This window comes from Typopeltis vanoorti, chromosome 18 (genome assembly GCF_054136105.1).
Source record: "Typopeltis vanoorti isolate ZY-2024b chromosome 18, IOZ_Tvanoo_1.0, whole genome shotgun sequence".
Taxonomy (NCBI): domain Eukaryota; kingdom Metazoa; phylum Arthropoda; class Arachnida; order Uropygi; family Thelyphonidae; genus Typopeltis; species Typopeltis vanoorti.
The window spans coordinates 76,000,476-76,278,238 of NC_143566.1; the positions used below are offsets into that span (position 1 = coordinate 76,000,476).

The window sequence follows — 277,763 nt, forward strand, 5'->3', positions numbered from 1 at the left end:
GTTGTTTTGGAATAAATAACAAATTTCCTATAGTTGCCAAGAACACGTGTGATGCACGTGACGAAGTATTTTGCGCTACGTAAGTGATATTTACGTATATCTGCATAAAAGTTTGTAATTCAGTGTCCGGTATGCGTAGAAGGTGAGTTATGATAAAGAAATCAATCCAATATATTTCTTTATGCACAGGTATTTATTTATTTGCATTAATTATTAATTTTGTACTAATTTGTTCAGATATGAAAAAAAAAAAACATATTTAAGTCATGTGAATGCTCTTTTCCACACACACACACACACACACACATACACTTTTTAATATTTCTTTTCGCTTAGTATTTCAATATTACCTTCTTAACCAAGAAACCGCACAAAGTATTTGTGGTGTTATTGTTATTATAAACTTGGGCTATTTTGGGCTATACAGAGCAAAATAAACAAACGATGAAAACAATATAATTTAGGGAGGGAGGAATGAATATTAGCAGTTTTATATCTTAAAAGTCTACAATTTTATATCACCATATCCCAGAAACTTTGCTATTAAAATTGCAATATGCTGTAGTTACCTGCATGTAATCAGTAAACCCATGCTGACTAAAACCGAACATCCGTCATTTTTGCTTTATCCGCCCTTCATTACAATTTTTTTTTTTTTTAAAAAGAAAAAAAAAAGAACATGTGAGTGTGAAAGTTATGATTAATGAGATCCTTTTGGTATGCCATTCAGTCATTAAATCATTAACCCTAGCGAGGCTGAAGCAAACTCATTAATAACACTGTTTTCAAGAAACAGAGATGGCACTGCAATCGCAGAAGTATTTAACCTTTTACGCAAGTGGAAGACAAGTTGCTGAAATAAAATATATTTAATACGCAGGTAAGCAATGATTATTAAAGAAACGAAAAACTTAACGATGCCAGCAAAAATTTGAAATAATTAAAACGATACTTTAAAATGTAAACTATATTTAATGATAATTATGGTGCTGCAATGATATTCTTTTAAAAAACAATTCTGTATTTCTTTAATATGCCGTCTTTCTATGAATTCTGCGTTTGCAGACGAACAATGTATCTAGAGGCTATAAATAGCCTCTACATATAGGAGACCTACTATTTTACTATGTATTTGCACGCTGAATTTGACGATATAGACGACCGCTTTCGTATATTATTAAAATAAATAAACTGCACTCTTAAATGAGATAAAGATAAATATTTATAAGACCGATAATTAAGGTATTAAATAATAGTTTATTTATAAACCACATGTTTATAAATTTTATAACAGTTATATAATTTTATTTTCATTATTTATAATATTTTTATGCATTTTAAATCTTCATAAATGTGATAATCCATAAGATAAACAAAATTTGAAAATCGCATTCAATAACTTTTTGAAGAGACATGTTCAATTTTTTTTTTTTTCATACATAGGAGGAGAAGGCGCTTTAAAAAAAATCGGTAATTTTTATCATTTAGCTTTGTAAAGTGGTGCTTTTTTTTTTGTTAATTATGCAATATTCTTCCACTGAAACACATTGCAGTGTGTTATTTCTATATTCTCTCAAGTAGTGGGTGACATTTCGTTAAGAGGTGTTTCAAAAATGGTTTGAATTAACTGATTGGTACTAGAATATACCAATCAAAATTAGGTGCAAAAATGTATGAAAACTTTAATTTTCGCCCTTTTTTTTTTTTTCAGTATTACGAGTCGGTATAAATAATTCTTAAACTGTATTATGAATTAGCATCTCTTACTTCAGGTTATATCATTTTCTCTCTCTCAATTCTATAACGAGGACCATATAGTAAGAACATCAAAACATTGTGCTCATTGTATACACCAAAAAAATAAATAAATAAAATACAAAGGAAGCCATTTATAAAAATGAATGGGGGAAAAAGGATAGCGTTTAATGATAACAATCTGGTATTTTCTAGTAACATGAAAGCAAACTAATAATTTGTTTGTGTTATAATGAGTTCTTCCTAACGACTGGGCACCGCAGAGGTCAGTACTATAGAAACTTAATGGATCGTTTCAAGTATCACAGTGTTTGCTGTGCTCTTGAATGACACAATACCATCCTTTGTGGTAGCCAAAAGAAATGTTTCCTATATGTTATGATATCTTAATTCTGGTTATAGAACGATGTACAAAAAGACTCTTTCTGAATAGGAAAAGTACATAATTATAACGATAAGTGGTCTAAAAGTATCATTAGATATAAATAGACCAGTATGTACAGAGAAATTAAGGCTTAAACTATTTTCAGTAGTATTTATATCTCATAATTGCAACTATAAGCATCAACAGGAGTAAACACACAATGTATCCATGGATTTTCGGGACGAATGTTCCTAAATTCACTTAACGAAATATAAAACACTGTACAAATTCGAACATTTTCTGTATCATATACATTCGTTATAAATTATAGCGAATATTTCACGCTTCTTATAATTCTAGTGCTTGAGTTTAGTACGCGATTGCCAAAACACAGAGCTTAAGCATGTGGGAAGTATATTTTGTCAGTTTTATCTTCGTATTGTCAGTTTATTATTATTTTATTCACATAATTGATACACAGTCAAAACAAGATATCATATAAACAAAAATTTGACTGGTGATACATTCTACCAAGAATCTAAGAATAGTTTGTTAGGTAGCGTCGTAAAATATGGACTAATTAAAATTAAAAGAAACACACGTATTAACCAGAGTGAAAATTATTTAATTGTAAATATTTCATCCTAAGTATCTTAGGACATCATCAGTACAGTAGTTTAAAACAATAATAGGAATAACATACAGTTAGGGCGCATGATTATAATAGAATCTCATTAAACGTGCGTAACGTGTCACAAAAAAAAAAAAAAAAAAATGGACTGTTCCAAGTAATGCCGTTTTTTTATAGATCATATGGGGTCACTTCGCTGATGTCTAATTGGTGTAAATAGTTGGATAACTTCTTTGAAATTGCACCACGTGCACCGATAACTATTGAGATGTCTTTGTGTGTTTAAGCCACAGCCGGCCAAATTCGATTGCCAGATCTCGATATATATATATATATATATATATATATATATATGTATATGTATATATATATATATATGCAATATGAAATTTTACCATAAGAAGACACAGATGAAATTGAAATAATATATATATATATATATATATATATATATATATATATATATATATATATATATATATATATATATATATATATATATTATTATCATCATCATCATCATTTAGTTAGCTTGGCGACTCTTCTGCTGACCAAAGTACTTAAGCATTTCACTCTCTAATTCCCGTAGCGATTATTAGTACCATAATCCAAAAATTAATTATTTATAATTCCTTTTAATTTTTTAATGTCTCTCACACCGCCGTGACTAGAACTCATTTTTATGACAGCAGTGTCTATCGGATCAAAAGCAGGATGGCTACAATACAGTCTACGTCGGGTACATTTAGATGGCCTTTTCTGGTGCTGAACATTTCCATGATGGAAGTGTTCTCTTCCTCCAGAATGGACAAAAACTAAATCTGCAGCTCTGTTCCCCCCCCCCCCAAAAAAAGCACAGATAAACTATCAACCTATATTATAGATGATAAATTGTCCAAAATATAGGTTTCACAGGAACTTTCTAGGACAGGTACCCAATGGAATCTATCTTAGGATGGGACACTTTTCGATATCACCAGGGACCGCAATAGAGTTTAGTCACCATCTTATTTTCACTCCTGGAACACTTTCCTGATAAACTTCAACCCTTCTTCAAAATTTCACTACGACAATTCTATTTTTATTTTATAAAATAAAAACAAAATAACCCACTATTCAAATCTGACTATGATATGGACTTTTTTTTAGTCTGTTAGGTAGTCTTTTTAAGCTTCGATTTTAATACGTATTAATACTTAATACGTAGTGTACGCAGACCGCTTGGAGAAAACAGCCTTTCTCATTAAAAACAAAACAAAAAAATATTCAATTCGAATCCAAAAAGAAGTATATCTTGACTTTAGCACACTGGACGGCCAACTTAGAGAATTCCCGATACAAAACACACTTATCCACCCGCCTGTCTACCTACTCTGCTATATACGCTCCATAAGAGAAATCACGTATCCTTATTCTCTATATTTCTGGCATCTTTTGTATAAATTTTGTATAAATTTTGTCTAATTAACGTTTCACCTAATGAAATTGATTACATCTTTATAACATCATTTCACTGATGTTTGCTTACTTTTTTTTCGTTGTTGTTGCTAGCATCTTTTCTCCGGAATGCTAAAAAAATCATAAATCCTTTAAAGAATGCCTTTGATTATTGCGCCATGTATGAGACATGGAGACTTCTTCACCTATTTATCATCTTATATTAATGATCTTAAGTTGTTCGACATGACCTTTGACTCATTTTTTCTCTGTCTGGTCACTTTCATTCGCCACACGTATTGGTGAATGAGTAGTGCATTCTGTTATTTATGAAAAGGTTCATTCGATGTTGCTCTGAAGTTATTTATACTGTCAATTCCATGAACTAAGGTGAGAGATAGATACTGTATGCACAAGAAAGATGTTCGAACGTAGAAGTATTATCCGAAAGAGTATAAGGACAAATTAAAAAATATATATAATAGAAAACCGATTTTATTCACCAGCAAAAAACTGTTTTGTTGCAGAAACTACTTATTGCTTCCAAGTAATGCTGTTTATTTAAGGCCATATATTTTGGCCTGAATATTACAGGCCATCATCAGTGGCAACAATATTTAAAACAAATCATATCAATCCACTGATGACGTTATACTTTGTAATTAACTGTTGTCATGGCATAAGTAGCTCTTAAACAACAAGGTATTTTTTTCCCCCTCTTATCATCCTGGTATTTTCAATTTCTTTTCATGTTTAATAATATCGTAAATTTATCATTTTGAAATAGCGAAAGTTCAAAAAGGGTATTTATTTTTGAAACCTAATAAAATCAATTTTACGAAGAATGATTTTTGATTTTGATTAAATGTGAATATTTGAATCTTGTTTTCCATTGTTACACGCGTCATTTTAAGTTTGAATTTTAACGGATTTTATTAATAAAAATATGCGCATGCCTGCGATGGTTAACAGACGTTTGTTTTCCATTCTTTATTATGAAGTATTCAGTATATAGTATTTATTACGAAGTATCGCTATTAATTAATTTAATACACAGCTTAACAGCATACGTATCCTACGTATAGTCATCTCTAATCCTATATGTTTACATAATATAATTATAATAATATAATGCGATGTGATATGAATATTTTAAAGTTTTTTTTTTATTATTTTGTTTTATGAAATATTTTGAATTATTTAACTATATTATTATTTACAGATTAAGTAAAATAAATTTCATTGATAAACCTTATAAAAGTATGCATGACTTATCTTTAGGCCTCTCAAACCATCCAACGGGAAAAAAAAACAAAAAAAAACATACATATATATATATATATAGAGAGAGAGAGAGAGAGAGAGAGAGAGAGAAGAAGAGATCAAAAAAATGCCGTAGCTGAATTCAATTTTGTTCAATTTTCATTTGTTTCTACAAAATAAAAATAATAAAAAAATAATAATAATAAAAAAGCCAGTTACCAATTAACTGCATTTTGTCCTCTGGCAAAACAGCGCATATAACTTTTGCCAAGAAAATGTTATTCTATTGTTGTTGTTAGCGGTATCCACGCTGATTGTTCAAAATCATGAATTAATAACATGTTGAATTTCATCTGAAAGCGTGAGGAATATGGATCATCAGCAAACTTTTCAGATCTTGTAGAGATGTTAGTGAAGGAGTATAATGATGAATTGGAAAGGCAGAGATGTTTTTTTAGCACATCCCACAAATGTGCGTAAACCATCTAAAATGTCTGCGATCTAGTCTAAGTAATGCCAGCTATAAATTACCGAAGAGATTCCAACTAACGTGGTACTAATATATATGGATTTTTTAACCATTCGTAGGCGGAGTTATTATAAAACAGATAATATTTGTTTCAAGCGTGATTAAGAGACCAATAGCTGTCAGCATAGCAAGTGCCAAATCTATTAGTTCGTCTCTAGGAGGCTGATTAGATTACAGTACATGTGGGGAATGGTCCTAAACTACAAGTTTAGGACAATTAGGACAAGTTTTAATCTCACGTTTGTTCAGAAAATGTTTAACGCCATTGATCGCATCAGAATGATCTTCTAATCCATATTTCTTCTAACATTTGAGTTCTTAAATTTTATTTAGCTTTCTTTTCTATTAATATCTGAGATTTGAGAATTAGATAGTGGCCTTCGATTCTCGTATTTCCTTCTTTATAAGGTTTAATTTACTTTGCGGATGCCAGCAGCCTTTTAGTATTACTCTATTGTACCGAGATCAACCACTGATCTCAGTACGTGGGAATAGTTGGACTTTAAAAGCCTTCTCTCCATTCAACTTGTGTGTCATTTAGTTTTTGGTTATATTTCTCTTTAGGCAGATTTCCTGAAACGTAATAAATAGAATGTATTTGGAGTAGGCAACTGCCTTGACAGTAGTACCTACTATATATACTGACTCTCAAATCTCTTTTGGATTGCTCTGAAATTCACCTTTTCTACTTTGGCGAACTGCCAGCAGCATTTACAGCTTTCAGAATGCCATGAAGTATTCTCCCATGTAAACTAAATAAGTTACCAAAAACGAACATGATTTGCGTGATCTCCGTATCCCATATTATTGGTAGCGGTGATTTGGATTTGTTCACTTCATATACCTTCTCATTTATTACTGCATTTATAAATTTCAGAATCTGGTTCCAGTATAATGAATTCGAGATTCTTTCCATATATAATACCTTTATATGTTTATATTTTATTTTATGGATGTTTCCTTATTATTGACATCCACAAATTATGATTAGTTAGTTATTGATATGCAGATTTTTATTAACCTGTCTTCAGTAATTTCTGTTTTCCATATACATGTTCCCCTAAAGTCTGGTTCTTATGAGAGAATGCCTTTATTTGGAAAAATAGTGGAAAAGCTGTCTGAAATGGTGGATGGTGGAATTTTACCGATAAACAGTTCAAGTTGGCAATATCACCATAACTCTTTACTGTTGATTTGTTAAGAGAATAGTGCCATGATAGCTCAGTTCATCCTAGGTTAAGGTGTGTATTGGGGGGGAGCCGTAAGAAAAGAAATGATTTGCGCAACAACTTTTACTTCTTAAATTTTTTTTTTTTTTTAGTTCGAAATAATCAGAGACGTTGGAAATGGCATCCATGTTTGAAGTCTTTTCGAGATCTTGCACACGAAGTACATTTTAGAGTACTTTGCCCAGCTTAACAGCCAGGAAGCAAACCACATAACAAGTCCTTGCTGGTGAAGTACAAGGTAGAATATTTTTTTCCGATACTATGTATATTATTTTCAAAACTTTTTCCCTATCAGTACTCATTTTCGAAGAATGCTAAATAATTTTAATTTTTTTTTTTTTAAATTAGTCATGCAAGTTTAAATTTTTATTATATTCATTCACTTTTCTAAAAATATCTCTCACACAGTATGGTCTCAAGGAGAATTTAAATAAAAATAAAAAAACACAAATCCGATATTTAAAGTGTTTTTTTTTTCTGTTTTATTCTACGAATTTAATTTGCGTACTTGCACATTTTGCTAAAAGTTTCTTATAAAATTTCTAAGATGTCAAACATAGTGTATGCACTTCGCTTAAACTGTACGTCCAAAAAAAAAAAAAAAAAAAATTGTTCTTATACATTTAGTCATACTCAGTATTGAAGAATCTTCCATTGCGCATTTTGTCAGTTACTTCAGACGGTCTCAGAGCTGCAGCGTATAGTCAGTCACATGCTATCTGACCTTCCCAAGAAACTATTCCACTTAAAATTCGAAGTAGCGTATGGAATAGATGAGAAAAATCAATGGTGCAAGTACTGCCCTCTATTGACGCCTAGGAAAACTTTTACTTTTTTTTTTTAGATGCTTGTTGCAATTGGTTTTACTTGCACACTTAATATGTATTCACCATTAGTAGCGGATGACAATTATTAAAAGAATCTTAAACATTTATAAAGTATAAAAAACTAGCTATCTAATTAAACTTTTTTAAATGAAGCACCTCAAAGTTAAGGATTAACTTTCCAATACTGTGTATAATATTATTTTCTTTACCAATTTTACAGTATAACCTGATGATGTACTTTTAAAATAAAAATAATTATTGGCTATTCTGTAGGTAAATATATAAAAAAAGAACTGCTTTTCTTTTATTTTACGTAATAATTCTACACATGAAAAGTGGTGTTCTATTCTGTCGAAATGCGGTCAATGTATTTGCACATGGGGCGCACTGAATCACCCATAGGACTGTATTTTATAAAACAATATAATTGATATTGCTTGTACTTCGTATTCTCCGAGTTCCCAGCTTATATAAGGCTAGCTTCTGAGTAAAAACTTATGTGTTAGTGTTGTGGGTAGGCTGATGGTTAGCAAGAAAAAGGAATATTAAGATTAAATTTAAATAAATGAATATTTTGATTGGCTCTTTGTTGGCTCTTTATATATTGTTGGCTCTTTGTATTTTTTGTCATTAATATTTTTATTTTTTTTCAAAATTGGAAACTTTGGAACCACCACAAAATTTTTGTAGTGGCTCCCTCCATCACAATACAAGGAATGAATGGAGAATCGGAAAATTTCAAGAGTATTTTTATGCGAGGAAATGTGACACTCGATTCATTTTCTTGTAAAGAGTCTAGTTAAGTACTAAATATACATTCACTTTTGTGAAAGGAAAAAAAAAATCTGATTAATGAAACAAATTTAAAAGTCACATAACAAAGATTATAAATTTTAGAAAACCGGTAGATGCGATCCTTAAAAAGAAAGATGCCGTACAGGAAACTAATTACTTCTGCTAAAATGCCAGCAGATTTTCTCACCACACAAACAAAAGGCTACACTCCTAGATCCATAAGACGTGAAGTTCCGGAGCACAATCCTTTCTTCCCCTCCTTAACCCGACCTGTGGGAAAATGTCCCTAGCGAACAAAGAAGCGTCCGGTATACATACACACTGTAGTCTCGATCACGTAATAAAAGGAAGGGGTAAAAAAACGCGTCCCATCTGGGCTCGAAAGAGGTTGATAACCCTGTGGGTACACACCTGGCACTCTAACCCATCCTGAGACTAAGGGGAAAGAGGAGGAAAGGCTTACACCGTTAGTTATCTTAGAGCAGATGTTTTTGATTCTTCTGTACACTGAAGAGATAATCGGGCTTGATAATCGATCAAAAACTCCCATGTCATATATGAAGACTAGCTTTCAGTAGATTCATTAAGAAATACAATATGATGGGAAATGTTAGGTGTGAGTCGCAAACGATAATTTTATGTATCTCTCTCTCGATGATGTTGCTCAGTCAGCTTGAGCAAATTATTTTCAAATGCGATTTGGTCATTCCATAAAAAAAAATATTTTTTTACATTTTTGAATTGATATCACTAACTTTTTTAAACGGTTAACAAGGTTTCACCCTTTAGGGAGATTATTTTTTTTTTAATCTTTAGACACTAGTAACTTTCTTGGTAACTAAAGGATGAACGCAACAATATAGGCATTAATTTATTATTAATAACATTATTATTAATACGGTAGTAATTTACATTTTTTCTGTCAGTTTTACATTTTACTTGTTTTCATTGTTGCACTTCTTATTTGAATTGTCGTACAGATAAATAGCATCAATAAAAATGACTTACAAAATGTATATAAAATAATGAGTAACATGTAACATGAATTTATGAATTATTTACACGTTAGCACAAGAAAAGTATATTTAATATATTACCATATATTTCGGTTTTGAAAATAACAAACTATTATCAGTGGCTTGACAGAAAACAGTTTTTTACAAGGTAGAATACAAACAATTGATCATTCAAAATTAGAACGAGCCGCGTGATGTTATATCGTCACTCACGATATCATTCACTGAAGACAGGTAAACATAAGAGTGTAGAATAGTTACGTGTATAATTTACAATGTCATACAAATAAAAATAGAATGTAACATCTATCGCTGAGATTAGGAATAGTACCTTCTGACTTCAAATTTACAAGACATATTTGGGTTTTGATATAACCTTTACCACATAAAAACCTACCGATTAAAATGTGCTAAAATACCTAGTGAATGGATAAGAAATTGGTTAATAGATAACAGAAGTAGAGTTGAGCGGAGAGGCTTCAAAGAGACAGATTGTTAAGAGCAAAGTTACTCAAGCTTCTTTTGTCGTTAAGATACTCTTTGGATGATATAAAAAAGAGAAAGAGTAGTCAAGAGTTTGGACGACCTAAATTCTTTACAGAATGATCATAAAATATTGGAAGAGTGGACAGAGGAGTTCACTTTAAAATTTAATGTGGACAAATGCAAGTGTATGAGATTCGGTACGAAAATAATATTAGATGGTATTTTAAGGTGAATGGACATTCATCAGAAAAAATTAATGAATACAAGAATATGAGCAGTTTGGTTGATAGATAATTTAACTTCAGGAATTATATTGATGATACTGCTAATTATATTGCTAATAACACACAGCAGATTGCAGGCTTAATAAAGAGAAAATAGAGATCTATAAGCAGATAAAGAAAATTGGTCAGGCCAAAATTGGATTATGGCTTCAGCATTACTCACAAAAGTTTATAATTTATCAACAAAATCGAGGATTTAGAGAAGATTGAGTGAATGTGTACAAGGATTGTATCAATAATTATAGGAACCAGTTAGTTGTAAACTGATGAGTTTATCTAACAAGAGGCAGAAAGGAGATTTAATTGACGGCTATAAGTTAGTTCGGGTTGCACACGCACGCGCGCGCGCACACACACACACACACACACACACATGAATGCAGAAAACTCCTAATATACACGTACATATACTATATTAGGAGTTTGCTGCGCCAAACTGCACAGAGAGCATAATAGTAAAGAAGACAGAGAAGATTTATATAGTTCATTTGATATATTTATTCTGATTTATTTATTTGTTAAAGTTGAAAATAAGGTCTTCAAGAAAGAATTAGACAGTTGTTATGTTTAAAGGATGGGATTCAATTTTATGTATGGCCAATCAAGTGTGTGACGTTCATGTCCACAAAACAACTCAGTTACAGTAGCAGCCTTATGACACGTGCATGGTCTTGCTGAAAGAGATAATGGTCAGTTCCGTAGAAACGCCACAAAGTAGGAAACATTGTGTTGTCCAAATATTCAGATACCTCTCAGAGTTCAGTGTTCGTGGCACCACAGAGGCCCGAGGCCAAACCAGGAAAAACAGGATCATACTATCACACCGCCACCGCCTCTGAATTTCATAGCTGAGGTTACATCTCTCTCTCTCTCTCTCTCTCTCTCTCTCTTGGTAGGAGACGCTCACCGGGCATCCGCCACAACCACACCCGTCCATCTGCTCGGTGGAGGGTGTAGCGTGATTCGTCGCTCCATAACACAGCTTTCCAAGCTTCCATGCTCCACTGTACACTCTTTTTGCACCACTGAATATGTTGGTTTGGGTAATGTGGAGCTTACATATTGCGGTCCTACCATGGAAACCTATGTTGTGGGCCTCTGTTCTGAATGTTTTTGTACAGATTCGTCCAGCTGATGCTGGAACACGAACGGCCGACAATTTTTTTTTTGCATATTATCCTTGGTAGCACCCTACGTTCACGTTCGGTGAGTGTGGTGAGTCGTCCACTGCAGATGATTTGGGATGACCCAACTGTCAACAGGTTGCCGAATAGATATGCCTGCAAGATGGCATCCTATCGCAACACCTCTTTCAAACTTCGTCAGTTCCCTTCTCGCAGCCATTTCACATAGACACACTCGCACACTGAATTGGGATTATCATATTATTCCAATTTATACCGGCTACAAACACGTGACTCGTTACATGACACGATGCACTTTGCCCATGGAGATGTCCGTTAACTTCTTATCGAGCAGTGTATGTACAAAATCATTCATAAAATGATTAGAGAGATGGCTATCAGACGAATGGACACATAATATGTGTGTGTGTGCTTAGATACTACTTGGATATTTTCTAGGTATTATCTCATCTATTTGTAATTTCTGTATAGAAAACCAACACGTATTCTTAAGGTATTTGTAGGTGGAATGTTCACTGAAAGTACATTTAACATACAAGATATGTTAGCAGCTTCTTACCGGTTGTCTATATTTATTGTAGCCACTGGAGATGTATCGCCTTGTGTATTGATGAGATACGTAAATCAGTTCTCGTTGTTGTTGTTGTTGTTGTTGTTCTGTATTCTTCTTTGTGGGTAGTGCTGTAACATTATCATATAATGTGGTAAAGAAGGGACATTTAGAAGCATTTCTAACACTGGACTGCTTTTCTTTCACGGGGAGGATTGTTACGTTGGCAGCTTGTCATGCGTCAACTTGTCTATTTAGCTGTTGTACCCTAACCATAGACAGAAAGGCCATAATGGATTATTGCTTCACACAAAGTTGGTATTATGAGAGTTTTGATGTTGCGTTGTACTTTACCACCAATTTGGAAGAGTTTCGCGCTTATTTTCCTTTGAAAATTAATACGGTTAATCCACTTTATGCATATCACAATCTAAGTGAAGGTTGGGATATTTGAATGAGGTGCCCTGTTATGGAATTACACAAGCAAGCATTTTTCTCTTACATTACTGCTACTTTTTTCATGAAAAATTATTGGCTTTTCAGTGATTGTTGATTGACGTCTGTAATGTTTCATCAGATCACATGTTTTTCTCCGTTGAGCTGAATGCAATTGTTGTGAACCACTTCAAAACTTGATTTATATCTCGTGCTTGTTTCACTGTTTTCTGGAGGTATCAGATGTGTCATCTGCACACTGAAGCAGATATTACGTATATTGAATTTTTTACACAATACGGAAGCTCTGCCGTATAGACCAAACATAGAAACTGTTTAAGCAACTTTCTCTGGAACTTAAGAAAGTATGGGCCTCCCATAAGCGGGGATAGTCACAATGGGTGATGAAATTCATCTCCCACCTAAGGAAAATCACATACATCCATGTCAACGGCGGGATTAGAAGCCGCGACCTGTTGGTTAGAGAGCTGGAATGCTAACAGTCGACCAACCAGGCGGGCCAAGATCTGAATAAATGAATAAACATTCACGATAATCTGTACAAGCAAAACATTTCAAAATAACTCACTTAGGATTTAGTCTTAAGGTGGTACGTATAACAAAGAAAAAGTACCATGCGTGAAATCTTAGTGGTTCAGAGTTTACTGGTCTAATGAAAGTATTCAGGATCCTTGCGGAAACTCTAATAATGAGGTCCGTCCATTCAAGGAACCCTAAAATCTTTTTGCTGGGAGTAGTCGAGTCTTTAATTGCATTGTCTGTCTTAGATTCCCCATTACGTGATTAATATATGGTCACACGTGATCAACATTTATTTTAGCTTTCTCAATCCAAATCAGTTGATGTCAGTTATCTTTCAGTATCATTACATTATCCCAAACAAAAGTATATGGCAAAGAATCACGAAGTTTATCCTTTTACTATCAAAAGATTCATTTTCATTTGCCAAAATAACTGATCCCAAGCTTGTTTATTGGAGGTGCCTGAAATTATAAAACTGTTTGGTCTGGTACTGTGGCTGGGCTAAAAACTAGACTAAGCACAGCTCTAATTCATCCACAGTGCTATCGAAACATGTTTTTTTTTTTTATCGTGCACATCCTCTAGCAGGGTTTAGGATGACTCTTTTTGATAAAAATCCAACAAATGGTTAATAGATAGTTCCAATTGTTTATGATTAGAAAGTTTTTTTTCGTTATTCAAATTAATTTTTTCTTACATATTTTAATGATTTTTATGATGTGTGTGCATCATTTTATAGCTAAAAATCAGAGATTTCTTTTAGTATCATTTTCCTTAGCGCAACTAATTTTCTTATATTAACTCTTATAGAAACTCCGATACTATAGCACAGCACAGAGGATGCACCTGCTTTTAAACAGACATATGTATTTCAGCACATTGTAACAATCACTGGACATGAAGGACACACACACACGCACACGCGCGCGCGCGCGCGCGCCCGCGCGCTATAATTCTAAGTTTGGTATTTAGAATTATATGTTGAGTCATTTCAATTGTGGTTTATCTGAGCTATTTTTAGTAGAAAATTGGAGAATAAACATCTCTAACTGAAATGAGTGAATTTAGGAGAAGTTACCATTGCTCCATCAGGATGAGCACGGCAGAAATACGTAAGTTTTGCTCAGCAGTCTTGGCGACTGACACCAGAAGTCTAGATTGCCATTTGAACAGGAGGAAAGCTTGGTGCATTTGACACGTACAAAGTCTGCTTTAGATTTTGTTTATTTACTTTTTTATTTTTTACAGTTATTATGGGCTATCCTCCTGTAAGCTCGGTGAGCAAGTGGAGTTTTTAGCTTGAGCCATTGAATATAAACTGAATTTTTGTCAGAGACTGCTCTGGTACATTTGTTGAAAAACCAGAGCTTAGATAGAGATCTAGGGTTTTGAGTGGAGGAGAGACTAATTGGAGCAAGTGCTTGATTATTGTTTCCGCCACAGAAATTCTGAAAGCTATTCCAATTGGCACGGGTGTAATGTAATAGCAGACTGAGACTAGCTGTGAGAAGGACGTTCTGTCGAAAAATGAACAGTCAAGGTTATGGTCAGAGTTGCCAAGAAGGAAAGTAAACATTAAAGGTTCGTTTTGAGGGACATCTACTTAAGAAAAGGTCTAGGATGTTAAGAGAATAATGAAGATTATCTGGTATTCTAGTAGCTTGGCGGACGATTTATATTAGATCGATACTGATATCAGATATTTTGTTTCGCTTCAAGTTTGGTTTGCAAAGTTAGAGAACTGGATCTTAGATGTTGAAATCTCCAATGAAAATAATCTGTATGTTTGAGTAATTAGAATGTTTGTGATCAACTTTCAGAGATAAATAATCTAAAAGGTCAATACAATCATTAGAATTAGAAGAAATGTAAAGGCAGAAAATTAAGCAAAAACAAAACAAAACAAGGAACTCTTGGTTAGAGCAAATCATTATAGGTTCCAAGCCTGATAACCTTTGACATCGGATATCAGTCCTAAAAAAAAAAAAAGGAAGAAAAATGCGCATATTCTTCCTCTTTTCTTACCCAACGCAACATGCATGATGTAATGTGGAAAGTTGAGATGAGGAGTTACATAGAATTTTGCTATTTGGTTTGATTTTGAAGGTATATTTTCATTGTTTTTTTTAAATTCTTTGTGGAATTTTGTCGGATATTTTATTTTAACCGCAGTGACTATAATTTGTTATGCCATGTTTCGTGGTAATGGAATACTGAAAAAATCTATAGCCAAAACTCTTCATGAAAAAAAAAAAAAAAGTAAAGGAAACGTTTGTGGACATGCCTCCCATATAGGGAATACCAAGACTCCAATCAAAATGTGGGTTAGACAATTCCTCCTGCACAAGTTGCTGTACTCGGACTCCCTCCAAACATAATCCGTCAGAGTAATCCTACATAGTAAGCAGCAACAGGATTATTCGCCAGCTAATCAGGAAGCCTTCAAAAAAGTGTCACTATCAGGGTCGGTCCCGTAGTACATAGCTACCGGAACTACAGAAACTATTTTACTGTACACCCTTGAATGAAGGTGTTGGTTCTAGTTAATTACTATTATATATATATATATATATATATATATATACCATGACAACCGTATACAATAAAGTAAGTTAGCAAACTCAAGTTCCATTTGCTTCTCTTTCGTACACCAAAAATTGTCGCTGTATTACTATTTGTGAACATTGATTTTATTAAAGTTGCATATGTTACATATGACAGTTACCTGATGGAGGTCGTAAATACAAGTTCGAAAAAATTTGTGATGACGCCAACGTATAAATAATTTCAGAAGCTCCACAAAGGTTTATTTATCTAAAAAAATATGCTATTGCTTTATATAATTCTATGAACCACTGAGAAAAACAGAACACGATACAATTATAGTTTGTTTAACTGAGAGTGAGATATTATTGAGAAAAACAGAATATAGTAGTCTTTTTGTCTAAATTTCTAATTCATAAGATTGTCGAAGTGTAATAGACCTTTATTTCAGTTTCCTTGACAAAAAAAAAAAAAAAAAAGAAAAAAAGCAATTACCTAAAGAATGTTGAGATAATTATGTCACTCTTATGAAAACCATAAGTGTTGCAAAAAATTACAAGTTTTTACTCATCTTGTTACATTTCAGTGGTTGTTTTTTTTTACCCTCTCACTCCTCGCATGAGTAATGACAGTCATGCGAAGTCAACGGGCGTCATTCCCAGTGGCCTGTTCGTATTATTAATTCTGTCACCCATTGACTCTACTAAACCTAACTTGTCATTCCCATTAAGTGTACTGTGTTATTAGCATGACAGAGATTACCATGAAGAATAATGATTATCATCATCAGACGGCTCCTGCCACGTTGATTAAAGGTGGGTGTAGCATTTGATTATTAAGCAGCACGTGACAAAATAAATACGCTGTTAAGTGCCCTGTCATTCGTCGCAAAGAACGTGTTCTCTGACAACAATCCATTAGTCTTTTTCAAGTGGTTCATTTCTTTTTTTTTTTTTGACCCGCTGGCCATCTGCTCTGGACAAGCCTCCTTGAGAAAGCACCTGCACTACTTTTATTCTCCTCTATTTCTTGATGACTTTCCTCTAATACTTGTTTAAAATCTATTAAGTATACAGCACATCGTATAGAAGCTGCATAGCATTCCACTTATTAAGACTGTGTTGTATCTTTTTTCTTATTTATATCGAAGAAACAAATTCATCAAATAATGTATATAAAGGAATAGTAGTTATAGCATTAAAGTATCGTTTCCGATTAATAATAATAATAATGGAGCCAATAAAATACACATTGCTTGCGGATTCTAATAATAATAATAGATTATAATAGATGGTTACATATTTGAATATTATTCAAATCTGTAGCTATGTAGTTTCAGTGGACAATATGTGTTTTTAGGAGATGGGAATGCCAGTATGGGTGTGTCCTTTAAATAGATATCATAACACCTTTTAAATATCTGAATTGAGCACTTGATCATTTATAATGAAAATTGTATGCTAGTATTTTATAATCATGTTAGTATCTTAATATGCCGGTTTTTAAATATTAATGCGTAATTTTTCCAATAGACATAAATCTATTTTAATTTGTGGCCAGTTTAATTAGTCAGGCATTATTATTACTGGTTATTGAGTACACGAACCACAAAATAATAAAGAATAATGCAATAATGATAATATATTTGTAAGTATGGAAAAAGCGAATATGTTTCAAATACACTTTATATAATCAAGTGCTTTGGCTTCTTATAAATTTGATTTTGGCAATAATAAGATCGCATTTTCTATCCCCATAGCTGCTGTGTATAATGCATGTTTCTGAGACCAGCTTGTCTCTTTCTGAGAGACTGGGGGGGGGGGGGGATGAGAAAGGGCCTGCCATTCGTTGACAAAAAATCTTCCACCACCGCACGAAACCGGTTAACTCATTTCCAGTGGCCATTACTAAAAAATTACATCCCAGGCGCGACTCCAACTTAGGTACCTTGATTTCAAAGGCCCTCTTTACATTTTTAGGATGTCTTTTTTTTTTTTTTTTTTTTACTTATTACAATATCACATAGTTTCAGATTCCCCATATCACCAGCTTTAAAACAAGTAATAAAATGATGGTAGACGATCATTTCGTAATAGCATTATTTAATAGAGATTTAATAATTTTCACGTACAATTCCGTTTTACATGATTTCGCCATTAAAATAGCTAGTTGAAACCAAACTTCAACTCCATCAAACCCCAGTAGAATAATTACTATAATTTCGAATCATTTTGCTAATAAAAAGGTCCCATTGAAACCAAAACTTAACTGAGGGGATATTTTTAGTGATTTTAGTGAGCATATTTTAAATCACAAATTTTATTACGCTTCATCCAGCTAGAGAGGAGGTTCTTGCTTTTTCGAAACGTTTTCCAAGGGGTTTTCAGAAAATGGCCAGGAGGGAAAAAAATTGAGATGATCCGAAACATTCTTACAAAAAGATTTATTGCATTTTGCTAAAATCCATCCATTCAGCCATTGGATTTATTTTAATGAAATTTAGTGTTTGAAATCTTCACTGCCAGCCGAGCGACCAAGTGAATAGTGCATCCACTTTAAAACAATTTGGTTCATAGGTTTGAAGTCCACATAGATGCTTGTGAATGTCTGTAGGGCGGAATAAAGCATTTTGCAAAAGTTTCGTGTTTATTCTAAGTCAGCGCACTAATTTGTAATAAGTTTACTTTTTTTTTTTCTTTAATCTGAATTCCACGGAGTGGAATTCAGATTAAAGAAAAAAAAAAAAGCAAACAGAGCATTGCATATGTACTAAAAGACAAAAAAAAAAAAAAAAAAAAAAAAAAAACAGGTGTCTTATGCATTTACTCACCTAAAAATTGTAAATTTTATATAAATGGTGAAGTTTTGCTTAAATATCTGATAAACTGTTATATTGTTGAGCTATTACACAATAAAAATACCGCACCACCGTATTTTGAAATAAATAAATTAGTAGTTGGATTCAGTGCTAGTATTTTTAAACATCATTCATTTTGAGATTTAGGTTTTAAATGCGTTACGGTCTGAATTATAAAATTTGAAATTTACATTTAAACGAATTTATTTTTTTTCTTTAGAATTTAAATATTTTCCAAGAAACTACTTTGACATTTTTTTTAAAAATCATTTTAATAATTTGAGATACATCTTTCACAAACTGTCACATATTCCACAGCCTCCTTCACCCACCAAAGAATATAACATCATACAATGATGAATAATCTCTTATATTAGTGTGGTTATAAATATTCAAATTCTCTCTCTATTATTATCATCACCATTAGAGAGAGAGAGAGAGAGAGAGAGAGAATCTCAGAATTTATTTATTTCTCTCTTTCTCTGTCTCATTAAAATTTTCCGATTTTTTTTAATGAGAATTTTATTCACGAAAGATTGTAAACCTATAGTACATAAGTACCATGCGTGGGCTAAAGGTTACATAATCCAAAAACTGTCTTACGGAGACCAGGCATTAAAGTTTTTTAAGCCGCTTCAAGCTTCCAGTGAGAAGGATGGTGGTCTCACACTGAGAAATTTAAAAGACACACAAAAAAATCCATTCTCACTTACACTGCGCAGCTGTTGGTTGTAAAGCAAGTATGCTATTCATTCGGCCAACCAGACAGATGATTTACTCTCTTACTCAGTTTAAAGTTGATATTTATATTGATATAAACATTAACTTTAATTAAACAGTTAATTGGTGTTTAATATTTATGAAGTTAAGTCCATTAGTGGAGATTTAAAAGAAGGAAAAAACACTGATATAGACATAAAATAAACCGAACACAATTCGGTTCGAAATCTTCTTCATAATTAATGCAGTTATTGGTTAATATCCAGAAATAGAAAGTTAGTGAATAGATTGCCTAAAGTATTCAAACCAGGAATAGAAAAGCAAATAATTAAAAAGAATAGGGACACCGTGTTAATAATTTAAATCTAATTTTTTTCAAAAAAAAAAAAAACTAGATTGGAAAGTATACTATCTTAAGATTATTTGCATTTCTTCATTTTTAAATTGAAGATTGAAAGAAATATTCATTCTTTAATGTTTAATAGTTTATTACCTATTTATATGCATTTATATACATGCGTTAATAATTATTTTTTAACATCGCTTAGAGTTCCATATTTTTAACAGCTCACATATTTATTCATCAATATAGCATATAGAATACTTCTGTAGATAGTAAATAAATCTACCACAGAAAATATAAATAAATGTTTTATGTTAAATTAAATCTTAAATTCCCAATAATCTTAAATTTCCAATGAAATTTAAGTTACATTATTATTTTAGAGAAAAATAAATTATATTATGCTGGTAAATCGTGTAAACGTCATGTGTGCAATAACATCTTTGTTAACTAATCTTTTTTTATAGAATTAAATTGAAAGATATACTAAGAGATAATAGAATCCTACAGTGTGTTAACTACAATAGAATTGCTATTATAAACAGTAACAATACGTGTATATACGAACTATTATTACAATTATTGTTATTAATCGTAATATTAAATGGTAGAAACTATTTCAACCTGTTCTATCAGAGGTTAGAAAACCTTTTCAAAGTTCAGAAAACTCAAATGCGATAATTTTAAATATTATCGATCACTCTGCACGTAAACATTGCTGATAATTAAAGTCTTTAAACCTTCTTCAATAATAATGGTCACAAGCGACTTAACCTCATAGACACGATTTAAACTGTTGATCATTTACTGAGCATGAATGCGAAACACGATTTGGTTAAATAATACCTATAAACGTTTTGACTATGATCAGAATTCGAACAAGAGGGGGAAAAAAATGGACATACACTAAATCACGAAAGTTTATAATTACATCGGACGACACATGCTGTAATTATGAACAAATATCTTAAGTTCAACACAATGTGTTTTATGTATAAAAAAGAAAGAAAGTGAAACAACTGGAGTACATCCATAGAATAACAGCGGTCTATTAAAGAGGGGAATGACAAGACCCTGACCTTGGCCTTGGAAACGGCAAGGGGGCACCTTAACCTTCAATATTCTTCACTGACAGGTTCCTAAACCGTAATTGTAAGGTGATTTCTATAGTACACCTTTTTCCTTCTTTTTTATTTCCCCTTCAAACTGGCGGAGGTTTTTTTTTTTTTTTTTTTTTTTTATGTATGTCATCCATTCATTCAAACCGATCCCTCTATTGTAAGGGCGAGTCACGGCGTTAGTCGACGCTTCAGTGAATTTTTAGTTCTGACCTTGCCACGAGATTCAATTCGTCTTAATTATAGATTACAACAATTATATTTGAGTTACTGCGCTTGTAAGTGAACATGTATTCACAGCTGCTATGAAATTGTGATTATATCTTTTATACAAAAATAACACTTCCTTTTGCGCGTTTATAATAATGTCAACTTGCATTCAAGTTGCGCTATTTTGTTTAAAGGGAATAACATCACTTAATTTTCTAACCACGTGTATTTCCCCCCCCCTCCCCAAGTCATTTTCGAATTAGAGTCTTGTACTTTAAACTGGTTAATCGTTTGTCTTTTTTTCCTTCTGAATATTATTATTTTTTCTTTTAACTTAAGTTCTTTTATAATTAAATATAAGCTTAAAATTACTCTAGCACTAGATTATAGCGAACATAAATAGATAACAAAATTTAATATTATTAAAATAGATTAAATATTTAATAATAAAAATATTAATGAAAATAATTCATGTTATTTTTTATGATGCTAATGTTGACAATGGTCTCAGTGACGTAGATTTTTTTTTAATCAACGATAATGAAATTAAATCTTACCCGAATACGATGTGCCATAAAAATACGGTGTTTGTTGTTTTACACTGAGTGTTTATAAAGTCCTTATATATTCAGTGAAGAAATTACAAAGAAATGAAAGGTAATGAAATTAAAGAGAAGTTTTGAAAGAAATTTTCATAAGACAGGTGCTACATAAACAAAATAATACGCGAATTCTTGAGTAAATTCTAAAGAACGGAATCTGTTAATAATGAACCATCATCTGGACCATGATCAGCATTTCGAACAGTAATTGCTGTTCGAAATACTATCACAGAAGAATCAAATGTCAATTCTTTCCTCATTACGTAGACTCAAGCTACCCAATTCAACTGTCTACAAAACTTGACAAACGTATTAGCATTACTTCTTAAATATATCGCATTGTGATTGAATTTAACAGTTTATCGATATTTCTTTGAAATAAACAGGGGATTGAAAACAGTAAATATCATCCAGAACAATACTGTTGTTTTCAACAGCTCAGTAGTGTATTATTATTATTATTATTATTATTATTATTATTATTATTATTACGAGTATTATAGTCTTCCGGTAGGAAAATGGGAGACTTTTTGTAATTATTACTTAGATTTCCTATATGCTATTTAGAACCTTCTTTTCGTCATTGATGCAAGAATGTTACAGAGTAGATATCAATGTTCTCCACACCTCATCTTGACATCTTTAATGATTACTTTTATTATGTATCCAGTCTATTACAAAGACTCTACTGTAATAGACTGGATACATCTTCAACTTGGAAGTGCAATTTTTAGAAATATTTAATCAGTTCTATATATTGATATCTGTTCTAATATAGTCTTTATGCTGTTCTTGAGAGGTTGGCAGATTTCTTTTTTTTCTTCTCAAATAATTCCAAAGATGGATTATGAAACAGCTTCTACACGAGCATCTCTCATCCATTTACACGCCCAGTTAACTGACAAATCACAGATTAATATTAATTAAACATTTAATTTAATAGTTAAATTACATATTATTTAAAAGGAACCAGGAAAACGTTTCTTGAACCATACTCTAGACTACCTGACCGTTCTAAGTTTCTAGTTGTCGACTAGAAGCTAATTATGTAGGCCTTTATTTCCTGCATCTCAGAAAGACAGACCATAGAACACACTATTTCATACAAGAATGCGATTAATTAGTAGTTTTTAGCGTCACTAGATGCCGGCAGACTCTCATAAAATCATCGATAGCTATGGGCTCATCTTCTGTTCGATATTACATGTTAAATTATGATCAGTGAAATGTATAAAGTCCACTCAGTAAACTGTTAATAACTTTCGTTCTTACGAATTCTGATCTGTGAAAGTACAGTGTGCATTATGCTAAAATAAGTATTGGGAGAACACTGTATTTCGAAGAAGTCTAAATTATACACACCCGAAGAGCACTGAACTCACCTTCCAACCTTTTAGGCTTTTCGAACTCCACCAGTTTAGGATACTAACAATCGAATATTGTGAACATTTCTTAAATCAACATTGCAATTTCATGGATTATTGTTGGATGCACTACTCTGTGTATCCACCTTCACATTCCCTTTTTTTTCCCCAGTGCATTCGGATTGAGATTGGAGGTTTGCGCAGGCCACTCAAGGTTTTCCAAATCATTGACCCAAGCAATGCCTTGTTACAAAATAGGTCTGTCCCTACAAAATGCCCTTCAGATGAAAACGCCTGGCTCCGAATCCCGTATAGGACGTGAAGAATCTTTATAAAGTTTTTTTCAACTGAAGGTCAGTTAGTCAGTCTTGTACAGGGGCAGCAGGATTTTTCCTTCCACTCAATTGACAAAAAAAACTTTCGTTGTTTCGGCCGTAATTCCAAACTGCAACAGTTCCTAAAAATGTTACTACGTGAGAAGCCGTGCGTTATCTAGGAGTGTTGCATATCCGTTGACCTTCATCTTCTAGGCATTACAACCAGAAAACCGAGTCCGTATCAGGGCACTTCCCAAGTATCTTTGACACTCACTCATCCATCCGAATGGAAATGGGTGCAGCGCGATTCGTTGCACAATGAGTAGTGTAGTTAAGACAATTTTGCAACTGCCCTTCAGTAGAAACCGATAACAGATCTTTGTTATTTCCTACTAACCAGAACTTCTGCAGACTCTTTGAAGTTCTAGTTGATTGTTTCTGTATCGGATTGTCGAGATCTTATCAATTTTCAAAGTCTCCTTTGGATATTGAGTGTTATCCTCCCCGGTTTTCTTGTGTGTTTTTTTGGTTGATTGGAACCCTCACATTTCCACTAGCGCTGATAATATTGCCTATAGTTCATTTTGAGTAAAGCAGCCTTTTAACAATATCAAAAACGAATAGGCTTGACTACTGCTATTTTATCCTATTGAAAGACCTCTTTCGAAATCGCTAAAAGTTCTCTATGTACTGTTGACAACATACAGATTCGCAGTCGACTCGATTGGAATATTTGTTTCCCATATACAGCAGTATAGACCACGTATGATGACAGAATATACATAACAGCATGTGTCATTCTTGAAACAAAAGTTTCCTAATACTGATTTCAACATAAAGTGCAACATATATGCATTTCATGGTGCACATACTTAAAAGCGATTGGCTCGGAAGTTGTTTCGATATTGTATGCCAAACGATGAGTAAAAGAAAATAACGGCACTTCGGGGAATGATAGTTGGGTATTATTTGAAGACCATACATGATACTACGCAGTAATTAAGCATTCCGAAGTTCATATTTCAAAACATGCTGAAGAAATTGTTGGCCACGTCATACTAACCCAAGATTCCACTGGTTAGTCATAAAATATTGACCCCGTCTGTCTGAGAAGTGAAGCAAAACACAATCGATTTTTTTATTAGTTTGCTATGCAGTTTGATATCTTTAATATCATATCCGTGACTGACCAAATGAAGGGATGAAGTACCACTAATTCTCCTCTATAATCTTGTTTGCTTTGTTCGTTTGGTGATGGAAAGGGGGATACTTTCAGATTTTATTAATTAATATTCTATTTTAGCCATTCTTTGGTATGATGAAACCGAGGCATTCTAATTCTTGATTTTTTTTTTTTTTTTTTTTTTTTTTTGTCCATTATACTGTCGACGATCTTCTGTGCTCTGTCTTAGGAATATTATAATGCGCCGGATGGTGGTGGGATTTTGTGTGCGAGTATCTTCTGTTGGGCGTCGACTTCCTGTAAACTGAAGAACTGAGTTTATTTTGTTCGGATACTTCTAGGAGCATGTTTAAAAACGGTGAAGATCTATTGCTTTTTATTCAATAGTGAATAAAACGATTTTGGCCATTCATTCTAACAAAAATGATTTAATCATTTAACAAAATGTTTTTTATATAATTTTGCTCTCTAACACCTCTTGTAAAGCTTCTGTAATTGGTCGATAACGATGATCCTCTATGACTGAAAAGACCTGGGTTCGAGTTCTGTTTAGACTATGAACCCTTTATAAGATATTTTCGACTGTAGATGAGTTGGTCCCATACGAAGGTAAAAGGGATTTTATATTCTAGAAGCTAGGGTTTTTTTCATCAAAAAAAAAAAAAAAAACAGCCTGAGAACACATGCAGTTGAAAACATTATTGAGAACGTAAATAGGATTAAGTACTCATTCCTTCAGAACATTAATTAGATTTATAAGACGCCAAGTTACTCTGGTTTAACAGACTACTGCCTAACGTTATGGGGAAACTGAGGAAAAAATATACCAGTGAAAAACAGAATTGTTATGTACAATATGTGAACACTGAATTTTCATTTTATTTGGAACAGCATTTAATAACGAGTGGGATTCCTTTAGTCTTAGAAAAGGCATTTATTAGTCTTAGAAAAGGCATATATTCTCTGTGGCAATGATTGAACCGTTTCTAAAATTTCTCTGAGATTTATCTGTCAAAATTGCAATGTTGAGTTGTTGCAGATTGGGTGGTGGCACATTGCTACGAACTGCTCGTTCCACCTTATCCCAGAGATGTCTTATTGGGATCTGAAAACTGAGCTGGCCAGTGATGTAAAGGAAATTCATTGTCAATGTCTCCTCGAATCACTTCCGCAAACTACGTGCTTTGTGGCATTGCACATTGACTTGGAAGTACTCATTTGACAATGGGTAAACTGGAGCCATGAATGGATGAACATTGATCAATGTCCATCCATTCATGTTAAGATACGCTGTGGCATTCAGGCGGTGTTCAGCTGGTATCATGGGACCTAACCTGCCATGCTATCATGGGAACTAAGATAACATTCCCCACACCTTTGCATCCCCCCCCTACCAGCTTGAGCTGTTACTACTTGGCAGGAAGAGTCCGTAGTCTGGTTCTGCCATTAATATGACAGTACAAACCGTGACTCGTCACACCAGGCGACATTTTTTCAGTCGTTAGCTGTTCATTGGTGATCACGTACCCATTGAACACGCATCGTCCTATTCTTAGCTGACAGCATTGGGACCCGGGATGGTTGTCTGCTTCTGTATCTCATCTGTGACAACGTGCGACGAGATATTCTGACCACCACTTTTGTACTAAGTTGTGATCTGACTGGTTATGGCCCTCCTTTCACATTTCACAGTACTTGCCATTCTTCTGCTACCTCATGCATCATGAGTTGTTTCCATCCTCATGACTGCGGTTGGCTTGAAGCTGTCTAGTTATTACAATATTCCTGGCATACCCTAAATTCTGTCGTGCATGAAAAGCTCAGAAGAGTAGACGCTTGTGAGATGCTGGCACTAGCCTACCTCGCACCAATAATCACACCACGCTCATATCCACTTAAATGTCACGCCTTTCACCCTCTCTGATGCGTCAAGCACAAAAAACACAACGGTAGAATGCCTGTCTGTCTGATTTATAAAGTAAACTGCAGCCACGCGACTCGACATCTTTAGGAACAGTCTATTTTCCTAAATGGAGAGGTGTTTGTATAATAAAGTGGCCGCTCAGTGCAATTTTTAATTATGACATGATTTTTTTTTTTTAATGAAAATACAACATAAAGATATCTTTGAGTTATTTAAAGAAGAACATTCCCGAAAAATTTCTGGCGCCCTTTGTATATTGATATATACAAGTTACATTCGTTTGAGAATCTGCGCGGTTAGCCTAGTGGCTGTTCGCCTCGCAATCATATGACTGGAGAAGGAGTGTCCCAGGTTCGATTCCCGTCGAAGACGTGAGGAATTTGAGGATCTTCCTCAGCCATAGCCAAGTTAGCCGGTCTTGGGCACGGGCAGTAGGGTTTTTTCTGCCAGTTTATCTGGCGTTTTTCATCCCGCAAGCAGGCAAACCGGCCCCATGAACACACACACACACACGGATCTACATCCATCAATACTTAATCCCCCATGAGGGGAGCTTAACTCGCCCCAATAGGAACGGGGGAGAAAAAGAGAGGAAAGTCCATACGAATAAATAAATAAAATTCATTTGAGATATCAAAAGGTAAGTAAGTAAATAAATAAATAAATTACTAATTTGTTACTTATTACAAGATACAGTAAGTATCAAATAAGCTTACTAAATTAGGTTGCTCGTTTAACATATCGGAAAATTTGAAATTTATAGTACTTTTTACTTAAGAATGTAGCAAATTCCAAATATCTCTGTTAATGGAAATTAATCTTATTTTGTGTCTGTAGGGAATATTTGTGTTTTCGTTATCACTGAAGAGTCGCTGGTCTGCACACATTATTTAGTACTTGCCAAAATTGTTAAAAAGCAAATTCAAATATAATTTAGATTTTCTTTTGGACCTATCTATTAACTAAAGCATTTGATGTGCAAAGGTTTCTACAGAGATCAAAAATGAGTATTGTGGAGTGCATCTGTTCGGCAACAACATTCAAATAAGCTGTAGCATTAATCCCAATCATCCGCACATAGATTGCAATATCTCGGCACATCGAACGATTGGAACGATGGTTCCATATTCATATTACTGTAACTACACTTTGGCATTTTGTTCGGCACAGATCCCCTCTGAAACGGATTCATTTGATCAGGTGGCCTTTTTTATGACTTTTCAAGTCTTCCAGTACCAATTGTAGCTGCTTGCTTTTAACTGATAGGAGTTGGACTCGTGAAACTGTCTATTGCTATATTCTATCTAGGATTCAGACCTATTGTTTATTTCAATATGCTCTTTTACAAGCCACCACCATATGGTGTTGCCAATTTCACCCATAACCTCCGTCTTTTGGATTGCACAACTCTTATAAATTTCCAGCTACATGACTTGTTGGCTGAAAGCTTTTTGGTTGTTGGATCATAAGTGGAACACTTTAAATATTACACTGCTTTAACATAGCTGTGGAATGGCAGTTTCTGTGATACTTACACCGAACATCTGGTACCCGACTATATCACGCTCAAAGTCACTTCATTCACACAGTTAAGCAATTAACGTGTTGGACTACTAATTTGCTTAATTGTTTCATCTAGTCTTTTATAGATACGCGAGTCTTTGATGAAAGGCTAATTAAGATCACTAAAATAAATAAATAAATAAATCAGAACATGAATAACCCATTTCTACAAAATCTGTGAAGAAATATAAACAGGGAATTAATACCATGGACTTTAAAAATTCTCGTGTCATTTATTTAATAACAATAGCCCTGCAAAAAAAAAAAAAAAATGATGGATATACTGTAAGTATATACACCACATTATACAAAAGACGAGGTCATGGGTCAAATTTGCAAATTTGCAGACGTCTTAAATACATCTGTTGCAAGTCTTCAACAGTCTTCAGCAAAATTGAATAATTTGGCTAAGAATCCTACACGAAACCAAATAGTATGGTTACTTCTTATTGTCGTAAGTCTGCTTGTGTATTAATGTATCAAGACAACGCAAACAGGTATATACTTGCTGGTTTGGCTGTTTGCGTTGTCTTACTGGGTGCAAAACAGAGTTTTTGAGAAGAAAAAACCCTGCCACTCCTTATCATATGAAGGTAACCACTAACTCACCGAATCCTGCTCTAGATGGGATTCTAATCCAGATGTTTCCAAGCAAAACACATCGTCGATACCAACTGAACTGTGGAGACTTGCAAGATAAATATAATTTTATTAATTACAGTACACTCGATGTTTCATCTCTTGATAACATTAGTAGTTAACAAAAAATATTACCATAACTTGATACTGTTCTTGTACTCTCGCAGTCACAGTGAGAGTACAAGGACAGTTTCAAGCTTAGCAAAACATGGATCTAAAGCAGACGCGATTTTTATCGTTTTGTTAGGTGCGTTTTTCAAAATACATAAATATCCATTAGATTGGTTTTGTCCATTTCATTGTGCATGCTATTCCTGGAAAAATTCGAAATATTGAAATTCAATCATTCGAATTCTTCCAAAATTTATCTAGCCATCTTAATTTTCATTTCAATCGGACCATTTGCAGGGTATCAAATGAGGAAATGTGTTAAAATTATGAACTGCGATAAGTGCTATGACTGACTGGAATTGGAACAAAATTTCCATATACAGGAAATAGAATAAAGAGAATACAGTATAGAGAGTGAGTCCGTGTAGTTCAGTGAAGTGGTGTTCGCACTCCTCAGCGTTAGAAAGACCACTATGACTTCGATTTTAGTCTCCCACATTTTTCTAAACCTTTTTTCGACCGGTTCCCAAGTTAGTTGATCTCTGGCACGGGCAAGCGGTCCCCCCCCCTGAAAACTCGTCCCGTAAACTCAACAAAACCGACCATAGAATCCACACTATATCAAACGAAAAAGATTTTGTTCGGGTTGGGGACCACGAGATGGCGGCACTTGTTATCCGTCTCTTCACTGCATGCCACTTAAATTAATAACAGCCTTGAACCAGCTATCTCTGATTGGCAACCAAGTGGAGATTAAAATGCCCACTCAGTCTACAAAAGTTAGATTTTTTATGTGGTATCACCCATGAAAGGTTATTATACTAAACCTATAGTGCATTTGTACCATGGGTGGGCAAGGATTTTTTTTTTCAATTTTTGTCAATTTTATTGTAATTTTATTATTTTTACATTGTCTGGAAACCCTGCTCTAGAGACCAAACATAGAACTTTTCAGCCACTTCAGGCCTCCAGTAAACGAGGAGGCGGTCTCACACTGGGCGATGAAATTCATCTTCCACTTAAAGACAATCACAAACATCCATGCCCAGAGCGGTATTCGAACCGCGACCTGTTGGATGGAGAGCTAGTACGCTAACCACTCGGCCAACCAGGTCAGCTAAAACGACTTGCCTACTCCCTATAAGGGAATAAAAGGTTTTAGCTGATTTTTTTCTTGATATATCAAGAAATATGTCCATGTAGTTCACTTTTGGTTTTGAAGGGACTATTATAGAAAACCGAATTTATAATAATAATTCCATACCAAATGGACGTAATTTAATAATATTTAGAAATTAGAATAGTTAGAATTCAGCACTCGGTACTTAAGAATATATACTATAATAATAGAAGTCTGGTTTGTCTGATCGAAACTAAAAATGATACATTTACAGTAAAACCAAAATAGATTAAAGTTATCTATACAAGTAATATACAGTAACTACAATGCTTTTATGGAAAACACTTTAATAATTTTCCTCATGACCACTTCCAAATACACAGGATGCAATTATTTTAGATTAAACTAGAGTTAGTAATATATATTCCAAGACAGCAGAAGGAGCTACCTTAAAGAAAGTTGAGGTATGTTGAATAGTACAGTTGTTTCATCTTTTAGGGCCATTCAGCATACTTACAATTTCTTCAGGTAATTCTTTTTATTATCCAAATCCTTAAATATATACATATCAATGATTCTATTTTAGTCTAAAATACTTAATTGCATCCTGAATTTTAATTGCATCATGAACTTTAATTCTATGCAGTTGGAAGTGGTAATAAGAAATATTACATAGGGGCGCTTATAAATTAAATTTGTAATACATGCATATAAACAAGTGTTCAAAAACAAAGGAGGAACACTATTTCTGAAACATGGAAACAACATTCGGGCATCTCCATTGAGTCCAAAGATTTATCTGGGAGACCCAATCTATCCACACAATCTATCATACCTCTCCTTGAAACCATTAACAGTTAAAGCCCTCACAACTGACTCTGGCAACTCATTCCACTCATTCATAACTCTCCAAACAAAAATTCTTGTCATCACATCCCTTTATTCAACTTCTGTGGATGACCACTTGTTCTGGTCCTTCTAGCGAAATGCTGAAACATTTCTCCTGATCTATCATATAAAATCCTTTAAGCATCTTAATTGTTTCTATCATACCCCCTCTTTTTCTCATATCAACCAACTTCAGCAACCCACACACCTTCAATCTATCCTCATAAGGAACACTCCACAGGCCACTCGTCTCTAAATCATTTCTATCGCTTCCTCATCCCCCAAGAAATTCAGAGGGCCAGATTTGAGCACAGTAATCCAGATGTGGGCATATCAAGGCCTTATAAAGAGGAATAACAACTTCCTTCTCTACTTGTTAATGTGTTCTTAAATAACTAAGTAATCTTATGGGCTACCTTAGCAATATATCCTCTGAACGTTAACTCTCTGCCTACCACTACCCCTAAATCTCCAGCTTCATCCATTTCCTGGAGTACAGTGCCATCAATGTGATACGCGGCTTGTAATATATTAATCCCAAAATGCATAACTTTATATTTCTCCACATTAAACTGATACCCATTATCTTTTGTTCATGCTGACAGTCTATTTAAATTGTCCTCCAAGCTCTCCACATCACCTTGATTAACTATTACTCTAGCTAATTTCGCATCATCAGCAAACAACTGAATATTTCCTTCCAAGTGATTCCCTATATCATTTATGTGCAAATTAAACAGCAATGGTCTCAGCATTGAACCTTGCGTCACAACAGGTCACCTGTTTTCCCCCTCGATTCTGTCCCTCCATATACCACTTTTTGATATCTGTCCAGCAGCCATCCTCTTACCACTTAACCAGTGTCATATCCATTTCCATTTGTTCTAATTTGCGTATAACAAAGTTCCATGTAGTATTTTTGCAAATGTCTTTGCAAAATCCAATAAAATTATCGTGTAGCCATTTCTTTTATCCAATTCACCTGTTACTTTATTGCAAAAAATTAGTAAATTACTAACGCATGGCCGACCTTTCACAAAGCCATGTTATCCCTCATATACTATCACATTTATATGCACACATTCTTGAATTCTTTTTTTTACCAATTTTTCCAGTATTTATACCACCACCCTTAAGATACTGATTGGTCTATAATTTGCTACTGCAGTTTTAGAACCTCCCTTATGCATGGGGATCATTTTGCCCTCTTTCTACTCCCTTGGAAAATTACCAAAACATAGACTTTAATTAAAGAGCCTAGTCAGAGGCATTGCCAGTTCCCTTACACATTCACGCATAACCCTAGCTGATATCCCATTAATCCCACAGCTATATTTGCATTGAGATTCTACAATATCCTAAGAACCTCCAATTTATCCACTTCTGTTCCCACATTAGTATCTATCACATAGGTTAATGCAGTAATCTCACTAGGACGATATACAATTTCAAAGTGGTCATGCAGTAACTGAACTATTATATCCACTTCTGTCTGCTCGTGACCCTCATCACTCATTAAATTAATCTTCCATACTTACCACATAACGAAAGACCTATTTGGAATTTCCGTTGGCCTGCCAGGCTAGATTCTTCTCATAATCTGATTTTTCTTTCCTTGCAATGCTGGTCACCTTTCTTACCTGAGCCTTGTACTGTTCATGAGTTTTTTTATCACCTTTCTCTTTACATATCCTCCACATCATTTTCTTCTGCAGCTCGTGTTTAATGATATTACTCATCCATTTAATCCTACCCGATTAACCCTCCTTATCTAGATATATACAATTTAATATTGCTTCCTCCCTTAACTATCTCCCATGCACTACTAATATCCTTGCCCTGTAGTATTTTATGCAGTGATACAGATTTAAGTTTTTTCTTATGCATGTCATAATCACTTGCCTTGTAGTTCCACAAATAACCCTTCTTAATAGAATATTCCTCATATTTTACAATCTCCCAAGTAAGATTCCCATGAACTGCATATGAATATTACAACTGCAAATTCAGACGAATGAGCTTCTGACAATTTGCAATGCTGGTCGTTTGCAATGACAATTTGTATAACTGATGATTTCGAGTTGAAAGCAGGTACACTTTCAAATTTTCCATTTGTACGCAATGGGGTCATGTGATAGCACTCAGGATAAGAGGTAAAAGGCTGTACTAAGCGAATTGTGTTTGAAGGAAGCTCTCTCATGAAGGAATAAAGTTGCAAAATTTGGATGTCTTGTAATGTCTCAAAGACATCACCCAGATAATTTCACGCGAAGACATTGAAATCTTCAAGATTGAAAAGCTTGAAGAAGACGGCACAAATTACTGGTATTGCCAGGGAATTTGCAATCCCACATAGCGTTGTATCTAGGCTCTAGGCAGCCTATCAAACCAATGGAATGTGTCACAGACGTTTGTTAAGAGGTTGCCCTCGCTCTAACAAGGAGCGCAAATATAGGTTTTTGATTATAACAGCAAAACGTAATCGCGTACGCCACGGCAGGTCAGCTTGCAAGTCGACTCTATTCGAGAAGACGTACGCGGATATCTCGATTAACTGTGGAAGACGTCTGTGACAAGTAGGCCTATATGCCCGAAGGCATGTAGTCTGCGTCGCTTTATTCAGTTCAAAAAATTGTACAAGACACCAATGGACTAATTTACTCCTTACAGATAAGTCGTTTTCGTCTTTCCTCCGATTCTAGAGAATTGATCTGACGTGAAAGTGTACTGCTGACCATTAAGAGAATTTTTCGAAAGGGATAAATACGACAGTATTTATCCCTTTCAAAAATACGACAAACGGATAAATACGACATGGTATGGGTAGGTATTATGCTTAATGGATGCACCGAGCTACAAGTGCTGGAAAAAGACTATGACTGTGCTGACTGATATTGCAAAGAGGTTCTTCAATCTCATGTCCGATTGTTCCATGGAGCTGTAGGCAAAGAATTCATTTTTATAGATGACAGTGCCACACCACATCTAAACAAGCAATGGAGATACTTCTGGACAGAGGATATTATTAATCAAATCCAGTGGCCAGTACGCTCCCCAGATTACAAACCCAAATAACACCTTTGGGACACAAGAGGGAGAGACGCATTGCTGCTCGAAATTTCCATCCAGAAAACAAATTCTTATACTTGCTCTGTAGGAGGAGTAGACCAGTTTACCTCAAAGAACACTCCTGAATCACTTGGCGCTAAGCATAGTACGATATTGTGAGAGAGCTGCATTGCAGTTCGGAGTGACACATTCCATACTGAAATCTCTCTCTCTCTCTCTCTCTCTCTCTCTCTCTCTCTCTGCATAGTTTTCTGTAATCACTGTAGGCAGAGGCGTAGCTAGGGGAGTGCGAATGGGGTCGTCCGCCCCGGGCGGCACTTTGAACCTTTTTGAACTTTTGCAGTTAATTCTAAAATACAGTCTCGAGAACTCATTTCCAAATATTGTAATACTACTGCTAAGTTTCCTCATAAATTGCTGTAAGTGTTGCCAGTTGTGAGAGGAGTTTTTCTAAATAAAATTGATTAAGACTTACCTACATTACTATAAAATAGACTTCGCCAATATCATCGAAGATTTTACTAACAGAAAAGCAAGAAAAATAACATTTTAGAATGTTGAAATTAAAAGTTTTACTTCAAAAATAAACATACTGTTTTAATTTATTTCCCTATACGTCGTTTTGACTTTTTGTAGTATTTATGGTGTGTATTGAGAGGGGCGGCAAACTCAGGGACCGCCCCGGGCTGCAAAAGCTCTAGCTATACCACTGACTGTAGGCGAAGACTGTGATTGACAGTGACTGTACATTAATTCCTTAACTACATCCATAGGAAATAAATAACTTTTGCCAAGAACGTATTACAGTTTAATTTGTACAAAATAGTACACGTTTTTTGTGTAATATAACTTATTAATATGCAAGCAATAAATTTATGTCCACAGTTGGCTAGTCATGAAAATGTGTTCATATAAATCAGTGTTTCCCAACGTTTTTTGGATCATGCTCCACCTCAACGCCTCAAAGATTTTGATGTCCCCCCTCTAGCATAATAGTCAGCCAAGTTCTGAAAAAGTATAATATAAATATGTACTTTAAATAAAAAAGAAACATAGGTAAAACTGTTTTTAATTTGACTTTCTTCAATGAATATAAATTTTATATTACGCTTTGTATATTATAAAACATAAATCGAACTGAACTCGGGAAAATAAAATCCAATTTAATGCGATCCTTGAGCTTGATGTCTGCTGCAAAGAGTTTTTATTTGAGGTACTAATTTAGTCATTTTCAATCTCAAATCCCCATGGTTTGTGATATCCAGATGATTTCTTTTTTACAGTAGCAAGTCATTTACAGCACTAAAGCCACATTCACCTAAATATGACGACAGGAAGGGTAACAGTATTATTTATTTTTTTTTTTTTTGCAAAACTAGTTTTGAATTTCGGTATTTCGTTTCTGTCTCGTCAGAAAATCATGCCATTATTCCTTTTGTATTAAATAAATTTCTAATAGACTCATCATTTTGCTTTTATGAGAGTTCTTCTTAATACTATATTTATGTTGACTGCTGTATTAGTGATGTCAGCTTTTTTTCTCAGAAAGTCAGGGTTGTAACATCGACAATTTATCGCCGACAATGGTGAGTTTTTTGAGTATATCGGTGACGAATGCAACATCATTTTCTAATCCCCCCCCCCCAATATTCAAATTGTCCCCCTGTGAGGCGTACGCCCCACGTTGGGAAACACTGATCTAACTGGTTTTAGATCTTCATCTTTCTCTGGGTACATTTAATAGTGATTCATATGTAATATGAATCACTATTAAATATAATAGTATTTATCTACTATTATACACCCCACCAAAAAAAAATATTCAAATTGCCCCACATTGGGAAACAATGATATAAGTAAAAATATAGTCTGTCCTTTGATTTTGAACACCCGTGTGTGTGTGTGTAAACGCAAATCATTTGTGTGTATGCAAACGCAAATCATTTGGCGCTTATAGCGCCAAATGTCCACTGATAGCAGAATTATTTTACTATTTTTTAATTTCTGTAAATAAATAAAAACATGTTCTAGAGTGTATTTACACCAAGTTTAAGTGAATTTTGTCTGGTACATTTTTCGCTACAGGGCTCTGAACACCTTTTTTTTTTATTCCTGTTAAAGATTCCCTTAATTGTTTCTTGGCTTCGCGTGATTCCTGAAATTAAATTAAACATCGACATTATGCTTCATGAAGAGGCACTTGTTGAAGCTTAAACATTACATTACATTCGCGTTAATAGCCCGGCTGTGTGGCCACAAATACACAAACACACACACACACACCATTGAACCGTTTGAACAGACATATAGATGGCGCAACGGATTTTATTAAATCGCTAAGGCGGCGTAGGACGAGCACTGAGATAATAGCGCCTGGAAATCAGTGACTGTGATTGGTTATTGTGTCAACCAAACCAATTGACGTTGTCATTTGTCATGTTTTTTTTTTTTTTGTTTTTTTTTTAGTTTCATCTGTTTTACGTGCGTGAAGCGTGAACTGACGTGTTTAGAACACCGATATAGATAATTTTCTATATGTATATGCTACCGCAAAGTGTGAAAACCGGCATTCTATAGAATACCGAAAGTGGGACGTCAAAGTATGAAACGCTTAGATTTTCACATATTTCCTAGGCATTCTATAGAATGCCAAAAGGCAAATCGGCAAAGTATAAAATACTCCCGGCAGTGACTTTTAATGTCGCAAGGCAAGTGACACGACTTTCGACGCTCGCCTCAAACAGAGAGCCAGAGCACTTCCTAGCCTAACCTAACCAGAAATGGTTAGGTTACGTTTAGGTTAGGTTAGGTTAGGTTCATGCCGCCTGTGGACATGAGAGTAAAGACGATGGAAATGAGAAAATAGAAGATTATGATGTTAATATTTTGTGTACTCTTGGCTTCAATATTGAGAATGCTGTCGAAGGTAAAATTCGATCTAAATTGAATCTGGAAATACAGGCCGAAAAAATGAAAATGGATTGCAACAATAAATTTCCTCCTACACCCTTGGGGGTCACTGCGCGAGTTCCTATCCCAGACGTCGATAAGGGACGGGGTGACTCACGCAATCTGCTGGCAGTTATGAGTGTGACAGACGATAGTTTTTACCGACTTGGAACTGCTGAAGGAATTTTAAACCAACTCTATCCCAGATCACAATTCACTTTAGATCCCAAGGACTTACTGAGAGTTGGAGACATTCCTGACCATGAAATAGCTCTCCAGTCAGCCGCTTCCGCTCTGTCCACGGGTAGCGGCCAAGGGTTCGTGGGGTGTACTTGCAAGACCAAGTGCCGAAATTTGAAGTGCTTTTGTATGAAAAAGGCAGTTAAACGCAATTCAAAATGTCATTCCAGTCTACCTTGTAGCAACAAGTAGTTCAGCACTAGTCTTTTTCTATTTCTATAGAAAAATCCGGTATCTTACATTTTGTACTTCTTACATTTTCACATGCATCTTTTCAATAAAAGCCTTTTTCATACTTTGCCGAAATAGTATTTGCCATTCTATATAATGCCTATGGAAAGTATGTAAAATATTAAAATAAAACAGACATTTCATACTTTGCCTAAAAACGTCACGCATTCTATAGAATGTCTGCTTTTTTCACTTTGCCGGTAACATATATAATTTATAACTTTTTTTGCCTATATCTGAATGTCCCATTTCCTGAAAGAGCTTTCGCGGATTGTATGATTGATTATAGTCGAAGAGGGTTGGAACTTGTGTTATAACCCAAGTTATTTCAGCCTTTCTTTGGTTCAATCCAGAAAATTATTATATTATATTAGTTGATATGGATGTCATATGGCGGTATTTAGATATTCAAAATTCAAATTATCCGTGTCTCACTCTAGTATTTGCCAATGGTAATCTAATCTCATCATGAAGCATAAACCCACTATGCTTCTAACATAAACGGCACGCATGAAGCATAGCTATTGTTCATTTGACCTTTATAATTTCCATATTTAAAATGATATTAAATGATAAAATAAAGTATTCAAAGTTATCTTACAATTGCTTTGGATCCATTAAGATGAGAGCTGATGTGCTATGCACTCTTAAAACTTTCATACATCAACAGAATGTGCAATCATACAGTCAAATTGAAGTTACATTTGTAGGCAAGTTGCATAAAAGCCACCCAATCTAAGTAGGCACGAGACACTACTGATATATATATATATATATATATATATATTCATTTTTAATATTAACTGACTTAAAACCCAAGAATTATAACAAAATGAGATTTATTTGAAAACGCAACATGTTTCGTCGAGATTGACTTCATCAGGCGTTAAGAACATAGAAAGATATTAAAAGACACTGAAAATAACATTGAGACACTCTAAAGCTATACAATTATAAAGCTATAATATTCGACTGTGAATTACAGTTATTATGAACTTGAGCTATAGTCCGTGTTAAAGTTCTATTGGGGTGTGGAACCACGCGATCTCCAGTATCTGATAGTAGAGCTGAAAGAGTCAGGCAAATTATAGCTGAGATTATTGTTCATAATACATATATATATATATATATATTATGTTGGGCTCATATACGAGAGGTTGGCTGGTCAACCTATAGTACTTTAGTACCGTATATGGGTAGCGGGATGGGAGAGGAGGAACTTGTTAACATTCGATTTAAAAGTCTGTATATTGCATTCCTTGGAAAATACATCGGGGGGAAGATGTACAGCAGTACAGTACAGCAGTGGCAGGGATGAAGGAGGAGGACAAGAAACTTGTTCTGTGGGTTTCGAGGTGTACTGTGAAGGCGTGTTGGGAGGTGGCTGTACGTGTTCCAATGGGTTTAGTAGAGAGTGGGGGAATTATTTATGTTGTTTCAGATGAGCATTTTCCATGAAAATATTTCTAGAATATATAAATTGCAGAGACTAAGCGTCTATGTGAGAGTGGGGGGAGTGAGTCAGTAAGAGATGGATCATTTATCAGTCTAATTGCTCTCCTCTGTATTGAGTCAAGCATTTTGAGGGAGCTTTTAGGAGCCCCACTCCAAATTGTGAGAACAGTATTCGATAGCTAGGCGGATTTGCAATTTGTATGGGGTTAACAGTTGTTTTGAAGTGAAGTAGCGTCTTGAGCGAAATAGCCTAGTTTTTTGGAAGCTGAGGATGCAATGGTTGTGATGTGTTTATGCCAGGAGAGGCCTGATCTCGTGGTAATTCCGAGAAGAGAGATTTCATCTTGTCTGGGAATTTGAATGTTATCGAAAATAATTCTGGAGAAAAAGGTTCTTTTATGTGTGAAATAAGACAAAACTGGGTTTTATTAGCGTTGAAGTTGACGAGGTTATCTGAGCCCCATCGTAGGATGTTTTGGAAGTCTGCATTAAGGGAAGTTGTGGTTGATGTTCTGTGAGTTGAAGTGTTGTACAGGGTGAGGTTTATCAAATGAAAGGGAGGAGTGCAATGTGCTGTCATCTGCAAAACTGTGTATTCGGTTGGAGGTCAACTGAAGTAGGTCATTGATGTATAGAAGGCAGAGGTTTGTGAGAGAACTGAACCTTGTGGAACCCCGGCATCTGTTGGATAGTGGGAGGATAGGGAGCCATCTATCATCACACATAGTGTGCACCCAGACAGGAAGTTGGCAATCCATCTGCAGAAGTCCTGAGACAGTCCAAATGATAGGAGTTTGCTTAATAAGCCTTTGTGCCAGAGGCTTTATAGATATCAAGTGCAATTACTTGGGATTCGCCAAATTTTTCCATGGCATATATCCAGAGATGGGTGATATATGACAGCAGGTCACCTGTTGATCGGCATCGACGGAATCCATACTGGTGGTCGTTTAATAGCTGGGTGCCTTCAAGGTAGAGTGGGAGTTGAGAGTTAATGGTTTTCTCCATCACTTTAGATCAGTGGTTCTTTCTCAAAGGGTGCATCAGGGAACACTGGTGTGCCCTAGAAGATTTCCGGGTGTGCCTTGTGGTATTCCAGAGAAATATGTGTCCAGATATAAAAATAAATATAGTTACTCTATTATACATTTTCATTACGGATATATCGCTCTTTTTATCAACACATTATTATTATGTTAATTAACAGCGGTAAATTTTTCTTGCAAAGAGAACAAGAATATGGTTTATTCTTGTATATAGTGCACCTACAATTATTTGTAGGATTTTAAATGCGCCCCGATTTCAAAAAGTTTGAGAACCACTGCTTTAAATAGAATTGAGGTGAGTGAGATAGAACGATAGTTAGATGGCCGCGATTTGTCACCCTTTTTGGGAATGGGTTGAATATAGGCCAATTTCCAGGCTTTTAGATATATATCGGTGGAGCAGAGAGTGTGTATAGATGGCATAGGATGAGTCAGTTCTGCTGCACAGACTTTCAGGACAATTGGAGGAATGCCATCAGGGCCAGGGGATTTTTTTGTGTCTCATTTTGACAACAGGTTTATGATCTCTTTCTGGCAAAAGAATACAGGGGGGATTTTGTTGGACAGTTGGAACAACTGGGGGACATTTACCATTGTTGGTTATGCATGCACTGGAGGTGAAGTGTGAAGCCAGGAGATTAGCTTTTTCTGTGGGTGTTGTTGTAATTAAGCCATTTGGGTATGATAGCAGGGAGAGTAGTGTAGGGCAAAAGTTGCGATCAATTGCTTTGGCGAGAGACCAAAAGACATGGCTGCCGCCCGTTCAAATTCCGTTTTGGAATCATTGATACTTTTTTGCATCTGTTTCAGGCTTCAGTATAGGTACTGAAGGAGGTTAGTGTTCTTAATTTGAGCCAGTTGTGGTATGCCTGATTTTTCGTTGCACAGCCTTTTCACATTTTTTTGGAGAACCAGGGTTTCGATAGGGTGCGGCAGTTTAGAGTGGTGTGGGGAATGCATGTTATCATACCAGTGAGGATTATTTTGGTGATATGTTCGGTGCATATTTTAGGATTGGAAGACTGCAAACAGTAGTCCAACCATGGGAATGAAGCATAGTAGTCTCGGAGGCTGTCCCATTTAGCTCTGTTGTAATGCCAGACTGCTCTTGTGTGTGTGTGTGAATATGTGGGTGTTGTTGCATTGGGCAGGAAATGAGCACTAGGTTGTGGTCAGAATTACCAAGGGGGCTCACTACATTCACTGTATATTTGGAAGGATCGTTTGTAAGGAAGAGGTCTAGGGTATTTTGGGAGTGGTATTCTGGTCGGCTTGTGAACAATTTGTGTAAAGTCGTTGGTAATGGCAAAGATTTCGGCTTCTCTGCCTGCAAGATCTGTACAACTGGAAGAGGAAAGCCAGTTGGTGTTATGAGCATTAAAATCACCTAGGAGGGTGATTTCACTATTAGGACAGTGGGACTGGAGGAAATCAACTTTTGAGGAGAGGAAGTTAAAGAGCTCGGAGTGGTTGGTGGCATTGGGAGAGCGATAGAGACAGCAGATGAATTTGACTGAGTGGGGGAGAGATATTTTAAGCCAAAGGTCAAAGTTGGGCGATTCACGGTTAGGTGCTCTCTGGCAGAGTATGTCAGAGTGGATATATGCGCACACACCACCCTTGGGTCGAAAGGAATTAAATAGTGAATAGTTTGGATGGTTGAGATGGATGGTGCTGGGTGAAGGTAAAATTTGTGTTTCTGTTAAGAAGAGTATGTAGGGTTTAGTTGACTGCAGATGATAGTGAACGCAATTAAGGTTGGAGTTGAGACCACGAATGTTGGTGTAGTGGATATGCAAGGGTCTGTGAGGAATGGCTTTGATCGCTGGGTTCTTGCACGTTTCCTATGCAGTGCCTGCATACTGGTCTCCTTGGTGAGTGACTACTAGTGGCATCACTTGGTTTTTGCACTAGTTTGGTTTGTTTGTAGTCTATGGTCCAGCTGTTGTCTCCATTCTGGCGTTTTTCTTCTAGCTGTTTTTGGCGTCTTTGTTCCCTTTGTTCAAAGGTTAAGTCAGATCGAGCACGTACACGCAATTGGGGGGGCTACAGTCCTTTAGCTTGCTATTTATCGCTGTTATTAATTTGGAAGTGTTTGTCAGTGTATCACAGATCAATTTGACGAGACGTGGATAGTTCGTTCCGTCCTTTCTTCTGTTTACGGGATCAAATCGATGACATTTGATGGTTTCCGGGATCGAAGTTGCATTTGCCAACTAGTTTGCTAACTTCTTCTTTTAGAGATTTACCGTTTTCCTCCGGGAAGTTCAAAATAACGGCATTGAGTCTCCTGTTTTCGGCCTTGAGCGACGAGTGTACCGTTGATGCGATTAAATCACGGAGTTCGTTAGTGCACTTGTGATCGGCTGCTGATCGTCGAATATCTCGAGCTTTGTTTCCAACTTTCGGATTTTGGACGAGAAAGTATCGATCATGTTACTGAGGTGTTGTTCGAGATCTTTGACTCGTTTGCCTATGTTTAGCAGCTGTTTAACAGAGGGGAGGCATATCGAACAGAAAAAAGGCTGGTTCAGTTCGATAAGTAACTTGGGCACCGAATCCTCTACTTTCGCGCAGTAAGTATGTAGCCAGTTGCGGCAGAAGTCGCACGATATGCCTTTTTCTCTTTCGGTAATTTCGGTTTCGCAACAGTGACACTTTGTATTGTCTTTCAGTTCGTTGGCTATCGGCTGCGCTACGCTGACGGTACTCGAAGTAATCTTTCGTTGCTGGCGCCATCTTTACTTCGCATGGTTGGCATATTGGGCGCTTTTACGTGGATGTTTTTTGATTGAATATCTAATATGAAGTACTATGGGTATTTACGAGTTGTGTAGAAGTAGCTGGCTCCTTGGTACCTCTGTATTCCGTTTACTGGTTGTTTTGCACAAGAGATCCTACAAAAGATATATACATCCTGTATCTTCCTCACTGCTGGATGAAGCCTCTCCCATTACAGGAAGATTGAATCTGCTTTTCCCTTGGTGATCCATTCCACATTGGGAGAATTATATATAGTCATAGTCATCCCTCGACTTACGTCGGGATTCCATTCCATCCGACAGGACGTAGGTCGATACATTAAATCAATAGAGTTATAGGGACTTAACAGTAATAAGTATACTGTCATTTTAATTTTTAAACCTTATAAAACTGTACTGTGCGTCACTGCCACTAAAAAAACAAAATAATCACCCAAATCGTCCTCCACAATCACATCTTCATTACCTTACTAGGTGAAGGACCAGGTTGCAGCTCTTCTGGTGTAATCTTTTTTTTTTTTTTAATTAAAATGTCCAATGCGCTTTGCTTATTCCTCTTCTTTTCATCATAAATTTGTTTATAGCAAGCAAACGCATCATGTACTTTCCTTACTACAAATAAGCGGCATTCAACATTGGGGTCCATGTCTTCCACCATTTTGAGAACATTTCTGCAACTCTTCACTGTGAAATGTTTAACTACCTCTTCTTGTTTCTTGTTCTTCCTCCAGTTTGACCAATTCTTCGTTTGTCAACTCTTCAGGGGCACTTTCTATGAGTTGAAGCATGTCGTATCATTCACTTCGAGATTCAGATTGTTTGCTAGGCCCACTATTTCTTCACTCAATTTACAAAGGTCTTCATTTTTTTTTCAAAACTTCCAAAATCGTGCACAAACCTTTTGAATGTTCATATGCCACTCATACATTGAGGGGTCATTTCGTCCCAAGTTTAAGCAATATTTTTCATAGAATCATAAATATTGAATGCTTTCCATAATTGAGTCTGGTCATTTCCTTCAGTAATGGCTTGTGAAAAGTTCTCCGTCGATAAACCTCAAACACTGCAAGAACCCTAATCCATCGGTTGGGTCAATGAAGTAGTGTTTGCAGGGAGAAACATGACTTTGAATTTGGTGAAGATCACTGATATGACAGATGACCTGGAGCATTATCTAGAATTAATAAAATTTTAAATTCTACATTTTCTTTCACACACAATAACTTTCAATTTCATGTTGAAATTGAAAGTTATTGTTTTGAGTCATCCAGGACTTCTTATTGCTCCAATAGAGTATGCTTCCCAATGTTTTTGAAGGCTCGTGGATTCTCAGTGCCATATCACAAATGGTTTGTTTATATCCAGCCACGTTACCCCCCTAACAGAATCGTAACACGGTCTTTAAGAGCTTTGAAACTAGCCTTTAGCTTTTTGTGGATGATTGTCTGCTCGGGCATTGTTTTTTCCGAAACAAGGTCTCATCCATATTAAACATTTGCTGTGGCAAATAATTTATCCAATTTTTCCACAAACTCTTTGGCAGCCTCATCAGAACTTGCAGATTCATCATACATTTTCATATTATGCAGCACAAAATGCTGATTGAATCTCATGAACCAACCGGAAGCAGAGTTGAATTCATAGTAATTGGGTCCTGCTTTCTCCTTCAAAATATTGAAGAGACTTAGTACCTTAGTGGTTGTGGTCACAGTGCTAAGAAGTATGCACTTTTGGTTCAGGTCCTTTATGCATGATGCAAGTAGCTTTTCCAATCACTGATAGTATCTTGTCACTGTGTCACTATAATTGAATTTGCAACTTAGTTTCAAGATCAATTGCTCACCTCTTTTTCTGCGATTCTTCACTAGGTTTTTTGATTGAACATGTAATGGGCTCATGTTGCACAAAATATCGCGAAATTTTCAAGGATAAATACACAAATAACCATCAAGCACAAAATCAACAGAGGAAGTGCTGAAGCCACATGCCGAGGGAGGTTGCCGCTGAATGCGGTTGCCACTGCGCATGATGCATTGTTGCTAAATAGAAACAACCTTTTTACTTTACTCTCGCTTGTGTCTTGTTCGAAAGTACCGTATAGCCGAAAATGTTATTTATTCCCTTATAGAATCACGGATGTATCTTCAAACGGACGTAAGTATTTGTATGAATGAATGAATGGTGAAGAACAATCACAAATATCCATGCTCTAGGTAGGATTCAAATATGCAGTCTTTTGGCTAGAGAGTGGATATGCTAACCACTCGGCCAACCAGGCTGGCATATTGTAGCCATGAATACTGTTTCAACTTGAATAGCAAATAAACCATTCATCTTTCAGTAAATCGTTTGACTTTCAGCACATACAAACTACATGTATAATATAATGTGCATATATACATATATAGCAGCACTCATATCTAATGGGAACACTGCCACTGCTTGCTCCAAATCCACCTTCAGGCTAGTGTTGCTGAGGTGTTATTTCTTGCAGGCCACCCTCTGAAGCTCCGACCTCAATTTGACATCCAACAGATTCAAATCAGGACTCCCAGACAGTCAATCAGATGATGATGGTTAGACACATTCGTCTCCAACCACTGTTATATGGTGCTTGCCTTGTGTGCAGGGGCTGAGTTCTGTTGGAAGATTCACTGCCTATGAAACAAGTTGTTCAGGGCCCATACCACAAGTTCCACAGTGCCTTGATACACTTTGGTGGAACTTTTGACCCCTTTCTTGCAGAAATGGGTGGGAGATGAATTTCATCGCTTAGTACAAGACACCACCCTACTTACTGAAGTGGCTTGTAAAAGTTCCATATTTGGTCTCTAGAGCAGGGTTTCTAAACTATGTAAAAATAAATTAATAAATAATATATATATATTTCATAAAAAATGAAAAAAATCCTTAGCTCATCTATGGTACAAATGTACTATAGGTTACAAATAAGCCTTCTGTGGGTGGGAGCCGCATGAAGAAAACTTGTTCAAACTACTTAAGCATCCAAAGCTAATGTAATTTCTACAAGATCAGAAAGTTTGCTCTCTCCTGCCCGACAATCACACTCTAAAACCTTGGGTTTATATAACGCATGTAAATTAAATACACAACAGGCAGGATTTAAATTCTTTTATTATAAATGTATAACAAACCATTTTTCTTAAGGCAATGTAATATATACATTACGTTTTTGTTAATCCAACAGCTTTCCAAATGTTATTGAAGCTGCACTTAATTTATAAACTTACAAAACATGTCAGAGAAAATTTTTTTTACAGGCAATGAAAAATAACACAGTAATGCATACCACTTCAATTTAAACCTAGAAACATTTGCTTAAAGATAACTCGCATTGCATCTAAAATTCTTTCAATGAAACTTGTTCATAGCATGTTATCATAAGCTGCAATAAAGATACTAAAAATCATAAGTCCAAGATTTTTTTTATCCATCAGTTAAATTCCCACGAGTCCAAAAAACCTACCTGAACAACTATGTACCAATGTAATTTTATTGTAAGCAAAAAAAATAAATAAAATTTTAAAAAAATGCAAGTTTTGTAAACCTCAAAAATTTCAGTTACAATTAATGGACATTAAAACTTATTCCTTAATGAAATTCTCTTATCATATTAAAACAGAGAAATTTTTAATAAGATGAAATTTAGATACTGTAATTATACATTTTTTGCCTTGTAATAATTTAAGACAGATGCTCAAAACAACATTTAATAATGTAAATTCCTTTAGTTCATAGCATATCGGCAATTCATGTTTTGAATAATGTATGACAATATTTGATACAGTTGTCTTTGATAAAGTTGCTAACTTAACCCAACATACATACAGAATCAGTGTTTGCTTTATCTTCTGATATTGCAAAATATGATTTTATTCTTATTTGTAAATTACAGCATACAAGTCAACTCTTTGTATAAGTGTACAATTAAAACAAATTTATTTTTAAAATTTAACCATTATTTGGATTGCCATTAAAAAAAAAATGCAATTATGAAACTAAACCAGAGAATACCCAAATTTCCTCTATATAATGCACAAATACTAAATAGAAAAACGTTTTCTGTGCTGCAAATAAAATTAACACCCACAGATCATTAATTAGGCCAACATAACTACATATTTAGAAAGCATAATTTGGTAATGCAACTCTGGATTAGAGCTAGTTGTTGAAAACTTTTTCATTTGGTTATACTGTAAGTTAAAGATGCCAAGAAATTATATTCTTGATTTAATCCTTTATCATCTATCTATGCATGTCTGTAAGGATATGTGCCTTGCATTATGGGATACTAAGGCAAATGATGTGAAGTCATTAGCCTCTATATACAAGTAGTCCAGTTGTGAAGTTACTTCATGCACAAACTTTGTTTGCTAACACCTGGATAAAGGATGAAACCAAGAATATAATTTCTTGGCATTTTAATTTATTTTTCATATGACAAGGTGCCAAGAGAAACACTGTTCAAAATACCATAATTGAATGGTGCAAGCAGGACATTATACTGTCAATATACAGTCAATATTTAAGTTGTATGTCAGCAGCTAAAATTGAAAGATACATAGGAAGACAGTTTGTAAAATCAGGAGTAACAGAAGAATAAATCTATCTCTGCCTTATTTCTCATATGTCACCTCTATGGACCTCATTATGAAGGAAGTGGTTAGACCTGATAAAAACTGGCCAATCTCAGCTCTTTAATTTATGCAGATAATGCTACTCTCTTAAATAAATCCAGCACCAGTCTGCACCCTAACTAAACTGAATAATTACCATAACAAATTTGTCAGTAATAAAAATCAGTAATAAACAGACAAAGACTATGAAAACAGGCAGAAGCAATGAAAACATTAGCTGCACCCTGAATGGAGAACCTATAGAACAAGATAATTTTTAGATGAAGATGGCAAAGAATTATGAAAATAGACACCAGAATAGGCAAAGCAGATATTGCTGGCAGTCAACTAAATGCATTTATGTGGAATGAGAGAAATCAGAGAAAGTATTAAACTAGCTGTATACAAGAGTATTCATCAAGCCAATTTTTAATTACAGATATGAGATCTGGGTTAGATGTAAAACAGTTCATGCAGTTGCAAAAATGAACCGATTTCATTTCTGCAAATAAATTACCACACTGGCTAATTTAGCATGATCATCAATTGTTTTCAAGGAAGAAAAAAAAAATTATATATATATAATTGCATAAAATTACACCTAGCATTTTATGTAAGTAAGGACTTGGTCTTCTAAATCAGCTGTGTTTCACCGGAAACATTCTTCAGTGGTCATATTGCCACTCTCAGTGATTTTGTTTTGCTCGGTGGCTAGCTATGTAGAAGTGGAGAGGAAAAAGTAAAATTCATTTACTAAAATAAAGAGCCAAAAGGCTTCAGTTTGGCAATGCAAAAATTATAAAAATGAAGTGGATATTTCATGTGGATATGTATGGATGCTTGGGCATAGCAATCACATCTCCTATAAGGTCTGGCTAGGGCAACTCATAAATGTAGGTGAGTGTATTCCCGTAAGCTCTCTAGTCAAATTTCATACAAAACTTTTATAGTTTCTATATTCAACTTTGAAATAATGCTGAATTTAATATCCACTTCATTTTTATAATTTTTGCATCGCCGAACTGAAGCCTTTTGGCTCTTTATTTTAGTAAATACTTTAATGCATCAACTGAGAGTTTGCTTACAGAAAACACCTCTCTGACTTTTCAAGTTCCTTAGTATTGAAAGAGAGTTTTTGCTCTCTTGAGGTTTCTACCTGGTCTCTGACAAAAACCAACCAGTTTAAAACAGCTGTCAGGCCAGTGAAATCTTATCAAAATGAACCAATAGGAGGCAAATATATGGACACTTGGGCATAGCAATCATGTCTCCTATAAGGTCCAGCTGGGCAACTCATAAATGCCAGTGAGTGCATTCCCGTAAGTTCTCTGATCAAATTTCATATGAAACTTTTATCATTTCTATATTCAGTTTTGAAATAATGCTGGATTTAATATTCAGTAAAATCCATTTACCAGTTAAGTTATTTGGCACTAATTATAAAATGGAATGAATGATAATTAAAGTTAGTATGCAATAACATCACTCCATAACTGGCACTTAAACTTAATTATTGCATCTCAGTCACATTCAATAAATTCCAATATACTAATTTACTGTTCCAAGTTTGCCCATTCAGCTTTTACTCTGCTTTTCTATTCATTCTATTCTCTTACTAGTAGAAAATCATACAAGCATTTATAACATGACTTATCATTGTGAATTTTTTATAACTGATTTCTATCATAATTGTGCATTAACAAAAATCATATAGTAAAATATAACTTCTTTGCATTTTATAATGTATGTAACATGATATTCATATAATTTATTAACTTATATACAGATATTATACTGTTCCAGACAACATATCAAGTGCTTGGCTTTAAATAATCATACATGACATTCTAGTAAATGTTTATTATATATTAATATTTCTGATGCTTATTTAATGGCAGTGTAAAATACAAAGGCAAATGGTTCTTTGTAAGAATATTAGTATAATACAGTTTTTTTTTAATTTTTATTTTAAACAAGTCGTTATACTTGTTATTATGATGGGAGCCTCAAAGGATGTCAACACTGGTGCAGCAAATAACTTTGAATGCTATTTCAAGGAGTGTGGAGAGTCAAAATTTGGGGTGCTATGCATAACTGACATCCTTCAAGACTGAGTGTGGAGGGGAGAACAACTGAAGTGCAAGTAACTAGCCATATAGAAGCTATTGATATGACCTATTATGTAGTATTTTCCACTAGTTTATATTCACTAATACACACACTAAAACCAAATCTTTATAAAAAATTTGCATCTTTATTTACAATAACTAATTTCAATACAACACTAAGAACCTTAATAAAGCAAAACATAAGTTTAATAGATTTGCGTTTATTTTTAACTCTTCACTAATGACTATATTGCAAACTATATTTTCCAACAATTTAAATGATTTGCTGACATTTGGGGATCACTGATGAGCATATCCAGAATTTGAAGTTTTAATGGAATATGTGGAATAATTCTTTTAAACACTATTTAAAAGAATGAATAACACTGCAGTTAATGGTACCTATAAAATTCTGACACTAGTTAACAGGGCATTTACAAAGAGAGGGAGAGAACTTTGTGATACAGTTATCATTCAAATTAGTGACCTATAGGGTTTGCAACAAGTCTCTGTCTCAAGAAGCACGTGCAGAATACATTAGAGTTAAAACTGATCAAACGCACGCATACACAATGTAAAAAAAAAATTAACGAAATTGAAGAATAGTGACTCCCATAACTTTATAACAGGTATATAAATAATTGATTTAAATTAGGATAGTAGAGGAGTCCATTGTTGACTTTCATGAAGAGAAGATTAACAATGAATTTGCTTTTGTGTAATATTCTCATTTGGTTTCAATGATCTCTGTGACTAATATTGATGGCTGTAACAAGACTGGATTTATTACATTTGATATGATACATGATTTTATTTTAAAGTATTTGATATAGTCCCTAAGTACCTTGATTCTCACTTCAGTCGAGATAAGACTAGTAAGATCATGGGACTTGATATATTCCAGAAAAAGAAAGAGGCAATTATGACAGCAAGATTTTCCATAACTTACATAAAAGGGAATCTCTAAATCAGTAAGGAATGGTAGATAACAAATAATTTAGTTTGCAATACTATCTTCAAAGCTGTATATAAACTGTTAGGGTTTTTTTTTTTAATAAATCATCTTGACTCTTGGTTGAAGTTGAAGATCAGGGAGCATAAAAATTGCACCAAATACTCAACATTTTTATAAATCTAGCCTTGCATTCCACATCAGACATACAGAGTTCACCAGAACCACATGAAGATACCATGCAGAATCCATTTAAAATTGATAAATTTGTTCATAGAATTCTGCAAAGTGCCTCCACCATTCTAACTTAATTCTGATTGTATGACTATCTCAAATTTTATGTCATTACTGCAAAGTTCACGGGGGCCAGTCTGCCTGCTTGCAAGGAAGAAAAATCCCATATAAACTGGGGAGAAAAACCCTGCTGTCCACGCCCAAGACCGGCTAACTTGGCTATGTCTGAGAAACATCCTTAAGCTCCTCACATCGGCGACGAGAATCAAACTTAGGACACTCCTTTCCCAAGCATATGGTTGCTAAGTGCATAGCCACTAGACTAACAGTGCAGATGGCACTAGTGATGAACCACTGAGTAGCAGAAGTCAAATATCCCATTTTGCCTTGCATCATAGGCTCAATAGTCTGTCAGGGTCAAGTCTTCTATGCTATCTTGAAAGTACTTAGTTAATAAATGACCACCAGTATGGATTCTGCCAATGCCGTTCAACAGGGGGATCTGCTCACCTATGTCACACACCTCTGGATAAGCACCATGGAAAAGTTTGGCAAATCCTAAGTGGTTGCACTAGATAGCTCCAAGGCTTTCGACTGGGTCTGGCACAAGGGCCTATAAAGTAAGCTTTCATCAATGCCTGCAAAACATGGTTCTGCCTTATTTCCCACAAAAAAGAACCACATTATCCCAGCCTTACCTTTGACAACACCCAAATCTCCAGGAAAGATGAGATCTCTTGTTTTGGGATTACCATGACATCGAGACTCTCCTGACATAACCACATTACCATCATTGCCTCCACAGTATCCAAAAAATTAGGATTCCTTTTTCGAACAAGGCATTAATTTACCCCTGAACAGCTATTAACCCTCTACAAATCACAAATCCATCAACTGCTTGCAACATTTGGGGAAGTGCCACTAAGAGCTCCTAAAATTACTCTATAATACAGAAGAGAGCAATCAGACCGAATAATGATTCATCTCTTACCCACACACACACTCTCTCTCACAAGTGCCTATTTACAGCATGCATTTTCTATAAATATTTCCATGGTAAATGTTCATCAGAACTATGCTCAATAACTTTCCCTCTCTCTACCAAATCCATTGAAATGTGCAGCTACCACCCACCCAACATCCCTTCACAGTCGAACTCCATACTCACAGAACAAGTTTCTCTTCCTGCTACTGTATTGTGAAACAGCCTTTCCTCCCATGTATTTTCTAAAGAATACAATGCACAGGCCTTCAAAATCCAATGTAAACAAGCTCCTCGTTTCCCAATTCTCTTACCTTATATGGTACTAATGTACTATAGGTTGACCAACCAACCTCTTCTGTATGGACTCAACATAAATAAAATTAAAAAAAAAAGATGGTAACTTGGCTTCTTTGAAACTTAATTAATACTATGACAGGAAAGTTAATGCCATCTGCATAGTGTGTTACGGCTGCCAATTGCACGTGTTCTAGCTGGTTAGACTGTTTTGTAAGATGAAAAACCCAAGTGTCTAGGAGAGAAAACCTTCCACCTCCATGGAGACTAAGTAATTCATTCTCAATTGGAAAGCTCTGATAAAGGTTCTTCATGTCCTAGATGGGATTCAAACCCAGGTTTTTTCGAACCAAAAAGCACTGTCAAAACCAAAAAAACTCTACAGAGACTCAAACCAAACTGTGTATACAGTTTGGTTTGAGTCTCTGTAGAGTTTTGGTTTGGTCATGTGTTCATACATAACATTCTTGTTTATGTGAGTACTGAAACATTTCCCCTGCAGCAATCCTATAAAACCCCTTAAGTAATTTCAATGTTTCTATCATGTCCTCTTTTTTGCCTATCTAACAGCTTCTGTAACCTACAACTCCTCAATCTACTTTAACAGGGAGATTCCATGGATCACTCACCATCTTGATCATTCGCATCTGGATCCTCTCCAGTACTTTCTCTGCCCTAAGAAACTCAGGTGACTAGACCTGAGCACAGTAATCCAAATAAGGACATATCAGGGCCTTATAAACAATAACTTCCTTATCTCTGCTTGTTAGTGTGTTCAATAGTCAAGTAATCCTATGAGCACTATCTTGGCAATCTTAGTAATATGCCCTCTAAACTTCAACTCTATCTGCTACCACTCCACTCCCCAAATTCCTAGAGTACAGTTCCATCAATGTGGAACACAGCTAGTAATCTATTTATCCCAAAAAATGCATTACTTTACATTCTCCACATTAAACCCATTATCTTTTGCCCATACTGACATCCTATTTAAAACAACTGCAAGCTTTCCACATCACCTTGATTAACAACTCCTAATTTGCCATCAGCAGCAAACAACTGAATGTTTCCCTTCTGATTATTTCCTATATCACTTATGTACAAATTAAACAGTAGTGGTCCTTGCTTTCTCCTGGATTCCACTCCTCCATATACCACTTGTTTGGTATGTTCATCAGCCACCCTCATATCCATATTACCTGGGTCATATCTATCCCTCTGTTCTAATTTGCATAACTGAGTTCCATGTGGTATCCTGTTAAATGCCTTTGTAAAATCTAGCAGAATCATCCATTCACTTTATCCAGCTCAGCTGTCACTCTATTATAAAAAGTTAAATTACTAAGTCATGCTGTCCCTCAGAATATTATATTCTTATTCACCCCCTGGATTCTAATTTTTTTACAACCATGCCTAAGATACTGATTGGTCTATAATTTGCTACAGTAGTCTTAGAATTAATCTGCCCTCTTTCCACTACTTGGGATTCTGCCATTGCCAATTCCCTTACACATTCTCATAAAACACGAGCTGATATCTCATGGCTATATTTACATTACGATTCTGCAATATCTTAAGTACCTCCTCATCAACTTCTGTTCTCACATCAGTCTCTGTCACAGCAATATTCTCATTTGGAGGATACTGCCCAACTTTGTACTGCTCGTGAGCTTGTTAGTCACCTTCTCCTTATATATTTTCCACAATACTGTTTTTTGTAATTCCTGCTTAATGATACTACTCATCCATCTAACCACCATCTGATTGATCCCCATGGATTAATCAGATAGTGGGTATACAATCTGATATAGCTTTCTCTAGATACCCCTTAACTAATTTCCATTTTCTTCCTCCAATGTAATTTTTCCTTCTTCCAAATGATATATCTTCATAGTTGAAGTCCCCTATAATAATTACATGACCTGCTACTTTTTTTGGCTGTAATTCATCTGCTATCATCAGCAGTATCCCTTCCCTATCCTATCTTCTTTGTCCTTCCTGAAAATACTAAACCTTTTGCAATCTATCCCAGTAACTACATTATCTGTTATTGGCCAAGTCTCACTAAATACGCATTAGTGAAACTAATGCATATAAAGTTAACTTTTACTCATCTCATGGCTGTCTTCACACACATTCACCTGCATCCACTCTTTTGTTTGGAAGCACTCTCAGGGAAACAAAAGCAATTTTGTTTCCCTGAGAGTGCCTTCCTACACTCATGGTGGGGAAAAAAAAAAAAAAAAAAAACCTCTCTGACACCTTACACACCAAAAGCATTACTCTGTCAGCATTATACAATTTGAAATTTGTTTAAAATGATATTTTTCACTGTGCTTAAAGTGTGTGTACCCTAGTCTGTCTGTTTACATCTAAATGAATAATATGTTGTGAAAAAGTGTCTTACCTTACTGCAGTATCCTAAATATCTTCAATATATTAAACACAAAGAATCCATCAACTAAACCAAAGCACTATGTTAACTTCAAGAAATTCGAAATCATTAGATATATCAGAATCATATCGGAATAAGGTGTCAGCATAAATATTTTAATAAAATGCATTAGCACCTTTACCATATATGTCTTACTTATGACTTGTTTTGCCTAACAGCAATTACAAAAAAAATAAAATATAGGCAGTTCTCACTTTAAGTTTTTTTCTTTCAAGTATCAACAAAATCAAAACCACGAACATCAGTTGCAATAAAGAAATACTAAACACATAAATATGGTATTTCAAGCCACACACCTAGGTATACAACATAGTACTTGTGTGTCTCTGTGTGCTTATTCAGGCAAGTGAGTGTCTCTCTCTGACTCATAACAAAGCAGTTATGATGCTGAAGTTACTAAGAGTGGCTGTGTTGCTCTTCATGCTGTCCTATTTCAGCATTACCCCCCCCCATCCCAATGCTGAAGAGTATGCCAAAATGAATAATACTAAGAGGAATGCTAACAAAAAATGAAACAGTGAAGAGGAAAAACACGGGTAACAAAATATGAAATTTTGATAACAAAATATAGGTAGAGATGACCTTGCTAATGCTTCTGCCTGGTATCTCCACTTGGGCCTGGCTCCCACTGAAGAGACCTCAATAAAGGTTGAAACTAGTCTGGGTGGTGGGCCCCTTCCCTTAATGCATAACATTAGACATATCTGCAAGGAGATGTATTTTGCATTATGGGAGATGCTGAGATAGGAGTGATGTTAGCTTGCTCCACCTTTGCAAGTGTTGTACCACCTCCACCCAGTGTTGTACTACCTTACCCCAGTCCTGAAGATACTTTCAAGCGCAAACTGTGTTTGCGCATACTTGGATAAAGGATTAAACTAAATTTATAATAATGAAAATTGTCTACTGCCTAAAGATTTTCACAGACATTCATGTCCTAGGTGTTTGAAGAGCAGGTATGCTATCTGCTTGGTTAAACCAACTGGTGAATATATAGCTGATGTCATTAAAAAAATGTATGCATGGGACATTTCACAAGTGCAACAATAGATATGCAATGGTTAATTATTTTTATGATCTATGCAAGTTTTTCATAGTTACTCTATTTTTGAGGCCAAATTGTCTATTTGGCCTCATTGCACAGACACATTAGCCTTGTTCCTCTGTCACCTCAATAGTTGATACCGAAGAATCCAGTTTATAATGGAAAAGTAAACTAATAATAGCCTACTCTTCCTAGACACTAGTTATATACTTTCCTAATAATAACCTCTTCTTTATAGTACACAGGAAACACACTCATATAGGCAGATATATTCACAAACTTTCCCATTATTTCCCTCTCTCATCAATATGGCATCTGTTGGCTAACCTTAGTTGTTGAACAGGAGGCCTAAGAATTAAATTTCACCAAATCTTGGTAAGTTTAATACAACTGTACTTATCAGGATTTTTTTTAAAAATCTGCTGCTGATTCTAAAAAAAAAAAGTCAAGAATCAGCAGAATGTTTAAAATAAACCAAACCAACAACAACCAAATCTTAATAAGCATGGTTGTATTATACTTCCCAAGTTTTGGGCTTAATTCTAAGGCTTCTCACCTGACAACTGTTAGTCAACAGTACCCATAGAGGGCACACCTCATAGGGCTAAGCTTTCAGTCTAAATTTTTTTCTGCTTACTGTTTTGCATTTTGTGTGTTTTTGAAATTTTCATATTGTTCCCTTGATAGGATGTCTCAGTAACAGATGAAATATAAGATTGATTAAACCTTATTAATTCAAACCAGCACATAAGTCTAAATAGTTGAATATAGCATCATTAAAACTAATCATTAGAGCCTACATTTTCTACAGAATTCAAAAATAATTCTTTTCATAATTCACAACCCTCTCTTCAGAAGGATTTCAGGAATGCTATCAAACATTCCCTATTTCCAGGATACATAAAAAAAGCCAGGTCTTTAAGAAATGCAACCTCTATATAGCTTGTAGGCCCCACCTGAAACCAGCTCCTCAACCATTCCACTAAGGATCAACTCTCTCTCTCATTTCTTGGACAGGTAGATCAGTCACCATCCACACAGATGAACACAAAAAATACATCTGCAATCACAACAATGGCCAGCCTGGTCTTACAGACCATGAATTGGTTCTCATAGGATCAATGGGAAAAAATCACACCATGCTCCATCACAGCAAGGAAAGACTGTTTTCAGAATCTACAGCTGCTGTCAAAAATGAGCCTAATTTAAATAAATACAGATGCAAAAAAACTTCACAAGATATGGGAAACAATAATCTTCAGAGATCCCAATTCACAATCAAGGTCTCCTGCAAACATCCACAGAGGGCATCCCACGTAGATAGGACTAGTCTTATATCCATGTGTTTCATTTAACATTGTGTTGCCATCGTGTGTGTTGGAAGTGTTATTTGTACTCGCTGAAGATGTCTCTATGACCAAGAAAAATATTAGAAGAATTATAATAGTTTTTAATCTTTTCAGAGTGCTGTTCATACTCCACTGAACCTCTACAACATGATGTCCTAGGAGAGTTGGATAAAGAAAAAGTTCAAACTCACACATGATTATCACATAGCTGTAAGCAGACCATGAACACAACTATATAGTTATACAAGTTCACTTGTCTACTGTGCAAATGTGCTATAGTTATACCACCTTTTTTGTGAGTATACTTATTAAAAAATGCATCTAAATGATTTTTTTTTTGATAGCCATTTTTTATATAATAAATTCTTTCAGGACAAGAAGCATCCTGCAAGCAATATCTGCCAGTACGACATTCAACTGATTGGTTGTTAGATGTTTTGGACATGTGGCCAAAGTAACAAAGGCTATGAAGCCAGTGTGTGCCTGTCTGTTAATTATGTATGCACTTTTTCTGGTCAGTTTGACTGTTTCACAGGAAGAAAACCCTGCTATACCTGTTCAAGTTATGTGATGCACTGTAATAATTGTGTAGTATGTTTTAAAATTAATGTTGAGCCAGCATATCTTTGTGAATTACACAAGTTCACCAACAGGGTCTGTGTATTTTGTTCATGGAATCCTTGAGACTTAACTGCAAGTTATTTTCAAGTAGAAGATGTGCTCTTCCAGATATTCCATGGAGGCATCAATCACTGTGCAAAATTATTTTCTACCACCCAATATTTACAAAAAAAAAAAAAAAAGATATTACTATCGAATTAGCTCCAATTAAAAAAAGGCTTTCATCAACATGTAGTTTTGTTAAATGGAACAATTGGTATTCTAGTTAAACCAACAGAGAACCATGCATGACATGAGGGTAAACATCAGAGAAATTAAGTCAGATATTTTGTGTGCACTGTCAGCAGTGCCACTATGAAAGCAAAGTCACTCCTATGGAAGGGGAAAGGCACACATTGATAATGTTATGACTGTTACTCATTTTTTTTTAGCTTTACTGGGCAAATCAAGATTTTTTTTATCAACACATCCATAAGACTTGCTTTATTTTGTGTCTTAAATTTCTTTCCAATCTTCATTACCTTTTTAATGTGATATTTTCAGCAATTACTTGCTTCTGTATACAGAAGCAAGCAGTGCACTTAATTGCCAGTCACATACGCTGTTACTGCATTATGTCTCTTCTATCCTATGTTTCCATGTATACAGAAGCAAGCAGTGCACTTAATTGCCAGTCACATACGCTGTTACTGCATTATGTCTCTTCTATCCTATGTTTCCATGGGCACTGCTCCTCTGAACTAGCAATTACCATGCACTTTCTCCCACCCATATATGAATGTGAGTAGTTGCCAGTCAATACCCATAAACAGTTCAACACCAAACTCATCGAACCAACTCCTCTGCCTTCATTTCATAAGCACCTGCTCTTTGGAAGTCTTCCTCAATGACTATCTTCTCTTCCTTCTAACCACCACTTACCCACATATGGCACTGTTGTGTCATAGGTCTTGGGACCTCTTGTGTGTAGGGGTTGATAAAATTATACAGAAATGGCACCCATTCTTCTTTTTATCATGCATGTTCTGCAAATACTTTTTTTTCTTTTTTAATTATATCACCATAGATGTAATGCTTAGTTCATATGAAGGAATATTATTGATAATACTTTTAGCAACCTGTAAAACAATGTTTACTTTGTTTTACAGGTTGGAAAATGGGGTATACAGTATAAGTGCTAGTTTTATAAAATAACTTTGAAATAAAACAGAGTACTAGTACAATAGCAGATATGCAATGCCAGGCCTCAGCTTATACTCTGATAATGACAATAGCATACTCTAATATATAACTAAAAAAGGTGAGACTGCAATTAAAGTTAAAATTGAATTAAAACAATTTGAAATATAAAAAATAACAAAATTTAGATAAAACGATTTAATGACATAGTATTATATTTAAAAAAAAAGGGGGGGAGGACAAGGGGAAGCACACTATTGCTTGCTGTTGCCATTTATAAGGATGAGACTTTTTTCAAACCTTGGTAGTGGATAGGCAGCCATTCCAATTTAAGTTTAGGCAGTGTAGAAGTGCTTAGCACTTTCTTTATAAACTGCCCAAACTCACAAAAGTAAAAGTACTGAACCAGAGGATATTGTGATCAGTGTCCATGCTGAGCAAGGCCAGATTTTTCAGTTTGTTGTTGATATAAGATAGGTATCCTTGTAGTCATTTTCCAACCAAACATCCTGTTTGTCCAAAGTATGAAGAGAGGACACTCACGTTGAACCTGGTAAATAGCAGGGTGGGAGAGAGGAGGTTGTTTATCTTTTGTGGATAGTAACCAGGAGGAGATTTTGTTAATGAGGAAGAATGTAGGGACTAAACTATCTTTTCAGGATCTTTGCAATCACCTCCAAGATGCCTGCGATGTATAGGATAGGGGCTCACCATACAGGTTCAGAGTTCTTAGAATTAAGTTTGTAGGAAAACTCTACACAGCCTTTTAAGGAATGTGAAGAACTGACTGGGGTTTGTGACCTAATTGTCCAATCTATACCTCTTCATAATGCACCTTGCTAGTAGCCATCTCCCTGGGATACTAAATGAATGATGACAGGCTGAATGATGGTAATTATTAGTAGGGTGAAATTTTACACTAGCTGGGATTCATAATTAGGTATAATGTAATGAATACAGCACAGAGAAATAATTAAATGCAAAGGACAGTAGGACTTTAGACTGGAAGTCCTGTGGGGAAGGGGTGCCCTCTATGGGTACTGTTGGCTAGTCTTAGCTGCTGGGTATATGGCCTAAGAATTAAAGTTTCCCAAATCTTGGGGAGTTTAATACAACCATATTTATTTAGTCAGTGTAGTTTTTAAACCTGCTGCTGATTCTAAAAAGTCTTCCAAGTTTGTATTTATTACGACAAAGCATAGTAGTTATTTCCCCATTTGGTTCTGCGCAAGGTATTCAAAGGCATGGTCAGCTAGACTTGACTGACCACAGTTATGGTTGTAGATGCATTTCCTTGCGATCCTCAAGGTTGTTGTTGATATAAGATAGGTATCCTTGTAGTCATTTTCCAACCAAACATCCTGTTTGTCCAAATGTTTGGATGTTGGCAGATCTTTTAGTTTGACCATAGCATAAGTTGCAAAAACAAAGAAGCCTGTAAACATCTGGAACAGAGAGGGCAGTAGAATGTCTTTAGGAGAGTAGATAAGGGCAGCCAGCTTCAGATGAGATTTGAAAGCAGTGCACAGATTTCTTGAAAGTTCTTTATATTTCTTTGGTTATTTTTTCTCAAGTACCCCACATACAGGAATAGTAATAGCATTACTTTAATCTATATGTTGAGAAGAATGTGAAAAAGTATTTTATTGATCTTTTTGAACAGGAAGATCAGTGAATAAAGGAGAGTTCAACTATAAGAGAAGCCTGGCTGGAACAGAGGTTGGAGGCTCTTGACAAGGATTTAATAACACCATATTGTTGAGAGAGGGATGATGAGAAAGTTTGTGCAAAAAAAAAAATATATATATATATATATATATATATATATATATATACACACACCTGTGTGGGTGGGTGTTCTGTAAACTGAGAAAGAAAGGATGCCACATGGAAAACAGGCTATTATTTTCTTCGAAAGTGAACTGAATTCTTGGGGTGTTGAGGTGAAGGAGAAAGAGTAATGTGTCCATGCAGCAAAATAAAGAAACATATCTTAATGTATCTTAGCCAGAAAGAAGGTTTGAAAATGGCCAGATCAAGAGCATGTTTTTCAAAATGTTCCATCAAGAACTTGACTAGAAAGTGAAAGAGAGAGAGAGAGAGAGGGGGGGGGGGGGGGAAGGCCCACAGCTGTATCCTCTATCTCTGTTTATATATGGTATCCTGCCAAATAACATATATTAGTAAATAAAATGGTGACATCAAAGCTCACCATGATATCATTATGATTTAAAACTAAATTTTAGATTAAAGATTTGAAATGAATGGAATTTTGTCCACTTTTTTTTCTCCTCTCATTAGGCTGACTAATATAAGCTCTTCATCATGTGTCAAAGAAGTAATGAACTGTGTCTTATAGAAGAATACTTAAAATAGCTTACTATAGTGGTGTTTGCATCTACCACATGTTTCAGTTCTCTTAAATATGATAACAGTGTTTAAGATAGCTATGTGTTACTATGCCTGTCTGGATATTCTCCATTTTCAAAGTAGTTACATTAAACTTAATATTGAAATTAAGTTTAGTATTTGACTAACAAGTGTAAAAAAAAAAGCTTGATGTTAATAACATTAATGAACAACAACAAAATCAAAAACAAGAAAGACTAAAACCTTGACTGTTGTTTGTTTAATAAAGATTAAGTGGTCATATGTATATATACATATAAAGAAAACTTAATAATTTTAGATCGATAACAACATACATTTGAATGTTATTAAATGGAGTATACTAGTTGCTAATTTCTCATGAAAAATAAAATTAATTTTGCTACACATTCTAAACATGCTCATGATGGAAAGAGAAAAATCAGGATAATTTAAGTATTTATGCAAGTATTAAATGTGTTCTTTCTGTTTCCCAGTTCATTTCAGTATATTGCTAAAAGGTACACAAGCACAGGTATATTTCCAGAAAAATCATGAAAAAATCATTTTGAGATTGAGGAATAATTTAATCACGATGGCAATATTTCAAAATAAGCAATACTGATTACAGGTTTAAATAAAATCAAATGAAGTGTCAATCTTCTTGCATAGTTATTATACATTACAAACAAGGAAATCATTATTCATTTAAGTACATGTCAAGTAAAAAAGCATAAATTAGAAAAAAATAAAACTAATAAAAATTTATTCACTAAATACATGTTTAAATAGTTAAAATTTTGGTATAAAAGCAATATATATACATGCATCACTAACAGAATACTAAAATTGATCTAGCTGATTAAAACAATGTTGTCTACAATCAAATTAAAATCATATATTCTTTACAAAATGTATGCAACTTTTTACACTATACATATAACCATGCTGGTAAATTTCTGTACACAGTTCTTAATACACTAAATTTTCCTGAACTCTATGATACATGCTCAATGAAAGAAGATCTAACCATAGAAAACCAAACAAATCCTCACTGAAAATAATCCAATGTCCACGAGAAAATGAAGGATTCACAAAACCATGGCCTGCAATTTGTCCCATTCCATGATACCTACAAAGTCAAACCATATCAGAAAGCAAAACTCAGAAAACAAATAATATTATATGATAATAAAAAGATAATTCATTATATCAAATTATTGGTCAAATCACAACCTTCCTAAACACTACAATTTTAAAGCTTATGCATCTATGAGACATTAATCAATTCTTTCATGAAAGAAGACCAGAGTTTAAAATGATCTCATGTTCACCTCAAGGATATGGGAAGTTCATCTGCAGTCATACTTACGTATAGAAATCTTCATCTAAAACCTCTCAGGGAATAAACTCTTTTTTTTTTTTTGGGGGGGGGGGGAATAACCTAGTAGAATGAATTGCAGTGTCTTTATATACTTGATCCACACACGAATGGCCACAAGACCAACAGCATATTAGTGCTGTGTATGGGCAAGAGGAATAGAAGAAAGGAAGAATCTGTTCACATTTTGCTTGAACAGTTGAGGGTTGTAATCTTTGGGGAAAGCAACGGAGACTATTCCAAAGGACAGAAGTAGATGGCATGAAGGAGGAGGCAATGAAGTTGGTTCGGTGAATTTCAAGATGAACTGTAAAGAAGTGTTGGTTAGCAGTGCCTCTTGTTTTAATGATTTTTGGAGAAGAGTGGAGGAATAATAGTGGCTAATTCAGCAGAGCTAATTGTCCATGAAATTATTTGTAGGCAGAAATTGGACATCTATGAAAGAGGGAATTGAAGTTGGTATGTGTGTGAAAGAGAGAGGGGATCATTAATTAGCTGGATTACTCTTCTGGATAGAATCGAGCAATCTTAGAGAGGATTTTGGTGCTCCACCTCAAACATGGGAGCAATATTCCATGGTTAAGCAGATTTGGGCTTTGTGTAGAATTAGCAGCTATGAATGTGTGAAGTAGTGTCTTGTGCAAAAAAGTACACCAAGTTTCTTGGCAGCTGCAGAAGCTATAGTTGAAATGTGGTCATGCTAGGAAAGATCGGAAGTGCAGGTCAGTCCGAGTAGAGAAATCTAATTGTGTTTGGATATCTCAGTAATACTGAAGATAAGGTAGAGTGATGTCAGCTCTTTCTTGTGAGAGATCAGACAGGACTGAGTTTTAATGGCAATGAAGTTACAAGGTTGTCCTTGCTCCACTGGGATATAGCTAGGGGATCTGAGTTCAGGTTACTGGGCATGGTAAATCTTGAGGATTCTAATAGTCGAACACTACAAGGTTTGTCATGTAGTGAGTGACCAGTGAGAAAATTGGTGATGCAGTTGCAGAGTGAGGAAGGCAGACCATAAGATGGCAGTTTGCTAAGTAGACCTTGTCCCAAATCCGATCAAATGCCTTTGAAATGTTGAGGGCAACCACATGAATTTCTCTATGGCTTGAGTCCAGAATTGGGTGATGAAAGCAAGATCAGCTGTAGATTACAAGTGGTGGAATCCATACTGCTGGTCACTGATTAGTTGGTATGATTCTAGGTAGTTCAAGTGTTGGTTGTTGATGATCTTCTTCATAATTTTAGAGAGAACAGAAGTGAAAGCAATTGGACGGTAATTTGTTAGTTGACTTTTATCACCTTTCTTTAGGATGGGCTGGATGTGGGCCTGTTTCCATGTTGTAGGGTAGGTGCTAGTTGAATAGGATTGAAGAGGTGATACAGGATAGGTGTTGGTTCTGGGGCACAATTTTCTAACAATAGGCAAGATACTATTAGAACTAGGTGTCTTGTTTGTATTCAGGTTATTGAGGATTCTTCGGATTTCTTTTTCTCAGAAGACTATGAGCAACATGAAGTGAGCCATTCTTGGCAGTGGAGATGGAACTTTGCTTGGGTCATTAATGGAGAAATTTGAAGAGTGATGCCAGTAAGTTGGCTTTGTCTTTGGGAGAGGTAACTACAGCAGCAGCATCAGGATGCGAGAGTGGTGGATTTGACAGGCAACCTACAGCTATTTCTTGATGATTCAAAGATAGGTGGGGTAAACAGGAATGCTGCTGATATGCAGTACTTGAAGAATGATTTGAATAGGCTGGAATTGTGGGCATGGGAAAATGGATGTGTCAGTTCAACGTCAGTAAATATAAAATCATGCACTTTGGCATGATTAGATATCCAATGTCATATTATATTGGTGGGATTATGGTAGAAGAAACTGATTAGGCTAGGGATCTTAGAGTGTTAATAAATAGGAAGTTGAAGTTCAGGGGCCTTGTAGCAAAGATTGCAAATTCAACTCAAAAGATAATTGCAATGCTGAAACGAACTTGCACGTTTAAAGATAAGAATGTCATTTTGCCTCTTCACAAGGCCTTGGTAAGACCTCATTCGAACTATTGTGCACAGGTCTGGTCTCCATTGTGATTCTGATACAATGGAGAGAGTGCAAAGGAGGGGTGATATGATTGAAAGGGTCATACAGGATTTCAGTTGATGGAATTTTTCATTTTATGGAGGGTGAGGTGGCATTCTTGAAAGCTGAGAATGAAACATGGGCTAAGAAGGAAGTGAGGGAGGCTAGATTTTTCTCTCACAGGGTGGTGCATGATTGGAATGGATTGCCAATGGATGGTGTGTGTGTGTGTGTGTGCGCGCGTGCAGTGTGAATGAATTCAAGAACAAGTATGATAGCTGGTGTGTGTGTAGCATGGACTCCCTCAATGAGTCCCTGACTACCTGGAGGTCTCATTAATAATAATCATAATAATAAAATCACATTTCTTTGGGTTGTGGTTCATTGTATTTTGTGAGGAAGAGATAAAGAGGAAGCAGAGCATGCAGTGAGAAGTGGCAGACTTGCAAACATATCACCTAAACAGAGGGAACTCTGTCTCCTCTCCATACATGGCCTTGATAGTTCCTCCTGCAGCCACAGTATTTGGTCTCCTTCCAGTCACCAACTAGCAAAATATGTGGCTATCAGCCACATATTTTGTGGCTGATAGCCACAAAATACTGGCTGATATCCACTTCATTTGACACTTCATTTGATAAATCCACTTCATTTCATGAAGTGGATTTATCAAATCCACTTCATTTGACACTGGCTGATTGTCCCAATCAGCCAGTGTCAAATGAAGTGGATTTGACACTGGCTGATTGGGAAGCCTCAAGATTCGTTACTGACTGGTTCGGTCCTGTGTACTATCCAGCAGCTGGCCTGCAGAACCATTTTACTGCTGTACCCTCGAATGGGGGGTCCTGGTCCCCAAAAGTGAGATTGTTGGTGTCACTCTGACTGCATGTGGGAAGAGTGGAGGGGGAGAAACCAAAACCCTTGCTCTAGTGACCAAACATAGCTGCAGCCACTTCAGGTCTGTAAGTCTCTAATAAGCAAGATAGTGGTATTTCACCAGGTGGTGAAAGACATCTGCCACCCAGAACCTACCACCATCTAGAGCTAAACCTCAGAAGTATAAAAACACTGATGTTCTGACCACCACTATATGGAATACAAAAAACTTCAGTAAAGGTTAGGTTAGTGTGGAGCATCAAGCAAATCCTTTACCTAAACCTTCACATTGATGGATTCATCTACCCCCTACTGATGCCTAATACCACAGACTTGTGGCCTTCCCTCTTTTGGGCATGGGCACCACTAAGGGGAAAGCTGAGTTTCATCAACCAGTGTAATTCCACCACCACCACTACTTTAATTACTGAAAGTTTGAAGTGGCCAAAAGCCATGTTTGGATTCCAGAGTAAAGTCCCAGTTACTTTTTTTCATGCATTCCTTCCAACAAGCAATATGAGCACTATTTTCAGAATTACATCACACACGAACACATCTACTTGGTGGTACAGTTTTAAGATAATTCCAGGTAAGCCAGCAATAATCTTGCTGCCAGGTGCATCTGCACAGTGGGGGGGGGGGGTTGTACAGAGAAGTTGGGTGAAATTCTCCATTACTATATATTCCATTTCCCTCCCAATTTCAACTTATCTTATACAAGTCAATAAAAGGGAAACAGATTATACAGATTACAAATACGTAGATACAAACAGGTTGGAACAAAGATGAGAATTACCGTATTTGCCAGTGTATAAGATGCACTTTTTTCTTTGAAGATAGGTCTGAAAAACAGGGTGCGTCTTATATGCTGATATTCAGTTTTTTTTATTACTTTCATTTCTGGAAATTTTCTCTGTTCTGAGTAATGCGATTTCTTTCTTGCTTCCTTGCGGTGTGCGAGAGCATTCCAGTTACGTAGAGTTCAGTGGATGCCCATGCGCTGTCATAGACGATCACAGCTGTGTTCCTGTTTGTTTAAACTTTCCAATTGTTGTCGCGGTTGTTGTTGTGAATGGTGATAAATTTCTACTGTTAAATTTTCTCTAAATTTCTTGGCAAATTATGGCTGAAAAATGTCGGCATTGCTACAATATTGCATACAAGCTATGTATGCATGTATGCTAAAGAACATGGAAACAGGACTGCAGAGAGGCATTTCGGGCTACCCCCAACTGAGAAAATGATAAAAACTTGACGGAATCAGGAAGAGGATCTCAAAAAGCAACTCACAATAAACATAACCTACGAAGTGGAACTGCAAAATGGCCAGAACTGAATACTTGGATTTTAGACAACAGAAAAGTGGGACTTTCAGTGTCTACATATTGAATTTCATCGATTCGTCATTAACGCAAGGAAATGAGAAAATTTTGAACTTGTGCAAATAGGAAACATGGATGAGGTTCCGCTGACTTTTGATGTGCCCTCAAACAAAACTGTAGATTCCAAGGTCACAAAAAGTATTACTTCTAGTAGCAAGGCTTATACGTTGGTCATACATAACTGGTAATTAGTTTATGGAATTAACAACGCATATAAAGTATATTAATTAAAGATAACTTTAATAAATAACTTCTATATTTCGGCAACGTCACGTTGCCATCTTCAGGAACATAAAGATATGGTATTATAAAAACACTATATAACAGGGCAAAATTCATCTGCTCAGATGACAAGGCCCTAACTACTGAACTAAACCACATCCACAACACTTTCTTAGCCAATGGCTATAACCCCAAAAAAATCCAAAAAATACTCAAACCAGTAAACCACAACCCCCCCCCCCCTCCACAATAAAGATTACACCAAATCTATCACCATCCCCTACATCCAGGGCACCTCTGAGAAAATAACCAATATCCTCAGAAAATATGACCTTACTTCCTGTTACAGACCATATAAAAAGTTGGCATCCCTTATCCGCTCTACCAAAGACCAACCACTTCCCCTAGACCTACCTGGTGTATACTAGGTCCCTTGCAGCTGCAAATTGTCCTACTTTGGCCAAACAGGCAGAACAACAAATATCAGGATTTCAGAACACAAAGACTACATCTGGTTTCACCAGTACAGCTGCTCTGGGCTGGTAGACCATGCCTTAGATACCCACCATAGAATTCGCTGGAAGAAAACAAAAATAATACACCGCAGCAAGTTTAAATATGAGAGATTATTCAAGGAATCTTCAGCAGCTCTAAAAAACGTTCCTAACCTCAACAAATTTGGGTGCATGAAACTACCCCAAATTTGGGAGACTTACATTTTGAGAACTTCAGCCCAACTGCCAAGTCAACCAAATTAGCCCACCAGAGGGCACCATTAGGACTTTAGGAGCAATATTAGTTTCTTGCTTTCTTCCTCATTTGCTTTTGTTAGTGCCTGCGTGCACATACCATATCTTTATGTTCCTGAAGATGGCAACGTGACGTTGCCGAAATATAGAAGTTATTTATTAAAGTTATCTTTAATTAATATACTTTATATGCGTTGTTAATTCCGTAAATTACCAGTTAAAAAGTATTACTGTTAAAACTAATGGCACGAAAAAACTCACTACATGGTCATTTTATCCTGCTATGCTGATGGGACAAAATCACCACCACTATTGATTTTTAAAGGGAAGACACTACCCAAAGGAAAAAACTGCTTAAAGGGTGTTTGTACATGTTCATGCAAAAGGCTGGATGGATGGAGGAGGAATGAAGTTATGGATAGATAAAATTTGGTCTAGGCGCTGTGTAGGACTGTTGAAGAAGCCTGCCCTGTTAGTATGTGATCAGTTTCGTTCTCACAGAACAGATGTTAAAAACTCAGCTGTAATTCCAGGAGGTCTAGCTAGTCAGCTTCAACCTTTAGATGTCTGTATTAATAAATCATTTAAGGGATTTATGAAGGGGAAGTAGAACAGCTGGATTCAGTCTTCAGATTTTGAGGTCATGCCATCAGGAAGAAGCCTAGAATTTCGCAAGTTTGTGAGTGGGTCAAAGCTTCATGGGATGCTGTGAAAACTGAGACAGTGGTTAATTCATTTAAGAAGTGTGGCATTAGTAATGCACTGGATGGTACAGAGGACAATTTGTTGTATGAGGACTCAGATTCTGATTTAGAAGAGGTTTAAATGTCTCTTCATTTAGCTCTGTTGATGAATTTCTGGGTTTTGATGAAGAAGATTAAAAGGTGGGTACTCTTTCCTAGTTAGATTAGGTATTTGTTGAAAGTAGACCTACGTATTACTTTATATTTGAAATACTGTAAATTCATTATAATATTCAGTGATAAAGTTTTTTTCCTAAAAAATGCGTACAAAAAAGGGGGTGCATCTTATACGTGGAAATATGGTATATGCCATCTTAGTTTCAAAAAAAAAAAAAAAAGTTCATTTCCATCTCTAGTTTGCAAAACCACACACTTTTCTTAAGAGAAACTGAAATTTCAACTTCTGCAAGCACTAAACATTTTAGTGTTTTTAATTACATTGACTTTTTTCATCTCAAAGATGGTAGCTATGCATATGTTCAAGTAAGTTTTCCAACTTAGATGTTCCAAGCATCTACTTTTCATCTTCCTCAGTTAAAAATCTTTCAACTCCAATCTATCAGATTCCTTTGTTTCTCTATCATTCTCATTACATAATGACACTAAATGAGTAATCATTATGGGTGACTTATATTTATCCAAACACTGATTAGGTAGAAGAGAAATCTCATAACTTAAATGAAGGAGAATTTGTGTTGTTGCAAGAGATTTCTTCAGGCAGTATGTGAAATAAGAAACTTGAGGTCAAAAAGTGCTGGATTTGATTATAACATCAGTTAAATATGTGATTATTTTAGCAGCAACTGGTTCATGAGGTACTGTTCTAGAAAGTAGCTAACTATATAAATGTTCCAATAAAGACAGGTCACATGCTGAAACACAAAGCTGGAAATTATGACTACCTCAGGATAATACTACCGTTGATCCTATGGTATCAAGTTACTAAATGGGAAAGATATCAGCAACATATGGGAATCTTTGAAAATGTGCTTAAATGAGGCAGCATCTGAATGTATCCCTAGAGTTTGAAGAACAAATAAGGTTGGAGTGAAAGTGATGTGCAACCTTATTAAGCAAGGGATCCATAAGATAAAGATGATGATGTAGGAGGAACATCATGAGAATATAGGAGTGAGAAAGCTAAATCGAAGTACTAAAAAAAAAAAAAAATGTGTAGAAGAATAAATTATGGGGTGGGAGTGAAATGAATGTGCTACCTCATCAAGGGAGAGATTCATAAGAAGAAATACCCTTGTGTCAGAAATTGATGCGATTGTTCAATTAACAAGTGCTCACTTTGCTAAGCTATATCATCAGGTGTATGCAACAATGTATATTGCTACATTGGATGAAGAGATGCATGACAATCAGGGGCTGAAGGGCTACTGCATAACATGATAAGAATTTTAGCAACAGGGGCAAATGGAATCTCAGCACATATGCTACAAGCAATGTTCAGCTGAATTGGCTGGGCCCTTGACATGTTTGTATAACTTGAGTCCACTTAGGAAAGATACTATAGGAATGGAAAGAATTGGAAAATATTGGAAAACCTAAGTGTCTAAACTACAGATAAGTTGGCAAGAACTTGCATGCAGAAATGGGTTGACAGACAAACTATACTTGGCAAGGAACAGCAAAGGACATCACGTCTAAATAATTTGCTCATAATGTTACAGTTAGTTGGATAAAGAGGGATTCACCATAATCCTTTTTGACTTTGCTAAGGCATTTCATAGGATACCACAGAAAAAGGCTGTTGCATAAAGTGGAGGATTACAGATGGGAATATAAACTCTTTGCTTGATAAGTGGATGGTTGATGGAGAGGTACCAAAAAGCGATTTTTTTATTTTATTATATATTTTTTTTAATGTTGGGCCCATATACGAGAGGTTGGCTGTTCAACCTATAGTACTTTAGTACCATATATGGATATCCAGTGGGTGTGAATCTGCCAGATTTAAGGTGACCAGTCCTTGTACCATTGTTATTCATTCTATACATTAAAGATATTGGGAAGGATCTGATAGATGTTTGACTGTGTACTGATGATGTCAAGATAGGCAGGACAATCAGAGATGTCTCTGATATCCATCATTTACATAATGATTTGAATAGGCTGGAAACATGGGCAAATGATAATCATCCTCAAATTCAGTATTAGTAAGTGGAAAGTTTGGCATGGTGAAATTTCCAGTGGCATATTATATTGGCAGGATTATGCTCCAAGAAACTGATAATCTTGGAGTTATGGTAAATAGGAATTTGAAGTTCACATAGCAAAAATTGCAAATCCAGCTTTTCCAACAGTGAGGTCATTTTCCTTGGAGACTTCAATTTTAACACCAGCTGGCTCTCCTATTACAACTGCACAGATCAAATAGGTGGAGAGTATGAAATATTTGCCATCACCAATGACCATATGCAAAGAGTACACATTGCCTACCAGAATACCAGATGGCCTCAATCACTTCCCAAATGACCTATCCAAGTACATTGTGAATGTAATCTGTCTTCTAGGCAGTTCAGACCATAACCTTGTGCCAATCTCTTCTCTCCAACATGAACACAAACATTCACATCCACATGTCATATAGGATTACCAGAAATGCCAAGTGGGGTGATCTACGCAACTGCTACATTTCCTTGGATGGATTATTGCCCCCAGTCATCTGACCCAAACCTATGTGCTGAATGTATCACTAAAATAATTCTTACCAGCATGGAAACATTTATTATTATTATATTATGTGACACCTATAGGGAGTCTAAGGACTCATCGTGGCAGGGCACAGTACTCTATTTTGCTAAATAGATCTTGTCCTCTCCACTACTACCTAATCCTCCAACTACGACAATCAATGCCATCTATTGCCCCATCATCACCAACACAGTATTTTTTGTCTGTAACTTGTGTGTTCTGAAGGTCGATTTGATTGTAAGTGGGGTGAAAAACCCGAGTTTCCAACTTCCTCACAGGAATCTCACTAACAGAACAAATTTCTTCTCCTCTTCATTTATCCCTTCCAATGCTGTGCTTTAGAACAGTCTGCCATCTTATGTATTTCCCTAGGAATACAATTTACAGCTCTTCAAGGTAAATGTGAACAGGTTCCTTCTTGCCCAGACTTTACTCTAGTTGAGTAAAGTTCAACTTTACTCAACTAGAGAAAATAATTTTCTCTAGTTGAACTTTACTGATAATGAAGTCAACTGCAGATTTTTTGCAATTAAAAACATCTGCTAGTACCAATGATCTTATACAATCTATTCACACGAATGTTCACCAGAGGATAACATCTGGTTTTAATGTTCACCAGAAAACCATATGACTAACCACTCTCCAAACATTTAAGATTTCCTTCTCACTAGTAATCCTATGTACAGTGTGGTGGTTGTTTGTCCTTCAGGCAATTTAAGCTACAATCCAGTTTTGATTTCTTTGGTCAAAGAGCAATACTCGCAGTCATTCTCTTCTGTTTATCATCAGAACCCTAATACGCACCCACAGGGATGTCAGGACATTATGTAAGAACGACACTGATGTCCAAAACCTAAGGACAAACATTACTTCTGAAGATTAGAACTGCAAATTCAGTCAAATCAGCTTGTCAAAATTTGTATAACTGATGATTTTGAGTAGAAAGTGGATACACATTCAAATTTTCAAATTGTGAGCAAAGGGATCACTTGGTAGCACTCAACAAAGGCAGCGCAAAGCGAATTGTGTTTGAAGGAAACTCTTTTTGTGAAGGAATAAGGTTGCAAACTTGGATGTCTTGAAATATCTCAAAGGTATGATGTAGATGATTTCATGAGGGGAAAAATTATTGGAAAGCTTGAAGACTCCCACAGAATTACTGATACTGCCAGAGTTTGTAATCTCATATAGCACAGTATACAAGCTCTGGGCAGTGTCTCAAACCAATTGAATGTTTTCCAGACATTTGCTAAGAGATCGCCTTTCCTCTAGCATGAAGCCTGAAGACAGATTTTTTGTTATAACAGCAAAACGGTAATCAACATACCATGGCAGGTCAGCTTGCAAGTTGGTTCCATTCAAGCACAGGTACATACTACTCACTGGCACTGAGGATAACAGTAGCACTTCCCTTTCATACCTAGTGATGACAGGAATAGATTTCTTTTTGGAGGCAAAGATCTAAAAAGTGAACTGTCTATGTCAAGCCTAATTTTATTAGCTATCTCAGGAGCTAAGTTACAGATACATTTGATGTTGAGCATTGGATGTAATACTGGTACTTGTCAAGGTGCAATGCCAAAATTGTGTCAGAGACTTAGGACACTAATGGCAGATTCGTTAAGCCTTTTTTGACAACAAGTCAGCTACAGTATGAAGAGGTTGCACTTGAGGAATGGGTTTATAATCCAAAATTCTGTTGTCCTTACGGATATGTTTATTTTAGATTATCTAAACAATTAAACGGCTAGCCTTTCTTAAAAGATGTTAGGATACTGGAATTTTACCTACTTGCATTAAATTAAAAGTAAAGTTCAAATCCAAAAAATCTCTCTATATCTACAAACTTTCCAGTTTTACTCTGCTACGAAAACAGATTGCATCTACATGCACCATTCTCACTGCTATAAACACAGCCATCAGCTCATTACAGTTTGAGCTCTCAATAATTCTCAACACAGAACTCTATACTATTCTCTTTAACATTTCAGAAGCATCAGCTCAAAAATAATTCTTGAAAATAAAAAAATAAACATATCAATAAGTACAGACTTTGGATTCTAAACTCGTTCCTCAAGTGCAACCTCTTCATGCTATTGTTAACTTTTCTTTAAAAAGGCTTAACGAATCTGCCATTAATGTCCTAAGTCTCGGCCACAATTTTGGCATTACACCTTGACAAGTACTGGCACTAGACATAATGCTCAACGTCAAATGCAGCATCCATAACTTAGCTCCTGAGATAGCTAATAACATCAGTCTTGATACTTTCTAGGTCTTTGCCTCCCAAAAGAAATCTATCTTCATGCTAGCTCAATGCCCTCATTGAACTACGTAAAGATATATTTCTCTTATTAGAACAAAATTTATAAACAGATAGAGGATATTTGTATGGAGTCTCCTGTACTCACCCCTATGCCATTTTTTTTCTGGAAGATTTTGAAAAACAAGCTTTTGCCTCAGTTCCCCTCAAACCTTCTATCTGAATAACATATATAGATGATGTCTTTTCAATTTGGCCGTAAGACCAAATTGAAAAGACATTTTCTTTGTCACATAATAGTCTTTACCCTAGAAACCAATTTATAATGGAAACTAATAATGGTCTGGCCTTTCTAGACACCTCGGTCATCTGCCTACTTAATGGTAACCTGTTGTTTTAAGCATATAGGAATCCCACTCACACAGGCAGATACTAAACTTTACCATCACCCCTCCCATCAATCCTTTCCCCACAATTCATGACGTTCTCTTCATAAAGATTTCATTAATGCTATCACGATCCTTATGTCCGAAGCACATTAGGAAAAATATCCAGTCCTTAACTCCCCAACCGGCTATGACATCTATAGATGTTCAGCTAAATCCAGATACGATTCTCTAACACCCGTTGAATAACATGGATAAGAATGCAATTTGGTCTCACTATTTCATCCACCTCAGCCAGTAGGGAGGTTAAAGAAATACTATCTTAGCATCATTTCCAAGTTCCACTTAACACTAGCTACCCGTATCAGTTCCACTAAAGACAAACTCAATCCCTTCTCAGTTCCAGGTATATATAGAGTTCCTTGTTCCTACAAGTTGGCCTACTATGACAGACAGGAAGATCTACCACCCAAATGGAAGAACAGAAAAAAATACATCCACAGTCATGACTATAGTCAATCTGGCCTTGCAGACCATGCTTTGGATACCGCTCACAGAATCAACTGAAAAAAAGACCATCATTACTCTATCATAGTAAATTTAGAAGAGAAAGACTGTGCTTAGAATCTTCTGCTGCTGCTCTTAAAAATCAGCCTGATTTATTTAAATATGGTTGCATAAAACTTATCAAAATATGGGAACAAACTAATACTTCAAGATCCCAGTTTAAATCCTAGGATGCTGACAGGTGTCCACAGAGGATGCCCCACCTATATAGGACTAGTCTTTCATCAATGTGTTTCAGTTTTGCGCTGCCTTTTTGTGTGTGTGTTTTACGTCTCATTTTGTACTCGCTGATGATGCCTCTGTAACTGAATGAAATACAGAAAGCATTAAATACTATTTTTAATCATTTCCTTGTGCCATTTCACTCCATTAAACTTTTATCATCAGTTTTTCCCACTTAAACCTTAACACACAGAATTGTCACTTAAACAGAATGAGACGGGAAATGTTGGCAAAACAAGCGTTTTTATGCCAGGATAGTATGATAGACCTAGATGAAGACCAAAATCTAGGACAGAAATGTAATATCTGACAATATTGGATTCCTGACAGATAAATTAATTTGGAGGAAAACTGTCAATAGGAAGTAAGTAATGATGTAAACTTTTCATGTATACTGGTATCCAAAACCGAAGGACGAACTACATTTCTACATGTATATGAAAAAAAAATGTTCACAACTTCAGCCAAATGTGGATATAAATTCATTGCCAACATACTAATAAATTATGTTACACAAAACATGTGTTATAAATTTCACTCAAATAAATTGCAATATATCTGTGGCAAAAGTTACAAATTTCTTAAGAATGCAGGTAAAGAATTAATGTACAGTGCTCGCAGAAAACTAAGCGGAGAGACATTCCATCCCGAATTGCGATACAGCTCTCACAATGTTATACCATACTTAGCCAAGTGATTCAGGCGTTCTTGAGACAAACTGGCCCACCCCTCCTTTAGAGCAATGATAAGGACTTATTTATATTCTGGAGGGGAATTTTGAGTAGCAATGCATCTCACTGTTACATCCTAAACATGTTCTATGGAATTGAGATCTGGGGAGCATGTTAACCATTTGATTCGATTAATATCCTTGGTCTCCAGAAGTATCTCCACTGCTCATATAAGATGTGGTGTGGCATTGTCATCCATAAAAATGAACTTTTTGCCTTCAGCACCATGGAACAATCAAACATGTTGAGGACTTTGTGGCAATATTGTTCACCCATCATAGTCCCTTTTTCCAGCACTTGTAGTTCAGTGTGTCCATTAAGCGTAATACCTCCCCACATCATGATCCCAGTACCACTGTATCTATCCTTTTCAAGAACATTCTCGTGAAAGCAAACAGTACCACTTTCATGCCAGATCAAGTAGCATCTAGAATTGGAGGAAAGACTGAAATGACTAATCTGTAAATAGTACACCAGCTCATTGGTGTCTTGTCCAATTTTTTATGGATACAACACCACTGAAAACTTGCTCTAGAATCAGATGTGGATAAAGTGATGCAGACATCTTGTCGCCATTTGTTGAAGTATCCATGTACCTATGCTTGAATGAACAATACATGAAGATCAACTATGATTTGAATGGAAGAACATAAAAAATACATCTGCAATCATGATTATGGCCAATTTGGCAATGAAGCTCTTGCTTTGGATACCACTCACAGAAACAATTGAAAAGACCATTGTACTCCATCACAATAAATTAAGAAGATAGACTGTTTTTAGAATCTGCTGCTGCTCTTAAAAATCAATCTAATTTAAATAAATATGGTTGCATAAAACTTCCCAAAATATGGGAAACACTAATACTTCAAGATCCCAGTTAAATCCTAGGCCACGAACAGGTGTCCATTGAGGGTGCTTCACCTAGTTAGGACTTTAGTCTTTCAGCATGTTTCAGTTAGTTTTGAGCTGCCTTTGTGTGTGTGTGTGTTACAAGTAAATTTTTACTCCCTGACGATGTCTCTGTAACTGAGATGAAATATTGGAAACATTAAATACTATTTTTAATAATTTTGTAGTGCTGTTTCAACTCTTGAAACGTTTATCATAAGTGATAAAATTCCACTTTAGGTTAGCTCAGCTTACACATCCCTGAATGCTAACAATGTCAAGTTCTTTCCTAATATTCTCATTTTAATATGATTCTGCCACTGATGCCATCTACTCACTCCCATAATCTTTCTTGGAACTCTCATATCTGTAGTATCGTCTTTGATCACGCATTTTATTTCTAATCCAGATCTCAGATCCATAAGTTTCAATAAGTTTGAAGACTGTGTTTAGTAACTCCTCCCCCCCCCATATAAATTTTAATTTAGTTAATTCTGACCATCAGGTTTGCTAATTTCTTTATTTCCATGTTTATTTTGACATCTTCCCTAAAAATCGTGCCTATATAGCTGAAATATTTTAGTTGTTCTACAGGCAGAGGCATAGCTGGGGGGTGTCCGTCCGGGTGGCACTTTGAACCTTTTTGAACTTTTGCAATTAATTCTAAAATACAGTCTAGAGAACTCAGTTCAAAAGATTGTAATACCACTTCGAATTTTCCTCACAATTGCTGTAAGTGTTGCTAGTTGTGAGAGGAGTTTTTCTAAATAAAATTGATTAAAAATTACCTATATTACTATGAAATAGACTTTTCCAATGTTATCGACGACTTTGCTGACAGAAAAGCAAGAAAAATAGCATTTTAGAATGTTGAAATTAAAGTTTTACTTCAAAAATAAAGTGTTTTAATTTATTTCCCTATACGTCGTTTTGACGTTTTGTAGTATTTTTGGTGTGTATTGAGAGGGGCGGCAAAAGCTCTAGCTACACCACTGTCTACAGGGTCTCCATTTTCATATACCTGTTACTTCAGCTGCGATCAAAACAAGCTAGAATATGTATGATTTATGACCCATTATTTTGATTCATATTTTGAATGTGATTAACTGTCTGTCTCTCTGATAATGTCCATGTAACATTGGATGAAAGATATTACCGTTTTTGAATAAAATTCTCTCTCTCTCTCTCTCTCTCTCTATATATATATATATATTTTTTTTTTTTTTGTTACATGTGGAAGCTGTGAAAATTATTTTAAAAAATGACTTTTTATTGCTGATTTTCATTACCAAATTTATCACAGCAGTTATTCAGTTTTGGTTAGGGAATTGTAATGGATTTATTTAGAAGTACACTGTTTGGAAAGAAGAACACCATAGTGTGAGGAACAAACAGCCATGGCACCCACCTGAATATGATGTAGGACCTCTTTTCGATGCAGTGATCCTATGGGGCATACTTTCCGCAAGCGTATGATAGCAATCAATGGGAATTTTGGACCCTTCTTCCCGTGGGCATGTAATAAGGTCCTGGACTGTTGTGGGACAGATGTCTCTTGATCTCATCCGACACTCTAGTTCATCCCACAGATATTCAATAGGTTGAGATTGGGGATCTGTGGAGGCCAGCCAAGTGTGGTGACATTCACATCCATAAACCATGCAGTTACAGCAGCAGTCTTATGATATGGTGCCTAGTCTTGTTGAAAGAGACAATGGTCAGTTCTGTAGAAACTCCACAAAGTAGGAAGCATTGCATTGTTCAGAACATTTAGATATCTCTCAGAACTCAATGTTTGTGACACCACAAACAGAGGTTTAAGGCCAAACCAGGATAAGTAAGACCATGCCATCACACTGCCACCTCTGAATTTCATAGTTGGGGTTATGCACTCTGGTAAGAGACATTTGCCGGGCACCCACCACACTCCTCCATCTGATCAACAGAGGATGATTCTTTGCTCTATAACAAGGTTTCCAAGCTTCAAAGTCCCACTGTATACACTCTTTGCACCACTGAAGGCATCTGCATGTCATGTTCGTTTGGGTAATGCAGAGCTTGCATATTGCAGTCCTATGATGGAAACCTATGTTACAAACCTCAGTTCTGAATGTTTTTATGCAGATTCCTGTTCCATTTAATGCCTGGAACTCCACATTCAAGTACTGACCGACAAATGGTGGTTTTTATATATTAACATTCATAGCACCCTATGGTGACATTCAGTGAGTGGTCCACTGCAGGTAGCACTTGCAATTGACTCCTCCTTGCACTTCTATCTCAGTATGGTATCACTGATTGTTTACCTGGGATGGCCCAATTTGTCAAAGAGAGATAGGCCTGCAACATGGGATCCTATCACAACGCCTCACAAACTTATCAGTTCCCTTCTCACAGATGAATGGCTTATTATATGGATTACTATAATGGGCTTTCACTGAAATCTCCATCTTCTTTTTGTATCACAGCAAGCAAGCTACACGTAAAACTGATTTTAAAAGGGCAAAAAGCAGGAAACTTGTATCATGTTTAAACTGCAGTCTCTTGCCAAAAGCAAGAGACTGCAATGTCATAATTTTTGTTCACCTTTTGATGATTCACTGTATTGTTACCCATACTCATCACAAAAAATCCTGCCTTTAACTTTTCCTCTAATTTTGCACTGAAAACTTTGTGCAGATCAGCAGTAGTACAGATTAACCATTAAAAATGTCTGTCAAGATTCAAAGAGTCCTGATCCTGATGGCATTTCTCCAACTGCACAAAACGATTGCATCCCAGAGTTGATTCCTGTTCTGTGTCACCATTGTATTCTCTCCTATTCCACTGGTATCTATCTTGGAGCTTAGATATTAACTATATTGAACTCATCAGATGGTAATTAAATGGCAAAGATCTAACATATAATTACTGTCTAAATCTCACTCACTCAAGTTCTTTCTTCTAAAGAAGCCAGCTAGGTTGGCTGAGTAGTTAGCATTCCTGCTCTCTAACCAACAGGTGGGGAGTTCAAATCTGCATCATCAGCAAACAAATGAAGATCTCGAGTCAATCTAACGAAATATCATTTACAAAAAAGTTAAACAGCAGTGGCCCAAAAAGAGAACACTGGGACATATTACTTGGTAACCCCCCCTTGCTTGAGAAACTGCTACATCACAACAACTTGCTAGTATTGTTCAGAGAACCAATCTCCGATTCATCTAACCAATATGCTCTCTATACCCTCTTCTTCAGCAGCTATCATGTGGTAATCTATCAAATGCCTTTACAAAAGTCCAAGAATATCACTGTATGTGATTCTCTTTATCCTTACAAACTCATTACCTTATCATAAAATGCAAGTAAATTGTTAAAACAAGACCTATCCTTTACAAATCCATGCTCACCATCAATAAAGAATTCTATGTATAAATAATTCAACCCAATCCTGTATTCTATTTCAACCAATCTTTCCAACACTTTTGACTATAAATGAAGTTATACAGACAGGTCTACAATTGGAAACCTCTGTCCTAGAACCATGCTTACCAAGTAGTACTATTTTGCCTTTCTTTCACTCCTTAAGAACCATACCTATTGCAAGACAAGACTTTTATTAAATAACTAAGTCAAGGGCACTTTGCACATTCCTTAAAAATATGTGGTGATATGTCACCCATTATCACAGCCTTATTTAACATCTAACCCAATCAACAAGCTCTGGCAAGGTTCCAAGGGAATGGAAAGAGATTACAGACCAAATAGTATCTCTGGAGTGTTGGTTTAAAGTATTGGTAAAGTTGGTTAAAAGTAAAATACAGGAAAGGGTGGATAGGAATATGATACTCTATGGGGGGGAAGATGGCTTTGTAAAAGACAGGTCCTGCCTCAATAATTTATTCAAATTTTATAATAAGGTGACAGCAGAATTGGATAAAGGAAATGGCTACACCACGATAATGCTGAATTTTGCAAATGCATTTGACAGAATGCTGCACGAAAAACTATTGCATAAGTTGGAAAAATGGAAATGGATATAAGGCTGGTGGTGTATAGTGGAGTGGAAATAAGGCAAATGAGGATAGCTAATGGAGTGCCTCAGGGCTCTGTACTAGGACCATTACTATTCTTTAATCTGTACATTAACAATAAAGCAGAAGATTAGAAGAGGGATAATCAGTTGTTTGCCAATGATGCAAAACTAGGGAAGACAACAGGTGATGTAGATATTTTACAGGATGATTTAAATAAATTGGCAGTGTCCAGTGGAAAGGACAATGGTTGTCAATTCAATGTTGTAAAATGTAAAGTAATGCATTCAGGATGAAAGATTACACACTTTAATATCACATTGATGGTACTAGTTTACAGGAAATTGATGAGGCTAGGGATCCGGGAATGATGGTGGAAAGAGATTGAAATTCATAGGGGATTATTTGCTCACAAGATGTTGAAGACCACATTGACAAGTACATAAAAGGAGGTTTTATCTCTCTTTATGAGGCTATGATTTGGTCTCATGTTGACTCCTATACACAGATTTAGTCACCTGCATTTCTTTGGGATCAGGAGATGGTGCAGAGGATTGAGAGATGAGTGAGCAAGTGACAGCTGTGAAATGGTCCCTATAAGGATAGATTGAGGGTATGTGGGTTGCAGAGTTTGGCTGCCAGGCAGAGAAGAGGGGAGGGGATATGATAGAAACTTATGAGTTACTAAAGGGAAACTCTAAGATTGACACAGAAGAAATTTTTCAATACATAGGGCATAGGGAGAAAACAAGGGGTCAACACTTGAAAGTGTCTAAGAGTGTGGTTAGTAAGGGTGTGCAGACTAGGTTGTTTACTTGGAGTAGTAAATGAGTGGAATGGATTGACAGAGGTGGTTGTGAGTGTCCCAACAGTGAATAGGTTTAAGGAAATGTATGATAGGTATTGGGTTAATTTGGGTAATTTGAAGAACAAACTGGTTTCAGGCCAAATAGAGATTGTCAGGATCAGATTTTCACTTTAAGACAAATAGTTGAGAAATCACAGGAATATAATAAGGATATGTATTCATGGTTTGAAGATCTGGAAAAGGCATATGAAAGAGTGTCAAGAGAAAATCCATTCAAAACACTACCATTATATGGCATAAATTGGATACTGTACTGAGCAATACTCAGCAGTAAGAATTGAAGAAGGTATAGGCAGTTGGATTGATGTGAAATCATGCATAAGTGATAACATTAGAGATAGTGTGACTATCTCTAATGTTATTCATAATATATATGGATCATATTATAAAGGAAAGTGGCATTAGGCCTGATATCAAAATTGGATATGTTATCTCAGTTTATTACTGTATAAAGATGTTTCTTAAGTATGAAGATGCTTAAATCCAGTACAAGTCTGCAGATTTCTTGACTAAACCGAATAACTGCCATAACAGTTAATTTGGTATGAAAATCACAATTTAAAAACAGACTATGAAAATAAGCAGGAAGGTGGAAAATATTACCTACATACTGAATGGGAAACCTATGAACAGGTAAAACATTTCAACCATTTAGTGAAGATTGAAAATGAAACATGGAATAAGAACAAAATTAATCAAAACACTAAGCAGTAGACAAGAAAGTTTTCAAATCTATTTTAACTAATGGTTCTAGAGCATGGTTAGAAATAGAATATGTGATCAACATATGAAGACAACAGATATGAGAGTTTGAGAAAAATTAGGTAAGTAAACAGATAGTAGAATCATATTAAGAATGAAGATATTAGGAAGGAACATGATATTAGTATTCAAGAGTGTGCAAGAAGAGCTAATCTCAGGTGGCACAATCACTTAAACAGAATGGGAAAAGAGTGTTCAGCAAATAGATGTTTAATGACAAGAAAAGATGATCCACAAGAAGACTAGTATCTAGATTGATGCAGTTAGAGATGCCTTATATAAAAAAAGTGATTTACATCTACATTTGAAATGCAGGCAGCAAGTGGCATGAATGTCCAACCCAAATCTGGGAATTTCATGGATGACTTGGTAGTGTCATAAACACCATCTTCAAAAATTATGTTTTCATTATCACAAAAAGAAGGGTACTAAGAGGCTGCATACTTAGAATGATGTTACTTTTTTATATTTTTGATGTGGATAATTCATACCACCAATTCTTAGGACTGCTTGGTGCTGACTTATAGAACAGTCTTATTGAAAATGGGGGGTGGGGTGATGGTGTAGTAGGCCTCTAAACGATATATGCATATTGTAGTTTTAGATTTTTCTCAAGTAGCTGCAATACCTATTTGAAAATTTTCTGGAATAACATCACTGTCGCTACTATACACAGCTGGAGGCCTTAAATAAATTTTGCAGTCACATGGCATTCCTGAATGACAACTGCATTATTCAACTTTTCTTTAATTTTCATCAGCTACACTCTCCAAGGATTAGACATTTGTAATATTAATAATTCGTGTCACACACATTCAACAGTTTTTTTCTTTTTGTGCAACAAAAACTGTGGCACTGTCAATATTTTAAACAATTAATATTATTTCATATTTATTAAAATGCAAATATTTCACTGCATGTCAATAATGAAGATAATGAAAAATAATAAAAATTAAATACAAAAGAATTGAAAATGTTTGTGTTAAAATAGAATCCTAAGCATGCAATCACATAATAGATAAAACACTATTGAGAAATATATTAAAAAACTACTTAATGCAAAGGACAATAATCGCAAACTTTTGCAAGAGAAAAGACGTCAACATGATTTAAGTTAGAACAATAGAGTAATGCTTCAGCTCTCCATCATCCTAACTCTTCAATTGTAATGACCACCTTTCTCTTCTAAAAGTTTGGGAAATTGTTATCCTCAACTGTATTAATTTTTTTTTAATATACATATATTTCCCAATAATGTTTTATCCTAGCCTATTATGTGACTGTAGGTTAGAAGGATTCTATTTTAATAGATGCACTTTTCTATTCTTTTCTATTCATCTTACATTGAGGATGTTTTACAATATGTAAAATGAAATATTTGTGTTCAATAAATATCAATATTTTATTATAGCATGCATGTTTATGATTTCAAATACACACTAAATAGTTCTAGATAAATTTACAACAGTCCATAGAAACAACTCCTTCAGGCTATTAATATTTTTAGTGATATAGCAAATAATGAGAAATTATTACGTTATTACCTTGCAGTACACAATCTGGGAATGCTACTGAAACGTTCAAAACAATCTACAGGTAGGAGAAATGGTTGAGTAGTAGGCCTAGCTTCCTGTCCATCTGAAATCCTAATGGCTTGTAATGATTCCAGGTGAGAGACGGTTTGTTGTTCTTCCTCCGTTAGTACCATAGGATAGTTTAGGTCTACCTGGAATGTTATTTTGCCAGCAGGTACATTAGGATCTCCCTATGCAGAAAAAGAGAGAAGGGGCTTGATATTAATCCTAAATTAAAATAATAAAAATATAGTAACTAAATCATAACATCCTGCCTTCAAGTTGGGTATTGGAGCTTATCTATAATAATTCATCCGTTATAAAATGATTTTCCAATTTAATGACTTAAGCTCCAATATATGAACAGTCTCTCAAAAATAAATAACTGTTAAAACATGAACCTATGAAGGATTTTTTAAAACAGTTGCAAACAAAGGAAATAAAGAAAGTCTTACTATGTTATTGCTGATAGTAGTATTTTCATGCTAGTTCAGGAAAAGAGTATACAGGGGATTTGAAATAGAGTGATCACCTTTTAAGTTTCTCTCATCTTCCTTTTACACTCTTTTACCTTACAGTGTCGAGGGTTTATTAATCATCAGACCTCAAACCGTAGTTTGAGTTCTCGAGGCTGGTTTGCCTGTTTTGCAGGATGAAAAAACCCCAGGATAAACTGGGAGAAAAAACCCTACTGTTCACACCCAAGACTGGCTAACTTGGCTACGGCTGTGTAAGATCCTTCAGCTCCTCACGTGTCTGAGGAATCAAACCTAGGACACTCCTTCCCCAGGCATATTCCATGCAGTTAGCCACTAGGCTAACTGCATGGACCCTTTTAAGTTTTGAGTAGAATAAAATTCAGCATCATACCAAAAAGAAAAATATGTAATAAAGTAGTAAACAGAATCAAAGTTGAGTAGCTTTCAGAAGTGAGCTGTAGACCAAAATCTACAAATATTATTCAAGTAAAAACAAGAAATAATCTTGGGGGATGGCAGATGAAAGGAAACATTTGCAAGGATAGAAAAAAATCTATTATACTTGACAAGAAATCATGTTCTTGTTTTAATCCTTTATCCAAGTGTAAGCATAAGCATGAAATATTCTCACTACTTGTATGTAAAAGCTGTTGACTTCACATCAGTTGCCTTAGTTTTTATCCCATAATGCAAAAACATTATGCCAAGATACATAAGTTAAATCAGATGCAGAAATCAATTATTTTCCATATAGAGTGATACCTCGGCTAATGAAGATAATTCGTTCCAGAATCACATTAGTTAGCCGAAACGTGATTTCCCGTAGGTTTCTATAGAAAATCATTTAATTCGTTCTGGAAGCTGCCTGCTATTTAAAGAATTGTTACAAACTATAATCAACCGATTCCAATTATATTAAACAAAGAACAGATTCTTTGTTTAATATATGATTATGAAATATATTTAATATAGAAATAATATGATTATTTCTCGTCATTACTGGAACTAGCTAATGATATTAGATTAAAAAGTAGTATCATCCTCTCATCTTCCAGAACTCCTAACAAAAACATCACTACTCTGGAAAAAAAGAACATTGTATAGTTTGAAGAAAAAGAAAGACATTACCATATTAAAGGCAGATAAGGGAAATCCAACAGTGATTTTAAACACCAGTGATCACGAAGATAAGATTAACAGCTTATTGTCGGATACATCAACCTACCGTGTCCTAGTCACAGACCCAACACTAAAGCACCACAACGATACCAACAATTTAATACGTCACATGGCGAACTGGTCTATAGACTTAAAACGAAGATTGAAATCCATGCATCCACTAACACCAAGACTATATGGCGCTCCGAAGGTACATAAAAATGGAATAGCACTACACCCGATTGCAGATGGAATCAATTTGCCAACTTATCTGTTTAAAACCATATATCAGCAATTGACTGGCCTTGCAATTGGTAGTCCCCCCCCCCTCTCCCCATCTTGTGCTGATCTCTTTATGGAGGATTTTGAAAGTAAAATCTTAACTCAAACAGACCCTAAACCCACAGTATGGTGGAGATATGTTGACGATATCTTTATCGTTTGGAATCACACAAAAAAGGACCTGTTCAACTTTCTTAACAAACTCTCTACACCACACAATCAAATTCACTCTAGAACTTGAAAAAGATAACCAATTATCATTTCTGGACACTTTAATTAAAAAGCTTCCAAACGGTGGTATCAACCTCTCAGTTTACCACAAATCTACCAATACAGGACGTTATTTACATTTCACTTCCTGCCACCACATTTCTCAGAAACTTAGTATTGTACAATGTTGAAGAACCGTGCCTCTCTCCTTATAACAGATCAATAAGACCTCCAGGAAGAACTATCCCTGATATCCACCAACCTTACCATGAATGGATTTTCTCGAAGACTCGTCCACAAGATACTTTTCTCTGAACCCCGACAAAGACAACAAGATGATATACGTTATATTTCTACCATCGTCATTCCATACTTAGGGACAGTTTCCAATAAGATTGCTAAACTCCTTAGACCACATAAAATAAGAGCAGCCTTTAAAACCCACAGAAATGATTAGACAATTCTTAAGATCTCCAAAAGATAGCCATCCTTTCTCCAAATATGCTGGAGTTTATAACATACCCTGCTCATGTGGCTTGAATTACATCGGCCAAACTTCAAGGAGCCTTGAAATTAGGCAAAAAGAACACATAGGTGACGTCAATAATAACAGAGAAGAAAAATCGGGGTTAGCTTTTCATTTCTCAAGAACGAACCATACCACAGAGTGGGATAGAAGCACAATTCCTTACATGGAGGAGGACTTCTGCTCCCGAATTTTTAAGGAGACCACAACAGTTGCCCGCTGCATACAAAACCTTAACAGGAACCAAGGACTAATCTTGCCCGTGATCTGGAAGACCCTTATCAGATCCTTCAACTCACCAGAACTGAATTATGGTGCCAACTATAGAACGTTCCTAAATAACAACCAGTGATATCATGCACACTCAATGCACGTATTGTACACGCTCTGTTCTTTGTTTAATATAATTGGAATCGGTTGATTATAGTTTGTAATAGTTTTTTACTTTTTATTGCCTTACATCAGTTATGTACCCTGAAGATGCCAACAGCCTTAGTTGGTGAAACTAGTTGGTATAACATAGTTGTTTATTATATGCACTTGATCAATATAATCCCATTAAAAGTCTTTCCATATGTACACAATGTTTTTACTATTCTTCTTCCAAATTTTCAAAGTTTATTCAAGGTAAGTCTCCTCTTCTTCAGTATCTGGCCTCTGTCTCTTTGCTATAGGAGAAGTCAAAAATCTGTCCAAAGTTGATTGAACTTCTCTTTTTTTCAGAATGTTTTTAAAGTGATTCAGACACTTGTCTTCAACCAAGGCACAAAGTCTGTTCATTTCAGCTTTGTTGGGATGCCACTTTGTAGCCAAAGGCAAACTCTTCCTAGTAGCGCAGTATTTTTTTAATGTCACCTGTTGGCATTCTTCCCTTTTTATTGCTGTCCTCCTCCTTTGATGAGCACTCTTTATCTTCTTTGTCTCTTTCCTGATTCAGTTGTCAGATCTTTTGAGTGTTCTTCAACTAATTCTTCTACATCTTTATTTACCTCCAAATGTAATGCTTTGCCCAAGGAGACTATCTTATCTACAACGCATCCGCTCAAACATTCATTAGCTGAGTCCGAGAAACAGAGAAAAAAAAAATCTTCGTTAGCCGAGGTATCACCATGCAACTAAAAAAAAAAAAGTATTGGAAGTGAGTGATCGTTGCCATAATCTTTTGTATTATGAAATACTAAGGCAAATGATGTCAAGTTAATGGCCTATACCCAAGCATAATCATAAGAATTCTTATGATTATGCTTGGGTATAAGATTAAAATAAGAACATAATTTGTCAAGTATAATATACATTGTAACCAACAGGGAAAATTTTTTCACAGTGGAAAAATCAGAACTACATAGTGTGCTCAGGAAGTTAAAGTAGCCATGGAAAAGAAGGAAATGTTGAAAATTGAAAATGGAGGAAAATAAGAAAGCAACACAGTGTGTAAAAAAGAAAGTAAATAAAAGTCATGAATGGGAAGACTTTGGTAAAAATAAAGAAGATAAATATCAGAAAGGTTGCAAAATGTTCTGGAGGCAATTGGAAAAGCTTAGAATTGGAGGCAAAGTAAAAGTAAAGTAAATACTGTAACAGGGATCTGAGATGATAAAGATGACATAAGTGAGATGATAGAGGTGAGGTGAAAACCAAAAATAATTATTCCCGACATCAAGAAGAAAGATATTTACGATGTCTGGAATAATTACTTGGAAAGAATGCTGAATGAAATAGATGGCTGATTGGTTGATCTAGTTTTATGACTGAAGCAATTCAAACTACAAGGCCAGTGTATTGTGTCTCTTAACTGTGAATGAATTTATCTTCTTTATTTTTACCTCCTGGAAACTCAGGATGAAACACCTGAGTTTCCAGGAGGCAAAATCTTGCCACATCAGTAGAATGAAGCGGAAGTAAGAGAACAGTGGAAGAAAATATTTAAGAGGAATGCAATCAGGAGTACATATCATTACTTGTAGTAGAAAAAATAATCAAAAACCTGAGTTTTTAGGATCAGATTTTCGCTTTTAAGAGAGTTCAAAAATCATGGAAATATAACAAGGATCTGTATTTAAGTTTTGTAGATCTAGAAAAAGGATATGATGCCAAAGAAAACACTACAATTATGGTGAAAGAGGACATTATATTAAGCAATACACACAGTTTATATTTAAGCTGTAAGATGGCAGTTATAACTGAAGTAGGTACAGAAATGTACGTGCGAGACAAAAGTTTGCTTTACTTCCACTGTTCATTATCTGTAAGGATTAACGTTAGAGTATCACCTGATATTCAAAACTGAAGATGCTTACACTTTATGAAGATGCTCTCTACTTTATGCAGATGATGTTATACTCTTAAATAAATTCAGTATAAGTCTGCAGGATTAACTGAACTGAATAACCACTATTGAAAATTAGCAATAAAAAATATAGGCTATTAAAAAAAAATAGGTAGGAATACTCAAAATATCTGCTACATCCTGAATGGGAAACTTATAGAACAAATAAAATATTGTGCCAAAAACCAATCAGAACAACAGAATGCAGTCCAAAGCAAAGGTTAACATAGATGTCAGAGGAGACCAGAATATTAATAATCAACCTGGAAGTTACATAAAGTTGAGAAATGTTTAAAAAAACTCAGGATATAAAAAATAGGCAGAAATTGCAAAGTGCAGAAGTTAGTAAGATGTCAATAAATAATAAGGTAAGTCAATTAGATTGTAAGAAAAAAGCAATACATATAGCAAGTTACTCAGTAAAATTTGTGCTCAGTAAAATAAGGTAAGTCAATTAGATTGTAAGAAAAAAGCAATACATATAGCAAGTTACTCAGTAAAATTTGTGCTCAGTAAAATAAGGTAAGTCAATTAGATTGTAAGAAAAAAGCAATACATATAGCAAGTTACTCAGTAAAATTTGTGCTTGATGAGTTATTACGTCATGCTTTTCAAGAAACAGAACAGTAAAAAGAAATGGTAGTGTTCATAGCTGATGACTTAAGTAGTGATAAATACAGTATGAGAGAGAGGATATGAAAGGATTGATGGAAGACATGAGAAAGGAGAGAGAGAGAGAGAGAGAGAGTAATAATTATTAGTCTATTCATAACTTATTTTAAATGGTATTACACCACCAAATGATCTAAATTATAAAAATGTTTATTAACTGGTTTATATTTCACTAAATTTTAACCTAGCATCTTCAGAGCAAAACAATATGTTATAGTTTACATAGAACAATGAGTAAGCGAAACAATTCAAATTATAATGAACAAAAGATCTAAAGTCCTAATTCGGCACCCTCTAATGTTGTGAAAAAGAAGTATTACAACTGTGTGAGAATTGATCTTAGGATAACAGTCTTCCAAATTTTTGGCAAAATTTGGCAGATGTAAGTACACACACACACACACACACACACACACAAAAAAAATTGTGGCTTAAGATTAATGGCATTGCATAGAAAGTGCTTCTTCATTATACTGATCTATTACCAAGATATGGCAGTACTGACTTAAGAATGATTTGATGTGTAGACTGTGCAGAAGAAATGAATGGCTGCAATCTTTTTGGAAATGGAGTGAATTTGATGGCAGAAAAGACCTATATAAGAGAGATGGCTTATACTTGAATGGATTCCAGCATGAGGAGCTTGGAGAAAATATTTATTGAAGTGAGACCTAATGCAGAGAATCAGCAAAAATAGATCATCATGGAAGGAAGAGTGAGAATGTGTGATTAAGTGCAGCCAGGACCAGTAGACTGTGCAGAGCTGTGTAGACTGTGTAGTATTTTTCTTGTGTGTGCGATTAATGTTCGCCGCCTTTCCAAAAAAGTTTTTTTTTGAGTAAAGTGTGAATAAAACAAACAGGAAATGAAAAACAAATGAAAACCGCTTTACAGTATAATGTTACCTATGGATTAGTCCTGCTTATACACATTTTTCAAGTTATAAAAATTTTCAAAATAATATAAAAATATAAAGTTAAGAGATTTATTCAAACATTCTTTACATTATTCAAAATTAATTCGAAAATAAAATGTTTCACATTGGACTAGAGAGTTCGCCGATTATTTTGTGTCGCTGACGCTGCCCTAACAGCGTGCTAATATAACAGGCTCGAATGTCGAGAAGAATGAGTTATCAGTAGTAAGCCGACTTTTAGAGCCGGACCACATGCATCCAATTCAATTAAAATTAGGATACGGCCTTTACACGGAACTCAACAATTAATCATAAGTTGATTTTATGATACATCAAAAAATAAAGAACTATTTTAGGTATATTTTTGTAAATTTTAATCAAAAATTACAGTGATATAATCGAGTCCAGGATACAATTTCAGAATTTATTTGTTCATTTCTGGGAAGATCTGAAGGGGCCTGAACGGAAGACGATGTACATTCATAATTATATGTACCATTTGTTGTTTTTTAAACTCTTATCTCATATTTTTGAGATCTTTTAGGCACCTTTTTTTCTGCAGCAGCTGTGTATATTGCACACGCCACCAGCCAGGCCTGAGTGCAGCTAAAGTATGCATATGTAATAATGATAAAAGTGGTGAAAGGGTAGACCTGTATACTTTGGGGTCAGACTTGAAATGCATCTTGCAGAATGGGAGAAAGAAGGCAGAAAAGAGACATTTGCTCCTGTGAGCCAAGCAGACTGCAGATGCATACAAAAAAGTTAAGAGATAACTGGTTATGTCTATACACAAATGGGAGCATTGGGAACAAAGGCGTTTGAGTTTATTGCTTTTTGTGAATACAATGTGGCTTAAGATTATTGACATTGCATAAAAAGTGCTTTTTCATTTGGTTACTAAGTAAATTATACTTGAAAAACATATTCTTGTATAATCCTTTATCCAAGTGTAAGCAAACAAAATTTTAACATGTGGAGTATCTCTATGACTAGGATACTTGTATACAGAGGCTGCTGAATTCACATCTAAGGAAACTGATGTGAAGTTAATAGTTCTACACATAACTAATCTAGTATGAAGATATTTCATACAAAAGCTTTGTTTGCTTACACTTGGAGAAAGGATTAAAAGAATTTAATTTCTTGTCAAGCATAATTTATGCTGTTGACATTAGTGAAACCTAGCTCTCAGAGTCAGATATAGTAACTAGAATCAATTGCAAAGGATATAGTATTTTTAGGAAAGACAGAACAAAAGAGGAAGGAAGTACATAAATAATGATATCAGATGATTTGAGGTCCAGTTAGAATAGAAACCCATAAAAGCAATAATAGTAATAATGTTCCATGTAACAGTAGTTTAAGGCCATCTGATGTGAAGCAAAGACTAATAGTATGGGGTAAAAAAAAAGAATTGAAGGCTAACAGAATGAAATATGTAGTGGGGTACTGCTACAGACCTGGCAGTTCAGATACTTGGGACAATGAAATGCATTGCCAAGCTCAACAAATAATCATTACAGGTAACTTAAATCCGTAATCATTATGAGTGATAAAAATTCAGAGCATTGATTCAGTAGCAGAGAAAACCTGTGATAAGATACAAGAGCATTTATTGATCAGTTGTGAAACAACTTTCTCGAGTAGCATGTGAAAGAAGAACTCTAACTCAAAGAATGTTAAATGTGTTCATAAAAAATCATAAGGAGTCTCAGTTAAGGATGTGATTGTTTTGCCACCATAAATTAAAGATACCAAGAAATTACCGTATTTGCCGGCATATAAGATGCATCCCCTTTTTTGTAAACATTTTTTAGAAAAAAAAGATTTTTTAGATCCTCTTCCTGATTCAGCCAAGTTCTTATTTTCTCAATTGGGGGGGAGGGGGAGCAAAATGCCTATCTGCAGCTCTGTTTCCATGTTCTTTAACATACACAATCACACGTAGCCTGTATGCAATATTGTGGCAATGCTGACGTTTTTCAACCATAATTTGCCAAGAAATTTAGAGAAAATTTTACTGCAGAAATTTATCACCATTCACAACAACTGTGACAACAATTAGAAAGTTTAAATGAACAGGATTGTTCATTTAAATGCAATGATTGATGACAGTGCATGCGCATCCACTGAACTCTACGTAACTGGAATGCTCTCACACACTGCAAGGAACCAAGAAAGAAATCGCATAACTCGGAACAGAGAAAATTTCCAGAAAAGTAATAAAAAATTGAGTATCGGCATTGTTGTGCATCTTATATCGGCATATAAGATGCACCCAGTTTTTCCAGACCTATTTTCGAAGAAAAAAGTGCGTCTTATATGCCGGCAAATAGGGTATATACTTGGGTTAATCCTTTATCCAAGTATAAGCAAACAAAGTTTGTGTCTGAATTAATTTCAGGACTGGGGCAACTCATATATAAAAGCTAATGACTTCACACCACTTACATTAGTATCCCATAATGCAAAGCACATATACGCGTGGATAGGCTTATGTGTTCGTCAGACATGTTGTAATAGGTTTCACGGTATAAAAAGAACACAGATGGTTAAGAAAATAACTATCTGTGTTCTTTATATACCGTGACTTACCATATGGTAAGTCACGGTATATATATTATGTATACTTACCTTAACTTGACTTACCATATAGTAAGTCGGGTCTGGCAGACCATGCTTTGAATACCCCTGCAGACCATGCTTTGGATACCCCTGCACACAGGATCAATTGGAAAGAAACAAAAGTAATGCGCAGAAGCTTCTACAAGTCAGAGAGGTTGTTCCTGGAATCAACAGAAGCCTTGAAACATACTCCACACCTTAACAAGTATGGCTGTATAAATCTACCAAAGATTTGGGAGACAGTCATCCTAAGACCAAATTAATATTTATTACTTTTATTTTTTATCATTTGGACTACTATTTGAAAACTTTGAATAATTTTTTTTTTTTTAACCTAGATGGCGCCATATTAGGACTTTAGTCTTGTGTTGCATGCTGCAATCACTTATACTATCCCCACTGTTATACCGGATTGTGGTTGTCTTGCCTGTGTAACAACCTTTGTGTTGTGTGCTCTGAAGATGCTGGATATAATACCAGCGAAATATTAGCTTTTAAGTTAATAAATAGTTATTTTCTTAACCATCTGTGTTCTTTTTATACCGTGAAACCTATTGCAGCAAAGCACATATCCTTGCAGACATGTATAATGCTATGCATTATGGGAAGGGTCACTTCACTACCCAGACCAGTTTCGACCTTTGAGGTGTCATCAGTGGGAGCCAGACCCAGAGGTGATACTAAGGATAAAGGAAACTCAGAAGAATTTCTTTGTTACAAGTAAAAGGAAGAATGAATGTAGAAAATTAACTTTAATAAATGCAGAGGTATCCTTGTGTAATGCAGAAGACATTTTATATATGAGTAGCCAAAAGCTGTCACACCTAATTATTAAAATATTCTGGATTAGAGATAGCTGTTGGAAGTTTTTCCACTTCGTTATACTATAAATTAAAGATACCAAGAAATTATATACTTGGTTTAATCCTTTATCCAAGTGTAAGCAAACAAAGTTTGCACCTGAAGTATTTTCAGGACTGGAAGCTCGTATATAGAAAATTATGACTTCGCATCACTTGCCTTAGTATCCCATAATGCAAGTGTATGCATAATGCTTACACTTTATCCAAGTACAGAGGATGATCGGTTAACGAACATAATCCATTCAAAGACGATGTTTGCTGTTCATTAACCGATTATTGATTTACCATAGATTTTTATGGGAATTTGATTAATTTGTTCTGGAGATCCAAAAAAATAAATAAAAAATTATATAATTTCTTACTACATTTCTTTATAATAACAATAATACATGCATACACAGTCTTGCATTTTCATCAGTTTTTGTTTTTTTTCCCTGTTTGTGGAGTGTTAAAGAATCTCTCCAATGTCAATTGCTTTTCTCTTTTTCAGAAGTGATTAATAGCATTGTCGTTGTAGAGATCTCCAAGCCTATTGACCTCAACCTGTTTTGGGTGCCATTCTGAGACTTGTTCTGACATCCTCCCACTTCGTCAAAAGATCTTTAATAGCAGATGTCGGCATTGGTCCTCTTTCGTCTTCCTCTCTTTCAGAAGAAAACACATCTCGCTGAGTTTCTTGGTGTTCTTCATTCAAGAGTTCTTGGAGTTCTTCTGTCTTCAGATCATTTTCATGTTCCATTATGAGCTCTTCAATGTCATCTTCATTCACCTCCAATTCCAGATCTCTAGCAGTTGTCACAATTTCATCCATAATTTCAGGGACATCATCTCAGTCTCCCCGAATCCCTGGACACAGCTTTCGCCAAGCAGAATTCAACTGTCGTTGAGTAACTTCGGACCATGCCTTTTAAACGAGCCGGATAGCTTCAAGAATATCAAATTTTTCTTTCAAAAATGTTTTTAATGTCATTGTTAAGAAGAATTGGCATGCTTCAAAACACTGACGAAACAGCATGTGAGCGTACAATTTCTTGAAACCCGCAATGATTGGCTGAATCAACGAAGTGGTATTTGGAAGCAGAAACTGAACTGTCAGCCAGGGAAAGTCTTACAGCAAATTATCTTCAAGGTCTTTTGGGTGTCCTGGTGCATTGTCCAATAGCAACAATGCTTTCAATGGCAATTCATTGGTCTGAAGGTAATCCTTGATGCTTGGGGCACAAACTTTAAATAGCCATTCTTTGAAAAGAACCTGCATGACCCATGCCCTTTCATTCGATCTTCACATCACTGGCAGTCTTTCTTTAATTATGGAATTTTTGTTGAATGCTCTAGGGTTCTCAGAGTGATAGACAAGAAGAGGTTTAAGCTTCATATCACCACTAGCGTTAGCTCCCAAAAGTAACGTCAATCGGTCTTTCATGGGTTTATGCCCAGGAAGATTTTTCTCATCTTTCGTGAGGTAGGTACAGTTCGGCATGCGCTTCCAAAATAAACCAGTTTCATCACAATTGAAAATTTGTTGTGGACAATATCCTTCTTTTTTAATGAATTCTTGAAATTTGAGACAGAACTTCTCAGCTTCTTCTTTATCTGCACTAGCAGACATACCATTACCACATGTTTAATGCCAAATCTCCTTCTAAACTTTGCAAACCATCCAGTGGTAGCCTTGAATTCTATCTCCTCATGTGACGAATGTGGAGTTTGTTTCTTCAATTCTTCAAAAATTTCTCTAGCCTTCTCTTGAATGATAGTCATATTAGTTGCATCTCTTTTCATTTCCCTTTCTTTTATCCAAACTAAAAGCAATCTCTTCATTTTTTCATGGATGGCACATCTTTGTTTCTCAGATACAATTTTCGTTACTCCTTTAGCTGCTTGAGTCTTCTTGATTATATCTTTCTTAGCTAAGATTGTGCCTACTGTAGACCTGTTCAAGCCATACTGCCTAGCAACACCAGACATCTTCTGCCCACTCTCTACCTTGGCTATTATCTCTTGCTTAGTTTCTATGGTGAGCACAGTTCTTGACACTCCACTCTTTTTAGGCCCCATAATATTATCAGTTTTTTTTTTTTTTTTAATAAAAAGTTCAGAAAAGCACTTACAAAAATTCAGAGAACAGAAATCAACTAGCGCACAAAAAAGGTTATGTATACAACTGTCAAAGTCTCATTCCAGAAACCGTTCATAGATGGCAGTAAAATACAGTTCTACAAATCTTACACACAGCATTGCTTCTTCCTGTGTTTGTTCTGTGAGGTGTTCGTTATCCAAACATGTGTTTGTTGTCCGAACAAAATTCTTTCATGAAAGTGTTCATTGTCAGATTTGTTCATTAACCGATCACCCACTGTATATAATTTCTTGGTATTTTTAATTTATAGTATAACCAAGTGAAAAAACTTCCAACAACTGTTTTGCCACCAGTTAGTGACAACAAATATGTCAAACTGACCTTGGAAGTAGCTAAGTATATGAATGTTTCAATTAGGACAGGGTACGTGCTGAGCTACAAAGTCAGAAATAGTATCAGTTATTCAATGGGAAGAATATCAGCAGTGCATGGGAAAATCTGAAAAGATGATTAAATGATGCAGTATCTGAATGTATCTCTAAAATATAAAGAACACATATGGTGGGATGTGCAACCTATTGAGCAAGAGATCTATAAGATGATGATGTGAAAGGAATATCTTGACACCAAGGATGAGAGTCATGAAATATATAAAGTGCAGACCAGAAAATTTACCAGTAGTATATGGGCAGCTAAGTTGCAGTGTGAAAAGAAACTGGCTGTGCAGGATAAAGGAAACTCAAAAGAATTTATCTTTATGTTACAAGTAAAAGGAAGAATGAATGTAGAATAAATGCAGAGGTATCCTTGTGTCAAATTAATGTGACTATTCAAATAATGAATACTCACTTACCTAAGATCTGTCAACATGGTGCACAGCATTACCACTATATTAGATGAAGAGATAGGTTAAGAGGAACTGTTCTAGATTTGTTGTATAGCCTGGATAAGGATTCAGCAAGAGGGATAATGGAATATCAGCACATATGCTAAAAGAATGTTCAACTAAACTGATTAGACCCTTGATATCTGTATAATTTGATATATAATTTGCATATCATCTCAGAAAAGATCTCACAGGAATGAAAAGAATATACAATAGTCAGATATAAGGATGGTGCAAGTGACATGTAACTACCAACCTATCAATATCTGGGGTTGTGGTGAAGATTTTAGAGAAGTTGGTAAGAACTTACACAAAGTTAATAGACAAATTATACTTTGCAAGTAACAGAAAGGGTTTACTAAAGGGAGGTCATGTCTGAACAATTTGCTTATATTTTATTATAATGTTGCAGCTTAGATAAAGGAAATGGATAACTGTGATACTGTTAGACTTTGTTAAGGAATTTCATAGGAAAAATTCCACATGAAAAGTTGTTGCATAAACTGGAGGATATGGAATAGGAATATAAATATTAACTTGGATAAGAGTGACAATGGATTGGAAAGTGGTATATGGAGGGAGGAAGAGGTATCTGCCTGATTTAATCCAAGAGAGTGAAAGAATCAGCAATGATAATGAGGCTCATATTTGAATGTGAATATGAATGTGAAAACAAAATAAATACAATAAATGCAAAATGTTATATTCAGGCAATAACAATCAGAGAAAAGGAGTAGCAGCTATAGTATTCAACACAAAATATGAGGCTAATCTTCTTGAATGGCAGGCAATATCAAGTAGAGTGATGTGGGCAAATATCAGAATGGGAAACTGGGTAATGAGACTTATTTGTACCTATGGTCCCACAGAAGGTTCTACTAAGGTAGAAGTGGAGGAATTTTTTCAGGCTTTAGGGAAAGCAACTGACATTGAAAAAGGAAAAGTTGGCCTTTGTTGGGGATCTAAATAGCAGAGTGGGAAATGACTTTCAGACTTACAAAAATATTTTGGGAAAATTTGGAGAAAAGAGCAAAGCTAATAATAATGGCAAATACCTGCTGGATTTCTGCTCAGGACATGGGCCGGTTATTGCTAACACAATGTTCCAACATAAAAATGTGGCATGTACGTACTTATCTGTAGCTGGCAATCAATGTGTTCATAGTGATGATTAAATATCATTTTGCAAGAGCACAATGTGGATAAAAAACTATGTAATATATTGGTTGTATAAGAATATACATATTCTTATTATACTTATGTAAAAAATTACTCAATCCAGAAGAAAAAATATCTGCACTTTATATTTACAAATTTACTTACAGATATTTTCAAGGCTTTAACTTTGGATTCTTCTTCATAATCTAATAATACAAGCTCCAAACCATGAGCACCATAGGTACCTTTGAAAAGTCCAGGTTGTATAGGAACACCAGAAAATCTTTTAGGTACACTAACACGTCGAAACTGATAAGAAAAACTGAAATATTGATTATTGCCATTAACATTTTATTTGGTCACAACATATGAAAAGAAAAAGAAGAAAGAAAATTCAATTAGTAATATAATTATCCATCCTACTATTCTAATATTTACTCTTATTGCAGAACTCATTTTATGGGGATCTTTCAGTCAATAATACTATTTTATAATCACTTCTCACTCCTGTTTCACAGTGACATATGTTGTGTCATCTTCATTTTTCATGGGAATGATAAATCAGTTTCTTGTTTATAGACCACAGACTTAGCCTTGTTTAGAAAAAGTCTAACAAGTTCTTTTCATGTGTATGTTTATCGTGATCTCACCTAATTCAAAAACATTCTCATGCAGCAATAGAATCTGAGCCACAAGCTGTAAGTTGGAGAGAACAGAGACAAGATTTCTCTTCATGGAATCACCCTGATATCAAGCCTCTCCTGCCATAAACACATCACAAACATTGCATCCTCTGCTTCTAAAAAACCTAGGATCTCTCTTTCGCTCAAGAAGTGACTTCACCTCTGAATAGCAGTTAATCTTATACAAATCACAAATCTGCCAAGATATTGAATATTGCTCTCACATTTGGAGTGGGGCCCATAAGAGCTCCCTTAAAATGCCTGCCTCAATACAGAGGGCAAGTAGATTGATTAATAATTCATCTCTAACCAACTCACTCCTTCCGCAGGTGTTTGGTTTCTTCAATATATGTATTCTATAAATATTTCCATGCCAAATGTTCATCAATAATAATGGCTTCCCTGTGATCTGCATGCATTTTGGCAAACATTACATTACCATCAAGATTTGATGGTAATGTAATTAGAAGCATATTTTAATTAAATTTATTTTTGAGGAAAAATAATTGACTAGATTACTCATCAGTAATTCTGCTATAGTATATCTTGTAGGTCCAGGTTTTAAGTTAATAATATTTGCTGACTTAAACTGATTTAGAGGAGTATACAGATTCACTTTATATCCATTTCTGGAAGTCAGACTGATATAGATTATTTTCAGCAGTTTCTTCATCACCACCATCTGGAATAAATTTAAGAGGACAAATTGTCCTTTATTTCTGATATATAATCATCATTACTACTGGAAACATGACATTCTAAAATTTCACTGTCACTAAAAAAGATTTTTCTGAACACATGATTCCCACTAAGACAAAGAAGCACTATTAACAACCAACACCTATTAGTAACCAAACAAACAAAAAACAATCTCTTTCCCAGTTTTACAGAGCAGATGCATGCTTATATTGTTGAAAATTGTATGCTACTTGAATGAATGCAAATATCAATTATGATTACATAGTGAATCCAGTGTAAAAAAAAAATGCAGGTTTTCTTTCCCTTCAAATGTCAAAGCCTAATTTAATAATTTCAAAAGAGAGTGGGTCTGTGAATATTTAAATTTTACTATTTCATAGGTTCTGTTTACTATTAGAGAGACTGCCTAAAAAAAAAAAGTAATCTTTGAATACACTCAAAAGAATAGCCTTGTGGGAAAAAAAAAGAAGGAAAAAGAAATTATATATATATATTTTTTTTAATATACATCTACCCAAAATCAAATTTCAGATAAAAGTGTTTACTTACTCATAGGATAGAACTAGCAAATATCACTTAAGATTATTTAATCTCCACAGAGTAAGACTCTTTAAAAAAGTGCACCCTAATGCACACATGAATCTTCTATTAAGGAGCCTCCAACAATATATCCAAACCAATGAGTTTTGGGAAAGAGGCAAACATCAAATCATGTAAATGATAAGAGAAAATTCCTATTTATGTTGTTGAAATGCCATTTAACAATAGCAAAGACTGAGTGAGGTGGGGATCACTCAAAGCACTCAAAATTGAGTTATCAAAAGAAATGTCATGTCTTTTGATACTGTTTCAGTGATAATGTTGAATGATCTGCATAGTAGTTAAGTAATTTATTATTATGATAATTGCCCTTCCATGGAGTCTGAAGACTCACTGCAGGAGACCCAATCTATACACACAATCTGTCATACGTCTTCTTGAACCCATTAACAGATAAAACACTCACAACTGACTCTGGCAACCCATTCCACTCATCCACAACTCTCCAAACAAAAAAATCTGGTCCTCACACCCCTACTAACCACACTTTTATTCAACTTCTAAGGATGACTCCTGGTAATGGTCCCTCCAGTCAAGTGCTGAAACATTCCCCCTGCATCAATCCTATAAAACCTTCAAGCAACTTAAATGTTTCTATCATACATCCTCTTCTCTTATCAACCAACTTCTGCAATCCAGAGGCCACTCACCTCTGAATCCTCTCCACTTCTTCCTCATCCCCAAGATACCCAAGGGACCCGACTTGAACACAGTGATCCATGTGTGGGCATATCAAGGCCTTATAAAGAGGAAAACAATTTCACTATGTGTTCTCAATAGGCAAGTAATCTTATGGGCTACTTTAGCAATATGTCCTCTAGATTTTAACTCTGTCTACCACCATCCCTAAATTTCTAGCTTCATCTATTTCCTGGAGTACAGTGCCATCAATGTGATACATGGCTTGTAATTATTTTTCCCAAAATGCATAACTTGACATTTCTCCATATTAAACTGATATCCATTATCTTTTGCCCATACTGACAGCCTATTTAAATCGTCCTGAAGCTCTGCACATTGCCTTAACTTTTACTTTACCTAATTTTGCATCATTAGCAAATAACTGATTACTGCCTTTCAAGTTATTTCCTAAATCACTTATGTACAAATTAAAACAGCAATAATCCCAGCACTGAACTTTGTGGCACACCACTAGTCACTTGTTTTTGCCCCGATTCTTTCCCCTCCATATACCACTTTTTGATATCTGTCTAGCAGCCACCCTCATATGTACTTAACCAGTCATCTCCATCCCCATTTGTTTTAATTTACATAACAGAGTTCCATGTGATATTCTGTCAAATGCCTTTGAAATCAATGTGTAGCCATTTCTTTTATCCAACAGTATTGTATTCTATTAACAGTCAGTAAATTACTAAGGCATGACCAAACTTTACAAAACCATGTTGATCCTTATACAGTATCATATTTTTATCTACCCATTCTTGAATTCTCTTTTTGAGCAATTTTTATAGTACTTTTACAACCACGCTTGAGATACGAATTGGTATATAATTTGCTACTGCAGTCTTAGAACCTCCCCCTTATGCAAGGGAATTTTTTTGTCCTCTTTCAACTCCTTTGGAAACCAGAGCTGAGACTTAAAGAGTTTAGAGGCATTGCCAGTTCCCTTGCATATTCTCGCAAAACCCTAGCTGATATCCAATCTAATTCCACAGCTGTATTTACATCGAGATTCTGCAATATCCCGAGAACCTCCAATTCATCCACCTCTGTTCCCATATCAGTGTCTGTCACATACACTATCTACCAATAATTGTTCAAACACTTTAGAAATTTACAATTGATACCAGCAGGTGAATCCTAATATCGGGTATGTCCATCTTTGGCTTTGACCACCTCCTGCATCCTTTTAGAGATACTTTCCATCAATGTGCAACAGAAATCATGTGAATTTGTCTCCATCAAAGCAGCACTGAGTTCAGTGACAGATTGAGGACAAGCTGCTCTGGACTTCAATCACCAATTGGACTCCAATTCATCCCACAGATGTTCAATGGAGTTACAGTCAGGACTCTGCACAGGCCTGGGCAGTCATTTAACACCCTTCTCTTCATACCATTCCATAACAGCTGCAGCTTTGTGGCATGGGGCATTATTGTCTTGATAGTAACACAGGTCTGTTCTATAAAAACTCCACGGTGTAGGCAGAACCTGCTTATTCAGAATATCAAGGTTGAACATCGTTCCATGAAGCTGCCTTCACGGAAACCCAGTAAATGGAGTTCTTTTCATATCACCATGGTGTTACTGGTGCTCTAGAACTCCGAGTTCCAGAACACCTGTTTTTGTGTGCCACCCATTTTAACACTCTCCTGTCCTTGTCAGTCATTTTTGGCAGCCATGCACTAGTGATGCCAGAATGTCTCTATTTGTTTATCACATTGCCAACTGTTGATTTTAGACCAATGTGACAGCCCATGATGACGCCTCTCCCAAAGTCACTGAGTTCATGTCGTGTTGCCATACCAGCTGTATTTAACTGTTATGATAAAATACTGCTTCCTACTATCCATACACTGGTTTTTATGTTATTAACAAACCTGGAATGTTCCATAACTTCAAATAACAGGGGTGTCCAGACAATTATTGGTAGATAGTGTATATTATACTACTAACCTCACTAGGATGATATACTCTTGCAAAATGTCTGAGTTACTGAGTCACTCAGTAATTTAACTATTTTATCTGCTTCTGTTTCCTCATGACCATCATCAGGCATTAAGGTTAATCTTCCATAGTAATTCTTCCTCTTACTTGCCACATAATGAAATAACTCTTTGGGATTTCCTTTGGCCTGCTTAGCTAGATTCTTCTCATAATCTGATTTTGTCTTCCTTGCCATGCTGGTCACCTTGGTTATGGATAGCTCTTCTGATACTATGACCAGGTCCAATACTCTCCTGCCCCTAGTCCCCTCCATCACATGCTGCATTAAATAATCATCTCTTAGTAGGTGTATAAATTCTATTTACTTCCTGCCATGTGATCTTTCTTCCTTCCAATCTATACCATGACAGTCGAAGTTCCCCATAATAATCACTCTACCTGCACTCACCGTACAAGTCGAGTTGCATTGCAATTTAGCAATGCATTTCTTCCAGATCATCTGTGGAACTCCTTGGCCTATAGCAACAACCAACTGTATATTTTGTCTTACTGGCCTTAATCTCACACCAGACTGCTTCAAATGAACAGCCAACCTCTCACCTATCTCCTATTCTTTTTGGCTGCAATTCATTTGCTATCATCAGCAGTATCCCTCCCCCATTCTATCTTCTCTGAAAATACTAAACACTTCACAATCGATCCATGTAACTACATCATCTGCTGTTAGCCAAGTCTCACTAATGACTATAATTTTTGGCAAGGTTGCACTAACCAATGCTGAAAACTCTCTCTTGTTCCTGATACTTATGGCATTAGTATATAGAAACTGCAGCATCCTCTTAGGCCCCCCACCTACCTTTACTTTCTGAATTGACTACACTATTCAATATTTTTGCTTGAGAGACTAGATTCCTCACTTAGTCATTCTCAGAACACTCACACACTTCATGGGTGCCTTAATCACACAAACTCACTTGCTTCCACCCTAACTGCTTAAGTTTCCCTAAATTTGTGCTTCAGCATGCTAGGTGAACAAAGCTCTCTCTCTCTCTGGATATCTAACACCAAAATCATTTAAGATGCAGTCCATCAGCATTGTACAAATCCTTCTTTCCATCAAACACAGACCACAGATCCTACATCATTCCTTCTGCACAATCTATGTATGGACTCAATGGCTATCAATATCCTCCTCATTTCACCTCTATGATAGCGTGGAAGGAGACATCTTCACCTTTTCGCTCGTCAGTTTTGCCGCTTATAACTCCTGTACATCCTCCATCACAGACTTCTCACCTCTCAAATTGTACCAACAAAGACAATAATTTCCTTCAACTTACCTTTTTGTCGGGATGGTGTGACTAATATCATGAATTTTTGCAACTGTAAAACAAGATTTTGTCACCCTTTCATTAAGTACTCCCCTGATCATTGGAGTCTCCATACATAATTTTCTCCTTAAGTTGTTTTTCTAGTTTGTTCAGTAGGTCTTCATTATTCCTACAGACCACCTGCTTCTTTCTCTTTTCAGCCCCCACTTACCTTTCGCTGCTTCTGCAATTTTTCAATTTCACACTTTGTCCTATGAAGAATAATGTTCAAGTGTGCAATTTCTTTATTAATGTCCATTTCGTTCTCCTCTATTTCCATGACTGCACATTCGACATTAATAACATTTTCCATCCTACCATCAGCACTGTCCACTCTACTAATATTTGCATTCTTGTCACCTAACAGACACTCACTTTTGAAACACTCTCTCTCTCTCTCTCAAGTTTCAATTTCCTTCCACATATCCTTTAATTTTCTCAATGAATACATTTCACACACTGCACTGAATAAAATTCCACAAAATCAAATAACCCTACAATGTGGTCTTTGCCAACATTGTTCATGCACACATTAGTGCTATGCTGACAATATTGTTTTTAAACAAAAAATACAGCGTTCACTTACAAACTCAGTCAATCCCACACCTGTTTAAAACAACAACTACCATAAGTTAACTGAATATTCTTAAATAAAATACGAAAAAGTTATTTATCCTTCCACTACGATAATTCCACTCTACACACACACACACACACACACACACACACACACACACACACACACACACACACACACACACACAATATGCCACAATGAACACATTTTCATGGTGTTCATTTACTTGTTTAAAGTGAAAGCAATAAACGCTTTAGAACAGCAAAGAAAATGCTCCATAGACACTTTCAAATCATTTCTCCACTCCACTAATGATTGATCAGTAGTGTACAGGATGATTTATCCATCTTGTGAGCAGCATACAACAGAAAGTTGTATGCTGCTCACAAGATATGTATGCATTTTAAAGATACCTCTTACATACAGTGCAAATATTCAATACAATGAAAGTCTTAGGTACACAAATATTATATAAATGGCTTATGTTTATCATGTAGCAGAACAGCATTCTGCTACATGATAAACACTTCAGAGTCTCAAAATATTTCTTTTCACACTATACAATGATTTAAATAATAGCTCCATATCATATTTATTAATAATGGAATGACAATTTCTCTTTCTTACTTGTATTGATGCAATATGAGGTACTTCATGAGCAATAATTCTTGACTATGAGGAAATAACTGAAGATCAAGTGGATGTGCTGATTCTTCTAATAACCATTCCATTAGTCCCTGAAAAATGAAGGTGAAATAAAACATCATTTTATTTATTTTTTTAAACTACTTAAATATTTAACTAAAGGTAATTTTGTACACTGTTCTGCTTTAAGAATAGCTGGCCTGGTTGGCAAGAGGTTAGCATATCCGCTCTGCAGCCAAAAGACTGCATGTTCAAATCCTGCTGTGGGTATGGATATTTGCGATTGTCTGTGGAAATAAATACTAGTGGTGGTGGGTGGCAGATGCTGCTGTAGTTGATGGATTGAGTGGTGGCAACAGGATTGCAGAGTAGGTGCCCTCCCTCGATGAGTCTTTGGACTCCCTGGAGGTGTCACATAATAATACGAGGTGGTATCAAAAAGTTTCAAGACTAGTTTTGTAACACGCCAACAGATGGCAGCACAAGGTCAATGGAGCTGTGCAACTGGTGCTATTCTGACCACGTGCGTTACCATGTCTGCGATTTCATTATGGACAGCAAGTTAGAACAAAGAGTGAACGTGAAATTGGGCAAATCTGTCAGAGATGTTTGACATGATTCGGCAAGTTTACGGTGATGCTGCAATGAGTCATTCGAGGTGTTTGAGTGGCTCATGTGCGCTTCAAGAGCGGAAGAACATCACTGGAAGACGACAAGAGATCAGGAAGACTTTCAAGGAGCTCAACCCCCCTGAAAATATTGAAACCATTCGGCAACTTGTGCCGAATACTCCAACTCGGAGAATACTCCACAACATCGCTGCCATTGTCGGTGTGCCATACAGAACAGTCCAGGCAATCCTCACGTGTGATTTGAACATATGCCGTGTTGCTGCCAAGTTCGTCCCCAGGAGTAGAAGGAACACCGCATCGAAGTCTGCCAAGAACTCCATTCTTCATGTTGAGGATCATTACCGGTGATGAAACTTGGGTGTATGGGTACAACCCTGAGATGAAGCAACAGTCTTCACAGTGGAAGAGCCCATCATCTCCATGACCAAAAAAGGTGAGGCAGGTCCACAGGTCGACCAAGTGCATGCGCATAGTCTTTTTCGACATTGTGCATCGACAATTTGACCTCTGGGGCCAGACCGTCAATAGCGAGTTCTACTACCAGATTTTAAGGCGTTTGAGGGAGGACATTGGTGAAAGCGACCGGATCTGTGGCGTGCGAAAACTGGATGCTCCACGACGACAATGCACCCTGTCACCAAGCTCTCCTCACACGAGTTTCTCGCTAGAAACAACATGATCTGACTTCTGTACCCACCCTACTTGCCAGATTCGACTCCTACAGACTTCGCCCTCTTCCCGAAGATGAAGATCCAGCTCAAAGGTTGTCGTTTTGACACCACTGCAGAGATTCAGCTTGAATTGCAGAAGGTGCTTGACATGCTTTGAAAAGAAGACTTCCAGGACACATTCCAGAAGTGGCAGGAAAGTTGGGAGCGCTGTATTGCTATGCAAGAGGACTATTTTGAAGGTGATAGTGTGTAAACATAGATAAAGTAATTTTTCATAAACAGAGCTAATCTCAAAACCTTTTGATACCACCTTGTAATAGTATTCCATGGATCCATCCAGAAACTTTTTGTCATTCAATTATACTTTAAGATGGAGGGGAAAAGCCTGTACATGACTCGATTGTACTAACAATCTGCTTTGAATGGCATACTTGTAATGTTTTCATCCTGCCAATTCCTCAGCAGTGGAAAATTTTAGTTAAAAAATTATTCTAATGATGTCATTAGAAATTTGTTTACACAAACTTGGAAAACAGGAGAGAAAGAGATCAATATCAAAACAATTTGGGAAAAATTCACCTGATAGTATAATATGCCAAACATTTGAAATAATGATTGGGTATGAGATGAAAATACCCAAATACACATCTAAAGCATTCTTGAATTTAAGGTATCCAAATCCTATAGTAATTCCTGTAAGTTCATTCCAATAACTAGCTACTTTCTCACTAAAATAGTGTGCTGTGCTTCCTTATGTTTAATCTGCAGCACTCCTTCATTAGCTGAAAAATCTCCTGTGGTACATAATTCCACAAAAATGTAACAATTCAATTTATTTAATCCTTTTGATAGAATTTTATAATCTTTAATCAGGTTTCCTCACTCATCTTGTCACTAAGATTTTTAACCTACAAAACTGAAGTTTTTTCTCTTTCTCATATATACAGCCATAAATTGACATGACAAAAGTTTTTAGGAAAGAAGTCCAGGTGAGAATGAAAGAACTGAATCTTCTGTGACACCCTACTTCCTGATATCGAAAGATCCCTTTTACAATATTTATGAATGCTTCCAGGTTTCTAATTCTCTTTTACTATACTCTTTGTAAGAATTGGGAGGAGTATTTTCTTGATAATTTTTATCATTGCTAAGCTATTTTGTAAGCATAAAAACAATAACAAAGCAATGTGTTGTAAAAAGTAGCATCAGCCGAAAAGAATGCCTAGTTTTTTTAGCTACTGAGGAAGCTATTGATGAGATGGGTTTATGCCAGGAGAGGCTGAAGGTAAATCAGCCCAAGGAGAGGGCTCTAATCTTGACTGGAGATTTGTGTATTAAAAGCATAAGGAAAGGTAAGTTGAGTCCCATTTATAAGAAGATGTGATTGCACTTTGGTAGTACCGAATGATGGTATGGAGATCACTGTTTAAAGCACTAGTTGCAGATAATGTTGAAGTGTAGGATGTCTGAGCTGCTGATTTATCAAATGAGTAGGATGAATGGAGTGTAATATCATTAACAACGCTGTGGATAGAATTAGTGTGGGTAGTAGGCCACTTATATATAGGAGAACGAGGGTAGGCAATAAAACTGAGGTACTCCTGCATTGGTGGAGAAACTCAAAGAGGGGAAGCCATCTGCCATGATAGGTAGTGAGCTAGCTATCCAAGTACAAAGGATGGCAAGTAAGATAAAGGAAGGCAATTTACTGAATAGTCTTATGCCACACACACAAAGTCTAGAAAAGTCAACAGCATTTTTTTTTTTTTTTTTAAATAACGAAACCTGTGGTGCGTTCATAATTAGAAGAAACACACGTATAAACCACAGTGAAAATTATTTAATTGTAAATATTTCATCCTAAGTATCTTAGGACATCATCAGTACAGTATTTAAACAAATATAGGAATAACATACAGTTAGGGCGCATGATTACAATAGAATCTCATGAAACGTGCATAACGTGCTAAAGTAGTACAAGAAAAAAAAAAAAAAAAGTTAATTATTTAACACAATTTTGTATGATAATTTCCCATACTTTAGGAATAGTAAGAACGTCGTATAAACATGAACGTTTATACAAAGAAAGTTCTGAAGCCCTACTACACAGACCAAACCTAAACAGCAACGACGTTCTTACTATTATTTTGACAACAATTAGTTTACAGTTTAAATTTGTAATGGACAATATAAGAAACTAAAGTCCTAACTGGTTGACATTTGCCAGAAGTTTTAAAATATTCCCCAAATCTCAACGTATGGTTTTCTATAAGTTTACTAAAAATCTGGGCGATAGTCATTTTAAGATCAAATGAATGTGTGTTAACTCTTTCTTTATTCACTATCACCCAGATTTTTAGTAAACTTATAGAACCATACATTGAGGTTTGGGGAATATTTTAAAACTACTGCTGATTCCAAAAACAGCCTCCCTCTCTCTCTCTCTGACTTACAGTGACTTCTGTGTAGCACCACTTTGGTTTTTCTCTCCATTTGATTCCGTATGAAGAGATACCAAGGCATGGTCTGCTAGTCCCAACCTGCTATAATGATGCTGAATGAATTTTTTGTTCCCTAAGACAGATGTCAACAGTTCTTCCTGTCTGTCCATAACAAACCAGGTCACAAGTGCAATAGATTTGTTGCTGTTTACATACTGTGACAGTTTTTTTTGTCATAATATGTGAACAGCAGCAATTAGTTAATTGTGGGACCAGTTTAGAATAGTAACGGGCAACACAAGGAAAAGTCCCAATTGGCGCCATCTATTGTACTTGTGACCTGGCTTATTTTGGACATGCAGGAAGAACTGTTGACATCTGCCTCGGGGAACAAAAAAAATTCATTAGGCATCATTGTTATAGCAGATGGGGACTAACAGACCATGCCTTGGTACCTCTTCACACAGAATCAAACAGAGAAAAACAAAAGTGCTACTGTTTTTGAAATCAGCAGTAGTTTTAAAATATTCCCCAAACCTAACAAGTATGGTTCTATAAGTTTACTAAAAATCTGGGGCAATAGTCATTTTAAGATCAAATTAATGTGTTACCTCTTTTTTTATTCAACAATAGATGGCACCAGTTAGGATTTTAGTTTCTTATATTGTCCATTATAAATGTAAACAAATTAAAAAGACAAATCTGAAAGAACACCGCAACTCAACATCATTAGAGTTAAAGATCGGTACAATCAACACAAAAAGCCTGAATGGCAAAGAAATGGAGCTAGCAGAGGAATTAGATAAGTACCAGATCGACATAATACGGGTGACTGAAACAAAAAAGACAAAAACTGGCGAGATCTTTCTGAGCAATAAATACAAAATGTTATATTCAGACAATGACAATCAAGGAAAAGAAGGAATAGCCATAATATTCAACATTAAATATGAGGCTAATCTTCTTGAATGCCAGGCAGTCTCAAGTAGAGTGATGTGGGTAAATATTAGAATGGGGAACTGGACAAAGAGACTTATTTGTGCCTATGGTCCCACAGAAGGCTCTACTAAGGTAGAAGTGGAGGAATTTTTTTAGGTTCTAGAGAAAACTACTGACACAATGAAATAGGAAAAGTTGGTCCTTGTTGGGGATCTAAATAGCAGAGTAGGAAGTGATTGTCAGACATACAAAAATGTTTTGGGAAAATTTGGAGAAAAGAGCAAAGCTAATAATAATGGCAAATACCGGTTGGATTTCTGCTCAGGACATGGACTGGTTATTATTAACACCATATTCCAACATAAAAATGTGCACAAATTCACATAGAGAGAAGAGGCAAGGAATAAGAAAAGTCTTATTCTATGTTATTGTTGATTATGATGTTTTCTCTGGTGCAGGACACCAGAGTGTACAGAGGATTTGATTACTATTTAGTCTTGAGCAGAATAAAATTGAATTTCATATTGAAATGACATGTAAGAAAGTTTTAAAGCAAATAAAAGTTGAGCAGCTCTCAGATGTGAACTGTAGACTAAAATAGACAAAGATTACTGAAGGAAAAAATGAAAGAGTTTGAGAACAAGAACCAAACTTTGAAGATGCAGTGGGAAACTTTGAAGAAAACCCTGATCGATTCAGCCAGAGTGGCATGTGGCGAGGTTGTCTGCAAGGATAGAAAAATCAGAACTCCATGGTGGACACAGGAAGTTAAAGACGCAGTGAAGGAAAAGAAGAAAGCATATCAAAAGTTCCTGGCAAATAAGTCAGCTTATGCTCTTGGAGAATACAGAGACAAATGTAAGAAAGTGAAACACTGTGTAAAACTAGCTAAACAAAAGTCATGGGAGGACTTTGGCAAGAACATAGAAAATAAATATCAAGAAGGTGATAAGATATTCTGGAGGTTGTTGAAGCGGCTTAGAAATGGAGGAAAGAGTACTGTAAAAGGAGTTAGAGATGATAAAAATGTGGAAAGGCAGCAGGAGTAGATGATATTCGACCAGAAATGCTGAAGTATGGTGGTATAAAAGTCTTACAGTGACTGCACTGCATAGTTCAAAAAGGCCTGGACAGAGGGACGAATTCCTGATGATTGGAGTAGAGCTCTAATAGTACCCATATATAAGAAGGGAAATAAAACTGAATGTGAGAATTACAGAGGTATATCCCTACTGAGTGTTCCAGGCAAGATCTATGCCGGTATACTTGAGAAACGGTTGAGAAGAATTGTGGAAGAACAAGCTGGATTTAGGCCAAATAGAGGCTGTAAGGATCAGATCTTCACTTTATGACAAATCATTGAGAAAGCATGGGAATATAACAAAGATTTGTATTTAAGTTTTATCGATCTGGAAAAGGCATATGACAAGGTGCCAAGAGAGGAGCTATTCAATATGCTACAGTTATATGGTGTCAATGGGGCATTATATCAAGCAATACTTAGTCTTTATTTGAGTTGCAAGTCAGCAGTTAGAATTGAAGGAAGTATAGGAAGATGGTTTAATGTTAAATCTAGTGTGAGACAAGGATGTACATTATCCCCCCCCTGTTATTCATTATCTATATGGATCACATTATGAAGGAAAGTGGTATTAAACATGATATCAGAATTGGAGATGTTAATGTCATCTCTTTGCTTTATGCAGATGATGTTATACTTCTAAATAAATCTGCTACAAATTTGCAAGATTCCCTGACTAAATTGAATAACTGTTGTAATAGATATGGTATGAAGGTCAGCAATAACAAGACAAAGACAATGAAAATAGGTAGAATCATTGAAAATATCAACTGTGTTTTGAATGCAGAACCTGTGGAACAAGTAAAACATTTCAGCTACTTAGGCACGATTTTTAGTGAAGATGGTAAATTTTTAGTAAATATGGAAATTGACAACAGAATCAATAAAGCTGGTATGGTAGGAAGTCAATTGAATAAATTCATGTGGAATGAGAGAGAAATTAGTCTGAACACTAAATTAGTTGTATACAAGATAGTGTTCAAACCAGTTTTAACTTATGGATCTGAGAGCTGGGTCAGAAATAAAACACTTGACCAAAGACTAGAGACCACAGATATGAGAATCATGAGAAAGATAAGAGGCATGAACAGATGGCATCAATGGCAATATCGTATTAAAAACGAGGATATTAGGAAAGAACTTGACATTGTCAGCATCCAGGAATTGGTGAGGAAAGATTAGCAAAACAAGTGTTCTCTGCCAGGTTGGCAGGAAAATGACCCAGAGGAAGACCAAGATATAGATGGATTGATACCTTACAAAGTGCCTTAGACGATAGAAATATAAGATCTGATAATATTGGAGTCTTGACAAGTAACAGACTGATCTAGAGGAAAATTGTAGATAGGAAGTTAGTAATGATGTAAATTTTTCATGTAGTACTATCATATCCTGTATACCCCTTCAGGGTACGTGTCAGGAATTTGATGATGATGATGATAAATTTAAACTGTTAACTAATTGTTGCCATTTGCATATGGTGACAAACTATTTTTTTGGTCTGAAGATGCTGGGTATGACACTAGTGAAATATCAGTAAATAAATAAATAGTAGTTATTATTCTTGTGCTCCAAAGATACTGGGTATAACATTAGAAAAATAGCAATTTTTTTTTTCATTATTATTATTCTTGTGTTATAAATTAAAACTGATTAAAAAAGTAAATTAAAGTAATTAAAAAAACAAATTTAAAATATGTTGAATACTATAATAACTCCTTCCTTTTCCTGTCCACTATCTTGAATACAATATTCTACAATTATCTGATGAAAACGTTCTATGGTTATCCGAAGAGCGAGAAAGAAAAATCATTAGTATATTACCTAGATATGATGAAATAAATTAAAGAAGGGCCATGACAGAAAATGATTCAATGTGTGGGGTGTGTAGAAGGAATGGATGTGATTTTGAGGGAAGATGGGATTTGTATAAGAGGGACGGCCTACAATTGAATGCGTTTGGAATGACCTAACAGAGAAGAGAGTCAGGGAAACCTGACTCTCTTCTCTGTTAGGTCATGCCAAACATGACATGTTTGGCATGACCATGATTTATCTCATCAGCGAATTCTGATGAGATAAATCATGAGAATCTGTGTGTAAGAGCGACAAAGTTAGGTAAGTGTATTAATGATGGGAATGGTTATTATTATGGAAATGATTATGAAGAGAGAACAATTCTGTGTTTGTCCAGTTCAGACCTATCTAGCATGTGTAACTGTGTACATAAGTAATGAAGTAGATAAGAACAGAGATCTACAAGTTGTCTGTGTCATGCAGGTAATTTATTGTTCGTACACAAATGCTAGGAGTAGAGTTTGTTGCTTTGGTTAATATATTTGGACCTCATATTTTAGGCATTAGTGAGACTTGCTTATCAGAAGCAGATGTACTAACAGGTATTGAGTGCAAAGGGTACAGTATTTTTAGGAAGAAAAGACAGGATGGCAGAGGAGGAGGACATGCATTCAAGTCACCTGATAACAATATCAATGACTTCAATTCAGTTGAGATCTATGACAATGCCAGTAACAGTTTTTCATGTGAGTGAGTTGGAATCTCTTTGATGTGAGGTGGAATCTAACAAGATTAAATACATAGTGAGGTGTTGTTACAGACCTAGTGAAGAAATGCATCAACAAATAAATACAATGGGAGACTCTAATTATTCAAACATTGATTGGATAGCTATGAAATTGCATGAGAAGAATGAAACTGAATTTGTTGGGCTGTTGGAAGACAACTTTCTCAAGCAGCATGTGACAGAAGGAACTCATGCTCAAAGAGTGGTTACACCTGATTACAGTCAGAGGAGGTTTCAGTTAAAGATCTATCTATTATGCCTCCAGCTGGTGACAATGACCATGTGGTACTCACTTGGGAAGTGAATAAGTTTACGAATGCTCCATTCAGGAAAGGGTACATGCTGAACTACAAAGCAGGAAATTATGACAAACTGAGGGGTATGCTGGGTTCTGTACCATGGTATCAGTTATTGGATGGAAAGGATAACGACAGCACATGGGAAGTGTTTAAAAAATACTTAAATAATGTGATATCAGACTATGTCCCTAATGTTCAAAGAATAAATAGAGTAAGAGTGAAATGGATGTGCAATCTAATTAAGTAAGAGATTTGTAAGAAAAAGACGATGTGGAAGGAATACCATGTGCATAAAGATGATGTCAGTTATGATAATTATAAGCAGCAGGCCAGAAGAGTCACAAATGTTGTGCAGAAAGCTTAGTCTGAGTATGAAATGAAAAGAAACTCAATTTGCAAGTTAAAAACAACCCAAAAGAATTCTATCGCTATGCTGCAAGTAAAAGAAAGAATGAATTTGAAAGAATAACTCATATGAATGCAGATGGTATCAACCTGGTATATGCAACATTGAACTTATCCCTACATCTTCACTGGATGAGGAGACGTGTGTATATGGAGGAAGTACCAGAGCTGTTGTACAAACTGAATAAGAATTCAGCAATAGGGACTGAAGGGGTTATCAGCACAGGTGCTAAAAGAGTGTTCAGCTGAACTTGCTATTCTCTTGACAAGGCTATATAATTTGAATATCAGAAGAGGGGAAGATTCCACAGGAGTGGAAACAATGTATAGTAACCCTATTGCATAAGATAGTGCAAAGACTGACATATCCAACTATCGACCAATCAGTATCTCAGGAGTGGTGGTGAAGTTCTGGAAAAGTTGGTTAGGACTTACATTCAGAAATGGGTTGATAGTGAATCTACACTTTGCAACAAACAGCATGGGTTTACTAAAGGAAGGTCATGTCTTAGCAACTTGCTTACATCCTATAATAATGTTACACTGAGTTAGACAAGGGGAAATAGATACACTGATGCTCCTTGATTTTGCCAAGGCTTTTGACAAAATACAGCATGGAAGACTTGCATAAATTGGAGAATATGGGATTGGGTTGTAAACAATTGGCATGAATAAGAGGATGGCTGACTGACAGATATCAAAAAGTCGTATATTGGGGGGAGGGGTGAACCAGTGGTGTACCTTAAAGATCAGTCTTTGGTCCATTGTTACTTAATCTGTACATTAATGACATTGGAAAGAATTTGACATGTGATATATACAGCTATTTGCTGATGATGCAAAGATAGGTAGGATAATCAGGAGTGTCTGCTGATATGCAGTATTTGCAGAATGAATTGAATTAAGCTGGAATTGTTGGCATGTGAAAACGGCTGTCATTTCAATGTTGATAAATGTAAGATCATGCATTTTGGTGTGATTAGATATCCAATATCATATTATATTGGTGGGATTATGCTTGAAGAAACTGATCAGGATAGGGATCTTGGAGTTATAGAAGACAGGAAATTGAAGTTCAAGGGTCATATAGCAAATATTATAAATGCAACTCAGAATTTAATGGCAATGCTGAAAGGAACCCTGTCATGTGAAGATAAGGAAGTCATTTTGTCTCTTTACAAGGCCTTGTTAGACCTCATATGAACTATTGTGTGCAGGTCTGGTCTCCTGGTTTCCGTGGGGATTCTGATACAATGGAGAGAGTGCAAAAGAGAATGTCAAAAATAATATCAGTATAGTGGAATACTGACTATGAAGACAGATTGAGAATTTGTAGGCTGCAAACACTAGCAAACAGGAGAAAGAGAGGTGATATGATTGAGACTTACAAACTTTGGAAAGGGTTATACAGAATTTCAATAGATGGAATTTTTCATTTTATGGAGGGTGGGGAAAAGACATGAGGGCATCCATGGAATTTGAGAATGAATGCTATCATGAAAGGGGTTAGGGCCGGATTTTTCTCTCAGCTTGTTTATGCTGACTGGAATGAAAATTGCAGTTGAATAAATTGTGTGTGTGCAAGTAGCGTGAATAAATTCAAGAACAGGTATGACAGCTGATGTGAATAGTATGGCCTCCCTCAATGAGTTCCCGACTTCCTGGAGTTCTCTTTTGATAATTATAAAGGTACATAAAAAAACTGAACACATGGGTTTTGAACATCTGAAGTAATTATTAATTTTAAAGAATTATTAATTGAAATAAGCAGCAACAGAACATCTAGAAGATATTCAAGAAGAAGGTAATCAGGAATATATATCAATACTTAAAGTAGAAAAAAAAAGTCATCAGAAACCTAAAACATGGAAAGTTAGCTAATGATATTTGACCAAAGCTGAAATATAAAGGTATAAAAGTTTCACAGCAGCTACACTCACTACCAGATGTAAGATTGCTGTGGTTTTATCTGAGTAATAATAATCTTTTATCTAAGTTTTATCTGAGCAATAATAATGAATTTTATCTGAATAAGTTATTTATACTGAGACAGACTCACCCTTATCATATGAGGCCACCATGCAATAGCATGTCTAGTTTACCAGCTCTGGCTACACTGTCTAATTCAGAAGGTCCAATTTGATTAGAGCAAAGATCTCATATTACCCATCTATAAAAAAGGACTGTAGACTCAAGTATGCAAACATTATTGAATTAAAAATGAAACAGTTTAAAAACAAGAACCAAAACCTGGAGTTCCAGCGACAAACTGAAAATAATTATCAGGAAGGTGGCAAAATGTTCTGCAGGCTAGTGAAAACTTAGAAATACGGGAAAGAGTGCTGTAAAATGAATCAAAGATGATAATAGTCGCATGAAAACTGAAGATATATCCTAAAATATCTGGAATAATGGAAAGACCAAACGAAACAAGCAGTAACAGAATAGTAGTAGAACATTTTCAAGAGGAATGCAAACAAGAGTACATATCAATACTTGAGAGGTAGCAAATGTCATCGAAAACTTGAAATGTGGAAAAACAGCTGAAAGAGATGATATTCAACCAGAAATGCTTAAATATGAAAGTATAAAAGTTTTGCAGTGACTACACTGCATAATTCAGAAGACCAAGGTCTAGGTGGATTAATTCAGTCAAAATTACCTTAGAAGCAGAAAATGTTAGACATGATGATATTGGAGTGCAGATAAGTAATAATTTGATTTGGAGGAAAACTGTTGATAGGAAATGAATAATAATGTAGTGCAATCATAGCAGTCTGATGACTCCTTGAGGGTACATATCAGCAAATTAATGATGATAAAAAAGGGAAAATAAACTGAATATGAAATTACAGAGGAATTCCTTGAGTGTTAGGTAAGATTTACACAAGTATACTTGAGAAGAATTTAAGAAAAATCGTAGAAAGGTAACTTGAGAAACAAGCCAATTTCAAGCCAAATAAAAGGTTCTAGGGATCATTTTCCCTTTAAGACAAATAGTTAAAAAATCATGAGAACAAAATGTCTGCATTTATGATCTGGAAAAGCCATTTGATAAGGTACCAAGAGAAAAGCTGTTCAAATGCTACAATTACATGATATATTACATGTACATGATATAAACGAGAGACATTATATTGAGCTATACATAGTCTATATTTGAACTGTAAGTCAGCAGTTAGAATGCAGTACAAGAACATGGTTTGATGTTCTTGTACTTCAAATAAAATCAGGTGTAACACAAGAATGAACTACTCCATCCTTATTATCATCCTCATCTCTATGGATCACATTATGAAGTGGACATACTGCTAAATAAAACCACTACAAGTATTCAGGTTCCTAACTGAACCGAATCAACTACTATAAAAAATCACAAATAAAAAAAAGACAAACTACAAAAATAGGCAGAAAGATGGAAAAAATTGAGTGCATTTTCAAAGGAAAACAAGTAAACCATTTCAGTTATTCAGGCACTATTTTTAGTAAAGATAGGAAATTAAATATGGAAATAGACAACTGAATAAACAAAGCTGATATGGTGAAGAGCCAACTGAATAAATTTATATATGAATAAGAAAGAAACTGGCCAAAACACTAAACTAGCATTATATAAAGCATTGTTCAAACCAATTTTAACTAATGGATCTGAGAATTGGCTTAGAAACAAAACAGTTGATTAATGATTGGATATTAATGCAATAAACATTGAGAAAATTAGCAGTGACCATATGACATCAATTGCAGAATCATATGAACAATGAGATATTAAGAAGGAATTTGAACTTGACATCGTTAGCATTCATAGCACAGAGCCAATCCAAGATGGTATGGTCACTTTAATAGAATAGGAGAGAAAAGGTTAGCAAAAACAGACATCTGATGCCAGGAAAATAATCTTCAAGAAGATCGAGGTTAAGTAGATTTGATGCAGTCAAATGTGCCTCAGAAGATTGAAATATAAGCTGTCAATACTGGGATCATTTCAAACAGAATAATTTGGTGAAAACTTGATTATTCTTTTCAAATTGATGATACATATATTCAGTTCTGATGAGGGTGAATTTGTTCCAATAGCTGACTTTTCACTGTCCACTTCCTTAATGAAAACAATAAGGGGCTTGTTTATGAAGGGAAAAAAAAAGATGGTACAACATGATCATGTATTATCATGTTTTTGTTATTTAAGCTAATACAGCATGTAATTTAATCATATTAAGTCCTAAATTACTACCCCATCTTTGTTCTTTCAATATACAGGTGAATGCTAATAATTGGGGTAAGTACTGGATGTTGGATCAGAAGTCATGATCATTTCTCTCCACATTCCTTATATACAGATATACAGTTCCCCTTTCAGTCATCTAGATGTTATCTAATAAGTGATTCCAAAGGAAACATTACATTAAAAAAATAATAAAAATTGAAATATTTCTGTTGATAACCATTTTTCATTCTTGTGTGATAGGCATAGAATTGGTATTATGATTTTGGTTGATTAAGGAATGTTCTGTAAGGCTCCTTAAACAATACTCTTATTTGAAAGAGCTGCAATGAAGAAAAATCATTTGGTTCCCAAATCTCAATGCCTATAAATAAGGAATGGCCAGTCTGGCCAAACCTTTCTTTTAGAAAAAGCTGGATGTAAACTGGGCACCATATTATCAGATGTGCTCAGTTCTTATTTTGGTAGTGTATCCAGTTTTGCCATGATTATTCAGGCTGCAAGAACAAAGAAGTCTATAAACACCTTGGAGAGACCATGGATCTTTAAGATCGATTTTTCTTGTAAATGAAAAGGATCTCAAGTAGTTGAACCTTTATTATATGCAGTATCTTTTCAAAGACTGCCTTTTGTATTATTCAGAAAAGAAAGTGTTTCTACACTAAAACTATGGGGGGGGGGGGGAAGAAGTCTCACTGAAAGCCCTTATTTAGTCAATTTTCACTGTAGTACAAAAACTATTATAACAAACTAACTACAGTCCTACAAGCACAACCATGTTCTAAAGAAAATTCACCATAGCAGACTATTCCTATGGTTCTCATGAGCCTGCTATAGATGATAAGAGTTGACTACACACTGCAATTACTCCGATTATAAACTTTCACAACTAATGTCCATTATTACTGTGAGAATACTGCGGGTCTGAAGTGGCAACAGGGAGAACCAACTTAACCGAGTTCATCCATGGTTACTAATATACTACAGTTTTCTGACCTTCTGTGGATTTGCATAAAAAATACCACTAATCATAACATCCAACATACCAGGACAATAAATTCAGAGATTTCATTATGCAATCGCTAAACGAGATTTTATTTGCAAGAATTGGTCAGGCTAATGACATTTTACATTTTCAATGGTATCAATTTATCAAGTTTTTGGCTATATACTTATCTTCATTCATATCTTAAATTTTTATCAGAAAGTTTAGAGCTGTTTATAACATTCATACTGCATTTACCTGATGTCTTCCATCAGGGTGGCTATGCAATTCCACATTGCAACATTTGAAGATAAATTTATTTCCATGTTCCTGAAACAAAATCAATTTCAATGAAGTTAATCTCAAAAAGAATATTTATATGTATGTATTTATATTATTATGTTAATATTTATAATATAATTTGACTATTGTAATAATAGCACAGCAATACCTCGCACAGTCTGGGTAATCGGTTCCACCGATATACCAGACTGTTTGAAACTGGACTAATCGAGGAACTAAATACATACAAAAAATGATAATTGGTTCCAAAAAAAAAATAATATCTGTTTTTCAATAAATAAAACAAGATTAATAAATTCAAATGTCTTTATCAAAAATAATTAAACAAAAAATACATGTTTTTTCGTAATTCATTTTTTATTCTCTAAAAATTGCAATATCGATGTCTGCACATTTTTCTTTGTTTTTTTTTCTCTTCATACATTTCTTTGTAGCAATGAATTGCATTGTTTATCGTTCAGCGAATTGTAAGGCTACGTTCAATATTGGGATCAACTTCCATGATATGCTCTGACAAGGTTTCAACCATTCCAATAATTTTTGATAGTTGTTCAGCTGTTAATTCTCGTGTGCAGGCACTTCAACACAGTCTTCGCTGTCCTCCCCGCTCTTCATAAACTCGTTGTTCATCCATGTTAATAAGTGTTTCATTATCCAGTTCATTAGTATTCGATTCAATGCACTCAATTACATTGACAGAATCTAACGCTTTGAAACCAAGTTGCTGTCCAATTTCCACTATGTTATTAGCGACTTCAAAATGAGTTTCAAAACCAATGAAATCATTTGCACAATGTGGTATGATATGTTTCCATACTGCTCTTGTATTACTTGCCATTAATTCATGCTATGCTTCACTATATTTTCGATAACGTTTCTGATGCTGTAGCTCTTCCAAAATTCCGTTAAAGTAGGTGCATTTTCTGCTGTTGTAGCTTTCATGGCTTGCGAAAAAGTGCAGCACAAATAATAGGCCTTAAATGTTACAATGACACTGTGATCCATTGGTTGGATCACCGACGTCATATTTGGCAGAAGAAAAGTTATTTTTACATTTTCATTTAAATCACAAAGACCAGTCGGATGACTGGGGGCATTATCTAAGATCAATAAAATCTTAAAATCTAATCCTTTTTCTCTGCAATAACTTTTATGGCTTGCGAAAAAGTGCAGCACAAATAACAGGCCTTAAATGTTGCAATGCCACTGTGATCCATTGGTTGGATCACCGACGTCATATTTGGTGGAAGAAAAGTTATTTTTACATTTTCATTTAAATCACAAAGACCAGTCGAATGACCGGGGGCATTATCAAGGATCAATAAAATCTTAAAATCTAATCCTTTTTCTCTGCAATAACATTCTGTTCTAAGCCAAAAATAGTTGGTGAACCAATCTTCAAATAAAACTCTTGTGACCCATGCTTTCTTATTTGAATGCCACGACACTAGGAGATTATTTTTTGATACATTTTTAAGATCTCTAGGATTTTCTGCACGTACACAAGCATTGGTTTTAATTTCAAATCCCCTGCTACATTTCCACCTAATAACAGTGTCAGGCAGTCTTTTGAAATTTTATAATTTTTTCCGAATAATTCCGTTTCATCAACGTTAAATATTTGTTCATCTTTGTAGCCACCTTTTTGTATGATTTCACTCAATTCCTTCAGATATCTTAAAGCAGCCTCATTATCTGCACTTGAAGATTTGCCAACAATAGGGAAAAGAGACAGTTCTATAAAAAGGCCAAAATAGATTGCATATCTAATTATAAGAATAGGCTTGGTAGTAATTTCTTATGTCCATACACAAATGCCAGAAGCATCAGAAACAAAAGGGTTCAGATTGTTGGCATTAGCAAAACCTGACTATCAGAATATGATATGATAACTGGGATCGAGTGTAATAGGTACACTCGATTTTTTAGGAATGACATAAGAGTTAGGATAGAAGGAGGAGGGGATACTACTATGATATCAGGCAACTTAAGTCCAGTTAGGGTAGAAACACAAGAAAATGATGATGGTAAAATGTCCACATAGCAGTGAGTTTGAGGCTATCTGATGTGAACTAGTAGCTAACAGAATGAAATATATGGTGAGGTGTTGCTACAGACAGACAGACCTCGCAGTTGAGTTGCAGGGGCCAAAGAAATTCATCGCCAATTTAGCCTTATGAATACTAAATAAGTGATCATTATATGTGACTAATTGTTCAAACATCGATTGGGTAGAATAAAAATCTCATGATATGAATAAAGAGGAATTTATTGAATTGCTGCAAGACAACTTTCTCAAGCAGCATGTGAAAGAAGGAACTCGAGGTCAAAGAGTGTTAGATTTGTTCATAGTGACAGAAAGGGGTATCTGTTAAGAATACGACTATTTTATCACTGGTTGGTGACAGTGATCATACTGTGCTTTCTTGGTAGGCATCTAATTATATGGATGTTCCCATTAGAATAAGTTACATGCTGACCTACAAAGCTGGAAATTGTGGTAAACTTAGGAGAATGCTATCTTTTTTTCTATAGTATCAGTTAATGAATGGGGTAAATGTCAGCAATGCATGGGAATCTTAGAAAAAATATCCCTAGTGTTCAAAGAATAAATAGGTTGGGAGTGAAATGGATGTGCAATTCCATTACGCAAGAGATCCATAAGAAGATGATGTGGAAAGAATATCATGAGAATAAGAGTGAGAGAAGTTATAAAATACATAAAGTGCAGACCAGAACAGTAACAAGTACGAGGGTGGTCTGAAATGTTCTAAGCCTAACAATGAAAAAATGAATTTATAGTTTCAAAATTATTTTTATTTTTCAACATAATCTCCCTTAAGACTAATACATTTATTCCAGCGATGATCCAGTGCCATTATCCCGTCACTGTAGTGGTTCTCAGTAAGATCTGCAAAATACCCCTCTACAGCTGCAACCACCTCTTGATTTGAAGAAAGACGCTGATCAGCGAGGAAGAGTTTTAATATTTGGAAAAGACAGAAGTCAGAGGGAGCCAAATCTGGGGAACAGGGTGGATGTTCCAACAATTCATAGTGCAGATCCCTTAATTTTCCCATTATCAAAACACCTCTATGGACAGGTGCATCGTCCTGATGAAAGATGATTTTTTTCTTCTGAAAACTAGGTCTTTTCTCACGAATTTTTTTCATCTAGTCTGGTTGAAAGATCTGAATAATATTCCCGTTATTGTTGTTTTACCCTTTTCAAGATAATTAATAAACAAAATGTGCCTTTAGCATCCCAAAACACAGATGCCATGACCTTTCCTGCTGATGGAACAGACTTTGTCTTCTTTAGCAGTGAACAACCAGCTTCTGTCCACTGTTTGGATTCTGGTGTGTAATGGTGAATCCAAGTCTCATCCATAGTAATAAATCGATGCACAAAATCAGTTTTATTCTTGTTAAAACGCTGCAAGCACTGTTCAGAAAGTTTCTTGCGAGTGCGTTTTTGATCTACTGTGAGCAAGCGCGACACCCATCTTGCACAAAGCTTTTGCATTTGCAATTCTTCATGCAAAATATATCCTACATGTTCTTTTGAAATGCCTATAGTCTCAGAAATTTCATGCACTTTGACTCGCCGGTCATCCACTACCATATCGTGCACTTGATCAATGATTTCTGGCCTTGTTACACTTTTGGGACGTCCTTCACATGGATCATATTCAAGGCTGGTACGGCCACGTTTAAACTCGCAGCCAATTTCTTAATTGTCGAAAACAAAGGAGAAGAGTGCCAATAAACTTTTATGAACTTTGAATGAATTTCTTTTGGTGTTAAACCTTCTTTTACAAAGAATTTTATAACCGCACAGTACTCAATTTTATCCATTTCAAGGGATACAGACAACACTTTTGCTTCAGACAGCTGTATAAAACAAATCTGCTTATGACAGATGTACCAACTTAGAAAAAAAAAAAAAAAAATCTTGCCGATAGTGTTGCCATTTATGGCCGAGGCTGAGAACTTTTCAGACCACCCTTGTATTGTGCAGAAAGCTAAATCAGAGTATGGAAAGAAATTCGCTATTCAGGTTAAAGAAAATCCAAAAGAAGTTTATTGTTATGCTTCAAACAAAAGCATAACAAGAATAACTTAACTGAATGCAGATGATACTAAGGTGTCAGAAGCTAACGAGACTGTTCAATTGATGAGTGCTCGCTTTGCTAAGATATATCAATCAGGTGTATGTAACATGGTGTACAATGTTACTGCTACATTTGATGAACAGTTAGAAGTGCAGCAAAATCTGGTTGAAAAGCTGTTGCATAACTTGGATAAGAATTTATCAATAGGGGCAGATGGAATATGAGCACATTTGCTAAAGGAATGCTCAACCAAATTGGCTAGGCCTTTCACATATTTGTATAACTTGAGTGTCAGCTCAGGAATGATACCACAGGAACAGAAGGAATGTATGATAGTTCCATTGTACAAGGGTGGTGCAAAAACTGATGTGTCTATTGACTTGAGTATCTCTGGTGTTTTAGTATCATTGTTCTAGAAATTTGCTCACATTTTATGTTACAGCCAAGTCGATAAAAGGAATGGATACAATATGATAAGGTTGGATTTTGCTAAGCCAATAGGATAACATATGAAAGGCTGTTGCATAAACTGGAGAATATGGGACTGGAATATAAACTCTTGACCTAGATCAATGGATGGTTGACAGACAGGTCATTGTTGTTCAATCTATACATTGACATTAGGAAGGATCTAACAGATGTGCAATTATTTGCTAATGATGCAAAGATAGGCAGGGCAATCAAACTGATATCAAACACTTACAAAATTATTTGAATAAGCTGAAAATTTGAGCAAACGAAAATGGCTGTCAGTTTAACATTAGTAAGTGCAAATTATGCCCTTTGGCATTATGTGAATTCTGGCATATTATATTAGCGGAGTTATGCTACAAGAAACTGATTAGGTTAGTGATCTTGTTGAACTGGTGGATGGGAATTTTAAGTTTAAAGGTTACATAGCAAAAGCTGCAAATAGAACTCAGAGGATAACTGACATGTTGAAGCGAACCTTGACATGTAAGGAAAAGGAAGTCATTTTGCCTCTTTATAAGGCCTCGATAAGACCACATCTGGATTATTGTGTGCAGATTTGGTCTCCCAGATTCCAAAGGAATAAAGAAGCTGTGGAAAGTGTGGAAAGAAGAGTTACACAGATTATATCCGGATTATGGGATTTAGATGATGAGGACAGATTGCGAGTATGTAGATTACAGACTCTAGTTAACAGGAGAAAGAGGGGGGTAATATGATAGAGGTCTATAAACTTCTTAATGGGTGTTATAGGATAATGTCTGATGAAATTTTTCATTATATTGAAGGTGAGGAGAGAACATGGGAGAATCCATGGAAGTTCAGTTTGTTCACAGTCCAGAAAGGAGTAAGAGGTAGGTTTTCCTCTCACAGAGCAGTGAGTAAAATAGTTTGCCTTTAGGGGTAGTGAGTGCATACAGTGTGAATGAATTCAAGGGGAGGGGTATGATAGCTGATTTATAGCCTCCCTTGACTCCCAGAAGGTCTCACATAATAATTATTATTTCCAATGAATCCTTTTATTTCTTGCAATTTCTTTTGTTCCATTTTTAGTAATTTTCTTTGTTCTGTTTCCTATAAATTTCTAATTTCTTTTTTTTTTTTTTTGATTCCTTTTGTGTTTTTTTCCCTGATTTCTTTTATTTCTCACAATTTTCTTTGTTCTGTTTTCTGTGATTTCTTTTGTTTCATTCAAGGGAATGGAATCCTAAATTCACTATAGCAAAACTTATGTCATAATAAACAATGTCTCTGATCCCTACGAAGTTTACTATAGTAATCATTTACTGTATCTGCTGGATTTCTGTTCAAGACACAGTCTATTTACTAATAATACCATGCTTCCACATACCAATTTCCATAAATTCACTTGGAGAGAATATACAAGAGAGAAAAACTAAAAAGTCTTATTGACTATGTCATTATAAAGTGACACCTTCAAAGTGGTTCAGGATACAATGGATCTGAAGTAGGCAACGATCATTTAATTTTGAAACAAGATTAAAATCAATATATTCTCAATAAAATCAATATATCAATAAAATCAATTTCATCATATATGTTCACTGGGCATCCACAGATGCCATATGGTCACTCCGATGCTCAGTGACGTGCTACACCAGGCTTCGGCATGTAGTCCTGTTGTGTGCTTTTCTGGAGGCTTCAACTCTCTGGAGATCAGTCATTCCACACACACATACCATCCATCTCATTGGCGGTCTATCCATAATATTTAAAACACCTTTTTATAACATGTATTAAACTTTTATAAACACACACACACATTTTCCCAGGAACTTTACCTTCTATTACTGTTCTGAGAAGTCCTCCTTCCACCCCACGATGAGTCTGAAGACTCCATGGAGGGGGTAATAATAGTATCCTTTCAATGCATTCAAAATATTTTAACTTTCTTCTGCCAATATCCTTAAGGAGCCTTAAAGTTCTACTGATCTTTTCTAACACCCATTCATTTCTATGCCTTTCAGTATATGATATCCTCAATAGCCTTCTGTAACACCACATCTCAAAAGCAGCTATCATTTTCTTATCTGACTTCTTTAGATTCTCACATCCATAAGTTGCTGCTGGAAAATCTGCATTGAAAATCCTCAACTTTTGTTCCCATGGAGACAGATCAATCCTTCCAGATTTTAGACGTCTGATTGTTTTAGCCATCCCTAATCTTCTTCTGAATAGCAATTCTTCACATTAATAATGGATCTCAGGTACTCAAACTTGTTGACTTCAATTCTTTCTCCATTAAGGTACACTTGTTTCTCAAGAGCTTCTCTGTTTGTATTTCCTTTGAGAACCATAATCTTTGTCTTCCTAGGATTGAGTTGAAGTCTTCTATTATTACTGATTTTGTTAACTTTATCAAGAATTTGTTCTAGTTCTTCCTTGTCATTACAGAGTACAGTAATGTGTTGATGATACCACTTATCCTAATTCCTGTCTTGAGCTTATCCGATGCTTCATGCATGATGTCCTCTGCATAACAGCCTTGCCTAACTCCTTTACCAACCTGAAGCCAATCAGTTAATCCAACACCTGTTCTTATGGTAGTCTCTTCCTTCTTGTATAAGTTGGCTATCAACCTGATAGCATGTTGAGGAAAACCCATTCTTTTCATTATTTCACACAGTTTCACATGCCGATCACAGTCAAAAGTTTTAGAGAAGTCTAAAAAACACATTACCAGTCTAAATTCTTTATATTTTTCTATGATCTGTCTAAGGCAAAGGATCTGATCTCCGGTGCCCTTACCTTTCCTAAAACCTGCTTGTTCCTTGCGCATCACTGCCCCAACTTTGGCCTCAATCCTATTTAGCATGATCTTCAAAAAAATTTTGCTTGCATGAGATTATTAAAATAATAGTTCTATAGTGTAGACTAATATCCTCGTTTTTAGTATGATATTGCGATTGATGTCATTTGTTCAAGCCTCTAATCTTTCTCAGGACTCTCATATTTGTGGTCTCTAGTCTTTGGTCAAGAGTCTTATTTCTAACCCAACTCTCAGATCCACAAGTTAAAATTGGTTTGAACACTGTCTTGTATACAGCTAATTTAGTGTTTTGACTAATTTCTCTCTTATTCCATATAAATTTATTCAGTTGACTTCCTACCAACACTAGCTTTGTTGATTCTGTTGTCTATTTCTATATTCAATTTACACTAAAAATTGTGTCTAAGTAGCAATTTCGGCTACTTAGGCACAATTGTTCTACTTGTCCTATAGGTTCTCCATTCACGATGCAGTTGATATTTTCAATATTTCTGCCTATTTTCATTGTCTTTGTTTTGTTATTTCTGATTTTTATATTAAATTTATTGAAACAGTTATTCAATCTGGTAAGGAAATCTTAAGATTTGTACTGGATTTATTTAAAATTATAACATTATCGGCATAGAGTAAAAAATTGACATTAACATCTCCAATTTTTGAGATCAGGTTAAATATCACTTTACTTCATAATGTGATCCATATAGATAATGTATATCCTTGTCTGACACTTGATTTAATAATGACATCATAACTGTAGCATTCTGAATAGCTTTTCTCTTGGCACCTTGTCATATGCCTTTAGAAGGTGTAAGAAACTTACACCGATTCTTCTTATAATCCTACGGTTTGCAACTATTTGTCGTAAAGTGAAAATCTGATCCTGGTAGCCTCTATTTTGCCTGAATCCAGCTTGTTTTTCACCAAGTTTCCCTTCTACAATCCTTCTCAACCATTTCTTAAGTACACTTGCATAAATCTTACCAGAAACTCAGTAGGGAAATACCTCTAATTCTCACATTCAGTTTTATTTCCCTTTTTTTTGTATATGGGTACTATGAGTGCTCTAGTCCAATCACACTTGGAATTTGTCCCTCTGTCCAAGCCTTCTGAACTATGCAGTGCAGCCACTGCAAGACCTTTATACCTCCATGCTTGAGCATTTCTTGTCGAGTATCATCTACTCTTGCTCCCTTTCCACATTTCAGGCTTTTGAATGCTTTTTCTACTTCAAATATGAATATGTATTCCTGATTTCATGTCTGTTGAGTGTTTTTTACTACAAGGCTGTCACTGATTGTTTCATTTAGCAATTTTTCAAAGTAATAACTCCATACATCAAGGATATCTTTTCCATCAGTTTTCATGTCACCTTTATCATCTTTAATTCCTTTCACAGCACTCTTTCCTCCATTTCTAAGCTTTTTCAATAGCCTACAGAATATTTTGCCACCTTCTTGATTTTATTTTCTATGTTCTTACCAAATCTTCTGTGACTTTTGTTTAGCTAGTTTTATACTGTGTCTCTCTCTTACATTTGTCTCTGTATTCTCTAAGAGCACAAGCTGACTTATTTGCCAGGAAGAACTTTTGATATGCTTTATTCTTTTCCTTCATTGCCTCACCTGTGTCCACTATGGAGTTCTGATTTTTTTATCCTTGCAGACAGCCTCACCACATACTTCACTGGCTGAATCTCCAAGGTTTGGCTCCTGTTCTCAATCTTTCATTTTTTCTTCAATAATGTTTGTGTATTTTAGTCTACAGTTCACATCTGAGAGCTGCTCAATTTTTATTTGCTTTAAAACTTTCTTACATGTTCTTCTTTTCAACATGAAATTCATTTTTATCCTGCTCAAGAATAAATGGTGATCACTTCCAATTTCAAATCATCTGTACACTCTGGTGTCCTGCACAAATGAGAATACATCGCTATCAACAATAACATAGTCAATGAGGTTTTTCTTATTACTTGCCTCTTCTACCCATGTGAATTTATGCACATTTTTATTTGGAACATTGTGTTAGTAATAACAAGCCCATGTCCTAAGCAGAAATCCAACAGGTATTTGCCATTATTATTAGCTTTGCTCTTTTCTCCAAATATTTTTGTACGTCTGACAATCATTTCCTACTGTGCTATTTAGATCCCAAACAAGGATCAACTGTTCCTTTTTTGTTGTGTCAGTTGCTTTCTTTGAAGCCTGAAAAAATTCCTCCACTTCTATCTTAATAGAACCTTCTGTGGGATCATAAGTACAAATAAGTCTCATTGTCCAGTTAACAATTTTGATATTTGGCCACATCACTTAACTTGGGACTGCCTGCCATTCAAGAAGATTAGCCTCGTATTTAGTGTTGAACTATGGCTACTCCTTCTTTTCCTTGATTGTCATTTCCTGAATATAACATTTTGTATTTATTGCTCAGAAAGATCGCACAGTTTTTGTCTTTTTTGTTTCAGTCACCCCTATTATGTCGATCTGGTACTTATCTAATTCCTCAGCTAACTCCATTTCTTTGCAATTCAGGCTTCTTATGTTGATAGTACCGATCCTGAACTTTGGTGATGTTGAGTCGCAGTGTGTTTCAGGATTTGTTCCAATAGCTGATGTTTTGCTGTTTGCCCTGGTGAAAACAATAGGGGGCCTTGTTTAACCAGGCAATGCCCCAGCTGGCATGAAATTCTGTCGTGCTGTAGCATAATTTTATATTGTGGTTTTTATTTAATACAATATAATCATAATCTGTTTGAACTGCTTAAAACTTAAATTTGGCACAGGAAAAATAAATAAATAAAATAACATTTCTCCATTTTATTTCATTAGTAGGTATTACTAATGAGCATAGCTAAGTTTGAGGTTATTATATAAGCAAAACAAAGTAATAAACATTTAAAAAACTTAGAAATTTGCATACCTGAGTAACTTCTGCTTTATGCTTTCTGCTATAGCCACCGGTGCAATCAACTCTAATTTTGCCATAACTGTCTAGACCAATATCAAATAATGGCTTTTTACGAAGAGGATCAGTAATATTAGGATCTCTTGGTGGATATAATTCAGTTCCAATCAACCGCCCATTGTTGAACTACAAATATATATCTATCTATATATATATTTTTTAAAGTGGTTGAGTAAATTTATGCAAGGTCTCAAATATAAAAACTAATATTTATTAGTTTTTATTTTTTAATCAATAAATATCAATATTAAGTATAAGTATCAATTTACATTAATACATACATACTTAATCCTCTTCACTCCACCTGGGAGTATAGGTCTTCCACCACCATTTTCCACCAGACTCTGTTTTTTTGCTTCTGCTTTTATTTGGTTCCAGTTTTTATTGATATTTGTTATTTCTTTCAGTATTGTTCTTTTCCCATGTTTCTCTTGGCCTTCCTCAACTTCTTTTACCCTATGGGTTCCCATCTAGAGCCTGTTTTACTATTAGTTTATTTTCTTTCCTCAACACCTCAATTTCCTTTCATGTATCTGTTGCAACATGGGTTTCTGGTTTGTTCTCTGCCATAGTTCTTTGTTTGATATTTGTTTTGGCCAATATATTCCCAGTATCATAGGAAGACCTGGACATTGTTAACTATCTTTTTGTTTAACATCAACGTTTCTGATCCATACATTAGCATTGCCTTGACATTTGAGTTAAATATTTTCATTTTAGTTTTTATAGAGAAATTCTTGTTTTTCCAAATATTTCTAAGTTGGTTAAAAGTTGAATAAGCCAGCTGTTTTCTTCTATTTATATCTTCAATAGTTCCTCCTTTTATTGATACTATTGAACCAAGGTATATAAATTATTCTACTTCTTTAAGAGGTATTTCTTCTATTGTTATTTGTTTATTTTGCTTTGCATTTATTTTCATCAACATTGTTTTATTTTTATTTATCCTAAAACCAACTTTTTTGGCTGTTTCTACAAATGTTGTTGTTTTTTGTTCTATATGTTGATGCTTCTGTGAAAGTAAGCAGATATCATCTGCAAAATCTAGATCATGGAGTTGGTTTTGAAGTAACCACTGTAATCCTGTATTTCCATAAGATACTTTCCTCATCACCCAGTCTATGACAATTAAAAACATAGTAGGGGAGAATATACCACCTTGCCTTACTTCTGTCTTTGTTTTAAATGGTTCTGAGAGGGTATTTCCATGTATTACTTTAATTTCAAAATCTTCATATTTTTTTAAATTATTCTTATTATTTTTTCTGGGAGTCCATAATTTCTAAGTAATTTCCATAGGGAAGATCTGTTCATACTGTCGAAAGCTTGTTCAAAATCGATAAAATTTAAATATAAGCTTGCCTGCCATTCCAACGATCGCTCTATGATAATTCGTAAAGCAGCAATGTGGTCGGTGCGTGATCTATTGGCTCTAAATCCTGCCTGTTCTGGTCGTAGTTGTTTCCCTATTTCTATTTTGATTCTTTCTAGTATTTTACTTATAACACTCAGCAATGTTATACCTCTCCAATTTTTGCATTCAATAAGTTCCCTTTTTTTTTGGGCAATTTAACCAGTAATCCAGTATTCCATTCCTTAGGCCACTCTTCTTTCTGCCATATCTCATTTAGTAAAGGATATAATATCTCTGCTATAAGTTTTGGATTTGCTTTTAGTATATCGCCTGGTATGTTGTCTGCTTCTGGTGCTTTACCTGTTTTGATCCGAGTTATTGCTTTTGTAATTTCTATTTTTGTTATTTTGTTCAAATTTATATCTATTGATGCATTTTGTTCATTTAATTCTAGCTCTGGTCACCATCAGTCATTTCTTGAAATTTTCCTGAGAATTCCACCCATCTATTTATCTGTTCTTTTTCATTTAATAATAGTTTTCCTTCTTTATTGTATATAGGAACTATCCATTTGTTTCTTTTTCCACTTAATTTCCTTATAATATCATACAACTTTCTAGTATCATTTATATATGTAGCATCCTCTGCCTCTTGTGCTAGATTCTCTATGTATTTTCTTTTATCATTTCTTGCACTTCTTTTTATTTCTTTGTTAATTGCTCTATATCTTTCTGCTTGTTCTTGTTCAACATTTTTGCCAATCTGTAACAGTTTCTCTTTTATTCTGTCTCTCTCCTCTATTTTTAATTTGGTGTTTTCTGATATCCATTCCTGGTCTGTATTAGTTCAAAATCCCAATATCTTTTCCAATGTGCTTATTAGTATGTCTTTAATCTTAGTCCATTTTCCCTCTATGTTATCTCCTTCACTTTTTTTTTTTGAGTTTATCCCATTTATCCTGTAGAGTTGTTATAAATTTATTTCTAATCTCTTTCTTTTTGAGTTTTTAAATTCTAAACCTCTTCCTATTGTGCACTGTTTGTTTATTTTTAAATATTTCTACTTTCATGGTAGCTGTTAGGAGAAAGTGATCTGAATATGCCATGGCTCCTCTTTTAACTCTGACATCCAGGAGTGATTTCCTCCAATTCTTTGATATAAGTACATGGTCTATTTGGTTCTTTGTCTTTCTATCTGGTGCTATCCATGTCCATGTGTATTTTCTTAATGTTGGAAAAGACTCCCTCCTATTACAAGCTGATTGAACATACAAGTCTATAAGTAACTCTCCATTTTCATTTATTTCTCATTCTGCATACTTTCCCATAACAGTTTCTTTATTAGTATTATCATTTCCAACCTTAGCATTAAAGTCTCCAATTATAAGTTGCATATCTTTTTTATTTGTTGTTTCTATACTTCTCTATAGCATGTTATAAAAAGTATCCTTTTCTTCCTGGGTCGCATCATTTGTTAGTGCACATATAGCAGTTATTGTGATGTTCTACTTGTCGGCTTTAAATCTAGTGTTTAGTATTCTTTCGGATATTGGGTTCCACTCCATTAGTGCACCACAAGCTTTCTTTGTCATCATTAGTGCAACTCCCTTTGTGAGGTCATTCGTATTTTGGTTCCCAGAGTAGATTAAGTAGTGACCAGAGTTTAATTTGATTTTTTCAGTTCCCATCCATTTTGCTTAATCCCATTATTTCTAGCCTGTATTTTTCTAGAACTCTTGAGACTCGGTATGTCTTCCCAGTTTCGAACATGGTTCTAACATTCCAACATCCCAGTCGAAGCTTGTCTTTTGGTAAGGTGTCTGTCACTTTCTTCCACACCTCTGCTTCCCCAGAAGGGATTTCACCGAGGTGGCTCAGTTCGTGTTCTATTTTCTTTATCCAGTATCACATTTTGGAAGGTTTCAGTTTGTATAGCAAAGATTTTTTGTCTGAGACTGGGTTGCTAGCCCTGAGTTCAACCCTCCCCATTTATCCAGGCTTGGGACCGGCATGTCAAGTTTTCACTAAGCATGGCTGGATTATATTTATTAACACATAAGATACACCTTTATTTTAAAAATTTTAATGTTTATATACACATTTAATTAATACAGTTTAAATAAAAACTCAAAAACTGATGAGACTAATCAGGACAGAGCTGTGAATAGTCTCATGTAGACTTTCCATGAGGAACAATTCATTAGTTGCCATTTCAAACTAAATTTGGCTATTGTATAATGACTGAATATTTTAAATTAACTTTTTGGCAAGTCTTGAAAAGATTATCAGTATTGATATTTTAAGATCATAAACTGGCACCTTAAACATGTCATACCTTTCTTCAATAGGTTGAGAATAATCTAGTCACCTTCAATGCTACCAAAATGCAGTCTTGACTTCTTTCTCAAAAATCACCACCCTTTACCATCAATAAAGACAATGACATGAATTTTTAGTCTTTTCTGAAAAATACTACAATATCTTAAATACCTGAGCACTAAATTTATGTCCCTCTCCCTTTTTTTGTACATTAATATATTCTCCATAGGATTTCTTTCCAAATTCTGCAAGTACAATATATCTATCTTCTTTAATGGATGAGGTAGTTCGGTGATTATAGAATTATATAATATTTTGTTCAGAGGAGTGAAGATAACCTTCATGTGGTATTTCAAGACCTGAACTATTTTGTCAGTTACATTTTTTAACTGAGTAAAAGCGACAGTATTTCTGTAGTAACACGACTACTGAATGCTTCTCTAGATTTCAGTGAAATAAATCAAAAGAAATAGGAGATATTTCACATCTGTGAAATATCTCCTATTTTTAAGACACAAACTCTATCCAGGAACACACATATTTGCCTTTTATTAGTGCTTTTTAGTTTTACTGGCCCAACAGCTGTTTCGAACCATTCATTCTTATCAGAGATCAGGCAGAAATGCACTCTGTTGTCTTCAATTTCAAACATGAAAATGACTAGGACAGACGTAAACTGTTAAGTAGAAATATATATAGTTAATTAAGTATATATAGCAAGCAGACTTAGTGAAAAGTAAAATTCCAAATTTTGCCACTTTGAGAATGATACTACTGCAACATTTTTCAAAAGTACAGCAATTAATAAACCCATCTTCGTTTATAACTGTACTGCAAAACATGTATAAAACATTGTTTTGAAACATGTATTGTTTCTACCTATAACAATTAATGTATATATTTCATTAAATCATTTAATTCACATTTCACACTTGTTTAATTAATAATCCTCTTTCACTGATACTAATAAATTTCTACTATATATCTTCTTCAGCTTCATTTCCACAAATGAGTGGAGGATGTTGTTCCAGGGCCATTTTCTCCTCTGATCTGAGGTGTTGGAGGTCCCCTCTAAAGATATCCAGCCATCATTGTTTAGGTCTCCCCTTACTTCTTTTGCCTGTGCCTTCATCTCCTCTCCAGGTCACCACTTTCCTTCTCATATAGCTTTTATCTCGCCACATAACATGACCAAACCACCTCAGCCTTGATTCACTTATCTTTCCAGATACTTAGATTACCAACATTGTTCTCCTGATCAGCGAGTTTTTGATTTTGCCCAATCTTGTTACACCATTTGCAAGTCTCAGCATTTCAGCTATGTCCATTTTCTTCTCCCATCTCTTGGTCATATGCCAGGTCTCACTGCTATACATTGGCGTATCACCAAGGCCCTTTTCTCCTGTAGTCTGCAGTCTTGGAGGTCCTACTACCATTTTGTAGATCTTTCCTTTTAAATTGCTGATGTTTTTTTCATTCGCTTCCATGCTTTGCTTGCTTTTGTTTCCTTATTCCTATTTTCTTTTATCTCCATAAATTCACTCGCTTTTTTTTCCATTTGTACATTGTTTCACTTCCACAGTCTTGCTCACTTTGAGAATGTTGGTTTAATTTCAGCAAAATATTAGGAAACCTAATAGATTTCTTAGTTATTTTACCCTATTGGTGGTAGTGATATTAACGAATACTGCAAAAAAACAGAATGAATAACAGCCATCAGTTTGAAGCCTTTCTGCATGTGTTGCTATATTTAAAATAAGGAAAAGCAAGTTTATATTATATACATTTTCAGTTTTAGAAACAGTTTTACAGTATTAGAATAAATCTTAAAACTTACTTGAACTTGTAATAAGCCACCATATGAAGAGATCTGGGGTTGCCATAGGCCAATCAAATCTCCATAATGATGCAATACTAAATAAAAGTGAGAAAATAATTAAGACAAATAGGAAAGATGCTTTTAAGAATCTTTTCTCACATAAGAAGAGATCCTTAACAAAGTAAAAGCAATCGTGTCAAAATAATTTTTTCTTTTGTCTATCTACACTTGAAGTAAATAGCATATAATAAATATATTATCAACAATTTGGAGAAGTGAACCTAGAGATCTTAACATATCACCTAATTTCTGTTCATTTTGAGCATGCTTATGTAACTCAACCAGATATTCAAAAAAAAAAAAAAACGAATGCTTTCCTCTTTGCTAGATAAACAATCATTAAACTTTTGAGTGTATTACCATTCTATAAGCAAGCGGAAATGACCTTCAAATGTTCTATACAATATACAGCAATCCCTCGATTAGTGTGCCTAATGCATTCTTTAAAACAGGCGCACTAATTGAATATAATAACCTATCAGAAAATGTATAATTCATTCCTCAGATTTCTTTTTGACCCTTCATTTTTTTAATAAAAGAATTAGGGTATGTCTTAGGGCCTAGTTAAAGGAAAACCATGAAGCTGAAAGACAATAAAACATATTCAGAATATAAATTTATTATTTTGCTTCTTAACAAAGAATTGAGCTAATGTAGCTTGGCAGGCATTCTGTTTCTTTTTTTCATACAACTGACGGTATGGCCCTATTGTCTCTTCTGCAAATTTTACTGGTTCTCTCTTCACCAGGGTCAGTTTCTAAGCATTGCTGCTTAAAAACTTCGATTGTATGAAAACTATTTTCAAATTGTTTCTGTGAAACCTCTTTGGGCTTGTCAGTGATTAAATGTTCTTCAGGATCTTCCTGCTGTGCATCTAAATTTAGAAGGTCGGAATCACTCAACTTCTCAGAATGAGATTTAATTAACCTTAGATTCATTTGAAAAGCCTCTAAAATCATTTGCACAGTGTGGAAGAATGTGCTTCCAAATGGCTTGCATATTGCTAGCAGTAATTTTATTCGACTTTGCGACTTTATAACCAGGCTGAGATTTCTCTGATTTGGCTAGAAAAGTCTCGGAAGGCATTCGCTTCCAAAAAAAAGGTCGGTTTCATCGACATTAAATATTTGTTGATCACAATAGTCTCCTTCTTGCACAATTTTCTTCAAAATCTCTGGATATCTCCTTATCTCTGCCCTTGTAGTTTCTCCTGTGATTAGAACATTATGTAGGCTATTTCTCTTTTTGAAACACTCAAAATCACCCAGCGTGGAATTCTTCTTTTCCATCATTGATAGCCCTTTCTTCCCAGGTTACAAAGAGACAATGCTTTTGATTTAATAAGGCCAGTGTTTAGTGGGATCTGTTTTTGGTTACAATCTTCGATCCATGTAAAAAGAAGTCTCTCTAATACAATCATTATAATACTTTGATTTCGAGTGCATGCATGATGCCAGGGTACTGACTGATCTAGTGGAATGATATAATTAGTATGCCACAAAAGTCTGAAATATAAGACCAGACAGCTGAAGACCTGATAGGCAGATAAGTTTGTATTTCATTGGTGGAAAAAAACAAGACCTATAACATGTTGAAAAAAAAACATGTTGCTATAACTTTTCTGTATCCTCAGAAAGGTTATAGCAACATGCAAAATATAAATAAACAGCTGAATAAGTAAACATATAACACCCTATGTACAAACATCAGATTGGGGTTTGAGAATATTGCGATTGGTAGGTGAATTTAGAGCTCATGTAAAATTGGTGATTTTTATCTGTTTTATTGTGTTTTTCCCTTAGCAAATTAGTGTTTTATAGTATATTAGTGTAGATTTTTGTGCTTTTAGTGTATTTAATGTTTTATAACATATTTTTGTTATGATATTTCAATAATAAATATAGTTAAAAATGATGCCAACAAAGGACAAGAAACGTCGTGGTTATAAGAGCAGCAAACTTGACAGCAAGAAGACTTATCCTGTTAAGGACATTACTGACAATATTGAGGAGTTTATTGAAAATGAATTAACCTCTCTAAAATAGTAAAATTAAAGCAGATTATCAGAGAGACAACATGGAGATTACAGAAAGTCAAGAGGTGTTTGAATGAGCATAGGGAAGAAAAGAAAATTAAGCGGCAATCAGGAAAGTCAGTAAGTAACATTATTTGTAAAAAGAAGGATGTTATCCAGTATGGCAACTGTATCATAAAACATGCTATTGATGAGCAGGTTATATATTTGAGTTTTTCACAAGCAAAAATTAAAAATATAATGCAAGCAATTCAAAAGCAAAAAAAGAAAAGTAAATGAGATCGTAATTGTAGTAGGCACTAACAACTTAACTAGTGATAAGTTTAGTATGAGAGGACACGAAAGGGTTGTTGGAAGAGGTGAGACTGAAGAGTGAGAAAGTGAAAATAGTAGGTATATTACTGTGAAAGTTGAATTAAGAAGAAGGAATATGATGGCAAACAATTCAATGCAAAGACTGTGTAGAAGGAATGGATGCGAGTTTTTGGATATGTGGAGCGAGTTTGAGGGAAGATTAGATTTATATAAGAAGGATGGCCTAAACCTGAATGCATTTGGTATTATTATTATAAGTCTTGAAAAACTAATAACCGATACGAGAATTACACAGAGAGTAAGGAGGAAACTAAATTATAATGGGAGAACATGAGTGTAAGAGCAGCAATGTTATACAATTGTGCTAATGAGAGGAATTGGCATTACCATGGTAATAGTTACAAGGAGAGAACCATTTCAACTGTGTTCATATGATTCGGACCCATCAAACATGTGCAAAGATGTCCAAATGTATGGGCACTAAAGAAGAACAGAGATCTGGAAGTTGTCTGTGTCATGCAGACTGCAGACACTAGTACATAAAAGAACATGTAGGTAGACTGTCTATACACAAATGATAGGAGCATCAGAAACAAAAAGGTGTAGGGTTTATTGCCTTGGTCAATACGTTGAGACAGGAGAGGAGGGGCTTGCTGCTAATGATATCAGATGACTTGAATCCAGTCAGTGTTTTGGTCTATGATTGTGGGACTAGTAATAATATTTCATGTGGCAGTGAACTTGAAGACATCTAGTGTGAGGTGGAATCTCACAAGATCAATTACATAGTGGAGTGCTGTTACAGACCTGGTGGGTTGATTGCTAATGATGAAGAAATGCATCACCAAATAGAGACGATGGATGCGAAAAGAGTAATCATAATGGGAGACTTTAATTATCCAAATATTGATTGGATATGAATTCATTGAACTTGCAAGACAACTTCTTCAAGCAACAAATGACAGAAGGAACTCTAGGTCAAAGATTGCTAGATTTGATTATAGTGTCAGAAGATGTTTCAGTTAAAGATGTAACTATTCTGCCTCCGGTTAGTGACAGTGATCATGCAATACTCGCTTACAAAGTGAAGATTATGAATATTACATTCAGAAAAGGTTACATGCTGAGCTACAAAGCAGGAAATTATGACCAACAGAGGAGTATACTGAGTTGAGCAGAATGGTATCAGTTGCTGAATGGGAAGAATATCGACATCCGAATGTGTCCAGAATTCAAAGTATAAATAGGGTAGGAGTCCAAATAAGATAACTGAATAAGAATTCAACAGTAGAGGCTGATGGGATATTAGCACAGATGCTAAAAGAGTATTCAGCTGAACTGGCTATTCCTTTGACCAAGCTATATAATTTCAGTTGGGGAAGATTAAGCAGATATGGAAAGAATTTATGATAATCCCATTGCAAAAGGTTGGTGCAAAGATTGATGTATCCAACTAACAACAAATCTGTATCTTAGGAGTGATGAAGATTTTGGATAAAATGGTTAGGTCCAGCATTCAGAAATGGATTGACAGTGAATCTCTACTTAGCAATGCACAGTATGGGTCTACTAAGGGAAGTTCATTTTTAGAACCTTGCTCACACTGAACTAGACAAGAGAATGGACACACCATTATACTTTTGGATTTTGCTAAAGGCTTTTGACAGAATATATAAGGAAAGACTGTCGCATAAATTGGAGAATATGGGTTTGGATTATAAAACATTAGCATGTAGAAGATGGCTGACTGACAGATATCAAGAAGTGGTATACGAGGGACGCGAGTTTGCAAGATTTAAGGTAACTAGTGGTGTACCACAAGGATTAGTCCTTGTGGTACATCACTGTATTCAATCGGTACATTAAATTATATTGGGAGGTATTTGACAGGTGACATACAACTATGGGGTGCTTAAGGGTCAAAGCTGTATAACTGAGAGGAGACCTCGACATAGCCTTTAAAGGAATGCGGAGAACCGACCAGGGCATCTGACCTAATGCCAATTCCTCACCTTCTCGTGGTGCACCCTGTTGAGTATCTACCTGCATACTGAACGAATGAGGATGGGCTGCCAATTTGGGATTTAGCTGACCAAATTGTATTCTTATTGGCTTAAAATAATATACAAATGATGGTACAACATGACAAAATTTCATGCCGGCTGGGGGTCGCCTGATTAAACAAGGCCCCCTTGTTTTTGCCAGGGAACCAGGGCGAACAGTGAAAAGTCAGCTACTGGAACAAATCTGAATGCACACCCCAACTCAACATCACCAGAGTAAAAGATGAGTACTATCAACATAAGAAGCCTGAATGGCAAAGAAATGGAGCTAGCTGAGGAATTAGATAAGTACCAGATTGACATAATGGGGATGACTGAAACAAAAAAAAACAAAAACTGGCGAGATCTTTCTGAGCAATAAATACAAGATGTTATATTCAGGCAATGACAATAATGGAAAAGAAGGAGTAGCCATAGTATTCAACACAAAATACGAGGCTAATTCTTGAATGGCAGGCAGTCTCAAGTAGAGTGATGTGGGCAAATATCAGAATGGGGAATTGGACAATGAGACTTATTTCTGCCTATGGTCCCACAGAAGGTTCAACTAAGGTAGAAGTGGAGGAATTTTTTTATGCTTTAGAGAAAGGAACTGATACAATGAAAAAGGAAAAGTTGGTCCTTGTTGGGGATCTAAATAGCAGAGTAGGAAATGATTGTAAGACATACAAAAATAGTTTCGGAAAATTTGGAGAAAAGAGCAAAGCTAATAATAATGGCAAACACCTGTTGGATTTCTGCTCAGGACATGGACTGGTATTACTAACACCATGTTCCAGCATAAAAATGTGCACAAATTCACATGGAGAGAAGAGGCAAGGAATAAGAAAAGTCTCATTGATTATGTTATTGTTGATAGTGATGTTTTCTCCCTGGTGCAGGACACCAGAGTGTACAGAGGATTTGAAATTGGAAGTGATCACTATTTAGTCTTGAGCAGGATAAAATTGAATTTCATATTGAAAAGAATGACATGTAAGATAGTTTTAAAGCAAATAAAAGTTAAGCAGCTCTCAGATGTGAACTATAGACTAAAATACACAAAGATTATTGAAGGAAAAATGAAAGAGTTTGAGAACAGGAACCAAACCTTGGAGATTCAGCCAGAGAGGCATGTGGTGAGGTTGTCTGCAAGGATGGAAAAATCAGAACTCCATGGTGGACACAGGAAGTTAAAGAGGCGGTGAGGGAAAAGAAGAAAGCATATCAAAAGTTCCTGGCAAATAAGTGATGGGAGGACTTTGGCAAGAACACAGAAAATAAATATCAAGAAGGTGGTAAGATATTCTGGAAGTTGTTGAAGAAGCTCAAAAATGGAGGAAAGAGTGCTGTAATTAGAGATGATAAAGGTGACATGAAAACAGGAGAAAAAGATATCCTTGAAGTATGGAGTAAAATTGCTAAACGAAACAAGGCAGTGATGGCACAGTGTTAAAAAACACTGAACCAGCATACAGGCAGGAATACATATCCATACTTGAAGTAGAAAAAGCCATCAAAGACTTAAAATGTGGAAAAGCAGCAGGAGTAGATGATATTCGACCAGAAATGCTGAATTATGGTGGTAAAAAAATCTTACAGTGGCTGCACTGTATAGTTCAGAAAGCCTGAACAGAGGGGCAAATTCCTGATGATTGGAGTAGAGCTCTAATAGTACCCATATATAAAAAAGGAAATAAAACTGAAGGTGAGAATTACAGAGGTATTTCATTACTGAGTGTTCTTGGCAAGATCTATGCAAGTATACTTGAGAAACGGTTGAGAAGAATTGTGGAAGAAAAGCTTGGTGAAGAACAAGCTGGATTCAGGCCAAATAAAGGCTGTCAGGATCAGATCTTCACTTTACGACAAATATTGGAGAAATATTTGTTGTAAAGTGACTGGGAATATAACAAAGATCTCTATTTGAGTTTTGTAGATCTGGAAAAGGCATATGATAAGGTGCCAAGAGAGAAGGTATTCAATATGCAACAGTTATATGGTGTAAATAGGACATTATATTTGAGTTGTAAATCAGCAGTTAGAATTGAAGGAAGTACAGGAAGATGGTTTAATGTTAAATCTGGTGTGAGACAAGGATACATTATCCCCTCTGTTATTCATTATCTACATGGATCACAATATGAAGGAAAGCAGTATTAAACATGATAATATCAAAATTGGAGATGTTAATGTCAGCTCTTTGCTTTATGCAGACTTATACTTCTAAATAAATCCACTACAAGTTTGCAAGATTCCCTGACTAAATTGAATAACTGTTGTAATAGGCATGGTATGAAGGTCAGCAACAAAGACAATAGGTAGAATTGCTGAAAATGTCAACTGTGTTGTGAACAGAGAACCTGTGGAACAAGTAAAACATTTCAGCTACTTAGACACGATTTTTACTGAAGATGGCAAATTAAATATGGAAATAGATAATGGAATCAACAAAGCTGGCATGGTAGGAAGTCAATTGAATAAATTCATATGGAATAAGAGAGAAATTAGTCGGAACACTAAATTAGCTGTATACAAGACGGTGTTCAAACCAGTTTTAACTTATGGATCTGAGAGCTGGGTCAGAAGTAAAACACTTGATGAAAGACTAGAGACGGCAGATATGAGAGTCCTGAGAAAGATTAGAGGGGTGAACAGATGGCATCAATGGCAATATCATATTAAAAACAAGGATATTAGGAAAGAACTTGACATTGTCAGCATCCAGGAATGCATTAGCAGAGCTAATCTCAAGTGGTATGGTTACTAAAACAGAATGGACGAGGAAAGATTTGCAAAACAAGTGTTCTCTGTCAGGTTAGCAGGAAAACGACCCAGAAATAGGTGGATTGATACGTTACAAAGTGCCTTAGACGATAGAAATATAAGATCTGATAATATTGGAGTCTTGACAAGTAACAGACTGATTTGGAGGAAAATTGTTGATTAGAAGTTAGTAATGATGTAAATTTTTCATGTAGTACTATCATATCCTGTACACCCCTTAAGGGGACAAGTCAGGAATTTGATGATGACATACAACTATTTGCTGACAATGCAAAGATAGGTAGGGTAATCAGGAATGTGGCTGATATGCAATACTTGCAGAATTATTTTAACCTCCCAACCGGCTGGTGTGGATGATATAGTCAGCTCTCTCTAGCTTTTTTAATGGATCAAAACTTCGTCGGCATTCTACCTTTTATCATGCCATTACCTTCCTCTGCCGTTAATCTCGTTACGGCTATTCTATAGCCATTAGTGGATTAACTGTTGCTGAGTGACCTTTGTGTCCCCCTGTCTTTACGTCTATTGTGTTGCTTAGAATTTCATTTACTGTCCTAAGTTATTTGACCTTTCTTGCCTCTAAAATGATTTATTGTGTCTCTTCCCAAAAATTGAAACGAATTTCACATATGCAAAAGTAATCAATCCTGAAATGACCACTGATCAGCTTTTGCAATGAATCTATTTGGTGATAGTAAATTTGGTGTATTTTATTCCACAAATCAGTGCACCGGAAGAGTTGCACTGATTGTTCTTTCACTTTACGTTTAATAATTGAATACTTTTTTTTCGAATTTCAGAATTTTCAAATGTTTGCTTTGAAAATATTATGTCAAATATTAATATTTTTAAATAATATTTATTGAAATAAATATGTCCTTTTGTTTCATTTCTAGCCAAATAGTATTATATGGATCATCACATTTCAGTTTTAGAAACAATTTTTTTGTTATTCATAAAGACAAAATAAAAAAAAAAATTTTAAATGCTAAATTACATTACTCGGTTTCCGATTGTGTCTTTTTGGTATTAAAAATTTATATCCAATGATATTTTAGCAGTGATTCTTCACCTTCGTCTTTTATTTATTTATTTGTATTATGCATATTACGATAATATCTAATGCATATCCTCATAGATATGTTGAAAATATGTGAAAAATATCATATACGGAATGATTCAAAATTTTTGCTCATTTTGAAGATTTTCTAATGCTCCCCCCCCCCACCTCCTTATTCTCTCCTGGAACTGAATTGCATAACTACTCTAAATTTCTATACAGGTTTGAAAGCTTTTCTAGACATCATTCAAAATCAATTACTTCATTTTACCATTTTGACAAAAGATATACGGCAATCAGATTGTACCGTGAAACTTCTAATTCTGTTCTATTTATTTGCAATCTAAAACCAGCTGTTCTACTGTCCACTGAAATTATGTGAAATTTTAGAAATAATATGCTATATTTTCACCATGCAAAATTGTTTATATGCATACCACACAAAAGAAAGTTCAGTAGTATTATTTTTGTTTGTTTTTCTTTAAAAAAAATCTAAATATTACTTCTGCTGCTGGAAGCTATTTCTGAAATAATCTACGTCTTATAAATACTTGGTAATATCCTCTTAGCTGGAGGAAAAGTTGAAGGCTTACTCAGTGCTATTGAGAAGAAAGGGGAGAACACTAAAGTGCCTCAGGCTGTAGTGCAGAATATGTCAAGAATGTAGTTTCCTTTTCTATTGTTGATTACAGATATCCTAACAGAAATACTGACATTTCGTTTACATGCTTATACATTATTTATGCCAAAAAAATTGCTTAATTTATAATGATCAGTTTCACTTTTATCATCAAAAATTAGAAATTAAATCATACAATTATCTTGAAAAAGAGGATTTGAATTATTTTCAAAGAAAAGGTGCATATGCGTTTCATAATCTTCTTTTTTTTTGGGGGGGGGGGGGGTATAGACCTAATCAATCTGCGGATATTTCAGATAATTTATTTCATAAATCGTTCGCAAGACAGCTGTTACAAACGTAAATCACTTGGGGAACATACCCATTCATTTTACTGTAAAATAGTAGCAAAGGTTCAGTTACTTTAGATATGTAATCTAGAAGAAAATGTTATGTCTGCTGAGATTAGAATCTTATGTGAATAATTTTTCTGACATGATTTCTCTATTCGTTATAATGTAACCAATTTCCAGATTTTTTCCCTCATGCAGACTCCATGTTATATGCAGTGATTTCTTCTTTGTACTACAAGGAAAAAAAAATCAGATAACAAAAGAAAAATATGTAGTATTTTCTTTTCCACTGGCTGAATTTACAATGTTCTTTCTTTGTGTTTTGAAGAGAAAGTGCAAATGACTTTTTTCTTACTATTTTTGCCATTATAACATCTCATATAATTATAAGAGTGACATTTTACTGTTTTTCTCCCACACGAGAAACAAATAAGGTAGTAATAATATTGTTGATTATGTCAAACTTCATTGTAGCAGAAATTTTTATTACAACTTTGTAATATATATCTCCGAAACAAGAAATTTGGAACCCATATCACATCAATGTTGAGTGTTGGCAAGGTGAAAATGTTCCTGTTATTATTTATATATTTCATTTATTAACTGGGGGGGGGGGGGGCTATGCCCAACTCGCAGTGTTCCGGTCTGGTAGGCCAGTTCTCCTTCAATTGTGATAACTCGAAAGGGGGTTCCGCCCCTGAATTCTGATGACTCGAATTTTGAAAACTCGACACTCAGGGTAGCCTGAGTTTCAAAACGTTTCGATAAACATGACATAAAAAGGCTTATCATTTTATATGTATATAGGGTAGATTTTATTTCATTATTTTTTATTGTTTTGGTGAAATACTTTACCTGGAATACTCTTTCCAGTTCCTATTATATTTTATTCCTTCGAAAATATCATTCTATGTCATAAAAAGAACTTAAAAATTCACCTTCAAGATGAAAAGGAAACAGTTCATTCAGATATCCCTCTATCAATATTTGTAGTCCTGAAAAGGACTGTTTTCATGGCCTTGAAAACAAACATTTTTTATTTCATACTGTTCAGAATTTAAAATTCTTGAACAGTGTGGAACACCTTGAAGCAAGGGTAAACACACAAAGCAGTTTTACACTCAGGGCACCAGATTTTTGTTTCCTTTCTGATATTTTTTTTATTACATACATAACATTTGTATGCAGGTTTTTTTTTTTTATTAGCCGTTGGTAGTAGATTTTCGGGAAAATGGTTGAAGTTAGCAGCATTCAACCTCAGATGTCTGGCAGGATTTCCTGTTTTTCTGCTTGCTGAAGAAGGTGCATGTGCATGCAGCAATGCTTTCGCAATTTCTATTCTGTATTCTAGATATGTTATGGTAGACAAACATTTTTCCTTGTGGTGGAGGAAACTGTTCCAAATAACAAAATCTAATACATGTCCAAACACTTTTTTGTAATATTTTTTATGCTGTTTCCTCATTACAGAGTAGAATGATAGCTGCTGATCGCACCTGTCGACTCCACCCATAGTGTCGTATGCACACACAGCAATGGGTTTTTCTTTCTTCAAACCATGCTTCTCCACGGATTCCATTGATGGATTGTGCAGGGAAGACAGCAGAAAGTAGTGCAAAGACTTTCCCTCGCTGATAAGCTCGGATTTCCCCCATTCGATAGCTTTCCTGAAGCCAGATCTGGAGGCATATCTCACCTTTTTGCATTTACAGTACTATAACTATCTGTACAATGCTGTAAAAGCAAATCAGCAAGTTCAGGACACATATAGTAATTAACCATTGTAATGCAGTAACCTTTCCCCAGTAAAGGATCTCTCAATATCAGACAATATACATAAATAATATGTATATTGTCTGATTTATAATTTGTTAATTTATAATAATCATCACATAGTTTCAGTATCGAAAAATTAAAGTTATGTGGAACAATTACTAGAGAAAAATAACGAATTAAATAAAAACTGTACCTATGTTTCATAACAGTTTTCGGGTGTGTGATAGTAATGCCACGGGGGGGGGGGGGGTTAAACTATCGGAGGCGAAATAAAGTTCAATTCTATTGTGAAAGGAAATGAAAATTTGATATACATATTTTGAATGATAAAAATAAGCAAATCTATCGTTTACTTTAAAAATTGGAGAATAAAATATCTGAATTATGCAGAAAATATAAATTTAAATCATAACTGTTAATTTCATTTTGTAATGACCAATTATACAAGGAAACCAAGAAAGTGAAAGTACAAAGAAGAGTAGACTACTATACAACATGAAGAAAAAATTTAGTAATATGATTAAAGAATTTCATGTTATTCTCTATAAAGCAAAGTTGCTCAAGCGTGTCCTAAAGGAAATCTGAAGTATTATTCGATTTCGAAGGTTTTGTACAAAAATAAAAATAATATAAACTGGAACGTCGGCAGCCGGTTTTCTTTTCTTTTTTTAAAAGAATATTTCAAATAATTATCGTGAATTAATTTCTTCGAGAACAAAGAAAAATCTTTTGTCTAGTAAGCGATTAGAAAAAAAATTAGCACAAAAAAATAAAAAATTAAGTTGGTTCTCCAAGGTAAGGCTTTGTTCACTTAAATATTTTTAAGTGAACAAATTACACAAGATCTTTATTTTGTCCAGACATTAAAATTGTATTGTACAATAAAAAGAAAAAACAAAAATATAAATAATTTCTCTATTTTTAGTCTATCCTATATAACTAAAATCCAGTTGACCAGCATGGAACAAGGAAGTGCGTTTCTTGTTATAGGCAACTGAGAAGCAGCTACGAACGCGAGATAATCAGATTAACCGTTCTCTTCAGCGTGAGGGTTTATCACACTTTCTAATGGACATGAGGGTCAAATTGCAATTCTTATCCAGGTTCTTTAAACAGGTGGGCTGAAACATATCCAGATTTAGTTGGACATCTATAGACGTCCTAGCCATTTGGAAGGTTAATAGGTTGGAACTGTGGGCATGGTAAAATGGATGTCAGTAAATACCAAGTCATGCCCTTTGATGTAACTAGATATGCAATGTCGTATTATATTGGTGGGCTTATGCTAGAAGAAACTGATCAGGGTAGGGATCTTGGAGTGTTAGTAGATAGGAAGTTGAAGTTCACGGCCAAGTAGCAAAGTATGCAAATACAAAAAAAAACTTCGAAAAAAAAAAACTCAAAAGATAACTGCAATGCTGAAACAAACTTTGACATGTAAAGATAAGGATCTCACTTTGCTTCTTTACAAAGCCTTGATAAGAATTCACTTGGGTTTCTGTGAGTAGGTCTGGTCTCCTGGTATCCATTGTCATTCTGATTTGGTGGAGAGAGTGCAAAGGAGTGTGTTAAAAATGATATCAGGATTGTTGAATACTGATTATAAAGACAGATTGAGAATTTGTATACTGCAGACACTAGCATACAGGAGAAAGAGGGCTGATATGATTGAGACTTAAAAACTTCTAAAAGTCTCAATCATATCAATCATTTAAGGGTCACATACAGGATTTCAGTTTTTTTCATTTCATGGAGAGTGAGAAAAGGACAAGAGGACATTTTTGGAAAGATGCATGTGGCCTCCCTCAGGGATTCATTGAGTCTCTCTTAATAATAATGATCATAAATTATTATATTATCATTGCAGCTGTACAAATTAATTCTTTATATGAAATTAAAATCTTCATTCAGTTTGAGTCCAATAGGATCTACCTCAGTGTATATGACTCAGATTAGTAAAATTCATGTAGATAAGCTTATACATTGGTTAGACATACTTTACATTTTAATTTCCTAAAAAATTAAAACTAAATTATTAATTATGAAAACTTTAATTAATAATTACCTATGTCAAAACATAGGTAATTATTAACATTGCCATCTTCCGGGATCACAAAGCAGTGGCATATGTATCCAGGCATTCACACTAAGCAAATGAGGCTGAAGAAATGCAAAATGAGTCCTAAAAGGTGCCCTTTAGCAGGCTAAGTTGGGTTGTCTTGACCATTGGGCTGATGATCTTAGAATGCAAGCTTCCCAAATTTGGAAGCTCGTCATCTTCTGTAGTTTAAATTTGCCAATTGATATGCAATTAAGACAAATGGATCTCTTACCCAATCTAAGGATGATACCTCAAGTGGGGGAAAATATTTTTCAATATTTTTGCTAAGCAATATTAAATTTTGTAAAATCAGATCTATAAGATCCAGTCTGCAGCCTTTCGTCAGCTCAAACATTTCTGCTGCGTTTCTTCTTCTGATACTTGCTTCTCTAAGCATTAGTGTCAGTGCAAGTAAGAAAATTTTCATGCTTTCCTTGCATACTTTTATTAAGAGCAGGAGAGGCTCGTGCATAGGTACTGTGGAACTGCAGCAACACCAATTTTTCGATACATAAATATATTTATTGATTTATTTATATTTGCTTGTGATATTTAATTTTATCATCAACAATCCTATACAATTATCTTATTTTGTAACAAAAAAAATAAAAATTCATTCTGTAGCACTTAGGAAGGTGAAGGACACTAGCGACACCGTATTTTCCATAGTGCTACACACGCAAGCACATGCACATTTCCATCAGATTTTAAGAAAGCCGTAGTTGTACCTATTTACCAAAAGGGAAACAAAAATAACTTGAAAAATTACAGACCGATCTCCCTTCTACCAGTCTTTTTGAAAATATTAGAGAAATTGGTAAAAAATTAGACTCATGAAATTTTTAAACAAAAATAACTTCTTTTCAAAGAATCAATTTGGGTTCAGGCAAAAGTTTAGCACAGAACATGTTTTACTGAACTTCACAAACGTAGCTTATACCTCCCTTGATGAACATAAACTAACATTATCAGTATTTCTAAATATACACAAAGCTTTTGACTCTGTATCACATGAAATTTTAATAAAAAAAATTAGAAGTCATAGGAATAAGAGGTACTGCCCTAAACTGGTTCAAAAATTACTTAAATGCCAGATCACAAATTGTAAAAATAAATAACAGCTATAGAAGCTCCAAAACAGAAGACTCCAGTGATCCACAAGAATACCACAATTACCTGTCTTGGGACCAATTTCATTTAATATTTATATCAATGACTTCTGCAATCTTAAACTAAATAGCAAAATAAATACTTTTGCAGATGATACAGTTCTCATTTTCTCTACAGACACAGCCAAACAAATGCAAACCATAGTGAATGAATGCTGATCTTTTAAAAGTAAAAAAATTGGTTCTAGTCAAACTCAGTCTGAATGTCTCAAAAACTAAATATGCAACTTTTAGCTTGTGAAATACAACAGGCAAAAAATGAACTTCACTGCACAATTAATTTTGCATGATTGGAACTGCAAGACAAATTCAAATTGCAACTGTGAGGAAATAGAAAAAGTCAGTGTAATAACTTACTCAGGATTAAAAATTGATAGTAATTTAAGCTGGAAACCACATATTACCAATGTTGGAAATAAAGTAAGGATTATGTTAAACAGTCTTTACTACCTAAACAGATTCTTAAATTTAAATATGCTAAAAATATTATATTCTGCCTGGATTCGAAGCACACTACAATACGGTATATTAAGTTGGGGAGGAATCTATTGCACTATGCTGAAACCTTTAGTCTTGACTCAGAATAAAGTAATTCAAATCTTAACTAGACAAAAATATAAAGATGCTGCAATGTGTAATAAATACACCATTTTAAACATACTATCCCTTAGATATATATACACCTATAGGGTAATATTATTCATGAAAAACGACAACGAATACATAAATATCAAACAAGATGCTTTCCTTAGTAGACATAAGGGCCTAAAATATATAGTTCCTAAAGCAAATAAAGAAGCAATACACAAACATACTTATTTAGCACCAAAAAATATTCAACATACTACCTTTAACAATAAGAAATGAAACTAACCCAACAAATACAAAACTCGAATAAAAGAATATTTTTTTTCACACAGAAATGAGGAAGCTCTGCTCAAAATAATTGGTTTTTGCATACTGGTATTAAAAAGATCCTGTTGCAGGTGTAAAATGTAATAAATGCTCTTTAATTACATTGTTTTATTTTGTTCTTAATTAATGTTATACAACTTTCTCTGTACATATTAGCATGTCTCCTCTGATTTATTATGTTATTATATTATAGTAATATATAATATATATATATATTATACATTATATACACACATATATATGGATGTACATATGTATATATAACGATGATGGATTACATATCTTTTTGTAACTTTATGCATATCGTAAGCTGGACAAGCTGTTCCTCTTAGGTTACACAAGTTAGAACCATGATAGAGGTCAAAAAAGAAATCATATCCAAACATGAAAATGGCGTTTGTGTCTCGGATCTTGCAATGTAGTTCAGTATGGTGAAATCAACGATCTGTACAATACTCAAAAATAAGAGGTGATCAATTTCGTCTATATTTTATCCATTAATTGTTTATTCTTTTTGTGTAAGATTTTATGCATTTTCATTGTTTTTGTATACAATTTTTTTTATTGGGGTTTCGGGAACGGATTAATCCATTTTACATTAATTCTTATGGGAAAATGGTTTCCGTTTTCAAACAAATCGGTTTTTGAACAGATTTTTGGAACGAATTATGTTCGACAACCGAGGTTTCACTGTAGCATTTTTCGTCTGGATAGGAAGGGAAAATGTGATAGTGGAGTATTTCTTATGATGTGATGACTCATGTCAACTCAGAGTGGAAGATTTGGAGGGAAATGTCACTAATGGTTTTGAAAGCATATGGTGTGAGGTAGAGTGGGAAGGGAAGGATATTTAGTGGGATGTTGCTACAAGTCAGGGAGCACAGAGGGGTGAAGAGCGGGAGATGTTTAAACAGTTGAGCTTGGCAAGTGAAAGAAGAGTGATTGTTATCAGAGATTTTAGCTACAGCAGTATAAATTGGGAGGAGGAAACTGCATGTAGTAATAAGGGAATGGAATTTCTGGAATTCTTGAGGGACAAATGTCTTAGGCAACATGCAGTAAGTAGAAGGAACATAAGGTTCGAGAGTTTTAGATTTGGTCATAGCATCAGAAGAGCTGATTATAACTGAGATGGCATCTCTACATCCATTTGGAGAATGACCATGCGGTTTTGACTTGGAAGACGAATAGACATGCAAGAGTATCAAAAAGAAATGTGGAATTATAAGGCAAGCAATTATAATAGTCTTAAATATCAACTTGGGGCAGTTCCATGGAGGGAGGAATTGGAAGCATAAGATATCATCAGTGCTTGTGAACATTTATTAGCAGCAATGGCAAGCTGTATACTGCAAGCACAATTGTGTTCTCTTCTTCACTCGCACGTGAAGTGGATGACAGATAATATCAAACGGGAACTGCAAGTAAAAAAGAGATTATGGAAGAGATATAAATAAGGAAAAGGGTGCAGAGTAGATGCTTGAAGAATATAAGACTCAGGCCAGGAGAGTGACCAATATGAGAAGAGATTGGCCCTGAGATACAAAGAAAATCCTAAGGAATTTTTTTTGCTATGTGGCCAGTAGGAGGAGAAATGATTGTGAAAGAATCACATTGTTGGATAAAAATGGGAATAAAGTGACTGATGCCAAGGGCATATTGGAGTTGTTTGATGAACTACTTATTGGGATATTTCATCCTGGAGAAGTAGGTCTTAATACTAGAGGGATAGTGCAGGTAGAAGTTTAGAAGTGCAAAGAGAAAGAGTGTTTCAAATATTGAGTACTCTGGATGTCAATAAAACAATGGGACTGGATGGGATTTTACCATGGGTTTTGAGAGAATGTACTACAGAACTGAGACCTCTGTTAACCTGGCTTTTCAGTGAAAGTCAAGGCATGGGAAAGGTACCCAAGGAGTAAAAGGAGGGCAAGATAATGCCATTGCATAAGGGTGGTAGCAGATTGAAAGTGTCAAACTACAGACCAGTTTGTATTTTATCTGTAGTTGTTAAGGCCTTGGAGAAATTAGTGTGAGATCATTTACATTTGGGCAGATGTGGGTAATGATAGTTAGCATGAATTTAAGGGGTGTTCTTGTGTTAGTAATATGACTGCCTTTTATAATAAAGTGACAAGAGTGGTTGATAAGGGAAAGGCATATTCCATCATTTAATTGGGATTTTACAGAGGCATTTGACAGGGTACTACATGAGAAGCTGATATTTAAGTTGCAGTCAAATTGGTGAACTGGACTCAGGATCGGCTATCTGATAAGTATCAGAGTTATGCAGGGGGAGCAGTATCAAAGAGACAAAAGGTTACAAGTGGGGTCCCACAGGGACCTATATTGTTTGACCTTTATATCAATGTCATAAAACCTGTCAGCATTGTCAATGGATTGCAAGGAGGATATTCATTTGTTTGCAGATGATGTAAAGCTGGGAAGGGTTATTAGCAATAGTGCAAATGTGGTAGTTCTGCAACAGGATCTGAATAAACTAATGGGCAAATGAATGGGAGTTTCAGTTTAATGCAGCTGAATGTAAAGCCTTGAATTAGACTATAATAAATTTAGTTTAATCCTTTATCCAAGTGTGAGTAAACAAAGTTTGCACCTGAAAACATCTTCAGGACTGGGATAAGGTAGTACAACACCAGGAAACTCATAGCAAAGGTGGACCAAGCTAACATCACTCCTATCATAGTATATGTATAATGTTATGCATTAAGGGCAAGGTTACTACTCATACTAGTTTCGACCTTTATTGAGGTCTCTTCAGTGGGAGCCAGACACAGAAGTAGATATACCAGGCAGATGTGGAAAGTTTATTTTTCACTTGGTTACACTATAATAAATTTAGTTTAATCCTTTATCCAAGTGTGAGCAAACAAAATTTGCACCTGAAAATATCTTCAGGACTGGGGTAAGGTAGTACAACACCAGGCAACTCGTAGCAAAGGTGGACATAGCTAACATCACTCCTATCTCAGTATCTCCCCTAATGCAAAACACCCTTGCATTAGGGGAGATACTGAGATCCTGATATCCCCTTGCAGATATGTATAATGTTATGCATTAAGGGAAGGCCACTACCCAGACTAGTTTTGACCTTTATTGAGGTCTCTTCAGTGGGAGCCAGGCCCACTGAAGATATTTTCAGGCACAAACTTTGTTTGCTCACACTTGGATAAAGGATTAAACTAAATTTATTATAGTCTAACCAAGTGAAAAATAAACTTTCAATATCTTTCTCTAAATCCAGTATAATTTAATAAAAAGGTGGCACCTCCTATAGGTAAAGATGACCTCGCCATTGCTTCTACCTGTTATCTCCACTTCTGGGCCTGGCTCCCACTGAAGAGACCTCAATAAAGGTTGAAACTAGTCTGGGTAGTGGCCCTTCCATTAATGCATAATATTATACATATCCGCAAGGAGATGCGTTTTGCATTATGGGGGATACTGAGATAGGAGTGATGTTAGCTTGGTTCACCTTTGCTACGAGTTGCCCGGTTGTACTACCTCACCCCAGTCCTGAAGATATTTTCAGGTGCAAACTTTGTTTGCTCACACTTGGATAAAGGATTAAACTAAATTCATCATCATCAAATTCCTGCCATGTACCCTCAAGGGGTGTACAGGATTATGATAGTACTACATGAAAAATTTACATCATTACTAACTTCCAATCAACAATTTTCCTCCAAATCAGTCTGTTACTTGTCAAGACTCCAACACTTCCAGATCTTATATTTCTATCATCTAAGGCACTCTGTACTGAATCAATCCACCTACATCTTGGTCTTCCTCTGGGTCGTTTTCCTACCAACCTGGCAGAGAACACTTGTTTTGCCAATCTTTCCTCGCCATTCTGTTTAAATGACCATACCACCTGAGATTAGTTCTGCTAATGCATTCCTGGATGCAGACAATGTCAAGTTCTTTCCTAATATCCTCATTTTTAATATGATACTGCCATTGATGCCATCTGTTCATGCCTCTAATCTTTCTCATGATTCTCTTATCTGTCGTCTCTAGTCTTTGGCCAAGTGTTTTACTTCTGACCCAGCTCTCAGATCCATAAGTTAAAATTGGTTTGAACAGAGTCTTGTATACAGCTAATTTAGTGTTCCGACTAATTTCTCTCTTATTCCATATGAATTTATTCAATCGACTTCCTACTATACCAGCTTTATTGATTCTGTTGTCAATTTCCATATTTAATTTACCATCTTCACTAAAAATCGTGCCTAAGTAAGTGAAATGTTTTACTTGTTCCACAGGTTCTCCGTTCACAACACAGTTGACATTTTCAGCAATTCTACCTATTTTCATTGTCTTTGTCTTTTTATTGCTGACCTTCATACCATATCCATATCTATTACAATAGTTATTCAATTTAGTCAGAGAATCTTGCAGATTGTAGCAGATTTATTTAGAAGTATAACATCATCCGCATAAAGCAAAGAGGACATTAACATCTCCAATTTTGATATCATGTTTAATACCACTTTCCTTCATAATGTGATCCACATAGATAATGAATAACAGAGGGGATAATGTACATCCTTGTCTCACACCAGATTTAACATTAAACCATCTTCCTGTACTTCCTTCAATTCTAACTGCTGACTTGCAGCTCAAATAAAGACTAAGTATTGCTTGATATAATGCCCCATTGACACCATATAACTGTAGCGTATTTAATAGCTTCTCTCTTGGCACCTTATCATATGCCTTTTCCAGATGTAAAACTCAAATAGAGATCTTTGTTATATTCCCATGATTTCTCCAATATTTGTCATTAAGTGAAGATCTGATCCTGACAGTCTCTATTTGGCCTGAATCCAGCTTGTTCTTCACCAAGCTTTTCTTCTACAATTCTTCTCAACCGTTTCTCAAGTATACTTTCATGTATCTCACCAGGGACACTCAGTAGGGAAATACCTCTGTAATTCTCACATTCAGTTTTATTTCCTTTTTATATATGGGTACTATGAGCTCTACTCCAATCATCGGGAATTCATCCCTCTGTCCAGGTCTTCTGAACTATGTAATGCAGCCACTGTAAGACTTTTATATCACCATACTTCAGCATTTCTGGTCGAATATCATCTACTCCTGCCGCATTTCCACATTTTAAGCGTTTGATGGCTTTTTCTACTTCATATTCCTGACTGTATGCCTGTTGAATGTTTTTTACCACTGTGCTATCACTGCTTGTTTCATTTAGCAATTTTTCAAAGTAATTACTCCTTACTTCAAGGATATTTTTTTCTCCCATTTTCATGTCACCTTTATCATCTCTAACTCCTTTTACAGTACTCTTTCCTCCATTTCTAAGATTCTTCAACAATCTCCAAAATATTTTGCCACCTTCTTGATACTTATTTTCTATGTTCTTGCCAAAGTCCTCCCATGACTTTTGTTTAGCTAGTTTTACACAGCGTTTAGCTTTCTTACATTTGTCTCTGTATTCTCTAAGAGCACAAGCTGACTTATTTTCCAAGAACTTTTGATATGCTTTCTTCTTTTCTTTCACTGCCTCTTTAACTTCCTGAGTCCACCATGGAGTTCTGATTTTTCTATCCTTGCAGACAACCTCACCACATGCTCTCTGGCTGAATCAGTCAAGGTTTTCTTCAAGGCTTACCACTGAATCTCTAAAGTTTGGTTCCTGTTCTCAAACACTTTCATTTTTTGTTCAATAATCTTTGTGTATTTTAGTCTATAATTCACATTGAGAGCTGCTCAACTTTTATTCACTTTAAAATTTTCTTACATGTTATTCTTTTCAATATGAAATTCAATTTTATCCTGCTCAAGACTAAATAGTGATCACTTCCAATTTCAAATCCTCTGTACTCTGGTGTCCTGCACCAGGGAGAAAACATCACTATCAACAATAACATAATCAATGAGACTTTTCTTATTCCTTGCCTCTTCTCTCCATGTGAATTTGTGCACATTTTTATGTTGGAACATGCTGTTAGTAATAACCAGTTCATGTCCTGAGCAGAAATCCAACAGGTATTTGCCATTATTATTAGCTTTGCTCTTTTCTCCAAATTCTCCCAATATATTTTTCTATGTCTGACAATCAATTCCTACTCTGCTATTTAGATCCCCAACAAAGACCAACTTTTCCTTTTTCAATGTGTCAGATGCTTTCTCTAAATCTTCAAAAAATTCCTCCACTTGCACCTTAGTAGAACCTACTGTGGGACCATAGGCACAAATAAGTCCCATTGTCCAGTTCCCCATTCTGATATTTGCCCACATCACTCTGCTTGAGACCGCCTGCCATTCAAGGAGATTAGCCTCGTATTTAGTGTTGAATACAATAGCTACTCCTTCTTTTCCTTGATTGTCATTGCCTGAATATAACATTTTGTATTTATTGCTCAGAAAGATCTCACCAGTTTTTTTTTTTTTTTTTTGTTTCAGTCACCCCAATTATGTCGATCTGGTACTTATCTAATTCCTCAGCTAGCTCCATTTCATTGCCATTCAGGCTTCTTATGTTGATAGTACTGATCTTTAACTCTGGTGATGTTGAGTTGGGGTATTTTTTCAGATTTGTTCCAGTAGCTGACTTTTCGCTGTTCACCCTGGTGAAAATAACGGGGGGGGGGGGCTTGTTTAACCCGCGACACCCCAGCTGGCATGAAATTTTGTCATGTTGTACCATCATTTTGTAATTTGTTTTAAGTCAATAAGAATTACAATTTGGTCGGCTAAATCCCAAATTGCCAGCCCTTCCTCGTTCGTTCAGTATCCAGATGGATACCCAACAGGGTGCACCACGAGAAGGTGAGAATTGGGCATTAGGTCAGAAGCCCTTTTCAGTTCTCTGCATTCCTTTAAAAGCTATGTGGAGGTCTCCTCTCAGTTATACAGCTTTGACCCTTAAGCACCCGTTAAACTAAATTTATTATAGTAAAGCCTTGAAGTTGGATACATTGATGGCAGACTGCATACTCTGTCGAAAGAACTGTATTGGAGGAAGTGGGGGAGGCAAGGGATCTTGGGGTTATAACCGATAGAAACCTGAAATTCAGGGAACATATTGCAAAGGTGGTTAAGGTAACCCACGGGATTGCTGCAATGCTGAGAAGGAAACTGACCTACAAAGGTAAGAGTTGTCATTCCACTTAATAAAGCCCTGATCATATACCATGCTCGGACTACTGTACTCAAATTTGGTCCACAGGATTTGGGGATAAATGAACTTTCGAAAGAGTGCAGAAGCAGATAACAAAGATGGTATCAGGACTGTATAATACTACTTATGAAGATAGGCTAAGGGAATGTGGACTGTAGAGTTTGGTAGATAGGAAAGGTGATATGATTGAGACTTTAATTGTTGAAAGGTAGTTACAGGGTTGACACTTGAGGAGTTTTTTTGTTTGGTGAACAGGGGAGAAGGAGTGGTATGATACTGTTTTCTCAGGTGGGCCTCCCACGATGAGTCTTGCGACTCCATGGAGGCCTGAATCATAATATTTCACATGAACATTTAGCATGAAAATATTTATAGAACATACATATTGCAGCAACCATATGCATGTGTGAAAGTGGGTGGAGTTAAATGGTAAGAAATTGGCCAAGTTGTTAATTAATGTGACTGTCCTCTTCTGTATTGAGTCTAGTATTTTTAGGGTCCCCACCCCAAATGCGAGAGCAATATTCAATAGCTGGATGGATTTGTGTAAGGTTAACAGCTATTTGGAGATGAAGTAACAACATGAGTGAAAAAGAAATCCTAGCTTTCTGGAAGCTGAGGAGGCACTGGTTGTGATGTGTTCATACCAGGACAGGATTGATGTCAAAGTGATTCCAAGAGAAATCTCATCTTGTCTAGAAATTTGAGTGTTGTCAAGGATAATACTTGAAGAAAATGATTCTTTTTTTTTTTTTTATTGTGGGAAATAAGGCAAAAATGGGATTTGTTAGCATTAAATTATCTGAATCCCATTGGAAGATGATTTGGAAATCAGTTGAGGACAGTGGAGGTTAATGTTCTATAAGTTGATTTGTGTATTTTAAAGTTTGTCAATGAAAGGGAAGAGAGCAATGTGTTGTCATCTGGAAAACTGTGTACTGGGTTGGTGGGCAACTGAAATAGGTCATTGCTATACAGAAGGAACAAGGTTGGTGGGAGAACAGAACCTTGTAGAACCATAGCATTAGTTGAATAGTGAGAGGATAATGAACTATCCACCATGTGCATGTGTGACAGCCAGTGAGAAAGCTGGCGGTCCAATTCCAAAAGTCATGGGACAGACAAAATAATGGGAATTTGATTAATAAGCCTTTGTGCCAGACCAGTCAAAAGTTTTGGAGATATCAAGTGCAATCACCTGAGATTCACCAAACCTCTCTATTGCATTTGTCCATAGATGGATACCATATTGGTGGTCATTTATTAGCTGCGTGCCTTCAGGGAAGCACAGGGTCGAGTATCGATGGTTCTCTCTATTACTTTAGATAGGAGGTGAATGAGATAGGACAATAGGTTGATGGTAGTGATTTGTCAACCTTCTTGGGAATGGGTTAAACATAGGCCAACTGCACGAAGCTGGAGTTCTTGCTGAATGGTAGAGCAAGAACAACAATATTGTTGAACACTAACTGATGGGTCTCCATGTAGTGAAGAAGCTGGATGTTGCTAACCCTCTTCATCACTCTCAAATGACTTATCTTCCTTTTTTGGGACAGGCTGGATAAAGGCTTGCTTTTGTGCTGATGAGTAATAATCAAATGAATATGACAGCTTAAATAGGAGATATAGGATGAATATTAATTCTAGAGCACAAGTAATGATCACAATCCACTAACTGGAAACCTGAAGTGGCTTGAAAAAGTTCCACGTTTGGTTGATAAAAGCAGTGAAAAAAAAAAAAAAAAAAAAAATCTTAGCTTGCAAATAATCTTTTGAGGATGGGAGCAACATAAAAATGAAGACTTATTTTTCACGCTATTAACAACACCACAAACACTTTTATCAACAAAAGATGTTTTATTAACGCTTATATTTCGCTGATTTTCAACTCAGCATCATCAGAGCACAACACACTTGTAAATGCGACAGTGAGTGAGTGAAACAATATAATTGCAAAAGACAAAAGATCTAAAGTCCTATTTTTTGGCACCCTCTAACGAAAAAAAAACAAAAAAAACAGCAGTTGTCCAGGAGTTTTTCTTAGGATAACCATCTCCCAAATTTTTGGCAAATTAATGCAACCATATTTGTTAAGGTTGGGAGAATTCTTCAAAGCCATTGCTGACTCAAAAAATAATCTTTCAGATCTATAACGACTCCTAAATAGCGCATTTGTTTTCCTCCATCTAATCCTGTGTGAAGGAGTGTCCAAAGCGTAATCTGCCAGTCCCAACTTGCCATAGTAATAGTAGTAGTGAATGTATCTTTCATGTTCTTCCAGGCAGATGTTCACTGATCTTCCTGTTTGCCCATAATAGGCCAAGTCACAGTCACACAGAAATTCATACACTCCTGGGTGTGCTAAAGGGTGAAATTTATCCTTAGGCGAGTGGATCAGAGTTGCCAGCTTGACATGAGGTTTGAAAGTGGTGCGAAGGCCATGTTTCAACAATACCAATCAACGATACTAATTAAAAAACTAATCCTAAAAGATTCACACATAATGGTTAGTTTCGATGTCACCTCCTTATTTACCAATGTACCACTTATAGACACTCTTGATTTAATCAAGTCTAAATTTTCCCCAGATATTTTTGAATTATTTCAATTTACCATGAATGCAGGTTACTTTACATGAAAGGGGGGAGGTGGGGAATTCTACAAACAAATTAATGGTACTGCTATGGGATCCCCCCCCCCTCTCTCCCCTGTTAGCAAATTTTTACATGGAACACTTTGAAAACAAAGTACTTACCACAGCTACATACAAGCCACAAGTGTGGTTACGCTATATAGATGATGTATTTGCCATCTGGCCCCACGGACAAGACACTTTGGATGCTTTTGTCACCTACCTAAACAGCCAACACCCCAAAATTCACTTCACAGTAGAAAAAGAATCAAATAACTGTTTACCATTTCTTGACACATTAGTCAACTGCCTTTCAGATGGATCATTATCTTTTTCTATTTACAGAAAGCCTACATACACAGGAAGATACCTACATAAACAATCACATCATCATCCAGTCCAACAGGACGGCATTTCAAAAACACTTACATACAGAGCCAGAGCCATTTGTTCTAACGATACAGCTCTGAGCTCTGACCACTGAACTCCAATATCTGTGCCATAAGTTCTTAGCTAACGGCTACAATCCCTACAAAATAGATAAAATACTACATAGGTCCATTACTCTGCCCTCCCCTAATACACAAGAATACAACATGACCATTTCTATTCCCTATATCAGAGGTATATCGGAAAAGATAGCCAAAGTATTGTTGAAACATGGCCTTCGCACCACTTTCAAACCTCATGTCAAGCTGGCAACTCTATTCCGCTCGCCTAAGGATAAACTTCACCCTTTAGCACACCCAGGAGTGTATGAAGTTCCGTGTGACTGTGACTTGGCCTATTATGGGCAAACAGGAAGATCAGTGAACATCCACTTGGAAGAACACGAAAGATACATTCGCTACTATTACTATGGCAAGTCGGGACTGGCAGACCACGCTTTGGACACTCCTTCACACAGGATTAGATGGAGGAAAACGAATGTGCTATTTAAGAGTCGTTATAGATCTGAAAGATTATTTTTTGAGTTCAGCAATGGCTTTGAAGAATTCTCCCAACCTTAACAAATATGGTTGCATTAATTTGCCAAAAATTTGGGAGACGTTTATCCTAAGAAAAACTCCCGGATAACTGCTGTTTTTTTTTTCCGTTAGAGGGCGCCAAAAAAATAGGACTTTAGATCTTTTGTCTTTTGCAATTATATTGTTTCACTCACTCACTGTCGCGTTTACAAGTGTGCTGTGCTCTGATGATGCTGAGTTGAAAATCAGCGAAATATAAGTGTTAATAAAACATCTTTGTTGATAAAAGTGTTTGTGGTGTTGTTAATACTGTGAAAAATAAGTCATGAATAACCATCAACACCTAAGCTTATCTGTTAGATAAAAATGAAGAGGAGGGACTTTCTGGACACATGAGGATTTTTCTCATATCTTTCTGCCATAAGATGAGAGAAGGGATACAGCAAACCATTCATGAGGTTTGTATGTGTGGTGATCTGTCAGAGATCACAGGAATTAAAGGAAAAGATTGATACCATATAATTACATTGTGTTATCATCAGGATGCAAGAGAGAGAGATGGAAGCAAGTAACATCCAACAGCTTTAGTAAGAAACAGAAGGCTTGACTACCAGTTGAGCGATGCAAGCCAATAGCATTTAGCACTTACAAAGTCTCCTTTGGATTTCTTAATAATTTTCTAAAGATACTCCATAGCTCAGCAGGTATCAATGATGAATTTCAGTTGGGAAGACTTGGATTTGAATCCCATGTAGGATGTGAAGAACCTTTATCAGAGCTTTTTCAAGCAATAATAAGTTTGCCAGTCTCATATGAAGGCCACAGAGTTTCTGCTCCTGAAAACTGTTTTTTTTTTTCATCCAGTAAAATAGGTAAACCAGCTAGAAAAACACATGCAAATTTACAGATATAGAACACAAGGTAGATAGGATTAACATTCCTATCATTAGCATTAAGCAAGTTTCTAAGATGCCAAGTTATTTGGCCATGGCAGGCTATTGAGAGTTAAAAAAAAAAGGAAGATGAGATGGGATAATTTTCTTACACTTGTTTCAGGCTGTAGTGTAAGCTGAGCGAGTAGATGGAATTTTACTTCAGCCACTGAATATATGCAGTATTTTTTTTATCATGGAATGCAAAGAAATTTCTTTTATACTGCGGTATATTATTATTGAAATATGATATTTCATAAATGGATTAAAATCTTATAATAAATGAAAGGCAAAACTACTGGTTCTAATTCATGTTGCAGATTTAAAGAAAATGAAACAGGAAATAATGTTTAACATCACTGCCAGGTGATATGCTTCATTTCCATTGTCAACCACATAAAATCATATTAGGCTACTCATTTTCATTCTTGAAACCATCTTTAAATATGAAATGAATTAAAAATATAAGAATGTCTAAGAATTTTGTGAAAAAAAAAAACATAACCTACCAGTAATATAAATATCATGATAAGAAAATCCACAACTATGTGCCACTGAGATTTTGAAATCTGAAATAAGAAAACATTTAAAAATTCTCACATAGTCAAACATTTAAATAAAATAACTATATACAAGAGCCATTTCAAAAGCTATGCACACTACATGTATGGTTAGTAGGATGATATAATTTCTACAGTAATAGCTAGAACCTTAATGCAATAATAGAAAAGACAAAAATTCATGATGTTAAGAAAGAGCAAAAATAAATAAATAAAATAAACAAAAATGGAAAAATAAATCCAATTCCCGATACGCAATTGTACTTGCATGAAATTCTACATTACTAACTTCTTAATGACAATTTTCATGGAAATTAAGTTATCTAACATGATTTCAATACCATTAAATCATATTTTGAAGTATGTTCTAAGGTACTATTCTAAGACCTCAGAAACTGCATTAATCCATGTAGATGTACAATCTGAAAGTAAAACTAGAAAAAATTTACACCAATAACACTCACAGATCAGTCTTCCTCAGAGTCTTTTCTACCATCCACTAGGATGGCAGGACTTGAAAACTTACTTCTTCCAGACATCACATGACTGCCTAAAATTTTCATTCTTAACTTGAAAGGAAAAATTTTACTCCCAAATACATGGTCTTGCAATGGGCTCACCTCTATCACCAATTTATAGATGGAAAAATTTGAAGAATCAGCTATAGCTCAGGTAACCTTAAAACCATGTGTATGGTGGAGATATGTCAATAACATTTTTATCATCTGGAAACATACCCACAAAGACTAGAAGATTTTGTATATTTTCTGAATAATCAACACTCAAAAGTAAAATTTACATTAGAAGTAGAAAAGAATGGAAAAGTGCCATTCCCAGTATTCCTTGTCAACAAAAACATCACTGGAAGAATAGGAAGGAAACCCACTTAAGCAAACTTACAAGCAGGCTTGTTCCATCATCCTTAACAGAAATTAGGTATAATCAAAACCTTGAAAACTATATCTTTAAACATACTAAAAAATGATGAAATTAAAATGAAAACAAGAACTTTGAATTCCATTTAATTAGTTCCTTCAAAATAGCTACTCAAGAAAGGTACTAAAGAAAATTTTCTAACGAACTATCCTGTGATAACCCAGAAATTAATTACAAAAAGCATGGTATCCATACCATATGTTGGCAATGCATTGAGAAAAACAGTCAGCCACCAGTCAACACCTTACGAAGCTTTCTACACTCTCTCTCACGCCAGCAATCACAGTTTATACAACAATGCAGAGACGGTGCATAACATGTGATACTCATGATTAAACTATCATTCATCTTTTCAATTTATAGATATTAGCGGCTGTTGAAAAATGTCTATTTTTTTTTTTACTTTTGTTAAACAATCACCTAAAGATGTTTTTAACTATATAGACAGTGAAACATGTCTAGGAAATACATCTGGTATAAATAAAAAACGTATACAAGTTAAAACCTGATTTATTATTCTACATTAAATGATATACTGAACATCATTTGATGTTTAGTACAAAGAAATCTTACAATCTGTTCCCCTGCATTTCTTCTACTGCTTACATGATTAGTCAAAGCAAACATATATGAAAACAATCATTTTCCAGTAATTTGCATTATTTCCTTACAGGAACCATGTTCTCCTACACAAATGCCCACATGGAAATTTGACCAGCATAACTGGAATACTTTTTCTCATCTTGCAAAACTTAATGCTAAACCAGACAGTCAAACACCTCCCAATGAAGCAGTCACTTATATAACAAACAATGATGAAATCTAGGCAGCAAGAAGAGCAATTCCAAAAACATCAACTTGATTTGCACTCCATCCAAAACTTTGGCAGAACACTGAGTGCCAAGCAGTCAAAACAAGATCAAAACAGAGTACAGGATATATTCCGTAGGTAATACATCAAATCTCATAGCTTTCAAAGATGCTTTGGCCAAAGTACATTACATTAGACATCAGAGACAAAACAATCTTGAATCCAATCTTCTTCACATATAGAACACATATTAATCACCTTGGATATAATGGATGTGTTGTTGTTGAACCCAAAGCCACTGCTGACATCTTGGGAGAAAATTTTGCTAGAATCTCAGCAACAACAGCTTCATATCCTCCTGAATTTTTAACATTTAAAGAGGCACAAGAGAAACAGTGGCTACATTTTTCAACAACTGGGCTAGAGCAATACAATCAGTCATTCATTATAGAGGAAATAAAAAAAAAAAAACTTACTCTCTCATCCGAGTGCAGTGGGACCTCATGACATCCATTACTGATATTAGTCATGCAATCTGGATATAAAATGTAAGGTGAAAGAATTAATCGTCTTGGTTAGCAGTAATGATTTGAGAGATGAGAAGTTTTCTGTGAGGAAAGATGTAAAGGACTTGTTAGATGAGGCAAAAAATGAACAGCGAGAAGGTAAAGATTGTAAGTCTCCTGCCACACTATGATAGAGAACTAAGGAGGATGGTATTGATAGCCAATGAATCAATATGCAGGTTGTGCAGAAATAATGATGTAGGACTTGTGGATCTGAGGTCTTTGTTTGACAGAAAGAAGGATCTGTATAATGCTGACATACTGCATCTAAATGGTTTTGGTGTTAGGTGTCGAGAGAGAGCATTGTTCACTGAGCACACTGAAGTGCAAATTCAGGAAAACTTAAGCAATTAGGGTGGAAGCAGTTGAGTGTGTGTGAAGGCACTCACGAAGCAAGAATGACCAAGTGCATGCATGATCTATTCTCTCAAGCAGAAATATTGAATACGATAGCCAATTCAGGAAATAAGGGTGATTGGAGTCCTAAAGAGATGCTACAGTTTCAACACAGAGAGGAGTTTTGGCATTGGTTACTGCAACATTGCCAAAAGTTATGCATTAGTGAGACTTAGCTAACAGCAGATGATGTAATTACAGGGATAGAATATGAAGGATTTAGCATTTTTAGAAGATAGAGAACAAACAACGGAAGGGAATGGGTACTGCTAATGATAGTGGATGAATTGCAGCCACAAAAAATAGGATGTAAATGAGAGGGTGGCTGTATATTTGAAGCAGACTGGTGCAAGATCAAAGTCAGTAAGACAAAATATACAATTGGTTGTTGCTATAGACCTGGTAGCTCAGGAATAATCTGGAAGACATGCATAAGCAAAACAGTACAATGAGTGCAGGTCGAGTGATTATTATGGGGGAGGGGGGGACTTCAACATGAAGATATAGACTGTAAGCAAGAAAGATCACATGCCAGGAAGGAAATGGAATTTATGGACTTAATAAGAGATAATTATCTAAGGTAGCATGTGATGGAGGGAACTCAGGATGTGACAGTACTGGACCTGGCCACAGGGTCGGAAGAACTATCCATAACTAAGGATAGTTCTTCCGACCTATGATAAATATGGCCTACGATTGGCAAAAGTGACCATGCAGTCTTGACATGCAAGTTTGTAAAACATGAGGAATATCATCAAGAAAGGAGAGGCAGGTTATTATGACAAGCTTAGGAGGAAGCTTGAATCTGTGCCATGGCATAAAATCATGTAAGGGCAAGATGTTAGTAGTGCATGGGAGATAGTTAAGGGGCATCCAGAGAAAGCAATATTAAATTGTATACCTAAGGTAAGGAGGGTTAATCATGAAGGAATTAGATGGATGAGCAATATCATTAAGCATGAGCTGCAAAAGAAGAAATTGTTGTAGAGGGTATATAAAAAACAAAGGTGACTGCAAACTCATAAACAATACCTTTGTACTGTTAAAATTAAACTTAATAAGTGCTGATGTTGATGAGGTGACAGAAGCAGATAAAACAGTTGAGTTATTGAGTGACCACTTTGCAAGGATATATCATCCAAGTTAGGTTACTGCTGTAACATGTGATAGAAACTGATGTGGGAACAGAGATGGATGAATTGGAGGTTCTTAGGATATTGTAGAATCTCTATTTAAATATAGCTGTAGGATTAGATGCTTTGGTCAAAACAGGTTTTGTGAGATTAGGCTCTTTCAGTCTCAGCTCCGGTAGAGTTCCAAAGGAATTGGAATGAAGACAAAATACAAAATAATTCCCTTGCATAAGGGAGGGGGGGGGGTTCTAAGACTGCAGTAGCAAATAAGACCAATCAGTAACTCAGGAGAGGTGGTAAAAGTACTGAAAAAATTTGTCAAAAAGAGAATTCAGTTTTTTATTATTATTAATAATTAAGGGTCAGTCATGTTATTAATTTAATAACTTTTTATAATAGAGTGATAGGCGAGTTGGATAAATGAAATGGTGACAATGATCCTGCTGGATTTCGCAAAAACATTTTGACAGAATATCACATGGAACCCAAATTAGAACAATTTAGTTTAGAACAAATGAGGATGGATATGACACACTGTTCATGTGAATAAGAGGATCGCTGCTAGATAGATATCAAAAAACTAGTATATGGAGAAGCCAAACCTAGACAAAAACAGGTGACTAGTGGTGTGCCGCAAGGTTCAGTGCTGGGATCATTGCTGTTTAATCTGTACATAAACGATATAAGAAATAACTTGAAATGAAAATTCAGTTGTTTGCTGCTGATGATGCAAAATTGGGTAGAATAATAGTTAAGGTGATGTTGGAGAGTATGCTGAACAATTTAAATAGGCTGTAAATATGAGTAAAAGATAATGGGTATCAGTTTAATGTGGAGAAATGTAAAGTTATGCATTTTTGGATAAATAGATTGCAAGCTGTGTACCACAATGATGGAACTTTATTCTAGGAAAATAGATGAAGCTAGAGAGTTATTATTATTGTACCCTCCATGGAATTTAAAGGTGGTGGACAGAGAATTAAGTTTAAAGGACATGTTGCTAAGGTAGCTTATAAGATTACTTTGCTGTTGAAGAACACACTAAGAAAAGATAAGGAAGTTATTATTCCTCTGTATAAGGCCTTGATACGTTCACATCTGGCTTACTGTGCTCAGATCTGGTCTATTAGGTTTCTTGGTGATGAGGAAGCAGTGTGAAGATTCAGAGACGAGCAATCAAGATGGTGAGTGGTCTGTTTCTTATGAGGATAGATTGAAGAAGGTGATTGATAACAGAAAAAGAGAGATATGATAGAAACATTTAAGTTGCTTAAAGGGTTTTATAGGATTGATGCAAGGGAAATGTTTCAGCACTTGACTAGAGTGGGCCACAACAAGAAGTCATCCCAGGAAATTGAATAAAGGTCTACACCTTTATTAGTAGGTTGTGAGGACTAGATTTTTTTTTTTTTTTTGCTTGGAGAGTTGTGAATGAGTGAAATGGGTTGCCAGAGTGAGTTGTGAGTGCTTTGTCTGTTAATTGGTTCAAGGTGAGGTAAAAGATTATATGGATAGTTTGGGTCTCCCACGAATGAATCTTCGGACTGCATGGAGGTGCCTATACGATAATAATTATTACAAGATGATAAAGCATCTTCTCTGGATCTCCTTCTCTTACTACACAATATAATATTTACAGAGAAAGAGTTTCTGGATTCTTGCCATAAGTCAACTGTCATTAACATCCCAAATCCAAGAAAGGATCAAACATAAGTAAACAATTATCGTCCTATCCCTCTGATGAGCTGTCTTTCTAAGACACTGGAGAAAACGGTAAATGCTGGGCTTCTCTGGCACGTAGAAAGCAAAGAACTTCACATAATGTGGCTTTCATATATGCTGTTGAATGTTGGATCATTTGGTGTGTTTAGAAGCTTGTATAAGAGATGTATTTCTGAAATAAGAATATTTGCTTTTGGTGTTTTTTGACATGGAAAAAGCTTATGACACAGTTCAGTCTGGAGACATGACAAATTAAAGTGTCTTTAATCCTGGTCTCAGTCAAGTCTGACTTGGAAGCACATTATCTCAGCAATATCATCAAGAGAAGGCTGTTCCTCATGGCTCTGTCTTAAGTGTGACACTCTTTGCTATCAAAGTTAATTCAATCACTGAACAGCTTCCTCCTACAGTAGGCAATTTTCTTCAGATTTGTGACTTCACAATTTACTGTCACTCTTATAATAAGAGGGTAATTGAAAAATGTCTTCGATAAGCAGTCGATCATGTCTCTTCATGGGCTCTTAGTAATGGGTTCAGGTTTTCAGCAGAAAACAGTGTGTGTGCACTTCTGCTAAAAACTTATTTTTCATCCAGATCCTGATTTAAGAATAGGACAAAGCATTATTCCAGTAGCATCAGAAATCGAAGTTCTCTCTACCTCTACAGAATGGTGAGTGGATCAATGTTCCTTGCTATACCTTAATCATACATTTGTACAGTCAAAGACTGATCAGGGATCCCAAGTTTATAGTTCAAGGGTGATGGTTGAACCATATCCATCATGAGGGTACACAAACAGCTACTAATGCTTTTCACTTATGTCAAAGCAAATGAACCTCCTCTGTCACTTCAACAGAAACAGTTGTCTCTTAACTATGCCATAAAAATAGTCTCCTGCTATGTTTTGTACCTGTTTCCAAATTTGTCGAAGCTGCTAGATACTATTAGCAGAGTGCTGCCTGTTGATATCAGTGATAGTGCAACCTACTGACTGAAGAACTTCTTGTGCATCATGAAACTGCAGACATCTGAAAGGTTCTTTCATTTTGGGGAAGAACAAGTCTAAGTCACAAGAACTCGCATCCAGTGAATATGGTGGATGTTCCAATACTTCCCATTCCCACATGTCTGACATCTCTATCACCAATTGCAACACATGACATCGTGCACTATTATGCAACAAATACAATGGAGAACCTGTAAAAAAAAAAAGTGAGTTTTTTCCTTAAAGCCAGAAGCAAATGGTGCTCCAGAAATCATCGATAGTACTGTGCATTAAAGTTTATCCTTAGGACACATCATTATGAAGAATGATACCTTGAATGTTGTAACAACTATCAGCATGACTTTGACTTTGCTGGGTTCCTGTCCAAGTTTTTTTTTGGATGGGGTGATCCTTAATGGCACTATTCATTGGAGTGTCTCTTCAGTTCATGCTAATAAACCCTTGCCCAAGTTTCATCAGTGGCTACAATACAATTCAAGAATGCATTCCCTTTATTGTTTCAGATAAAGGCCAGCAATTGCATATACCCGTGCCATTTTTGCATCTCAATCAAGTGATGTGGAACCCAACGATCTGAAATTTTGCACATACCAACTCTTTTTTAGATGTGCGAAACACTTATGGGCCAATTTGTGTACAAATCCATAGCCAATCAACCATGATGAGTAAAGAACAAGCTCAACATGTTCATCTGAAATGGCAGGTCATTCTGCACAGCAGTTGTCATCTGGGTGATCTTGTCCTGCATGAAACGCAGTGACCCATCTTGCCAGTTCAGTACAGTAGGGCACTGTAGCTACAGGCTTTCCTAAGGCCACGATAATAGTAGCTTACAGTTTTACTTCTTGCAACCTGGACCTTGATCCAGGATGACTGTTCTAATCTTGTGAACATATCTTAGAGCACTGCACACCAAGACATCAATTTTAACTACTTCTCCACATAAGGACACTTCTTAGAATGGGTCGTGTTGCCTTATGCTCATGTACTGTACACACAACTAGTGCATCTGTCAAGAATAACATTTGAGTTACTATGTCTCCACATAGTATTGCCACTACTTTATTTAGACCCTCATAGCATTCCCCTATAGCAGGTTTACATTCCATCCTGCAACCTCTCTCTCTCAACTATGCTAGTCTCATATTCCATAATTTATCTACCTGGAATTATTTAATGATCATCTTCTGAGAGCAGTCCACTCTGAATTCTTGCCCAGATAATTCAAGATCCGTGACCTCTATTGGTTGTACTGCTGTTGTTTTTCCTGACGTTATTATTTCCAATCAGATCCTGCTCGATTGCAGAATTATACACTGAATCTATATTATACAGAGAATTCAATGGATCTGAAAAAAAAATGCTACCAAAAATGCATCATCTATTCAGATTCACCAAGTTCCTTACATCTATCTTCTTTCCTTTGTATAAACCACATTCAGTGCTTTGTGAAGTTTTGCAACTACTGTACAAAATAAAGACCCTAAATTTTGATGTTCAGTCACTGGATTCCCAGCCAGATTGAAATTATGGAAAAGGAAGCCAGAGGTGCTAGATTAGCTAATACTTTTCCTGCATGCTATTTGACAGTTCCATATACAAACTGCAGACAGTTTATAAGATCACAATAAATTGAACAAGAGAGCTCAGCCTGAAATTAAGCACTACAGCCTAGTCAATGTAGAAACAAAACAGATGAAGCTGTTCTTGATAGGCTCTGCATAGGTCACAGTCATAAATTAAAGATGCCAAGAAATTATATTTTTGGTTCATCCTTTATCCAAGTGTAAGCAAACAAAGTTTGCACGTGAAGTAACTTCACGATTGGGCTACCTGTATATAGAGGCTAATGACTTCACATTAATTCCACTAGTATCCCATAATGCAATGCACATATCCTTATATACAATGCTCTGCATTATGGGAAGGGTCACTATACAGACTGTTTCAACCTTTATTGAGGTCTCATCAGTGGGAGCTATACTCAAGTGATACCAAGGTTTAAGTAATGCAGAAGTCATATTTCCATATAAAAGTAGTCAAAAGGTGTCACACCTTATTGCTACAATACTCTGGATTAGAGGTAGATGGAAGTTTTTTTAATTAGAGAGCTTCTGCTACTAATAGCTCATGCAAAAAGTTAAGCAAGTTTGAGTGCAGTTAGTAGTTGGACGGAGAACAATCGTTCGATGCCGTTGGCACACTCTCCCTCGACGAGTCTTTGGACTTCCTGAAGGTGTCATATAATAATAATAATAAATAAAAGATGCCAAGAAATTAGGTCAATAAAGATTGAAACCAGTCTGGGTATTGGCCCTTTCTATAATGCAGAGCATTATAAATGTTTGTAAGGATATGGTGTGTGTTGCATGGTGGGATACTAAGGCAATTGATGTGAAGTCATTAGCCTCTATATACACAAATAGCCCAGTCATGAATTGACTTCATGTGCAAACTTTGTTTGCTTACACTTGGATAAAGGATGAAACCAAGAATATTTCTTGTCATCTTTAAGCGATGGTAAAACCAAGTGGGGAAAAAAAAAAAAAAAACTTTAAAGGTCACAGTCATCTTACACATTCTTATTTACTGAGTGCTGATGACTCGCCTACATGTGAAAAATGCAAATATGTCTCACCATTTGTCATATCCTAGTAAAGTGCCAGCACTTTACACGCGAGAGGAATGAAATTTTTACTATTCTGGCCAAATCATGTACACTCAGGCAGATCATATCAAATGATAAATTGCATGAAGCTTTTAAATGTTTACAAAGAATTAATTTAATAACAAATTTGATTATAATTTCTATTTATGTGTAGATAAGTTAAGAAATTCATTAAAATTTGCTTCTTATACATAATAGTTTACTAACTTAACACTTTACCACTATTTATCGTTATCCTGTGTACTGCTGTAACCTTTGTTGTCCTTGCACTAATAAACCATAAATCCAGTTGCCAGTTTGGCCAGACATCACAGATGCCAATATGACCTTATTACTGATATGCATATATTATGCTATCACTAGTCATACATCATTTAAGATACATAATAAGACCAGAGTGGAAAGGATATGGATACAGCATTTTATCTTTAGAGAGAGCTCAGTTGTACCATGAGATAAAATTAATCATAACATGACAATCTAAAACAGATACTCAGCAGACAGCTGGAATTCGCTTGTTTCTTATCTAATGATTTAATATGCAAAATTTGACTGTTAATAGTGAATTTTAAAACTCAAAGTTGAGAAAGAAATATTTATTTTTCCAAAATAAATATTTATATCGATTTGAATCTAAATGTTTGAGTGTTGTGCAACAAGTGCCGTTCCATTTGGCAGTGTTTTGGATCAAAATTAGAATTCAGAAACACAGCAATGTAGACTGAAGGGGTCTTTTTGAGTTTTATGATACTAATTCTCACCAGCTTCCCCAACAACTTAACCACAATACCTGACACACAGACAGGCCTATAATTTGATGCTTGAGTTCTATTATCATCCTTATGAAGTGGCACAATCTCTCCCCCCCCCCTTTCTACTCCTTTGGAATTCGACCCAGTGCAAGACTCATATTAAAAAAATGTCAAGGCAGATGTCAACTCTGAGCACATTCCTTTAGAATACGTGGTGATATATTATCAAGTTTGCTCAATTCTCCATACACCTCTTGCTCACTTACAGTCAGTCCCTCCTCCCCATCATCAACTGCTCTTAATCTCTCCATGATGTCACATTCACAAGAACGAAAGACCTTTATGAACTGCTCATTAAGCATCTCCACTATATCTTCTACAGCAGTTGTCCTTATACCATTTTTTCCAATCAATGTCATCCTTCCATAATGACTTTTTTTTGCTTGCTACATATCAAAAAAACTCTAGGATTCTTCTTGGCTTCATTAGCTAACTGCTGCTCATGCTTCACGTTTGCTACCCTTACCAAGTCACCCTCCTTTCCTGGTATTTGTAATCCTCATGGAATTGGTTATTACCACTTCTCTTATGTTGCCTCCATAATGCTTTTTTCTCTGTATCACATGCTTAATCTCTTCATTCATCCATTTCACACCTATCTTATTTAACCTTCTGACCCTTGGAATATATTTAGACATTTCTTCTACTAGATTGCTCTTGAATATGCATTGATCTCTTTTCCAGCCAACTCCTCATTCCATGCTACACCTACGATTGTCTCCTGAGCTCCTCATAATCACCAGCCTTGAGTTGTACATAAACCGTTTTCTCACAGAGGTCTCACATTTCCTGGTCACTCTCACCAACTGGAGGGCGATTTGATTTGACACCTCATTTATAATTACATCCTCTGATGAGATGATTAAATCCAAGACCCTCAAATTCTCATATGCCCTCTGTTACATACTGTCTGAGGTAACTGTCCTGCAAAACTAAAGAAACTCATTTTCTTTACTTTCAGTTGCTATCTCATCATCCCAGTCTATACTGCCATAATTAAAATCGCCCATAATGATCACTCTTTTCTTATTTGGCTAATTTGATTATACATTTTGTAGTCACTAATCCACATTACCAGGTCTATAACAACATCCAACTAAGTATCTCATTCTATTCATCTCTATCTCACACTATACTGCCTCAAAATCACTGGCACTATTCCCCTCTTGCATCTCTACTCTGTATGGACATAACTCTCTCTATCATCAATAGCACTCCTTCCTCCCTTTTTACCCTTCCATCTCTGTTCCTGTCAGGATGTTGTCCTCATCCAACCATGTCTCACTTATTCCAACAATTTCTGGGTTAACAGACTCAATCAGTGCAACCATTTTATTTTCCTTGTTTCTGATACTAGGGATAAGCTGCTGTATTTGAATACAAATACAGCAGCTTATCCTAGATCCACTGATACCACTTATTTGATGTGACTTCTCCATGCTTAACTTGAGCCATTTCTTTTTCTCCTTATTCATCTTAAAACCTTCTTCAAATCCAATTGTTTTCCCTTGATCCCAGGTCACCCCCTTCTCTTTCTCTCTACACATGCATTCACATGCTCTTGAGGCATCTACCTTTCTTACGCTGTGTTCCTCTGTATACCCTGAGCCTCCCTATTTCCCTTTCTGTCTTGCACACCTGTTCTCTCATTCTCTATACTCATACCACTCACTTCTTCATTCATAACCACCTTTTCAATCTCTGCTATCTTACTTTCCCATTCTTCCACATCACTTCCCACTTGATTAGATTCATTCTCTGCACTCACTTCTCTACCTTCCAGCAGTAGACTCGCTAAGCGACTCACACCAAAACCACTCAAATGCAGTCCATTCCCTTATATACTGTTCACTTCGTCTTTCAAACTCATTCCACATGTTAACAAACTGCACTCCTTTCTCCTCACACATTTCCACTAACATATCATTCATAATCCTTGCTCCATCTCATCTCACCACTGTCATACCTGGGCAGCATGCTTACTACCTTTCTTATCAGACTATTTTCTTTTATCCATTTCAACAACCTCCTGATATCCAATCTGACATGTTCTTTGTTCACAGTCAAATCATTTCTACCTATTACTACTACTACCAACTCTTTTGCTGGCTTACTTCTCATATCTAATAAATCAATCATTCTTTCTACCTCCAGTAAAACATACTTTTTGCATCCTCTCGTCCAGCACACCTTTAATAATTGAATCACCATACAATGTCACTCACTGGTCTTTCATTACCTCTTTTATATCAACATTATTTGTTTTCATCATTTTCACTTCTCCATGCATATCTCGAATTCTCTTAACTTCATTCCGCATCCATTTCATCTCTTGCCTCACCTTAACCAACTGAACTTTTCAGTCTTGTGTCACACTTCGCTCTCATTCATTCTCTCAATTTTGCTGCAGGCCATACATGCATGGTCACAGTCAACGCTGCTCACCACCTTATCTTTAAATGCACTTCTTTTAACTTCCGCCACATTCGCTTCACTTTCATCTTTCTTACCATCGATTGTTAAGTTTCTCAGATTGCTTGTTCTCTTTTTGAAAACTTTTTTCGCTGCTCTTTTACACCATCCTTTTCTATCAGACAAGCACTCATCCTCCTCGTGGCATTCTTGCCTACTAACACTGTCAGTTATCAACATATTAGCACTCATCAAGTCCTCATTAAGCTCACACTTTGCATATACCCTCCTTATATCCACAATTTATCTATATAATCAAACGAGTACATATAGCACACCTCACATTTCATGAAATGACTGAAATGAAAGTTGAATTCCTGCATGGACAAAGTAACGTCCATGAAGAAAGATAACCTCTGTTTTTCCTTTGCCAGTTACTGTACTAAGTTCTAATTTCAACAAATTCATAAATAAACTTAAGCAAAAAATCTCACACACTAATAACACTGCAAGCACACAACCTTCACAGCAACTCTTACTCATGAACACACACTTATATACTATTAATTATTTCAAAACACTTATCTGAAACAGGAACCCTCTTTACACACCACTTCTCCTGTGACACTAGCGACCTCATGTATCAGCAAATTAGTACAATGATGAGTGAACATCAAGTAATGGAGCGAGATATAGATTGGAAGGAAGAAAGATCACATGGCAAAAAGGAAATGGAATTCATACATCTACTGAGAGATAATTCTCTGAGGCAGGTTGTGATGGAAGGGACTCAGTACATGAGAGTATAGGATCAGAAAAGATATACATAACCAAGGTGGTCATTGTTGTCTCTAATTTAGAAGAGTGACCATGTGCTCTTGACTTGGGGTGTTGCAAAGCACGAAGAATTTTACATAAAGAAGAGGCGTGTGTGTGTGTGTATATATATATATATATATATATATATATATATATATATATGGAACTACAAGGTAGGTGATTATGACAAGCTAAAGAGGAAGCTTGAAGATGCACCATTGCATGAAAACCTGCAAATGCAAATCTTCCATGCTCTGCTAACATCGTTAGCACAGCATGGAAGATAATCTTTGTTTTCCCATAAGTTAAGGGCATCTGGAGGAAGCAACATCAGATTGTATACCCATGGTCAGGAACATTAATCAGGTAGGAGTACGATGAGTGAGTAGCAGCATCTTAGCCTGCCCATGGTACAAATGTGCTATAGAAACCTTTTGTGACTGGGAGCTACATAAAAAAAAGTCTAACATTCAATACAATACAATACATTGTGTGCAGAGTAACTACAATAAGTAACTTCATGGAAGTTTGTCATAATAATATTTTGTATACTATCAACTTAATAACATGAAATTTAAATATTGTAATCATGCATCAAGATCCTGAATGAGTTTACTGTGGACTAATTAAAATCATAAACATGCTGATGTGTTATCGTTGGATTCAGCCTCATGTAATAAATGGTAGCCAGTCTATGGAACTGTTTTGCTGTTATACCCTTGAATGCTAGAGGGTACTGGTCTCTGGAATGTGGAATATGAGAAAAGATTGAGAGAATGCAAATCGCAGAATCTAGTGGATAGAAGGAGGGGGGGGGGGTATGATTGAGACATTTAAGCTGTTGAAGACATCGTATTAACACTCAGTAGATTTTTCATATGGTAGAATAAGGGAAAGGAAAAAGGCTATCCCTGGAAGTTACAAGGGTAAGAAGTAAGTTTTTTTTCCTTGGAGAATGGCAGGAGTATGAAATGCATTACCTGAGATGATTGTGGATGATTTTAAAAAGCAGTATAACAGACTGTGTTCGCCTCGTAATGAGTCTTGTGATTCCATAGGGTCACAAGGCTCATTCCCTCAATGAACACAGCTTGCTGTTTCCCAAACTTCTTTTTAAAAACTTTTCTTAACTGTTTCTCAAGAATACTTCTATAAATCTTACCAATGCTGTTCGGTCTTTGTTCTCTTTTTACAGATGGGTACTATAAGACCTCTACTCCAATCATCCAAAATTCAACCCTTTGACAAAGCATTCTGAATTATGAAGTGTAGCCACTGAAGAACTTATATACCTCCATATTTGAGGATTTTTGGTTAAAAATCACCTATTCCAGCTGCCTTTCCATTCAGGTTATTGATGGCTTTTTCTACTTACCCCATTGATATGTATTCCTGCTGAGTGTTTTAAACAGCCATGCTTCACTGATTGTTTCATTTAGCAGTTTTGATTATTATTATTGGTTCAGTGCCATGGCATGTAAAACTGCAAGGGCTGGATAGTGCATGGGAGGCGGTTAAGAAGTGTTTACATGAGGAAATGGCTGACTGCATACCTAGAGTCCGAATAATAAATCAAGTAGGGGTTAACTGGATGAATAACACCATTAAGCTTCAGCTGCAAAAAAAAGAAACAACTGTGAAGGGAATTTAAGGAGAAAGGTGACCGGCAGGCACATGAACGGTATAAAGCGCAGGCCAGAAGGGTAACGCGTGTGGTAAGAAAAGCAAAAGCGGATTATGAAAGAACTAGCCATGCAGGCTAAAGAGAATCCCAAACAGTTTTTTCGATATGTTGCAAGTAAAAGAAAAAATGTATATGACAGAATGATTTTAAAGAATGCCGATGGTAGGGAGGTAACCGAATCAGTTGATATAGTTGAATTACTGAGCGAGAACTTTGCAAGAGTATATTATCCAGGTGGTGAGATTGCAGGAATGAATGAACCAATAGCTTATACGGGAATTGTGGGGAATGAAGTGGAGGTGAATAGCCCATTACAAAACCTCAATGTCAATATATCTGTGGAATTGGATGGTATACCAGCTCGAGTCGTACATGAAGCAGCTAAAGAATTGTCAGTGCCCTTGACCATTTTGTTTAATTTGAGTTTTGGATCTGGATTAGTCCAGAGGGGGTGTAAAGAGGGGAAAATAGTTCCACTGCATAAAGGAGGTTCCAAGACTGCTGTTGTAAATTACCGACCGATCAGCATATCAGGAATCGTTGTCAAGGTCTAGGAGAAAATAGTCAAGAGAAAAATGTCCTCCATACAGTATCCCATTTTCATCTATCCAAGATTGGATAGATGAAAATGGGATACTGTATGGGGGACCGCATGGTTTTGTGAAGGGTAGATCATGCTTCAGAAACTTGCTCACGTTTTATAACACAGTATCGGCTGAATTGGATAAGGGTAATGGTTTACAGTGATTCTACTGGACCTTGCTAAGGCCTTTGACAGGATACCACATCATCATCAAATATCTGCCATGTACCCTCAAGGGGTGTACAGGATATGAAAGTACTACATGAAAAATTTACATCATTACTAACTTCTAATCAACAATTTTCCTCCAAATCAGTCTGTTACTTGTCAAGACTCCAACACTTCCAGATCTTATATTTCTATCGTCTAAGGCACTTTGTACAGTATCAATTCATCTATATCTTGGTCTTCCTCTGGGTCGTTTTCCTGCCAACTTGGCAGAGAACACTTGTTTTGCTAATGTTTCCTTGCCCATTCTGTTTAAGTGACCATACAACCTGAGATTAGCACTGCTAACTCATTCCTGGATGGCGACAATGTCAAGTTCTTTCCTAATATTCTCGTTTTTATATGATATTGCCACTGATGCCATCTGTTCACGCCTCTAATCTTTCTGAGGACTCTCATATCTGTGGTCTCTAGTCTTTGGTCAAGTGTTGTACTTCAGACCCAGCTCTCAGATCCATAAGTTAAAACTGGTTTGAACACTGTCTTGTATACAGCTAATTTAGTGTTCCAACTAATTTCTCTCTTATTCCATATGAAATTATTCAATTGACTTCCTACCAAACCAGCTTTGTTGATTCTGTTGTCCATTTCCATATTTAATTTACCATCTTCACTAAAAATCATGTCTAAGTAGGTGAAATGTTTTACTTGTTCCACAGGTTCTCCATTCACAACACAGTTGACATTTTCAATGATTCTGCCTATTTTCATTGTCTTTGTCTTTTTATTGCTGACCTTCATACCATATCCATTACAACAGTTATTCAATTTAGTCAGAGAATCTTGCAGATTGTAGCAGATTTATTTAGAAGTATAACATCGTCCGCATAAAGCAAAGAGCTGACATTAACATCTCCAATTTTGATATCATGTTTAATACCACTTTCCTTCATAATGTGATCCATATAGATCATGAATAACAGAGGGGATAATGTACATCTTGTCTCACACCAGATTTAACATTAAACCATCTTCTTGTACTTCGTTCAATTCTAACTACTGACTTACAACTCAAATAAAGACTAAGTATTGCTTGATATAATGCCCCATTGACACCATATAACTGTAGCGTATTGAATAGCTTCTCTCTTGGCAATTTGTCATATGCCTTTTCCAAATTGAAAAAACTTAAATACAGATCTTTGTTATATTCCTCCACTATTTGTCTTAAAGTGAAGATCTGATTATGACAGCCTCTATTTGACCTGAATCCAGCTTGTTCTTCACCAAGCATTTCTTCCACAATTCTTCTCAACCGTTTCTGAAGTATGCTCGCATTTATATCTGACCAAGAACACTCAGTAGGGATATACTGCTGAAATTCTCACATTCAGTTTTATTTCCCTTTTTATATATGAGTACTATGAGAGCTCTACTCCAATCATCTGGAATTTGTCCCTCTGTCCAGGCATTCTGAACTATGCAGTGCAGCCACTGTAAGACTCTTATACCACCATACTTCAGCATTTCTGGTTGAATATCATCTACTCCTGCTGACTTTCCACATTTCAAGCCTTTTTTCATGTTACCTTTATCATCTCTAACTCCTTTTACAGTATACTCTTTCCTCCATTTCTAAGCTGCTTCAACAACCTCCACAATATTTTGCCACCTTCTTGATATTTATTTTCTATGTTCTTGCCAAAATCCTCCTATGACTTTTGTTTAGCTAGTTTTACACACTGTTTAGCTTTCTTACATTTGTCTCCGTATTCTCTAAGAGCACAAACTGACTTATTTGCCAGGAACTTTTGATATGCTTTCTTCTTTTCCTTCACTACATTTAGAACTCCATGGTGGACACAGGAAGTTAAAACTTTTCTATCCTTGCAGACAACTTCACCACATGCCTCTCTAGCTGAATCAGGGTTTTCTTCAAGGCTTGCCACTGAATCTCCAAGGTTTGGTTCCTGTTCTCAAACTCTTTCATTTTTCCTTCATTAATCTTTGTGTATTTTAGTCTATAGTTCACATCTGAGAGCTGCTCAACTTTTATTCGCTTTAAAACTATCTTACATGTCATTCTTTTCAATATGAAATTCAATTTTATCCTGCTCAAGACTAAATAGTGATCACTTCCAATTTCAAATCCTCTGTACACTCTTGTGTCCTGCACCAGGGAGAAAACATCACTATCAACAATAACATAGTCAATGAGACTTTTCTTATTTCTTGCATCTTCTCTCCATGTGAATTTGTGCACTTTATGTTGGAACATGGTGTTAGTAATAACCAGTCCATGTCCTGAGCAGAAATCCAACAGATATTTGCCATTATTATTAGCTTTGCTCTTTTCTCCAAACTTTCCCAAAATATTTTTGTATGTCTCACAATCATTTCCTACTCTGCTATTTAGATCCCCAACAAGGACCAACTTTTCCTTTTTCATTGTGTCAGTAGCTTTCTCTAGAGCCTCAAAAAATTCCTCCACTTCTACCTTAGAACCTTCTGTGGGACCATAGCACAAATAAGTCTCATTGTACAGTTCCCCATTCTGATATTTGCCCAAATCACTCTACTTGACACTGCCTGCCATTCAAGAAGATGAGCCTCATATTTTGTGTTGAATATTATGGCTACTCCTTTTCCTTGATTGTCATTGCCTGAATATAACATTTTGTATTTATTGATCAGAAAGATTTCACCAGTTTTTGTCTTTTTTGTTTGAGTCACCCCTATTATGTCGATCTGGTACTTATCTAATTCCTCTGCTAGCTCCATTTCTTTGCCATTCAGGCTTATGTTGATAGTACCGATCTTTAACTCTGGTGATGTTGTGCTGGGGTGTGTTTTCAGTTTTGTTTCAGTAGCTGACTTTTCGCTGTTCACCTTGGTTCCCTGGCAAAAACAACAGTGGCCTTGTTTAACCGGGCAACGCCTCAGCCAGCATGAAATTTTGTCATGTTGTACCATCATTTTGTATTTTAGTTTAACCAATAGGAATACAATTTGGTCAGCTAAATCCCAAATTGGCAGCCCATCCTCATTCGTTCAGTATCCAGGTAGATACCCAACAGGGTGCACCACGAGAAGGTGAGGATTGGACATTAGGTCAGAAGCCCTGGTCGGTTCTATGCATTCCTTTAAAGGCTATGTGGAGGTCTCCTCTCGGTTTTACAGCTTTGACCCTTAAGCACTCCCAGGATACCACATGGAATTCTAATCAGTAAACTGCAGCATATGGGGATGGATATAGGGTTGGTGAGATGGATAGGAGGGTGGTTGATGGAGAGATATCAGAGAATGGTTTATTCAAGAGTAGAGTCCAAAAGACGGCCTGTGACTAGTGGTGTGCCGCAGGGTTCTGTTCTTGGACCACTACTTTTCAATTTGTTCATTAACGATATAGGAAAGGATCTGAGAGGAACTATTCATTTGTTTGCTGATGATGCAAAGTTGGGTAGAGCAACTTTGCATCAGGGTAGTGAGTGCACAGGATGTCAAAATTTTGCAAGATGATTTGGATAGTTTGGAGGACTGGGCTAAGGAGAATGGATGTCAATTTAATGTGATAAAGTGTAAGGTTATACATTTTGAGGTGAAAAGATTAGCACCGGTATATCACATTGGTGGAACTGTACTCCAGGAGATCGATGAGGCCAGGGATTGGGAGTGTTGGTGGATAGGGAGTTGAAGTTTACGAGGCAGATCGCAAAAGTGACTAAATCAGCTCACCAAGGTTTCTTCTTGATGGGGAGGAGGTGGAGCGGATCCTGAGACGAGTGACCAAGATGATAGCAGGTCTATGGAATGAGCCTTAGGAGAACAGGTTGAAGATTTGCGAGTTGCAGAAATTGGTTGATAGGTGGAAAAGGGGTGATATGATTGAGACATTCAAATTATTAAAGGGTTTCTATAAGATTAATTCAGAAGATATTTTTGAGAATAGGACTGGTGGTGGGAGGACTAGGGTCCATACATGGAAGCTGGACAAGAGTGTTACAGCTAGGTTTTTTACTTGGAGAGTGGTGAATGAGTGGAATAAGCTGCCAGAGTCTGTTGTGGGTGCCATGACTGTGAATGAGTTCAAGGCGAGGTACGACAGATACTGTGTGAATGTCAAATAGTTGTTCTTGACACGATGTTAGGGCTCCCTCTGTCGACTCCTTGGAGTTGCCCGTAATAATAATAATTATTATTATTGTACGGGCACCTCAATGTTGTCGGAAGACTTATCACAGGAGACACAAACTATCGTACCTCTCCTTAAATCCATTAACAGAAAAAGCAATCACAACTGACTCTGGCAACCCATTCCACTCATTCACAACTCTCCAAGCAAAAAATCTAGTCCTCATATCCCTACTAACCACATCTTTGTTCAACTTCCAGGGATGACCTCTAGCCATGTGATGAAACATTTCCCCTGCATCAATCCTATAAAACCCTTTAAGCAACTTAAATGTTTCTATCATATCCCCTTTTTTTCTCCTATCAACCAACTTCTACATCCACACATCCTCATAGGGAACATTCCACTGACCATTCAATATCTTGGTCGCTTGCCTCTAAATATTCTTCACTGCTCCTTCATCCCCAAGAAACTCAGGAAAGCAAACCAGAGCACAGTTATCCAGATGTGCACGTATCAAGGTCTTATAAAGTGGAATAACACCTTCCTTATCTCTACTTGTTAGGGTGTTTTTCAATAGTCAAGTAATCCTACAAGCTACTTTAGCAATATGTTCTCTAAACTTTAATTCTCTGTCTACCGCCATACCTATACCTCTAGCCTCACCTATTTCCTGCAGTACAGTTCCAGGAATGTGGTACACAGCTTCTAATCTATTTATCCCAAAATACATAACTTTACATTTCTTCACATTAAACTGACACCCATTATCTTTTGCCCATATTGATTTAAATTGTCTCGCAAACTCTTCACATCACCGTTATTCCCTATTACTCTACCTAAATCATCGGCAAAACAACTGAATATTTAATTTTGATTATTTCCTATATTATTTATGTAGAAATAAAACAGTAGTGGTCCTAGAACTGAACCTTGAGACAAACTACCAGTCATCAATTTCTGCCTCGATTCTGCCATTCCATATATCAATTTTTGATATCTGTCCAGCAACCACCCTCTCATCCACATAACCAGTGTCATATCCATCCTCATTTGTTCTAATGTGCATAACAGAGCTCCATGTGGTATTCAGACAAAATATCTTTGCTAAATCCAGCAGAATCATTGTGTCACCATTTCATTTTCCCAACTTAGCTATCACTATTATAAAAAGTTAGGAAATTACTAATGCATGAAAAACCCTTAAAGCCAAGTTGTCCCTTATACAGTATCATATAATTATCAATCGATTCTTGAACTGTCAGTATGCTTTCTTCTTTTCCTTGACTACCTCTTTAACTTCCTGAGTGCATGGAGTTCTGATTTTTCTATCCTTGCAGACTATCTCACCACATTACTGGCTGAATCACTGTTTTCTTCAGGGTAATGACACTAAATCTCCAAAGGCTGGTTCTTGTTTTCAAATGGTTTCACTTTTTCTTGAATAATGCTTGTGTATTTGAGTCTACAATTCACCTCTGAAAGCTATTCAACTTGGATTCATTTTCAACTTTCTTATGCACCCTTCTTTTCGATATGAAATTCAATTTCATCCTGCACAACATTAAATGGTGATCACTTCCAATTTCAAATCCTCTGTATACTCTTCTGTCCTGAACCAGTGATCACCAGTGGGAAAACATCACTATGAACAATAACATAGTCAATGAAGTTTTCTTATTTCTTGCATCTTCCCTCCATGTGAATTCATGCACATCTTTATGTTTCAACATGATGCAAGTAATAACTAATCCATGTCCTAAAATAGCAATCCAGCAAGTACTTACCGTAATTATTAGCTTTGCTCTTTTCTCCAAATTTTCCCAAGACATTTCTATATATCAGGCAATCTACTCTACCTTAAAGGTACCCAGTTATTAAGTGACCACCAGTACGGATTCTGCCGATGTCGATCAACAGATGACCTGCTCTCATATATCACCCATCTCTGGACATATACCATGGAAAAATTTGGCAAATCCCAAGTAGTTGCACTCGATATCTTTAAAGCCTTTGACCGGGTCTGGCACAAAGGCTTACTAAGCAAACTTCCATCATTTGGACTGTCTCAGGACTTGCAGATGGCTTGCTAGCTTTCTGTCTGGACACACACTATGTGTAATGGTAGATGGCTCCCTATCCTCCCACTATCCAACTAATGCTGGGGTCCCACAAGGTTCAGTTCTCTCCGACCCTCTTCCTTCTATACATCAATGACCTACTTCAGTTGACCTCCAACCCAATACACAGTTTTGCAGATGACAGCACATTGCACTCCTCCCTTACCCTATTTGATAAACCTTACCCTACACAACTCACTTCAACCCACAGAACATCAACTACAGCTTCTCTTAATGCAGACCTCCAAAACATCTTCCGATGGGGCTCAGAAACCTCGTCAATTTTAACGCTAGTAAAACCCAGTTCTGTCTTATTTCCAACAAAAAAGAACCATTTTCCACAGTATTATTTTTGATAACACTGAAATCCTCAGACAAGACGAAATTTCTCTTCTCGGAATTACCATGACATTAGGCCTCTCCTGGCATAAACACATCACAACCATTGCATCCTCAGCTTCAAAAAAAAAACAAAAAAACTAGGCTTTCTCTTTCGCTCAAAACGCTACTCCACTTCAAAACAGCTGTTAACCTTATACAAATCGCAAATCCACCCAGCTATCGAATACTGTTCTCACATTTGGAGTGGGGATCCTAAAAGCTCCCTCAAAATGCTCGACTCAATACAGTCAAGCTTTTGAGTCTAATCTAATTGATCATTTATCAATTAGACTGATAAATGATCCATCTCTTACCGACTCACCCCCCCCCCACACACACACAGACGTTTAGTCTCTGCAATTTGTATATTCTACAAATATTTTCACGGAAAACACTCATCTGAAACAACATCAATAATTCCCCCACTCTGTACTAAACCCATTGGAACACGTACAGCCAACTCCCAACATCCCTTCACATTACACTTTGAAACCCACAGAACAAGTTTCTTTTTCCTCCTTCATTCCTGCTACTGCTGTACTGTGGAACACAGTCTCCTCCCTGAGGTATTTCCCAAGGAATACAATATACAGGCTTTCAAATCGAATGTTAACAAGTTCCTCCTTTCCCATCCTACTATCCATATACGGTACTAAAGTACTATAGGTTGACCAGCCAACCTCTCGTATATGGCCCAACATTAAAAAACATTTCCTGCTTTGTAGTTTAGCCCTCCAACAAGGAACAATTTATCCTTGTTGGAGGGCAGGTGGCAACAAACTGCTTGACTTCTTCCTTAGTAGAACCTTCTGCAGGACCATACACACAAAGAAGTCTCACTGTCCAGTTCCCCCATTCTGATATTTACCACATTACTCTACTTGATATTGCTTGCCATTCAAGAAGATCATCCTCATATTTAGTGTTGAGTACTATAGCTACTCCTTTTACCTCATTGTTGTTGCCTGAATCAAAAGTCCTGTATTTGTTGATCAGAAAAATCTCACCTGCATTTGCCTTCATTTCAGTAACTGCTATTATGTCAATCTTGTGCTTTCCCAATTCTCTTAATCCCCCCCCCTAGTGCTCGTCATGTTGATGGTGCCAATCTTGTACTCCACTGTTGGGTTAGGATTTGTTCTAGCTGCTGATTTTTTGCAGGTTCCCTGATGAAAACAATGGGGGACGTGTTTAACTGAGTAACGTCCCAGCCAGAATGAAATTGTGTTATGTTGCAATCATCTTGGATTTAAGTTTAAGCCAATAAGAATGCAATTTGGTTCACTAAATCCCAAATTGTCATCCCACCATTTCGTTCAGCATTCAGGTAGATACCCAACAGGGTGCATCACAAGAAGGTGAGAATTAGACAACGGACCAGGTCAGAAGCACTGGTCAGTGGTTCACGTTCCTTAAAAGGCAATGTGCAGGTCTCCTCCCAGTTATTCAGCTTCACCTTTCAGCAACCTGCAGCAAAAGATGAATGGCAATAATCAGTAAGCAAAAGTGCAGTATGAGCAGCAGTTAGCTAATGAGGCCACAAAAAAAAACCCTAGAGAGTTCTTTCAATAAGTGGTCAGTAGAAGAATGAACTGGCAAATATACATTCATTGGTTAAATATTTGAAAACAGTAGAATAGTCACAGATGAGATGTTAAATGAGTGATTGATAAAAATGTATTCCATCCTCACGAGGGTAATATCATGCAGAACTTCAGGGCTGTGGGAAAGGTTGTGAGTGCCCATCATGTGATTGAGCAGAAGGAGTATGAAGAATTAGAATAAATTTGATGTTAATTTGAGGGATTGTTCCAATGACTTAACACATTCGACATATCTTTTTAATATGAGTTTTAGATTTAGATTCTGTCTACATGGGAGTGGAAAGAGGGTAAAATTGTTCTGTTTCACAAAGTAGAACTAAGTCTTCAAATTACAGGCTAATCTCTCTGTCTGGATTTGTGGTTAAAGCATTATTAAAGTATTACAGAAGGCAGTGAGGACCAAGTTTCAGAAATGGGTTGACAATGGACGAGTTCTTTTTAATGGATGGCATGGGTTTGATTAAAAAAAAAAAGTTTTAGTTTTCTACTTATTATAGAAAGTAGACAAATGCATTGAAGGGAGCTACATATGCAGTGGTATATTTAGATTTTGCAAAGCCATCTGATAGATTGCTACATGACAAGCTGATAATCAAATTGGAACAGATAGAATTGGATAGCAGATCAGTGCACTGGATTGGAGAATGGCTATTTGATACACATCAGCATGGGTTTGTTAAAAGGAAACCAATGTTTTACTAACTTATGTACTTAACAAGGTGGAAAATACCTTGGACAGGGGAGATGCATAGTATATGCATCTCCCCTGTGGGAGCATCAAAAGCTTTTGATACACTCCCACAGAACTAACTATTAAATAAATTAAAACCAATGAGATTGGATAACAGACTTTTGAGTTGGATCAGTGACTGGCTGTCAGATAGGTATCAGTTTTGGGACACTGTGGTTCAATTTATACATTAATGATAATGGAATTGGGGATTTAAATACCAAAGTAGGAAATTATTGTCAGACATACAAAAATATTTTCGGAAAATTTGGAGAAAAAAAGCAAAGCTAATAATAATGGTAAATACCTGTTGAATTTCTTCTCAGGACATGGACTATTATTACTAACACATGGACTGGTTATGTTGGAACATAATGTTCCAACATAACGATAGTGATGTTTTCTCCCTGCTGCAGGACACTAGAGTATACAGATGTTTTCAAATTGGAAGTGATCACCATTTAGTCAAGAGCAGAATAAAATTGAATTTCATATGAAAAGAAGAACATGTAAGAAAGTTTTAAAGCGAATAAAAATTGAACAGCTCTCAGATGTGAACTGTAGACTAAAATACACAAATACTATTTAAGAAAAAATGAAAGAGTTTGAGAACAGGACTCAATCAATGTTAAGTCCTGAAGAAAATACTGATTGATTCAGCCAGAGAGGTTGTCTGCAAGGACAGAAAAATCAGAACTCAATGGTGGACACAGGAAGTTAAAGAGTCAGCGAAGGAAAACAAGAAAGCATATCAAAAGTTCCTGGCAAATAAGTCAGCTTGTGCTCTTAGAGAATACAGAGACAAATATAAGAAAGCTAAACAAAAGTCATGGAAGGACTTTGGTATTAACATAGAAAATAAATATCAAGAAGATGGCAAGATATTCTGGAGGTTGTTGAAGAAGCTTAGAAATGGAGGAAAGAGTGCTGTAAAAGGAGTTAGAGATGATAAAGGTGACTTGAAAACTGGAGAAAAAGACATCCTTGATGTATGGAGTAACTACTTTGGAAAATTGCTAAATTAAACAATCAGTGACAGCACAGTCATGAAAAAAACACTGACCATGCATGCAATCATACATATCCATACTTGAAAACGAAAATGCCATCAAAACCTGAAATGTGGAAAGGCAGCTGGAGTAGATGATTTTCAACCAAAAATGCTAAGTATGGAGGTATAAAAGTCTTACAGTGGTTGCACTGCATAGTTCAGAAGACCTGGACAGAGGGATGAATTCCAGATGATTGGAGTAGAGCTCATAGTACCCATATATAAAAAGAGAAATAAAACTGAATGTGAGAATTATAGCGGTATTTCTCTACTGAGCATTCCTGGAAAGATTTATGCTAGTATATTGAGAAACAGTTGAGAAAGATTGTGGAAGAGAAGCTTGGTGAAGATAAGCTGGATTCAGGCCAAATAGAGGCTGTCAGGATCATATTTTCACTTTACAACAAATAGTTGAGAAATCATGGGAATAAAACAAAGATCTGTATTTAAGTTTTGTACATCTGGAAAAGGCATATGACAAGGTGCCAAGAGAGAAGCTATTCAAAACACTACAGTTGTATGGTGTCAATGGGACATGACATCAAGTAGTACTGAGTCTTTAAGTTGTAAGTAAGCAGTTAGAATTGAAGTAGAGGAAGACGGTTTAATGTTAAATCTGGTGTCAGTCGAGGATATACATTATATCCTCTCTATTCATTATCTATATTATTATTATTACATGACACCTCTAGGGAGTCCTAAGACTTATCGAGGGAGGGCACCTACTCTACATCTCTCTGTCTCCATCAATTACACCAGCACTGCCTACCACCACGACCACTAGTATTCCACAGACAATTACAAAGATCCATGCCCACAGTGGGATTCGAGGGAGGGCACCCACTCTACAGCTCTCTCTCTCTCTCTCCACTAACCACACCAACGCCACTACCGTCCACCACCACTAGTATAGTATTACACAAACATCCATGCCCAAGGTGGGATTCGAGGCAGTTGTTTCGAACCACTTGGCCAACCAGGCCAGCAAGACAAAGATAATGAAAATAGGCAGAAACCCAATAATGAGTTAGAATTATTAAAAGTTTGCGCATTAGTTGTCCATTGACTGAGGGACATCCTACTTTTGATAATTATATCAAAGGAAAATTTCAGTACAAACTATGTGTTTAATATATAAGAATAAAATGAAATCTAGATAGCGTTGTTTCTCGATATGAAAGAAATAAATCCACACACATTAAAAAATTAACACTATGTGCTTCGAGCGATCCAGTGTTCAAATCTATACAGTAAATTCTAAAACTTAAAATAGGTAAACAAAACTATGTTGATTAATTTGATCTCAGTAAGTTCTTTCAGTAAAAATCGACATCTGTTATATTTTTATTGCTTTTAGTTTTTTTTCCCCCCAAAATTAATGCTACTCGGCATTGGCTAACATCGTCATCTTTGTTTAACATCAAAAGGAGGAAATTCCTGTGGAAATATTTTGTTAAATACTACATTCGTTGCTTCTAGAATTGTAAGGATGCACAATTTAAAAATACTTCATATTCATGCTCCCGTTTCCAACTGAAGAGAAGTCACATACGAACTGGAAAGTTTAAACTGACCCAAGAAGAAATGTGAAAGACTTTGTATTGGTATTTTTAATGGTGTAACCAAACCTCAGTTTTCTAGAGAAAACTATCAAGTTATGGAACTCTGCCTGTTGATGTGCAGTATTGCCAACGCTGAGTGGCATTAATTTTGAAAAAAACTAAAAGCAATAAAAATATAACAGATGTCGATTTTTACTGAAAGAACTTGCTAAGATCAAATTAATCAACATGTTTATTTACCTCATTTAAGTTTTAGAATTCACTGTATAGATATGAAGACTGGATTGTTCGAAGCACATAGTGTTATTTTTTTAATGTGTGTGTGTGGATTTATTTCTTTCATATCGAGAAACAACATTATCTAGATTTCATTGTATTCTTATATATTAAACACATAATAGACAGAAACATTGAAAATGTTAACTGCATAATGAATAGAGAACCTATAGAACAAGTAAAACAATTAAGCTACTTAGGCACAATTTTTAATGAAGATCATAAATTAAATATGGAAATAGAAAACAGAATCAACAAAGCTGGTATGGTAGGAAGTCAACTGAATAAATTTATATGGAATAAGAGAGAAATTAGTCAAAACACTAAATTAGCTGTATATATATATATATACAAGACAGTGTTCAAACCAATTTTAACTTATGGATCTGAGAGCTAGGTTAAAAATAAAACACTTGACCAAAGACTAGAGACTGCAGATATGAGAGTCCTGAGAAAGATTAGAGGCATGAACAGATGGAATCAATGGCAATATCATATTAAAAATGAGGATATTAGGAAAAAACTTGACATTGTTAGCATCCAGGAATGTGTTGGCAGAACTAATCTCAGGTGATATAGTCACTTAAACAGAATGGGAGAGGAATTATTAGCAAAACAAGTGTTCTCTGCCAGGTTGGCAGGAAAAAGACCCAGAGGAAGACCAAGACATAGGTGGATTGATACAGTACAAAGTGCTTAGGCGATAGAAATATAAGATCTGATAATGTTGGAGTCATGACAGGTAATAGACTTATTTGGAATAAAATTGTAGATAGGAAGTTAGTAATGATGTAAATTTTTCATGTAGTACTATGTATCCTATACATACACCCTCCTTGATGGTACATGTCAGGAATTTGATGATGAAATTTCTTAACAAATTATTAGACAGACAACCAAGAAGGGAATGTGAGCTTGAAGTAGGGATGCCATTGTCAAATGGCATCCCTACTTCAAGCTTTCCAAGAGTGAAAAATTAAGGATGTGATAAATGCAACCAAGAAACAAAAAAGCTAAAGGATGGTGGTGTTCATAGACATAAAATTTCTTCCTTTCTTTGTGATTTACGCTCATGTATAGACTGATACTATGTTGCAGGTATTTGAAATCAAATCGTTATTCCAATAGCATCCTATTGGAATAACTATTTGATTTCAAATCAAAACACAATGCCTATATTCTGCATGTATTCTGAGTAATTTGGCTGTTTTTTTGTTTTTTTTTTTTTTGGAGGAGGGACCACCTACATATGAGATAAGCTAACCCACTATTTGACTGAAAACACCTGATCTCACATCATAAACCAGATTTGAACCTGGGTCTTTCTTACCAAAGAGAAAGTATAAACCAACTGAGCTACAAAGACTTAAAAACCATTTAACTAATAATAAATAGAATACAGTCATTATTATCATCATATGTCACGGAAGTTCACGCCACTAACTACATATTTATCACACTGATCCTTAAAATCCTTAACAATTCCAGCATTCACACTGCATTCTGGGTGTTTCATTCATCCACAACTCTCCATGCAAAAAAATCTACTCCTCACCTTTACACAACTTTCAAGGATGGCCTTTCACCTTCTACTCTTTTTATAATCCCCTCTTCATTAATCCAGCAACATCCCCTTACTAACTTAAAGGTCTATCATATTACCTTTTTTCTGCCTATTTACCAAACTCTGCAATTTACATTCCTTAACCTTGCCCCCCCACCCCCCACCCCCTCCATAGCCAACAACATTCCAGAGTCCTGGTATTGCTTTGGTCTTTACTCTCTGGACATTTTCCAATGTTTTCACATCACAATGAAACTAGCTGACCAAATCTGAGCACAATAGTCAAAGTATAGTCATACTAATGCTTTATATAGTAGCACAATTATCTTATCCCTACTCATCAATACACTCCTTATCACAGCAGCAATGCATGTGCAGTCTCCCCAACACTTGTGATGTGACTTCTTAACTTCATTCCACTATTAACCATCACTACCTGCAGAACAAGTAGACTGATCAAGGCCTTGTACATTGGAATCATAACATTCTTACATTATGTGTCAGTGTTCTTTGCATCACTGCCATAATCTGCTGTGCTGTCCTCACAATTTTAGCAAAATGGTCCTCAAAATTTCAGGTCCCTATACTCCACATCCCATCTTTATTTTCCAAATTTTAAAACCTTACACTTTTTCAACAATGAACTTTTATCCCACAACTTGCTCATTTACCCAGTCTATTCAAGTCCTCTTGCAAGGCTACAGCATTTATTCTACTCCTCACTGTTCTCACCAACTTTGCATCATCTGCAAAGAACTGTATGTCACCATTGGGGCTCACCTCTAGTGACTTTAAATAAATAAATCTGCTGATGCCTTTTATTACATTATAGGGAGTAGGGGAGGCCATTTAGTCCTATCAAATGTTTGGAGATAGGGATAGTAATAGCTACCAGTAGCCAATCAGAGATAGCTAGCCCAAGACTATCATTAATTATAATTGCTATCTGATGAAGAGGTACTGACAAGTGTCGCCATCTCATGATCCCTAATGTTGTATATTTATTGTCTGAGATAGTGTGGGTTCTACAGTGAATTTTCTTGCATTTACAGGACAAAAAGCTGGCTGGCTTGCTTGTGCCAGAGACTGACTAACTTGGAAACCCACTGAAGAAATACTTAGAAAATGTTCCTCTAGTCAGCAACTAGAACTGAACCTAGGTCATCTTCCAGCAGCTAAGTGCCGTGAAGTGTAAACACTGCTTCCACTGAGCTACACTCCCCCCATACAACTTTATAACTATCAGGCAGCCAATCTCTAATTCAACACAGTAAGTTACCATCCAACTCCATCTGTTACAATTTAAATACCAGCTTATCACATGGCAATCTATTGAAGGCCTTTACAAAATCCAAATATGCTTTCCTTTTATAATAATCTTATAGTTGACTTGGATAAGTAGAACAGATAGAAGCATTCTTGACAGGATAACCACATGAAAGGCTGTTGCATCAAATGGAAGATATAGGATTGGAACATAAATTAACTGCCTGTGTTTATATTCCAATGTGGCTAACAGAGATCAGATAGCATACGGGGGATGTGAATCTGCCAATTTTAAAGGTGACAACTGGTGTAACCCAAGGATCAAACCTTGAGCTATTGATTCAATCTATACATCAGTGATTTGACAGATGCTCAACTTTCTCCTTCATTTATTCTATAACAACTCCCCCCTTCCGTAATTATGTTTCTATCATATCACCTCCCCTCTGTCTATCATTCACTTTTTGTAACTCAGAAATCTTCAATCTCTCCTCAAACAAAGCATTTATTGGTTTGACACCATCTTGGTTACTTATCACTGTACCTGCTTCGCAACTTTCACACCCCCCAAGAAATCCAGCAACTAAATCTGGGCACAATAGTCAAGACGTGGATGTATCAAGTGATCCACTGTGCTGCTTTGCCTACTTTTGTAATACATTCTCTGAACTTCAATATCCTGGCTTCATCAATTTCTAGCAGTGCAAATCCATTAATATGGATTTGCAATGATAGAAAATTCCATACACAGGAATCTTTTCAATACAAAGTGTATAATTTTATACTTTGCCATATTAAACTAATAATCCTTATCCTGCATCCACAATGTTATCCTACAGGATCTATATATTACTTTTGTTTGCTGTTGCCGACCCTAACATTTCTTTTATTCTACTCCACCATACATATTACTCTGATGTCTGTCGGCCACCCTCTTATCCATCTCAAGTTTTCTTTTCTTTTCCTGGAAACTCAGGTTTTTTCATCCTGCACAAGAAGACTAAAGAAAGAACACATACAATTAACAGAAAAAAATACCATTAATGGGCATTCTATTAGGAAATAGTATAGTGTGTAGATGGAGCATCAAGTAATAGTGGGTTGTGTGGCTTGGAATGTCCTCCTGCAATGAATCTTTGAATGTGCACAATGTTTTTTTGAAAAGTCCAATATCATGTAGCTATTCTCTTAACCCAACTCCATCATCTTGTTAGCATAACCAGATAATTTAATAATCTAGTTCTAACTATATTACTAAAATAAAGCTGACTTGAAAAATCTATGTTGGTCGTCTAAAAAAAAAAAAAATTAATTCCGTAGAGTAATTCTAATCAACTTCTTCAAAACCAAAACTGCCACTTAGAAATGTGAACTGACCCTAGTAACCACCCTTATGCAACTGGATAATCTCATGGCGCCTCCGCATCCTTTTTAAGGATCATTCCTACTGCAAAAATCACAAGATATAGTTAAGACCATTGAAATAGATTCAAATTGATTTTCGGTGTAGATGCTAGTAACTTTACAAAAAATATCTCTTTGTATAACAGATTGCCATAATTACAATTTAACAATATAATTGTTTAATCATATATCAACAATTCTTTAATTTCTGTCGAATTGCAGAACTGTTACACATATCACAATGCTAAACCATATAATGGTGTATGCAAATCTTGTCAAGTATTTGAATCACACAACATGCATAATTACTGAGTCATATAATGACAATAAACGGAAACACTTAAATTTTTGGTTTGCTGGATAAAGTAACAACTACGCTGATGTACAAGTAACTTTACAATGAGACTGCCTTAACATTCTGTATATATATTTTTGTCAGTAGTCAAATGAGAGTGCCTCTAAAAAATATTACACGACACTAATAAAACCACTGATCTATTAAACCTTTACTTACCAGTTTGACAACGGTATATCCAGACAGATTCAATGCGACTTGCTTCATAGAAAGTACGACATACTTGAGAAACATTACCGATATCTTTGGCTGGTAGAAACATAAAAATTCTTGCCAGTAATTCAACGGGTAAATCTTCCATTCCGACCATGATTTTACGGCGACTGATAAACTCTCGCCCTATCACAGCACATACTACTGACAGCGAGATCGTGACAATGGCTGCAGCTGAGTCTTCTAGCAGACGGCCGAAACTCATCGTTTTCGATTTAGGTAAGATGGCATCAATTAAAATATCCTCTGTTGCAATAGTAATTACAGCTTATATATAAATTCGGAAATGAAACAGTTCTCTCATCACCTTTTATTCCTATCGGAGACAACCAATAATGTTCCATTGAACTCTAAAATCTGACTTGCGGAGATAAACTATGAAACTTTTTTTTGTGTGCATGGTATTAAAAACATAAAGAAAAAAATGTCTTATCAAGTGACCCTTCTCTTACGGCTAATCAGCTAACTTTGCAACTTCCGTCAAGAAGCTTACGCCAAATCGTACACAAGGTTGAAGCATTCTGTAAGCAAATGTAGATACGTGTATTTCGTCAGGCGGCTTAAATAGATTGACACACCTCTCCCAACGAAGGATTCCGTTTATAACATTGGCCTGGGGTCTTTTCTGGAATGTATTGTGAAACCGCAAAGATGATTTATTCTGATACTGGGTGTTTTTATACCAAACACGTCTGCATAAATCGAAACACAGTAAATTTAAGTAAACAAGTATTTCAGATTGATAAGCAAAGAATATCAATTGACAAGTAAAGAATATTTCAGTATTGATAAGCAAAGCATTATTTTCTGCGAAAAGTTTTATCTTCCCCTCCTGATACATTACAAAAAATTATTATTGCAGAATGTGAAAATTAAAAAAAAGCAGCGTTAAACAACGAAAGCAACTTAATCTTGTTCAGTATTCTTATTTTTATATTCTTTAATGTAATTTTATACTCTGTGACACTTAGTGAATTCAGAATTACAGTATAACAGGTAATATCTTGGATGTATGAGTATGTATAAATTTAATATTTAAAATTGGCAAGGTAAGATGAACGACCACCAGAAATTAAAGTAGCAGTTTAATACTGCCTAGTTGCCTTCAGTGGCATATTTAGGTATTTCCCCGCCCCTAGGCCCCGCAAAAAGTGCCGCCCCCCCATATTTAATGAACATGTTGATTTACATGCATAACCTATTTATATCATAAATTCGTAATATAAATATAATTACAAAAATGAGAGCCCGGAAATATCCGCCACCCCTCAAAATGTGCCGCTCTAGGCCCATACCCAAATATGCCACTGGTTGCCTTTCTGTTTCCTTATGCAAAAGCATAAGGAAATAGAAATACTGCAAGGTGCATTGAATATATATATATTCAATGTTCAGAATATATATATATATATATATATATATAGTTAGTGATACATACATGAAAGGGCATATAGCACATCAGTGCCATGCATGGACAAATGGTGTTACCAGATCTCATGTGGAGATGGCAGAGTTTCATCCTGAAAACACCTGCCAGAAGAACACATGCAGTTGACATACGGCCTCATAACCTTAGTTGCTTTAGCTGTAATTCTAAATAGCAATGGATAAGTAACTAAGAAGAAAGAAAGAAAGAACCTCTTGATGTTTTAGAAAACAACTAGTGGTTATAATCCATAGGGATACTATGGAGGAAGCTGTTAAAAGAACAGGAATCGATGGGCTGAAAAAGAATGGTTAATTGTTTAGTTTAATGTGTTTGATGGTAGATAGTCACCAAAAATTGATCATTTGCTCTTATGTTTATGGGAGATTAAGGGAAAGTGGAGGAATAGTGAAAGCCAATTCAGGGGAACAGTGCTCATGAAAAAAGAGGCATATGGAGGAAGAAACAGAACAGCTATGAGAAAATGACTGGAGTGAGTCTGTGTGACAGATGTCACCAGTTAACCAGACAGCTCTTTTCCAGATAGCAACAAGCATTTTTAGAGAGGTTTTTGGTGCACCAACTCTTATGTGAAAACAGTATTCTAAAGTAGAGCAGATTTGGAATTTATATGTTAACATTTGATTGGAAAAGAATACCTAAGTTTTTGAAAGTGGAAGCAGCTATAAATACGATGTATGTTAGGAAAGGCTAGAGGTGCAAGTTAGCTCACAAAGAGAGAGCTGATGTTACGTGGTGATATTAACATTATTAAAGGTAGGTTTGCGTGTGTGAATTGTGGTCTTCTCTGCATGAAATAAGGCAGGACTGTGTTTTGGTAAAGTTGAAATTGACAAGATTGTCCTCAGCCCCATGAAAATATTGCAAGGAAATCAGTTGTTAAGGCTTTGATTATGGAATATATTCTGTATACTTTTGAGATATTTGAGCACTGCAAAGTTTGTCAAGTGAAAGAGAGAAATAGATTGTGTGTGTAAATAGAAAACTATAGATGGGATTTCAGATTAGTGAGTGAAGGTCATGTATGAATAGGAGAAATAACATGGGTGAAAGTGTAGAATTCTGGGTGCTCTGGCATTAGTGAGGAAACTCAAAGAAAGGAAGCCATCCACCACGATACATCATAGGATAAGGGAGGAAATTGGCAGTTGGCAAAGGGTGAATGGCAGATCATAAGATGGTGATTTGTACGTAGGCCTGCCTAGAGTGATCACATAAGTTTTTCAAAACCTTCCCACGACATATTGGCGACATAGACTTTTCAAAACTGATTCAGTGTCCTGAGTGCGATATGTATGCATGGCAGAATGTAAGAAATGTCTTTGTGGAGAGGGAAAGAATGAGCGAAAGATGAGAAAGTATGGATTTGTTGTAAGTGCGATATACTGTTAAACCATGATACACAGTATGCGAAACTGACTGAAAAGAAAGATAGTGTACATGAAAGAAATGGAAATGAAACGAAAGATAGAGATACTGATGAAGTGAAAGAATGCAGGAATGTAGAAGTGAAAGTTACAAAAAACCAAAATGAAACGAAAGCAAGCGAAACTGAGGGAGTAAAAGAATGCAAAGATGTAGAAGCGACTGCGAAAGTGAAGTGAAACAAAAGTTGGAGAAACTGAAGGAGTGAAAGAATGCAAAGCTGTACAAGAGAAAGTTAGTGATAAGGGGGTGAAAGAAAGTATGAATGAGGAAAAGGAAGTAAAGTGCGGCCGAACGAGAGGTAGTGAGATAGAGAGTGAAGTTGTCGGAATGCAAGATTTAATGAAACAGATACTGGAAATGAAGAATATGTTGAGTGATGTTACACGTCTAGTTGAAATTAATGAGCGTATGCAAGAAATCAGAATGAAAGAACAAAGAGTGATAGAAGTGATGAGTGATTCCAAGATAGCAGTATATGGAGACTCCATAATTAGAGGGCTAGTTACTGACAGAGTCCATAAGGTCTGGTTGGGGAAATCATTCGGTTCTGTGCCAATAACATTTTGGGCTGTTGTTTCCGTGTTGCCGTAATAATGCCTCCCAATTTTTTGGCCAGATTTCTGTCCGGACAGGTGTCTATTTTATGGCCGTTAATGCCGCATTTTAGGCATGCCGATTGGCACTGTGCTAGTGTATGATCCGCTGTTAGGCAGTTCTTACACTTTAACTTCGGGCACTGGGCCCCGAGATGAGTCAGGGCTCCACATTTAAAACATTGCCTCTTTACTCCCGGGTAACTCACCATTACCCTGGCCGACCCGATCATTACAAAATTCGGAACTTCTGTTTTCATCGTTAACGAGAACATGACTTCCCCCGACATCCATTCAGGGTAGTCAGCGTCTTTGCCCACTTGGACATCTCATACGGTTCCCCATTTCGAAAAGACTTGATTAATTATGTCGTTGCCTCCTTCTAGGTATTCCAGAGGGAATCGCTCTATTCTCATCTTTTTAGAGATGCTACCAACGACAAAATGATGGCAAAGTTTCCCTTGACACTCAACCCCTTTGAGTAGTTTCTCCCTTATTGTTGTATTTTTACAAACTACTTGATATCTGCCACCCCCATAGGGGGTAAAGCCAGAAATATTATCTGCCCCTACGCAGTCAGCGCTTTCGCAAACGTCCTCTTGTGTACACTTGTTCGATTTCGAACCCGAGGGTTCTTACTCTCGGTAGAGCCGAAGACATACTTCAAAAAAAAAAAGGGAAGAGTAGACCCTTGTACGATCCAAGTCCACAAAAAGACAGACTTGTAGAAAAGGCCAAGCTTTCCCTGTTTGCAGATAAGAAAAAACCTGTTAAACTTAGGTACAGGGGGAACACAAAGAACCAAAGAAGAAAAAAAAAACAAAGGGTTCTTACCAAGGCAGCAGGACTGTAATAGGAGCTCTCTCTCGGGGTCTGGAAACTGGAATCCAAGGCTGGGACACTTTCACTGCAGAGCTGGAACATGGAGCTTTCTCTCGGGGCCGCTAAATCTGGGATCTGGGACTTGTCTCATCAGTGGGAGCCAGGCTTAGAAATACCAAGGTTTGAGTAATACAGAGCTTATATATATTTTACCAAAACAAGTTACCATAAGGTGCTTTGACCTTATTAAATAAAAATCTCAGGATGAGAGATAGATGTAGAAAGCTTTTTACCTTGGGTATAATATACGTTAAAGATACCAAGCTATTTTTAATATAAACCTGGTTTTAATCCATCACCAAGTAAGCAAACAGACAAGAAAGTCAAGTTTGCGCCTGCAAGTAGTGCAAGTCCAGGTGACCCACACGTAGTGCAAGTCTTAGGCAACTTATGGTAAAGGTGGAATAAGCTGTGATCACTATTCTTAATATTTACCCTTAATGCAAACCACATCTTCTTGAGATGTATGATGCTATGCATTAAAGGCAAGGGGCCACTACCCAGACCGGATATATATATATTTTAAATCTTCTCCCAACAACCTTGCACTTTCTGATTGACATATTTATGGGTATGTTACTACATAATAGCACTATATGATAATTATTATTATTTAACAGCGACAAATACATCTAGTTACTCACAAAGTAGACAAATGAATGCTGGATAGCTGAAGCCAATACCAATTGTAATTACTTGGTAGTGTATAGCATGAGTCTGAAAAGAGAGGGATATTGCTAGCAGTCCCACCTAGGCACTAGCTAAGGGGAAAAAGAAAAAAAAAGAAATGTGGTGAATTTTATTAATTGTATTTATAATGTAGTTAGTAGAGCCTTAGAATATCAAAATATAATCTGGTATTCTATACATCCTCTGAGGTTGCATATCATGAATTTGATAATGATCATAGTTTTCATTAATTTTCATTTTCAGATTACACACTGTGGCCATTTTGGGTTGATACTCATGTTTCAGGTCCATTTAGAAAAGACAAGTAGGTATATTAAATTTTTGTTCTTTTCAGTAGACATTTCAAAAATCTAAAGTTTCTTTTGTTCTACTGTTAGCATACTTATATGATCCATTATGTGATTATCATAGATTCATTTTTGCATTAACAAAGTATGACTGCTTTCAATGTTTTCAGCTTGGTTGACTGAGTGATGCACTTGCTCCCTATCCAACAGGTTGTGGGTTTGTATCCTAATTTTAAACAGGGAATCTTGTTTAAGTAATAACTTGCTAGTGTTCTTTTTAATGCAGTGGGTTATATTTCATCATTTGGTAAGTGCCAGAGAGTTATCAGAGACTAATTTCTTTCTTTTTTTTTTTTTTTTTTTTTTTTCATGGTAAGCTGATTATTTGAAAATAGTAGTATGATTATCTTCATTTGTTTTGGTGATTAAGATATTTGTTCATTTTCAATTATTTAACAGCCATTAATTCTCTGTTTGGTTTGTTCATATTTATTAGTTTTGTCTTATTTAAAAGATTAAGCTTCAACTTCGAAAAAATTTAAACATGGAAACTAAAACTTGCTTGAATAAATTTATTAGATGTAAAATTTTCACCTATAGAGGATGTAAGGTGTTGGTTTTTTGTAAAAATGAGTAGAGTTCTGGTTCTGAGTGACTCCAATTCATTTCTACCAAAAATTGACATCCTTGTATCGAATTCGTACTAGAAAAAGAATCATCAAAAGGTATTTCCTTTCTTGATGGACACATCCAGCGTAAACAAAATTGATCAATTTCCACTTATGTCTATCGAAAACCAACTTTTTCAGGTCGTTATATCCATAAATACATCAGCTCACCATCCATTTCAAAAATATGGCATCATGAAATCTTTAGTATCCAGAGGACAGAAGATTTGTTCTGAAAAATCTCTAAAACAAGAACTGGAAATTATCAAAGAAACAGCCGTACTAAATGGATATAATCCAATAATAATCCAAAAAATAATTAACCGCTATTTTACAAATCAACCCACACAAGAAGCTCACAGGACTCCTATACCATTATATTCAAGGCATCTCTGAACATGTGGCAAAAATTAGATAAAAATATCAACTCATTGCTACTTATAAACCCATCAACGAAATTAACAACTTGCTATCTTCTCCAAAAGACATACTCTAACCAATGATACTACCTAGTGTATATGAAGTACCATGTTTGTGTAACTTATCTTACTATGGATAAACAGGAAGATCTATAAATAAACATATCTCTGAATATCAAGACCATATCCGACTTATCAAACCTCACAAATTTGGCCTTGCACAACATGGAATCAAAAATACTAACCATACAATGCAGTGGCAAAATGCTAAGCTGCTACATAGATCTATATTTAAATGTTAACATTTATATAAAGAAAGTGTTGATGCCTTACTTCACAGACCTAATCTTAATCGAAACGACTATGTTCGCTATTCCAGAAGTTTGGGAAATTGTTATCCTCAATTGTATTAAATAAATTAATCTGTTATATTTTAATTCAACTTAATTAGTTTGGATTTCAGTCCATTAGGTTTAATACATAAACAGTAACTGAATACATAGAGGGATTTCAGTTTAAGCATGCATGCTAATGTTTTTTGAATTCAGTTCTTTTTGTTATTCAATAATTGTACCGATGACGTCTTATGATACATAAGATTATTATTATTATTCAGGCCTCCATGGAGTCAAAAGACTCTCTTGGGAGGTCCTTCCTAGGAAACACAAAGTCTATCAAGACTCATTGTGGGAGGTCCCTATTAGGAAACACAAAGTCTATCATATCACTCCTTAAACTCATTGACCGTTCTCACTCTCACCACTCTATTCAGGCAATGCATTCCATGGTTCAACTTCCCTCCATGCAAAGAAACCACTCCTCACCCTCTTGCTCATAGTTTCATTTCGTAACTTCCAGGGATGGCCCCTTGTCATCACTCCTTCACGCTGTTCAACCAAGCGAAAGAACTCCCCGCTGTCAACTCTGTAATTGGGGTCGATGATTGATAGAAACCTTAAATTTAGGGGACATATTGTAAAGGTGGTGAAGGTAACACAGAGGATTGCTGCAATAATGAGAAGGACGCTGACCAGCAGAGATAAAAGAGAGATCATTCTTCTTCTTCTATCCACCAAACTCTGCAGTCCACATTCCCTCAGACAATCCTCATAACTAACATTGTACAGTCCTGAAACCATCTTTGTTATCTGCCTTTGTATACCCTTTCCACAGTTAATTTATCCCCTTCAAATTCAGGGGACCAAATCTGTGAACAATAGTCTAAGTGTGGCCTGATCAGAGTCTTATACAACAGAATGATCTCTCTTTTATCTCTGCTGGTCAGCGTCCTTCTCATTATTGCAGCAATCCTCTGTGTTACCTTTGCCACCTTTGCAATATGTCCCCTGAATTTCAGGTTTCTATCAATCATCGACCCCAGATCTCTTCCCTACTTCTTCCAGTATAGCTCCTCCAATAGAGTATGCAGCATCCTATCGATGTGTCCCAAACCTCAAGATCTTATATTTTGCTGCATTAAACCGACACCTCCCATTCATTTGTCCATCTGTCTAGCTTATTCAAATCCTCTTGCAAGGCTACCACATCGCCACTATTACTAATAACCCTTCCCAGCTTCACATCTGCAGACTATCCCCTTCCAATCCACTGACAATATCATTGATACAAAGGTTAAACAGTATAGATCTCAGTATTGAGTCCTGTGGGACCCCACTTGTAACACTCTGCCTTCTTGAAACTGCCCCACCATACACAACTCTCTGATACCTATTGCACAGCCAATCCTGAATCCAGTTGATCAACCTGACATCCAGACCCATGTGCTGCAACTTAAATATCAGCTTATCATGTGGCACCCTGTCAAATGCCTTTGCTAAATCCAAGAAAATTGCAGTATATGCCTTTCCCTCATCTACTGCTCTTGTGACTTTATTATAAAAGGCTAGCATATTACTAAAACAAGAGCACCCCTTCACAAATCCATGTTGACTCTCACAAATAACATTACCCCCATCTGCCCAATGCTGTATACTGTCCCTCACTAATTTCTCCAAGATCTTAACAACTACTGATGACACACAAACTGTCCTATATTTAGACACTTCCAGTCTGCTACCACCCTTATGCAATGGCACTATCTTACCTTCCTTCCATTCCCTGGGCACCTTTCCTGTAGCCAGACTTTCATTGAAAAGCCAGGTCAAAGGAGCTGTCAGTTCTTTAGCACATTCTCTCAAAACTCGTGGTGAAATACCATCCAGTCCCACAGCTTTACTGACATCCAGAGTACTCAGCATCTGGAACACAGTCTCCTCCTGCACTTCTAAATCTCAAACCTGCCCTATCCCTCTAGTATTAAAATTTATTCCTCCAGGATGAAATACTTCAATAAAGTGTTCATTGAACAATTCCACTATGTCCTCTGCATCAGTCACTCTATTCCCGTTTTTATCCCACAATGTCAATCTTACACAGTCATTGGCCCTAAGATCCAAAGAAAATTCCTTAGGATTTTCTTTGGATCTTAGGGCCAATCTCTTCTCATATTCCAGTTTCGCCTTCCTTACCATACTAGTTCACTCTCCTGGCCTGTGTCTTATATTCTTCATGCATCTGCTCTTCACCTGTCTCCTTATCCACTTTACTCCAAATTGTGTCCTCTTCTTCACTCGTGGAATACAGCTTATTATTGCTGCTAACAAATATTCCTTCACAATTTCCCAAGCACTAATGGTATCCCGTCCCTCCGTGAAACTTCCCCAAGTTGACGTTTAAGACTATTATAATTACCTGCCTTATAATTCCACATACGTTCCCATCTCTTTGATTCTCCTGCATGTCTATTCATCTTCCAAGTCAAAACCACATGGTCACTCTCTCCAACTGGTGGAAGAGATGTCATCTCAGTTATTATTAACTCTTCTGATGCTGTGACCAAATCCAAAACTCTTGAACCTCTTGTTCCTTCTATTACATGTTGCCTAAGACATTTGTCCCTCAAGAATTCTAGAAATTCCATTCCCTTATTGCTACATGCATCTTCCTCTCCCCAATTTATACTGCTGTAGTTAAAATTTCCCATAACAATCGTTCTTCTTGCACTTGCCAAGCTCAACTGTCTAAACATCTCCTGGTCCCCCACCCTCTGTGCTCCTTGGTCTGTAGCAACATCCCACTAAATATCCTGTTCTCATCTCTACCTTACACCATACGCTTTCAAAATCCTTAGTGTCACTGCCTTCCAAAGCCTCCACTCTTAGAGGACATAAGTTGTCACTTATCATAAGCAGTACTCCACCACCATGCTTTCCCTTCCTGCCGAAAAATGCTGTACTCTGCTACTTCTATTCCTGTTATTATATCCTCTTCTGTCAACCACATCTCAGTGATCCCAATAATCTTTGGCCAGGCTGATGCTATCACGCCATCAATTCCTCTCCTTTATTCTGGATACGCCTGGCATTGATATAAAGCATAAAAATGCCATTGTTTCTATACTCAGCATTATCTCCTCTAGACTCTACTGGGCTCAGCGTTACCTGATGTTGTCCCCCCTTCTCCCAAGTACTCATTTCCACAAGAGACCACCCCCTGCTACCATCCACCCTGGGATGCACCAACTTGTTCACAACAGCAATCTCTCCAGATGCCTACGTCCATCCTCATTCAAATGCAAGCGGTCTCTCGCATACAATTTCTCTCTGACCTCAAACACCCTCCAAGCATCTACATATTCCAATCCTCTCTTCAACACATTCTACTATTATGTTATTCAATATTACTGCTCTTCTGCTCAGCTCTTCACTATCATACTTAGGCAACACACACACACACACTATCTTTCCTCTCTGTGTCTTCTTTCGCACAACCTCAAGCAAGAATCTCATATCTCTTGCTGCCCAATTTACATTACCTGCCAAGTCATTTGTTTCTATCATCTCATCCACCCTTTCACCCCTCTTAATTGCCATAGCCACATTTTCTATCGTTCCTCCAGGCAAACACTCCTCACGCATCCTATCTTGAACACCAAGGATCGTTGAGTCCCCATACATTACACCTCTCACCACCCTGTTCCTCGATTGCTCACATGCATCCCTCACACACTCTCTCTCTCTCTCCTCTAACACTTTTTCTCTGTGTTCCCATACTTACCTGCCTTCTTGACATTACTCTATCCCTGGTTCCAGTGTTCTCTTGCATTCCTTGAGATGAAATATTTACATAATAAAAACATTATTAACAGTAACATACATGTTATTCTATAGTTATGGATACTCCATAGGTTTCACTATATAAGAAAAACATTCTTTTATATGCTTACTCATTTGTTTTCTTCAATAGATTTTACAATCTGCTCCACTGCCTATCTTCCACTGCTTATGTGCAATGCCAAAGAGCATATATATATATATATATATATATATATATATGGAAGCAGTCGTGTCCCTGTTCTTTGTGCTATATTTCGACAGGAACCATGGATGCCCATGTAGAAAATTAACCAGGCTGACTGGAATACATTTTTCTATCTTATAAAATATAATGCTGAGATGATCTGAGCACCTGTCAGTGAAATGATGATGTATATAATAGATTGTATTGTCCAGGCAACAACTGCAATTCCAAAAACATCTCTCATTTTCATACAATATCTACAATATCTAAAGCCATGGTAGAACCCTGAGTGCTGAGCAGCCAAAAAGATCAAGACACCACATCAGATCTCAAATTTCTCAAATATGCTCCAGCCACCTCACATTATGTTACGTGTCAGGCTCAGATACAATCGTGGATCAAGTTTACATCATCTATCAAGTATATAATCGCTGCAAAAGTTATATGGAATAAGATTAAAAAAAAAAAAAATGAACAGTAGTGGTATTGAACAGACAATTCATTTACTCTGAACATAATTGATGTGTAGTTGCTGAACCCAAGACAGTTGAAGTACTTCACATGAAAGCTTTGCTAGAATCTCAGCAAGTTTCCTATCCTCCTGAATTTTTGATGTTGAAGGACAATGAGAGATGCAGTGACTCAACTTTTCTACAAATGAGCTAGAGCTTGCACAATAGCCCTTCATTAAGGAGGAACTAAAAAGAGCACTTTCTTATGGCAGGGCAGTAGAACCTGATGACATCAATTTCAATATGATGAAACATCTTCCACCTCTTTAGTAGACTTCCTTTTCTCACTATACAACAAAATTCTCACTGAGAAGTTTTCTGAGAATGATGTCATTGCCTCCCCAAACCAGGAAAAGATCCATTACAACAAATTACTTTCCTATTGCTCTGACCAGCTGAGTATGATATTTGAGTATGATAGGAGAGATGCCATTGGGATCAGATGACTTTGTAGTGTTCAAATTGTTTAGTCCTCTTCTTATGTCTTTCTGCAAAAAGGCCACAAGAGGCATATGGTGCTCAGTTGCTGGTATGGAAGGAAGTGATTTGCCTCTCTCAGCTGTGCAGGAGTTAGAGGAGAAGAGTGATGCTAGGCGGTCATCTTTTTCTTTGGGTACTGTAACAGTGGTGTCATCTGGATGGGAGAAAGGTGGGAGTACAGTTGATCTTTTTTTTTTTTGACTAGTTCTCCTTCCAGACACACTGTGGAAGTTACCTCTCCTTTCAGCAGCTCAGACCACAATCTAGTTCAAGCTTCCAGTCTCGCAGAATGCCCCCGTGACCACACCTAACCTCATGTCCTCGCTCTACAAAGTGGGATGATCTCCAGAACTACTCCTGTCCTTTTCCCATAGCATGACTTGTTTCCATTCTTCTGACCCAGATACTTGCACTGAGCAAGTCACAGAAATGAACCTCAGTGATGATGATTTGAAGGCATTTATCCCTCATTCCTTTCAAAATTCCCATTCACTTTCTAAGCCCTGCTTCAACAGAAGATGTATGAAAGCAGTCAAAGAAAAACTCATTGTACCACAGGTGGCTTGCATCAAGAACTAACAGAAAACTTGTCTCCTGTCCAAATGGTAGCCATGCATTCTGATTCCTTGCAAAAGCCATCAGCCACAACTTCTGCTCAACGGTACTCCCACCTTTCTCCCACCCAGATGACACCACTGTTAGAGCACCCCAAAAAAAAAAAGATGACTGCCTAGCATCACTCTTCTCCTCTAACTTCTACATAGCTGAGAAAGGCAAATCACTTCCTTCCATACCAGCAACTGAGCACCATATGCCTCCTGTGGCCTTTTGGCAGAAAGACATAAGAAGAGGACTAAACAATCTGAACACTACAAAGTCATCTGGTCCCAATGGCATCTCTCCTATCATACTTAAATATTGTGCTCCAGTGCTAATACCTATCCTCTATCTTCTATACTCAACTGGCACCTATCCTATTTCATGAAAACTAATATACTCAACCCATTTCAAAAAAAAGGAGACAAAAGCCTACCATCCAACTAGTGATAAATTGCCATCACCTCAGTCTTCTCCAAAATACTAGAGAAAGTAATCGCTGGTCAACCTTTTTCACCGCATAGAAGCTCACCAGTTAATCAGCAACCACCAGCAGATTCCACCAATCCGTATCAATAGCTGATATCTTAGCCTACATCACTCACACTGGACATGTGCCATGGAAAGGTTTGGAGAAATGTGTGCTGTTTCCCTTGATATTTCCAAGGCTTTCGATCATGTTGGGCATCAAGATCTGCTTTGCAAGCTGCCTCCCTTTTGTCTACCTTCCACCGTCTCTAACTTGATAGCCAACTTTCTCTCTGGTCATTCACTGCATGTCATGATGGACGGCACCCTCTCTTTGAGCTTTGCCACTAATGCAGGAGTATCTCAGGGCTCCGCTCTCTAACCTATCATCTCTCTCTTACATAAATGACCTACTCACAATCACTACAAATTCTATCCATATGCCAACAATAACACTCTTCACTCATCCTACTCCTTTGACGAATCTTTTAGTTCTCAGACATTCCTTACATCAAGATCATCTGCAGCCAGTGCCCTAACACCAATCTCCATACTTTCCTTCAGTGGGGCATGGATAACCTAGTCACCTTCAATGCTGCCAAAACACAGGTCTCTCTTTTCTCCCACAAAAGGGATCTCAGCTCACCTTCCCTCATACTCAGTAATACACACATCACTAGACAGGATGAACTCTCTCTCTCTCTCTCCTTGGACTGACATTTACCTCCAACCTCTCTTGGCACAACACATCACATCAATAGCTTCTTCATCTTCTAAAAACTAGGCATTTTTTACACTAAAAAGCTATTTTACATCCATCCAGCTACTAACTATATAAATCCCAAATCTGCCCATCCTCAGAATATTATACACACATTTGAGGTGGTGCACCTAAAACCTCCTTAAAAATTCTTGATGCTGTCCAGCGAAGAGCAGATGTCCCTTCCCACACAGGAGTACCTGTGTGGAGTACCTCAGGGCTCCGTTCTCTCACCTATCATCTTTCTTACATAAATGATCTACTCACAATCACTAGACAGGATGAACTCTCTCTCTCCTTGGACTGACATTTACCTCCAACCTCTCTTGGCACAAACACATCACATCAATAGCTTCCTCATCTTCTAAAAACTAGGCATTTTTTACACTCAAAAAGCTATTTTACACCCATCCAGCTACTAACTCTATATAAATCCCAAATCTGCCTATCCTCAGAATACTATACACACATTTGAGGTGGTGCACCTAAAATCTCCTTAAAAATTCTTGATGCTGTCACTTCAACCTCTATCTCACAGATGCAGTGTTTCAGTTCTGTGTCTCTTCCACATGTACTTCCATTGTCACTACTTCAGTAAATTAGCAAACATAATTTCTCCACTTGTTGTTAGGTCTGTTTCCAACATCCCTTTGCAGTACAACTGCAGATTCATCGAACCTGCTTCTTCTCTTCCTCATTTATTCGATCTAGTTCTGTCCTCTGGAACAGCTTCCTTCATGATGTGTTTCCAAACAGTTTAAACCTATATCTCTTTAAGAAGAATGCAATACGTTTCTTCTTTCTTAGTCCTCATCTGCACCTCACACATGACACTGATGTGCTATAGGTTCTTGTATACCTCTCGTGTGTGGGATTTTATATATATATATATAAAGGTAGATTACTGTAGTCTGATCCTGATTATATCTCCCTGCCTATGCCAGAATGAACACCCATCCTGTAATTTATACTAACTGTCATACTCAGCATTTACCCAAAAACATGGAAGCAAGCCTTTAAGTGACCTGTCCCTAAAATGAGAAAAAATCGGTGATCAAAAGATTGTTCCACTGCCTTTACTTGAACACTCCTCCATTACTTATGAAAGTAATACAAATGGTTTTTGCCAGTTGGTGGAAAATGTTGGCTAGGAGGTCTGCTGTGTGGCAAGAGTGACAGAACATACGTGATCACTAATGTAATTACCCTGATCCAATAAACTTGATCCACTGCCTTGGATAACTTAATCCAAGGCATTAGATCAAGTTTAACCTAGAGAACTTCTTACCAAGCTACCATCTTGTGGTTTCTCTTTGTCATTGAATTGCCAATATACTCTTATTGGATTTCTCTGTCACTGGTGAGAGATATCCTGATATCCTAGTGCTCCATGAATTTATCCAATATCTTTCTTCTAATGTATGGGAGCAAGAGTGTGAGTATAACCTTTTTTCATTAACCTCAAATCCAGTCACATAATTTTTGCGATGACACCATTCCATTCATGTTCTTCATTTGAGAAATGCAGTTCTCAAATGTTTCATGCTTCTAGATCTTCCATAACCACATACAAATTAGTATTTTGAATACTAATCTTCTCACTACTCTCAAGTAGTTGGCATAAAAAATAATCTCTTCAGTCCGCCTCTCAAACTTCATGCTTGATCATGTTAAAGATATAACAATCTATTTTTTATATGTTGTTTGGGAGATTTAAACCATATCTCAGTGTTAAAAAAATAATAGAAAATGTTTCAGGAAACAATTTCTTATAGTTTCATACTTAATGGCATCTTTGGATGCATCAGAACATTGTGTGCTCTTTTTTTGAAAGATTTTTGTTATAGGGTTCATATCTAAGAGGCAGAAGAACATATATAAGAGATTTTCAGCTGAAAGTAAGCTAGCCAGTTGCATAAATGGTTGCAAAATTTGCTCACATGGAAAGCCCAACTTTTTTTTTTTTTTTAACCTTCAAAATAGGCACTTAACATGTGAACACATGGAAAGACAGAAAAAGACATCAAAACATAAGTATCATCTGAAACATTATATTCTGTAGGACTGATTAATCCTGCTGGAATGGGCAATGGAAACCATCTCATGAATAAAAAGTGCTGATACTAGATTACATATTAGGAATAAAAGAAATTCCATCTAGATTCTGTTACTAAAGGAAAATAAGGGAAGTCTGCCAACTGACAACATCCTCAAACAAACAAACACTACAATTGAGTCTCAGACTGAATAATTCCAAAAACCCATGAGGAAATATTTAAAATTTTTTATTATAGCTACACCAGGAATTGCTTGTTCAGTTAACTTTGAGTCAGCAAGTGCAGATATATATTACTGATGTAACTCAATTAAAATGTTTTTTTTTTATGTAATTCTAAAATTATAAGGATTTTGCTATTTAAGCAAGCTTTTAAGTAAGACATTTTATATCTAGAAGTGGTTGCATTCGTGACAGTTCTGGACAGAAGATCACCTGTTTCAAAGATGTGCCTGAAATATTGAAGGAGTTGAAATCAGAGGGTTATATTTTAGGTATAGCATCCAGGTAAAAATGATTTTTCTTTGGAGAAGCATCTGCTTTAAAATTAGCATATTTTATGAAAACTAGAAATATATAATTTTTTATTTTATCCTTTTTACTCGGCTTTGTGGAGGTTGGATACTAAAAGTTATTTTATGTTTCACTTTTCTGTGGAGAGGTTTGTGTTCCTGTGAGTGATGCCACCAGGTCTTGCAACCATGTTAAAGTCATCTGAAGTGATTAAGGGAGGTCCCAGACTAAATACAATCCGAAAATACTACAGTAGCGGCTGATGGGGGCTGAAGAAAATATTCTGTATTTCAATGGCCAAAATAGCACAAAAGCAGTAGAATAAGGATTCCCAGTTACTTAGTCTCCCTACTATTGGAATTAGATCACTATGCTTTCAAGTACAGTGTGTCTGTTATAGTGTACTAAGGCACAAAGTCATCTTTCAAAGAAGCTGTTTTTTATACTGATCCCATACAGTCAAAAAATCTATAAACACATCAATGCCACATGTGGAGTGCAGGTGAGGATTGAGATAGAAGTTTGACATTTTGAAGAGTTTCAGGTTGTAGTTTGAGAATACTTCACTGAGGAAGGCTATACCGGAGAGGTAGATGGAATAACAGAGAAGCAGGTTTGGTGTGATTGCAATGAAAGGGAGTGATGGTTGCCAGTTCATTAGAGCTGTGACCATTGAAGTACCTGTAGTATAGACACAGTGCTGAAATACTGTGTTTGTTAAATAGAGATTGAAGTTAATCTGTAAGAAAGAGGTTCATCTATGAGCTGAATTGCTCTCCTCTGAGCAACATCTAGAAGATTTTAGAGAGGTTTTTGATGAACCACCTAAGCAGTATTCTGATAATGGGCAGATTTTGGATTTGTATAGAGTTTAGTAGCTGGATAGGTGTAAAATCATTTCTTGAATGGAAGAGAATACCTAGTTTTTTGCATTCTGAGAAAGCACTGATATACAGGAGAGTGGAGGTAAATGCTAGTCCAAGCAGACATCTGATTCTGTCTTTGGTAATTTGTGCATTACTTGAGGATAAGGGTAGCTCAGCTGAGATTGAGATTGTCCTTGCTCCATTGAAGGATGATATGAAAATCAGTTATATATTTGGTTTAATCCTTTATCCAAGTGTAAGCAAACAAAGTTTGCACCTGAAGTATTTTCAGGACTGAGGCAACTTATGGTAAAAGTTCTGATTACTTTCCTTAGTATCTCCCATAATGCAACTTATTCCACCTTTACCACGAGTTGCCCTAGTCCTGAAAATACTTCAGGTGCAAACTTTGTTTGCTTACACTTGGATAATGGATTAAACCAAATATATAATTGGTAGCATAGCCAAGTGAAAAAACTTCCATCGTTGCAAGTCAATGTTTAAGGTACTGGTTGTAGATGATCTTGAAGCTTCAGGTGACCAAGCACTACAAGTTTATCAAATGAATAGGATGAATGGAGAGTACTATCATCTGTAAAACTGTGAATGGGATTAGTGATGATTGAGAGTGTGTGATTTATGTACAGAAGAAAGTGAGTATGTGATAGAATATGGCACTGAGGAACTTCTGCATTGGTGTGGCAAAGCCCAAAGAGAAAAAAAACTATCCACCATGACACACAGGGAACAACCAGAGAGAAAGCTGGTTGTTCCCTGTGTCAGGTTACATAGAGTGTCAGATAACCAAACAATTGCAATTTGTTTAGCAAGCCTCAATGCAGTCAGAAGCTCTGGAAATGTCAAGAGCAACAGCATATGTTTCTCCAAACCATTCCATGATGTGTATTGAGGTCAGTGATGTAGACTAAAAGGTTGGCTGTGGATCTTGAATTGCAGAATTACCTAGAGGCCTACCAATTAATAAATGTAAGCCTCTAGTTAGTGGAAAAGTTAACCGTTGATGACTTTCTTCGTTATTTTGAAGAGGATTGAGATGATGGTGATCAGTTGGTAATTGACTGTAGGCTTCTATCTCCCTTTTTGGAATAGGCTAAATGTATGATTGCTTCTACACGTTGGGATAAGTGCCAGCTAACTATAAAAGATTTGAGAGATTCCATCAGCACCAGAGGACTTTTTAGTGTCCAAGTTTATTTAGTAATTTTCTGACGTCTTTTTGCTGAAAAACTACAGAAAGCATATGATTGCAGTATGGCAGGAAGTAATTTGCCTTGGTCATATTTATGCAGGAGTGGGAGAAAAAAAGTGAAGATTGGAGATCAATCAGGTTTACTGCTCCTAATCCAACTTCTGCTCACCTGCACTTACCCATCCAAGTACAGGTGAACAGAAGTTGCATCTGATGCTTTTAGCAAGGGACCAGGAAGCAACACAAATTTGGACAAGTTTTCTGCTGTTGACCCAAATGAAATCAGATTTATATCTGCTGACGACTGTTTTGTATTTGCTGCATGCTTAGGAGGTCTACCTCCTAAGCATGCAACGTTTGCTGTGAACTACCTGCTGCTGCAATCTGAATTTTTATTCTTTTCTGTTGAATACAACTTGAAAAGTGAGCAAGGATTTTTGTATAATGGGGAACAAAGGCCTTCATGTCAGTAATGGTAATTTCTGCAACTCACCCAGAGCAGGTAGTAGGAGGAAGGGCATTCTCTGAAAGAGAAGACTCACAAGATTGTGGTCTGAGCTACTGAGAGGAGAGGAAAGATGACCACTGTGATGTATCTGGAAGAACTGGTTAAAAAGACATCAAGATTATTGGAATAGTGAAGAGCATTATCAGGAATTCAAGCACATAGATGTACAGTGTGTGTGTTAATGTAGCTAAGATTTCTGCATCTTGCCCAGCTTAATTTTTGGTTTGAAAAAAGGGAGCCAGTTGGAATTGTGTACATTAAAGTCACCAAGGAAGATTACCGCATTATTTGAATAGATGGATTGCAGATGGTCATGGTGAGTAAGGTGAAGAGATTAGAGTGGTGGTTTTGAATTTAGAGGATTGGTAAACATCTTCTTCTTCGTCTATGATCTCTTATACTTTTAAGCGTCGAGATTTTGCCAAAGAGATTTCCATGCCGTCCTGTCCAAGGTTTGTTGTTTTGCTTCTTTCCAGTTAATTCCCTTCTTTTCCAATTTTTCTTTAATTTCCTTTTGCCAACCTTTCCTGGGTCTGCCTATGTTTCTTTTTCCTATTTTTTGGCTTTCGTATACAGTTTTTGCTATTCTCCCTTCTTCCATTCGATTAAGATATCCAAACCATCTCATTTGGGCTTGTGTTATGAATTGATTCAGAGGTGCAACTTGAAGGCTGTCTCTTATGGTTTGATTTCTTATTCGGTCTAGTCTTGTTTTTTGTGCCACTTTCCTGAGATATTTCATTTCAATTATTTGTAGTTTATTTGTGTTTCCTGTTGTAAAACACCAAGACTCACAACTGTGTGTTAATGTTGGTAGAAACACTGAACAGTACACTGCCATTTTGGTATTTTGGGCGACTTCTTTCTTATCTAGGAGTGGGCCTTTCATTGCATAGAATGGCTTTGTTCCTCCTCTTATCCTGTTGTTAATTTCTGTGTGTAGTCTACCATCTTCTTGTATATATAATCCCAAGTATTTAAAGGAGTGGACTTGTTCCAGTTGGTGATTCTCTATTTTTATTATGTTTTTGTTGGTTTCTAGATATGATTATTGTTTTAGTTTTATTTATATTTATGGTCATATTCCTTTTCTTTGTTTCTTCATACCAAATGTTGATATTGTACTGCAGATCTTCAGCTGTATTTGCTAGAATCACTACATCATCTGCAAAAGCCATGTGTGAAATCCTGGTTTCTTTCAGTGTCCTGTATCCTAAGTGGAACTTTTTTGTTATTGCTTTAAAATTTCATCCATTACTACGATGAAGAGAAGAGGGCTGAGGATACAGCCTTGCCTCACTCCTACATTTGTTTCGAATTCTTTTGATCTATTATTACAGGTTCTTACATAATTTCTATTACTTTTGTAGAGGCTTTGTATGGCTGCTATTAAGTTATCTTGTATCTTGTTTTTCTTTAATGTTTGCCATATTAAGTGTCTGGGAACTCAGTCAAAGGCCTTTTCAAAATCTATAAAACATGAATGTAGTTCTTTTCCATATTCCAATGTTTTCTCTGATATTTGTCTAAGACTGAATATGTGCTTCTATTTTTTCGAAAGCCATATTGCATTTCATCCAGTGTGTCCTCTATTTGATTCCTAAGCCTCGCTTCTAAAATGCAGGTATATAATTTTCCTGGAACACTTAAAAGCAAAATTCCTTTATGGTTTTCACATTTGCGGTTGTCTCCTTTCTTAAATATAGGGATTATTTTAACTACTTCCCAGTCTTTGGGAATAATTTTCTTTTTCCATACAACATTGAATAGGTGTAAAAGAAATTTTATGGCTTTCGTTTCTAAATTCTTTACCATTTCTGGTGTTATTTGGTCATGGCCTGCTGATTTGCCCAGTTTTATTTTATTTATTGCTGCTAACAGTTCATTTGCATGAATTTCTTCACTCTGATCTTCTATTTTGCTTGTGTGTCATGCTCTTAGGGTTCTATTTTTTCCGTGTCCTTCATCTTCCAATAATTCTTGAAAGTACTGTTTCCATCTTTCCACGATGTGTTTGGAATTTGTGAGTAATTTTCCATCCTTATTTTTGATAAACTTTATGGGGCATTCTTTCTCTGACCTCATTCTTCTTAACACATTATAGAAGAGTTTTTGGTTTCCTTTAAAATTTTGTTCTAAAGTATGTTGAAGTCTTCCCAGCATTTTCTTTTCTCTGCTTTCACTAAGGTTTTAACTTTATTTCTTTGGTTGTTGTTGTATAGTTCTCTATCAACCTGCAGCTTTGATGTTATATATCTCTTCCATAATTGCTTTTTCTTTTTAATTTTTTCTTTTAGTTCTTCAGTCCACCGGGGTGTTTTATGTTTCTTCTATTTATTATTTAATGATACACCACAAATTTCTTTGCTTGTTTCTAGAAGAAGCGTTTTGAGCCTGTACCATAGGTTTTCTACATCTTGGTCTTCATATATCTCTTTTTCTACTTCTTTCATCTTCTCTTCTATTTTACTTTTATACTCAATGGCTGTTTCTTCTTTCTTTAGTTTGTAGTTCTTTATCTTAACATTTATTTCCTTGCTACTTTTTCTACATTTTTCAACTTTTATTTTATGGATTGTTTCCAATACTAATAAGTAGTGGTCACTGCCTATTTCAGGACCTCTGTAGACTCTTGCATTTTTTGTATACTTCCAGTATAATCTGCTTATGATGGCATAGATTTTTCGTTTCTATTGGGCTCTTCCCTGGTAAACTTATGGATTTCTTTATGCTTGAACATAGTATTCGCTATTACTAAATTATTTGTAAGGCAATGATTTATTATTCTTTCTCCATTATTATTCCGGGTTATTTCTCCTTGTGATCCCAACACTTGTTTCGTTTCTTCATCTACTTGATTCCCTACCCAGCCATTAAGGTCTCCTAGTAGTATGATATGCCCTTGAACTTCTTCAATGTAAGAGTTCAAAGAATTCATCTTTAATTTCTTTATTGGCATTATCATTTGGGCCATATGCAACAATTACAGTGAATACTTGGTTGTCTGATTTAAAATCTATAGTGATTGTCAACAACCTTTCGTTTATTAGTTGCCATTTAGTAATATATTCTTTGAGATCTGGTTTAATTATGCAAGCTACCCCTTGTTTTCCCCATTCTCTTGGGTTTACCCCTAAATAGAAAAGTATATACCCATCTTTCATTTTCTAGCAACCTTGACCTTTCTTTTTTGTTTCTGTGACTGCTAGCAAATCCAATCGTGATTTTTTTAAATTCATCTATTAATTCGTTTTCTTTTCCATGTAGACTTTTAACATTCCATGTTCCTTATCTCATGTACCTTTTTCCTCGCTTTGTCGTTAACCATTTAGGCAGTTCGACTATCTCTTTGTTATTTCTTTTAATGAGTGAAATTTTAAGGTGTGCAGGGGATTAGCCTTCGGCACCTGAGTCTGGTGGTGGGGGCTGCCACCTTCGAGGCCCCTCAGACCGGCCTATGAGGGAAGTGCTATCCTGTTGGTCCGCGGGAGGTATTTTATTTCCCTCCTACCCTTCATAGTAAACTATGATGAGCATTCCCCGATCTGCCACCAAGGGACGTGTCCGATGGGGATGACAGGTGTCCCCACACAGGGATCGGTAAACATAGCAAGGAAAAACATCTAAACAAAAGGTGCAAAGAAATTGAAAGCAATATTACAGGTAGAACAAGAGATATGTTTAGAAAAATAAATGATGTTATAGGGAAGTTTATCCCTAGATTAGGAGTTGTAAAAAGTTATTCAAGAAAATATCTGATTGAAGAAGAATCAGTGAAAAAAGATGGAAAGAGTATGCAGAGGATTTTGTACAAAAGAGATAATAATTTTGAAGAAGAATTTGAAAGGATAGAATTTGTTGAGGAACCCATGATGATGAAAAGTGAAGTGATATTAGCAATGGAACAGCTGCCCAAAAGGAAAAGCTCCTAGAGCTGATGGAGTGTCAGTGGAATTATTGAGAGCAGCTGGGGATGAAGTAGTGAATATACTGATTGAAATTTGTCAACAGGTTTGGAAGAAAGTATACTGCCCTAGAGATTGGAAAACATTAGTATTCATCCCAGTTCCAAAAAAAATTAAATCCCAGAGATTGTGAGAATTAGAGAACCATCACTTTAATTTCACCCTTAAAACCAGGAAAAGCTGCCAGTATAGATGATATCAGCAATGAGATACTAAGGAATCTGGGAGAAAACGCAACAGAGTGGTTGTTAGAATTTTTCAACTTTTGTTGGAAATTTGCTAAAATACCCAGCATATGGAAGCAAACGAAAGTAATACCTGTCCTAAAACTGGGTAAACCTGCTGAGGATCCAAAGAGCCACAGACCTATAGCTCTCCTATGCACAACACTGAAGCTGTATGAGAGGTAATGAACAGACTAAGTCCAGAAATAGAGAAAGTGCTGATAAAAGAACAGAAAGGATTTAGACCAGGAAGATTATGCACTGGACAAGTATTAAACTTAACACAGTGTGTTGAGGACGGCTTAAAAAGGAGGTTAGCAACAGGAGCTGTATTTATAGATTTGAACAGCAGCATATGACACAGTAAATCTTAGAAAGCTTATGGTCAAAATTTACAGCATGACAAACAGCTATCGGTTAGTGGAGATATTTAGGTCGCTGCTGTTCAGCAGGAGATTCTTTGTTGATTTTTGAGGAAAAAAGAGCAGATGGCATATCCAGAAAAATGGTCTACCTCGGGGAAGTGTGCTATATACCCTCCTCTTCAATATATACTAATGACTAGCCTATAAACCCATGGTCAAGAACCTTTTTATATGCAGATGATCGGGCAATAGCTTATCAAGCAAAATCCTTTGATGACATTGAGAAGCAGCTCGCACAAGAGCTAGAAACCCTTACAGTTTACTATAAGGAAAACCAACTGAAACCAAATCTCAGTAAAACCCAAATGTGTCTTTTCCATCTCAGTAATAGGGAGATGAGGAGAGAGTTGAATATAGAATGGAATGGTGTGAAACTGGTTAATTATCCAAATCCAACTTACCTAGATGTTGCACTAGATAGGACCTTAAATTATAAGCGACACGTAGAGAAGACAGCAGCTAAAACTCAAACACGTAATAATATTCTGTGCCGATTAACATCATCTCGGTGGGGTGAAAATCCACAAGCTGCGCACCTTTGCGCTGGCACTCTGCTTTTTGACAACTGAGTATGCTAGCCTTGTTTGGGAAAGATCATCACATGTCAAAATTATTGATATCTTAAATATCTTAGAATAGAGGGGACTCTTATTCTGGGAGACTTTTCCAGACCTGTGGTGCACATAGGTGAATAAATTTAGTGCTTAAACTCATAAATTAAATGCTCTACTGTGGCTAAGTAAATTCTGGTTTGCAGTCGTAACCTCTATAACATGTTATGCCTTTCTTTCAAGCTATGGTTCAGATTAATGAGTGGTAGCTTTGGTTCATATCTCAGGCAAAACTCAGGTATAAAAGAAAAAACATATTTATTGGAATCTAAAGACATAATATACACTTAGACCAATCTCACTTTCAATTAGTTCAATGACATGCTAAATCAAACTTTTTCAAACTGATTAATACTCTAATACATGAACAATAAATCCGTCTTTTGAGTTAGAGACTTAACACACATAATATACACATTATACACTTCTACCAAATTTTCTACCTACTATTTTAGTCTTGCATAATAAACTAGTCGCAATCATCTATAATCATTCCTAACAATTTGTGTTATGGATATCAGCCACTGCTAAATAATCACTTAAAGTTCTCAAATACTGTCCATACTTAATTAACACATTACAATGATCTTTCCCTTTTTCTGACTGGATAATTATACAACAAAATCTGTACTTTACCATTTCTTGGGGCAGGGTCTCTGGTCCGTCTGAACTGTCCTTCTTTGTTTGAATTCTCTTTCGATACTTCCATAAGCCTGCGTCCACATGGTGGGTCACTATGGTCATCAGGTTAAACTATGCTCTACACCTGGCGTTTTTTTCCCTCGTCTATTCTTGATCTGTTTTGGGCCATCCTCATTTCTAGCTGCCAGTTCATAATATACGTCTGCGATAGTATTCCGTCAGAACTTTCAGCAAAGGCAGCATGTGCCAACATCTCACGCTTCAGTACCGGCAGAAATTCAGACATCGAAGGGAAAGGCGCACCCTCCGATATCGAACTATCGCCAAGAAACACCATCAGGAACCACCGGTCCACAAGAGAAGTCAAATCATCATACAGCAAAACAGGCAAAAAAAGCCTTAAGAAAGGAGTGCAAACCCTTTTTATTCTCTCATCACTTCTCCCCTTTTTTAGCACCCTCTTACTATTTTCTGCAATCTTTTCCAGCCTGCTACTTTCTTCATCCACGGCAACTTCGGCGCATCGCGAGATCATAGCAGTGTCTTCCGGGAAACGAATGTGTGTCGCTTTCTGAGATTGCCAATGCCTCAGGCCTGCCCGTGACCTTTGGACTAATGTTTACATCTAATTTACTCATTCATTGTATACATGATGCATTTCATATAATACTAATTCATACACAAAGTTCTTACATGATATTACAATTTTACTAAAAGGAGGTAATTCTATTTCTATTTACAGTTAGTTCTTTATTTCTTCTGTTCGAGTACAAGTTTTTTCTCTCAGCTGATTTTTCTGACTTGTTAAATCCTGAATGAATCGTTTCTTTAATAAAATGCTTCATTCAGGATGTAACAATACCTGATTGTTGGCTGAGTGGCACCCACTCCCCAACCACATGTTGTGGATTTGACTCCCACTGTGGGCATGGGTGTCTCTGTAAAAGCCTGCTCCAGATGAGAGTGTATATCTCCTTGTGTTTATAAAGGTTTGTCTTTAAAAATAAATAAATAAATACATCAGTGAGAAACAATTAAGCACAAGTTTGATGGATCCTATATTTTGTCTCTGTCACAGAAACATAATCAGGGAAACGATCTTAAAATTGTAAAAGCACACACAAAACACTCAAAACAATAAGTGGGGGAAAAAAAGTTCAAAGCCTAAATAAGATCCTTTGAGGGGCACCCTATAATGGATGCTGTTGGACAAGAGGCCTAAGAATTAAAGTTTCCTAAATCTTGGGAAGTTTAACATAACCATATTCATTAAGGTTAGATTAATTAGATTAATTTTTCAAATCTGCTGCTGATGTCTAAGAAAAGTCTCAAGTTTATATTTCTTGCAGTGAAGCGTAGTAGTTTTTTTACATTTGATTCTGTGGAAGGTATCCAAGGCATCATCAATTAGACCCAACTGACCATAGTTAGAAATGGATGTATTTCTTATGTTCTTGTAGGTGGTTGTTGGTGGATCTTCCAGTTTGATCATAATAAGACAATTTGCAACTACAAGGAATCTTGTAAACACCTGGAACTGAGAGGAGAGGAAATTGATCTTTAGGAGAGCAGATAAGGGCAGCCAGCTTCAGATGAGATTTGAAAACAGTGGAGACATATTTTTTTTTAGAGTTCTGGCTATTTTTTCTGAGGTGTCCCAAATATAGGAAATAATAGCATTACTGTAGTCTTTATGTTGAAAGGGATGTGAGGAGATGAGAGGAATAACAGTTTGTTAATCTTTTTTGGTGGTGTTGGCCTCCTGTCCAACAGCATCCATTAGAGGGTGCCCCCTCAAAGAATTTTATTTAGGCTTTGAACTTTTTTCCCCACTTATTGTTTTGAGTGTTTTGTGTGTGCTTTTACAATTTTAAGAGTGTATCTCTGTGACAGAGACAAAATATAGAATCCATCAAACTTGTGCTTAATTGTTTCTCACTGATGTATTTATTTTTATTTTTAAAGACAAACCTTTATAAACACAAGAAGGTATACAATCTTGTCTGGAGCAGGCTTTTACAGAGACACCCATGCCCACAGTGGGACTCAAATCCACAACCTGTGGTTGGAGGGTGGGTGTGCCACTCAGCCAACAACAAGACAACCTGGATAAAAAAAAAAAAAAAAAAAAATTTGACGGTAAGATCTGGTGAATAAAGGAGCACTCAGCTAAAATGGAAGCCTGGATAGAACAGAGAAACTGTTGATAACACCATATTGTTGAGAGATGGTGGGAAAGTTTATGTATATGTCTGACTGTGTAGGTGAGTTTTCAGTAAACTGAATAGGAAAGGGTGCCGTTGGGAAGATATGTGATTAGGATATCTAGAAAAGGCAGGCTCCTCATAGAACTTTCTTTTGATATTAAGGAAATCAAAATGTCAGAGAAATGTGTTTTTTGTAAGTGAACTCTCAGTCAGTGCATAAAAGTAATTACTAAAGAAAGAGCTAAAAGGCTTCATTTCGGCAGTGTAAAATTATATTTATGTACCAACTGATGTAAAATTACATAATTTTACTATGTAATTTTATATTAATGTAATTCTGTATAATTTTATGTAATTATATGTAATTTTAACTGTGTAATTTTACATTGTCGAAATGAAGTCTTTTTGGATCTTCCTTTAATAATTACTTTTAGTCTAACTTTTTTCCACTTATTGTTTTGGATGTGTATGTATGTACTTTTACAATTTTAAGATTGTAATGTCTCTGTGACAGATGAAATATGGGATCCATTAACTTTGTATTTAATTGTTTCTCTGTGCTATATTCATTCCATTTAATGCAATAATGAGTTTAAATCGACACGAGTCTAAATACTTGACAGGATATTAGTTGATTACCATGTTAAATTAATTACGATATTTGCAACTTGGGTCTGCCTGGTTAGCCTAGTGGCTGTGCACTTCACAATCATATGCCTGGGGGGAGGGAGTGTCCTAGGTTCGATTCCCGTCGATGACGTGAGGAGCTGAGGGATCTTCCTCAGCCATAGCCAAGTTAGCTGGTCTTGGGCGTGAACAGTAGGGTTTTTTCCCCTAGTTTATCCTGGGGTTTTTCATCCTGCAAACCAGCGCCTTGAGAACTCAACACTACAGGACATAGGATACACTGGGGCATAGGGCCGACCACCTTATCCTGTGAACAGTTTGAGGTCTGATGATAAATAAACCCTCGATACCGCAAAGTAAAAGAGGGTATAATGAAGATGAGATGAGATTTGCAACTTGGAATGTAAGGAGCATCGCACACAAAGAAGAGGAACTTGAACAACCCAGCCGCAGCAACTTAAGCATAGTATAGTAACAGAAACAAAGAAAAAGCAAAAAGGTAGAAACAAATAACTATGTACATATCTATAGTAGAGCAAAAAAAAAAAAAAAAGAAGAAGAAGAAGAAGAAGAAAAAAGAAATCACAAAAGCAGCTTTAATGATAATGATACACAAATCTATGAAGAACAATGTTGTATGTTATAATTACTGGACTGAAAGACTAATAGAAATCAGACCCAAAACATTAAGAGGTCATGCAACAATAATTGGATCATATGTACCAGAAGAGGGGAAAGAAGAAGAAAGTAAAACCTTTTGCAAAGAACTTTAAAGTCATAGATAAAACAAATAAAACCCTACTAGCAGGTGTTTTAATGCCAGAATAGGGAATGAGAAATACAAAACAAACATAGGGATATTTGGTGAAGATACATGTAATCAAAATGGACACAAACTGTGAGATTTTTTTGTCATCTATATATGAGAATAAATATATAATAATATGAGAATAATTAACTTGGTATTTAAACAAAAAAAAACATAAATATATAAATAACATAAATTAATAAAATAACATAAATTGTCATTTTTGTGAGTGAACAAGTGTATATCGAGAATGTATGATGCTGTCTGGACTTCTTACTTGTAAGAATTTGAATTGATTTTATTTATAAATTTTTTGCAAAATTAATTCAGCACATGGGACAATGTCAGTAGAATATAAAATCAGCAGTTAAAGGGTAGGTATTAAAATTTATATGTAGTTTCAGAGAGTCTCTGATATTATTACATGTGTTTTGTTTCTCCATTTATTAGGACTGAATGTCCAAAAGAAGCTAATCAATTAATAAAGCTGCTTGATTGGGATAATTACTTTCATTACAAGGAAATTTATCCTGGAAGAAAAAAAACTCATTTTAAAAGGTAAGCTTTTATGACATGCTAAATATGATTTTGTGTGATGTTTTTTTAACTGAACCAAAATAAGTTACTATGACTGTTTACTTTTTCTTTTTTTTTAAAGAAAATCCAGCTATGAAAAGTTGTAATAATATAGAACATTAGTGTTCTGTTCAATTCAGAATTAGATAATCTTAATCAATGAGCTGTTTTAGCCCTCTAGTAAGTATGGTGGTGGTCTCGTACCAGGCAGCAAAATTCATGTATTATCTAAGACAATCAAACATTTAGGTATGTTGCTTGTTCTGAAACCATTTAAAACTTATTGCCATCTGAAAATTTGCTTCACAAAGTTTTGAAAGATAATATTTGTTTACCTTTTGGTAAAGTATACCTTTTTGGCTTGCATTCTAAAATCTATAACTTCATTAATATTATCAGCAGTTTCTAAAAAAAGCATTGCATATGGTCTCGATGATTGGAAAGTCGAGTTGATGGTTTCAAATCTGAAAATTTAAGTGATAAATAGGTTTTCAATATTACACTCCAACATGTTTACTGAGAGATAACTGTACATTATTCATTCTGTATAAGTTATGCATAGACACAGTTGAAAAATATTTAAGACAGATTAACTAAAGATATTTCGATTCATGTATCGTGGATCTCCTTATATGCAGTTATGAGACAGCCAGGTAAAAAAAAATCGATGCTATTAGGATTAACAAGTGTTTTTTACAAAAAAAAAGAAGAGGCATGTGTGTATAAGTAATATGTATGTAATTAAGCAGTATAGGTCTTAATAATAATATCCCAGATCTTTGGCATGGAGAGTCCTTTGTTAAGGTGGAAATTTGATCAATGCCACAGTACTTCAGAACTTGCTTTAAAAAAGATGCTCATATATTATATATATGGGAACATCTATTTATTAATTTGGCATCATTCCAAAGGATCCTTTGGTTAGTATTAGTAATTCCGTGTTCTGCTAGGGCCAGTTTCTTCTGTTATTTGGAGGAAATGTTACAATGGTTACATCCTCAAAACAATAAAGAAGATTATTAACCTTTTTCCCCACCCTCTAAAAGAAGAGAAAACCAACACAGAATTGCCATCTTGTATATTAGACATTTAGAGTGCATTGTTTGCACCTTAAAGAGATTTAATATAACCTCAATTTCAAGCCTATACATTCAATTAACTCATTGATATCATCTCCAAAAGATAAAATTCCATTTTATCTGCTACCTGGAGTCTATTCAGTCCCATGAAATTGCAGGTTATTCTGCTTTGGATAAACAGGCCAATCTGTTTACATGTCTTTCTCAAATACCAGTCCTACATTCAAGTCATGTCATCTATTACTGGACAAAATCTCAAAAATTGTTTCTATTTAGAAATATTTGTTTATATTGGAAATCTACTAGTTTAACAATAATTATCTGTGCTACATGACTTAACATCAAATAATTATTGTTAAATTTGTATTTTGAATTTAAATTTGAATTTTTATACAATTTGGTGAAAAGTATATGAGATGTGAACAGCACTCACAAAAACTGGAAATAGTTTAATTCAGTAACAGATGGGTACATGAAGACAGTGATCAAAATGAGATTGTCAAAGTGCCTCAATAAGGAATGTGGTCACCCTTCAGCAATACAGCACTCACAACACTGTTTCATACTGTTTATAATATAGTCCAGGAGCTTAGTTGGCAATAACAATCATTGCTCTTGCAAAACTCTCCTGAGTCCTTCAAGGTTTTGGGAACAGAGATAGAGAGCACCAGCACATCAATCTAGAGCATCCCAGATATGCTCAATAGAATTAAGATCAGTAGACCTGGCTGGCAAGTCTATATATGAGTCTCTTCTAGAAGATATTTGTTCATGAGCTACGCTTGATAAGGATGAGCATTATTGTTTTGTAAGATAAATGTCTGCTCTATCACATCCACATATGAACATATAGGCTCCACATAGGTATACAGGACTTCGTCTCTATAAGTTACAGCACTCATGGTTCCATTAGGAAGCTCATACATTTTGATCCATCCACCCAACAAGATGACTCCTCAAACCATCGCAATACCTCTACTGTAAGGGTTCCTTCATGGATATTAGAGGAATGTCTCCGGTTCTTTCCAGATCAGAGCATGCCTGATGTCACTTTGTAGAGTAAATTGGGACTCGTCTGTATATAATACTGATCCTCCATTGGTCTTGAGTACGGTTGATGTGGAGCCTGTTTCATTCTCTCCTTTGTCATGGGTGGGGGGAGAAGGTGACATGCAGATTACCAGTTACCTAGCATACATGAGCATTTTTGTGAAGCCAAGTGCATAGTGAAATCAGGTAACAGTGTTCCTATAGCTCTGATGTAAGGTCAGATCATAGCTGATTCTGGTAGCACTCCTGTTTTGGTGAGTAGACCAATGGAAATATTGGTCACCCACTGCAGTTATAGCCCATGCCTCCCTTCGCTGTATCTCCAGGATGCTGTTTATGACTGTCGGAATTGTTTCCGCAGTCTGTGAACCACTGAACGACTCATATGCAATCATCTACCTATCCTTGCCTGACTTTGGCTAGCCTTTGGTAGCTTGCCACCTGAATTCATCAGTTAAATTATGTCTTGCAGCTATATCCAAGAATTTTGCTATCACATAATGTCTTGTTCTCTCTGCAGACATGAAATGGAAAAACCACAAAACTCCTGCTTTTATACTGTGGCTCATGTGTATATACTGCTGACAGTGCTATTCATTTGTATATGATAACCAGATGTAGTGTCACTTTTTACATAATGTATTGGACTTTTTTTTACGTTATTATTTTTTAGGCCCCCCCCCCCCCCCTCCAAGTTACATAGTTTTTCTTTTTGTTCCTTAATTTATGGAAACCAGTGTAGAATAAAGTAAATGGGATCTGGTTTTTTTTTTTTTCACTATTTGAAGAATTTGTAATGAATTTCTGAAAACTTCCTACCCATGTACTGTCTTGCAAAGTTAAAATTTCTTAATTTAAGTGGATGATGTTCATCAAGACTAATTATTTAATATTTAAATTACATGGTCATATACTACACATTCTGAGATTGAGGTTTTTTTTTCACCCCCACTTGAAATTTATGATCAACATGGTAGAATGTAAATTCACATCTTGTTCCATCAGCAACATATCTGTGCTAAATTCTGCTGAAACTATAGTATAGAATTACTAATTATATGAAGAGTCAAAGGCTTCAATTCGGCGACGTGAAATTATTTAAGTTAAGGGATATTACATCCCATATTGTTTCATAGCCAAATAAGAAACTCAAAGAGTTTCATGTCGAATATAGAAACTATATAAAGTTCGGTGAGTCCGAGTGTGAACAAATATCTGGATAGTCCATATGGTAGTGCAACATGGGGCAACTCATAGTAAGGGTGGAGCAAGCTCCGATCACTATTCTTGGTATTTACTCATAATGTGAAACCCAGCTCCTAAGAGCTGTATTACTGTTCTACATTATGAGAGAAGGTCACTACCCAGACCGGTTTCAACCTTTATTGAGGTCTCATCAGTGAGTAGGTAGACCTAGTTAATACCAAGTTGTAGCGAACAGAACTTACATACCCTACTATAAGAATTGCCAAGAAGATGTCCTAATAAATTACTAATTATATGAAGAGTCAAAGGCTTCAATTCAGCGATGTGAAATTATTTAAGTTAAGGGATATTACATCCCGTATTGCTTCATAGCCGAATAAGAAACTCAAAAATACCAAGAATGGTGATCAGAGTTTGTTCCACCCTTACTATGAGTTGCCCCATGTTGCACTATCATATGGACTATCCAGGTATTTGCTTACGCTTGGACTTGTTATCTTATAAATATCCCTTAACTTAAATAATTTCATGTTGCCAAATTGAAGCCTTTGGCTCTTCATATAATTAGTAATTTATTAGGACACCTTCTTGGCAATTCTTATAGTAGGGTATGTAAGTTCTGTTCGCTACAGAACTTACAGAACCACTAAGCAGAGCCGCTCATATGTCATCTGAGGGGTAACAGCAACAGCCATGCCTCAGTAACTTCATGGGCTACAGCAGCATTGCCATTCATTACTCCCCCCCCCCACACCCAAGACCTGGGCGACAGCAACAGCCGAGCCTCAGTTAAAACTTCATGGGCTACAGAAATTTCATATACTCCATCTATCCACCTGCAATTGTTTAATGCACACAGAGTAACTAACTCTGATTTCTTACCATCTATACTGATGGTTCAAGATCTGAGACCTCTGCATTCTTTCTCCTCACCCCTACAGTATATATATATCCCAATAAATTTAGTTTAATCCTTTATCCAAGTGTGAGCAAACAAAGTTTGCACCTGAAAATATCTTCAGGACTGGGGTAAGGTAGTACAACACCGTGCAACTCGTAGCAAAAGGTGGACCAAGCTAACATCACTCCTATCTCAGTAACTCCCATAATGCAAAACACATCTCCTTGTGGATATATATAATGTTATGCATTAAGGGAAGGGCCACTACCTAGACTAGTTTTGACCTTATTGAGGTCTCTTCAGTGAGAGCCAGGCCCAAGTGGAGATACTAGGCAGAAGCATTAGCAAGGTCATCTCTACCTATAGGAGATGCCAAACGGTGTGCCATCTTTTTATTAAATTACTCTGGATTTATGTTGGATTTATATAAGGTGTTGTACCACCCTACCCCAGTCCTGAAGATACTTTCAGGCGCAAACTTTGTTTGCTCACACTCGGATAAAGGATTAAACTAAATTTATTATAGTCTAACCTAGTGAAAAATAAACTTTCAACATCTTTCTCTAAATCCAGAGTAATTTAATAAAAAGGTGGCATACCGTTTGGCAACCCCTATAGGTAGAGATGACCTTGCTAATGCTTCTGCCTGTATCTTTACTCGGGCCTGGCTCCCACCGAAGAGACCTCAATAAAGGTCGAAACTAGTCTGGGTAGTTTCGACCTTTATTTATCTAGTTTCCCTTAATGCATAACATTATACATATCTGCAAGGAGATGTGTTTTGCATTATGGGAGATACTGTGATAGGACTGATGTTAGCTTGCTCCACCTTTGCAACGAGTTTCCTGGTGTTGTACCACCTTACCCCAGTCCTGAAGATACTTTCAGATGCAAACTTTGTTTGCTCACACTTGGATAAAGGATTAAACTAAATTTATTATAGTCTAACCGAGTGAAAAATAAACTTTCAGTATATCCCAATATTTGAAATAACCCATAATGATAGTCCTTGTATCTATAAGATTTATATCTATATCAGTACCCAATTGTGTATTTTGTCCTATTAATCTCTTTCTCACACCAGACAGCCTCATACTTATTTCCTGTATGACTCATACTACCACCACCACCACCATTGGAGATTTCTACTCTGGTCGGATTTAATTCCTCTGCACTCTCCTGCCCTTCATCTTGTCTGTCCTCTCTGAGTGAACGTTTTTTCATGTCTGATTCCTACACAAAAGGTTGCAAGATCTATAAACACATCAGTGCTCTGTATGGGCAGGAAGCAAGGAGAAATCTGTTGATGTGGTTTTTGATCAGCCAAACATTGTGGAGAAGACAGTGTGTATGAAAGGCTGCTCCAAATAACAGAGTCAGATGGAATGGAAGAGAAAGAAGTTAGTTTGTTAATTTTAAGCTGGACTATAAATGGATGTAGACCAGCAGCTACTCTTGTCCTTACAGTTTTGGAAAAATGTAGAGGAAGGGTAGTGGTCAATTCAGCAGGGCATTGTTCATGAAACTACCTGCAGACAAGCATAAGCCAGGATCTGTGAAAGATGGATCATCAGTTAACCAGACTGCCCTTTTCTGAATATCATTAAGCAAACTTAGAGAGCATTTGGGATTTATACAATAGCAGTTGTACTAGTGAGAAGGTAGTGCCTTGAGTAGAAAAAGTGTGCCTAATCTTTTGGCTCTTGTAGAAGCTGTGGCTGAGATGTGTTATGTCTGGAAAGGCTGAAAGTGTGAGTTATCACAAGAAAGAAGGTCTGATTATATTTGGATATCTATGCATTGAAAGTTAGGAGAAAGTGATGTGAGATCGTTCTTGTGAGAAATTAGACAGGACTGAGTTTGTTTGCCCTGAAGGTTGCAAGACTGTTTTCTTGCTCCATTGAAGTATCGGAAGGAGATCTAAGTTTAGACATTGGTTATGATAAATCTTGAGGTTTCTAATAATTGAGCACTAAAAGATTTGTCAAATAAAAAAGAGAATTGGAATTGGAATTGGAATATGCTGTTATCAGCAAAACTGGGGATTTGAAATCAGTAAAGGCAGATAAAAGCACAAAGTTCTGAGTGAGGAGGAAATAATCCACCACGAGTGAGTGACTAGAGACAAAAACTTTTTTTTTACTACATCTACCAATGCTAAGAACTCCTTATCTTTGTTCCTGATATACAGCTACTTTTTATTTTTATTGTTTATTTCTTGTTCTACCACAATGATGATTCTATACAAGTTGTATAGTGAAATATTTGTACTTTTAATATAATTATTTAGTAATGTAATTTCCATCCTCACTGTACATATAATTCTGACTTCACTTCTTCTTCTTACTGATAGCCATATTCTCATACAATGCCAGATTTTTCTTTTTAAGCTGATATAGCTCAAATTTCTTCTTTTCATCAGAACAGTGAATATTCTTGTATAAATCCATTCTTGGAATGTTGATCTTATATTCAGGATGTGCAACAAAAACCTTCATAAAAATTCTCGATGATGTCCAGTTGTTAGATTACAAAAAAGCAGTTGAGGTAACAAAGTAGTTATATTTGTAAATTATGTGTGTTCTCTGGCTGGTTTGCATGTTTGTTAGGATTAAAAACTTTATTTTAAAATTATTTTAGGGGCCACTCTTGCAGGAAATTGGCTAGCTCATCTTTGTTAGTTGTTTTTACAAATGTTCCTCTCCTCTAGCGCTATGATAAGAATTAATCTGGATCTTTCCAATCAAAAGGTATTGTTGCTAATGGCTTTATTATGGAGATGACAGAAGTGGAAAATTCAGTTAATCAATGAAGTCATTCTTATAGGCAGATTCATCATAATTGCTAACAGTCAGATGCACTATTTTTGCATTTTTTAATAAATTTAGTTTAATCCTTTATCCAAGTGTAAGCAAACAAAGTTTGCACCTGAAGTATCTTCAGGACTGAGGCAACTCGTGGTAAAGGTGGACAAAGCTCTCATCACTCCTTGTCTTAGTATCTCCCATAATGCAAAACACATCTCTTTGCGGACATGTATAATGCTATGCATTAAAGGAAGGGCCACTATCCAGACCAGTTTCGACCTTTATTGAATGTTCAAGTACAGGTCAAACACCAAAAACTCACCATTGTTCCCCTCAGTAACAGGCTCACCCTGCCACTGAGAAGAACTCTCAGCTTTGGCTCTACCCCGTGGCATGCTCACTCCACCACTAAGCAGAGCCGCTCATATGTCATCTGAGGGGTAACAGCAACAGCCATGCCTCAGTAACTTCATGGGCTACAGCAGCATTGCCATTCATTACTCCCCCCCCCCACCCAAGACCTGGGCGACAGCAACAGCCGAGCCTCAGTTAAAACTTCATGGGCTACAGCATTGCCATTCATCACCCAAGCTTCCAACTGGTTTTGAAAGTTTATTTTTCACTTGGTTAGACTATAATAAATTTAGTTTAATCCTTTATCCAAGTGTGAGCAAACAAAGTTTGCACCTGAAAATATCTTCAGGACTGGGGTAAGGTAGTACAACACCGTGCAACTCGTAGCAAAAGGTGGACCAAGCTAACATCACTCCTATCTCAGTAACTCCCATAATGCAAAACACATCTCCTTGTGGATATGTATAATATTATGCATTAAGGGAAGGGCCACTACCCAGACTAGTTTTGACCTTTATTGAGGTCTCTTCAGTGGGAGCCAAGCCCAGAGTGGAGATACCAAGCAGAAGCAATGGGAGGTCATCTTTACCTATAGGAGTTGCCAAAAGGTGTGCCACCTTTTTATTAAATTATTCTGGATTTTGAGAAAGATGTTGAAAGTTTATTTTTCACTTGGTTAGACTATAATAAATTTAGTTTAATCCTTTATCCAAGTGTGAGCAAACAAAGTTTGTGCCTGAAAATATCTTCAGGACTGGAGATACAGTCCTAAAGATATTTTCAGGTGCAAACTTTGTTTGCTCACACTTGTATAAAGGATTAAACTAAATTTATTATCAAAATATCTTCTTATTTAATTTTTAATTTATTATTATTTATTTTATTATTATAAAAATATCTATATATTTATTATAAAAAATTAAAATAGAAACATGACGAAATCACTACCAAGATCTATGGTATGATGAAAACATTCAAAACAGAAAACTACCCATTGTAAACATCTCTGATAACTTGGAAAACATCACTTTAGAAGAATTAACAGAAGCATTAACCCAAAGCAAAACAGGAAAGGCTCCAGGAGAAGACAATATAAACTTGGAACTTATCAAATATGCGGGACTTGAATTCTCAATCAGGTTACTTATATTTTATAATATGATCTGGAAAGAAGGAAAATGCTCACAAGATTGGACCAAAGCAATAGTTATTCCCATCTACAAAAAATGACACAAATCTGATTGTAACAATTATCATGGAATCAGCTTACTTAGTACCTGTTATAAAGTATATGCAAAAATCTTAGCATATAAACTTCAACGTATAGTAGACCCAAAATTAATAGAAGAGCAAAATGGATTCAGAAAAGGCAGGTCTTGCATAGACTCTGCATTTACATTAAAATTATTAATTGAAAAACACAGAGAAATGAACATAGAAACACACATAGCTTTTATAGACAGCAAAGCATTTGATAAAATTATCAGAGAAAAACTATGGGAAATCCTATAAGAATATGAAATACCAAACCGACTCTTTAGAGCCTTATATAATATATATCAAGATAATAAAATATCTGTGAAGTACAATAATTCAACATCAAGCTGGAAACCAATAAATTGAGGAGTACGTCAGGGTTGCCCCCTCTCACCGGTTTTATTTAATATATATACATAGATAAAATCATAAAAGAATGGAAGATAACTAATGAAGGAGGATTCAAGATAAACCATAACATCAGATTAGCTACTCTTCTTTTTGCTGACGACCAAATAATCCTTGGAAATAATGAAGATGAACTACAAAAATCATGCAGTCTAAATAATCTGATAAAAACATATGGTATGGAAATATCAACAGACAAAACAAAAGTCATGGCCTTCAAAGGTGCTAATCCAATAAGAAGCAAAATAGTAATAAACAACAAAATAATAGAGCAATTAAATACATTCAAATATTTAGGTTGCACAATGTCATATGAAAATGAAGCTGATATAGAACCAAAGATATCAAACTTTTTAGAAGTAACAGGCATTATAAATAAAATTTTTAAACCCAATTATGTACAAAAACACACACGAATAAGAATCTACAATACAGTTGCTAAACCAACCTTACTTTATGGCAGTGAAATATGGACAATAAAAAAAGCAGATGAAAGAAGAATTGAATCATCCGAAATGAATTTTCTACGCAGAACTGAAGGAGTCACAATAATGGACAAAATGAAGAGCAGCGAAATCAGAAAAAAAACTTGGAATTACAACCTCCCTAAATGAAAAATAGTGATTTGCTATAGAGAAAAATGGAAAGAACACATACTAAGAATGAATAGAAGCAGAATACCTAAACAAATTCTAAATTACCACCCAAAAGGTACTCGATGCAGAGGAAGACCTTTAAAAAGATGGAATTGAGTCCGGAACAGGCCACTTGGCCTATAAGCCTGGAAAGGAAGAAGAAGAAGAAGAATTATAAAAAATATCTTCAGGACTGGAGATACAGTCCTGAAGATATTTTCAGGCGCAAACTTTGTTTGCTCACACTTGGATAAAGGATTAAACTAAAATTATTATAGTCTAACCAAGTGAAAAATAAACTTTCAACATCTTTCTCTAAATCCAAAGTAATTTAATAAAAAGGTGGCACACCTTTTGACAACTCCCATAGGTAAAGATGACCTCCCATCTTTACCTATGGTATAGATGGGAGTCATCTTTCTGCCTGGTATATTCACTCTGGGCCTAGCTCCCACTGAAGAGACCTCAGTAAAGGTCGAAACTAGTCTGGGTAGTGGCACTTCCCTTAATGCATAACATTATACATATCTGCAAGGAGATATGTTTTACATTATGGGAGATACTGAGATAGGAGTGATGTTAGCTTGGTCCACCTTTGCTACAAGTTACCCGGTGTTGTGCTACCTTACTCCAGTCCTGAAGATATTTTCAGGCACAAACTTTGTTTGCTCACACTGGATAAAGGATTATACTAAATTTATTATAACTTCCAACTGGTTTTGATCTTTATTGAGGTCTCATCAGTGGGAGCCAGACCCAGAGATGGCGATACTAAGGCAGATGCAATGGAGAAGTCATATTTACCTATACGAATTGCCAAAAGGTGTCTCACTCTATTGTTAAATTACTCTGGATTTAGAGAAAGATGTTGGGAGTTTTTTCCCACTTGGTTAGATATAATAAATTTAGTTTTATCCTTTATCCAAGTGTAAGCAAACAAAGTTTGCGCCTGAAGTATCTTCAGGACTGAGGCAACTCGTGGTAAAGGTGGACCAAGCTCTCATCACTACTTGTCTTAGGGTCTGGCTCCTACTGACGAGACCTCAATAAAGGTCGAAACCGGTTTGGGTAGTGGCCCTTCCTTTAATGCATAGCATTATACATGTCCACAAGGCGATGTGCTTTGCATTATTTCATAATGCATTATGCATTATGAAAGAGAAAATTGGAGAAGAACAAGCTGGTTTCAGGCCAAGTAGGAGTTGTCGAGATCATATTCCTTTATGAAAAATAGTTGAGAAATCGAAATAAAACAAGGATCTGTACTTAAGTTTTTTTTGAATCTGAAAAAAGCAAAACATGGAGAAGTTTTTCAAAATGGTACAGTTATATGGGAAATGGAACAGTTATACAGAGCAATATGTAACCTATTTACATTGTAAGCCAGTGGTTAGAGTTGAAGGAAATATAGGAGAATACTTGGATGTAAAATCAAGTGTAAAACACTATCTCTACCCTCATAGTATTCATCATTTGTATATTATGAAAGAAAGTGGCATTAAATATGATATCAGAATTGGAGATATCAAGCTTGGCTTAGTTGTAATCCTAAACAAATCCAGTGCAAGTCTCCATTCTGTAAAACAATGAAAATAGGAAGAACATGCAAAACTTCAGCTGTATTCTCAATGGAGACCTGATGGAACAAGTAAAATATTTCAGTTGTTTAGCACAACTGTTAGTAAAGATGGCAAATTAAATATATAAATAGACACCAGAATAAAGAAAACTAGTATGGTAAGGCACTATTTGAATAAATTTATATGGAATAACAGAGAAACTAGCCAGAACACTAGCAGTGTAAGTATTCAAACCGATTTAACTTATAGATATGAAAGTTGGGTTAGAAATAAAGCAGTTGATCAGTGGTTATCAAAAATGACCACAGATATTAAAGTTCTGAAAAAACATTTGGGATAGTGAACAGATAGCATAATCATAATTAAAAATGAAGATATTAGGAAGGAATTGGACAATGTTAGTAGTCAAGACTTTGTGAGCAGAGCTAATCTAAGGTAGTATAGGTCACTTAAAGAATGTAAGAGGAAAGGCCAACAAAAGAGGTGTTTGATGGCAAGAAAAAAAAAAGACCTAAAGGAAGACCAAAATCTAGGTGAATTGATTCACCCAGAAGTGTTCTAGAAGACAGAAATATAAGATGGCTATATTTGAGCACTGATAAGTGATAGTCTAATTTGGAGGAAAATTGTTAATTGGATATTAGTAATAAAGTAAACTTAACCATATAGTTACTATCATAGTAACCAACACACCCCTTGAGGATACATATCAGAAAATTATAATGATCATGAAGATGATGATTGTGTGTAAGAGAGTGACAAATGCTCAGAATCCTCTTCCAGCTACTCCTTTGGGTACATTATTCTGAAAATATGTACTGTATAAAATAAAAATTAAAAACAAAATACTTGTTGTTTCAATATTTCGCCATGCTACAGTATAATGCAGTGAATAAAAAACACTTTTCCTTTGGTGTTAGTTTATAAAATTTGTTGTCAATTACTGCTTGTGTATTAACAGAGTAGCACCATAAGGTGCTATTCTGTACTAGTACTCCGTGTACTAGTCCGCAAGCATTCATTTGGGCTTCGATAGTTATTAAACATGCATATGTTGTTATTTAAAAAAGAAAAAAAAATTGAGAACCATGAGAATAATTTGTTTCAGTAGATATTGTAAATGTTACTTGAATAGTGTTGTGTCTATGAAGTTAGTTGGGATTTTTTGATAGTTTCTTATAGTGGGTAATTTGTTACAGTGTTTGTTTGATATAATTAGATTCAGCTGCATCTTTTTTACCATTAAAATACTTTTTTTTTTATATTGGTTCAGTAATTACTAATTTTGTTGGTAATTTTCTGAAATTCAGATTTCATGAACTGAGTGGCATTCCATATTCTGAAATGTGTTTTTTTGATGATGAGCAACGTAATATTATTGATGTTCGTGCACTTGGTAAGTAGTCTGTTATGTCATATAACCTAATCAAATGAATGATATTTTTTATTTGTTTGTTTTTGAGCTTAGAATTTCACATGCATTGTTTCATAATGCATATTTACATTAATGACATGTAACCATTGCATTTGCAAACACAATTGATATGAGTAATGCCAAGAAAAATAATATAATAATATTGGTAATACTAATAATTAAATCACAGTAATTTCTTCATTAACCACACTCCAAATAAGTTATTTGCTCTTTGAGTTTGTCAAGCTTATGCTACAGCAGGTTGCCAGAGATGTTGATAGCCTTAACTATGTTGATATTCTGTTGAAAAGTAAATATTTACTTCTATTCCTTACATAAGTTGTGTTTTTTTTCGTTTTTTGAAAAAGATTTCTTAGTAAAAAAAAAGATATTTTTTTTTATTTGAAATTAAAAACTGTTTATTAAATATATCATGAGTCCATTAAAGGGCCTCAGTGTACTGGTCTTTGGTAAAGAGCTCTAGAAAAGATAAGATGTGTTTTGTGTATTATTGATGATATTGCTTGTATTTTAATATAATAATATTGTTTTTATAAGAAGGAATACATTGGGTTTATTCGACCATATTAATACAAATAAATGAATTACATAGGGAAGAGATCTAGAAGTTTGGAAATGAGACAAAAAGAGCATACTGGAGACATTAAAACAACAGAGAAGAAGACAGCTCAGGCCTAGCTTTTCATTTCTCCTACACACTTCATAACATTGAATGGGATAAGAGCTCCATGCCTTACATAGAGGACAACTTCACTGTAGCAACATAATGGTCATCCGCTCATAAGGCACACTTAATAGAAATGAAGGAATGATTCTATGTGATATTTAGAAATCACTCATTCGATGTTTTGCACTTCAGACCAACTTTTCTACCACTATTGTGCACACATTGCTGAACAATAGCTGACTCATGCCAGCTTCCATGCTCTACATGTTTTCTGTTTTTAACTTTAGTGTAATGGCTCCCTAGATGTTTCTGTATTTTAGTAATGTTATGGTTCATGTTATTGTAATTTTTGTTCATCCTAATCCTATACAAGTATATATGTAGTGAAACTAGTCGGTTTCATTTATTTGTATTAATATGGTCAAGTAAACCCAATGTATTCCTTCTTATAATTTGATTTTACTAATTAAAAATCTACATATTCATTATAATATTGCTTATTTTTTGATAGCTTACTGCGTGATTATTGGGCTTTGTGGGTTTGTTACTGACTTTTTTTTTACTGAATTTTTGAATTTTGCCTTAAATGAAACAAATGTACAAAAAAGGTCTGCACATTGTGCAGCACAAAGATCAAATGCTATTAACCACGTACACTTCCCAAAATGATTCGATGTCATGAGCATGGCAAATGACATCGAATGTCATTTGCCAAAATTTCACATGGCAAAATGTGAAAGATGATATTATGTGTTTGTGGAGACTAAACAGGAGATGCGACAATGTATAAATTTGTAGAAAGTGCAATATTTTGTTAAATTAAAAGTTATCAGTGAAAATGCAAAGCAGACTGATGGAATGAAAGCATAAAGTGGGTGAGAAAGATTGTGTGAATAATGGTATGAAGACTAGTGAGACTGAGGGAGTAAAAGAAAGTATGAATGAAGAAACAAAAGTAAATTATATGGAAGCAAAAGGAAGTAGGAATGAGGAAATGGAAGAAAGGTATGGCTGAACAAGAAAGTGCAAGACTACAGGAGCAAAATTTGGATTGAAATTGCTGCAATGCAAGGTTTGAAGAAAGAGTTGTTCAAAATGAGAGATGAAATTAAGAATATGCAAAGTAATATTAGATTATTAGATGCATGTAATAGAGAGGACATGAGATTCAAGAGTGCTAGATCTAATCACTGCATTACAGAACTTGACACTAACTAAGCTATCTTTGCTGCCTCCACTTGGAGAAAGTGATCATGTAGGTTTGACCTGGGAGGTTGCCAGACGTAAAATTTTCTGTTAAGAAGGGATATAGGTGGAATTACTAATCAGGTGATTATGCATGCTGAGAAGTCGGCTTTCAGCATTGCCATGGCATCAGAATTTAGAGGGGGAAAGAGATGTTGGTGCATCGGAGGTGGTCAAGGGGTGTTTGAAGAAAGGAGTATCAGAAAGTATACCTAGAGTTAGAACGATAAATCAGGTGTGAGTTAGGTGGATGAATCGCTTCATTCAGCAGTTACATTCAAAGAAAAGGTTGTGGAGATATTATAAAGAAAAATATGATCATAATGCCCATGAGCAGTATTTTGCACAGGCAAGAAGGGTGACTTTGTGGTTCCCACCCGTGAAAGGTCATTAGTAAACCTATAGTACATTTGTATCATGTGTGGACTTTAGATTTTTTTTTTTTTTTTTTATCAATTTCATATATTTTTTGTAATTTTTTAATTTATTTTTTGCATAGTCTGGAAACCCTTCTCCAGAGCCAAACATGGAACTTTTTCAAGCCACTTCAAGCCTCCAATAAGTGAGAGGATGGTCTCACACCAGGTGATGAAATGCCAACGCTAATTATATCAGACAAAGCTAGATGATAAGATCAAAAAAAATCCTAAAGAATTCTTTAGTTATATGGCAAGTAAAAGGAGGAATGACTATGGAAGGACGACTTTAAAAAGAGCTGATGATGGGGAGGTAACAGAACCAAACCAAATAGTTGAATTACTTAGTAAGCATTTTGCAGAGGTATACCATTTAGGTAGTGACATTGCAATAGCATATGTGACATTGACTGACAGAAGAATAGAGGTTGAAGAAATGGAGGTGCTTAAATGTTGCAAAACCTCAATGTGAACACAGCCATGGGATTTGGTGGCATATCGGCCCATGTATTACAAGAATGTGCAAGGGAATTATCAGCCCTGACCAAGCTAAGTCTGATTCCTCTAAGTCTCAGTATTGGGAAGGTGCCAGCAGAGTGAAAAGAGGGCAAAATAGTCCATTGCATAAAGGAGGCCAAGATAGAAGTAGCAAATTATAAGCTAATCAGCATCAGAGTGGTGGTTAAGGTATTGGAACAATTAGTGAAAGACAGAATTCAGGACTGGTGGATAGGAATATGATACTCTGTTGTCTTAGTAAGTTGCTTGTTTTTTATAATAAAGTGACAATGGAGTTGGATAAGGCAAATTGCTACTCAGTGATATTGCTAGACTTTACAAAAGCATTTGACAAGATTCCATATAGAAGTATGTTGCATAAAATTGAGCAAATAAGGATAGATATGAATCTGATGATTTGGATTAGCAGGTGGCTGATGAACAGGTATCAAAGAGTGGTTTATGGAGGAGTTGAATCCCACAGAAGGCAAGTGACCAGTAATGTACCATAGGGCTCAGTACTTGGTCCTCTGTTGTTTATTTTGTACATCAATGATATAGGAAATGATTTAAAGGGAAATGTTCAGTTGTTTTCTGCTAAGAAAACAACTTCTGCAAAGACAGATGGTAAATTAAAATGATATAGAGATCCTGCAAGATGACTTAAATAGACTATCAGTGTGGGCTGAGGAAAATGGCTGTAAGATTAATGTGACCTAGTATAAGATGAGCACTTTGGGAAGAAGAGATCACAGGCTGTGCACTATATTTGATATAAAAAATGAATTATAATAAACTCATGCAGCCAGGGACTTGGGGTGAATTGTGGACAGGGAGTTGAAGTTTAGAAGGCATTCATTATACAGTTTAATGGAATAATTACAGCTCAAAGAGAAATAATTAAACAGCAGGCTTAGTCATTTCAATATTTTGTCTCTGTCATAGAGACACAGGAGTAATGTTAAAATTGTAATAACACAAAAAAAAAGAAAAAAAAAACAAGAAACAATAAGTGGAAGAAATTAAATTAGAATAAACAAAGACTAAAGTCTTATGAGGGGAACCCTCTATGGGTGCTATTGACTAGTGTAAAATTATGTAAATTTTAATTATTTTTAACTCCTATTACAATTGTTTTATTTAAATCTTATTAAATCTTGTTGTCTGCACCATTGTAAAATCTACGTTTATCTTATCTAAAACTTATCTTCAAAATTTCACTTTACCTAATGTACTTTAACACTCTTTAGCTTTAATTTTAACAATTTATCTTTTATCTAAACAGTCATGTTTCCAAGTTAATAATCCATTGCTTGATTTAATCTCTTAACTCACAATCCTTTCACTCAACTTAATTCCCCTTTTTGTCTGAAGGTCACAAATATTATTGTTCACATGTGCAAAACCCTCAGAACTAAGAGAATGCCTCAGGCTGGAGCCAATCTCTTTGTCTGAACAACTGGTGTTATTCTAAACTGAATTTTGGAAAATTTATTTGATTTCTAGCTGCGCCACCGAAATTCATGGATAGGATATGATTGTCCTTCCGAAGAAAAACTCTCAGTTAATCACGGAATCTTCCTCTCTTACTTATAACTAAATCTAGCAATGTAAAACTTCTTTTCTACAGTTTTGGCTATTCAAGGACACATACACACATTCGAATTTAATGAGCAGTGCATTGGTAACAGGAATCAGGCAAATTATTTAAACAAGAAAACAATTTATTCATAATCCAAGAAATGTACAAAAAAGTTCAATACTAAAAACTCGAGTAAATCAGATTCTATACTTCAAATGCAGCGCATAAATACAGTCACAATTACTCCTCTAATGTAAACAATTCTTGTAAGACCATGTGTCTGTGATAATACGTTTGTTAATACTTAGTCATTCTCAGGGCAATCTCACTTAAACAAATGCAGTCTCAGCAAATAACAACAATAATAAGTACCCAATATATCACTTTAAGTTCTGCTAAGTTTTCTCTCACATATAACTGAACAAGACAATTCCAAGATTAGCTAAATACCTATAGTCCTTATGTATCATTACAAACAATAACTTGAAACAAATCAACTTCAAAAATTCTGTTTCTAGTAACACAATAGAAAGATCTTACTTTGAATCAGTTGTCTGGTTCTCTCTGACAGATTCTTGAAATCAGTTTCTTCTATTACCCTTCGATCTTGGCAACGCATACAGGTACCTTCTCTGGGATTTGTGGGGTCTCCTCTTACTATTAGTGAATGTCGGGAACTTGGCGGCATGAAAATCCGGTATCTACTGTCTTCTAAAAACAACTCTCATTAGTTGCCTCGCACTTCTGTCATCTACTGGCTGGAATGCAGGGCTCTGATCTTGAACTGGGCAGTTTTCCCTGAAACTGAATCCAAAACAGAAATGATGACGAGCTTATTCTGCCACACACATCTAAATCTGCCTCGTGGTTTTCTGCCTTAAGATGATTGGAAAAGCTTCGTTGCGACTATGTAACCATTTACCTCCATTGCTGGAACTTACATCATAACTCAGTAGCTGCTCGACTCTCGCTGACCTCGTAACTTCTCACTGACCCTTGTGACCTCGCAAAAATGACCTGAGTGTCGCCATAGCAACCCCCTTTTATCTGGCCCCGTTGACCTTGGGTTCTCTTACATATTAATCCCCTGAGTAATACGTGGTTCTGCACCTGCCACCTTTTTCGGCCGTTGCATTCAGGCAGGAAACCCCTGTACATATTTGCCCATCGTGATTGTAATCGCCCCAGGTCATAAGTTAATAAGATAATCCGCCTGGAAATATCTTTGTCTGAAACGTTCTTGTGACACAAATCAATTCACATTTAACTTTCTTTGTTCTCTTACAAAACTTTTGGCAGTTACATTATTCAGTAATTCACAAAACTTTATTTCCATATTACTAAAACTATAAAAATTTGCCAATTAATCGCAAGTATATTGAATTGAATTTCGTTTACCAGTAAAATCGGTATATAAGGTATTTTTGTATTAAAATCCTTCTATACACGATTTTACAAAAAGCCTTAGATGTTGGGCAGGAGGCCCAAAAATTAAAGTTTCCCCTTTCTTTTGCAGTTTACAGAAAACCCATCCCACATAAGTAGATACATATATAAACTATCCCATCGTCAAATGATGTGGAGTCATATACGAGTTGCCCAGTCGTGAAGTTACTTCATGTGCAAACTTTGCTTATACTTGGACAAAGGATTAAACCAAGAATATAATTTCTTGGCATCTTTAATTTATTGTATAACCAAGTGGAACAACTTTCAACCCCACATCTTTATTTTTTCTATATTACTAATTTCATCACATTTTCTGCATCACTAATTTCACAGATGTCTTTAAATTTGTGTAATGCTTTCTTTTAATATATTTTCAGGAGTTACCAGCATTCATGTACCAGATGGTATAACAAGGACAATTTTAAAACAGTCATTGAAGGAATTTAAGTAGAAAAATTTAATTTATGTTGTGATGTGTATAATTCAACAGACTGATCACGATCACTGGGTTTAATTCTCTGACCATACAGAAAGCATTAGAAACAGCATGTTTTTTTTTTTAACATCTCTTCAGGGTAGTTCTGATATTCAGGTTTGTTTTAATAGTGATTTGGTACTTTCACATAAAACAAAAACCTTGGTCTTCTTAATTTGTGCTAATTTCTGAACATGAAATGTATTTTCCACTATTTATGTAATTAGTTTTAAATTTTTCATTCATTAATAATGAATGTAATAGTGTAAACTACTACGCTGAGTTCACCTTTTTTTTCTCTGTTTACTGATAAGTTCAAAATTGTGGTAGAAATGCAAGAAATATGTAATCTATTTTTTTGCATAAAAAAATATAATAATAATAATTTATCAGAAGGTGCTGATTTGGTTGGCTGAGTGGTTAGTGTATCTGCTCTCCAACCAATAGGCTTCCAGTTGAAATCCTTCCATGGGCATGGATGTTTGTGATTATCATCACGTGAGAGATCAATTTTACTGCCAAGTGTGACACCACCCATCCTGTGTATTAGAGGCCTTGATGTGGATTGAAAAAAAAAGTTACCTTTGGTCTCTAGAGCAAGATTTCTGGACTATGTAAAAAAAAAAAATATATATATAAATATATATATATATATGTAATAATTTTTTTAACTTGGGGATATTGTATATTAGGATAACCAAGTTTATAAAATAACTTGGTTATCCTACTATATATCATCATCATCATCATACGTATCAAGGATTTAGGCCTAGTATGGCCTGTTCCAGCCTTAGAAGTCATCGTTGAATCGTTTAAGAGGACGTCCTGGTTTTCTTTTTCCTAATAGCTTGTACTTTAAGGCTTGTTTTGGTAATCTTTCTGTTTTCATTCTTTGAACGTGTTCAATCCATCTATGTTTATATTTTTTAATTTTTTCAATTACTGGTTCTTGGTTTAATTCTTTCATAATATCTTCGTTTCTTTTGTGATCAAATAGGGTATACTTTGCAGTTTTCTCATAAACTTCATTTCTGCTGTTGTTAATCTTTGTTTGTCTTTTTGTTTTATTGTCCAGATTTCGCTTCCATACATTAAGACCGGTGGGGCTAACGTATTGTATACTTTTAGCCTGGTTTGTTTTTGAACTAGGTTTGGTTTAAATATAGAGTTAATTACTCCTGTTATTTTTAAATATTTTGCAATTTTTATGTTTATATCTTTTTCATTTTCATAAGTGATCATACATCCTAGGTAGTTAAATGAATTCACCTGTTCTAAGATCTTGTTATCTAATACTATTTTAGTTCTTGCTGGATCTTGTCCTTTAAAGGCCATAGTTTTTGATTTTTCCGTTGATATTATCATACCATAATCTTTGGATATCTCATTTAGATTTAAAATAGCTTTCTGTAAGTTATCTTCAGAATTTGTAATTATTATTTGGTCGTCTGCAAAGAGGAGAGTGTTTAAGTTAACTGTAGGTGAAAGTTTAATTCCTTGATGTAAATTTTTACTCCATTTTATTATTATTTCATTTAAGTAGATATTAAAAAGAGTTGCTGAGAGGGGACATCCCCTGTCAGACCCCTTGGTTTATCTTTCTTGTATATGATAGCTCATGATTTAATCTTATTTGTATTTGATTATTTTCATATATACTTGTGACAGCTTTTAGGATATTATTTGGTATTTGTCTTTCTTTTAATATGTTAAATAATATGTTTCTTTTAACTTTGTCAAATGCTTTTTCAAAGTCAATAAATGCAATATGTGTTTTTAAATTATATTCTCTTCTTTTCTCTATTATTAATTTTAGGCAGAAGGCTGGGTCTATACATGATCGTCCTTTTCTAAATCCATTTTGTACCTCTAGAATAAAGTTTTCGGAATATTTCATTAGTTTGTTATTTAAGATTCTGCTGTATATTTTGTAACATGAATTTAGTATACCGATACCTCAATAGTTTTTAGGGTCATCTCTATTACCTTTCTTAAAGATAGGAATCACAATTGCTTTTTTCCATTCTATTGGGGGGATACCAGTTGAGTAAATTTTATTTAAAAATAATAAGAATCTTCCTTTGAATCTTGTTCCTGCATATTTATATAGTTCTGAACCTAGCTTATCTTCTCCAGGTGATTTTCCATTTCTTGTTTCTTTCAGGCTGATTTCTAATTCTTCTTCAGTTATTTCCTTTTCATTTTCGTTAATTGTTTGCCAGTTGTCTTTTTTAAAATATTTGTCTGTCCACAGTTCTGTGTAGTAATTTAGAAATTCTTCTAATTTCAATTCAGTGTTTAATTTTATGTTTTCTTTGGTATCTGCATTTAGGTGTTTCAAAATCTTATATACATTGGGTCTTATTTTATATAAATCATGTTCTAAATTAGAAACAAATTTATTCCATGATTCTCTATGTCTTTTTCTGACTTCTCTTTTAGCTATGGCTCTTATTCTTTTATATTCTATTTCATCTTCTAATCTTTTACTGCTTAACCATTTGAGATAGGCTTCTTTTTTCTTTTTGATTATTTCTTTGATTGTATCATCCCAGATCTTCAGTTTTTTTCTTTTATTGAATTTTTTGGTCTTTCCTAAGCTTTCATTTGCTGCTGCATTTAGTATCGTTTTTATATTAAGCCATTCTATTTCTATTTCTTCATTTTGTTTTATTTTATCTAGATACTGGTTAATTCTTTGTTCATATAGCCATTGTACATTTGTGTCATTCAATAGTCTAGTTTTATAAACAAATGTTTCAATTTTTCTTTCTGTTCTTGTTACTTGTAGCCATTTAGGTGGTAATCTTAATTTTATTTTAACAAGGAAGTGGTCACTGCTTATTTCATATCCTCTGTGAACTCTAACATCTAGTGAAAATGTTGATGTCTTTTCATTTAATATGAAGTAATCTAATATTGATTTCCATCCTCTTGCTGCCCAAGTATATTTATGTATGTCTTTATGTTTATAGAAGAAATTCATTATTTTTAGGTTATTATAAACTACAAAGTCAATCAATTTTTTACCATTTCTGTTTAGAGTGTGTTCTCCATGTATTCCTATATTATTATTAATTTTCGTGTTTCCAATTCTTGCATTTAAGTCTCCTGCTAAAATTATGTAATCATTTTTATTTATTTTATTATATATGTTTTGTAGCTGATTATAAAAATCAATATTATCCTGTTCTCTTCCTTCTTCTGGGGCATATAAACCAATTATTGTTAAATAGCCTCTATCTATTTTTATTCTAGCTTCTATTATTCTTTCATTCCATAATTTATAATGATTTAACTGTTTTGAAAGGGAGTTATGAATCCAAATCATGACTCCTGCTTGTGCTCTTTGGTCTCTGTCGACTCCACTGTATATCACATTAAAATTTTCAGTTCTCATAGTTCCTTTTAATTTCTTTTTTTTTTCAGTGATTACTGCTATTTTAAAATTTCTTTCATTTAATAACTGGTCTAATTCTATTTCTTTATATGCTATTCCTCTTACATTCCAGTTTGCTATGTGTATTATATTTTGTCGTTTCCATTTTCATTTTCCATTCCAGGGTCGTTTCCCATAGATTCAATCCGATTATCTTTTTCTGTCAGCTTACAAGTATGGTTATGTTCTCCATGTCAGGGGACTAGCCTGACGATGGAATAGTTCAGTGGTAGGGCTGCTACCTTAAGGCTTCTGAACTCGCCTTCTTCCGAATTTAAACCCATAGGAGGAATAGGGTATATTGAAGGGGAAAGGGTAGATTATAGAAGAAATATAGTAAGGTTTATAGAGAGGACATAGTTGTAAGGCCAGAAATGAAAAGACCCCATGGCCCTCGAGTACTCTAATAGCACAAGGGTCATAAAGTAAGAAGAGTTAGCTGATAAGGCCTTATAGGAAAGATTGAAGTAAGTGGGTCTTCTTCAAAGTAGAAGAAGGAGAGGATAGATCCAGCTAGGGGTCCATGGGAGTGCCGCTTCCCTTACAATCAAGATGATTGCCCCTTATGGCCCTGTTGGTCCACGAGTCCTTATTCAGTATATTCGGACCACCCCACCATATATATATATATATATATATATATATATATATATATATATATATATATATATACACACACATGGTGGGCTCCCCTATCAGGGGACACGCTCTCTGGGGGTTACAGGGCCCCCTGAGAGCCTAATATATATATATATATATATATATATATATATATATATATATATATATGTATATGTAAAAGTAATTAAAAAAAAATAAAATCCTTAGTCCATTCATGGTACCAATGTACTAAGTTTTCAACCTTTCGTGAGTGGGAATCATAAAAAAAAAAAAATCTGTGTATGTGTGTAAAATTTTATGTATCTAATATAAAAGAAGATAAAGTTAGGTTCTGTTAATTTCAAGTTACCATTAAGTTCCCATTATTTTAGTGTATGTTGAAATAATGAAAATTTTTGTCTGACTATTAATACTCTTTGAAAAGGCAGCAAGTCACACAATATTAGAAGAGGAAAATTGAGGACTAATTACTTCTAATTTCATAGCCATTGATGAAAGTTATTTTAAATCAAGTTACTGTCGTAAGGCTCAAGTTATAGTAGCATTAAAAGAGTGCTTTGGAAGGAAGGTAACTGATATGTAACCTTCCTTCCATGTGTTCATATTAGAAAAACCCACTGGAAAAACATTATTACTATCTTTAGTTCTGTAATTTTTTTTTTTTTTGATTTAAATGTCCTCAGTGGGAAATTGTGATTACATTTTAATGAACGACAGTATACTTCAGTCAGCCTTAAGGGAGCTCGATAGTAATTAATTTGCTGTATAAACGTTTAATGTACAACTCAGGTGGAAGGGGGATGTAATCTTAGCTTTATTTTATATTATTGATAAATTCTTATTTAAGCTGCAGCACATTGTATAGGTTTGTTAAAAATGTGCACAAAAGAATTAAAGAAAAAATGAATTAATTACTTTTCTGTATCAGAAATACTGATTTTTTAAACTAACTTCAGAAATCAAATAGTTGCATTTAAAATGAACTATCTGAACATTTTAAATGCAGTAAGATGAAATAACACCATCTGTCATTAAACTTTGAATATACTAATAGGTCCAGGTCCTGCAAATCCCAAAATGTGAGCTCAGTCAGCATCAGTGATGCCCTTTGGTTGGAAAGACCCGGTTCAAATCCCATCTAGGATACTAAAAAAGCTTTATCAGGATTTTTCATCTGAAGGTGAGTTAGCCAGTATCTTATGAAGGCAGGGATTTTCGACATAGAAAGTCTGGTTTTTCATCCTACAAAACAGACAAACCAGGCAGAAGAGCATGTACTAATTACAAACATAATACACTGACCTCATTGCCTTAGTTGCTTCTGCCAATCCAAACCAACTTATTAACCAAGCAACCAACCCAAAATGTGAGGAGACCCCCAAAGTTGCCATTATGATGGTCAATATTTTGGACTGACCCTGATTCAGTCCAAAATATTGAAGACAACTGAATTAATGTAGAATGCTTTTCATTATATTGATATAAACTTTTTTGAGTTACAAAAATGTTAGTAAAGATGCAGAAGCACCATAAAATTTCAAGAATGAGTTTGATAAAATAAACTGCTTAAGCACTGGCTAATTTGTGTGGAACAGGGTATTGATTTTCGCAAAAACGTGACTTTCAGATAAGTTTTTTTTTTTTTTTTATGCTAAATGAAAATCGTATATTTTATCTAATACTGAGTTTGTTTTCAGATCTTTGTGGAACAGGGTATTGATTTTCACAAAAACGTGACTTTCAGATGTTTTTTTTTTTTTTTTTTTTTTTATGCTAAATGAAAATCAACAACTGGCTGACCCAGAGACATATTTTAAAATTACTGTATTTTTTAATTTTCAGAGGCACTTGTGTCATAATGGTATAGATTTTAATGTATTTTATGTAAACACCAACAGCACAGCATTCATTGCCTCCTTGTGTCTGCTGTTGAGTTGAGTAATGATAAAAAAAAAAAAAACACTCTTATGCTTGGAGTTTTGTCATTTTTCAATTTCTACTAGCATTGACTAATTACTGTAACTTAACAAATCAGGCTTTGTTGTAGAACTATGAATAATTTTAATCACTGTTTTGGCATTGAAACATTTAGTATGCATGATATAAAATTTATATTTTCCTGATTTATTGATGAGTTAATACAAAAAAACCTATTAAAATATTTCAAATGTGTTTTTGTGAGGTGATAAACTTGATTAATATCTATACAGGAAATTATTCTTAATTCATCTTGGGAAGTAATTAATTAACATGTTATTCACAAATTGAGTATTTTATAAACTGGCCTGTTTGGCCGAGTGGTTAGTGAATCTGCTCTCCAGCCAAAAGGTTGCGGGTTCGAATCCCACCGTCAGCATGGATGTTTGTGGTTGTCTGTGAAAATCTACTGGTGGTCAGCAGTAGATGGCATTGGTGTAAATGGTGATGGTAGTTGTGGTTGGTGGAGACAGAGAGTTGTAGAGTAGGAGTCCCTCTCTCGATGAGTCTTTGGACTCCCTGGAGGTATCATGTAATAATAATAATAAAATATTATTATTTGAAGAGCACTCCCCAATTATGTTCTAGTATGTCACTGATTAAACTGTTATGCTTACCTTTTGTCATTATCATTATTCTTATTATTGAATAATATCCATCCTAGAATAACTCACGTTAGAATTGGAAAACAGAATATCATCATTTCTAGATAAAATAATTTGAACATACACAGTAGTATGTCATGTCACAAGGAAAGATTGTTGTAAACAAATTAAACTTTAATTAAAATTAAGTAATTAAATTCAGTGAAATTCAGTTCCCCCGAATTTCATTCAATTTTGTTTCATCTTATTTTTGATTTTGTGCTGCATCTATCTCTATTTCCACATTAGCCCATGTGATACTTATGACTGCAGCAACTCAACCTGGATAAAACACCCTTGCAAAGTGATCACTAAATAATTAAATAATTCATTTGCTTCATTTCCATCCTATCGTGAGCATTGATTAAAATTATTGTACCATAATCATTCTTCCTTTTACTTGATCTTCTTTCCTGTCTCCTTTCAAATAATTTGCACTTGCTGAAACAACTTTCACTTTGCTTTCCTGCATCCTAATAGCCTTGCTAACGTCGTTAATCTTCTCATCTGGGAACATGATTTCATCACACTCATCAAGCACTCCTCTTATCATGGAATTGCATTCATTTATCTTTCTTGCACATCTTTGTTTCTTTTTCTTCTCAGCTGTACCACTTGTTGGACATTTCTCCAATTTCTAATCCTGTGTCAAATGCAACTTTACAAGGTATACCTAATTGATACTGACACCTAGAGTTTCTATTTTAGTTATGTAAAGCATGGTTACAAGTTCTAAAGTGGGTACTTATTGGCTTGTTACCTTTCCAGATTTGAAAGAATCGGTCATCATCATCAAATTCCTGACGTACCCTCAAGGGGGGTATACAGGATATTATGATAGTACTACATGAAAAATTTACATCATTACTAACTTCCTATCAACAATTTCCCTCCAAATCAATCTGTTATCTGTCAAGACTCCAACATTATCAAATCTTATATTTCTGACCTCAAGGGCCCTTTTTACTGTATCAATCCACTATATCTTGGTCTTTCTCTAGGTCTTTTTCCTGCCAACCTAGCAGAGAACATTTCCTTTGCTAATCTTTCTTCTCCCATTCTGTTTAAGTGAGATTAGCTCTGTTAACACATTCCTGGATGCTGACAATGTCAAGTTCTTTCCTAATATCCTTGTTTTTAATATGATATTGCCATTGATGCCATTTGTTCACGCCCCTAATCTTCCTCAGGACTCATCTGTGGTCTCTAGTCTTTGGTCAAGTGTTTTATTTCTAACCCAGCTCTCAGATCCATAAATTAAAATTGGTTTGAACACTGTCTTGTACACAGCTAATTTAGTGTTTTATTAATTTTTCTCTTATTCCATAAAAATTTATTCAATTGACTTCCTACCAATACTGGCTTTGTTGAATCTGTTGTCTATTTCCATATTTAATTTACCATATTCACTAAAAATTGTGCCTAAGTAGCTGAAATGTTTTACTTGTTCTATAGGTAAACTGAATAATTTATTGCAACAGTTATTCAGTTTAGTCAGGGAATATTTCATACTTGTACTGGATTTATTTAAAAGTATAATATCATCTGCATAAAGTAAAGAGCTGAGATTAACATCTCCACTTTTGATATGAAGGTTTAATACTCCATAATATTGATCCATATAGATAATGAATGACAGAGGGGATAATGTACATCCTTGTCTGATACCAGATTTAATATCAAAATCTGGTGTCAGACAAGATCTTCCTCTACTTCCTTCAATTCTAACTGCTGACTTACAACTCAAATAAAGACTAAGTATTGCTTGATATAATGCCCCATTGATACCATATAACTGTAGCATTTTGAATAGCTTTGCTCTTGGCATCTTATCACATATGCCTTTTGCAGGTCTACGAATCTGTAATATTCCCACGATTTCTCAACTTTGACGTAAGGTGGAAATACTATAGCTACTCATTCTTTTCACTGATTGTTATTACCTTAATATAACATTTTGTATTTATTGCATTAGAAAGATCACATCAGTCTTTGTCTTTTTTAGTTTCAGTCACCCCTATTATGTCAATCTAGTACTTATCCAATTCTGTTAGTTCCATTTCTTTGCCATTCAGGCTTCTAATATTGATTGTACCGATCTTGAACTCTGATGTTGAGTAGGGATGTATTTCGGGATTTGTTCTAGTAGCTGACTTTTCGCTGTTCACCCTGGTTCCCTGGCAAAACCAGCGGCATCCTTGTTTATGGATGCCACTGGTGAATTTCATGCCAGCTGGGGCATCGCCACAGCGGCCATGAAATTCTGTCATGTTGTACCATCATTTTACATTTTGGTTTAAGCCAATAAGAATACAATTTGGTCTGCTAAATCCCAAATTTGCCAACCTATCCTTGTTCGTTATCCAGGTAGATACCTAACAGGGTGTACCACGAGAAGGTGAGGATTGGACATTGCCAGAAGTCCTGGTCGGTTCTCTGCATTCCTTTAAAGGCTATATGGAGGTCTTCTCTCAGTTATACAGCTGTGACCCTTAAGGTGTGAATGTTTTTTATTCCCAGTGATATGGTACTAAGAAAGTATATTGAAATTCCATTTTTAATAAAAATTAAAAGCACAGAAATATGCAGGCAAATCTTAAGAGCTATTTATTAAACATCTTGATATAAGCTGTTATATTTGTAAAAATAAATTGTTAGAGGCTATATATATTTGGAAGGTCATTGTGTTTAATGCTCCTATGAAATTAGTGATTTTTATATGCTTTATGTCATTTTCTTAGCATAATTAGTTTTTATAGTAACATTATTGCTTAATTTTGTTTATTTATAGTATTTGATATAGTTCCTGATATTTTGTTGGAATATGTTAATATTAAAATGGTATACCATAAAATTCTACCAAAACCTTGCAAAAACAATAGAGCAGCAACAAAAAAGTAATGCTACTGAAATTCTTAACAAGGTGGCTATCCTAGTGAACACATGGATATCGAGTATGAATTAAATATCTAAACTAAAGCAAATCACTAGACAGAAGGACAAGAAAGATAAGCAGCAAAAGAAGAAATAATAAAAAAAAAAGCATTGAATCAGGTGAGATTTCATGTAAAGGTAACCAGGTAGATAAAATCGATTATAAAATGAAGGAAGGATATGGACGAACATCGATATTTCTGTGGTTTTGCAAATGTTCCTTTAATTCTGGAACTGGGACCACATTTCTAAAGATAACTTGCTGAGTTATATTGTTTATTTTAATAAATCTGTTTTATATAAAGAAGCATATTATTTTATGCAACACCTCCAAGGAGTTAAAGGACTCATTGCTGGAGGGAACTCTACTCCACTACACACATCTCAGTGTCTCCCCTACTACTTAATTCTAAAACTACACACAGTGACTACTACCAATGTCATCTACCACCCACGAACAGTATTTTTTGCGTGTAAATTGGATATGTTATATGATATGGCGATTCAATCATAAAACATACAATCAATGACTGTGATTATTCAAGTTTTCTGAGTACTAAAACAAAAGAACAAAAATTAAAATACAGAAAAAAAAATAAAAAAGATAATAGTTTGGGTAGGAACAAATGATTTGTCTATTGATAAATACAGTATCTGAGAGGGTATGAAAGGATTGTTGGAAGAAGCGAGAGCGAAGACGGAGAAAGCGAAAATAGGATATTACCGAGATATGATAGAAATTAAGAATTCTATGATGGCAAAACAATTGATGCATAGCTTTGTAGAAAGATTTTTATGAATATTTTGATGTGTGGAGTAAGTCTGAGAGAAGAATGGATTTGTATAAGATGGATAGTCTACAGTTCAATGCATTTGGTATCAGAAGTCTGGAAAAATTAATTGGTATGAGACCTAACACACAGAGTTATGGATAATGGGTCTGACAGAGTGCAGAAGTGAGTGTATACAAATGCCAGGGGTATCAGAAACAAAAAAAGGATAGTCTGTTTGCCTTGGTGAATATATTGGAGCCTTAGATCATAGGTATTAGTAAGATCTGGCTACCAGAGGTAGATGTACTAATTGGTATAGAGTGTAAAAAGTACCTTACATTTATGAGAGATAGGTGTGCTGCTAATGATAATGGATGATTTGCCTGTTTGGGTAGAAGCTATGACTTACAATTCTAGTAACTATTCCCCATGTGGCAGTGAGTTTGAAGCCATCTAGTATGAGGTGGGATCAACAAGATCTAATACATTGAGGATATTAATACAGATCCAGTGGATTGCTTGCTAGTGCTGATAAAATGCATTACCAAATAAATATGATGCAAATCGAATAATAGTCATGAGTGACTTTATCTGAACATTGATTGGGTAGCTGTGAAATCTCATTAGATGAATAATTTATTGAAATAATATGAGAGACCTTCCTCAAATAGCATGTGACAGAAAGAAATGGTCAAAGAGTGGCAGATCTGATTATAGTGGGTGGCCGATGAGGGAAGCTTTAGCGAGTTGCTCTGAATAAAGAATAAGGAGCCATGGACCAAAGGATGTGACAGAGGAATGGCAAGCCAGCCATGCTAAAATGCCAAAAATTTCCATGGATTTCACGACAACCGGAATACATCGCATACTACCATGTACGGGGAAGCCGATGCGCCAACACAAGCCGCACATAGAGTGTTGGTGAGAAATCTATGTTGTCAGCAAAACCTGACAAGCAGTGGTGTAGCTAGAGATTTTGCCGCCTGGGGCGGTCTCCGAGTTTGCCACCCCTCTCAATGGACACCAAAAATACTACAAAAAGTCAAAAAGACATATGGAAATAAATTAAAACACTTTATTTTTGAAGTGAAACTTTAATTCCAACATTCTACAATGTTATTTTCTTACTTTTCTGTAGCAAAATCGTCGATGACATTGGCGAAGTCTGTTTTATTGTAATGTATGTAATTCTTAATCAGTTTTATTTAGAAAAACTCCTCTCACAACTAGCAACATTTACAGCAATTGTGAGGAAAATTCGCAGCAGTATTACAATATTTGGAAATGAGTTCTCAAGACTATTTTAGAATTAACTGCAAAAGTTCAAAAAGGTTTAAAGTGCCACACCCCCCTAGCTACGCCTCTGGTGACAAGTATATAGCTACTGTAAATATCATCTCTATACAAAGTCTCCAAATTCTACAAGGAAATCTGAAAGGTTAAAGTGGGATATTATAGGAATCTCAGAAACTCACTGGACAGGAGAAGGATGCCTAAACATGACAGAAGGCAAATTATTCTATCTGGGAAGAAGAGATGACGTACATTGAGAAGAAGTTGCAGTTCTAATAAAATAAAATCTTACTGCAAGTATAACAGATATCAATCCTGTCTCATTCAGAATAATAGGAATTAGACTAAAAGGAAAAGGACTATGCATAAAAGTTATTCGCATTTACTCAACGAATGCAAGTCAGTGAAGAAGACATTGACCTATTCTACAACGATCTCCAAAAAATAGCTAATACTGTCAGAGACATCTGATTCATAATCAGAGATTTCAACGCTAAGATCGGAATTTTCAGAGAAGAGCTAAAAGATGTAATGGGGAAATTGGAACCGAAAATGAAAGAGGAGAAACTGCTCAATTTCTGCAAAGAAAACAACTTTGTCATCTCCAATACAATGTTTTATCATAGACCTAGTTTTAAATACACCTGGACCTCACCAGATAGAGAAATACAAAATTGTATAGATATATTGTATATGGATTAGATCCTAATTAAAAATAAATGGAAAACCTCAATCAAAAACGTAAGAACACTCAAAAGCCTAAAGCTGGATACAGACCATAAACTTCTCTCTGTAACAATGTGGATAAAATTCAAAGTGAACTATAAAAGAAATAGAATTGATACTCTCCACACAAAAAAAAAAGTTAAAAAATAACCAAATAAGATTAGACTACATTAGAAAATTGAAGACAGGACAGGAAAATAGGACCCAAAAGAGAAAAATCAGGAACAAGAGACCCAATAATAAATGGATAACATCTGAAATTTTAGAAAAATGTGAAGGAAAAAAAAACTAAAAACAAAAATAAACAGACATAACCTCAGAAGAAAACAAGAAATACAAACAACTCGAAACGAAATTGATAAACTGCAGATAGGCTGAAAACTGGCTAAACAAGAGAGCAGAAAAATGCAATGAGGCATATAAACCCCATAACTCAAAAATATTACATAACACAAAGAAATTACAAAAAAACTTTTCACCACTACCTCTAACAATGAACAACCATCAGGGTGAGGAAACAGGAAATCCAAATGCGATAAAATATGGATAAAAATGAAAGCAATAACTACCTAATAAGGCCCACACTAACTGAAAACATGACGCTTTAATGATCCTTCCATTGAAAGTGGAGAATGCTCTAATGCAAGTGAAATCTGACAAAGCATCACAGAGAGAGACCAAATTCCATTGGAACTCTGGAAAGATGGAAAGCAAACAACTTTAATTCCTTACCACACTTTTCAACAAAATCATTAAATCAGGAGAAATACAAGAGAATGAACAACCATCAGGGTGAGGAAACAGGAAATCCAAATGCGATAAAAGCAATATGGATAAAAATGAAAGCAATAACTACCTAATAAGGCCCACACTAACTGAAAACATGATGCTTTAATGATCCTTCCATTGAAAGTGGAGAAGGCTCTAATGCAAGTGAAATCTGACAAAGCACCACATATAGACCAAATTCCATCAGAACTCTGGAAAGATGGAAAGCAAACAACTTTAATTCCTTACCACACTTTTCAACAAAATCATTAAATCAGGAGAAATACCAGAAGATTAGAGAACAGGAATTATCATACCAATTTACAAGAAAGGTGATAAGAAAAATTGTAAAACTTTCGGACCAGTCACATTACTCTGCCATGTTTGCAAAATATTTACAAGAGTATTACAGAACAGAATAAAGAGCACATATGAGATCATTCTTAGAGAAGAACAGGCAGGCTTCAGAAAGAATCGCTCCACCTTGGATCAGATCTTCATAATACAAAGACTAGCAGAATTATACTGGGAACATAACAAAAATATCTATTACTGTTTTATAGATTTTAAACAGGCATTCGACTCAATAAATAAAGTAACTTTATTAAGAATATTAAAACATAAATCGATGAAGATACCCTAGACTTCTTAGAAAAATATAGTCTCACAGTAGCAATAATTAAATTTAATAGTACAACAACATAAAATAAACGTCAGTAAAGGAGTAGCCCAAGCTTCCTAGAGGATATTAACCAAGCCTTGGAAGGAGAAAAAGGGTTCAACCTAAATGGTTATAATCTATAAATGATAAATTAGCTAACACATTTTATTCCCTTATAGGGATTAGACGAGGCCTTTATACCCTATCTAGCTTTTGGAGACTGAGTGGGAAGTTCAGTCTCCACTGGTAGCCAATCAGAGATAGCTAGCCCATGTCTATCACTAATTATTAGCAGCCACCGATGAAGAGGATAGCAAACGAGTGCGGCCATCTCTTCATACCTAACCCTAACAGGATATGCTACTGTCTGAAATAATATGGATACTATGGTCGATATTTTGAGTTTACGGGACGAAAAATCCAAGTTTCCAGGAGAAAAAACCCACTTGCCATGCCAGAGATCGACTATCTCAGGAACTGGTCGAAAATAGGCTTAGAAAAAGTTCCTCCAGTTGGCAACTAGACTTGAACCCCTAAGTCTAATTTTGAGCGACCAAGTGAAGAGCCACTTCCACTGAACTATATAGGTCTGCCTGGTTATAATCTTAACATAAAAAAATATGCAGATGTCATTGTAATGATAGCGGACACAAAAGAAAAAATGGTGAACCTAATAACCAAACTAAACAATATGGCTAAAGAATACAGCATGACCATAAATACGGACAAAAAGAAATCTTTGTAATTGGGAAAAAATGAAGAAAAGTAAACTTCTCATTGAATGGATCAACAATTGAACAGGTAAAACAATTCAGCTATTTAGGAACAGTAATAACAGATCACTTAGATACATTGATCGCTATTAAACAGAAGATTGACTGCTTGGTCATCATTTAATAAGCTATGTGAAATCTGGAAAAATAATAAAATCTCCAAACCTCTAAAAATCAATTATAATACTCACTTATATGCTTCAGACACTTAAGAAGACATACAAAAACTGGGGGCTTTCAAGATGAAATGTCTCAGAAAAATAAAACAAAATGGACAGAAAAGAAAACAAATGAAACTGTAAGACAAGACCTAAACTATACAGTCATTAATAGAAAAGATCAAAAGAAGACAACTTCAGTGGTATGGACATGTTGAGAGAATGCAACCAAAAAGGCTACTCAACCTTGCTCTGTATGCAAGATTAGACATTGAACTGACATCCATTTCCCATGCCTACAATTCCAGCCTATTCAAATCGTACTGCATTTCAGCAGCATTCCTGATTACCTTACCTACCTATCTGCAGCATCATCAAATAGCTGTATGTCTCCTGTCAAATCCTTCCCAATATTATTAATGCACAGAATGAATAATCCTTGTGATACAGCACTAGTTACCTGAAATTTTATAGACTCACTTTACCGCCTTTAGCACATGAGCTGATATCCCATCTGTATAGGAATATTTTCATATTTATGACCATCTTTTTTCGTTAGGTGTCGCACTGATATGATCGTCGGCTTGTCGAGAGCTCCTGAAAAGATTAGTAGTGTTTTTTGTTATCATTGGCAATTTTACTTTTACGTAGTATTGTTTGCTTTTTGTTTCTTGGTGTGTCTGTGCAATTTTTGTGTGTTTTCTGTGTTATTTTAATTATTATTTTTAAGATAAGATAGCGTACATATCGCACCGATAAAAAAAATTGCGGCCAGGTCGCCATGTTTGTTTAAGAGTTTTGATGTAAACGAGTTTATGCAATGTGCTGTCTGTGAGATGTATGCTTTGCGAAGAGCGGTGGGAGTCTGGTTAGATGGTGATAGTGGAGTTAATATTTGCGGAAAGTGTAAGGAGAATGAGGATCTCAAGCGTGTTTCGGGTGGCGAGAGTGATATCGTTAACGATAGTCAGAATGTAGAAAATGGCAGTGTGATAGAGAATTGCGAGGTAGTGCCAGATAGTTGTGAGAGCGTCGTTGAAAGTGTAAATGAAGGTAGAAATATAATTGCCATACAGAACGAATGGTGATTTGATTGATAATGAAAATTGTGAGATAAATGCGAGTAGTGAAATCGCACGTTTGAGCGCAGCGATACACAGAGCAAAAAGGCAACTGGAGCATATGGAAAAATGTGTGCTAAATGTACCGACTAATAAACGGCGAAAGTCTGTTACGAAAAATAATAGAATGTTCGTAAACGTCAATAAAATGAAGGAGCGAGTGCTTTATGGGAATTCGCTATTAAGAGGTGTGATAGTTGAGAGTTTGACGAAATCGTACCAGCCGGGTGCGAACATAAAGGACGTCAGCGAATCTATTCGAGTGCAAAAACAGAGGGTGAAAGAGATGATAATCGTGGCAGTAACAAATGATTTGAAAGAAAACAAAATGGAAATGATAGAGGATGTGAGGGAATTACTTGATGTAGCAAAAGAGAAGAGTGAGAGAGTTAGGATGGTGAGTATTTTACCGCGGTATGACAGTAAAGTGTTTAGAAGGAGGGCTATAATTGCCAATGACTTTATGCATGGAGACTGGTGTGAATTTGTGGATGTGTGGAGTGAGTTCGATGGGCGAAAGGATTTATATAAGATGAATGGGCTACATTTGAATGGAGTTGGTGTACGGAGGCTTGAAAAAGTGTTGATGAATGATGTACAGACTCAGGGAAACTAGATTTATTAAGGGGGGGGGAGTAGATATGTAGACTTTAGGGAGGCAGTTGAGTGTATGAATGAGTATAATATGCCCGAGCGAGTACGAAAGACAAATCAGAATGGGATAGTTAGTATAAGGCATCACAGTAGGGATGGGACTAATGGGCTTCTGCAATTCATGTACACTAATGCCAGGAGTATTAGGAACAAGAAGGAAGAGTTTTTGGCCTTGGTTGGCACTTCCAGGCCACAGGTTATTGGTATTAGTGAAACATGGCTGACAGAAGATGATAAAGCTAGTGGGATTGAATGCGATGGGTATAGCGTGTTCAGGAGTGAAGGAGAATAAAAAGGGAGGAGGAGTGTTATTGATGATAGCTGATGAGTTGCAGCCAAGGAGTATAGAAGTTGAATTGCAGGATAGAGAAAAGAGCACATTTGAGGCTGTTTGGTGTGAGATAGAATCTAGCAGAACAAAATATACAACTGGGTGCTGCTATAGACCAGGTGATGGAATAGATGGTGGGGATAGTATGCATAGGCAAATAGAAGAAATGAGTGGAAGGAGGGTAATTATTATTGGGTGATTTCAATTATGGTATGGGAGGAGAGGGCACATGGGAGGAAAAAATTGGATTTTATGCGGTTATTAAGGGACAACTATCTGCGACAGCATGTAGTGGAAAATACCAGGGGGCAGAGAGTGCTTGACCTAGTAATTGCAACTGAGAATGTGGCTGTAACGAACATTACTATGTTGCCGCCAATTGGCGAGAGTGACCATAAGGTCATGACTTGGGAGGTGGATAAAGGAGTGGAATTTACAATTAAGATAGGGTAGATGTGGAATTACTGGGCTGGTAAGTATGACATGCTTAGGGGTGTGGGGGTGTGCTTGGCTCAGTGCCATGGCATGTAAAACTGCAAGGGCTGGATGTTGATAGTGTATGGGAGGTGGTCAAGAAGTGTTTGCAGGAGGCAATGGTTGACTGTATACCTAGAGTCCGAATAATAAATCAAGTAGGGGTTAAATCGATGAATAACACTATTAAGCTTGAGCTGCAAAAAAAGAAACAACTGTGGAGGGAATTTAAAGAGATAGGTGACCAGCAGGCACATGAACAGTATAAAGCTCAAGCCAGGATGGTAACAAGGGTGGTAAGAAAAGCAAAAGCGGATTATGAAAGAAAATTGACCATGCAGGCTAAAGAGAATCCCAAACAGTTTTTTTCAATATGTTGCAAGTAAAAGGAAAAATGTTCATGGCAGAATGATTTTAAAAAATGCTGAGGGTAGGGAGGTAACCGAATCAGTCGATATAGTGGAATTACTGAGCGAGCACTTTGCAAGAGTATATCATCCAGGTGGTAACATTGCAGGAAAGGAAGAACCAACAGCTTATACTGCAATTGTGATGAATGAAGTAGAGGTAACTAGTCTATTACAGAACCTCAATGTCAATACATCTGTGGGATTGAATGGTATACCAGCTCGTGTCGTACGTGAGGCGGCTAAAGAATTGTCAGTGCCCTTGACCATTTTGTTTAATTTGAGCCTCGGGTCTGGGTCAGTCCCAAGGGGGTGGAAAGAGGTGAAAATAGTTCCACTGCATAAAAGTGGTCCCAAGGCTGCTGTTGAAAATTACCGGCCAATCAGCATAACAGGAATCATTATCAAGGTCTAGGAGAAAATAGTCAAGAGGAAAATACAAGATTGGATAGATGAAAATGGGATACTGTATCGGGGACAGCATGGTTTTGTGAAGGGTAGGTCATGCCTCAGTAACTTGCTCACGTATTATAACACAGTGACGGCTGAACTGGATAAGGGTAATGGGTTTACAGTGATTCTACTGGACCTTGCTAAGGCCTTTGGCAGGATACCACATGGAATTCTAATCGGCTGAACTGGATAAGGATAATGGGTTTACAGTGATTCTACTGGACCTTGCTAAGGCCTTTGGCAGGATACCACATGGAATTCTAATCAGTAAATTGCAGCATATGGGGATGGATATAGGATTGGTGAGATGGATAGGAGGGCGGTTGATGGAGAGATATCAGAAGTAGAGTCCACAAGATGACCTGTGACTAGTGGTGTACCACAATCTGTTCTTGGACCACTGCTGTTTAATTTGTTCATTAATGATATAAGAAAGGATCTGAGAGGAACAGTTCATTTGTTTGCAGATTATGCAAAGTTGGGTAGGGCAATAGTGAATGCAGATGATGTCAAAATTTTGCAAGATGATTTGGATAGATTGGAGGTCTGGGCTAAGGAGAATGGATGTCAATTTAATGTGGCAAAATGTAAGGTTATACATTTTGGGGTGAAAAGATTAGCAGCAGTTTACTACATTGGTGGAACTGTACTCCAGGAAATTGATGAGGCACGAGATTTAGTGGTGTTGGTGGATAAAGAGTTGAAGTTTAGGGAGTACATTGCAAAAGTGGCCAAATCAGCTCATCAAATCACTTGATTGCTGAAGAATACGTTGACAAGCAGGTTATTGTTCCCCTGAATCGAGCCTTGATAAGACTCCACCTCGACTACTGTGCCCAGATTTGGTCACCTATGTTTCTTATTCATGGGAAGGAGGTTGAGAGGATCCAGAGACGAGTGATCAAGATGATAGCAGGTCTGTGGAATGAACTTTATGAGAACAGGTTGAGGATTTGTGGGTTGCAAAAATTGGTTGATAGGCAGAGGAGGGGAGATATGTTTGAGACATTCAAATTACTGAAGGGTTTCTATAAAATTAATTCAGAAGATATTTTTGAGAACAGGGCTGGTTGTGGGAGGACTAGGGGACATCCATGGAAACCAGGCAAAAGTGTGATTAGTAAAGGTGTTAGAGCCTGGTTCTTTACTTTTAGAGTGGTGAATGAGTGGAATGGGGCTACCAGAGTCTGTGGTGGATGCTGTGACAGTGAATAAGTTTAAGGCAAGGTATGATAGATACTGTATGAATGTCGAATAGTTGTGATGAATATGATTTGAGGCCTCCCTCGATTGGTCTAATGACTCCCTGGAGAGTTGCTCGTAATAATAATAATATTTCCCTGAGATAAAAACGGAACGTTGGGATGGCAAGTATGAATGTCGAATAGTTGTGATAAATATGATTTGGGGCCTCCCTCGATTGGTCTAATGACTCCCTGGAGTTGCCCGTAATAATAATAATAATAATATTTCCTTGAGATAAAAACGGAACGTTGGGATGGCCAAAACCGGACGGGGGTTATGCAGTATCCTGTATTCATGAAAATGTAAGACGATAAAAAAAAGTTTTACTTTGCCCAATATGTATGGTGATAAAACGTTGGTAATTATTGCTTCTGATTTCGTATGGTACGTGCTGAAGAAAATTTTGGTTCATAAATTTTATTGATCAATGTCGACAAGCAGTCATTTGCGCGAAAACTTTTACCGTGACCCACAGTATGATAAGCAACAAGAGCTCCACTTGCTGCAATTTTATCACTTTCGCTATCACGTGACATCACGTCTCACCATAAACGAGCTGATGTTTTTACTGAAGCCAGAGTCTTTTCACCATTCTTATGTTTCTGGCTACGTAGATGTTGGTTGATGTCTCTTCTGCCTCCATGATCAACGGAAAAATAGATAGTACAATTCTGGCATACCACTTTTGTCCCATCACTACACAGCTTTCCCAATTTAATAAATTTGAATTCTTTTTGGAGATTATCATTAAAACTGCAGTTTCGCCTCTTTGACATTGCAAGGATGGACTTAAAGCTTTAAAAAATAACACTTAAAAGTTTAAAAAAATATGAAATTTAAACCACAGGCATTGAATAACAGCCACTGGTTAGCATACAAGCAAAACAAAAATTAATGCTACAGCAGAACAGAAACCGCGTCTGATACGCGTAAGCGTTGCCAACGTGTATTTTTTATTTTCTCTGAATAAATCACTGTGGATATCGATATTTAGTATCGAACAGTGTGACTCCATGGCTATACAAATTACTGGTGTCGATGATATTAATATACGATTATAGGTTTTGAATAATAATTTATGATTGACCAATATTAAAGTATATTTATAGTTTTTATTAAAACGGGACAAAATTGACATTTTCATTAAAACGACGCGACAGCCGGCATAACGCATAACATTACTGACGGGATGGGTGAAGCAAAGATGCTTTTCGTTTTCTCCTTTGTCTGTTAAAGGAGTATTTTGAGTGGATTGTTTAATGAGCTTTAAGCTCGCCACGTGATGGCTGTGTTTAGCTGGGCGTAGGACGGACTTTGGCCTTTTGTGTTTGTATCTTTCCTCTTCGTTATATTCTGAAACTTCCTTGATCAACGGGTTTGGGTGGTTGCTTGTTGTGGCGAAGAACGGTCGAAAAAAAAAAAAAAAAAAAAACTATATATATGTAGAAAGTTTTTTACCTTGAGTATAATACGTTAAAGATACCAAGCTATTTTAAACCTGGTTTTAATCCATTTCCCAAGTAAGTAAAGTTTTCGCCTGCAAGTAGTGCAAGTCTTAGGTAACTCGTGGTAAAGGTGGAATAAGCTCTGATCACTATTCTTAATATTTACCCTTAATGCAAAACACATCTCCTTGACGAGATGTATGATGCTATGCATTAATGGCAAGGGGTCACTACTGAGACCGGTTTCGACTTTTATTGAGGTCTCATCAGTGGGAGCCAAGCTTAGAAATATCAAGGTTTAAGTAATACAGAGCTTATAAGTATTTTATCAAAACAAGTTACCATAAGGTGGTTTGACCTTTGACCAGCATGGAACTAATGATAATATTGTCCTGAGTTTTTCGTAATTTCGAAAACTGTAATTAAGCATGTAACCTCTTCTGATTGGAACATCCATATACACATGCCGACGACTGAATTAGAAACCTTTTTATGTTAGGCATGCGATTGCAATATCAATCCTCTTCAATTCACTGCGCATAGTTTGGTGAGATATGGGTTGATAACAGCCTTCGTTAATGCTTCTCTAAATTGCTGCACACGGGAAGTTCCGTTTATTCGCACAAGCCTTCTCAGATGACAGTGATTTCGCTCCTGACAGACTGTCTTAGCACCAGTTATGCCTCTTAGACAAGTGATGCAGGTTATTTTCCCATTGATAAAATACATGGGATATCTCACCCTTTGGGAAAACAGTCAGCTCTGCTGCTTTCAAAATCGTGACTCCAGCTAGACTGTCACTCACAATCAGGGCCGACGCTACCATTTAGGCAAACTAGGCAACCGCCAAGGTCGCAAGACCTCAAGCTATGCTTTATTCATACTTTACTAAAATATCAAAATTAAATAGTGATATATGATTTAGGTATCGATTCTTTTTCCTTATCCCTCACATCACACTATTTTACTATTTAATTCTTGGTTCTTTTTTGTTCCTTACCTAAATGATTTGAACTTACCGCTATTTAAAATTCAGTTAAGATAAATATTTTAAAACGTTAACATTTTAAAATATTAAATTTAGGTATTTCATAACTTTTTTTTGTAAACGAATTATAACAGAGAATTTTCAAATTAATTAAAAAAGAAAATAAAAAAGCCCTATTAATTCAACCAGAAATACAATTTTATTTTGTTTAATGTCAATTAGAAACATTTTAGTTTATGAAATAAGGGACACACTTGTAACCTTTGCCTAGGGCGCAAAATAACCTGGCCCCGACAGTGCTCACAATAAGCCTTTATCGAACTTCGAAAGGTCCTTTGTTTTCCTCCATTGTGATCAATACTATTAATGATTACTGAGGCAGTATTCTAAACTAGTTGCCTAGTCACATGCTTTCACCACATGTTCTAAGGATTTTGCATATACGCTGCGTAAGTGACGTTTACGTACATCTGTATAAAGTTTCTAATTTAGTGGCCGGATGTTTAATTGGCTGCTTCCCTGGTTAGTATGGCTTGATCACTATCACTAGCTGGTAGCAAAAACAGCCACATGCATAACTGGGACATCTTTGGACGCTATGATCAAATCTAACACTCTTTGTCCTCTGGTTGGTTGTTTCACATGCTGCTTGAGAAAGTTGTCTCTCAATAAATTCTCCTTGGATCTTTTCATGAGTTTTCTCTGCTACCCAGTCAATATTCGGATAATGTAACTCACCCATAATTACATTACAAACAAATCAGCTAACGTCGTTTTTCTGCAATAGGAGTAGTCGAGCCCGTTTTAGTCCGATCTAAATCTTTGGAAACAATATCCATCCTTATCCATTCAGAGATAGAATGATATTAAACATCACCCGGAGAATAATGCGATAAAATAAAGATAAGTTATTATCAGAATTTGCAGAATGTAGAAAATACAAAGCACAGATACAAACAAACAAAGGAAACCAACATTTCGATGCTAAAGGGGAAAATAGATAGAGAGAAAAAAATAATCACTACAAGATACATGCTCCAGAAAAGAAAAAAAAACAACACAAATACCGGAAGATATAATGGCATGTACAATATTATGGGCATTTCTACGGTATCATAAAGCAGTGTTTCTCAAACTGTGTGCCTTGTCAAACTTTGTATGCTGCCAAATTGTGTTTGTCCAATATTCCACGTATAGAGATTTGGATTCCAAACATGCTGACGTTTCATATTAACAAAGCACTTGCATAATAAAATTTAAAATCTCTCTGAAAATTTTCATTTTTGTCATATCCTACCATACAAATTATATTGTAATAGAATTTGAATATAGTCAATAGTGTAGACTGTAAAGCACTATAAATTTACGATTAATTATACGAGAGTCTAGCATTAAGAAGACAAGTGTACAGGGACAGAAATTTGCATTGCCAAGTGGTATAATATAATAATAAATGAACTGAAATAGATAAAACAGTAGCACAGTAGTCTTCATTCTGCAGAGAAGTCCATGTTAATCGTGTATATAAAATTCAGCAAAATTATAAGGAAGAAATAAAATTGTTGAAGTGAATAAATCAAAGAAAGAGTAAAACCACAAATATAAAAGAGGGAAAGAACAAAGAAAATAATCCTGCAGAGTTAACTTCAAATAATCGAATTACGCAAATCACAAATAACTCAAAATATTAACAAAACATTTTATTTACAGTATGTTTAGACATGTGCTATTAACCCCTTAACATACAAAGACCTCTGTGACACGTCTTTTGTTTATTGCACCAAAATTGATTTTGAATTTTGGTTTCACATATAAATACAACCGAATATAAACGCTAGACAATCTTGTGCCTATTTCCTTTCAGCCGAGAAAAGTTGCCAACGGCGTGTATCGGCTATTTCGTTTGCGTTTGCACAAATTCATCATTATTTTTCAAATAATGATGAATTTGATCCAGGAAATCACGCTCACCCAAAACTCGCCCAAAAAATTGGGAGATAAAAGGCATATGACACCATAAACCATTTATATATATTCAATGTTCTAGAGGAGATGGGATTTGGCCCAAAATTTAGGAACTGGTTGCGAACTTTTTACGAGAATGCAGAAAGCCAAGTACTCATAAAGAAGAAGTTTTCCGCATCATTTAAAATGAAATGATTGGTGATGCAAGGAGACTCCATCTCTATAGCTCTTTTTGCCCTTGCACTAGAACTGGTCATCAGAGCGATCAACTTAAACATTCGGGGGGGGGGAGAGAGGCAAGCAAAAATCATAGCATATGCTGATGACCACGTTGACATGGAAAGATCAATAGAAGAATCAATGAAATTACTAGAGGCTTTTGCAAGAGACTCTAAAAGTAAGCCTGAATAAATCTCACTGCATGCTTATAAGGAAGAGGAAAAAGAACCCCGCGATTCCGCAAGAATCGACACTTACTGCTGTTGGGAGCCCAGAAACATATGAAGAGCAGTGGAAAGAACGCAAAGCAGCTGTTGCGAGGAAAATAAACACCATGCGACGAGACAACTATCTGTAAGAGGAAAAGCAAGAATATGTAACAAATATTTATTCTCTTATTTGTGGTACAAAGTAAACAACATCCCATACCATGGGCAGACAAGATCCACAGGCTGTGCCACCTACATCTGGGGATCTCGGTACGAACCGAAGAGGAGGACGATTAGAAGCTGGAGGTCTAGGTCTACTCGATATCCACTTGAAAACAATTATAAACAGAGCGAAGACTGCTGAAACAGCAAACAATAAGTCCTGATGTGGATATGCAATAGCATTCCTACTGAAATGCTTCCCACACTAAATCAGCACATTGCCACAGATTCATGGAAGAGTTCCCAAAATGTTTACAGAAATGGTTTACAGATGGCAGAGGGATACTTATTTGTGACAAAGCACATCAGTACTGAAACCGTAATAAGTGAAAAAGCAAAGCAACATACTCCAAACTATGTAGAGCAACTTTTCCCATACCACAACATAGAGAATTAAGAGGCCAAATCACACTAAATCACAAGCACACTCAGTTTTGTATTAAACAATGTCTTTAAGCTACCAAGAAATCCGAAATATAAAACCTTCTTCTATAAAGTCCACTGTGCTTGCCTACCAAGAAGATGTGGATAGTGGCTAAAGGTATACCTCTCTACACTACCTACACAGTAACAACAATGCTTCAAGTGGACAATCATGCACACATGATATAAACAACTATGCCTCATATTTAACGCAAAAAAAAAAAACTGTCAGGAAAATACATATCCCATAATTTCATTTCGATGTACATAGGTTATATATATGTAAGAGCTAAAAGAATAAAAAAAACCTTGTATAACTAATGAGATGATTTCTCTAATGGAAGAAAGAAAAAAATGGAAAAATAAAGATACCCCAGAAGGGAAAATACAATATATAAGGGGGACCGGAAAGTAATCAATTATTTTTAATACGTCATTTTTAGCCGATTGTTTTTTCTTAAATAACACATAAATTATTAAATTTGATTTTTATTTAAATATGGGCATTACTTTTCTATTTAGAAAATCTGTTTCTTTTTAATTTTAGATTATTATTTTTTAATATGGCGGACTTTAAAGTTGAGCATCATTTACTTCATTGTATGCTGTTTTTGTTTCAACAAGGAAAGAATGCTACCGAGGCTACCAAAATCATTTGCTCAATTATGGAGACGTATTGAAGGTTAACAAATTCAGCGATGGTTTAGGAGATTTGCAGGAAAAAAAAAATTGATTTCTCTGATCGTCGTCGATCTGGAAGACCTCTTACTCTAGATGATGCTCTTAAGACTCTTGTTGAATCAGATCTAAAACAAACCATACAAGAATTAGCAGAGAAACTTAATTCATCATAGTCAACTGTTCAAGAGTACTTACATAAGAGTGGCAAGGTTCTTAAACAGGGTGTATGGGTACCGCATGAACCGTCAGAAAACAAAGCACAGAGACGGGCGATTTGCAATTCATTGTTGATCAGACAACAAAATGACCCCTTTTTGGAACGAGTAGTAACTGGTGACGAAAAATGGGTGCTGTATAAGAATAATAAACGCAAAAAACAGTGGCTTTCTCCAAATCAAACTCCAATTCCAACACCTAAAGATGGACTTCATCCACAAAAGGTTCTGTTGTGCGTTTGGTAGGATATTCATGGAATTATTCATTACAAACTCATGGAACAAGATAAGACTATCACAGCAGCCATCTACTGTGAACAATTAGAGCGACTACATCAAGCATTATTAATCAAACGTCCTGCGCTTGTCAATCGAAAAGGGGTAATTTTGCAGCAAGATAATGCAAAACCACATTCTGCAAGAATGACTCAAGAAAAAATTTGGCAGTTAGGATGGGAACTTCTACCACATCGTCCATATTCGCCGGATATTGCCCCTAGTGACTATCACTTATTCAGGTCCTTAGAACACAGCATAAGAAATAAAACCTTCCGTTCGAAAGATGATGTCCAAAGGAGTTTGATATCATTTTTTGCTTCGAAAAAAAAAACTTTTTTCAAAAAAGGAATTCTAAATTTAGTAGATCGTTGGAATAATGTTATAATTAACGATGGCGATTATAGAATTGAATAATGTTAATTTTTTATTTAATAAAATTTATATTAAAAACGTAGTTCAAAAAATTGATTACTTTCCGGTCCCCTTTATAGAACCCTGAATGACAAATTGACAAGAGAAGCAGAAAGAAGTAGAGAAGATTGGCTTAAAAAACAATGTGAAGAAATGGAAAATTATGAGGGAGTGGGATGGTTTGATCTTTTATATGAAAAAGCAAGAAACATGAATCACAAAAGAAATGGAATTCGAGCTAGAGGCATAGAAAATAAGAATGGAGAAATCATAAACTGAAGAAAATAAAATCCTAATGAGATGGAAGGAATACATTGAAGATCTATATAACAAGAAAAATAGACCAAATGAGTTGCCATTAGAAAATATATAGAAGGTAAATGAAGATGATCTAGGCCCAGAGATTTTGAAAACAGAAATAGAAATGGCCATTAAAGAATTAAAATGTGGAAAGGCAGAAGGAATAGATGAAATACCTGGAGAATTCCTGAAACAACTTCAGAAGAAAGGAACTGAAGAAATAACCAAAATAATAAATTTAATTTATAACAAAGGAGAACTACCAAAATATTTTATGACCTTAATATTTAAAGCTATACCAAAGAAAGTAATGCAGTGAACTGCAAGGATTTTAGAACAATAAGCCTCATTTCCCATTCATCAAAAATGCTTATGAGAATCTTAACGAAGAATTGCATCTAAAGTGCAAACATTTCTTGGAGAAGATCAGTTTGGTTTCAGGAAGGGTAGGGGACCAAGAGATGCGATTGGACTGTTAAGAACAGTAAGTTAAAGAAGTCTGGAAGTGAATAAAGAAGTTAATATCTGTTATATAGATTTTGAAAAAGTTTTTGACTTTGTAAAATGGGATAAGATGGTGGAAGTAATAGAAAAGATTGGTATAAATTGGAAAGACAGAATATCATTGGACGAGGAGTAAGACAAGGCTGTTCTCTGGCACCAATTTTGTTTAACATTTATTCCGAAGCAATGTTAAAAGAATCACAGGAGAATTCGGAAGAAGGAATAAAGATTGGAGGTAAACAGATATTTGCAATAATATACGCAGACGACAAGGCATTACTAACAAATACTGACGCAGGACTACAACATCTGTTGAACAGATTACTGGAATCCTGTATCAATTATGGAATGAAAATTAACATCAGAAAAAGAAACGTAATGAAAATAACAAGGAAAGGGGCAAATATGGATATCAGAATAAATGGAACAAATTGTGTCAAGTAAAGACATTTAAATATCTAGGAAATGTTATTAACAGTGATGGAAGATAAAAGTGACATAAAAGCGAGAATAGCGATGGGAAGAGATGCCTTTAATAGAAAATTGAATTTATTCAGAAGTAAAATGGATAGAAACCTAAAGAAAAGACTGATAAAATCTTATGTGTGGAGTGTTGTCCTCTATGCAGCTCAAACTTAGACATTAAAGAAAGAAGAAATCAAGATTTTGGAAAGCTTTGAGATGTGGATTTGGAGAAGGATGGAAAAAATCAAATGGACAGATAAAATAACTATTGAAGAGATCTTAAAAAGAGTAGAAGAGGGTAAAAATAAGCAAGGGAAATTGGATCGGACATATTCTGAGAGGGAATGGAATCATCAGAGATGCTGTCGAAGGAAAAATAGATGGAAAAAGACCCAGAGGAAGAGTAAGGAAAACAATGCTAGATGATATATATATATATATTAGGATAACCAAGTTATTTTATAAACTTGGTTATTTTAACTCCTAATCCCAAGTATGCAAACAATTAAGTTTGCGGCTGAAACAAAGTTCAAGTCCAAAGATGGTATAACACCAGGGCAACTCATTGTAAAGGTGGGTAAAGCTGTGAACAATATTCTTAGTATTTTCCCATAATGTAAAGCACATCTCACTAGAAGATGTATATACTGCAATGCATTATGGGTGGGGTCACTACCCAGACCGGTTTCAACCTTTTTTGAGGTCTCCTCAGTGAGTAGCTAGACCCTAAATACCAAGGTTATAGTAATACGGAGCCTTATCAACTTTACCTATAAAGTTACAACAAAGTGTTTTTATTTTTAATAAAAATCTCTGGAGGAGATACAGATGAATTGGACTTTATATCTCCTCCTTATCCATATCTCCGGCTTATCAACTTTACCTATAGGTAAAGTTGATAAGGCTCCGTATTACTATAACCTTGGTATTTAGGGTCTAGCTACTCACTGAGGAGACCTCAAAAAAGTTTGAAACCGCTCTGGGTAGTGACCTCACCCATAATACATTGCAGTATATACATTTTCTAGTGAGATGTGCTTTACATTATGGGAAAATACTAAGAATAGTGATCAGAGCTTTACCCACCTTTACAATGAGTTGCCCTGGTGTTGTACCATCTTTAGACTTGAAATTTGTTTCAGGCGCAAACTTAATTGTTTGCATACTTGGGATTAGGAGTTAAAATAACCAAGTTTATAAAATAACTTGGTTATCCTAATATACAATATCCCCAAGTTAAAAAATTTATTATATATATATATATATATATATATATATGTTAAAGTTACCAAGCTATTTTAAACCTGGTTTTACCCAAGGTAAAACCAGGTTTAAAATAGTTTCTATATTTAGTGTAAAATACTTTCTATATATATATATATATATATGTGTGTGTGTGTGTAAAATTTATTTTGTATCGTGTATAGTGAGTGTACATCTGATAAGAGTGGTATTTTGCTTACGGTAGTGAATTATGTAATTTTTTGTTTTTATGAACTGTGATATTTTGGAGTGTTGATTTTGTTACTGTCTGAAAGAAGTGATAGCTACTACACAGGTAAGTCACTTATGAATAATCGTGACACGCACAATCGAATCCAAAATCTGGACAAAAAAACTCGCTTTTGAGCTACTCAAAAAGCGAGTTAAAAATTTGAAAAGGAATGGTCAGTGTTTTTGAATCTATATTCCATGACAAGTAATGAGGAGAAAATATAAGACCAGAGGAGGAAAAGTTTAATTTGGTGATTTTTCCATCCACAGAATTCAAGCAAGTACACTCGCGCAAGAAGCGCAGAGTAGCAGAAACACACAAAGATGACATCTCTAATGATGATCCCCTTCTAGCTATCCTAAAGAAAAGGTACCTCCGATTATCCTGCGGAAGAACTAGACGACTCTGGTATCAATTATGAGAGAGAGAGAAAAATAGCATACTCGTGGGCGAAGAATTTTGATGGGGACATTAAAATTCAGTCCGCCAGTAGGTGATTTTCGTCACTTAACTATAATACTTGACGCCCTGAATCTCCAATACCATGCATTTTCCCGAGCTCGGAGAGAAATCTGAAGGTGGTGCGCCGAGGAGTGACAGAAGATAACAACACTTAAGAGACAGCGGTAGATCTCTGCCACCATGGACTACCTAGGTTAAGATCAGCAGAATGTTACGAGTTGACAAGAGCCCGATGCCACTAGTTCTTGTGGAGATTCAAACCTTCTTCGAAAATATATATGATCTATCATCGATCTGTGGGCTCAAGATCGATGTTAGATCATATATATATATCTTAGATCATACATATACCACATCCATGAGCCTTTGAAGAAACGAGTTTCATCAGGTCAGTGCCACAGATGTCAAAAATATGGTCATATTCGGCTCTTCAAAATTCTATAATCAGCTCTTCAAAAGCTTTGAAGAGCTGATTATAGGTGCATAAAATGTGAAAACCACTCCACTAATACCTGCACTAAGCCTGAAACCACCAAAGCAAAATCTACCAACTGCAGTAGCCCTCACCAGGCCAATTATAGGAGATGCAACTACTATCCGAAGAACAGGATGACAGCAAGAAATAGTCAGTACACCTCTCAATCTCGTGTGCAGGTAACAGAAGAAGCAGAGATTTCCCCAACCTCACTACGCTCAACAAAAAAACAGCAAAATCTCCACAAACTCAGGTAGAGGTAAAGAGAATGGATAACCACCACCAGGAGAGGACCTATGCTGAGGTGTCTCGCCTTATGAAGGCAACGCCCAAGGACCAAGGACATTCTAACCTGACTGCAATCATTACAGCTTCTCTTGCTACCATGCTTCAAGATTTTAGTAAATCATACACATCCCTAACCTCTACAAAAAGTTTACTCCAAGAAACACATTCTGTTCTACCAACCCTCACTAATGAGTTGAAATAATCTCCCAAACTCACTTCAAATTGTCGCTTGGAATGCCAACTACTTAACTAGATAGATTTTAGAGCTCCAAGAATTCTCACAAAGATACAATCCAGACATTACATTAATAAATGAAACCCATCTAAGACCTGCAGATAATCCGAAATTAAGAGGATATCTGCTCCACAGAAATGACAGACTGGATTACAGAGGCAGTGGTACTGCCATTTTTGATAAAAATGGCAGTACCACCACATCAAGCATAATTCAATAGCCAATCCTCCAACCACTAACTTAGAGATTAAAGGCATCGAAGTATACACCAACTCAGCTGGTAAGCTTAAAATCTATGCTGCCTACAACTCATCTACAAGAACTTTACTATTTGTTGATTTAGACGCCATCCCTGGAATAATGGAGTCCATCATCATCGCTAGGGATCTGAATTCAAAAATTCTGGCGTGGAATACAAAACTGCCAACAAAAACGGCCACATCCTTTTCAGTTACACAGGGACTAGCTACGCAATTGTGGCTGGACCAGCCGAGCCAACTCATCACAGTCCTACTGGCGCACTGACAGTCTTGATATTGCAGTTCTACAGAATATTAAATATCAGTTCAGCCTCCAATAATTAAATTAATTATCGTCAGATCAAAATCCCATGTTGCTTCAATTAGAAAATCAAGAATAACTATCACCCTCCTACTCTCTCATAGCTTGAGAAAAATTATCTAAAGTTCTCCCTGAATATATTGGCCCTACTCTGCATAAGATCAAAGGATAAAATGGACATAGCAATTGAAATTTTCACTAATCAAATCAACAAAGCCCTTGCAGCAGTCACCAAAACTATAACTGCCTTCAAGCCCAATCGTCTCCCAGAAGATATCATGAATAAAATTAGAGAAAAATAAAGCAAGGAAAAGATATCATTATACACGCGTCCACCAAGAAAAAAAAACTCTTGAATAAACTGAACAGCTCAATTAGAGAATCTCTCAAAAGTTACAGAAATCAGTAATGGGAAAATAAGTTATCTATTACCCCTACAGATCACTCCATCTGGATCCTTTTGAAAAATCTCAGAAACAAGCGTAAATCTCTTCCCCCTCTCCAATTAGATCAAGATCTTGTACACACGGATGCTGAAAAAGCAGAAGCCATAACAAAGAATTTGGAAAAGCAGTGTAGTCTAGCATATGGAAACTTAAATATCAACCATATATACAATGTTCATTGCCATGTTAGACGCACACTTAACAATCCGACAATAATTCTAGCCTGATCACGCTTACTTCATCAACAGAAATAATTGGCATCATTAAGTACCTCAAGAATAAAAAAGTTGCAGGTCCTGATGGCATCATAAACAAAGTTATCAAATTATTACTCGGCAAAGCTATTGTACATCTTGCTAACATTATAAATGCAATCTTCAGAATGCAATATTTTTCTCCCCCTTGGAAAATTGCTGTCATTGTCCCAGTTTACAACCTGGGCAAAGATGCGCATCTGCCTCGGCATTATCGCCCCAAGAGCCTGCTATCAAATCAAATTGCTGAATAAATCATCCTCTCCAGACTTCAAGAATCAGTTGATAATCTAAAAATCATTCCACAAGAATAATTTGGATTTCGTCGATATCATAAATATTAATAAATTCACAGGCTGGTCAAATACATCACCACGGGATGCAACTAGAAACAACACACTGACGCCGTATTCCTTGACATCGGAAAGACTTTTAACAAAATTTGTCACAACGGACTGCTGTATAAACTCATCATTTCTAACATTCCGTTGAAGATGATACAATTAATCAAATCATATCTCATGAACAGAAAGATGCAGGTCACGATAAATGAAACAGTCTCAACCCAAACGGCGAATTTTGGCTGGAGTTCCAAAAGGATCCTTACTGGCCCCGATTCTATTTTCAATCTATAGGGCAGATATCCTGGGTAACCCACATGTCATTCATTATGGCCCTTTATACAAATGACACGGCACTATTAGCTAGATCACCTTGTAACCAAAAAACTTCAAGAAATCTAAAACTAGAGCAACGGTTTGCCAATTGGAGATTACAAGTCAATCCCAGAAGAGTATAGCTGTGCTCTTCACTAGAAGACTAGCATCTTCAAAGTCAAGCAGAAGCCAAATATCTTGGAGTACTTCTGGAAAAAATTAATCTTTAACAACCATAATCAGATTATATGTCTAAAGGCATCTAAAACCATCACCTAACTCTACACCCTGATTATCAAAAACAGCAAATTAACCACAAGAAACAAACTGCTTCTCTACCAGATGGTGATTATTCCTATAATTACATATGCTTCTTCTGCTTGGAGCTATACCTCCAATGTTAATATACTTAAAATGCAACGAGTTCAAAATAAATGTTTACGAATTCTACTAAATGCTCCATGTTTCGTCAGAAATGTTCAGATTCACCGGGACACAAATACTTCATATATCTCCTCATTCTTACACTCTCTAGCAGCAAAGTTCTTTAGAAAACGACTACACACACACCATAATCAACTAGTACAACAACTTACAAACTACAATGAAAAAGACCTCTACAAGCATAAAAATCCTAAAGCCATTTTTAATATCCAATGATGATATCTAACCCCCCCTTGTCCTCACGGGGCGAGCTCAATGCTCAAATTTGTTACCATCAATTTCCTAGGTATCGGACAATGGGGAGTATAAATAGCGGTAAACTTCACCAGATTATAGGATAGATGCAGGGGAATTGTTTCAGCATTTGGCTAGAGGGACCAGAACAAAGGGTTGAATAAAAGTTGAATAAAGGTGTGGCCAGAGTCAGTTGTGAGTGCTTTTTCTGTTAATGGGTTCAAGGTAAGGTATGATAGATTGGGTGTCCCGCGATGAGTCTTAGGACTCCGTGGAGGCGCCTGTATAATAATATTAATAATAAGTATGATTATATGGTATGTGTATATAATTTACCATGCGTTTCTTAAATAAAGAACAGAGTGACTTACACCCAATTGAGGGGGGTGATGCTAACAAAGCTGAAAGACAATATAATGTAATAGACAGACCTATAAGTTCTGTATGTGATTATTTGAAAGGAATATATATGCAATTAACTGCCAGTTATCAGTCTCCCTGGATTAGAAAGGGGAGTCAGAACTTTGAACAGTAAGGTATCACCACATTGTTATATAATGGATGAAATTTGCCCGAAGATAGAGCCTGATAAGTTCAATTCTAGTCGCCGACTAGAGGAACTTTTACTAAGCCTAATTTCAACCGATTCCCGAGTTAGTCGATCTTTGGCATTGGCAAGCGCGGTTTTTCGTCCCGTAAACTCAAGAAAATTGACCGTAGAACCCATACTTTTCAAACAGATGAGTCGCCTCTCTTCACCGAACGCGTGATATCACTGATAGTCTTGGGCCAACTATGTCTGATTGGTTACCGGTGGAGATTGAACTGCCCACTCAGTCTCCAAAAGTTAGATAGGGTTAAAACGGCCTCGCCTACTCGGGAATAAAAAAGCTTTAGTTGATTTTCATATATCATTACGATGAGATGTAAATTATCCTTACTGTTATTAAAAAAAAAGTTTGCATCTATAGTACTGGGCCGCCCGGAAAAAAGAGCGTTCTTAGATCGATTCTAGTCGCCGACTTGCGGAAATTTTTCTAAGCCTTTCTTTTGCTGGTTTCTGAGTTAGCACAGCAAGTAGTTTTTTTTTTTCCCTACCCGGAAATTCCGCTTCTAATCCTGCACTCAAGAAAATCGACCGTATAATCCCACTATTTCTGACGATAGTATATTGCGTTACGGAACATGAGATAGCAGCGAGTTGTGTGTGATACTCTCTCACCAGATGCTCTTTAAAACCATTGATAGCTTCCACCTGCTATTTCTGATTGCTAATGGTGCATACTGACTGTCTCATCAGTCTCCGAAAGTTAGATAGGGCTGAAACAGCATAATTTCTTTGGGAAGAAAAAAAAAAAAGATGTTATCAAATTTATTTTTATAGTATTTTGTACAATGTATACATTTCTATTGGCTTTCTTTTTTATGTTTTTGTTAGGGGTGATAATTTGTTCATTTCACTGACTTTACATGATCAGTTTAGCTCCCTGTAACCCTCGAGAAATACGAGAAACGCCGGAACCATGAACCACACACTTCTGGGTGTGTTCCTCGATTAGCACCATCATTCATAGCCATGGAAAGAAACAAATCACCATCTCCAAAAAAGATAAAAACATGAAAACGTGGATGCCAAAAATTCTGTTTCTGATATTGCGTTTTCGCTGACTTTAAATAGTCAGGTCAACTCTGAAGGGCACCAATAACCTGATAGCTAACGTGATTTCAATTTCGT

General features: G+C 35.7%; 2 protein-coding genes across 2 annotated transcripts; one reads left to right on the forward strand and one right to left on the reverse strand.

Moving 5' to 3' along the window:
- Positions 1-61,519: 61,519 nt before the first annotated feature.
- On the reverse strand, positions 61,520-195,379 carry LOC150096820 (F-box only protein 31-like). Its single transcript, XM_090407802.1, has 9 exons — positions 194,775-195,379; positions 162,404-162,463; positions 134,981-135,057; positions 129,427-129,597; positions 119,090-119,161; positions 104,552-104,661; positions 97,530-97,686; positions 83,151-83,371; positions 61,520-61,902 (listed from the first exon to the last, which is right to left on the reverse strand). The coding sequence occupies exons 1-9, from the start codon at positions 195,031-195,033 to the stop codon at positions 61,743-61,745; spliced, it is 1,287 nt and encodes a 428-aa protein (XP_090263928.1). The 5' UTR covers positions 195,034-195,379; the 3' UTR covers positions 61,520-61,742.
- LOC150096821 (magnesium-dependent phosphatase 1-like) lies at positions 195,027-243,310 on the forward strand. Its single transcript, XM_090408355.1, has 6 exons — positions 195,027-195,047; positions 200,112-200,176; positions 210,871-210,981; positions 223,531-223,638; positions 236,244-236,329; positions 242,603-243,310. Exons 2-6 carry the CDS (start codon positions 200,145-200,147, stop codon positions 242,674-242,676), a joined length of 411 nt encoding a protein of 136 aa, XP_090264481.1. The 5' UTR covers positions 195,027-195,047; positions 200,112-200,144; the 3' UTR covers positions 242,677-243,310.
- The last annotated feature ends 34,453 nt before the right edge of the window (positions 243,311-277,763 follow it).

Excerpts from the sequence above, each read along its gene's own strand:
- LOC150096820 (XM_090407802.1), bottom strand. The coding sequence starts at position 195,033 with ATGAGTTTCGGCCGTCTGCTAGAAGACTCAGCTGCAGCCATTGTCACG. Across the intron at positions 104,662-119,089 it reads ACCCTGATGGAAGACATCAG|GGACTAATGGAATGGTTATT; the intron begins GTAAATGCAGTA and ends TTCATTTTTCAG. Across the intron at positions 97,687-104,551 it reads CTCATATTGCATCAATACAA|TTTTTCTTATCAGTTTCGAC; the intron begins GTAAGAAAGAGA and ends TCAATATTTCAG.
- LOC150096821 (XM_090408355.1), top strand. The coding sequence starts at position 200,145 with ATGTTTCAGGTCCATTTAGAAAAGACAAGTAG. Across the intron at positions 210,982-223,530 it reads ATTTTAGGTATAGCATCCAG|GACTGAATGTCCAAAAGAAG; the intron begins GTAAAAATGATT and ends TCCATTTATTAG. Across the intron at positions 223,639-236,243 it reads AAAAAAACTCATTTTAAAAG|ATTTCATGAACTGAGTGGCA; the intron begins GTAAGCTTTTAT and ends TCTGAAATTCAG.